The sequence below is a fragment of the Periophthalmus magnuspinnatus genome, chromosome 11 (assembly GCF_009829125.3).
Source record: "Periophthalmus magnuspinnatus isolate fPerMag1 chromosome 11, fPerMag1.2.pri, whole genome shotgun sequence".
In the NCBI taxonomy this organism is placed as follows: Eukaryota; Metazoa; Chordata; class Actinopteri; order Gobiiformes; family Gobiidae; genus Periophthalmus; species Periophthalmus magnuspinnatus.
Genome location: NC_047136.2, coordinates 2,752,229 through 3,040,586, shown reverse-complemented (window position 1 = coordinate 3,040,586; position 288,358 = coordinate 2,752,229). Strand labels below are relative to the sequence as shown.

At 40.7% G+C, this 288,358-nt stretch overlaps 6 protein-coding genes, 1 long non-coding RNA gene and 4 gene segments (V, D, J or C); 3 read left to right on the top strand and 8 right to left on the bottom strand.

The window, feature by feature from the left end:
- Positions 1-11,026: 11,026 nt before the first annotated feature.
- Positions 11,027-60,851, bottom strand: fam49al (family with sequence similarity 49 member A, like). 4 transcript variants are annotated; one of them, XM_055225145.1, is made up of 13 exons: positions 60,460-60,851; positions 39,689-39,778; positions 30,325-30,404; positions 28,680-28,759; positions 23,375-23,496; positions 21,740-21,845; positions 19,198-19,334; positions 19,030-19,107; positions 18,374-18,490; positions 18,119-18,198; positions 16,603-16,729; positions 13,572-13,642; positions 11,132-13,491 (listed from the first exon to the last, which is right to left on the bottom strand). In XM_055225145.1, exons 4-13 carry the CDS (start codon positions 28,750-28,752, stop codon positions 13,428-13,430), a joined length of 975 nt encoding a protein of 324 aa, XP_055081120.1. In that variant the 5' UTR covers positions 28,753-28,759; positions 30,325-30,404; positions 39,689-39,778; positions 60,460-60,851; the 3' UTR covers positions 11,132-13,427. The 4 variants fall into 4 exon arrangements, with proteins under 4 accessions (XP_033831203.1, XP_033831201.1, XP_055081120.1 ...); XM_033975312.2 differs by lacking the exon at positions 28,680-28,759 and having other exon boundaries at positions 11,027-13,491; positions 60,460-60,719; XM_033975310.2 differs by lacking the exon at positions 30,325-30,404 and having other exon boundaries at positions 11,027-13,491; positions 60,460-60,717.
- A 13,841-nt stretch (positions 60,852-74,692) lies between these two features.
- txnl4a (thioredoxin-like 4A) lies at positions 74,693-98,509 on the bottom strand. 2 transcript variants are annotated; one of them, XM_033975116.2, is made up of 4 exons: positions 76,626-76,755; positions 76,225-76,404; positions 75,142-75,245; positions 74,693-75,056 (listed from the first exon to the last, which is right to left on the bottom strand). In XM_033975116.2, exons 2-4 carry the CDS (start codon positions 76,375-76,377, stop codon positions 74,885-74,887), a joined length of 429 nt encoding a protein of 142 aa, XP_033831007.1. In that variant the 5' UTR covers positions 76,378-76,404; positions 76,626-76,755; the 3' UTR covers positions 74,693-74,884. The 2 variants fall into 2 exon arrangements, with proteins under 2 accessions (XP_033831007.1, XP_055081125.1); XM_055225150.1 differs by lacking the exon at positions 76,626-76,755 and adding an exon at positions 98,498-98,509 and having other exon boundaries at positions 74,719-75,056; positions 76,225-76,386.
- On the bottom strand, positions 78,555-79,828 carry LOC117378229 (Ig kappa-b4 chain C region-like). The segment is given in 2 exon segments: positions 78,555-79,028; positions 79,709-79,828. Coding segments are annotated over 2 exon segments (432 nt in total).
- On the top strand, positions 80,201-80,803 carry LOC117378231 (Ig kappa chain V region K-25-like). The segment is given in 2 exon segments: positions 80,201-80,360; positions 80,459-80,803. Coding segments are annotated over 2 exon segments (414 nt in total).
- LOC117378228 (Ig kappa chain V region 3381-like) lies at positions 82,630-83,225 on the top strand. The segment is given in 2 exon segments: positions 82,630-82,825; positions 82,905-83,225. Coding segments are annotated over 2 exon segments (456 nt in total).
- Positions 86,351-89,206, bottom strand: LOC117379026 (Ig kappa-b4 chain C region-like). The segment is given in 3 exon segments: positions 86,351-86,824; positions 87,508-87,624; positions 89,188-89,206. Coding segments are annotated over 3 exon segments (465 nt in total).
- Positions 98,510-104,882: 6,373 nt separating the features above from the next.
- On the bottom strand, positions 104,883-215,870 carry adcy2b (adenylate cyclase 2b (brain)). The gene is made up of 25 exons (XM_055225154.1): positions 215,427-215,870; positions 188,038-188,235; positions 178,061-178,219; positions 173,407-173,556; positions 163,743-163,891; positions 156,933-157,044; positions 150,399-150,526; positions 148,729-148,887; positions 146,267-146,399; positions 139,430-139,606; positions 139,314-139,354; positions 139,163-139,243; positions 138,919-138,988; positions 137,613-137,710; positions 136,874-136,958; positions 133,994-134,134; positions 132,027-132,185; positions 124,137-124,315; positions 118,542-118,626; positions 113,884-114,042; positions 111,332-111,478; positions 111,119-111,230; positions 106,965-107,075; positions 106,759-106,883; positions 104,883-105,436 (listed from the first exon to the last, which is right to left on the bottom strand). Exons 1-25 carry the CDS (start codon positions 215,733-215,735, stop codon positions 105,284-105,286), a joined length of 3,420 nt encoding a protein of 1,139 aa, XP_055081129.1. The 5' UTR covers positions 215,736-215,870; the 3' UTR covers positions 104,883-105,283.
- Positions 215,871-229,261: 13,391 nt separating this feature from the next.
- Positions 229,262-251,615, bottom strand: tent4a (terminal nucleotidyltransferase 4A). Its single transcript, XM_055225138.1, has 13 exons — positions 250,644-251,615; positions 246,964-247,087; positions 244,250-244,296; positions 244,045-244,165; positions 241,702-241,809; positions 234,778-234,906; positions 234,489-234,702; positions 234,282-234,408; positions 234,101-234,204; positions 232,674-232,831; positions 232,442-232,597; positions 232,186-232,359; positions 229,262-232,021 (listed from the first exon to the last, which is right to left on the bottom strand). The coding sequence occupies exons 1-13, from the start codon at positions 251,414-251,416 to the stop codon at positions 231,863-231,865; spliced, it is 2,394 nt and encodes a 797-aa protein (XP_055081113.1). The 5' UTR covers positions 251,417-251,615; the 3' UTR covers positions 229,262-231,862.
- Positions 251,616-252,903: 1,288 nt separating this feature from the next.
- On the bottom strand, positions 252,904-260,019 carry srd5a1 (steroid-5-alpha-reductase, alpha polypeptide 1 (3-oxo-5 alpha-steroid delta 4-dehydrogenase alpha 1)). The gene is made up of 6 exons (XM_033975347.2): positions 259,658-260,019; positions 259,353-259,519; positions 258,330-258,431; positions 255,634-255,784; positions 255,464-255,541; positions 252,904-254,398 (listed from the first exon to the last, which is right to left on the bottom strand). Exons 1-5 carry the CDS (start codon positions 259,963-259,965, stop codon positions 255,475-255,477), a joined length of 795 nt encoding a protein of 264 aa, XP_033831238.1. The 5' UTR covers positions 259,966-260,019; the 3' UTR covers positions 252,904-254,398; positions 255,464-255,474.
- Positions 260,020-261,959: 1,940 nt separating this feature from the next.
- nsun2 (NOP2/Sun RNA methyltransferase 2) lies at positions 261,960-278,664 on the top strand. The gene is made up of 19 exons (XM_033975456.2): positions 261,960-262,176; positions 262,335-262,492; positions 262,593-262,697; positions 262,756-262,861; positions 263,019-263,090; positions 263,147-263,231; positions 263,312-263,504; positions 265,624-265,698; positions 265,782-265,912; positions 266,929-267,002; positions 267,093-267,223; positions 268,775-268,871; positions 268,954-269,135; positions 269,910-270,002; positions 271,021-271,156; positions 273,655-273,735; positions 275,630-275,768; positions 277,452-277,491; positions 277,596-278,664. The coding sequence occupies exons 1-19, from the start codon at positions 262,111-262,113 to the stop codon at positions 277,855-277,857; spliced, it is 2,226 nt and encodes a 741-aa protein (XP_033831347.1). The 5' UTR covers positions 261,960-262,110; the 3' UTR covers positions 277,858-278,664.
- A 1,951-nt stretch (positions 278,665-280,615) lies between these two features.
- Positions 280,616-281,885, bottom strand: LOC129456643 (uncharacterized). The gene is made up of 3 exons (XR_008648877.1): positions 281,629-281,885; positions 281,307-281,419; positions 280,616-281,161 (listed from the first exon to the last, which is right to left on the bottom strand). It is a non-coding gene; the product is annotated as an uncharacterized LOC129456643 (long non-coding RNA).
- Positions 281,886-288,358: the final 6,473 nt, after the last annotated feature.

Below are 288,358 nucleotides of genomic sequence, written 5' to 3'. Positions count from 1 at the left end.
AACTTTTTGGGTTGTGAAAATCGCCAAATGACATCACAATGTGGAACAGAGCGAAAAGAACTCAGCCTAAATCTGCAGAGTTTGTGCGTTAAACATGTGAGAATGAAACAAAAACACAACTCCAGGTCTGTTTGTGACGAGGAAACATTATAAAACACATCAGAAAACGGCGTAATACGTGCGCTTTAAGCTAACCCGGGTTTTTTACTCCTTAAGCCAGTCCATAAAACCCTCCCTTTCTTCCCTTCTCGAGTTTCTTTCGAGCTCATAAATTCAATTGCCTCAGTGTTATGTAAACATGTGGGAACCATAACGCTCAGGTCAGGTGTGACTCTTCAGGACAACACCCCATTGTTTTGTTCTGGGTCGATGGCGTCCTCGGATTGTCCTGAAGAGCAACGCCGGCGTCGCCTTCCCTTTGTACGCACCTCTGCTTATATTTCAGTCATTTCAGGATAAGCTCCTTAGATCCCCCCTTTAGCGAGAACTCTATATTGTCGTGTTTGCATCCTGGCACGCTCCCATATGTTTTATTTATGAATTCATGTCTGTGTGAAGAGGGTTCATCGAGTTCACGAAGAAGCAGCAGGATTTTTGTTCTGTCGTTTTGGATAACTCTGTGTTGCAAAACAGTAGCGATGGGACAACATTTCCTTAACGTGAACTGTTGGAACCGGATCTTTGCAGGGATCTAAGTGGATTATTCATAATTTGAAAAGGTAAAGACACACCCACGTTTAGTTTGAAGCGACAAATCCAAGCCTCGGTCATGTCTTTGTGATTAGTTTGTAGATAAGGAGGAGCACGTCTTTCGCTAAATCGTCTTTCTCTATTGTTACTATGAGCAGGGCCGGTTCTAGCTTTCAGGGGGCCCTAAGCTGAATTTGTCTGTGGGGCCCCCTCAGCTATTCGTGATTCACATTTGACATTCTGACTCTGCTCTCCTCACTTTGACTAGTTGTTTTTGTATTTATTTGACCAACATCAGACTGAAAACATCCAGAACGTCACAACTACCACAGTCACAAGAACAGAACACAAACATATAAGTCACTAGACGTTTTTTTTTTTCATTTCTGTTGGATTTTAATGTGTTCCAGTTGGCGACAGTGGACTTAAATTTACCTTATGTCGGGTCCTTGCTCCGGTGTAAACACAGAGCTGCCCTCACCTCTGCCCGACTCAAAAACAAACGTAGCAGCAGCTAATATTTTGCTGCTATAGATATAAAACAAATGTAATTGTTTTAGAGGGATATTTAGGCTGCTGTAAACACACAAGCCCTGTGTCCAATAAAACTTTATTATTATTATTTCCGATCTCAATGTATTTGCTCTTGGGGGCCCTCTGCTGACCTCGGGCCCAAAGCAGCTGCTCAATCTGCTTATTGTCTGAACCGGCCCTGGTTATGAGTCAGTGGAATAGTTAAAGCCAAATGAGATTATAACATGCACAAATTTTCAAAAGTTTGCACATGTGAGAAAGAAATGGCCAATATCAAAGCGAGTTTACACCCATCAGTGAATGTGTGTGAAAGAAATTTATATTTGTATATTTAAAATTGAGTGATTCTGTGAGTGTGAACTGAATGTTTTTAGAAATGTCGTGTTTTAGAGGCGAGACGTGTTGTATTTAATGTATGTACCATATTTTTAACGGTCATCCACTTACACCAAACTGTTATTCTTACTTAACATCACTTTGTCCAGGGAACTACAGCTGGAAACTAGTATTTTTGTTTTAACCTGGCACCAAACATCTTTCCTTTTTTGTTTTTTTTTAGATCAGTGTATTGTCCCTGTCCAAATAAAACCATACCACACCATAAAATGAGTTCTCACACAAGTTGTCATACAAAGAAATCGTAAAACAGCCAGTCTTTTGCACAGCTTTTTGAAGAAAACTGAAAAGATTTGGAGCTGAAAGTCCCATCACTACAAAACAGCATTAACAAAAGACTCTGATGATCTGGGATGTGATGGGAGTGTAAGGAAAGCCGCCTTTGTGTTTGCTCCTCTCCAGCTCACTGTGCCTCACTGTATATATATTTCCTGAGTTATGTAATATGGGGGCGCTAACTTGCTTTTTTTCTTTTTTTTTTCACCCTTTTTTTTTGGTCCCTCCCCAATCCAGAGCATGACATTCCTTCCTGTTTTTTTCCAGCAACCCAGTGAACTTTTTCCCAGGGCAACACTTCACTATGTATACACAACACAGTCCATTGTGTTGGTTGTTTTTGGTTCTTGCCCTTGAAGTTATTTATCTAAGCGTCGTTTTGACTTTTCTTCTGCCTCTCAAGCGTCTAAAAAGTTCAGGTTTAGACATGAAAAGGGAAACTGCCGCCCCATGTGAAGCTACGTTCGGTTTTAAGCTTGCGACTGTCTAGTGTGTACGCAATACAAGACAAAGGCTGCGTGTGTGTGTGTTTGTGTGTGCGTCTGTGTCACTAAGTCTGTTCTATTCTCAGCTCTTTTTCCCGCCAGTGCAGTGTTTGGTGGGCGTGGCCATGGCCTCGCTCTGTGGCAGCAATAAAGCGACGCAGCCTTCCCGCCTGATATGCAAATGAGCAGAGAAGGGGGCGGGACCGGGCGCCTCCCCCTCCGAGGGATTTAACGCTTTCGACGCCGCAGATCCGACCAGGGTGAGTGTGATGTGGCTCGCAGGCTGGGGGACGGGAGTTTCGGCTCTTTTATTGGATCTGAATCATTTCAAAGAGCCGTTTAAATGACTTTTTGTGTTTATTTATGTGACAGAAGCCGATGTGAGAAGTCGTTTTTAACAGTAAACTAATCACAGAGAGGAACAACCACGGCTCAGATGTGTTTAAACTGGTTCAAACTGAGAGTGGGAGTGAGTTTACGCGTTCAAATTTAAACTAACTTGTTATTATGATGCCAAATGTGTTTTTTGAGGACACAAATCTCTCACTCGTTTCGCCTGCTCTGCTTTTGTTCTGATTCTTATGTTGGTTCAGGGTTGATCAGTGTAGAAATGCAAACAAATTAGACCAAAAATAGACTGTATATTTAAATGGACATAGCTAACCTGCTAGCCATCGCGTTCCAAATATGGAGTGATCATGTGTGCGCTTCATCGACTCTGGCTCCAATTCACTTTTTATTGAAAAACTGTCTCCTCTCTCTGTAACTGCTGCTGTCAGACTCATCATTTTGGTCTTAAATGTTCGTATTAACCCTCTACATGATCCTGGGGTTTTTATTTTGCTATTTTATCTGGTCCCTCGTTGTGGTGGTTACGTTCTAAAAATAACCTGCAATAGGCAAAATCCACGACGTATCAGCTTTATTTTTTACATTATTCTCTATGTTTTTGTCTGTAAAACCCCTCACCACACACTTTATACACTTTTCTCACACAGGCGTTAACATTTTCTCACATTTCTCTCTCGTTTAAACTCTCTCAAAGTTCAAACCTTCGTTGGTGTCTTTGTCGGTGCAGAACGTTTCATCGACATTGTGGGTTTTGTCGGGGAGAAAACAAATTGCAAACGTACAGCACTTCAGAGTCACACTGAGATCCAACGTTTATGTGAATTTGTCTGAACACATTCTGTACTGGACAGGAGACACGGCACGGAGGAGACTGATGGACAATGGTCTACAGTCCAACAGCCAATCAGGACGCACGACACAATGGTCTACAGTCCAACAGCCAATCAGGACGCACGACACAATACACGCTCAGACGCTGGAAAAAACATGTAAAATTGCACACAAAAAATGTACGAAACAGCGAGACCACAAAAGATGAACCGTGATATAGTGAGGGACAACTGTATTAATCAGACAAATCAGGCGCCTTCTTTCCCCGAGGTCACTCCCTCTAGCGTTAGCAACAGGTTTGATTGACAGCGTTGCTAAGCGTCCGCTCCTTGCTAAACCCGCGGTGCTAAGCGGGAAGCAGCGTTACCTTCAACAGCCTCGCTCCGGATTGGCTCTTTGTTTGCTATGATACTCACGATCATAATTCCTAATACGTAACTCGGCTCTAAATTCGCCGCTATAACTGCTAGCCTCGATTAGCTTCATTTGACTGGAACTGAACGCTGTGGTTGACGTCACGCTCACAGTCTGTGGGAACCTCGACTCTAGATCTTTTAGGGCCATCGAATCTAAAGCTATAATCTTATATTTTAGTGGGGAAAACGCTGACGGGTCCCAAAAGTTGCACAATGGCACTTCGAAGCTGCCGTTGCTATTTTTGTCTCTATTCATTTTGCAAGTATGTGGCAGAGTGGTTAGTCTTCGCCGAGGATGTTGTGACTCAAATTCTTAGGTCTGTCGTCTTTTAATGTTCTTTTCTTTCGCGTCCCTGCCTCCTCCCGCACTTCAGAGACATTCATGAATATACACAAGACTAAATGGTACCCTTAGCATAAACCGCTAACCAGATGTGCCCGTGATAGCTCGGGTAAAACGGCTTTAATTTGGTACTTAAAAGTGTGTGAAAAGCAGTGTGGGGACCGCTGACTCCAGTTCGTTATGCAATCTTGTGTAACATTATGCCCAATCAGCCCAAAGCAGCTGTTGTACACACAAAACACACCCTCTTGGAACAGTTGCAGACAAAGCACACTGCACTTTTGTGTCTTTAACGGCGCACGCTTTTCGGTAATAAAGGGTCAGAGTATTAACGTTATAATTTACCTGTCGTCATAGCGATTGTCACTTTAAAAGGGCTCATATTACACTATTCTCTGATCTATGTTAAAATGTTGTGTTTTGTTGTTTTTTTTTGTTTCATTCACACATGTTTTAACGCACAAATTCTGCATATTTAAGCTGCGTTTTTCTGTCAAACAAAACACACTCTGTTCCACCTTGTGATGTCATCATGTGGTAATACAGGAAGTGCTCGACTGACACTGTGTTTGTAAACTCCGTACGGCTTCACTAGAATCATTTGGATGATTACAGACCTGGAATTGCTTATCTACTGCTGAACTAAAGGTAGAAGGTGGATGTTAACTTGAAAACTACCACTTCATGACATCACACGGTGGAACGGAATGTTTTGAGGTTTGGAGATGTTACAGACTAATAATAAAGAGTTACTCAAACATGTGTGAATGAAACAAAACACAACTCCAGGTCTGTTTTTGAGGAGGAAACGGCATAACATGGCTTAAACCTCACAAGAGTCAATTTTGTGTAATATAGAACCTCTTTAACTTTAGACACGATAGACCAGACTAGACACATCACCTTTTATGTCTGTACTGAAGCAGCTTTTTCATAATCAGCTTCCTGAAACAACATAAAAAAACAACGTAAAAACACACAATGTAAAAATCAACTTAAAAACAGAAAATGTAAAAACACACAACATAAAAACAATGTAAAACACACTACATAAAAAACACACAACATAAAAACAATGTAAAACACACTACATAAAAAACACACAACATAAAAACAATGTAAAAACACACAACATAAAAACAATGTAAAACACACTACATAAAAAACACACAACATAAAAACAATGTAACACACACTACATAAAAAACACACAACATAAAAACAATGTAAAACACACAACATAAAAAACACACCACATAAAAACAATGTAAAACACACAACATAAAAAACACACAACATAAAAACAATGTAAAAACACACAACATAAAAACAATGTAAAACACACTACATAAAAAACACACAACATAAAAACAATGTAAAACACACAACATAAAAAACACACCACATAAAAACAATGTAAAACACACTACATAAAAAACAATGTAAAAACACACTACATAAAAAACAACATAAACACACTGCATAAAAAAACAACGTAAAAAAGACTATGCAAAAACACACAATAAAAAAAAACTACATGAAAACACACAATGTAAACAACTATGCAAAAATGTAAAAACAACGTAAAAAAACAACAAAAAGTATGCAACATTTGAGGACTTTTTTTGCCCATTTAAAAGATATTATATTTTGTTTAAATTGTTAATCGCTACGGCAACATTATAACGCAACGCATTCGCAGACAAACCCACTGGTTATTGTTTGTTTACAAGTTTGTAATTGGTAAAATCTCGTGCTACAAGTTGTTTTTCACCCCTGTCGGGTTTTATGGGATCAGTTTCTCACATTATAATCGTTGTGTGTTTGTGGTCGTCATTAGGCCTGTCACGATCAGGGGCGGCGCCGGGGCGGGGAGGTGGGGCTTGAAGGGGCCGTAGCCTCCCCTAGAATGGCCAACGCACCTCCACTGCTCACACAGATTTTTCCTCACTTTCACAGCACATCCAACTCAATTCGACTCAAAATGATCAATTGGCAACTACAAAATGTTCAAAATGAGACTAGAATAAATTAAATAATCCCCTAGAGGGCACTAACGACGTTTAATCTTAGAGGAGGTGGGCGGTGTAGGTACGCTCCATTGTTAAAACGCTCAAAATTAATATGTTAAATGAGCCCCCGTATTGAAGACCTTAGCCCCCCTTTAGCTTCCCCAACCGAAAATATCTGGCGCCGCCCCTGGTCATGATAATCACTGTATCAACTTATCATTCAATATATGAAAGTTTTTTTGGGGTTATTATTTATTGTTGGCACTTTTTCTCAAACTACCGGAGCATTTTGGGTTATTTTTTGGCTAAATGATAACTTTTTCAGCTGGAAAAGTTTGACTAAATACCATGTATGGCTCATTTCAGATGCAAAATAACGACTTAATTGTTTCATTCTGCTGTTTATTTATTCCATCTTATGATTTTTAACAATATTTTAGATTTAGAACAGTTTTTGTGGATTAGATCTGCTCTTGTGTTGTTGTGTCAGTGGCGTAAATTAGCTTCAATATTATCCTTTATTGCCTATATTTACTTATATATTGAATTTCAAAATGTGTTATCGTGACCGGGCTGGTCATCATGGAAAATGTGAAGATGATCTCAACAGACTTCCTTGGTAAAATATTGAATACATAAAATATATTCAAACTTGGTGCTGACTTTTCACCATTTTGAAGCTGATAGGTGATAACCACAGTTCGCTTTGTCACCACTGATAACAAAGTGGCTCATTTGCATCATGGGGCACGTGCACACAGCAGCTCTTTGTGTTTCTTAACTCTGTTTCAGTGGGGAGCGCCTGGCCGTGGTTTCAGAGAGAGATTATTATGTGAAGCGGGAAGAGAAGAGAATGGAGGGAAGCCCCTGGTCCATATCACACAGTTTGAGAGATAAGGTTCAGTCTGTGGAGCGGCGGTTAACGGCTCAGAGTAACAACACTGGTGTGAAGTACTTTTATACTGATACTTACTCTTAAAGTACATTTTTAAACAGGTACTTAAATACTTTTCCTTTCTACTCTTTAAGTACATTTTTAAACAGGTACTTAAATACTTTTACTTTTTACTCAAAGTACATTTTTAAACGGGTACTTAAATACTTTTACTTAAGTTGATTTTTTTCATGTGATACTTTTAGTTTTTCCTTGAGTAACTTTTTACCTCTGTATCTGTACTTTTACTTAAGTAACAAAATTGAGTACTTCCTCCATCACAGACTAAATACTGTATACTCACTGTGTTTTTAGAGTTTATTTTTTATTCCATCTCATTCAAATGAAACACATTTTTCTCATTATTTCTCTGGTTGTTTTGTCATTTTTCCTGCAGATCTGTTAATGTACAGTTTGAGTTTGTAAATCCCACGTTTTCTTTTGTGTCGTTAACTTGATTCTGTCTCTGTGTTTTGTTCTGTTCTAAATTATTTTGTGTGTTTACGTCTCATTTTGAGCGGTTTAAAGTGTAACTCATAAATTACCTCTGCTTCTGTTCTTTCTTTTGAGGAAGTAACTGGTTCCTTATTTGAAAACTGTGAGGCAGAGGAGGAAGAAGTACTCAGCTTTGTAAAGATACAGAGGTAAAAAGTTACTCAAGTAAAAGTATCGCAAGAAAAATTCTACTTCAGTTAAAGTATTTAAGTACCTGTTTAAAAATGTAAATTAAAGTACAAAAAGTATAAAAAGTAAAAGTATTGATCATTTATTTAAGTGCAAATGTCATGATATTGATTAAAAATGACATATTTTGGTCACAGGAGCAAAACGAATCAATTTCTTACTTTTTCTTATGAATTTTTGTGTTTTTATTTTTGTTTTGCTCAAAGCCGAAGCTTGAACTTGAAAACCTGAGTCAGAAACGTGGTAAAAATAACTCCTGAAATCATATGAAAAGTACTTTTTACTTTTCAGTCCTGTTCAGAAATGTAGTGGAGTCGAAAGTACAGATGCTGCTCTCTGAAGTAAAAGTAAAAAGTATCCGCTGTAAAATGTACTGAAATAAAGCACAGATCCCTAAAAATTCTACTTAAGTACAGTACTTTACTACGTGTACTTGGTTACCTTCCACTACTGCAGTTAGGACCCAAAGACGAACACGGTGATGATTTTTATGTTAGAAAACTGATTTTATTCTTGTTATTTCCAGTGACCCATAAAACCCAGTGCTGCAGAGGTAAAGAATCTTAAGAAAACACAGTAGCACCTTTGTCCTGCTGTGTCTGTTTCTCACAATAATAAAACCTTGAATAAGACTTTAAAACGTACACAGGCCTCACAGACTGAAATCATCAGAGTTTACCGAGTACGACACCACGTAACGACTCTCTCGACTCTGCGACATTTGTCACATTGTGAGGATTTTACTGAAACGTTCTAAGAAGACTCCTGCACACTGTCTCACTCTTGTTTCACTTTTATTAATACAACTTTTCCCTTGTGCAGGAGTCTTCTTAGAACCTCTCAGCACCTGTCGCAAAGTCAGATGTGTCGGAGTCTACACATTGTGCGGAATAAAATCTGTACAGACTCTCACATTATGGGGACCTGACTCATTTATCGGGACAAAAAACAGGTCCTCATAATGTAAATTCTTTATTATTGGATCAACAACATGATTTAAAATTGTAACATTCCCAAATTATGTGGAAACTCATCATGTATGTGTGTGTTTGTGTGTGTGGAAGGGTATTTGTCACATTGTGTGGACTAAAACCTGTACACACTCTCACATTATGGGGACCTGCCTCATTTATCAGGCCAAAAAAACAGGTCCTCATAATGTAAATTCTTTATTATTGGATCAACAACATGATAAAATTCAGATATGAGTTCAAAAAGATCAAGGTTAGGGATTAGGTTAAGTTTAGTGAAGTAGTGACTGTGGTTAAAGTTTGGATCAGTCTCCAGGAAATTAATGTAAATCAATATAATGTTCCCAATTGCATGGAAACTGAACGTGTGTGTGTGTGTGTGTGAAAGATCATGTAAGATCTCTGGCCTCAAACAGTCCAGAACACGCTCACGATTCCATATTTATACCCCAAGTGTCTCCTGTGTACCCCTGCCCTACATTATCGCTCACACACACACACACACACACTTACACACTCTCTCTGTCGGTACCTGCAGCCGTGTGGATTTGAACTAGGACTTTCATAATTAAGAAACACACAGCTCTAGGCACAGGTAGTCTCAGTTTAGTTACACAGTGTTCATGTTGTGTGTGTTTTCAATTAGTGATGCTGTAACAGGAGCGTCTGTGACCAGTGGACTATCTGTGAGGATGTACCGCCCTCTTCTGGTGAAAGATACACATTGCATCCTCATGATTTATCAACACTGAGCCTAATACACCTGAATACAGCCGTGGAAGTCAAGTCTCCTCAAAAACAGACCTGGAGTTGTGTTTTGTTTCATTCACACACGTTTGAGTGACACTTTATTATTAGTCTGTAACATCTCCAAAGCTCAAAACGCTCTGTTCCACCTTGTGATGTCATCAAGTGGTAGTTTTCAAGTTTAACAGCTCCTTTTACCTTTTAGTTCAATAGATGTGGGTAAATCCAGAGCTGAAATGATCCAAATGATTTTAGAAATGAAGGTGTGTGGAGGTTAAAAACACAGTGGAGCACTTCCTGTATCACCACATGATGACATCACAAGGTGGCGCAGAGTGTTGTCAGTTTGAGAGAAGAAAAGCTCAGCCTAAATCTGCAGGGTTTGTGTGTTAAACATGTGTGAATGAAAATGAAAAGAAAAACTAAGAAATTGATTTGTGTTTTTACTGTGACCAAAATATGTCTCATTTTAAATCAGTATCTCTACATTTACACTTTAACAAATGAACTACACTTTTACTTTTTACTCTTATAGTACATTTTTAAACGAGGTCTTAAATACTTTTACTTAAGTAGATTTTTTCAGTTTCGCCTCTTGTGGTCGGACACAGACACAACACAAAATCTGCATGTACTTTTACTCTTTAAGTACTTTAACACTTTTACTTAAGTAACAAACCCAAGTACTTCTTCTACCTCTGCGTTTTAACTTTTACTTAAGTAGATTTCATGTAATACTTTTACTTTTATACTTTTTTGTGCTGTTATCTGTAGTTTTACTTAAGTAACAGACCTGAGTACTTCTTCTGCCTTTTAACTCTATCCTTCTTACACATTTCTCAGTTGCGCCTCTTGTGGTCGGACACAGACACGACACAGAATCTGCATGTACTTTTTACTCTTTAAGTACTTTAACACTTTACTTAAGTAGATTTCATGTAATACTTTTATACTTCTACTTAAGTAACAGACCTGAGTACTTCTATCTCTGCCTTTTAACGTTTACTTAAGTAGATTTCATGCAATACTTTTACTTTTATACTTTTTTGTGCTGTTATCTGTACTTTTACTTAAGTAACAAACCTGAGTACTTCTTCTACCTTTTAACTTTAATCTTCTTACACATTTCTCAGTTGCGCCTCTTGTGGTCAGACACAGACACAACACAAAATCTGCATGTACTTTTACTCTTTAAGTACTTTAACATTTTTACTTAAGTAGATTTCATGTAATACTTTTATACTTCTACTTAAGTAACAGACCGGAGTACTTCTATCTCTGCCTTTTAACTCTATCCTTCTTACACATTTCTCAGTTGCGCCTCTTGTGGTCGGACACAGACACGACACAAAATCTGAATGAAATAAATGATGTTTATTGTTGCACAAAATGTACAAAAGAACAAGCAAATGGCACCTCCTCCTCTTCCTCCTCGTCCTCTTCCTCCTCCTCCTCCTCCTCCCCGGGCCCCTCCCTCTTTCCCTCCCTCCCTTTGGTTCGTTCATCATGGCGCAGAATTTCTGAAACTACGGCGAGTCGGATGGTCCAAGCCGAACGCATGGTAAGTTCTGAGAGACGACACGGATCCAATTTCAGCATCACTGAACAATTAAAAATGATAAAAACACCTTATTTACATCGTCAGGACTTTTTAGAACATGCCATCTATAGGTTTATACAGACTTGAGATGAGAATCAAAATAAAATCAAATAACTTAGACTAGGGGCTATAGACATCCAGTGATCTTTTGACCTTTTCATAATCCACTTCCCGTTTGACCGTTGCACATGTTTCGATGTTAGCTCTCCGCTCCTGTCGTGTGTCGACCCCTCTGCATCAGCTGTGTCGTTTAACAGCCTTGACCTTTCACCTTTTGGCACTGTGTGATCAAGTAAGTGTGCTATGGGTTCTCAAAACACATCCATTTGTGCGCTAAAGTGAGACTAGAACGGCTAAAGGTGCCATATTACGCAACAAAAAAACGGACTCTCGGGAGCTTTACGCCGCGTCGTAATGTCATTACCGCGTCAAAAAACGTAGCGGGAGTTGCGTTTTGTTTCGTTCGTACGTGTTTGAGTTACGCTTGAGCACATCTCCGACGCTCTGTTCCACCTTGTGATGTCATGAAGTGGTGGTTTTCAAGTTAACAGCTCGTTTTTTAGCTTTGGTTCAGTAGTAGATTGGCAATTCCTGGTCTGAAATGGAAGGTGTATGAAGTTTAGCGGCACTTCCTGTATTACCTCATGACATCACAAGGTGGAACAGAGCGTTTTCTGTTTGAGAGGAAAAGAACTCAGCGTAAATCTGCGGGGTTTGTGTGTTAAACATGTGTAAATGAGACAAAAACGCAACTCCAGGTCTGTTTTTGATGAGGAAAAACAGCGTAACATGGACCTTTAATATAATCTCTTGGTTCACTCTTTATACATTGGTCGCTGTATTATGAAATCTAAAAAAACAGACACTGGAAAGTCTAATCGATTCAGCACCATGGGACAAGTTTACGTTCAAGTAAAGCCAGACTACGATCCTGGAGAGATGGTGAGTGCGGTGTGCCATGGGTGGACAGGGGGTGTGGTCTAATGGAGCGATGTGAGCAAGACGCGCTGTTTTTAAATCGGACCTATTCTGCAAAACGGACTTTTCAGAGCTTTTCACCGTGTTATAGTTGTTTCCTTCTCGTTGACTCTCTGGAAGTTGTTTTAGGATTGATTTGTGTTCGAATATTCTTTAATCGATTATTTTCAAGCCGCCATTTTGCCGATCAATCCCCGTTTTCACCTCCACCTATGTACGCCACGGGTCTGTTAAAATAAGCCCAATGCTTTTTTTGCTTTTATTTTCTTAACCGCTGATACTCGTAGGATTCAGCAGCGTCGCGTAGTTGTTTTGGTTAGCTAGCGTGTTCTGCAGCTATCCATAGGGGGCGCTAACAGCTACGCGCCGCTTTCTAGTGATGACGTTTACGGCGACGTCAGTTCCCATTGAACACAGCAGTTTTCTAACGCGCAACTCAGCGGATTTGTTTATTTTATTAAGTCGTTTTAGATGAATATTGCGATTTAAAATGTCCAAATTCTAACCTAACGATTCCCGGGTGTCGTAGATCATAACTAAACCCGTCGCAAGCACAATAGGTCCGCTTTAAAACCAGCTCCCGCCCTGCGATTTCCAACTGCACCGATGTGGTAAAGAAACGGGAGCAGGTAGAAGCAAATCTCCGGAGTTTATCCATCACATTGCTTCCGTTATTCACCTGTCGAAACGACGCGACAAACTACGTTACGTAAAGTCGCCCGGATCAGCCGCTTTAAGTTCGCGTGTGCGGGAGGGAGCGCGGCGTGTTCATGTACAATCCAAATTTTCGAGAAACGGATGGCGGATGTTGTCAAAGTGTGTGCAAAAATATTTCGACTACCGCTGGAATAACGACCCAACCTTAAATTTTGCGATATAGCTTCCTCTTAAGTCCTATCTATTTTGAGTCTTGTTTTTCAATAAATATCTATACTTTATTTTCTGACACTTTTCTGGTTTCTTACTTTACAAAATGAGAGACAGGATGATGGACAGCCAACAATATATATAATTTGTTTCTTCTTCTTCTTCTACCATCAGTTTTCTAGCCTGGGCATAATTTCACTTCTTTGTAAACAGATTTTTCACTTGAACAGCGTCCTCTTCTGTCCAAGTGCATCGTTCCTCTCTTCTTCTTCTTCTTCTTCATCATCTTCTTCTCCTCCTCCGTCTCCTTCCTCATTGCAGAAGGGCCCTGATTTGTTTCGAGGTGCTGTCGTCGTTTAGATGTCGCGTCGTATACCTACGGACAGAAGCGCGTTCAGATGTTTGCGTCGTTCTTCTTCATGTTTTTGTTGTTTTTTTTTGTTGTTTTTTTCTTACCTCAGAGCGTTGAGAAGTCCCTCTACACTGTTGGATGGTTGCTCTTTCAGCACTTTGATACAGCCCTTCATCTGCAAAATAACAACATCAACACGTCTCTTATTAACGTTCAGATCTTGATTTACAGACACAATAGTGAAATAAAAACCCCAGGATCATGTAGAGGGTTAATACGAACATTTAAGACCAAAATGACGAGTCTGAAGCAGCAGAGACAGAGAGGACACAGTTTTTCAATAGAAAGTGAATTGGAGCCAGAGTCGATGGAGCAGGAAGTGCGTCCATGATCACTTCCTGTTCGGAGCGTGGCAGCTAGCAGGTTAGCAATGTCCATTTATATAAATAGTCTATACTAATTATTTTACCCATTCTTCACCCAATACAGAGGTGGAATCTAACGAATTAAAAGTAGTAACGTGATGTACTTAAGTATAAATTTGAGCTATCTGTGCTTTACTTAAGTACATTTTAGAGTGGATACTTTTTACTTTTACTTCAGTACATTTGAGAGCAGTATCTGTACTTTCTACTCCACTGCATTTCTGAACAGGACTGAAAAGTAAAAAGTACTTTATTACGTTATTTTTACCATGTTCGTGGAAACATCCCGAATAAAGTTTTTGAGTTCGAACTTTGTCTTTGAGCAAAACAAAAATAAATACACGAAATTCATAAGAAAAGTTAAGAAATTAATCCATATTGCTATTAAAATATGTATGGGTTAAGTAACAGTGTGACAAAATTGAGTGCATCTTCCAATACTTTTTACTTTTACTTCAGTACATTTGAGAGCAGTATCTGTACTTTCTACTCCACTACATTTTTGAACAGGACTGAAAAGTAAAAGTTTTTTTTTTTTTTTTTATTATAGTCAAAAATATACAAATAAAAACTGCTGGGAAAAACAAATGATTTAATTGTTTCTGTTGAACAAAATCCAGCTCAAATCTTTATCAAAATCACCACATTTGGAGCTTTACAAGACTCAAAATCTGCGTGAAATACTTTTACTTTTTATTCTTTAAGTAAATTTTTAAGCAGAAACATTAATACTTTTACATAAGTAGATTTTTTCATGTGATACTTTTACTTTTCCTTGAGTATTTTTTTTTGCCCTAGTACCTACTTATTCCACTATTACCTGTATATTTCGCTCACAGCAAATGAAGTAAATACATTCAATATATATATTACACTATAGAATAAGACATGGGAGACATTTTAAACTTTCATGAAGCTGCAAAAACGATGTCTGAAATGTGCAGTGTCGTCGAAGGTTAAGTTCCCTGATAAATAACAGTTTGAACTAGAGTCGAGTGCAGCTAAAGGAAAGAAACGGCTTGAGATCGGAGTTAAAAGAGCCATTTTTGTTAAGAAAGACAATCCATATTTGAACAGGAATGTGGAACTTAGACGTCATTTATCTCATATTTGTAACTCCATCCTCAGTCGTCCAGGTCTGATCCATAGTAAAAGCCAAAAGTTAAATCTGTCAAGTGGTCAAAAAGTTGTAGGAGTGATTATTCGCTGCTCGTCCAAGCCGCTTCTTCAGTTCTGGTCAGATTACTGCTGGACACTGCCTTGTATCTGTCTGAAGGAGGCGCTAACTACACCGACAAAAACATACAGTGGGACCAAATACTAATGAAATGTAAATGTAAACTTCTGACGCTGAAGAAAGTTATGAAAAAAAAATAAAAAAATCCTTCTCTCATTATTCTGGCTTTTAGTAAATAGAAATAATTTTGTTAATCCTAATTGACCTAAAACAGGAAAAGTTTAGTCTGATTTCATGTCAGACAGAGAGAAAAAAAAGCACACGTGTCTTTTTATATAATGTGTGTATTACAGTTTGTTGGTGACGTCTATTGAACTACACAAGTGTGAGCTGTGCCTGAGTCATATTTAGTGTAATCATTCAGGCCCCTAATGGCTGCTCTCACATCTGTTAGCATACTGGCTAGCACTATTGTTTTCCTTGTTTTGATTTGAGGATGGATAGTAAAAGCCAAAAGTGAAATCTGTCAACTGGACAAAAAGTTATACGAGTGAGGATTACTGCTGGACACGGGCTTATTTCTGTCTGAAGGGAGGAGCTAACTACACTGAAACTGGAAACAGCTTTTGTTTACACTTTCTGTGTGTAGGCTAGGTCCATTGAGCTACATTAAGTGTGCACTGTGCCTGCGACATACGAAACATATTCATTCACCCCTCGAGTGTTTTTCACACCTGAGTCAGACCAGGACGACTCAGGGATTACACAGACGTCCTATTTATAACTTCATCCTCAGACCTAAATCAAAACAAGGTAAACAATAGTGCTAGCCAGTATGCTAATATGTGTGAGAGCAGCCATTAGGGGCCTGAATGATTACACTAAATATGACTCAGGCACAGTTCACACTTCAGTAGATTTAGCTAAAAAAAACTGTAAACAACAAATACAGTTGAAACCAGTTCACATACACTCCATATAAAAACACATGTGCTTTTTTTTTTTCTCTGTCTGACATGAAATCAGACTAAACTTTACCTGTTTTAGGTCAATTAGGATTAACAAAATTATGTCTATTTGCTAAAAGCCAGAATAATGAGAGAAGGATTTTTTAAAAGATTATTTTTCATAAATTTCTTCAGCGTCAGAAGTGTACATTTACATTTCATTAGTATTTGGGCCCACTGTATGTTTTTGTCGGTGTAGTTAGCGCCTCCTTCAGACAGATATAAGGCAGTGTCCAGCAGTAATCTGACCAGAACTGAAGAAGCAGCCATCTTAAAACAATAATAATACAAGCCATCTAATACAATAACAATATAAAACAAGAATAATACAAGAATAATAGAAGCCATCTTAAAACAAGAATAATAGAAAAATAAGAAGTGCCATTTTAACACAACTTTTGAAGTGGATGAATAATTTATAAAACCACAGCTTCACACACATTTACACAATAACACACTGAATATAATAATGACGTGATAGGACAAAAATGTAAAGAACGTTCTCGAGTCTCGTTGTGAAACTTACATCGATTTTGGAGGTCTTGGCAAAAGCCCCGACAGGATGAACGTGGTCGTACAGAATGATGACGCCAACCATCACCCGCATACAGAACAGCATGGTGTCTGTGTTGGTGAATCGACAGCGGTATTCCCTACACAACACAACACAACACAACACATTACAACATATTACATCCAATATAATCCACTTTATTTAGGCTACGTAGCATTTTTCATAAACAGACAGTTGCCAAAGTGCTGCACGATACAAATGGGACTTTCGGCTCTTTTATGGGATCCAAATCTTTCATTTCAAGGAGCTATTCAAAACATTGTCCCTTTTTCTATTCATTAATATGACAGAAGCCAATATGAGAAGGCAACGTACGTTTATTTGTATAGCACAGTTTGTACGGAAAGTAATTCAAAAGACATTAAAATCACAATACAAGAACTCGTTTTATCTACAAACTAATCACACAGAGAAACAACCAAGGCTCAGATGTGTTTAAAATAGTTCAAACTGACAGCCGGGAGTGTGTTTACCCTTTGGAATGATGTATAACCCTAATAAAAAACCTGATTTACAATATTAATAATTCAAAAGTAACTATTATTATGATGCCAAATTTGGGTTTTTTTGCACATAAATCTCTCTCCTGTGTCATCTGTTCTGCTTCTGTTCTGATTCTTGTGTTGGTTTGGTGTTATTCAGTATAAAAATGCATCAAAATTAGAAAGAAAAAGATTCGGGAACCGTTCAGAAGAGCTGCGAATGTCCCACCATCACTACAAACACACAAGAACAACAGCAACAGTAATAATATAATAATAAAATAAATGCTTAGACTTAATCATAATAGTAAAAAAAAGAAAAGAAAAAACTAGACATAGGACCACACAACTCATATTATAGGACCAGTGTTAGCTTGTCTCCAAATTATGTTTTAATTAATTCAATGAAGAAGTAGAGCTGTGACAGTGAAATGAATTGTGGGTAATTAAACGTTTTCATCTGGTCATCTTTGATTAATTTCGAAAATGACGCATTTTAATTAACACGGCGGGTACAGAATAAGTTAGCATTAAACAACAAGGAGCCGTGCGTCGCAAGAACGTCGCGGCTCGTCGTGCGTTTAATGCGCTGTTGCCACGGTTACAAACTCAAACGTTTCACCGGTGAATGTTTAAAGCCTGTTCGCTGTCTGTAAATGTCTCAAATATTAAGTAATTTCAGTGTTGTTTTTTTTTAATGAAGCTAGTCCCTACGTTCTACTCAGAGCTCTGTTTACCCGTTGCTATGGTGTTGTCATGGCAACGGCAGCAGAGCAGTGATACAGAATGTGAATTAAGTGTTGCCGGAACTACTTGTGTGTTATTTAAATGTTGTATTTTTGATATTAGAGACAATACAAATAATAAAAGACATTGAGGGACTTGTGTGTGTGTGTGTGTATAGGTAGATGAGAAAAAAAAATAAATAAAAGAACGGACAACAGTTAGCCATTGTACTTCTCCGAGTATAAATATTGTGTACTCACGGAGTTTCGAGCATGACTCTGCACACACACGCCATGGTGCTCAGGCAGTCTGTGGTGTCCTCTATAGGCAGGGTCTTGTTCTGAAACGCACAGGATTAAACTCATGACACGACACTTCCACAAGGGGGAGACAAAGCACGTCAGAACGAGTGTGTGAGCTCATGTTTTAGCCTTTAGCAAACGGGCACTGATTTTCCCACGCGTTTAAGCAAAGGGAATGAGTTCAAATGTACGTTAAAAACAAAACAAACAAACCTCTGACACAAACTTGGTTGTCGCGTTACTCAAAGTCTTGAGCATGGGCGTGGCTTCAGCGTAAAACAAGGACATCCGATTGGCCATCTCATTATTTACTTCATTCTCTGCTTCGAGCTAAAATCAAAACACAAAACGTACATGGTAAAAGACACACCTGGACTGAGGTTTTACGCAAGACAATAAAATACACGCTCATAATTCACCTCATTTTAATATCGGCTCTATATACAACCATAGACTGTATATATAAATAGACAAAGCTAACGTGCTATATAGGAAGTGCTCGTGGGTGCAGCTTCCGGCTTTAACAGCTTTTGGTCTTAAAATGTTCGTTTTAACCCGCTCTACATCATCTTGGGGTTTTTATTTCACTATTTTGTCTGTAAATCAAGATATGAACATTAAAAAAAGACAAATCAAGAGCCTTTTTTCTCAGAAGTCGCATTCGTTAGCGTTAGCAACAGGTTTGATTGACAGCGTTGCTAAGTGCCCGCTCCCTGCTAAACCAGTGGCACGAGCGGGAAGGGGCGTGACTTTCAACAACCTCGCTCCTGATTGGCTCTTTGGTTGCTATGATACTCGCAGTCGGAAGTTTCAAATATGCAACTCGGGTCCAAATTCACCGATATAACACCTAAAGCTCAAAGCCTCACCTGCTGGTTGTTCAGCCTGTTTCTGCTTATAGTCCTCCTGTAGTAGCTGAAGTCATTCTGAATGGCTGGATTTGTCATCTGTAAAAACATTTTGGAGTAATTAGGCCCGTTAATTACTCCTTAAAATGCAAACTCTCTAAACGTCCATGATGTCAACATTGCGCTTACTTTTAATTCGTCAAAACTGAGTGTGAAATGGAGGATCTCTGCAAACTGTTTAGCTAGAGCCTGCTCTCTCTCCAGGTGCTGCATGGGAGCGTAGGGCGGGCTGGTCAGGGCCTCCAGCAGACTGCGCAAGGCGTTCTCTGGCAACGCAAAATCAAAACGTGAGCCAAACTGCAACTGTAAAAGCTGAAGTTAAATTTGTCAATTGGACAGATCGTTGTAGGAGTGAAGACGTTTGGCTGCTCGTCCAAGCTTCTCCTTCAGTTTTGGTCAGATTCCTGCTGGACACTGCCTTATATCGGTCTGAAGGGAGGGGCTAACGACACTGATGGTCCTACTGTCTCACTCCATGATGAAGGAGTTCTTTATGGGGGAAAGATGATGTCTTAGGCCCCCATTCCTGTCTTTCCTAATAAAAATAGCTTCTTTAACTTCCCTCTCAAAACGTTTCTTTTCTCTGGCTCAGATCTGAACCTCACTCTCTTCAAAGGAGTGGTTAATGTCTTTCAGGTGGAGATGTACAGCAGACTGGGGTCCTGAGCTGCTCTCACGATTGCCCGTGTTGGTACATTCTCTCATAGCGTGTCTGTTCAGTTTCTCCAGTGTAACGCTCAGTGCGCTCTTCACTACACTGAATGGAGAATGAACATTACTTTGTTTATGGCAAACTGCAACGCTAATGCTAATGCTAATGCTGTTCAGACTCATTTATTCCTCCATATCTAGGCCTGTTATGATAATTACTATATCCACTTATCAATATATTTATAGTTTGTGCTGTTTATTTAGAGTAATGCGGAGATTTCAGTTGTTTTTGTTGTAATACGAGCTGTAGAGATGTGAAAATATAACTTTTATGGCTAAATATTGCTTCATTCTGCTGTTCATTTGCTGCTTTTCGGGCTTTTAAATGACACTATATTTAAAAATGGTTTACTGGGATTCTCCTGCTTTGTGACAGTGGTATAAACTCATTTCTATGCTATCGTTTATCACTATATTATATTTTTTATTGTGACAGGTCTATCTACAGGTTCCGTACTGTCCTGTCATGGGCTACTGTACAAAAAACATCAGTAATCTCATTTGTAATTTATGTTTTTCCTAGACAGAAAAGCCCAAACATTCCGTCCCGTTTGACCCGGGCCCGTGTCTTTGGCTGTGTGTGTTGTAGCGGAGCCATAAAGGCGAAGTCCCCCGAGGCGCCGTTCCTTCCTCTGCATTAAAATTGTATTAGGGCTTCTATAAATACTTTGCTCAGCTGTTTCATCTAAAGGCCTTGGGTAGAAGCCCCACAGTTTCTCCTGCTGCGTGCTAAGCCACAGCTAACACAACACTGGGATGGTTTAACAGGTGAGGTCAGATACAGTCGAATGGCATTTATGAGCTTTACGAGACAAAATACAGCAAAAATGTGCCAAAATAATCCTTAAAAGGTTGATTTTTTTTTTGTTTTAAAGGTCTTATGTTACGCAAAACTGACTCTTGTGAGCGTTTAGTCGTGTTATAATCTTGTTCATTCTCACATGTTTGAGTACCGGTAATTCTTTTTATTCGTCTGTAACATCTCCAAAGCTCAGTACGCTCTGGTCCACCTTGTGATGTCATGAAGTGGTAGTTTTCATGTTAACGCCTACTTTTTAACCTTTTGTTTCGCAGAGATGAACAATTCCACGGTGGAAATGATCCAAATGATTCTAGAAATGAAGGTGAGTGAAGTTTAAAAACACAGTGGAGCACTTCCTGTATTGCCACATGATGACATCACAAGGTGGAGCGGAGTGTTTTCAGTTTGAGAGAAGAACTACAGAGCTTAAATCTGCAGGTTTTTGGTGTTAAACATGTGCGCCAGGTCTGTTTGTGATGAGGAAACGACATTAAAACAGCAGAAAACAGCGTAATGTGGGCTCTTTAAACACCTCTGAATGTTTTTATCTTTAATTAAGACTGAATTATAATGTCATTTACTCACAAAAAACAAATAAACTACAACTGAAATCTCTCTTTTGTGTTTTATCCGCGCATCTCAAGGTTACATTTAGCTTTCATTTTGCGATCGCACTGCTGTAAAATTCTATTATTCTTTCATTATTTGACTTTTCCGTTTAGTATTTGTCAGTTTCAAGAACACGTCGCAACAGATACGTTATTATAAAGCACCAGAGCGAGCCTCCATCACATCTCGTCTCCGTCTCGCGCTGCTCTGGACGTTCATGTACCACTGTTTCCCTAGCAACGGTTGTCAGGATACCGTTTAGGATGCTGCGGAGATGACTGAGGAGGGACGGCGTGGTGTGGGTAATAGCGGAGATGTACAAGGCTGTGGGGGACGCTGCACGTAACGATACAGTGTAAGGACCATCCACCCGAGGACTCGAATGAAAACGCCCACACCTGCACATGTCTGACACTTACACTTTACTCCGTTTAATCACACCATCAAATACAAAAACTACTCACTAAACTAGATATGTTATAATCCTCCACATTAAAAGCTACCGTCGCTGTTTTGTGTGCTAAAGATCGTCCTGTGGTCTGTACTCACCCAGTCTCAGGGAGAACTCATAAAAGCGTTTAAGTTTGGCCACCAGGGGGCAGACTGCGTTCCAGGCCTTCTCTTGAAGAGCTAAGTCACCTGGATTCTGTATCGCCTGAAAGCCAAAAGATGCTCAAGTTAATTTTGGATGTGTCTGTAAAACTAAGACAGTTTGAAATAAATCATTAAACACAGGCCCGTCCATGATAATTTTGGGGCCCAGAGCAAGAAGCTTCACATGGGGCCCCTCTAATATAAATGAATAGGATGAAGGTAAAGTTTTGGGCCCTTAAAACACAAAAGAGCCCTTTATCGCCCCCTGTTGACTCCTTTATATTAATCAGTGCCAATTGGCTGCTCACATGATAAGATTGTTAAATTTGTAAAAAAAAAATATATTAATAATAATAATAATAATTCAAAATAAATCAAATTAATAAAAAATATTGTTAAAGAAAAAAACAACAACAAACAAACATTATAATAAGATCTTAATCAATCCGCTCAAGTAATGTATGTAAAAAATAATATATATGGTATATGGTGTATATATATATACCAAACAAAAAAATATTACAATATTGTTGTTGCCGTACGGACACATCTCTGTCTCTTTCCGTCCAGACTAAACTGGACAGAAACTAAACCACATGTTCAAACCCCAGCACTACAATGATATTGGTTAATGAGCAAATCCAAATTTTAAACAGGATTATCAGAAAATTACTATAATCTACTTTATTTTTGATATTGGGTCATGTATAAAGAAACCACACGTCCCTGTTGACCCAGGACAGTCCCAGTTTGGAGCCCCGTGTCCCCCGTCCCGGCAGATTTAACCAACACCAGTGACTTGTCCCAGTTTTGTACTAGAAATGTCCCAGGTGTCCCTATTTTTGACCAGTTTGATCCTTTCAACAGTAAAGGGGGCAATACAATGTGATTTTTTTTTTTTAGATAAAATAAAAAAAAAACAACACAAAGACTGAGTTTATACAGACCCACATGTGACTCAAGAATGGACAATTTTACATGTTCTTTTTGCAATTTTCTTTATACCAACCCTAATCTCCACCTCGTTTGTCCCAATTTTGCGCTAAAACTGTCCTAGGTGTCCTTATGTTTGACCTATTTGATCTTTCCAACAGTAAAAAAGGCAATAGAATGTGATTTGTTTTGCTAAAATACAAAAAGATGAGGTTGTAAATGAGCATAAGGCAAATAATGAACCTATAGAAGTTCTTCAGAGTTTATAATGAACCACATGTGACTCAAGAATGGACAATTTTACATGTTCTTTATGCAATTTTCTTTATACCAACCCTAATCTCAACCCCGTTTGTCCCAATTTTGTGCTAAAACTGTCCTAGGTGTCCTTATGTTTGACCTATTTGATCCTTCCAACAGTAAAAAAGGCAATAGAATGTGATTTGTTTATCTAAAATACAAAAAAACAAGTATACCAACCCTAATCTCAACCCCGTTTGTCTCAGTTTTGATTTTAAAAGTCTGGACACCCTCGTCGTGCATCTTACCAGAGCGTCCCCCCGTTCAAATACATGTCTCTAAACACATTGACATGGCCCGTCCCCAGTCCCCCCCCGTGTCCCGGTGCCAGCTGTGGGATCTGTTTGTGTGGCTCACTTCTCGTATCTCCTGACCGGCTCCGTTATACGACTGCAGCTCGGCCAGAATCCCGTGAGCCTCCTCCAGAACGGCGCTGACCTGGTTGTACACGGCTGTCTCCGCCTCCGTGGGCTGTGCATCTGAGCCGGAAAAGACGAACCCAAAAGAGGAAGTGAAGAGGAAGAAGAGAAAATGGGAAGCGAAAGAGTGAGGTACGGGAAGAGAGGGGGGGTGTTTGAGGAAGTTAATAAAAGAAGATATATTTGTCAACTGGACAGAATAAAGAAAAGATATTTGCAAATGAGCCACATAACCCAGAGCTGTAAGGTCACGTTTCTGTGTCAACAACCGCAGTCACATGACCAGGAAGCAGCGGAGGGAGGTAAAGAAGTACAAGTAGTAAAGTACTGTACAGGTATCTAAAAAATCTACTTAAGTACGTTTTACAGTGGATACTTTTTACTTGAGTACATTTGAGAGCAGTATCTGTACTTCTACTCCACTACATTTTTGAACAGGACTGAAAACTAAAAGTACTTTTCATCTGATTTGAGGGAGTATTTTTACCATGTTCAAAATTTAAAAAAACAACAACATAAAATTGATTTGTATTGTTACTGTAATCAAAATATGTCACATTTTTAATTAATATCACTACATTAATACTTTTACTTTTTACTCTTCAAGTACATTTTTAAACAGGTACTTTAATACTTTTACTCAAGTAAATTTTTTCAGGTGATACTTTTACTTTTACTTGAGTAACTATTTACCTTTATATCTGTACTTTTACTTAAGTATATTTTTTCATGTGTTACTTTTACTCGAGTTACTTTTTACTTCTGTATCTGTACTTTTACTTAAGTACATTTTTCAGGTGATATTTTTACTTTTACTTGAGTAACTTTTTACCTTTATATCTGTACTTTTACTTTAGCATATTCTTTCACGTGTTACTTTTACTCAAGTAACTGTTTACCTCTGTGACTGTACTTTTATTTAAGTATATTTTTTCACGTGTTACTTTTACTCGAGTAACTTTTTACCTCTGTATCTCTACTTTTACTTAAGTCGATTTTTCAGGTGATACTTTTACTTTTACTCGAGTAACTTTTTACCTCTGTATTTGTCCTTTTACTTAAGTAGATTTTTTTCATTTGTCACTTTTACTTGCAACTTTGTACTCCTGTAGCTGTACTTTTACTCAAGTACCAGAATGGAGTACTTCTTCCACCTGTCCCTGGAGGACGAGCCAAAGACGTGTGACTCTGGAGACACGTCCACCTCAGACAGAGACGTTTGACAGAGGATCTTTGTTCAGGACTGGGACACACACAAACAGCACTTTTCAAAACTATGATAATCTTTATGGAACTTGTGAGATATTTGTGTAAATGAGTCACGTTGTAGAGTTAGAGCAGGTTTCAGACAACGGCAGGGGGCGGGGCAGGGGGCGGGGCTGGGACAGGGGGCGGGGCCTAAACACCTCTATGGGAAAGTCTTTGTGTTTGTGGTTTGGCTCCACAGACCCGTCATCTGCATCTTATGACTTAAACTTCTTCTTTCCAACTGAAAAACTGAAAAAAATAATTTCACTTTTGTATATACGCAATGAGTCAAGTTTTGCCTGGACACACCCTCTCATTCAGTGTTTTTTATTTTATTTTTTTTAAATTTTGACCACTTCCACATTTTATTCACACACAGAAGACATTAAATATATGAAGTAAGATATGTGGAATTATGTAGTTAAAAAAATAGCTAAATAACTCTACAAAATATTTTGGAGGATTTGAATGTAAAATATATATACAAAAAAGTCCAAATAATTCCATATATCTTACTTTATATATTTGTCTTCTGTGTGTATATAAAATGTAGAAAGTAGTAAAAATAAATAAAAAAATGGCGTGTCCAAACTATGCTATATGCTAACAGGGACGACGCTGAACTCTGAGGATTTGAATGCAAAATATATATATATAAAATCCACATAATTCCATATATCTTGCTTCACATATTTGAGAAAGTGTCTTGTTTTTTTCTTTATTTTTGCTACTTTCTACATTTTACATTCACACAGAACACATTAAATATATGAAGTAAGATATATGGAATTATGTAGTAAAGAAAAAACGCTAAATAACTCAAAAAAGGAGGAAACTTTGAGGATTTGAATGCAAAATATATATATAAAAAAATCCAAATAATTCCATATATCTTGCTTCACACATTTGAAGTCTTCTGTGTGTGTATAAAATGTAGAAAGTAGTTTAAATAAATAAAAAAGGCCGTGTCCAAACTATGCTATATGCTAACAGGGACGACACTGAACTCTGCCCCAGTCGTAGAAACATATTATCCATAAACAAAACTCAACAGCTCCATTTTAAACTACAGTGATTCTATAAAGTTACTGTATTAATTAGCTAATCAATTATATCTCAAGTGAACTACGCTCTTTGTGCTGGTCCCAGGCCTGTGCAAATGTAAAGTCCTCTTACTCCAAACTACATGATAAAACTGCAGGATCAGAACAGAAGTTACTGCTCACGGGGAAGTCACACTTTAGTTATGACTGGGTAGTACTTTAAAATAGCGTCCGGGCCTTACTAGACACTTACGATGGTACTTTGTAGATACTTGACTGTTAATTCCAGTGGTAGTTACTGTAGTACTTACGATGGTACTTTTGCTTGCCAGTGCATCAAATGTCTAATGATACAATATTCTCTAATTCTGTCAATGTTATTCTTTAATAGACTTTTTTTTCCAACTGCAGTAACACCACCACTACTGTGTACCACATCACTACACCCCTCAGTATGTACCACTGTAACTACTTCTATAATTAAGACTGTAAGTACCAGTACTAGTACCAATAACTATAAGTATCACTATGAGTAACGCTTTAAATACCACAAAGTAACGCTATTAGTAATACTGTATAAGGCCCAGCCAAAGTACTGGTAAGTATCGTTACAATTACCAGCAAAAGTATCACCACAAGTCGATACTTTTTACTTTTACTTGAGTACATTTGAGAGCAGTATCTGTACTTCTACTCCACTACAGTTTTGAACAGGACTGAAAAGTAAAAAGTACTTTTCATCTGATTTGAGGGAGTATTTTTTACCATGTAACAACACACGTGAAATACTTTTACTTTTTACTCTTAAAGTACATTTTTAGATGGGTACTTAAATACTTTGACTTATTTTTCAGGTGACATTTTTACTTTTACCTGAGCAGCTTTTTACCTGTGTATTTGTACTTTTACTTTAGCAGACTTTTTCATGTGTGACTTTTACTCGTGTAACTTTTTACCTCCGTATCTGTACTTTTACTTAAGTAGTACCAGTCAAGTATCTGCTAAATACCACTGTAAGTACGTAGTAAGTCCCAGACCCTATTTTAAAGCGCTACCTACGACGGAAGTGAATTTTTGTTAATTTTTTTTTCCCGATTTCGCCTCCACATCTTCTTTTCGACTTCTCCTTGTGCCTCGTGAAGTTGGCACAAACTTCGCTCTGGGTCGTAGAGGTGACTGCGGCGGGGGAGAGCTCACAGATGGTACAGGGGGGGAGTACACGGGGGGGAGTACAGGGGCGAGTGTGTGGAGGGGGGGGGGGGCTGAGGACGGGCCCCTGACTCATCTGGGCTCTTTTGAAGTCACGGATATGAAACAAGGACAATCTTAAGCAGCTCGAACGTACAAACTGTGAGTGCTCCCTCGGGTTTTCAACGAGCGAGGTCGTCAGATAGAGTCCAGGAAGTCGAGATACTTTAATTAGACTGTAATAATCAGTGAGTTTTTAGACTTTATGCTGAATATTAACACTACGGGATGTTATTTTGTGTTTTTGAGGTTTAGAAAGTCCAGGGGTCGTGTAAAAAAAAAAAAAAAAAAACACCAAACCCACACGGGAGCTTACCGTCTCCTGCGGTTCTGTGGTTGCGGTTATGGACTCGCTAAATAATTCATATCAGGAACGCTCGGAAAAATGTGCTCGCTTTGAAATGTTTAAGTTAAATTGAAATATAAAAACATATATTTGCACGTTTAGTTTTAGTTCACATTTTGCGGCTCTGGAAACACATTATTCCAGCAGATTTAATGCAACTTTTCTATTGGGTTTGTTAGTGTTTTGCTTGGAATTTTCCACAGTATGGCATTAAACTTCCTACATTTTAGTGCAGGGGCCCCTCTCCACAGATATGGCCTGTTACTTGTCTCAGTGGAGTTTATTTTAATGTCATACTATGGAAGATTCTATGGAGATGAGCTGGAGGCAAACTGTTCTCCAGAGAAGTTGCATAGTGCAGCTTTAAAGTGTCAAATCCAGGGGCGGTGCCAGGAGGGGGAGGAGCTTGAGGGGGCACGAGTCGACCCGAGATTGGTCGGTGCACTCCCATGGCTCCCGCAAAGGTTTTTTTCTCACTTTCATAGCACCAGAGAGTGTTCAAAGTGCGACTACGATCAAAAATAATCCATATAAAATCACTACATTTACAAACAAACAGGTCAGATAAAGGGGGGGCTGAAGAAGACCTTGGCCCCCCCTTTGGCTCCTCCAACACAAAATAACTGGCGCCGCCCCTGGTCAAATCATTTTTCACATTTACAAAGGAAACAGAGAAAGACAGAGGTTTTATCAGGGAACAGACACAGTAGGGCACACTGTTATGGGACGAGCCATGAGCCAGAGCCATGAGCCTGAGCCATGAGCCATGAGCCATGAGCCATGAGCCATGAGCCATGAGCCATGAGCCATGAGCTGGACCCATGAGCCGGATCCATGAGCCATGAGCTGGACCCATAAGTCTGAGATATGAGTCTGAGCCACGAGCCGGACCCATGAGTCTGAGCCAAAACCATTAGTCCGAACCATGAGCCAGAGAAATGAGTCTGAGCTAGAGCCATGAGCCGGATCCATGAGTCTGAGCCATGAGCTGGACCCATGAGCCATGAGCCAGATCCATGAGCCGGATCCATGAGCCAGATCCATGAGCCGGAGCCATGAGCCATGAGCCAGACCCATGAGCCAGACCCATGAGCCTGATGTGCTCCCGCCTCAAAGGACTGACATGTTTCTTGGTCTTTATTTCAGACCCAGGTCCAGATCCAGTTTTCATATTATCTTCATATTATTATTATGTTTGTTTAGCCCAAAAACCAAACGCCTTTTATCTGCCAGTCCCTTTGAGCCGGAATCACAGAGACGAACGAAAACAACACAGACGATGATCAGCAACAGAACCAAGTGGAAAAAAGAAAAGACACAGAAAGAGAACTCAAAAAATAAGAAGCAGATGGTCTCACGTTCAAAGTCAAGGAAAACTATTGGGCCATGCTCAAGTTCGGTGCAAGTCAGTACTTTCAGGAGATTTCCCATGAGCCCCCTGGAAAACAAAGAGGGACATGTACGTGATGTGTGTGTGATGGATGAGGGTGGAGCGGGGCGGAGCTCTGTGCGCCGTGTGTGGAGCGAGGAGCGCCGGCGAACAGAGGGAGGAGCGTCAGGAGGTGTGGAGGAGGAGGAGCAACGGAGCCCGAGCCACTGTAGTCCTACTGTAGTCACACTATAACACTGTAGTCCTACTGTAGTCACACTGTAGACCTACTGTAACACTGTAGTCCTACTGCAGTCACACTGTAGTCCTACTGTAACACTGTAGTCCTACTGTAGTCACACTGTAGACCTACTGTAACACTGTAGTCCTACTGTAGGCACACTGTAGTCCTACTGTAGTCACACTGTAGACCTACTGTAACACTGTAGTCCTACTGTACTCCTACTGTAGTCACACTGTAGTCCTACTGTAGTCCCACTGTAGTCACACTGTAACACTGTAGTCCTACTGTAGTCACACTAACACTGTAGTCCTACTGTAGTCACACTGTAGACCTACTGTAGTCCTACTTCAGAGTAATAACATGTACTTTAGACTTTATGGACAAAATGGTGGATTAACCACTTTTGTACTTTTATTTAAGTCGATTTTTCAGGTGATACTTTTACTCGAGTAACTTTTTACCTCTGTATCTGTACTTTTACTTAAGTAGATTAAGTACGTAACTTAAGTAGTGTAATAAGATGTACATTAGAGTTTATGGACAAAATGGTGGATTAATTAAAATTAGTGGCTGTAGAGAGACGCAGTTTAACATTTTAAATGAGGCTGGATCTAGATGTTTTTAGGAGCAGCAGCTACAGACGGAAAAATACACAATATTTAACTCGTTCAGCGGAAGAAAAAATCATGAAATTTTGAACTTCCCCACTGTGGGACTAATAAAGGCTTATCTTATTTTATCTTATCTTATTCCGTGGTGGAAGGTAATGAAGTAAAAGTAGTAAAGTACAGTACTGAAGTAAAGAAACCTATTTTAAAGTGGGTATTTTTTACTTTCACTTCACCACATTTAAGAGCAGTATCTGTACTTTCTACTCCACTACATTTTTGAACTGGACTGAAAAGTAAAAGTAAAAGTTTTTTTTTTATTCTAGTCTGAAAAAGTATAAATTTTGAGATTTTATAAGACTGAAAACCTGCGAGAAATACTTTGACTTTTTACTCTTTAAGTACATTTTTAAACAGGTACTTAAGTCAATTTTACATGTGATACTTTAACTTTTACTTGAGTATTTTTTTCTCCCTGCTATGTGTACTTTTACTTAAGCAACAAAACCGATTACTTCTTCCACCGCTGCTCAAATTCAAAACGTTAATCTTGCCTCTAAATCGATATTCGTACGATGGTTGTAATCCTGACGTTAGAGCCTATCCCAGGACTACAGTGGTTCACATGACGACAAACCCCGCCCCCGCACACCTCCGCCCCTCCTCCGCCGTCCCGTTGCAGCTCCCCTGGGCCTCACACCGCGTAACACTGCCCCCACATGGACACTCACAGGACAGGCACATTCGTACGGCTTCGTGCATGCAAACCCGCGCACACTTACTTTCAAAGTCCAGGAAAAAATGTGGACAGTTCTCTAAATCCTTGCCAAGGACCTTAATGAGGTTCCCCATGGCTGGCGACCTGGACAGGAGGAGAACAACAAGATGCAGACAGTAGGTAGCACCTGGTGGCTCGTAAGGTGTGGTTTTACACATATGCACTTGTGTTTTTACCGATAGTGGAACGTAAGTAAAAAAAAAACGTAAAAGTGCTATACTTAAAGGTGCAGAATTGACTCTTGTGAGCGTTAAGTTTTGTTATAATGTTGTTTCCTAGACCTGGAGTTGTGTTTTGTTTCATTCACACATGCTTGAGATGTTTTATTATCAGTCTGTAACATCTCCAAAGCTCAAAACACTCTGTTCCACCTTGTGATGTCATGAAGTGGTAGTTTTCAAGTTAACATCTACCTTCTTATCTTTTATTCAGTAGTAGATCGGCAATTCCAGGAGCTGAAATGATCCAAATGATTCTAGAAATGAAGGTGTGCGGAGTTTAAAAACACAGCGGCGCACTTCTTGTATTACATGATGACATCACAAGGTGGAACACAGTGTTTTCAGTTTGAGAAATCTGCACGGTTTGTGTGTTAAACGTGTGAATGAAACAAAACACAACTCCAGGTTTGTTTGTGATGATGAAACAACATTTAGAACATAAAAAAACAGTGTAATATGAGCCCTTTAAGTAGTATTTTTAGGCATCTGTACTTTTACTTAAGTACATTTTACCGTGGATACTTTTTACTTTTACTTCACTACATTTGAGAGCAGTATCTGTACTTTCTACTCCACTACATTTACAGTAAACACGCTTTTAAACAGGTACTTTTCATGTGAAACTTTTATTTTTACTGCTGTATTTTTTATTTTAATTTTTTTGCTCCAGGATTTGTACTTTTACTTAAATAACAAAATGGAGTACTGTATTTTCCGGAGTATAAGTCGCACTTTTTTTTTTTTCATACTGGCCGGGGGTGCGACTTAACCTCCTGAGACCTGGCGTCCTCATCTGTGGACACACCTTTTGGGTTGTTTAGGCCACAGTGCAAAATTTTAGAAGAACAGCAACAAGAACATTTTGAACAATTTTGAATATTTCTAGGAGTTTTTTATTTATTTTTATTTGATTTGATTTTTTTTATTATTATTATTTATTTGATTTGATTTTTTTTGTTTTTTAATTTATTTTTTTAATTTTATTTTAATTAATTAATTTTATTTATTTATTTTTATTTTATTTTATATTTTTGTGTTTTTATTTGTTTTATTATTTTTCATTTTATTTTTTATTGTATTTTAATTAATTTATCTTACTGTATTTATTTATTTTTATTTGATTTTATATTTTTGTATTTTTATTTGTATTATTATTATTATTATTATTATTTATTTATTTTTATTTTTTTTTGTGTTTAGTGTCATTTTGCTTTTTACAATATATGTGTTCAACCACTTAATAGTTTTTGCAAATGTCCTGCAAGAGCTCGGGTCTCAGGAGGTTAAACTCAGATGCGATTTATATGTGAAATATGTTTTTTTTCTTCATTATTATTCATTTTTTGGTTGGTGCGACTTATACTCCAGTGCGACTTATACTCTGGAAAATACAGTACTTCTTCCACCACTGGTAAATACTCCGAGTTCTTCACAGTTCTGTTAATACTGCGTCTCATATCTCTGCACTACACTCTGTCTGCGAGGAGTAAATAGTGAAATAGTGAATCCACTGGTGCGACTGGTACCTGCTGAGAGTCAAATGGAGCGAGGCCGTTAATGCATTTACAGCGGCGCAGTAAACCAATTACAACTTGCTCTGTATGGACTCCAATCCCATAATGCATTTCATAATATCACAGTCTATAGATGCGAGAGTAGTTTTAAATCAAACCTGTTCTGCAAAATGGACTTTTTTCGGAGCTTTAAACCGCGTTACCGTCGTTTCCGTCTCATTCACCGTCTTGAAGTTGTACTCGGAGTGATTCGTGTTTGCGTAATCTTTAACCGCTTATTTTCAAGACGCCATTTTGCCGATCCACGCCCGTTTACCCTCCACCGCTGACGTACGCACTTCCTTCTTCAGTTTTATCTTTTTTTAGGAGCAGCAGTTACAGACGGAAAAATACACAAATACACAATACACAATAAATTTGGAACTTCCCCACTGTGGGACTAATAAAGGCTTATCTTATTTTATCTTAAAATATTCCGTGGTGGAAGGTAATGAAGTAAAAGTAGTAAAGTACAGTACTGAAGTAAAGAAACCTATTTTAAAGTGGGTATTTTTTACTTTCACTTCACCGCATTTAAGAGCAGTATCTGTACTTTCTACTCCACTACATTTTTGAACTGGACTGAAAAGTAAAAGTAAAAGTATTTTTTTTATTCTAGTCTGAAAAAGTATAAATTTTGAGGTTTTACAAGACTGAAAACCTGCGAGAAATACTTTGACTTTTTACTCTTTAAGTACATTTTTAAACAGGTACTTAAGTGATAATGATAGTGATAATCCGTGATACTCGTAGGATTCGGCAGCGTCGCGCCGTCATTTCAGTACAACTTTTTTAAAAATCCCTCGCTAGTGTGACGTGCGGCTGTCCATAGGGGGGCGCCGACAGCTACACGCCGCTTTGTTACGATGGAATTCCTCAGATTTGTTTCTTTTATTAAGTCGTTTTAGATGAATTTTGCGATTTAAAATGTGTAAATTATAACATAACGATCCACAGGTGTCAGAGATTATAAATATGGAGCTTCTACGCCGCACAAATGGAATACTGGTTGTCTATTTATGCCACAGATTTAGAAAAAAGTTTGAAAAGGTTTCACTTCAGCTCAAAAATTGTGTGAAACATGAATCATTTTGAAACAGCGGCGTTATGAAGGTAAAATCTGGAAACAGCCTTCCTCAAAATGTGACATGTTTAAGACAAACTTCTGCAAAGTGATGGGAAGAACTTAGGAAATGTACAGAATACTGAACGCCTCCATTAAAATCCAATCAGAGTACTGTATTCTGAGTACTTTCGAATACTTATACATTGAGTTGCATTTAGATTAGAGTAAAAACGCAACATAGGACTAAAAACAGCTTCGTGTTTGTTTCACTGTTTGTTCTGCTTTTTTTCTCACTAATTGGAGAAGAAAAAAAATCACACCTGCCTCACCACAAGAGCTGGGTTTTGTTGTGTTTTATATATTTCTAACTAATTAATACTGTGCAGTTTGAAGCCTACATTTTGCAATCAAGTACTGCAGTGTATTTGTTTGATTATAGAAAAGTAACTACTCTGAATACCACCAAAAATCAAAGACTAACTGCGCCAGAATATGATGCTCAAAATCAGCTTAAGTAGAATTTTTAGGTATCTGTGCTTTACTTAAGTACATTTTACAGTGGATACTTTTTACTTTTACTTCAGTACATTTGAGAGCAGGATCTGTACTTTCTACTTCACTACATTTTTGAACAGGACTGAAAAGTAAAAAGTACTTGTCATATGATTTGAGGGAGTATTTTTATGTTCGTGGAAACATCCTGAATAAAGTTTTCGAGTTCAAGTTTCAGCTTTGAGCAAAACAAAAATAAATACACAAAATTCAGAATAAAAACTAAGAAACTGATTTGTATTGTTACTGTTGACGACAATATGAGTCATTTTTTGAATCAGTATCTCTACATTTACACTTAAAAACATGAACTACACTTTTACTTTTTACTCTTAAAGTACATATTTAAACAGGTGCTTAAATACTTTTACTTAAATAGATTTTCAGATGTTTCGTGGAAGCAAAAATCATCCAAAATATTCAGTGGTGGAAGGTAATGAAGTAAAAGTAGTAAAGTACTGTACTGCAGTAAAGATACCTACAGTATTTGTACTTCAGTCAGTTGTAAAGTGGGTAATTTTTACTTTTACTTCACTACATTTGAGAGCAGTATCTGTACTTTCTACTCCACTACATTTTTTAACTGGACTGAAAAGTAAAAGTTGAAGCTTTATAAGACTCAAAATCTGCAAGAAATACTTTTACTTTTTACTCTTTCAGTGCATTTTTTAAACAGGTACTTTAATACTTTTAAGAAGATTTTTTCATGTGACACTTTTACTTTTACTTGAGTAACTTTTTACCTCTGTATCTGTACTTTTACTTAAGTAACAAAACTGAGTAGCTCATCCACCACTGCTCAAAATTAGCGAATGAAACCAGAACATATTTTATCTCCAAAGTTTTATCTGCATTTTATTATGATTATTAATGTTTTTTTAACCTTTACTGTGTAGACTTCCTTTAGCTTCTATGTGCAAAAGTAAAACATGCCATTTCATATTTCGCTGCTCGCCAGAGTCTAATTCTAAAAGTAGTTGTGATGTTCTGTAGTTTCACTTCCTGTACTGCTTTGAGTGACAGGTTAGCAGTTAACACGCTGCAGCTCTGACCACTCCATTTTCTCAGCGCGAGCGATCCGGAGCCGACTTTAGCGTGTTCACGAGATGCCCTTAGTCTGTGAAGGAAGCCGGGCCCTATTACTGTTACTCAGCAAGAATAGGTGTTGCAATGCAGCACACGCAAAAGGAGGAAGAACCGGTTTGGTTTACAAATGCTGAGACGGGGCCATCTATAAAGTACGAGTGCACATCGATAGGTCAATAGTCTATAGGGCACATAGGGTAAAGTAGTTTTTTAAAATAGCCAATGGTGTTATTACAATCCATACGTCCTAATCAGCTAATTACACAGGAAAGGGGAAATGGTCACGTTTTTAAATAGTGCTTTTCCACCTTCGAGGCGTTTTACTCAATCGTGAGCACACACATTCATACACCGGTGTACGCAGACACTGGGGACGAGGTGGGTTAAATGTCTTGCCCAAGAACACAACGGCAGTATTCGTCTGTGGGAGCTGGAATTGCGCCACCAACCTCGAACCGATCCAACCGCTCTACTAATGATGTTTATGTCGAGAGCGGGATTCGAACCGCCAACCTTCGGATCAGTGGGCAAACGTTCGACCAGCTGAGCAACTGTCTCACAACACAATTAGCCTTGCTGCTAATTAATGAGTCAAAATGCTGAATCACTCACCGTTGCCAGAAGAGGGCAGTAGTCAGAGGTCTAAACAGAAAGTACTGCCCAAGTTCTCAAACTATAGCATCACGTTATGGGGTAAATTGGATAAAAATTGACATAAAATGCAATCGTGATCTAATTTCTGCAACGATATGTCATTTTGTTCAAATTGCTGACCGTGAGACTTTTGCTTAGTTCCTTTCTTAAACAGAAAACACTCTGTTCCACCTTGTGATGTCACGTGGTAATACAGGAAGTGCTTCACTGTGTTTTTAAACTCCATACACCTTCACTAGAATCACTTGGATAATTTCATTTGTGGAATTGCCAAAAACAAAAGGTAAAAAAAACGTAGCTGTTAACTTAAAAACTACCACTTCATGACATCACAAGGTGGAACAGAGCGTTTTGAGCTTTGGAGATGTAGACAGACTAATGATAAAGTGTTACTCAAACATGTGTGAATGAAACAAAACACAATTCTAGGTACGTTTTTGAGCATTATAACATGACTTAAAGCTCACCAGAGACAATTTTGCCTCTTTAAACAACAAAAATGTGTTTGCAAACGCGATGTCAAACTGAAATCTAGACACGGTTCTCTCGAGCCACCAGCACATCCCACAAGAGCGTCGCGCACACTGACACACATACGCCTGCAGCAGCGCGTGGATGCGGTGCCAGCCGGTTGGTTGCCTGGATACTGTTGGCCTGGCGATGCTCGGAAGATGTGGAGCTAGCATCATCTCACGCACACGCACACAAGGTCGGTTGCACAAATGCTAATCAAAAAACAAGCCGCCAGCGTACATAGACAGAGCAATCTCCTATCTCCTGTCATTTAGCCTGGAGATTAGCAGTTAGCAAAAGCTGTTCTCGTCAAACGTGTTAGCAGCTTTACAGATCAACTCCGCCCATGCTCCTTTTTCTTTTACCTGATTCGCACAACACGTGGTTTGAGTCCTCTATCCTGTCTTCTGTTTTTGTTTTTATTATGATCCTAGGCCCGGGCAAACAGACTGAGGTCCCAAGACTCCCTGATCCCGAAGAGACACGTGGAGCTAGTCTTACACCGCGCTAGTTGACTGGCTAAAATGACTGCACAAAGTTAACGTCTGCTCTCTCTGTGACTGCGTGCGTCTGACCACTTCACACTTCTCGTTTTCTGACCTCTATTTTAGGAATTGAGGTTTCACTGTGTATAGTGAAACGCTGCTCAACAAATGAACATTCAGACGAGCCGTGTGAGTTTATAGGCCTTTTATAACGCGTGTGCTAACATCACAGTGGTCGTTGCGCATCAAATGTTTATGTAGCCTAGAGCTTAGGACAGTAAAAAGCTCTACTTTCATTCCCTGTTTTTGTTTGTGATGTCAGAATAAGTTCCTCTCTGTCCCACTTCTCCTTTCTACCAGTTCAGCCTTCTTAGGTCTGTGTGTTTTTGCCAAACTAGAATTAAAACTTGGCTTTTTTAAGTGCTATTTATTCCCGCAATTTCACTGTAGTCCCTTAGCATGTCTGCTAATAGGTTACCGTGTATTTTACTTATTTATTTTCAAAGCGGCTACACAATAGACTGTATAAAGAAGTGGACTAAGTGAGTGACGTCGCCCACAGCGTTCGGCTCCAGTCAAATTAAGCTAATCGAGGCTAGAGCAGTTATAGCGGCTAATTTGGAGCCAAGTTGTGTATTTGGAATTCCGACCGTGAGTATTAAAGCAACCAAAGAGCCAATCAGGAGCGAGGTTGTTGAAGGTAAAGCCTCTTCCTGCCTGTAGCGCTGGTTTGGCAGTGAGCGGGCGCTTAGCAACGCTGTCAATAAAACCTGTTGCTAACGCTAGCGGGAGTGACTTCGGGGGAAAGAAGAAGGCGCCTGATTTGTTATTAATGTTCACATCTTGACTTACGGACACAATAGTGAAATAAAAAAATGAGAATCATGTACAGTGTTCCCTCATTTATCACGGGGTTATGTTCTAAAAATAACCCACGAAGTATCAGCTTTATTTTTTACAGTTATTCTCTCTGTTTTTGTCTGTAAAACCCCTCACCACACACTTTATACACTTTTCTCACACAGGCGTTAACATTTTCTCACATTTCTCTCTCGTTTAAACTCTCTCAAAGTTCAAACCTTCGTCGGCGTCTTTGTCGGTGCAGAACGTTTCATCGACATTGTGGGTTTTGTCGGGGAGAAAACAAATCGCAAACGTACAGCACTTCAGAGTCACACTGCGATCCAACGTTTATGTAAATTTGTCTGAACACATTCTGTACTGGACAGGAGACACGGCACGGAGGAGACTGATGGACAATGGTCTACAGTCCAACAGCCAATCAGGACGCACGACACAATGCACGTTCAGACACTGTAAAAAAGCATGAAAAACTGCTCTAAAAAAGTCCACGAAACAGTGAGACCGCGAAAGGTGAACTGTGATATAGTGAGGGACCGATGTAGAGCGGGTTAATATGAACATTTTAAGCCCAAACTGACGAGCCTGACAGCAGCAGTTACAGAGAGAAGAGCCACAGTTTTTCAATGTAAAGTGAATTGGAGCCAGAGTCGGTGGAGCCGGAAGCGCACCCGTGATCACTTCCTCTTTGTAACGCAGCGGCTAGCAGGTTAGCTACGTCCATTTATACATATAGAAGCTACAAGATTCATACAACTGCTAACATCCTGAAACTACATGAACACAGCCTATAGCGAAACCATTTTTAATACATTTTTTAAGAGTTTTTAGATTAAAATAACAGATCAGTTAGACCAAAGTACTGCAAGCGTGAACTAGGCAGTACAACGTTACAAATGACTTTTCCATTTTGTAGTTTGCAGGAAAGTGGAGCAGAGCGCTGGCCTTATGCAACAGGGACACAGCTCTCATCTGTAGTCTAAATGGACGAGTTGAACCGAGGCCTTCCAGACGTGGTACGGTTCCCACGTGGATACTCAAAAGCAAAAGCTGGTCGACAGCGTAAGCCGGTAGCGAGGGCCACCGCTCCCCTCTCAGCCTCAGTGAAAGATGCCTCCTGTTAGCGCCTTGGCTCTTAAGGCTGGACTTGGCCGCTGAAAAGGCACTAACGCTGTGCCAACCCTGACCAGTAATACTCAAACTACATGGAGTCATAATGGGCTTCTACAATGTGTATTTTCATCGCACTTCCTAGCAAACGCAGAATTGAGAGGCTAATCTTAGAAATAACATCCTGACTAAACCATACGCCAGTGAGGTTCATCTGGTTTTCTGTTCGGTTATTCTTCTGTAACGCTTTATAATAACTGCACAGTTTACAGCCTTAGTAAAGCATGAACAAACACTTAATTCATAATCAACAATTGTTTATTAAGAACGTTTCAGACTTGTTAACTACTTCCTTAAGAGGTTACAGTTTGGGCATTATTATGTAGTTACTAAGCCTCAATCATTAAGAAAATATTTGTTCAAATTTACGTAAATGTTGGATCGACACTACAGCGGAGCGGTGAAATACACGTGAGTCACTATTAATTAATTAAACAAGAGAGAAATGTGAGAAAATGTTAACGCCTGTGTGAGAAAAGTGTATAAAGTGTGTGGTGAGGGGGTTTACAGCCTTAAAACATATATAATAATTGTAAAAAATAAAGCTGATACTTTGGGGATTTCGCCTATTACGGGTTATTTTTAGAACGTAACCCCCGCGATAAACGAGGGACCACTGTATGTCCTTTTTCATGCTTTATTGAGAGTAATTATGGCGTAGTTATTGCTTCTTTTTCCAGACCAAGGTGTTTGATTTCATACCTGACAGTTTGGACTGCTCTCTAGCGCCTGAGAGGTTACGTGATGTTGCCGTTCAGCTGATTTAAACAGATTTTGGCGCTGTCTTTCTACCGGTTGTGTCAGGACAACAGCGCCATCTGCAGTCTGATCTTTTACCCGTTATAGAGTGGGGGGCGGAGCAAACATCATCGGGACAGAGGACTTCAAACATTGTCGCTGGATTAACGCGGCAATCGAAATACAGAAACGTGTCCGCGGGACTTTAAACCGGGACAAGGGGGCTGTTTTACTCTCACACACCTGGGATACTGTCCTGAAGAAGTCGGGCTGCAGATGGCGCTGTCGTCCTGCCTCAACCGTTAGAAAGACAGCGCCAAAACCTGCACAGCAACATCACGTGACCACTCTGAGGCGCTAGTGAGCAGTCCAAACTGTCAGGTATGAATACAAACTACACCTTGGTTGGGAAAAATATTAAAAACGATTAAAACGAACCCATCTCTCTTGTTTTATCCCATATTCTTACCTTCACGAGTATTAATCCCAATGGAACTCTTCACTGCATTAACCAGGGTTTTGAGCTCCACACAGGAGTTACAGCATCAGCACCAACACTCTGCAAACACACAGAACAATAGACTATTTAAAGTGCTGTAAAAGAATAAAAGACGATATGAAAGGCAAGCGAAAACGGCTCTAATAGAGAACAAAAAAACCACACAAAAGCCTTCACCTCCTGTTTAAGGCTGTGGCTGCAGACGGCTTTACATTTACACGCACCAGAAATGACTTTAGTGTTCATTTTGAGTGAGAGTTTCTGAATATTATTCTCTAGCCGATAGGAAATGATCACTCGTTTATAGCTGCAAATCAAAATTGAAATCAAAATTGTTATATGAATGGTCACAATCAGCTTCTCACAAAGGTTGTAGAATTATTTAATGTAGGTTTAAATTCTTCCCGCTGCAAACAACAAACTAAACCATCTTATTACGTATAAAACCTGCTCTTTTTGTAGCGTAAACTTTCAAAATTAGATTAAAAATCATATGAAATGCATGTTATTTGTATCTCTCTCAGAATATTCTACTTATGTGAAATGTTAACGCCTATTTTAAAAGTGTTCCTTGAATTCAGTCTTGATTTAAAGCCAAACTGGTTTAGGTTCATTTTAATTCCGACTTTGAGTATCATAGCAACCAAAGAGCCAATCCGGAGCGAGCCTGTTAGCGGAGTGAGCCCGTTAGCAATTAGCAACAGGTTTGATCACAGACAAAATAGCAAAATAAAAACACCAGGATCACGTAGAGCAGGTTAATATCAAATGTTTATGTAGCCTAGCGCTTAGGACAGTAAAAAGCTCTACTTTCTTTCCCTGTTTTTATTTGTGACGTCAGAATAAGTTCCTCTCTGTCCCACTTCTCCTTTCTGCCTCTTACCAGCCCAGTTCAGCCTTCTTAGGTCTGAGTGTTTTTTGCCAAACTTGAATTGAATTAAAACATGGTTCTTTTTTTAAGTGCTATTTATTCTCACAATTTCACTGTAGTCCCTTAGCACGTCTGACAGTTGGTTACCGTGTATTTTACTTATTTATTTTTAATGTGGCTACACCATAGACTGTATAAAGAAGTGGACTGAGTGAGTGTGACGTCGCCCACAGCGTTCGGCTCCAGTCAAATTAAGCTAATCGAGGCTAGAGCAGTTATAGCGGCTAATTTGGAGCAGAGTTACATATTTGGAATTCCGACCGCGAGTATCATAGCAACCAAAGAGCCAATCAGGAGTGAGGCTGTTGAACGTAACGTGTAGCAGGGAGCGGGCACTCAATCAAACCTGTTGCTAACGCTATCGGGAGTGACTTCGGTGAAATTATTAATGTTTTTATGTTGATTTACAGATAAAATAGCGAAATGAAAATATGAGAATCATGTAGAGCGGGTTTATACGAACATTTTAAGACCAAAATGACGAGTCCGACAGCAGCAGTTACAGAGAGAGGAGCCAGTTTTTCTTTGTAAAGTGAATTGGAGCTAGAGTCGATGAAGCTGGACGCGCGCCCATGATCACTTCCTATTTGGAACGTGGACGCTAGCAGGTTAGCTATGTCCGTTTATATATACGGTACAATCTATGGTCTCGCCGTAGAAGATGTGGCTACGCTGAAGCTCATACATTGTTCTTTTGACGCTAAATCATTTTTGCATGAATTATCGAGCTGTAGTTCTGTATCGCACATTGGTTTATTTTTCATTTATCGCATTTTCATTTCACTTCCTGGCCACGTTCCACCTTTATGTGTTATACCAGCGTCTTTGTCTCTTCGCTAAACGGTGAAGGCGCTAACACTGGCTCTGCTGCGCTTGCATCATCGGCTCGCGGCGTGTGAACGTGCAGGAGAGAGGAGGCAGCTTTGAAGAATAGTTGCCAGGGAAACTCAGCCTCTCATTCTCATGGCAACAGCACGGTCTGGCTCACGCTCGCGGTGTTATCAATCAGGTGGGATGGATGGACGCTTTGACCACGCACTTTTAATCTCTTTAGTGCGGGACAAAAAGCATCGACTCTCTCACCAAAGCGGGGTTTTTATTTAAACAGTTCACTCGTGCCGTTACATTTAAGGTAGAGGACTCTGGAGGTTTAAGTAAATAATCTATTGATGGACCGGCCTCGTCTGTAGGTCAAAGTGCAGAGGTGAATACTTGAACTAGATCCACTAAAAAGATTAGTTTACTCAGTTGACCAGAGGTGGCACTAGTTGAAACCGTACCTCTTTTAATCTTATTTGCAGCAGATCTGGCCACACATTTCATAATGAATGCGTCCATTAGTTCAATCTAAAAAAAAATATTGTCGTTTTCTGTACCGTTCAGATTCCCGACTTCGGTCTGTGATGGATTTTTCCTAATTAGCTGAGTGCTCCATATGACACCTGTGAGCTCTCTCTGTGCTTGGCTCCCCTCAAATCTCGCTCCAGATGCTCGGCTTGCACTGCGCTCCCAACAATCCCTTGGACTCCTTAAAACATCGCCATTTCGTCCAGGGGCGGGACTTAACCTTCTATTGCACCCATAAAAAAGTGGACTAAATGTGACGTCACCCGTAGCGTTCAGCTCCAGTCAAATGAAGCTCATCGGCGCCAGCAGTCATAGACTTAACGTTCTATTGCAGCCATAGACTTATTTATTTATTTCTCTCTCAAAAATTTTCTGCAAACTCAAATGGCAAAAGTAAATCATAACTACCTGCCGAGTCATCAAATAGTGTGTCTTTTCAGGCTGATGGACCCCGTTTCATCACCTCACACAGCTTCTTAGGGCAGGCATGCTCAAACTGTGGCCTGGGGACCAAATGCGGCCCTCAGACCAATTTTTTTTGGCCCTCAAGCTTCCAGGTGAATCGGCCCATATTACCTTAAACAGTACTTTTTACTGTACATTTCTGAAAATCTACTTTAACAAGCCCATATCCAATATTTAATGTGTCCCATTGAGGTTGTAAGCGTGAATAAAGGTCTAGTGGTTCAGTCTAACTTGTAATAATAACACAGATTTGAAGTATTCACTGTATTGGTGACCAGTCTATGGCCCTCAATCGACCCTCAGCTTTGTCTGCGTGGCCCTTAATGAGAAAAGTTTGAACACCCCTGTCTTAGGGCGTCCATGTTTTCAGTGTCTTCTGGTAGTGACATACATATGTGAACAGAAATACGTGTACAGCAGATTTAGTATGTAAGGTGCTTGGGTGTGTAAGTGCATGTGTATATTGTAGACAGTATATAAATGTAATATTGCTTACTTTCTTACAAAGGTGTAAAATATTCTGCACGGGTTTTCCATGCAGCATTGGCCGTATATCACCTCCACTCTGGGTATTATAAAACACTGATGCAATCACGTTGTTCGACTGTGCTTTAAATTTCTTATCTATAGAATGTTGGTTCTCTTCGAGTAATTTAAAACATTGGTTCAAGCTCACCTTCTTCAGACTCTGTTAGACCCGGGTACAATCTCACCCTGTACTCCCTTTAATGCGACTGTGTTGCTGTAACCGACAATAAAGATCTACAGAACGATCCCTTGTGCTTCATGCAACAGAACCGAAACCAACAATAAGCTACATGTGTGTGGCTTATGCGGCATTGGTCATTGTGAAAAATAAAACAGAATTGAAAAAATAAATAAATAAATTGACTAAATAAAGAAGTGGACTAAGAGAGTGTGACGTCACCCACAGTGTTCAGCTCCAAATGAAGCTCATCGAGGCTAGAGCAGGTACAGCGGCGAATTGGGAGCCGAGTTCTATATTTGTAATTTCAACTACGAGTATCATAGCAACCAAAGAGCCAATCCAGAGCGAGGCTGTTAAAGGTAACACCCTCTGTCAACCAAACCCGTAGAAAACACCCCTTCCCACCCACACCGCTGGTTTAGCAGGGGGTGGGCGCTTAGCAACTCTGCCAGTCAAACCTGTTGCTAACGCTAACAGGAGCAACCTCAGGGAAAGAAGGCGCCTGATTTGTCTCTTATTAATGTTCATATCTTGATTTACAGACACAATAACAAAACAAAAACCCCAGGATCATGTAGAGCAGGTTAATACGAACATTTTAAGACCAAAATGACGAGTCTGACAGCAGCAGGGACAGAGAGAGGGGTGACGGTTTGGAACGTGGTAGCTAGCACATTAGCTATGTCCATTTATACATACAGTCTATGCTTACAACCATGGCAGCTCGCAAAATCGCGTTTTCTGTTCACCCAAGCAGCCAGGTCTAAATAAAACCTGACCTTTTTGACAAGACAGCATTTAATTTAGATGTTTTTTTTCTTTTACTTTCCGTTGATGCATCATAGCCCAGTTATACCAAACAATGTACATTTTTGTCAATATATTTTTTCACAATCAGGCTAAGTTTAGGGTTAAGATCAGGGTTAGGGTTAGGAACAGGTAGGTTTAGGGTTTTGAGATAAGTTTGCTAACAGCGTCATGGCAAAACTGAACTGTATTTTTTTAGACTAAAGGAAATGCTAAACAAATAAAAGTATTTAACATATGACAGAAACACTGTAAACACTGCTGAATCTTAATATTTGCTGTAATTCCATCTGCAGGTTATGAAATAAACTCAGTCTCCACGGAAACAGCACGCAGAAGTTAGCTAGCTTTGATTGACGTCAAAGCTAAGCCCCGCCCCTGGACGAAATGCCCAGACCTTAGTGAGTCCCAGCAGTTCCTAAAGCGTGTTAAACGTCGCATGATCGCTGCACGGTTGGACGCTCCTCTAAATACAGTCCCGTTGTTTAGACTGTAACTGATCCCACCATCGTTTTCCTGCTTACGGGAATTTCTTGCATACTGTCGACTTGAAGCAGGTTAAAGTTACAGCGCTAATGTTTACAGACTCACAAGGAGGCATGGTAAAGTCTAAGAAGGCCGTGCTAATAGTAAATCCATCGTCCTGTTTGGTCTTTGTAATGGTGAACTGTTTGAGAACCTACTATTTACATTCGTTTAGGTGTTAATCTAGAGCAGGGGTCTCAAACTCAAATTATCCGGGGGCCGCAGGAGGCAGAGTCTGGGTGAAGCTGGGCCGCATCAGGTATTCCACAAAAAAAGCTTTGTTAAAATCTCAAACGGCATTGTAGTTTTCAACATACGTGAGGAAATACGCCGATTCTTGTGGATTTTATGGATATACATCGTTATTTGTTGAATCTTTTGTGACGGGAGAACACACACAGTTTGGGGTTTACTGATTATAATAATGCCACACTAACATTAAACTAGATATTTTCCTGCGGGCCACAAAATATCGTCTCACGGGCCACAATTGGCTCCCGGGCCGCGAGTTTGAGACTCCTGATCTAGAGCATCAACTTTTTCTATTTTATTCTAAAGTTAAACGACAGAACCAGAATCCCCTCAGCTTTAGTCAGAGCTGAGTGAAGTACTTGAAGTTATTATTACTACTACTTAAGTAAAAGTACAGACACGGAGGTAAAAGGTTACTCAAGTATAAGTAAAAGTATCACATGAAAAAATCTACTTCAGTAAAAGTATTTAAGCACCTCTTTAAATACGCACTTTAAGAGTAAAAAGTAGTATTTCACACAATTGTTCATGTGTAAATGTGTAAATATTGGTTTAAAGATGGTTTTTTTGGTCACAGTAACAACACAAATCAATTTCTTAGTTTTTCTCATGAATTTTGTGTATTTATTTTTGTTTTGCTCAAAGCCGAAGCTTAAACTCTTCAACTTTAGTCAGGATTTTTCCACGAACATGGTAAAAATAACCCCTCAAATCATATGAAAAGTACTTAGCCTCAAAATTTATACTTTTGCAAACTAGAATAAAAAAAATACTTTTACTTTTCAGTCCTGTAGTGGAGTAGAAAGTACAGATACTGCTCTCAAATGTACTGAAGTAAAAGTAAAAAGTGTCCACTGTCAGATGTACTTAAGTAAAGCACAGATACCTAAAAATTCTACTTAAGTACAGTACTTTCTTGTACTTCGTTACCTTCCTTACCTTGTGTGTTATTAATCAACGTCACAAATACAACAGTTTCTTCCAGTGTGTGTGAGGAATGTTTTGGTTCAAATATTATTCTTAGTAAAACTCTGAGTATCCTTTAGTGTCTCTGCAGAGCTTTGGTAATCCAGCAAACAGGAGAAGCGTCATCGTTCATCACTGTCATCCTAATCAAATAGAGCACTCTGCAGTCTCCAGAGAGCACACAGACGGCTGGTCAGAGGCCGGGATCAGCTCGGATCAGGACGGGACGATACACGAACAGGGACGAGAGCTTTGGGACCTGATGCAAACGATACAGACTCACGCTGGACAGTTGTTTGTGTTTTTCTAAACGTTCAAAACAAAAGCGCTTCTAAAATGTGTTATACGGGGCGTCTTTGTGATCACTTCCTAAACGACAGACGCAGACGTCGACATTGTTTCTGGTACAAATGTTACAGCCATTTCAACCAAAAAGTACAACAGCGACAAAATATAAGGAACTAAACCTGAATTAAAGCGATTACATGTGCTGTTCCCTTTATGTGGTCAGTCTGGATCTCTAAACTGGAAGAACGATGATAGTTATGTTAATTAATAATAATAATCGGTTGTGGAACGTGACATAGTACAAGTAAAACAGCTTTTTACTTTTACTTCACTACATTTGAGAGCAGTGTCTGTACTTTCTGCTCCACTACATGTTTAAACACGACTGAAAAGTGAAAGTATTTTTTATTATTGTCTGAGACCTGCTTTTTTTTAACATGTTCAAACCAAAACATGCAAATAAAAACAGTTCATTTTTATAATACAGTTAAAGTGTATGAACTCTGTGGGTTTTTGTCGGAGAGAAAAGTTCAATGTCGATGAAACGTTCTGCACCGACAAAGACGCCGACGAAGGTTTGAACTTTGAGAGAGTTTAAACGAGAGAGAAATGTGAGAAAATGTTAACGCCTGTGTGAGAAAAGTGTATAAAGTGTGTGGTGAGGGGTTTTACAGCAAAAAACATATAGAATAATTGTAAAAAATAAAGCTGATACTTCGCGGATTTCGCCTATTGCGGGTTATTTTTAGAACGTAACCCCCGCGATAAACGAGGGACCAATGTACGCGAATAAAAACAGCCAGAAAAATGATAGATTCAGTCGTTTCTGTTGAACAAAATCACCACATTTGAAGCTTTGTAAGACCTTTTTGAAATACTTTTACTTTTTTCTCTTGAAGTACAGTTTTAAACAGGTTCTTTAATACTTTTACTTCAGTAGATTTTTTCATGTGATACATTTACTTGAGTATTTTTTGCGTCTGCATCTGTACTTTTACTTAAGTAACAAAACAAAAATCGACTACTTCTTCCACCGCTGTATTAACATATATATATTTTCTTTTCCAGGCTGTCCACCGTTTTATGCCAGATGCCCTTCCTGTCTGTTCATCTGGGTTTGGGACGGACAAAAACAAACCAGCTGGATGCATACCACGCTATAACGACTGTAGGAAGTAAGTGAGCTGTTCATAACGACATGCTAACGCCACTAATCCTGCAGAAGTCCCCCTCGGTGTAAGTCCTTGCGTTTGTCCTCCCTCCGTTTCAAAGCTGCACATTTTGCCCTCTATTTTATCTAAAACTGAAAAAACACAGGAGAACGCTAATGTTTCTTTGAATGCCCCCGTTCTAGCAGTAAATGGGATGTGGCAGAGTCGCGGGCAGCTAACGGCGAGCTAACGGCGAGCTCGAGATTGACCACTGATGGAATGCTACAGGCAATTCCCCTTACACCATCACGGGGACTTTTGTTTTTATGACTCTCTCCCGGCTGGTGGATGTGATGGAGCCAGGACGATGAAGAAAAGAGAGCGCGGGTGCGAGCAGAGCGGCGACGGGAAAAAGAACTGAGATCGGAAATGGATGGGGAAAGTATATTACACAAAACTGACTCGTGTGAGTGTTAATTCATGTTCTAATACTGTTAGTGCATCAAAAACAGACCTGGAGTTGTGTTTTGTTTCATTCGCACATGTCTGAGTAACACATTATTATTAGTCTGTTACATCTCCAAAGCTCAAAATGCTCCGTTCCACCCTGTGATGTCATGAAGTGGTAGTTTTCACGTTAACAGCTCCTTTTACCTTTAGTTCCGTAGTAGATTTGGCAATTCTAGGTCTGAAATGATCCAAATGATTCTAGTGAAGGTGTGTGGAGTTTAAAAACACAGTGGAGCACTTCCTGTATTACCACAGGACGACATCACAAGGTGGAACAGAGTGTTTGCAGTTTGAGAGAAGCACATTTTTAACAAGGTACTTTAATATTTTACTTGAGCAGATTTTTTTCATGCAATACTTTTATTTAAGTATGTTTTTTCCTCTGCATCTGTACTTTTACTTAAGTAACAAAACTGACTACTTCTTCTACCACTGTAATAATAAATATTCTTTTCTTTTCTTAAGTCTTTACCCTTATATCAGATGCCCTTCCTGAGTGTTCTGTTTAAGAGAAGAACTCAGCCTTAATGTGCAGGGTTTGTGTGTTAAACATGTGTGAATGAAACAAAAAAAAAAACAAAAACAAAACACAACTCCAGGTCTGTTTGTGACGAGGAAACGACATTAGAATAGATCAGAAAACAGATGTCACATGGGCCCTTTAAGATTCAAGCAGCGTTGAGTTTCTAAGCAGCAGAGTTGGCAACTAAAAGAATAAAACCATATGTTGTTTTCCATTGTGTGATCTGCTTTAGTAAGATCTTTGTCAAATATAGGCAAAATCTAGGGCATTACCAGTGGGATCTGGAGCTTATCTGCTGAGATAGCATCATGTGTGCTGTTTTACATGCCCGGCAAATCCACACTGAAAATCTCTCTGTGTAAAAGAATAAAATAAAATAAAATATAGACTGACTGAAGTGAGTGTTACGTCACCCACAGCATTCAGCTCCGGTCAAATGAAGCTAATCGAGGCTAGCAGTTATAGCGGCGAATTTGGAGCAGAGTTGCATATTAGGAATTCTGACTGTGAGTATCATAGCAACCAAAGAGCCAATCGGGAGTGAGGCTGTTGAAGGTAACGCCCCTTCCCACCAGCATTTATTTATTTATTTAAAGCACAGATATACCTAAAGCACATCTCACAATCTGTTCTTATACAAGCTCGAAAAGGAGCGGGAAGAAGAAAACTTGTCAAGTCCCACTCCTATCCTCCATCAGGACACAAATCTAAAGTTTTTTATGCTTCCTATTTATTTGGAGAAAAAGAAAAGGGGAAAAAAGAGAGAAAAAAAAAGAATACATACTGGTACAATACTGGTTTAGGGAGAGGCGCTTAGCAATGCTGTCAATCAAACCTGTTGCTAACGCTAGCGGGAGTGACCTCAGCGAAAGAAGGCGCCTGATTTGTCTGTTATTAATGTTCATATGTTGATTTACAGACACAATAGTGAAATAAAAACCCCAGGATCATGTAGAGGGTTAATACGAACATTTAAAACCAAAATGACGAGTCTAACATCAGCAGATACAGAGAGAGGAGACACAGTTTTTCAATAGAAAGTGAATTGTAGCCAGAGTCGATGGAGCTGGAAGCGCGTCCATGATCACTTCCTGTTTAGAGCGCGGTGGCTAGCACGTTAGCTATGTCCATCTATATATACAGTCTATGGTTGCGTCTCAAGCCCGGTCAACTGTGATCGTCCAATCAGATGTTTTTTTTTTTTTCAGTGACACATGTGAAACAAAGGAGCTCATTGGTCGCCTGTGATTTACAAATAGAACCACATTTCTCTCACCTCAGACTAACAGTTTGCTCCGATTCTGCAGAAATCCACCATATTTTTCAACCCACTGTGATATTTTTTCCTTTATTTTTTCCAATAAGGACGGAGTACGCATCTTCCTGATTGGCTAAACCACCTGTCAATCACGTCCATCTGAAAACGAGGAGATTCACCATTAACCAGACTCACATTTTCATAAAGTATAAAAGTATTAAAGAAGTGTGTGTTCTGGATCCCACCAACTGAACGTTCTAAACAGTGAACGCTTCTATCGTGTAACGTTGTCGAATTATCTTTTTTTTTTTCTAGATTAATTCGTTTTAGTTGCATTGTGGACTTCGGTGATGAATACCAACGAGATTTCTACTAATTGTTATTATTAAGTCACCCCGGGCAGAGACGAGGAAGTGATTCTTTGACCTTCAAGAATAAACTTATACATAAACTCGTATAAAATCATGGCTTTACCTCATAACGTTAACCTCACCTAACCTTCAAACAAAGACGCCGCGTGCTTTGTTTTTTACGCTAAAGCTAAAGCACCGGCGTTACGCACAGCAGCGAGTAACGTTAAGACCGCATAAATCAGTTGAAATGAATCAGTGGTTTACGGTGTGACATTGGAATGAGTTTAAAGAATGCGGCGAAAGTGTTGGACATAAAAGCGGTTATAAAGTCCCCGATGGCGTCTGGCTGTGCTTCCTCCTTCGCTCCAAGGACGTCCACTGTCATCGTGTGTCTCCCTGATGTGACCCTGCGCCCGATACCTCCTGTGCATGTTCCCCTGTCCTTGTTTGCCCATAGACCGTCCAGCGTCCAGCTCACGTTCAGTCAGCAGTAAACGGAGCCGCAGCTTTTGATGAGAAGACAAAATGTAGCTGGATGTGAGTTTATGGCACGCCTTAAGTTGTTAGCATTACGAGGAGAAGTCTGCAAACCATAGGCCGTACAGTTGTCCCTCGCTATATCGTGGTTCACCTTTCACGGATTCTTTTAGTGTTGTGCGTCCTGATTGGCTGTTGGACTGTAGACCATTGTGTCGTGCGTCCTGATTGGCTGTTGGACTGTAGACCATTGTGTCGTGCGTCCTGATTGGCTGTTGGACTGTAGACCATTGTCCATCAGTCTCCTCCGTGCCGTGTCTCCTGTCCAGTACAGAATGTGTTCAGACAAATTTACATAAACGTTGGATCTCAGTGTGACTCTGAAGTGCTGTACGTTTGCGATTTGTTTTCTCCCCGACAAAACCCACAATGTCGATGAAACGTTCTGCACCGACAAAGACGCCTACGAAGGTTTGAACTTTGAGAGAGTTTAAACGAGAGAGAAATGTGAGAAAATGTTAATACCTGTGCGAGAAAAGTGTATAAAGTGTGTGGTGAGGGGTTTTACAGACAAAAACATAGAGAATAATGTAAAAAATAAAGCTGATACTTCACCGATTTTGGCTATTGCTGGTTATTTCTAGAGTGTAACCCTCGCGATAAACGAGGGATCACTGTATATAAATGGACATAGCTAACCTGCTAGCCACCGCGTTCTAAACAGGAAGTAAGCATGGACGTGCTTTCGGCTCCATCCACTCTGGCCTAGAATCATTTTCTATTGTCCCCTCTCTCTGTACCTGCTGCTTCAGACTCGTCATTTTGGTCTTAAATGTTCGTATTAACCCTCTACATGATCCTGGGGTTTTTATTTCGCTGTTTTGTTCTTAAATTAAGATATGAACTTTAATAACAGACACATCATAGGCTTTATTTCCTGGAACCCAGCTACTTCTCATAATAAGAGCATGTACTATGTTGAACTGCAGGTAAACCGATAAGTGCATTCATACATTCATACACACACACACACACACACACACACATGCACGCACACACGAGCACGCACACACACACGTCTTAAGTTTGTTTAAAAACTCCCAGTTGTATTATTTATAGCAGTTTCATTGTGACATAAGTGGCTGTGGCTGTTTCTCTAAATTTCCAAACAGGAAGTCTTATTCTTCCTCTACTTCTTTATCAGTTCTGCCTGCAACGATTCAGTGTGCAATCATGTCTGCGACTGGGACCAGAAAAACACTGATTTATAACACGTCAAAGAGCCCATATGACGCTGTTTTCTGATCTATGTTCTTATGTTATTTCCTCGTCACAAACAGACCTGGAGTTGTGTTTTGTTTCATTCACGCATGTTTAACACACAAACCCTGCATGTTTAAATTAAGTTCTTCTCTCAAAACACTCTATTCCACCTTGTGATGTCATCATGTGGTGATACAGGAAGTGCTCCACTGTGTTTTTAAACTCCACACACCTTCACTAGAATCATTTGGATGATTTCAGCTCTGGAATCGCCAACCTACTACTGAACAAAAACGTAAAATGAAGCTGTTCACGCACTTCATGACATCACAAGGTGGAACAGAGCATTTTGAGCTTTGGAAATGTAGACAGACTAATAATAAAGTGTTACTCAAACATGTGTGAATGAAACAAAACACAACTCCAGGTCTGTTTTTGAGGACATAACAACGATATAACGTGACTTAAAGCTCACAAGAGTCCATTTTGCGGAATATAGAACCTTTAATTCACTGTTTATTTCCACATGATTTATGCTAGCGCTACATATATATATAAAAAAAAAAACATACTCTGAACATAACACAGGAACTAGAGCTTTGTGCACCGTATTGCAACTACTGACCCACATAAATGAGTAAATAGATGTGTTGACCTTTGACCGAAGTTTGACCCACAGCCTTTTGAGCGCTGGTTTGTGTGTGTTTGTGTGTGTTTGTGGGGCTGTGTCGACCTGAGGAGAGCGCGCGTCCTCGTACAAGCCGTGCTCCATCACTGTGTTACTCTGTGCTCCAGCGGGAGGGGAGCAGCACCAGTGCACAAATACAGGAAATGCTTGAAATATAAGCTGCGGGCATCGGTTGACACGGTCCAAACCACAGCAGGGAGCTTATATCTATTTCAATACATTTACTTGACATTTTGGACACTGTATTTTTTGCACAATGCTGCTCGCTCGTACATTTTAGCTTTAAATTTCAGATAATATCATAATTTTCCTGTTGGTTTCAGTCTGATAAGCTCACAATTAAAGTACAAAAGCCAAACAGTTACTCAGAGTAGCATTTCCTCCCCGCGCTTAAATACTACAGTACGTCACAAACATTTTATTGACTGCAAACCCAAAACAAAGAGCCGGTTTAGCTGATAAAATACATGTTGGGGTGAGAATGTGTTGGTTGTGCAGTGCTGGTTCACCTCTTCGTTACTGTACTCTCTCCAAAAACGCGTAAATGAGAAGATTAGCGACGCAACAAAGGTTTTTCAGAGTTAAAAATGACACAGTTTGAACATCAGGTGCTCTTAGTCCTCGTTAGATCTGATACAGAAATTGTGTCACATTATTTACGTAGAAATATATGGTCAAATAAATGGATTCAAGCTGATTAAAGTGACGTTTGTGTTGCATTATGAAGAGGTGGGATGTAAAGAAGTAAAAGTAGTACAGTGGTCCGTGGTTTATCGCGGAGGTCACGTTCTAAGAATAATCCGCAAAAGAGGAAATCAGCGTTATTTTTTACATTATTCTCTCTGTTTTTGTCTGTAAAACCCCTCACCACACACTTTATACACTTTTCTCACACAGACGTTAACATTTTCTCACATTTCTCTCTCGTTTAAACTCTCTCAAAGTTCAAACCTTCGTAGGCGTCTTTGTCGGTGCAGAACGTTTCATCGTCATTGTGGGTTTTGTCGGGGAGAAAACAAATTGCAAACGTACAGCACTTCAGAGTCACACTGAGATCCAACGTTTATGTAAATTTGTCTGAACACATTCTGTACTGGACAGGAGACACGGCACGGAGGAGACTGATGGACAATGGTCTACAGTCCAACAGCCAATCAGGACGCAGGACACAATGGTCTACAGTCCAACAGCCAATCAGGACGCACGACACAATGGTCTACAGTCCAACAGCCAATCAGGACGCACGACACAATGGTCTACAGTCCAACGGCCAATCAGGACGCACGACACAATGGTCTACAATCCAACAGCCAATCAGGACGCAGAACGCAATGCACGCTCAGACACTGGGAAAACGCATGAAAAATTGCACTAACTTGGACTTTACTTAAGTACATTTTACAGTGGATACTTTTTAGTTTTACTTCACTACATTCGAGAGCCATGTGGTACTAAAGGCTTTTAATTATTTTGTACATTTTGAGTGCCTCAGTTTTTTTTCAACTTTGTATTTGAGACTCGTTCCTTGACTGAAACATCTAACGGACAATCTTTATACGTCCAAGTAGCTCTTGCCCCTAAATTGCATTTGAGAGCAGTATCTGTACTTTCTACTTTACTACATTTTGGATCAGAACTTTTTATTATTGTGTGAGATTTGCTGAAAAGGTTGAGGGTTTATTTTTAACACGTTCATACTTTGAAACATAAATATACAAATAAAAACAGTAAAACTCAGCTCAAATCTTTAACAAAATCACCACATTTGAAGCTTTTAAGACCTCAAAATGTGCACAAAATACTTTTACTTTTTACTCTTTAAGTTCATTGCCTCGGGTACTCTAACACTTTTACTTCAGTAGATTGTTTCTCGTGATACTTTTACTTGTACTTGAGGATTTTGTAGCAGTACATTCACCTAAATAACAAAACTAGTACTTCTTCGAGTACTTCTTCCAACTCTGATATTATGACTGAGTAAAAAACATGAAGTGCAACTCTATCATGGAGATAATATCACTAAAAAGAGAATCGGGCTCGTCACTGATTACACATTAAACGAGCCTCTGTTCTACTTTCCCTCTCGTGGCACTTCCATTGGGACGGATTAGACTTTCTCTGAATGAGGAGTATTGATCATGAGGACGGGCAAAAAGGGGGAGCCATCGGGCCTGTCCGCTGACATCAGGGGACGCCATTGATCAAAGTGACAGACGGCGGCTCGTGATATTGTAGGAAGTCCTCAAGTGAACATCAGCGCTAATAGGATTATAGAGTGAACTTCACCCCTCGAACCCAACTGTCTGGATGAGTTAGAGCCTCAGAAATACCCCAACCTGGAGCTTTTGGGGATGAATATTCACATGCACAAAGATTAAAGGTGATGATCGAACCCTAATCTAACACCCACAGCGTTCAGCTCCAGTCAAATGAAGCTCGTCGAGGCTAGAGCAGTTATAGCGGCGAATTTGGAGCCGAGTTTCCGATTTGGAATTCCGACTGCGAGTATCATAGCAACCAAAGAGCCAATCCAGAGCGAGACTGTTGAAGGTAACGCCCTTTAGCAACTTTGTCAATCAAACCTGTTGCTAACGCTAGTGGGAGTAACCTCAGAGAAAGGAGGCGACTGATTTGTCACTTACTAATGTTCATATCTTGATTTACGGATACAACGGCGAAATGAAAACCCCAGGATCATGTAGAGCGGGTTAATATGAACATTTAAGACCAAAATGACGAGTCTGACAGCAGCAGGTACAGAGAGAGGAGACAGTTTTTTAATGTAAAGTGAATTGTAGCCAGATTTAACCGAACCGGAAGCGCGCCCTGGCTCACTTCCCATTTGGAACGCGGCAGCTAGCAGGTTAGCTACACTGCCTGGCCAAAAAAAAAGTCGCCACCTGGATTTAACTAAGCAAATAGATACGAGCCTCCTATTCGATAATAACTGCATGGGCGATTAGCTTTCTTGGGGTCAGCTGACACTTGAATATACTGAATGACCAGGTTATTCCATCAATGTATTTTTTCTTCCCTGATGTCACGGGCAGATTCTAAAACGACAATGCCAGGATTCATCGGGCTCAGATTGTGACAGAGTGGATCAGGAGCGTGAGACGTCATTTTCACACATGGATCGTCCACCACAGAGTCCAGACCTTAACCCCATTGAGAATCTTTGGGATGAGCTGGAGAAGCTGCAGCGTCAGACTCGACCTGCATCAATGAAACATCTTGGTGAAAAATTAATGCAACGCTGGATGGAAATAAATCTTGTGACGTTGCAGAAGCGAAATCGAAACAGTGCAACAGAGAATGCAGGACGTAATCAATGCTAAAGGCGAAACAACCGAATATTAGAGTGTGTGACCTTTTTTTTTTTGGTGGCAACTTTTTCTTTGTCCAGTATTTGTCCATTTACATTTACAGTCCATGGAACAAACTTGTAAACCTCAGGCAAAGCAATGGAACAAGTTCATTTGATCGATGGGAGGCCGTTAACATTGATTCCAGTTTGTGTGGCAGCTGTCAAAGGTTGATATATTGAGCAGTTATCTGGGTTTTCCCTTGAGGTAAACGTACCAAAGGCTGAAGAACTCACTCAGTTGAATTTAAATCACAAAGGGCACATTGTAATCGACAAATGATGGCTTTACGTGGGTTCTGTAATAATAATGATGATGTTTTGGCTGTTCATCATCATCATCCTCCCAGTGACTCGACATCACTGTTGGTGGAGTTCGCGCCCCTCATACCCTTTATACTCTCCGCTTGTGTGTCTTTAATGGGATCATCTCTGCTTTCGGGGGTAATCCCAAATGCCTGACCCTGACGATGGATTATAAACTGAAAGATTACAAGTTTGAGAGGGATCACATGTCAAATCCCAAATTATTCCATTTACGGTTTCTACGGCGGGGAGCGAAATCCAAAGAACGAGCAGGAGGACTTTTGTTCGACAGATACAAGAAGAGCTCAGAATTCTGTGTTCTTTTCAAAGGGCTGCTGATTAAGAGGAGTGAGTTACGAGTTTCGTCCTCCTGACCTTGTTCCAACGATATAATGGAAATCTCTTTGGAACGAAGACGACGTTTTTACTGGAGGTGGGTTGCAAATGTTTATCGTGCCTTTCGTAAACTTTATTTAGTTGTACGCTTTTAGTTTTGGTACAAGAACATGCCAGACAGAACCACAAACCTTGATAAACAGTCACATTTTTATATAGCGCCTTATATTTCCACCGGCAAGACACTCAAAAGCGCTTTAAATCAAGGAACCACTCACTGTTTGTGTCCAGAGCGGGATTTGAACCGCCAACCTTCAGATCGGCGGACAAACACTCGACCAAGTGAGCTACAGTGGTCCCGAAAGTTTACATAGAAGCTGTATCCTATCTCGGCGATTTCAGAGGGCATGATTGACAGGCGGATTAACCAATCAGAGCGACGCCAGGTCTGTTTGTGTTAGAAACAAAAATGACAACCTGTACGTAAAAAAAGAAACAAAAACAAAACTTAAAGGACGGAAGAATTAACAGTGGAAGTGCCAAACGTATTTATCTCCGGTAAAATTAGTTATGTATTTTGTTCTGGGTGTTACGAGTGTCTTTGAGGGGAGGCGACTTCTACGTTTGAGAAACAAGTGAAAAGGACAACTCAGTCTATGTGTCCGCACCAGTGTTATTTCAACCACGGCAGTTTCAACTTCAACTACGCCGTTTTATCTGCTTTAGTTTGGCCAATTTGCTTCTTTTGTTTTGCTGTTTACCATCTAACGCAGAAGAATGACGGATGTGATGTTCAAACCTGAGCTAAAGCGTTCTTTTATAGCGTTTTAATTTTCAGCGGTCTGTAAATGTGTCTTAAAGGTCCCAGATTAAATTATTTTCTGATCTGTTCTAATGTTGTTTCCTCATCACAAACAGACCTGGAGTTGTGTGTTTTTTGTAGTTTTTTTTGTTTCATTCACACATGTTTAAGACACAAACCCTGCAGATTTAGGCTGAGTTCTTCTTCTCTCAAACTGAAAACACTCTGTTCCACTTTGTGATGTCATCATGTGGTGATACAGGAAGTGCTCCACTGTGTTTTTAAACTCCACTCACCTTCATTTCTACAATCATTTGGATCATTTCAGCTCCTGGAATTGCCAGTCTATTACTGAACAAAAGCTAAAAAGGAGCTGTCAACTTGGAAACTACCACTTCATGACATCACAAGGTGGAACAGAGCGATTTGAGCTTTGGAGATGTTACAGACTAATAATAAAGTGTTACTCAAACATGTGTGAATGAAACAAAACACAACTCCAGGTCTGTTTGTTGCTGATGATGATTTCAAGCTCACAAGAGTCAATTTTGTGTAATACGGGACCTTTAAAATAAGTTTGAAATTCGTGTTATTTCTCGTTTTCGGAGATGAGCTGAGCCAGTTCTACAGCACATCATGGGTTAATATTAAAGCGGGTGTCTTGCGTTCACAGGGTTTGTAGAACGACAACAACAAAAAGTGAGAATTTACATCATATTTATAGCACAATAACCTGTTTTCTCTACTACCTCCTACTCACTTTGGCCACACGCAGCCAAATCCTTCCACGTGTTCTACCCAATCACCAGATCACTGCACACGGCACTGGAGCTGGGACAGGGGCATCATGGGAAATGAAGCCTGAGCAAGGTAATAGCTTGACAAATAGCTTGCCCTTTGTGTGTGGGAGAAAAAGAGCTCATGAAAATCAATAGAACTCGTATTTTAGACAGGGCAGCCTTACGTTTTAATGTCTTTAGCTAATTTTAGAACATTTCAGGAAAAATTCGGAATAAATGGTTGGAATTAATATGGTTGGCGTATTCTTATTTGGAGTTTTACTGGTGTTTGGTGCATTAAATGGCCTGTTGTTTATTATGATAAGACCTACGATATTAACTACAGCTACCAAATCCACTAATATAAGGTTACACGCTGGATTTTGGACCTTTAAGATGATTTAAAGGTCCCATATTCCACTTTGTGATGTCATGAAGTGCTAGTTTCCAAGTTAACAGTGACCTTTTTAGCTTTTGTTCAGCAGAGATTGACAATTCCAGAGCTGAAATGATCCAAATGATGATGATAGTGAAGGTGTGTGGAGTTTAAAAACACAGTGGAGCACTTCCTGTATCACCACATGATGACATCACAAGGTGGAACAGAGCGTTTTCAGTTTGAGAGATAAACTCAGCATGAATACGCAGGGTTTGTGTGTTAAACATGTGTGAATGAAACTAAAAAAACACAACTCCAGGCGTGTTTGTGACGAGGAAACAACATTAGAACATAGATCAGAAAAAAAGCGTAGTAAGATCGAGTTAGTTTGAGATCGAAAGGGCGGTTTAAACGATACGCAAACTGCAGAATCTAATGTGAGATGTGAGAATCAGGGAGAGAATTTTAACTGCACATATGTGACCATAATCAGCTTCTGAGTAACTGCCAGTTGTCATCCATAATCTGCATTTACGCTATCATTCCATACGGACCTATAGCCTACAGTATATTCCTGGACGCTACCTAACCCAACCATCTTCCGCCTCGTCACACCAGATCACACGGATGACGTATATTTAAATACCGTATCTCATAAGGACAGCGTTGTCGGCATGGTGACACACAGCTAGAGCCAATCCACATGGAAAAACGAGAAATCCAGCGTCAAACTGTGGTCATTTTACGTGACAGGTAAAAGTAAGGGAAAAAATAGGTAAGATACTAGCATACAGTACGTTAGCATCTCATGATAAAGGCAAGAAGCGTGCGCCGAGACTATAGCAAACAACGAACGTGAACAGGGATTGTGGTCAGGAGACAAAGAGTGACAAGCAGGCCGGGAGAGCAGCGGAGGGAAATGGAGACGGGCATGTTTCTATGGGAAGATTTGGGGATGAGGGAATCTTGCATCATCGCAGCAGGCCAATCAAACGGCTCGGGTAAAATGTTCAAAGGGAGTGTCCTAGCAACAGTACGAGTAAATACCGTAGCAGCCTCCGCTCGGTGTGAGAGTGGAACGAGCAGCCAATGCACAACCGCTGGAGCGTGCGTCTGTGTGTGTGTTTTAGACGAGCCGGGATCAAAAACCGAAGGCAACATCATCATTACAGTGTGACTCGTGCGTGCAAAGATGTGACTCAACCTAACCTAGGGTCTCATTCATTTCTTTTGCAATGATATATTCTTAAATAAAACGGACCCACAATTGCGTAAACGGAATAAAGCCAGACATTTTTCTATTTTGCATAAGAGTAATTGTAACCTACATATTTTTAACAATGTCTTAGATGCTGTTGTGTGCTTTCCAGCTGCATTACTCTACTCCTTTAGATTATTCCAAGCAGATTATCAGAAGGAGGGATGGAAGGATGGAAGGATGGAGAGAGGGATGTACCGTCTCAACCTCCTTCATCCACTTCCTTGTTTCCACCTTGCAGCTCCTCTCCTCCGTGCACACAAAGACCTGCAGAGTCACATGGTCATCCCATAGCCTCACCCTTCCTCACCCTTCCTCACCCTCACGTCGCTCCATGCTCCTGCTGCTGCTGCTGCTGCACATCTCTGACATTTGTAGAACTGGGAATGCTCGAAAATTCCCATTCACGCATTCCTTTCCTCTGCCATTCAGGTTTTTCATCCCAAATTCCCTCCCCTTTCCATGTGTTTTTTTTTTTTTTTTTTTTTTGCTATTCCGCATGCACCCTCCTCTTTCTTATCAAATCTGTGGGCTATTGTTTTTAGCACACACAGCGGCTCACTAAACCATCTAAACTTCAAACTCGGCACACGTTTATGGAGATATTTTCATTATAATTTGCCCTAATGCCATGTGATGCATTGATATGTCTATGTCTTATTCTCATTCAGAACAGGAAACATATACAACGTGATATAAATGGAAGTCCGCTGTAAGAGAATACTGTGAAGCTTTGACCACTGCTGCTGCCAAAAAGGACGAGCAGACCCCAGCTGACCAATCCCAAGAGGGCAAACACACACATTCCCTGCACACTTACCCGCGATTCCTGACCCATGCTGCTCCCATTTCCGTTACAGTACCACCCCATTTGCATCCTATCCATCCTCCCCATTGGATCTACAACATTTGGGATCCAGCAAGTCCGGTGTGGCTCTGTGGATTTAAGCTTAAAAAAAAACAACAACCAACCAAGAAACCAACAAGAGAGAGCACGCGCTTACCAGCTATCATGCAGGAGGGAAGATGTAGATGCCTGACTGTTTCCTTCTCTGGAGCTGGAGGACAGATGGATGCTGGGAACAAAAGGCGCTGGACAAAAGGGCAGAGAGGTGGCGAGTGGCGAGCGCACTGGCAGGGTCGTGGCTCGCCCGATGAACAATGAAATGGCAGAAAGAGGAAGTAGGGGTTCCTTGTTGTTTGGGTGCTTTCGGTGGCTGTAGATCCGTTCTGCTTGTAAGATAGAAGGCGCTGTTCACCTCCACAGTGAGCGCGCGCACACACACACAGCACACCACAGCGAAGCACAGCCCTCCCCCGGCCACGCTGCCCCCTCCTCTCTCTCTCTCTCTCTTTCTCTCTTCTATCTCCCTCCCTCCCTCTCTCTCTCTCCACTAGTGAGAAGTAGAACACTGTGTGCGCCCCACTCCTCCCACCTCTGAATCACAAAGACCCCCAGCGCACCCCTCTTGTCCTCAAAACACCGCCCTACCCCCAGAACTAACATCTATGCATCGTCCCGCTGACAGTAAAGAAGAGGAGGAGGAGGAGGAGGAGTGAGGGAGAGGAGGTGGAGAGGTGGTGGGGGGGGTGTGATGTCAGTGGTCTACAGTTTTGACATTGCTATAGCAGAGGCCTGACTCCTCTGTGTCCACGCATGTGTGAGAAAGATGCGCGTTGAGGTATTTTTTGCACTACGCGTGGGTGAGAGTGTGCATCATCTGCGGTTTTGCTTGTGTTTAATACAATGAAAAACAGTGGTAGGCTACAGTACATCACATTGTTTTGCATTCAGAGCATCTTAAAGTCAAAAATAATCTAACTTCTCAACAGATTATCTCTACAATATGAGTTAAGTTTGGATTTGGCTCAGTTGGTTATTTAAAAGCCCCATATTACGCTGTTTTCTGTGTTATAATGTTGTTTCCTTATTGTTGTGTTTTGTTTCATTCACACAAGTTCTTCTCTCAAACTGAAAACACTCTTTTCCACCTTGTGATGTCATCGTGTGGTGCTACAGGAAGTTCTCCACTGTGTTTTTAAACTCCACACACCTTCACTAGAATCATTTGGATAGTTTCAGCCCTGGAATTGCTAAACTCTACTGATCTAAAGTTAAAAGGAGCTGTTCACTTGAAAACTACTGCTTCATGACATCACAAGGTGGAACAGAGCATTTTGAGCCTTGGAGATGTACAGACTAATGATAAAGGGTTACTAATGAAACAAAATACAACTCTAGGTATGTTTTTGAGGAGTTAACAGCATTATAACATGACTTAAACCTCTCAAATTTTGCGTAATATAGGACCTTTAACGTTGAACTGGAGGTTGTGAGTCAATTTGCCTTTAAACCGTCAAAATGCAGATGCTATTTTTTCCAGAATGAAGTGTTGGGAAGTTTCTGAACCCGTCCCAATCTCTAAAAAAATAATAATCTGATTCAGTATTTGTGGAGTTTCAGTATGGATATTTATTTCAAACACTGCTCTAGTTCTAAAACAGTAGTAAGTACCAAGTAAGGACCTAAGATGATGTTTAACTTTCCGAGTTCCACCAGAGCTAAACTCAGACTATATTAGACGTAAATGGACTAAATGGGTTAGAAAGAAAAAAAATAAAATAAAAAATCTAAATAGTGATTAACATGAAGGACAAAAACATTAATAGCTATTCAAATCTATCAACTGGACAAAAAGTTGTAGGAGAGAAGACGTTTCTCTGCTCATCCAAGCCGCTTCTTCAGTTCTGTCTAAGGTCTCCATTTTTGTTCAAAGATGGTTTGAGAGGGGAGTTTTGTTAGGAAACACAATCCATGTCTTTTCTTTGGCTAAGACCTGTTCCTCACTATCTTCAAAGGAGAGATCAGTGGCTTTGAGTTGGAGATGTACAGCCGATTGGGGTCCCGAGCAGCTCTTGCGACATATACGTGTTATTTAGCAACCAATCTGCAGAGAGCCCCACATCTCACAGTTGACGTGAACGTGAACGCAACCTATTAGACTGGAAAAGTAGCCTGGTGTATTTGAAGCAGAGTGGCAAAGAAGGCATCGCTACAAATTCAAGGCATGCCAAAAAAAAAAAATCACAATAATCCTCCAACTAGCTACTCATGGAAGGACATCACGGTCTGTTCTCTGCACGTTCACTTCTTCAGACAGTTTTCCCCAGTGGCAATATGTCAAATATAGACAAGAATTGTATTTTTTTTTTAATCTTTACAACTGAAATATCCATTTTTCCAGAAGCAAAATCACTAATGTTTGTGCCACCAAAAAACTAACGAGGAGTATAATGTGGACCAATGAGTACAGACAGAACAACTTTAGACAAAAGGATTACAAAATGTTTAAAATGTTAAAAGTCCAGTTCCAATGAGGAGTAGTTACTCTAAAGTGCTGCTGTGCAAGTTTTGAGGCAGGGGAGCGTAGGGTAGGAGGGTAGAGGGAGTAGGGGTTAAGGAGGTAGGGACTTAGGGGCGGTGTGTGGGTTGGGGCTGTTTTTGTGGCAGTACCAGGTAGGCCGAGCGTGTGCCGACAGCAGCGGGGGCCTTTGTGCTGTGACCAGACGTTGTGCAGATCACGGTCACACCTGGTTCCTCCTCACGGGCCAAATCCAAGCTCTTCCCTCCAGCACAGCTTACCGGGAAACAAGACCATAGAGAGGGGGTTAGTCATTTAACGGGTACATTTTGGCAGGTAAATTTCAGCAGGTACATTCCTTCAGGTAAGTTCCGACAGGCAGCTTTTGGTAGGCAAGTTTCAGCAGCTATGTTCTGGCTGGCACGTTTCAGTAGGCAAGCACCGGCAGGGACGTTCAGGCAAGCACTTCAGGTAGGTACGTTTCGGCAGGTATGTTTCAGCAGGCAAGTTTGGAGAGACAAGTTTCAGCAGTTATATTTCGACAGGCATGTTTCTGTACTTGCGTTTTGGCAGCTACGTTCTGGCGGGCACAATTCGGTATATAAGCACCAGCAGGTAAGGCAGGTAAGTATCATTAGCAGGTACGTTTCGGCAGGTACATTTTAGCAGGTATGCTTCAGTAGCCAGTCTCTGCCAGGTACATTTCAGTAGCTACATTTCGGGAGGTAATTTTCAGCAGGTATGTTTCAGTAGGCAAGCTCCAGCAGGTACGTTCAGGCAGGGAAGTTTCAGCAGGTGCGTTCGGGCAGCCATGTTTTGGGAGGTACATTTCGGCAGGTAAGTTCAATCATTTTGAATCATTTTTCTGATGAATAGAATCCAACCATGATAAAGTAGATATTTACCTTACGGGGAGGGAACAAGACCAGAGAGCGACAGAGCCTTCTTCTTCTTCTGTGGAGTTTAACGACAGCTCGCATCCAAGAAGTTGCATTACCGCCATCTAGTGCCACTAACAAAAAACATGTGGAAGGTGTAGAAGTGTGATGCTTAAACAAACAGAGGAGTGATTGATTCCACCCAAACCACGCCCACAGAAGCCAAAGAGCAGCAAGAGTCAAGATAATACGGCGACCAGGCTTCAGACGGAAACACCTGTGACAATAACATAGCGATTCTTTATCTCAGGGTCACTACAGAGAAGCATCTGAGCACACAGCGGCCATCTTCATCCCAATCCACCACCAACTCCAACTTGGCACAGTTCAAATAAACAAAATGAAGACTCCAGCTGGGAAACTGATCCCGGTGATGCTCTGTAAAGCGCCATCCTGCAGGCGAGAAATGAATTAATAACTCGTAACCAAGGATACCATGAGAGGAGGGTGACCGGTGAGGCGTCTGGTTAGCGTTTACTTTCATAAAATACATTATATCCTTACAGCTGTGTCATTTTGTACTAACTAACATATATATTTTTTGTTTGCACGTATGAAATGAGTTTTGGAAAATGCATTGAAGTCTAAATGTTTAAATATTAACAAATACACAATGGAGGCTTGGAGGATAATGTGGGGCGTCTTGGATTATTTATATAGTCAGAGTTTTCAGGTCACTTATGTCACTTGGCGTCACACAAAAAGGAAAATTGTTGAGCTGTTGAAACGTCAAACTAAGAAAATATGCTTATATTGTATGCCCGGGGATACTACTTTTTCAGATAATGTAAAGTAAAGTTGCTAACTGCGTATTATTGGTGCAAATCAAGGTACTATAGAGATAGGCCTGGGTGAAAGAGTTGTGAGAGGGAGGGCACCTGGCTTTAAGTTGGAAGCAACAGTAGCTCAGTTGGTAGAATGTTTGTCCACTTACCCAGAGGTTTGCAGTTGTAATTGTGTTTTTCTCGACACAAAACATCATTGGTAGAGCGGTCAGATCCATCGATTCCAGCTCCTACAGATGAATACTGTCGTTGTGTCCTTACCAGGGCCGGTCCTAGCTTTAAGGGGGCCCTAAGCTGAATTCGTCTCTGGGGCCCCCCGACAGCAGATGCCTCCTGGTTCAGCTATTGGTGATTCACATTTGTCAACATTATGACTCTGCTCTCATCACCTTGACCAGTTGTATTTATGTTTATCTGACCAACATCTGACTGAAAATATCCAGAATGTCACAACTACCACAGTCACAAGAACAGAACACAAACATATAAGGAGGGGCAAGAGTTTTAAAATTCTAGACAGTTTTTCTTCGTTTCTTCGTGGTGGATTTTAATGTGTTCCAGTTGGCGACAGTGGGCTTATATTTACATTATGTCGGGTCCTTGCACCGGTGTAAACACAGAGCTGCCCTCACCTCTGCCCGACTCAAAAACAAACGTAACAGCAGTAGATATTTTACTACTATAGATATAAAACAAATGTAATTGTTTTAGATGGATATTTAATCTGCTGAAAACACACAAGCCCCGTGTCCAATAAAACTTGATGTATTATGTTATTTTCTATATAAATGTACAGGCTCTTGGGGGCCCTCTGATGGCCTCGTGGCCCTAAGCAGCTGCTCAGTCTGATCATAGCTTGGGCTGCCCCTGGTCCTTGGGCAAGACACTTAACTGTGTACACCGGTGTATGAATGTGTGACTGGGTGAGTGTTTCCTTGTTGTAAAGCGTTTTGAGTGACTTGAAGGTGGAAAAACGCTGTAAAAAATGCGACCTTTTTCCTTTTTTTTTTTTTTTTTTTTTAACACAGATGACATATTGTTCACAAAAATATTTCCAAAACCAGGAAGCAGTTTTACAAATCATTTTATTAAGATTTTACACATTTATCACAGAACTGGACGCAACGGTAAACTAACAATTACCAAGCAAACACCAAAGTGCATCGTGTCTGCCCCCACACTCTTCCTGTGTCTATTTTTGTCATCTCATTTGGTCCCATTGACAGAATTGTGGTTGCCTGGCAGCTCCCATCCTCTCTCCATCCTTCCATCCTTCCATGCATCCCATCCTCTTCGCTGCATCTCAGAGCACAGCCAGCACCGGTTTCCCTGCCCTTTCTTTTCGACACCCCCACGGAGCCTGCGCTGATAGTACAGTCTGCCTGTGCTCTCTCCTTATAAGGGCAAAATGCATTGACAGGAGTGAGGCAAAGGGGGCCGTACCAGTGCAGACAGGCAGGTAGGGAGCACTGACTCGAACGAGAGAAGACAGAGGAAATGATGTGGGCCCATACAACAGAGGATGACTGTGAGCTGCATGGGGGAGGGAGAGCGCATGTGGCACTTTTTCCAGTCGGGTTTTACAAATTTTAATTGTTATTTGATATTTCGGAAAGATCTGAAAAGGATAATCGCTATAATCCATTGTTTACTTTTCACAGGGCTTGACGTTTACTTAACGCAAGCCAAAATGTGACCTGAAGAACGTGATTTATTTGGTCTCACTTGATAATAATAATAAACAATACTACTTTAAGGTGTTTTAATAGATTTTTGGTTTAGTTTGTTTTCATACCTGACAGTTCGTGGTCACGTGATGTAGCTGTGGCGTGTTCGGTCAGCTGATTTAAACACGTTTTGACGCCGTCTTCCTGCTGATAAAGGCAAGACGACGGCGCCACCTGCAGTCCGACTTCTTCAGAACAGTATCCCAGGTGTGTGAGAGTAAAAAAATCCCCCCTTGTCCCGGTTTATAGTCCCGTACAGTCCGACTATACACCTGTTTACATCAGCTGACCGCACACGCCACAGCAACATCACGTGACCACTTGGAGGCGCTAGTGTGTAGTCCAAACTGTCAGGTATGAAAACAAACTACACCTTGGTCTGGAAAAAGAATCACATTGGGTTTTGTCATATACATAAATAGTAAAAGAGGCAGTCTTTTGAACGGCTCTCTACAAAAGATTCGGATCCTATAAAGGAGCCTACTAATTACTAAAGTTTGCGTTGCATTCTTCTATTTATTTATTTATTTATTTATTTATTGCAGCTCATTTTTTTATTCACATTCTACGTTTTGAGTGTTTTTTCTGGTTTAAATCTGCTCTTGGGTTTTTGTGTCAGTGGCGTAAATTAGTTTCAATCTATATTTACTTCAGGAATATATGGCACGTAGCTGTAGTCTCTCCCAGGCTCCCAGGGCCGTCGCCAGCCGCCCTGTGGACAGCGGCTAGGTGCTAATTGGAGCCTTGCGAGTTTGTGAATGAAAGCGGCCGGCATGAATGAATCTGAGAAGCCGTGTGTGTCCCATGTGTGTTTGTTTGCCGCCTCCCTGCCCCCCTGACTGCGATCTGTCTCATTTTAGTTAAGCCAGACCTTTTTGTGCCTGCGTGTGCTTTATAGGTTATAATCTACGACACCTCATGTATCGTTATGTTATAATTTGCACATTTTAAATCACGATATTCATCTAAAACGACTTGACTAAAAGAAATAAGTCTGCATTAGAAAACTGGGTGCACAATGGGAGCTGATGTCGCGGTAAACGTCATCACAACAAAGAGCCGTGTAGCTGTCGGCGCCCCCTGTGGATAGCTGTACATTGTATTTGTATCAAAATGACTATGCGACGCTGCAAAATCCTACGGGTACAGTGGTCACCGGTTTATCGTTCTGAAAAATAACCCGCACTAGGCAAAATCCGCAAAGTATTCAGCTTTATTTTTTACATGTTTTTGTCTGTAAAACCCCTCACCACACATTTTATACACTTTTCTCACACAGGCGTTAACATTTTCTTACATTTCTCTCTTGTTTAATCAAATAATAGTGATTCACGTGTATTTCACAGTTTTTCTGACTGTGACTCTTCGTCCTGGCATCGCTCTGCTGTAGTGTCGATCGAACATTTACCTAAATTTGTCTGAAACACATTCTGTACTGGACAGGAGACACGGCACGGAGGAGACTGATGGACAATGGTCTACAGTCCAACAGCCAATCAGGACGCACGACACAATGCACGATCATACACTGTGAAATAGTGCGTAAAATTGCACAAAAGAAATCTGCAAAACAGCGAGACCGCGAAAAGGTGAACCGCGATATAGTGAGGGACGACTGTATCACAGATTAAGGAAATAAAACTGGAGAAGGAAGTGCGTACATCACAGTGGGCGTGTACTAGTGGCACTGAAAACGGGAGTTGATCGGGAAAATGGCGTCTTGAAAATAAGACGCTCAAGCATGAATCACTTCAAATACAACGTCGAGGGTAAACGAGAAAGAAACAACTACGCTGCCTGGCCAAAAAAAAAAAAAAAAGATGCCACCTGGACTTAACTAAGCAAATAGGTCCTTCTTCTCCTGCAGTTGGTCCAGTGGCATGGGGCATATTCCAAGATGACAATGCCAGGATCCATCGGGCTCAAATTGTGACAGAGTGGATCAGGAGCATGAGACATAATTTTCACACATGGATCGTCCACCACAGAGTCCAGACCTTAACCCCATTGAGAATCTTTGGGATGAGCTGGAGAAGCTTTGTGCAGCGTCAGACTCGACCTGCATCAATGAAACATCTTGGTGAAAAATTAACGCAACACTGGATGGAAATAAATCTTGTGACGTTGCAGAAGCGAAATCGAAACAATGCCACAGTGAATGCAGGACGTAATCAAAGCTAAAGGCGAAACAACCAAATATTAGAGTGTGTGACCTTTTTTTTTTTTTGGTGGCGACTTTTTTTTTGGCCAGGCAGTGCATAACAGGGTTAAAAGCTCTGAAAAGTCCATTTTGCAGAATAGGTCTACTTTAAACATCGGGTCCTCGGGTGGTGGAGCAGTGATACGCTTTTGGGAATGATACATGCAAATCCAGTTAATCATGAGCGCTGCGTGTAGCAGGTGCAAAAGGGGAGGACTTCAACCAAGATAACGCTGTGATGCTGTAAGTGTGTCAACCCTCGTAGCAGATGGGGGATAGTTTATTTTTGAAGTCTTTTCGTGTTTGTTGCCATATTATCTGTATTAAACATCCACTCATGGTAACTCTCTCAAAGCCTGTAGGCAGTAGCTTGTTTGCACTGAGTAATGTCCCCCAGGGGGCAGATCCCACGGATTAGTCTACATGAGACGGTAGAAGGAATAAGAGGGAGAAATAACCGCTTGGCTGTGTTGGATTGGGTATTTTCTTATGTCAACTATGTGATTCTGTTGCTGATGCTAGTTACGTAAAAAGGTGGTAAAAGAAGCCAAAAGGGACAGATGGAGTTTATGGGGTCAAAAAAGTTGAAGGGTAAGATTTCGTCTCATGGTAAACAGCTTTACATAGACCACATGTGTCAAACTCAAGGCGCGGGGGCCAAATGCAGCCCGCTACATCATTTTATGTAGCTCACGACGAGGTAAATTAAAACATATGACTGTTTTAAAATGTCAGTTTATCAGGAGATACACAGTCATTTTTTTTTTTTACATCTAAACGCATATGCAATGTTTGTCGTCAAGTAAGAAGTTAAAAAAGCAGTTACGTTTATTTTACGTTACATTCAGTTACATTTATATGGTTTTACACTTACATCTGGCACATTTTGCTGGTGTGGCCCTCGGTGAAATTGAGTTTGACACCCCTGACACAGACCGTATGTATAAATGGACATGGCGAACTCACTTGCTGCCGTGTTCCGGATAAGAAGTCCTTGTGTGGGCGCTTCCGACTCCATCAACTCTGACTCCAATTCGCTTTCTATTGAAAAACTGCCACCCCTCTCTCTGTAACTGCTGCTGTCAGACTCGTCATTGTGGTTTTAAAATGTTCGTATTAACCCGCTCTGCATGATCCTGGTGTTTTTATTTCGCTACTGTGTCTGTCAATCAAAATATGAACATTAATAACAGACAAATCAAAGGCTTTCTTTCTCCGAGGTCGCTCCCGCTAGCTTTAGCAACAGGTTTGATTAACAGTGTTGCTAAGCGCCCATTCCCTACTAAACCCGCGATGCAGGCGGGAAGGGGCGTTACCTTCAACAGCCTCGCTCCGGATTGGCTCTTTGGTTGCTATGATACTCGCGGTCGGAATTACAAATGTGAATCTCGGCTCCAAAGCTTCATTTGACCGTGGGTGACGTCACACGCACTTACTCCACTTCTTTATACGTACACAAAAGGAAAGTATTAATAGGCTTTATTCAATGAGACCCTGGCAGAACGTGTCGTGAGAGAATGGGAAGCCGAGAGGGTGGAGGAGGAGGAGGAGGAGGAGAAGGAGGAGGAGGAGGTGGGGCACGGCACAAGCTGAAGTGGCCATGTTTCTGCGATGGAGGTTTAAAGTGGGCAGACTGGGTGCTGGTTGGATGAAAAGGAGGTGCGGGGAGGAGTAATAGGAGGAGGTGATGAAGGCTGAGGAGCAGGTAAACTCTGGAGAAGCAGTGAGCAGACGGGAGCACAGTTAGATCTTCCAGGCTGATTTTACACTAGCTCCATCTGAACTGTGTTTGATTAACTACAGGGTTTGTTTTTTTTTACATATAATAACCAGCAGTAAAAAAAAAAAGTAAAGTAAAGTGAAGTCTTATCAGTATAATTCTGTCAACGTTTTGCTTATAGACAAGTTGTCCCATACTGTAATGTAGCTAGTCCATAACAGAACAAAAGGAGTTAAAAAAAAGTTTAAAATGTTGTATTGATTAAAGTATTTGTGTATCAGCGAACTGCTTGTAATCGAGTTTTTTGGAAGTTCACCTTACCCATGTTGTCTGCCATCTTAGGTGTTCCAGCCAAATGAGTCCCTGGGGAGCCGGAGCACTTTAAGAAGGTTCCGGGGCAGACAACTTTGTGCTGACAAGGAGGGGTGGGTGTGTGTGTGTGTGTGAGTGAGGGTGTTGTGTGTGTGTGTGTGTGTGTATGTGTGTGAGTAAGGGTGTTGTGTGTGTGTGAGTGAGGGTGTTGTGTGTGTGTGTGAGTGAGGGTGTTGTGTGTGTGTGTGTGTGGGGTGGGTGTGTGCGTGTGTGTGTGAGTGAGGGTGTTGTGTGTGTGTGTGAGTGAGGGTGTTGTGTGTGTGAGTGAGGGTGTTTTGTGTGTGTGCATGCGCGTGTGTGAGGGTGTTGTGTGTGTGTGTGTGTGAGTGAGGGTGTTGTGTGTGAGTGAGGGTGTTGTGTGTATGTGTGTGTGTGTGTTGTGTGTACAGGACGTCACTGCCATGCTGATTTTAAAGAATGATTTATTTTCCTGTTTCTGTAAATATTTTTGGTGTCGGAAAGTAAATGCACTTGTGTCTGCGCTGGACGGATCGTCTCAGCTCTGCTCTGTTCCTCGTTAAACCGCTAACGTTGCTATCAGGGCGATTACACCTACGCAACAGTGCAGTGTGTTTTCAGATATATTTGAGAATTACTGCAGCCATACACTCCACCCAGAGCTCTGAGGTCAGCTGAGCCTTTTCTGAGGCAGCTCCCAGACTATGGAACAGCGCCCTCTGTCTGTCAGATCCTCTCAGTCTTTAACGCAGTTTAAGACTAGCCTGAAAACCCACCGCTTCTCCCTGGCATTTAACACCCGTTACACAGGATCTCTTGGTGTTTTATTGTTCTTTTCCTATGTATCGTATCATCTGTATATTCGTTTTTTGTTGACTTTTTTGTGAAGCTCTTTGATCAGCTCAAGTTGGTTTAAAATGTTTCATAGAAATAAAGTTGAATTGAAAACTGGTAATGAGTTTTTTCTTTTGTATAGTCCAGCCTTATCTGCTCAAAATACTTGTGAAATATTTATATCACGCTGATTTTTACAATGACTCTGCACAAGTTGTTAAATCCAATCCATGGAAGACTGGTGCCAAGACCTGGACGGGGGGATGGGGGGACGGGGGGACAGGGGGACAGGGGGATGGGGAGCCTCATACTGGTGCTCCTTCTTGTACTTACCAGTCCCAATTTGTTCATTCTCCACTTACATATTGATAAAGACACTTTTTTTTTTCTCGACAGCAGCTTTTTACTCGACAGACCTCTTCATTTCACATAAGCCTGATGACCTGATTAACCCTAATAAGGATCAACTAATCATGATAATGTGAATCATAATGGACCAGCGGAGGCGCCCGACCTCATGCTGCGTTTGGGGCCAACAGCACAATGCCCGTCTCCATAGGCCCCGCAGGCACTCGCTCACTCTATGTTTATGGAAATGAGACGGGCAAAGGGACCGAGGAGTTCACCTTTTTACACTGTAGACCCACAAAGAGCCTGTCATTCATTTAAGTGTTTGAGGTCATTCTGATTTTAATATTTCAGTTTGGTACGACTCTCCTGAAAAAGAGACATGATCTCAATGGGGTATTCTTGGTTAGAGTGAAAAAACAAAACAAAACATGCCAATATTTTTACGTTTGAAATCAAATAAAATAGTATCATAAGACTTAATATTTTTGTGGTAACGAAGAATCTTCCTCTATGGCCCCACTGGCTTTGTCTTATTAAAACAAGGCCTAAATGATAGAGCCACATGAACCACCCGGGACTAAACCAGGGCTAAACCAGGACAAAACCAGGACAAAACCGGGACTAAACCGGGACTAAACCAGGGCCAAACCAGGACTAAACCAGGACTAAACCAAGACTAAACCAGGACTAAACCAGGGCTAAACCAGGGCTAAACCAGGACAAAACCGGGACTAAACCGGGACTAAACCAGGGCCAAACCAGGACTAAACCAGGACTAAACCAAGACTAAACCAGGACTAAACCAGGGCTAAACCAGGGCTAAACCAGGACTAAACCAGGGCTAAACCAGGACTAAACCAGGACTAAACCAAGACTAAACCAGGACTAAACCAGGGCTAAACCAGGGCTAAACCAAGACTAAACCAAGACTAAACCAGGACTAAACCAGTGCTAAACCAGGACTAAACCAGGACAAAACCAGGACTAAACCGGGACTAAACCAGGACAAAACCAGGGCTAAACCGGGACTAAACCAGGACAAAACCGGGACTAAACCAAGACTAAACCAGGACTAAACCAGGGCTAAACCAGGACAAAACCAGGACTAAACCGGGACTAAACCAGGACAAAACCAGGACTAAACCAGGACTAAACCAGGGCTAAACCAGGGCTAAACCAAGACTAAACCAAGACTAAACCAGGACTAAACCAGTGCTAAACCAGGACTAAACCAGGACAAAACCAGGACTAAACCGGGACTAAACCAGGACAAAACCAGGGCTAAACCGGGACTAAACCAGGACAAAACCGGGACTAAACCAAGACTAAACCAGGACTAAACCAGGGCTAAACCAGGACAAAACCAGGACTAAACCGGGACTAAACCAGGACAAAACCAGGACTAAACCAGGACAAAACCAGGGCTAAACCGGGACTAACTGGGACTAAACCAGGACTAAACCGGGACTAAACCGGGACTAAACCTGGACTAAACCAGGACTAAACCAGGGCTAAACCAGGACAAAACCAGGGCTAAACCAGGACAAAACCAGGACTAAACCAGGACTAAACCAGGACAAAACCAGGGCTAAACCAGGACTAAACCAGGACAAAACCAGGACTAAACCAGGACTAAACCAGGGCTAAACCAGGACTAAACCAAGACTAAACCAGGACTAAACCAGGACTAAACCAGGACTAAACCAGGACTAAACCAGGACTAAACCAGGACTAAACCAGGACTAAACCTGGAACATTCTTCCTGAAGATGTGACTCAGGCCTCGACTTTGACAATGTTTAAATCCAGACTTCAAATGGTTCTGTTTATCTGTGCATGTGACTGAAAGGGTTTTATTCTGCCTCTTCTCTTTTAATGTTTTGATCTTTTTTATTCTGCAATGCAAGTTTATTTGTATAGCACAACTGTTACACAAAGTCATTCAAAGTGCTTTACAGAATAAGAAATGCAACAAATCAAAACATAAATAATCATCATGAAATGAACAATAAAAGAGAAGAGACAGAATAAAAACCTTTCAGTCACATGCACAGATAAACAGAACAGTTTGAACCTGAATTTAAACATTGTCAAAGTCGAGGCCTGTCTCACATCTTCAGGAAGAATGTTCCAGGACTTTGAATTACTTTGTGTATGAATTGTGCTGTACAAATACACTTGTCTTGCCTTGTAATGCATTTGCTCAATTTAACATAACAAATTTGATTTAAAAAAATATGCTGAGATGAAAGAAATCAAGCTTGTAGAAGAAAGTCAGCTTCACCGTGCTTCCTGCATGAAGTGTCAGCGCTCAGCATGTTTACAGAAGGACTTCCTCAAAACAAGAGGGATGTTCGTGTTTATACTTAAATATTAAGCTCACATAGCGGTTGGTCCATAGGTTATGAAGTGGCTTTGGGATTGAACATAATTAATCATTGAAAATGAAACAACATCATAAACCATGTTAAATTTTGCTGTAGTTAGTTTCAACTCAAAATCATTTTAGGTCCATGTAGAACTACAAGTATAACAGACGAATCATTGGCGCCATCTGGTGGACTATAGTACAAACTGCAGGACAAAGAACGTGCGCGTCAAAATACATTCTGAACTCCAAGGAAAGGTTTCTGTGTCTGTGTGGCTATGTACAAGTATTCACAAATTTAAGAAAATGCATAAAACCCTCATATTTTCAGTTTAGAAGTGAGCTGATATAAGGCACTTTACACTGCATGTATTTCATTATCATCAACCAGTGCTATAACTGCTGTGTTTTGGATATATACATTTTAAGCTTTGTGAATATTAATATCATGAGATTTGTGTCACTTCATAATGCATAACACGGGGGTGGGAATAAATAAGTATTGCTTCATCCCACTCCCTAAACAGACTTTAGTCTAAAGAAACTTAAAGTGTATAGTGTTTTTTTTTTCCTTCTTGGACAGGTATGAAAAATTATACTAGACCAAAGCTCAAATTAAACATATCATCAAACATTTATTGTGAAATGGGAGCTGCATATGAACAGAGGGCAGGGAACACACACTTTAAAGACCTAATTTTAAACATAACATAGTTGTAAATTGTCCATTTTACTGGCATCATCTTCTGGTGTCTTTCAAATAAAAAAGCATACATATCCAAACATTACACAGACCAGTAACAAAAAAATAAAAATCAATATCTGTATTTTGTAGAATAGTCTTTAGGAGAAACCACGAGACCTCTTCCTTTTCTCGCTCCTCTGTAAACGGTTTCTACAATATCTATCATCTCTTGCTTGTCCTCCATTGTCCAGTTGATTTTATTGTTGTTTCCAGTTCCCAGATCTATCATGATGTGCTTGTTCCTGCAACAAATACAATGATTATAAATTAAATAACTGTTACATAAAGCAGCGTATATATAAAACAATAGATTTGAAAATGCATTACCTGAAAAAGAACATCACAGTGCAGGGATCATACAACTCGTACATCTTGTTAAAATCTGGTACTTCTGTGATGTCGACCAGGTAGATGACTGCAAAGTTCTTCACCTGTAAAAAACAAAAAAGGAAGCGCAATTTCATATTAGCAAGTAACCTTTTAGAGTATTCTGTTTTCCAGTAAAACGTTATTGATCAGACTGCTGCTACGTAACATCACAAATATCCTACATCAAACAAGTGACTGAATTTGAATGAAACTTGTGATTGACATGAGCAGATCTATATTACCATAGAACTCCTTAAAAGCTCGGCATTTCATCCGGGTGCGGGACTTAATGTTCCTTTGCAACCATGACAACACACATTTAAACAGTGTTTTCCTATTCACCCGAGCTGCCAGGTCTAAAAAAAAGACCTTACTGACAAAACAAAGCGAATTTAGACCTCAAATTGTACCAAAAACACAAGTTTTTATTTTACTTTGGCACCATTTCCTTCACACAACAGCCACTTTGTTTTAGTGGTTACTCTTGCAAATGTACAGTTTTGTCAAAATATATTTTCACACTCAGGTTAAGTTTAAAGTTAGGATCGGGATTAGCTTTAGGAACATGTAAATTTAGGATTTTGGGTTAGGTTTGCAAGGTCACGGCAAAACTGAGCTGTAATATATAGACCATAGAAACTTATAAACAAAAGGTATTCGTAAACTGTATTAAACGGATCATAAAAATACTCTAAATTTCTGAAACTGAAGGAAATGCAAAGAATTTAAAGAGTGTCGTGTCATGTTACCAGAGGGTGTCGCCAGTGAGCACACCAGCTGCTAATGCTACGGCTACAATGGCTAGACATACCCTATGATGCTAATAATCACTAACCACCTGTTTTTTTGTTTTGATTTTATTTATTTAAGAAATGTTGTAATCATAGACTGTATGAAAAATATACAAACAGTCTCTGGTTGTTGGCAGTGTGAATTATTCAAGTAACAGCGCATGACAAACAAGAGTTCAGACAAGAGAGATGAAAATCCTGATAATAAATACATGAAACCACGTGTAAATATGTCTCCTTATAACGTTACCTTTTCGGCGATGCTGTAAAGTACTTCATCCATCTTCATGCACGTGGGGTCCCAGTCGTGACCAAAACGAATAACGAGAACTCGGTCTTCCTCAGATAAAATGGCTTGATCAACCTGCCAGCCATTGTGAAGATGTGGCAGCATGTACGACATCTTGGCTTTGTTGTGCTGCTTTCGAGCCTAAAAAACAGAAAGTAGATGTAGCATGTAAAGCAGAGGCAAATCTATAGTGCAGATAAACTAAATCGTAACCTTTTAACTGGGTGAATTATATGTTTACAAGCAAGAATTGACGTTAGCTTGTGGTATGCTAACGTTAGCCGAAGGGTAATAACACTGTCACAGAGCGTTAACTCACCCCACAGGACGAGTGCAGAGGGTTATAGTGTGTGACATCTTACCTTTCGGGGGTATAAATGTAGTATAAAGAGGATGGGTTTGTTTTTGAGGCGTTGTTAAGTCCGCTGTGGGGAAACTCGTTCGTTGTTGTCCACCTTCTAGTCGCGTATGTGACGTCATAAAAGAAGCGACAAAGGCTGGAGTTCTTCTGTGGAGTTTAAGAGCGGCTTAAACTATCCAAAAGTGAAGTGTTTTGGATAATTAAATAATAATAAAAATGAAAATAATAATAAAAATGAAAATAATAATAAAAATGAAAATAATAATAATGGAAACAAAAAATAATAACAACAACAATAATGATGATAGTAATACCACAAGAAGAAGAAGAAGAAGAAGAAGAAGAAGAAGAAGAAGAAGAAGAAGAAGAAGAAGAAGAAGAAGAAGAAGAAGAAGAAGAAGAAGAAGAAGAAGAAGAAGAAGAAGAAGAAGAAGAAGAAGAAGAAGAAGAAGAAGAAGAAGAAACAACTGTATATATAAATGGACATGGCTAACCTGCTAGCCATCGTGTTCCATAGGCGTGCTTCGATTCTTTTGCTGATGCTGGTTATGTAAAAAAGGTGGAAGCCAAAAAGACAGATGGAGTTTATGGGGTCAAAAAAGTTGAAGGGTAAGATCTGGTCTCATGGTAAACGGTTTTACATAGACTGTTTGTATAAATGGAAATAGCAAACTCACTAGCTGCCGCGTTCCGGATAAGAAGTGCTTGAGAGTGTGCTTCTTCTGACTTCATCGACTCTGGCTCCAATTCACTTTACATTGAAAAATTGTCACCCCTCTCTCTGTAACTGCTGCTGTCAAACTCATCATTTTGGTCTTAAAATGTTCTTGTTACAGGTTTGATTGACAGCGATGCGAAGCGCCCGCTCCCTGCTGAACCAGCGGCGTGGGCAGACAGGCTCGTTTCCTTCAACAGCCTCGCTCTGGATTGGCTCTTTGGTTGCTATGATACTCGTGGTGGGAACTCAGCTCCAAATTCGCTATAACTGCTGGGCCTTGATGAGCTTCATTTGACCGGAGCTGAACACTATGAGTGACATGACATTCACTTAGTCCACTTCTTTGTACTGTCTAAGTTTTTTTAAATAAAACAAAACAGAGCGGTAGAGAGCAGTGATATAAAAAAACAACAACACAAGGTTATAAAGTACAATCGTCATAACAAAGAGTCGAAACAATATTAGCTGCAACAGAGATGAGCTTGTGTTGAAATATACTCAAGTTAGAACGAGTATGACTGACACAAATTCGGCAAATGACTCAAATTGGGGAATGACAGTTCTGCCTCTGCAAACTTTGATCAACTGTATTCTCCGTGAATGGACTGTTACACTGAACGTACGCAAAATACAAAAGCGCTCTAAAGAAATACAACTAAATTAACGAAACTTCTGCCTCTGTCAAATCAGTGTGACTGTCGTAGATTAAATACTCTGTGTGCACAATGATATCCTGGAGTAATGTTATGTCTGACCTATAAAATTATACATCTTGTGGTCATTAGTTACCATGACTCAAAACCTGAAAGTTTTCGTGATAGAAAATGACATATATTACCTTCATAATATCGGGAATTACATTAAACCACACAAACTAATATTAATCAATGTGGTTTAATCTGCATCTACTATAAGAGTTTAGTTACTTTACTGAAAACGAAAGGAGCAAAACAAACTACAGTTACACAGACTAGAATATCTTTATCTCTATTGTATGATCAGTGTATCATTTATTCTTGTCTTAACAGTTTCCCTTTGCTTTTCATGTAAAGTGTTTTATGTGTTTCTAATCACTCTACACTCTGCACCTACTGATGCATTTCTTCTGAATATCAAAGTGACCAATAATTGTATATAAAAGATGAGGCGTAGTCATATGTGAGTGCAGTGAGTCTTTATTGAAGTGTGTCTCAGCAGCTCCACACACAAACATGCTTTTGATGCACAGCTCTTTATTTTCAGCAGAAGCTCCAGTTGGGACAGAGGGCTGTGTGCTGTGCTGCAGTAAGTGAAGTGTAGCTGTAGAGGCGTGAGCTGACAGCAGAGGGCGCTCTGCAGGCTGATCCCAGTGACTGTGTCAGTCCTGGGAACACTGCAGTGTGCTCAGTGTGTGGGACACTGGACTCTGGGAGCCCTGTGTGGCCTCACAGCTCACAGCCACGCCCCCCTCCCTCCACTGCTGTGCGGGGAGCGTCAGGCTGCTGCTCCAGCTGTAGTGGCCGTCCTTTTGCAGCACCGCGGGGCTCCGGCTCTGCTCCCCGCCCACACCGCCACCGGACACCTTCCAGGACACGCTCCAGTCTGACGGGAAGCCCTTGTTGGCCAGGCACACGAGGGTGGCCTTCCCCTGGGCCAGCTCCTCTCTGGAGGGGGGCAGCACCCAGAGGCTGGGCTCCACTCGGCCCACTGTGGACACACAGCACAAACACACACTTACACAGTGATACACACTGAAGGGATTCAGTACTGTTCACAAATACAGAAAGACTATTTTTATGGCCCTGTGCACTTTCAGATTCAGAAAAATAAAAGCAAATGGAAAAGAAAAAAATACTTTACATCAAAATATTAAACTTTATTCCACACGTTACTTTTTGGCCGAGCTGAGTGAAAACAGAACTCTGACAGAAAGGCTCCACTGAAGCTGAACGACAGAAAAGTTTCAGAGCTAAAGATAAACTGAGAAAAGTCCCCAGACTTTGAACAAGAATTCACATGTTTCTCTTAAAATATTTAGATTATTACAGCGAAATAAAACATATATCAAAATATTTATGATAAATGTGAAACTTTGTTGAAGAGTTAAAAAATATTTACTTCTTTAAATTTTTACTTTAGGAAACAAAAGCTTCAGAAAATAATTTTCTGTCAAACTTTGATACAAACAGATTAAGATAACTTTTTGTATTTAAGTTTCTACATTTCTGGGGGATAATAAGAATGCATGGTTCAACAAGAAGAAGACATTTGAACAATACATCCAAAAATGTAAGAAATAAAATAAACTTAGAGTTCAGAAACATAAACAGATGAATAACAGAAATAATAAAAGTATAATTTCAAGTAAACATAAAGAGAGGACTTACAGTTGAGCTCCAGTCTGGTTCCTCCACCGAACGTCCACCACAGTGATACAAACTCATGGAGCGCTCGTACAAAAACCTGCAGCCGCTCAGAGACAAAAACCATTCAGCTGTACAGAGACTGGTAAACAACTGAGAAATGGCATTTATAGATTTAAACTGGACAAACTGTTTAGAAGGAGATGACAATGTGTTTATCAGGAACAATTTAAATCATTTTATTAATCAAAAGTAAATTTACAACATAATAATGGAAATAATTTATTAATATCGGTTAAATTAATATGCTTCAACATAATATTAATAAAGTAGAGAGCCAATCACTGACAACAATTTTGGATATAACTTCCATGGGGTCTCAAAACAAACATTTAAAATCTGACCCTAAACCAGAGACAGTATTGCTCTGAATGTGATGACAGACCCTGCAGCTGTTCAGTCCCTCCATGTCTGTGTGGGAGTCTCATTTCCATAGACACACACTTTGCATGATTAGCTGCATGGTCCAGTGGGACACTTTATAGTCCTGAGAGGTGCACTCTGGAGCACTGGCAGCTGTCCTTCATGACAACACAAGCCACATACGGCCTCCTCATCACCAACATGACTTTGGTGTGCGTCCTCATGTGGACTGTCCTCTGCTGCTGCTTCACAGGTAAAGTCCAGAGAGTCCCACTGCTGTCCTCTGTCCACATCCGTCCCTCTGAGACCAACCAGACTAAACCATCAGGTGCTTTGTGTTTGTGTGTTCAGAGTCCAGAGGAGAGGTGACAGTGAGTCAGGCTGGAGCAGTGAGGGCCGCCCTGGGGGACACCGCCACCATACGCTGTACTGTCAGCCAGAATGTGTACAACAATAATTATTTAAGCTGGTACCAACAGAGAGATGGAGAGCCTCCTAAAGCTCTTATATATCTTGCATCTACTCGAACCTCAGGTGTCTCCAGTCGTTTTTCAGGCAGTGGATCTGGGTCTGACTTCACTCTGACCATCAGTGGAGTTCAGCCTGAAGATTACACTGTGTATTACTGTCAGAGTTATCACGCCATAAACAGTCAGGATGTGTTCACACAGTGAAAAAGACTCGTACAAAAACCTCCTCAGACTGAACTGAAACTGTTCACACTTCACTGAACTCTGCACAGTCAGATACAATATAATGACAAAAAGACAAAAATCTGATTAAAAGAAGTGATTTTAATGGAAAAAAATAATAAAATAATTGAACACCTTTTTAACATAAGAAAATATGTATAAACTATTGAATAATACAGTAACCAAACACGTTTTAAAACAAAGTTATAAGTTGTAGTATAATAAATCATACTGTGATATAATATAAGACCACGTAAAAGCAAAAATGAACTCAGTTGAGTTTATTGTTCAGAAGAAGTCACGTAAGATCATATATTGAGTGGAAAAAAGATTGTTATTCATTATTTAAAACAATAAATAAATAAATTTTAACTACTAATACATTGTCACATTAGGTTTATGCTCATAAATGTGTCCTGGTCTGTTTAATTATCAATGTATTTATGTAGTTTACCACCTGCAGTTAGAGACTCCCCCAGCTTCACTACTTTTAAAGGCCATTTAAAGACATGGCTCAGGTCAACACAGGCGTGTGATCATGTACAATAGTTTATAATGTGCAATGGGCAAGATGCAATATATGATTTATTAATTAATGATTTATTAATATTTTACGTACAGACAATATGCAATATACTAAAGAATTTTACCTTTCAGGGCACATGCAATATATTGTAGAATAGCACTATATAAGCCGGGTTATTTAGCAATTTCACCTTTACTTTATCACTTTATCTAAGTCTGTGAACTTGAGACTGACCATCCCTGACCACCATTTGTTTTATTATATTGTCTCTCTGGTGTATTGTTTTTACTGTGTGTATTTGTTTTATGATTACATCAACCTGTCTAGGGACAGCAGATGGAAATTAGCCTTGGGCTACAATCTGACAACATATTTACATATCTTGTATATGTTCGTTAATGTGTTTTGTCCCTATTTAAAAAAAATAAAAATAAATAAAAAACATTAACTTACAGGTGTTTGTTAATGTTAATGGTCTAATTTAATGTGGATTTCATTCTTAATATTATTTTTGCTCCAATAACTAAACTATTAATACAACATTTTTTGTACTTTTTAACAATATCAAGGTACTTAAGAAATATGAAAGGAGCAAAAACACACCCCTGAGGCCCTCACCAAGGAACATTTTCTCATTTTAAGCTTCAAATTGGAATGGTCTGATTTTGATGATACCATATTTAATAAAGTCAACTGTACAGGTATTGGTAGTGGGCTGGGCCACAGGCAGGTAGACAGGTTGGAGACAGGTAGGCAGCTTGCAAAAATAATGGCAGAGGCACCTGGACACAGAACAATAACGCTGAAAAAAGTGAACTTGTCTCATCTTTCCAAACACATCTACTAACTGGAGTAGGATCAATGACAAACTGGTGAGGAGTGGATGAAAAACCAGACTTCTTATACTGCAGGTAATGAGGTAAATTGGATCCAGGTGTGTCAGCTGTCAGATCAGGTGAGCCGACGCCCAGGTGGGAGGAGAGACAGACAACACAGAAGAGAGGGAGAGACAACAGGGAAAACAGCAGAAGAGAGGATCCTGACACAAACACACAAAAAGTGACATTGTCGGTCAAATAAACCATATTTTTATTTATTTCATCCAGAGTCAGTTCAAAATATGATCCTCACTGCAGATCCACTTACGACTTTATCAACAAACTCCTCAGCTTTGCTCTGATCCGACAGTGAAGCATTTTAGGGTCTGGTCAAAAGGTCAGAGGTCACAGTGTGAGTTTGTATGTGTGCTGCCTGTCCGCTCCAGCTCTGCTCTCTGTAGTGGACAGTAGTGGTCAGTAGGGGGCAGTAGTGTGAGCTGTGTGCCCGTCTCCTCTGACTGTGTGACTTTGCATATGTGTGCTGCCTCTCTGCTCCAGCCGTTAAGAGCCCAGTGCTGCTCAGTGTCTGTGCGGGCCCTTCAGAGCCACTCCCACACCAACAACACAATGAGCCTGATGTCCCTGCAGCTGTTCCTGCTGGCCCTGGGGCTCCTGGTTGGGGGTGAGGGCATCTGGGCCACAGCACTGCTCCTCTGGACGCCTGCAGGGTCTGTCTCAATAACTCTTCTTCTGTTTTTCAGGTTCTTCAGGAGAAATCAGCCTGACTCAGACTCCTAAAGCTGCAGCTGTGGACAAAGGGGCCTCTGTTACTCTCAGGTGTCAGACTAGTACAGGTATTTCTAATGATCTGCACTGGTATCTTCAGAAAGGCACAGAACCTCCAAAGCTCCTCATACGTTATGCTTCAACTCTTCATGATGGAGTCTCCAGTCGTTTCAGTGGAAGTGGTCGTGGGACAGACTTCTCTCTGAGCATCAGTGGATTTGAGGCTGAAGATGCAGGAGTTTATTACTGTCAGCAGAGTTACAGCAGACCGTTCACACAGTGAAAAAGACTCGTACAAAAACCTCAGACTGAACTGAAACTGACTCACTTCACTGAACTCACTCCTCACAGTGAGACACAATAGAATGAAAGTAAAGCCAACAACCATTTTTCATGAGATACATTTTTTTTTTTATTACACTTGTTTTAATGTTTGAACAGAAACAAAAACAAAAACACTGACCACAGACTTATTTATTAGAAGTAAAATGGCTCCACAGGTTTTAAATCCAACTTTCATTTAAATGAATTAAATGAATGTTAGTGTTATCACAAACTTAAACACTTTGTTGTGTCTAGTTGCCCAAAATATGAATACAGAAAAACAAAATGAACCCATGCATTTATTTGAGCTCAAACTAAGTGAAGTATGAATATCCATGTGAGAATAAACATTTTAAATACACGACCAGTCAAAAGTATGGACACACTTTTAGTTTATTTATTTCCATGATTTACTTTGTAGATTCTCACTGAAGCTTCAGAACTATGAATGAACACACATGGAATGTAGGAAACAAAAAATAAACTCAGAATAACTCAAAACTCACCATTTGCTTTAGTCGCTGCTTTGCACTCTTTGCATTTCTTTACCCTGACATGGTTCATCTGTGAAGAGAAAACCATTTCAGGAGAAGCTCAATGAGAGAAGGACAAGGGTTTGAGCTCCACAAAACAAAGAGTGGACATTTTGAGGATTTGTATTAAACGTTTTTCTGTACTACATAATTCCATATATCTTTCATCTTATATTTGATGTTTTCTGTATGTAAATAAAATACGGAAAGTAAAAAAAAACAGTGAATAAGAAGCTGTGTCCAAACTTTTGTCTGGTGGTGTATTTACATTAACAACATTGTCAGTTAAATGTAACATATGTTTTAAAGTCTATGGTTTATTTATAATATATAATTAAAAAATGTGGTGTTGTAGCTGTGTCTGAGACCTGGCTCGATGCTGATGAGGGTTGTGATGTGGAAATGGAAGACTATGAGCTGTTTACATTAAACAGGCCTAATAAGAGAGGTGGGCGAGGTGCAATGTACGTGGATGCAGAATTAAAATCCAACGTAATTAAGAGTAAAACAGTTGCTGTAGATGGAGTCATGGAGTGCGTGACTGTCAAAATAAATGTAGAGAAATCAAAAAAATGTAAGTGTTAGTCGCCTGTATAGATCACACGGATCAAGTCTCGACAGCTTCAACCAAAAAATGGATGCCCTGTTTACTAATTCAAGAAAGGTTCATATTGTGTGTGGTGATTTTAATGTTAATCTCTTGAATCCCCAAACAAATGCAAAAACAACAGACTTTATTTCAGGTATATATAGTAATAATCTATTTCCACTTATTATTAAACCAACGAGAATTACAAATGACACAGCTGCACTGATAGAAACATCTTTACAAATCTACTGGGAGTCAAATCACAGCTGGACTTATTAATGACATCAGTGATCCTTTACCCATATTTAGTGTCTTTCATCAGCTGCTCCAAAACGTCAAAACTGCATCACAAAAAACTAAACATGATAAAATGACCAGACTCAGAACAACTGAAGCAACTGCTGCTTTAAAAGACTTAAATGCACAGACATGGGACAAGGTTTATGCTTCTGCAGATCTCGACGTGGCTCTCGATGCATTTTTGTTGAATTTAACTACCGTCTATGACACTGTCCCTCAGATGTGGAATTAAACACAAAAAACACTAAAGGACTAAATAAGGACTAAATAATCCTTGGATTACGTGTGGAATTGTAATTGCATGTAAAAATAAAAATAAACTGTATAGACATAATTAGATACAATAAGAAGAATTATTACCAAACACTGGAACAACAAAGAAATAATATTCAAGGAACTTAGAAAATATTGAACAGTAGAATTAATGGAGGAAAGAAAAGACACACATTCCCAGATTATTTTATGAAGGATAATAATGTTATTGTAAAAGGCTCAAGTGAAATGGAAAATGCATTTAACGACTTATTTATAAATGTTAGACCAACATTAGGAAACAAAATAACAGAATCAACAGAGTCACATGGATCAGCTGTAAAATATATACAGCAAAATCCAAATTCATTATTTATAAGTGGTACAGATGGAAATGAAATGATTAAATTAAATTAAAGGTCAACTGATTGCTTTGATATGGATTTGGTAAAAAAAACATCATTAACTGCCACATCGTTTACATTTATCTGCAATCAACTGTTTTTAACAGGCATTTTCCAAACAAAGTGGAAATAGCCAAAGTAATTCCCATGTTCAAAAGTGACAGACACCAGTTTACCAACTATAGACCTATATCTCTTCTGCCACAATTTTCTTTTTTGTGTCAAGATTGGATAATTTTATTGATAAGTACAATTTACTTTGGCTTTCCTGTGTCTTATTATTAAAATGGGTTACGCATTATAAGTATTTTTTATTTCAGCCTAAAGACTTTCAGTCATGATAAAAAATGTTTGATAATGTTTGATTTGAATGTAATGACCGAACAAATAAATAAATAAATATTTTTAACACACTTAATGATTCAATAATGGAAATAACACTAGGCCTGTACAATGAATTAAAAAGGTGCAAAAACACTTCCTTGGGGTCAACTACAGGGACCATGTAAAATTTGACCCTAAAACAAATCCAGTGTTGTTCTGCTGTGCTCACTCCAAACAAACTGAAAGATACACTTTTGAAAACTGTTTAATTAAATTTGGAATTTTGTTTTTTTAAATTGTGTCCAAATATAAAAAATAAGACTAAATATATATTGATAACACAATGAACCAACTGAATGAACTAAAAGCCCAAGAATAATAAATATTTGACGTCCAACTGTTTTATTCCAACATTTACTCAAAATATTCATAATTAACCCAAAGTTACACAGACTAGAATATCTTTATCTCTATTGTATGATCAGTGCATCATTTATTCTTGTCTTAACAGTTTCCCTTTGCTTTTCATGTAAAGTGTTTTCTGTGTTTCTAATCACTCTACACTCTGCACCTACTGATGCATTTCTTCTGAATATCAAAGTGACCAATAATTGTATATAAAAGATGAGGCGTAGTCATATGTGAGTGCAGTGAGTCTTTATTGAAGTGTGTCTCAGCAGCTCCACACACAAACATGCTTTTGATGCACAGCTCTTTATTTTCAGCAGAAGCTCCAGTTGGGACAGAGGGCTGTGTGCTGTGCTGCAGTAAGTGAAGTGTAGCTGTAGAGGCGTGAGCTGACAGCAGAGGGCGCTCTGCAGGCTGATCCCAGTGACTGTGTCAGTCCTGGGAACACTGCAGTGTGCTCAGTGTGTGGGACACTGGACTCTGGGAGCCCTGTGTGGCCTCACAGCTCACAGCCACGCCCCCCTCCCTCCACTGCTGTGCGGGGAGCGTCAGGCTGCTGCTCCAGCTGTAGTGGCCGTCCTTTTGCAGCACCGCGGGGCTCCGGCTCTGCTCCCCGCCCACACCGCCACCGGACACCTTCCAGGACACGCTCCAGTCTGACGGGAAGCCCTTGTTGGCCAGGCACACGAGGGTGGCCTTCCCCTGGGCCAGCTCCTCTCTGGAGGGGGGCAGCACCCAGAGGCTGGGCTCCACTCGGCCCACTGTGGACACACAGCACAAACACACACTTACACAGTGATACACACTGAAGGGATTCAGTACTGTTCACAAATACAGAAAGACTATTTTTATGGCCCTGTGCACTTTCAGATTCAGAAAAAAGAGAAAAAAATGGAAAAGAAAAAATAATTTATATCAAAATATTAAACTTTATTCCACATGTTAGTTTTTGGCCGAGCTGAGTGAAAACAGAACTCTGACAGAAAGGCTCCACTGAAGCTGAACCACAGAAAAGTTTCAGAGCTAAAGATAAACTGAGAAAAGTCCCCAGACTTTGAACAAGAATTCACATGTTTCTCTTAAAATATTTAGATTATTACAGCTAAAAAAAATATGTATCAAAAAGATTATGATAAATGTGAAACTTTTTTGAAGGGTTCAAAATATTTACTTCTTTAAATTTTTACTTTAGGAAACAAAAGCTTCAGAAAATAGTTTTCTGTCAAACTTTGATACAAACAGATTAAGATAACTTTTTGTATTTAAGTTTCTACATTTCTGGGGGATAATAAGAATGCATGGTTCAACAAGAAGCTAGTGGACATTTTAACAATACATCCAAAAATGTAAGAAATAAAATAAACTTAGAGTTCAGAAACATAAACAGATGAATAACAGAAATAATAAAAGTATAATTTCAAGTAAACATAAAGAGAGGACTTACAGTTAAGGTCCAGTCTGGTTCCTCCACCGAACGTGAGCCACAGTGATACAAACTCATGGAGCGCTCGTACAAAAACCTGCAGCCGCTCAGAGACAAAACCATTCAGCTGTACAGAGACTGGGAAACAACTGAGAAATGGCGTTTATAGTGTGAGAGGGGACGTGTGTGAGAGGGGCCACAGAGCACAGAAAACAGGCTCATATCATCAAACAGAAACACTACACAAACACAAGAATCTAAAGTGTTCATGTGTCAAGGAGCAGAAACACTTAAATCTGACCCAGAAAAACTCGATTTTCGAGTATATATATATATATATATATATATATATATATATATATATATATATATATATATATATATATATATATATATATATATATATATATATATATATATATATATATATATATATATATATATATATATATATATATATATATATATATAAATAAAATCCCACAGCAGAGTCATCAAGGAGCACAAACTGAACACTCAACATAGACAAGTGTAAAAGACTCATGGAAATATAATGAGCCATGTTTATCATCCAAAATATCAACATAAATATATAAAAAATATCTACATGAACATATATAAATATCATCATAAACAGAAATAAATATCAACATAAACATAAATATCATCATAAATATATATAAATATCAACATGAACAAATATAAATATCAAACATACATAAATATAATCATAAACATACATAAATATAGACATAAACACTTATAAATATCCAAAATGGTGAGTCACGTGACTGCTGCCTCACACCCATAAAATGAATCAGACCTGGAGACAAACTGGCCTCATGTTCTGTCTTTTGTGCGTGAAGGGCGCCACCTGCTGCTCTTCTGTGGAACTGACACTGGTCTCACTGCTTTTGATATGAACTGCATTTCTCTGTTTAGGCTTTAATTACATTATTTTACAGCTTATAGTATTAAATAGTGATACTGTCGTTACATCACTGCAGTGGTGAAATGTACTGAAGTAAAAGTAGTAAAGTACTATACTTAAGTAAAATGTTTAGGTATCTGTACTTTACATAAGTACAATTTACAGTGTGTATTTTTTACTTCGACTTCAGTACATTTGAGAGCAGTATACAGGTACAGCAGGTACTTTCTACTCCACTACATTTTGAACTGGACTGAAAAGTAAAAGTTTTTTTTTTTTACTCTTATGTAAGACCTGCTGAAAAGACTGAGGGTTTATTTTTAACACGTTCAGAATTTGAGTAAAACTAAAATATAAACAAAATAAACAGTGAAAAAAGAAATGATTCAGTTGTTTCTGTTGAACAAAATTTAGTAATTTAGTTTTATAATACATTTACTCTTTAAGTACATTTTTAAACAGATACTTTAATACTTTTACTTAAGTAGATTTTTTCATATGATACTTTTACTTTTTTTTTTTTTTTTTTTAAATGCTCCAGTATCTGAACTTGTACTTAAGTGACAAAATGGAGTACTTCTTTCCACACTGTTTTACTGGCTTGGCTCACATGTATTTGCTTTGGCCTACAATAAAGACATGATTAAAATTACCAAAAAATGGCTAAATAGTTTTAAATAAAAGATTCATTATTACATAGCAACAGAAAAGAATTAAACCAGTGCATAGAATTTTTATTATAAGAAAGGTTTGGTGCAGCTCTGTGTTACAGCCACTAGAGGGAGCCATTACACAACTGATCTGATTTCAAACTCATTCTTTCTTGTTTTATTCTGTTTTTGTGATCCCTCAGTTGTCCAAGTCTGATCCATAGTAAAATGTCAAAGTTAAATCTGTCAACTGGACAAAGAAGTTGTAGGAGTGAAGTTGTTTTGCTGCTCATCCACACAGAGAAACACAGAGAGGAGCACAAGACTTTCCCCAAAATCTGTGGTTCATCTGGAAATCAGCACGTCACAGTGGGTCATGAGGCCACTTCAGGTTCAGGTTTAGTCCTGGTTTAGTCCTGGTTTAGTCCTGGTTTAGTCCTAGTTTAGTCCTGGTTTAGTCCTGGTTTAGTCCTAGTTTAGTCCTGGTTCAGTCCTAGTTTACACCTGGTTTAGACCTGGTTTAGTCCTGGTTTAGTCCTAGTTTAGTCCTGGTTTAGACCTGGTTTAGTCCTGGTTTAAACCTGGTTTAGACCTGGTTTAGTCCTGGTTTAGTCCTAGTTTAGTCCTGGTTTAGACCTGGTTTAGTCCTGGTTTAGACCTGGTTTAGACCTGGTTTAGTCCTAGTTTAGTCCTGGTTTAGACCTGGTTTAGTCCTGGTTTAGAACTGGTTTAGACCTGGTTTAGTCCTAGTTTAGTCCTGGTTTAGTCCTAGTTTAGTCCTGGTTTAGTCCTGGTTTAGTCCTGGTTTCGTCCTGGTTTAGACCTGGTTTAGTCCTGGTTTAGTCCTGGTTTAGTCCTAGTTTAGTCCTGGTTTAGACCTGGTTTAGTCCTGGTTTAGACCTGGTTTAGACCTGGTTTAGTCCTAGTTTAGTCCTGGTTTAGACCTGGTTTAGTCCTGGTTTAGTCCTGGTTTAGTCCTGGTTTAGGCCTGGTTTAGACCTGGTTTAGTCCTGGTTTATTTCTGGTTTAGACCTGGTTTAGTCCTGGTTTAGTCCTAGTTTAGTCCTGGTTTAGACCTGGTTTAGTCCTGGTTTAAACCTGGTTTAGACCTGGTTTAGTCCTGGTTTAGTCCTAGTTTAGTCCTGGTTTAGACCTGGTTTAGTCCTGGTTTAGACCTGGTTTAGACCTGGTTTAGTCCTAGTTTAGTCCTGGTTTAGACCTGGTTCAGTCCTGGTTTAGAACTGGTTTAGACCTGGTTTAGTCCTAGTTTAGTCCTGGTTTAGTCCTAGTTTAGTCCTGGTTTAGTCCTGGTTTAGTCCTGGTTTAGTCCTGGTTTCGTCCTGGTTTAGACCTGGTTTAGTCCTGGTTTAGTCCTAGTTTAGTCCTGGTTTAGACCTGGTTTAGTCCTGGTTTAAACCTGGTTTAGACCTGGTTTAGTCCTGGTTTAGTCCTAGTTTAGTCCTGGTTTAGACCTGGTTTAGTCCTGGTTTAGACCTGGTTTAGACCTGGTTTAGTCCTAGTTTAGTCCTGGTTTAGACCTGGTTTAGTCCTGGTTTAGAACTGGTTTAGACCTGGTTTAGTCCTAGTTTAGTCCTGGTTTAGTCCTAGTTTAGTCCTGGTTTAGTCCTGGTTTAGTCCTGGTTTCGTCCTGGTTTAGACCTGGTTTAGTCCTGGTTTAGTCCTGGTTTAGTCCTAGTTTAGTCCTGGTTTAGACCTGGTTTAGTCCTGGTTTAGACCTGGTTTAGACCTGGTTTAGTCCTAGTTTAGTCCTGGTTTAGACCTGGTTTAGTCCTGGTTTAGTCCTGGTTTAGTCCTGGTTTAGGCCTGGTTTAGACCTGGTTTAGTCCTGGTTTATTTCTGGTTTAGACCTGGTTTAGTCCTGGTTTAGTCCTAGTTTAGTCCTGGTTTAGACCTGGTTTAGTCCTGGTTTAAACCTGGTTTAGACCTGGTTTAGTCCTGGTTTAGTCCTAGTTTAGTCCTGGTTTAGACCTGGTTTAGTCCTGGTTTAGACCTGGTTTAGACCTGGTTTAGTCCTAGTTTAGTCCTGGTTTAGACCTGGTTCAGTCCTGGTTTAGAACTGGTTTAGACCTGGTTTAGTCCTAGTTTAGTCCTGGTTTAGTCCTAGTTTAGTCCTGGTTTAGTCCTGGTTTAGTCCTGGTTTAGTCCTGGTTTCGTCCTGGTTTAGACCTGGTTTAGTCCTGGTTTAAACCTGGTTTAGACCTGGTTTAGTCCTGGTTTAGTCCTAGTTTAGTCCTGGTTTAGACCTGGTTTAGTCCTGGTTTAGACCTGGTTTAGACCTGGTTTAGTCCTAGTTTAGTCCTGGTTTAGACCTGGTTTAGTCCTGGTTTAGTCCTGGTTTAGTCCTGGTTTAGGCCTGGTTTAGACCTGGTTTAGTCCTGGTTTAGTCCTGGTTCAGTCCTGATGTAGTCCTGGTTCAGTCCTGGTTTAGTCCTAGTTTAGTCCTGGTTTAGACCTGGTTTAGTCCTGGTTTAGTCCTGGTTTAGTCCTGGTTTAGGCCTGGTTTAGACCTGGTTTAGTCCTGGTTTAGACCTGGTTTAGACCTGGTTTAGTCCTGGTTTAGTCCTGGTTTAGTCCTGGTTTAGGCCTGGTTTAGACCTGGTTTAGTCCTGGTTTAGTCCTGGTTCAGTCCTGATGTAGTCCTGGTTCAGTCCTGGTTCAGTCCTGGTTTAGTCCTGGTTTAGTCCTGGTTTAGTCCTGGTTTAGACCTGGTTTAGTCCTGGTTTAGTCCTGGTTTAGTCCTGGTTTAGTCCTGGTTTAGACCTGGTTCAGTCCTGGTTTAGTCCTAGTTTAGACCTGGTTTAGTCCTGGTTTAGACCTGGTTTAGTCCTGGTTTAGTCCTGGTTTAGTCCTGGTTTAGTCCTAGTTTAGTCCTGGTTTAGTCCTGGTTTAGTCCTGGTTTAGTCCTGGTTTAGCCCTAGTTTAGTCCTAGTTTAGTCCTGGTTTAGTTCTGGTTTAGTGCTGGTTTAGTCCTGGTTTAGTCCTGGTTTAGACCTGGTTCAGTCCTGGTTTAGCCCTGGTTTAGACCTGGTTTAGTCCTGGTTTTAGTCCTAGTTTAGACCTGGTTTAGTCCTGGTTTAGACCTGGTTTAGTCCTAGTTTAGTCCTGGTTTAGTCCTGGTTCAGTCCTGGTTTAGACCTGGTTTAGTCCTGGTTTAGACCTGGTTTAGACCTGGTTTAGACCTGGTTTAGACCTGGTTTAGTCCTGGTTTAGTTCTGGTCAGATTTCCGTCTTATATCAGCGAAACATTTTCACTCCTACAACTTTTTGTCCCGTTGACAGATTTAACTTTGTCTTTTTAACAGTTTATTCGACCTTTTAATTACAATCAGCCACTAAACGAATAGGTCAACTTAAATACTGTTTCTTTTCAGTTTAAATCCAAAATACAGGCTCGGATTGAAACGAGAACAAGGCGCTATTGTGCATTTTTTAATAACTCTGCGTCTAATACGAAGAACCCTTTGTCTTCGGGCGCTTTCGTTCCCACAGTGACCCCTCCAAACAGCAATATGTCCCTCTGAAATGTCAGCCGTAATTACTCCAGTGCTCTGAGACCAGCCCCGGAAGAAATGAAAGAAAACAGGTGGTGATCATGAACGCCCCGCCCCCCTCCTCCAGTCTGACCCTTTGTCCCAGTGTGTCCACCCCGTCCACCTCGTGCTTTTGCTGTTTATAACCTCCTGAACTGTTCAAAATTGGGACGTTTTCTCTGTCTCTGTTCTGTGTGTTGCACGTCAAGATCATTGCACAAACTCACACCTCAAGAACAAGAAAGACGTTAAAATCACAATACAACAAATCAAAACATAAATAATCATCATGAAATTAGTATTAAAACAGAAAAGTGCAGAATAAACCCCTTTCAGTCACATTCACATAAACAGAACAGTTTGAGTCTGGAATTAAACGTCGTCAAAGTCGAGGCCTGAGTCACATCTTCAGGAAGAATGTTCAGGTTTGAACTGAACAAAACTCAAACACTGATTCAACATGTTTAGTCCTGGTTTAGTCCTGGTTTAGTCCTGGTTTAGACCTGGTTCAGTCCTGGTTTAGTCCTGGTTTAGACCTGGTTTAGACCTGGTTTAGACCTGGTTTAGACCTGGTTCAGTCCTGGTTCAGTCCTGGTTCAGTCCTGGTTTAGACCTGGTTTAGTCCTGGTTTAGACCCAGTTTAGTCCCGGTTTAGTCCTGGTTTAGTCCTGGTTTAGTCCTGGTTTAGACCTGGTTTAGTCCTAGTTTAGCCACGGTTCAGGCCTGGTTTAGACCTGGTTTAGTCCTGGTTTAGTCCTGGTTTAGTCCTGATTTAGACCTGGTTTAGACCCAGTTTAGTCCCGGTTTAGTCCTGGTTTAGTCCTGGTTTAGTCCTGGTTTAGTCCTGATTTAGGCCTGGTTTAGCCACGGTTCAGTCCTGGTTTAGACCTGGTTTAGTCCTGGTTTAGACCTGGTTCAGTCCTGGTTTAGTCCTGGTTTAGACCTGGTTTAGACCTGGTTTAGACCTGGTTTAGACCTGGTTCAGTCCTGGTTCAGTCCTGGTTTAGACCTGGTTTAGTCCTGGTTTAGACCCAGTTTAGTCCCGGTTTAGTCCTGGTTTAGTCCTGGTTTAGTCCTGGTTTAGACCTGGTTTAGTCCTAGTTTAGCCACGGTTCAGGCCTGGTTTAGACCTGGTTTAGTCCTGGTTTAGTCCTGGTTTAGACCTGGTTCAGTCCTGGTTTAGTCCTGGTTTAGACCTGGTTTAGACCTGGTTTAGACCTGGTTTAGACCTGGTTCAGTCCTGGTTCAGTCCTGGTTTAGACCTGGTTTAGTCCTGGTTTAGACCCAGTTTAGTCCCGGTTTAGTCCTGGTTTAGTCCTGGTTTAGTCCTGGTTTAGACCTGGTTTAGTCCTAGTTTAGCCACGGTTCAGGCCTGGTTTAGACCTGGTTTAGCCACGGTTCAGTCCTGGTTTAGACCTGGTTTAGTCCTGGTTTAGACCCAGTTTAGTCCCGGTTTAGTCCTGGTTTAGTCCTGGTTCAGTCCTGGTTTAGACCTGGTTTAGTCCTGGTTTAGTCCTGGTTTAGTCCTGATTTAGACCTGGTTTAGCCACGGTTCAGTCCTGGTTTAGACCTGGTTTAGTCCTGGTTTAGACCCAGTTTAGTCCCGGTTTAGTCCTGGTTTAGTCCTGGTTTAGACCTGGTTCAGTCCTGGTTTAGTCCTGGTTTAGACCTGGTTTAGACCTGGTTTAGACCTGGTTTAGACCTGGTTCAGTCCTGGTTCAGTCCTGGTTTAGACCTGGTTTAGTCCTGGTTTAGTCCTGGTTTAGACCTGGTTTAGTCCTGATTTAGGCCTGGTTTAGTCCTGGTTTAGACCTGGTTTAGTCCTAGTTTAGCCACGGTTCAGGCCTGGTTTAGACCTGGTTTAGTCCTGGTTTAGTCCTGGTTTAGTCCTGATTTAGACCTGGTTTAGACCCAGTTTAGTCCCGGTTTAGTCCTGGTTTAGTCCTGGTTTAGTCCTGGTTTAGTCCTGGTTTAGTCCTGATTTAGGCCTGGTTTAGCCACGGTTCAGTCCTGGTTTAGACCTGGTTTAGTCCTGGTTTAGACCCAGTTTAGTCCCGGTTTAGTCCTGGTTTAGTCCTGGTTCAGTCCTGGTTTAGACCTGGTTTAGTCCTGGTTTAGTCCTGGTTTAGTCCTGATTTAGACCTGGTTTAGCCACGGTTCAGTCCTGGTTTAGACCTGGTTTAGTCCTGGTTTAGACCTGGTTTAGTCCTGGTTTAGTCCTGATTTAGGCCTGGTTTAGCCACGGTTCAGGCCTGGTTTAGACCTGGTTTAGTCCTGGTTTAGTCCTGGTTTAGTCCTGATTTAGACCTGGTTTAGACCCAGTTTAGTCCCGGTTTAGTCCTGGTTTAGTCCTGGTTTAGTCCTGATTTAGGCCTGGTTTAGCCACGGTTCAGTCCTGGTTTAGACCTGGTTTAGTCCTGGTTTAGACCTGGTTCAGTCCTGGTTTAGTCCTGGTTTAGACCTGGTTTAGACCTGGTTTAGACCTGGTTTAGACCTGGTTCAGTCCTGGTTCAGTCCTGGTTTAGACCTGGTTTAGTCCTGGTTTAGACCCAGTTTAGTCCCGGTTTAGTCCTGGTTTAGTCCTGGTTTAGTCCTGGTTTAGACCTGGTTTAGTCCTAGTTTAGCCACGGTTCAGGCCTGGTTTAGACCTGGTTTAGTCCTGGTTTAGTCCTGGTTTAGACCTGGTTCAGTCCTGGTTTAGTCCTGGTTTAGACCTGGTTTAGACCTGGTTTAGACCTGGTTTAGACCTGGTTCAGTCCTGGTTCAGTCCTGGTTTAGACCTGGTTTAGTCCTGGTTTAGACCCAGTTTAGTCCCGGTTTAGTCCTGGTTTAGTCCTGGTTTAGTCCTGGTTTAGACCTGGTTTAGTCCTAGTTTAGCCACGGTTCAGGCCTGGTTTAGACCTGGTTTAGTCCTGGTTTAGTCCTGGTTTAGTCCTGATTTATACCTGGTTTAGACCCAGTTTAGTCCCGGTTTAGTCCTGGTTTAGTCCTGGTTTAGTCCTGGTTTAGTCCTGATTTAGACCTGGTTTAGACCTGGTTTAGTCCTGGTTTAGACCCAGTTTAGTCCCGGTTTAGTCCTGGTTTAGTCCTGGTTCAGTCCTGGTTTAGACCTGGTTTAGTCCTGGTTTAGTCCTGGTTTAGTCCTGGTTTAGTCCTGATTTAGGCCTGGTTTAGCCACGGTTCAGTCCTGGTTTAGACCTGGTTTAGACCCAGTTTAGTCCCGGTTTAGTCCTGGTTTAGTCCTGGTTTAGACCTGGTTCAGTCCTGGTTTAGTCCTGGTTTAGACCTGGTTTAGACCTGGTTTAGACCTGGTTTAGACCTGGTTCAGTCCTGGTTCAGTCCTGGTTTAGACCTGGTTTAGTCCTGGTTTAGTCCTGGTTTAGACCTGGTTTAGTCCTGATTTAGACCCAGTTTAGTCCCGGTTTAGTCCTGGTTTAGTCCTGGTTTAGTCCTGGTTTAGACCTGGTTTAGTCCTAGTTTAGCCACGGTTCAGGCCTGGTTTAGACCTGGTTTAGTCCTGGTTTAGTCCTGGTTTAGTCCTGATTTAGACCTGGTTTAGACCCAGTTTAGTCCCGGTTTAGTCCTGGTTTAGTCCTGGTTTAGTCCTGGTTTAGTCCTGGTTTAGTCCTGATTTAGGCCTGGTTTAGCCACGGTTCAGTCCTGGTTTAGACCTGGTTCAGTCCTGGTTTAGACCCAGTTTAGTCCCGGTTTAGTCCTGGTTTAGTCCTGGTTCAGTCCTGGTTTAGACCTGGTTTAGTCCTGGTTTAGTCCTGGTTTAGTCCTGATTTAGACCTGGTTTAGCCACGGTTCAGTCCTGGTTTAGACCTGGTTTAGTCCTGGTTTAGACCCAGTTTAGTCCCGGTTTAGTCCTGGTTTAGTCCTGGTTTAGTCCTGGTTTAGTCCTGATTTAGGCCTGGTTTAGCCACGGTTCAGTCCTGGTTTAGACCTGGTTTAGTCCTGGTTTAGACCCAGTTTAGTCCCGGTTTAGTCCTGGTTTAGTCCTGGTTCAGTCCTGGTTTAGACCTGGTTTAGTCCTGGTTTAGTCCTGGTTTAGTCCTGATTTAGACCTGGTTTAGCCACGGTTCAGTCCTGGTTTAGACCTGGTTTAGTCCTGGTTTAGACCCAGTTTAGTCCCGGTTTAGTCCTGGTTCAGTCCTGGTTCAGTCCTGGTTTAGTCCTGGTTTAGACCCAGTTTAGACCCGGTTTAGTCCTGGTTTTAATTCTGCACTTTTCTCCTTTAATGTTCCTTTCATGATGATTATTTATGTTCTGATTTGTTGTGTTGTGATTTTAACGTCTTTCTTATTCTGTAAAACACTTTGAATGACTTTGATGACCTGTTCTGTACAAATAACTCTTAAAAGCCACTTTCTGGAATGTTTGCCTGTATCGATCATCAGTTTAGACTCTCGTTGCCTCCCATCCCCCGTCTCTGAATCTGCAGGATTAAACCAGTTGAATTCCTCTGTGTGACCATCATGGACAGTGGTGAGTGTCAAAGTGATGAGCTGACCACGCCCCCGTCTGGACATGAGCTACAGGCCCACGCCGAGGTGGAAAAAGAGTAAAGTACTTTATTTCATTACATTTGTAAGTTAGGTTACCGTTTAATAAAAATAATAATTCCTTGTTTAGACTTTAGTCATTGTGCATTCACTGCAGGTAAGACAGACACAGCTAATATAATAATAATAATAATAATAATAATAATAATAATAATAACAACAGTTCCAACAGAATCACAAAGTGCATTAAAAGAAAACAACATATCACGCCCACACAACATACTGGGCAAAGAACCACTGAATAAATACAACCACGTGCATTTATTTAGGACAATTTTATTTTATTTTAATTTGTTTTAAATAATGTGTGTGTAGTTAAGAATATATAGCACTAACTATTTTATTTGATCAAAACTAGAAAAAAAACAACAACAAAAAAACAACACAAAACAAAAAAAAACAACACAAAACAAAAAAAAAACAGACGCGCGCGCACTTTCCGTTTCCTACCAATGGCTAACGCAGTAACGCTAGTCTCCAGTAGATGCACTTTTGAAGCTTTTAGTTGATTTTATTGTTATAAAAATTGAACGTGGAGCAGTAGATGAAGAAGAGGCGGCTCATCACTTTGTCTGAGTTTAGTTACATCCCTCCAAGACGAACAGCACAGACACAAACGTCCTACGTCTACCGAGAATCTCAGCTATGACCGGCCACCGACTCGGCTCCTGTGCTAGCTAGGTTAGACTAATGCTAATATTTAACGGTAGATATGAATATTTACCTGATATGAACAAATGGCACGTGGGGTTTTGTTTAACTGTGAGGGGAATTATTATTATTATTATTATTATTATTATTATTATTATTATTATTATTATTATTATTATTATTATTATTATTAGGCCTGAGTCCTTACAGGGCGTAGGGCCTATTGCTTCCGCAACGATGGGTGCGTGGGCGAAGCGCGCAACTTCGTGGCCCGTCGCCCCCTGCACAGACTCCTGTGTCCTGCTGTAGACCTGGGACATGCAGATTTGTTCCTGCTAGCATGTCAGCGTCAACATTGAGTCAATGGGCGAAGCCATGAGTGCGAAAGAAGTCTTTCTTTCTCGCTTTCTTTCTTTCCCTCTCTCTTTCTTTCTTTCTTTCCCTCTCTCTTTCTTTCTATAAAAAAGAGAGAAAGAAAGACTTTCTTTCTTTCCTTTTCTTTCTTTCTTTTATTTATCAATGGGACGTCAGCTTTGCCGTAGAGAGCTACAAAATTCAGTACACATTCTTCATGTGATGCTAAACAGAAAATATTATTATGGCCACGCCCCCTGACAAACCAGAAGTCCCGCCATCTTGGATTGAAAATTCCAAAATGCAAAGTCAGTGTTTTCGCTGACGTCGCATTTTAATCAACTCCTCTGAAGGCGCTTCACCTGCAGGGCTGAAAATCTCTGTACATCATCTAGACAAGTGGGGCGTCAAAAGTTTTCCAATTTATGATGATGCCCGTCACGGTTTGCGTGCGGCGAAGCCGCAAAATTCCTTCGTTTTTTTGGGACTTTTCACATGTCAAAATTTACTCCCATTTGCGCATGCGAAGTCCGATTTTGCTCAAATTCGAATCAGTTGTAAAACTTTTTGGCCTAAAGCTCCTCATTATGAAAGAAATTAAATTGGTGCTATAGCGCCCCCTAGAGAATATCTAATATATTTGTATGGAGGTTCGGAAATTTAGTTTTCTGAAATGTTTCCAAATTTGACACAAATTCCATTGGATCATCCCAATCAATAAAGTCAATCAGACCTATGTCGTTTTATGCACCGTGTTGCCATGGTGATACGCTAAACTGCCAATGTTATCCTAATGCGAAACCTCCAAATTTTTCCCATTCATGACAATATATTAGTTTCATGGAATAATGTCAAATTTGGCACAATGACTCTTCATGTCAACCTGATCAAAAAAGTCAATTGGACCCATGTCATAGTTTTCACTGTGTTACCATGGCGATGCGCAAAACAGCCCATGTTATCCTAATGGGAAAATTTCCCAATTTTCGTACATTTCAAAGTCTTATAATGACTTATTACCTTCATTGTATTTTGCACGGTGTTGCCATGGCAATGCCTGGAAAAACCCATGTTTTTGCATTATATGCATTGGCGCTTCCAATGTCTTTTGACTTTGTTTGATGACAAGTGCAGCCCAAAGCCCCAATAAAACAGAGGCAAGTGGCGCGTCAGCGCCACCCTTAGGGAGTGCCGGGTCGGTGCGAAGCACGGCCTGCGAGGGCCGTTCGATGCCGCTTGTGGCTTTAATTATTTATTTTATTTTTTTATAATTTTTAGTTCTCCTTGGTTTGATTTCCTATGATGCGATTGGAGGCTTTTTAAGATCCAAAATTATACAGGACATTTTTTTAAGTCTTAACTAATCATAATTTGAAGTATTAAACATAACTATATTTAATTAATTAATGAATTCTACATACATGGTTTTCAAATGTCTTGGTTTAAAGGTGTATATTATACAAAATGGACTCCTGTAGCTTTAGGTCATGTTCTAATGCTGTTCTCTCCTCAAAATCAGACTTAGAGTTGTGTTTTGTTTCATTCACACATGTTTGAGTGACACTTTATTATTAGTCTTTAACATCTACAAAACTCAAAACGCCCTGTTCCACCTTGTGATGTCATGAAGTGGTAGTTTTCAAGTTAACAGCTCCTTTTACCTTTAGTTCAGTAGTAGATTGGCAATTCCAGAGCTGAAATGATCCAAATGATTCTAGTGAAGGTGTGTGGCGTTTAAAAACACAGCGGAGCACTTCCTGTATCACCACATGATGACATCACAAGGTGGAACAGAGTGTTTTCAGTTTGAGAGAAGAACTCAGCCCAAATCTGCAGGGTTTGTGTGTTAAACATGTGTGAATGTGTGAAAAAAACACAACTCCAGGTCTGTCTGTGACGAGGAAACAACATTAGAACATAAACCAGAAAACAGCCTAAAAAATGGGCCCTTTAAAAATTCGTGTTTATGTGAAACTCGATGAACTCACTTGACCTTCTTCTTGGCATAATTTCCCCTACAGGATGCGCCGCCGCCAGAGATCACCACGTTTGACTGGGTGCACAACCAGGCCGAGGCATATGACATGAAACTGCATCGTGATGACGGGAAGCACTGGAAGGGAAGAGGCCTAGACATATACAATGAGGTACTTTTATGGAGCTTCCACTTAAACCCACCTCATTAAACTGCACATAGTTATCACACAATCAGCGTTTGGCCGTCAGCTGCTGCTCGAAATGGAGGAATGAGGCTGGATCAGGGACATTTACAGTGTCGGTATCAGTGGTGGAATGTAAACAAGTAAAAGTACTGTATTTAAGTGAAAATTTGAAGTATCTGTACCTTACTTAAGTACATTTTAAAGTGGTTTTACTTCTACTTCAGTACATTTGAGAGCAGTATTTGTACTTTCTACTCCACTACATTTTTGGATTGGATTTTGGATTTGGAACAAGACTGAAAAGTAAAAGTACTTTTTAATATAGCTTGAGACGTGCCGGAAAGTCTAGGGGTTTATTTTAACACGTTCATAATTTGAGCAAAACTAAAATATACAAATAGAAACAACTGAAATAAAAAGATTCAGTTGTTTCTGTTGAAAATTCAGCGCAAATCTTTATCAAAATTTCTACATTTGGAGCATTATAAGACTCAAAATCTTTGTGAAATACTTTACTTTTTACTCTTTAAGTACATTTTTAAACAGGTAGATGTAGATGTTTTCATGCGATACTTTTACTTGTACTTGAGTAACTTTTCCCCGCTGTATCTGTACTTTTCCTTGAGTTCTTCCTCCTCCGCTGGCTTTCATCCACGGCGGGTGTGAATCTGCTCCAGTCGTGTTTGTTTACTTGTACTTCCCTGTGGAGTCATTATTTATGTGGTGAAATGTCGTGAGTGTGTGGACCACTGCAGAGGAGGCGGAGCCGAGCGCGCTCAGATCACACTCTGATTACAGCCTCTTGAGTCGGGCGGCTACTTCAGAAATGTACATCTAGTTTTACAAATGTATGTTTAAATTATTTTTGTATTTAAAAGCCCCATATTTCGCTGTTTTCTGAAGTTCTAATGTTGTTTCCTCGTCAAAAACAGACCTGGAGTTGTGTTTTTTTGTTTCATTCACACATGTTTAACACACAAACCCTGCATATTTAGGCTGAGTTCTTCTTCTATCAAACAAAAAAACACTCTGTTCCACCTTGTGATGTCATCAAGTGGTAATACAGGAAGTGCTCCAGTGTGTTTTTAAACTCCACACACCTTCACTAGAATCATTTGAATGATTCCAGCCCTGTAAATCGCCAATTTCTACTGAAGTAAAGGTAAAAGGAGCTGTTAACTTGAAAACTACCACTTCATGACATCACAAGGTGGAACAGAGTGTTTTCAGCTTTGGTGTTGTATGTCTGTTTAATCCCTCAGTCGTCCAGGTCTGATCCAGAGCAAAAGTTGAGGGTTAAATTGTCAACTGGACAAATTGTTGTAGGAGTGAAGACGTTCGCTGCTTCTTCAGTTCATGTTCAGTTCAACGATTTGTCCAGTCGACAGATTTAAATTTTGTCTTTTGCTTTGGAGATGTAGACAGACTAAGAATAACGACTCATCCAAACAAATGTGAATGAAACAAAACAACTCCAGGTCTGTCTTTGTGGAGGTAACAGCTTTATGACATGATTTAAAGCTACAAGAGAGAGATTCTGTGTAATATGGGACCTTTAAAAAACTCACTAGGTCATAAAAAGCAAATAAAAAAAGCAAATGGAACCTGAACAATTTCAATTTGTTACACTAGAGGAGACACAGCAGGGGGCGCTGGTGCAATCAGGTACCTCTCAATCACTGTAATTTGAACTTAGATTATTATATTCTGCCCTAGTTCTAAATCAGGACATTACAACAAACACGGCACTTACTGTATCGTACAATATGTATTTAAAGGTCCCGTATTATTATATTATCAAACTTTTGTGAGCTTTAAGTCATGTTCTAATGTTGTTACCGCCTCAAAAACAGACCTGGAGTTGTGTTTTGTTTCATTCACACATGTTTGAGTCACACTTTATTATTTGTCTACATCTCCAAAGTTCAAAATGCTCTGTTCCACCTTGTGATGTCATGAAGTGGTAGTTTTCAAGTTAACAGCTCCTTTTACCTTTACTTCAGTAGAAATTGGCGATTTACAGGGCTGGAATTATTCAAATGATTCTAGTGAAGGTGTGTGGAGTTTAAAAACACAGTGGAGCACTTCATGAATCACCACATGATGACATCACAAGGTGGAACAGAGTGTTTTCAGTTTGAGAGAAGAACTCAGCCTAAATCTGCAGGGTTTGTGTGTCAAACATGCGTGAATGAAACAAAACACAACTCCAGGTCTGTTTGTGACGAGGAAACATTATAACAGTTCAGAAAATAACATAATATGGGCCCAAGTCGTCCGTTGTAGCGCCCCCTAGCGTTCACGTTCAGGCGGTTTCACGAGGCTCACGTTACAAGTCTAATTTCAGCGGGTTTCTCCAGTATAACACGCATTTTTTTTTGCGTCTCCAGGAGAAGTGTGGAGTGGTGCCCCTGCGCTCCTCGTCAGAGTACGGTCGTCATGTGGGGTCGGTGCAGAGCGGCACACCGCAGCACGCCCGTGTCAACCGCATGAACGCAGATTTTTACTCCAAGAACGGAATCACCTTTTAAATAAAGTGTTCAAATGTGCGAGCGGTTTCTCTTTCTGTTAGAACATTTACTCATTCACACCAGATACAGACGTGTTATTTCTTCTGTCAGGTAAGATTCATTACGTCCGTGCAGTATTTGGAGTTCAGATTCTAATGTAAAAACTTAAAGCGGTACATTTTAATAGCGTCCGCGTGTAGAAAAGTGATTTATTTTTACATCAAACTCTCACATTACCTTGACGTGACTTCCTCTATTCTTACATGAGGGGTTCTGGTTACTCTTCTCATCTTTTTGTACCTTTACTGGAGTCCAAACAGCAGTATTACTAATCAGGGGCGGCGCCAGGGGGGGGCTCGAGGGGGCCCTGGTCTTCCCAAAAATGCTCAACGCTTCCCCGATAGCTCCCCTGAAGATTTTAGCCCCATTTTCGTAGCACAATCTCCAGTTTCGACTAAAAATGTTGAAATGGCGAACACAAAATTATACTGCAATAATAAAAAACAACTCCACATTCGTTGTTATAAATTATACAGGGGCTGATAATATTTAAACTGGTTGAAAACAGCGACTCAAACTTGGTAGAAGGAGGAGTTCCGCTCACATCCACATAAAACTCTAAATTAATATGTTGAGTGGGGACCCTCATTAAAGAGCTGAGCCCCCCCGAGCTCCTCCAAACTAAAATATCTGGCACCGCCCCTGTTAATAATGTAGTGTAAACGTAAAGGCTTAAAATAAAAACACATTTGCCAAATACAAAAACATGTAGTGTCATTACTGACCATCTCAAATTTGTTCTGTCAGATCAAAGTATTCAGTGGTGGAAGGTAACGAAGTACAAGAGGTAAAGTCCTGTACTTAAGTGGAATTTTTAGGTGTCTGTTCTTTACTTAAGTACATTTTACAGTGGATACTTTTTACGTTTACTTCAGTACATTTGAGAGCAGTATCTGTACTTTCTACTCCACTACATTTTTGAACAGGACTGAAAAGTAAAAAGTACTTTTCATCTGATTTGAGGGGTTATTTTTACCATGTTCGTGGAAACTTCCTGAATAAAGTTTCAAGTTCAAGCTTCGGCTTTGAGCAAAACAAAAATAAATACATAAAATTTAGAAGAAAAAACCTGCAATTGATTCATATTGTTACTGTGACCAAAATATGTGTCATTTCAAATCAATATCTCTACATTTACACTTTAACAAATGAACAACACTCACTCTTATAGTACATTTTTGAGCCGGTATTTAAAGGGCCAATATGACACTATTCTCTGATCTGTTCTAATGTTGTTTCCTCGTCACAAACAGACCTGGAGTTTTGTTTTTGTTTTTTTGTTTCATTCACACATGTTTAACACACAAACAAACCCTGCAGATTTAGGCTGAGTTCTTCTTCTCAAACTGAAAACACTCTGTTCCACCTTGTGATGTCATCATGTGGTGATACAGGAAGTGCTCCACTGTGTTTTTAAACTCCACACACCTTCACTAAAATCATTTGGATCATTTGGATCATTTTTTCAGCTCCTGGAATTGCCCAATCTTCTACTGAACTAAAGGTAAAAGGAGCTGTTAACTTGAAAACTACCACTTGATGACATCACAAGGTGGAACGTCGCATTTTGAGCTTTGGAGATGTAACAGACTGATAATAAAGTGTGACTCAAACATGTGTGAACGAAACAAAACACAACTCCAGGTCTGTTTTTGATGCGTTTATAACATTAGAACCTGATTTAAAGCTCGGAATAGTCAGTTTTGTTTAATATAGGACCTTTAACATGTGATACTTTTACTCGAGTAACAAAACTGAGTACTTCCTCAACCACTGTCAGTATTTAAAACATGAACTCCACTTTATATACAAATGTTTAATGGGTAACAAAAGAATGGCAGTGAACATTATATACACAAAACAGCTTCGCTCCTTACGCCTTATATATATATAAAAAAAAAGAAACATTTAATTAAGTCTCTGACACAAACGCAACTCAAAAGATATAATAAATACGAGTTTGCATGTTTTGGCATCTACCTTACGCGCTGGCGGTTAGCTAGCATGGGCTGCTCACTGTTTCCTCTCCACAGGCAGCGCGGTCGACTACAGGCTCTGAAGCGAAACACCGCCACGGCTAATTAACTCCGCGTCGCTACTACTACTGTACACACGGGCGACTGCAACCCACAAGAACTAATTTAGCAAGCTTCTGTGTATTTAGTCAGGCGCTCCGACGGCCAAACTCTCGCTCCGCTCCTGATTAACCAGCCTAAGAGCAGACGCGCCAACGACACAAGTCCTCGTCTGCTCGTTTACCGTCTCGTAATGAGTCTCTTACTTACAACAGTCACAGCTATAAACAGCCGCAGCTCGGGTCGCGTTCTTTAAGAGTCTTTAGGCTCCGTTAAAGCGGCGCTCGCTCACGGCATCACGGTCCCCTGTGACAGAGATCGCGTCATCTCCGTGTGGACAAAGTACGTCGTCAGCTCGCCTTTGCCTTTGACGTTGACGAGGCCCCGGCACGAGCACATGTATCCCAGGTTTTTGAGTATTCGCTGCGTTTCTTCTGTCACCTACAGGGGGCAGAGCAAAGATTTGTGTTGTTATTTTTATTATTTGGACTGCAGTGAGTCCGCAGAGTGACATAAGTGACATTTTTAAACTTATTATCATCTGTAGCCACCGTAGACTGTATATATAAATGGACATAGCTAACATGCTAGCCGCCTCGTTCCAACTTTTGCTGTCAGACTCATCATTTTGGTCTTAAATGTTCGTATTAACCCTCTACATGATCCTGGGGTTTGTTTTTTTTGTTATTTTAAGTTTAATTTTTTAAGTTTATTTATTTATTTTTGAGTTATTTTGATTTTGTTTTTTGTTATTTGTTTTTTTATTTTGAGGGTTTATTTTAGTTTTTTTTATTTTTTTTGTTTCAGTATTTTACTGAAAGCACTTTATTGTTACTGTTTATTTTAATGAAGAAAATACTTGAAGTTCAGTTTCTGAAATTGTGTGACAATTTTGTGACAAATTTATTTGCACTTCAAATGAAATGTTTTATATTTTTAAATTTTTGATACATTCTATAATTTACTTGAAAACAAATGCAATATAATTGCAATCTGTTAAAGTGAAATAAATGTTAAAGGTTCACATCTGTTGTGTTTTTATTGTTTTAACATAATAAGTAACGTGGAGTAAAGTAACGCAGAGTAGTTACTTTGCCTAGTAACTAGTTACTTCTCCCAAAAAGTAACTGAGTTACTAACTCAGTTACTTTTTGGGAGAAGTAACTTGTAACTATAACTAATTACATTTTTGAAGTAACTTGCCCAACACTGGCTATGATACTCATGGTCGGAATTCCAAATATACTAAAACTCTTTAATGACGACTTATTGTTTAATTTAATGCTATGACATTAAAAGGGTGATGTAATGACACTTATTTTCCTTAAAAAATGTCACGTTTTTAGTGTTTCTAGTCATTGTTCCTGCGTTTTAACTCAAAAAACACCAGTGTAAAGCGAATTATGCACAATTTTGCGGTTAAATTGGGGTCTAATTGTCAATGTTTTGTGTATGTTTTTGTCTCTGTTGTGATTGGTCGATTACTTTTAAGGGGGCGGTTCTTTATCTTACATAAGAGCAGTGGGACGGTCAGAGGGACGGAAACGTTGTGCGAATAAAAGCGAACCAAGAGTGAGGCAGTGTGTGGGAGTTTTCTTAACCTTTCGGAATTCCAAATACGGAAGTTGGCTCCAAATTAACCGCTAAAACTCAGTCCACGTCTTTACACAGTCTATCGTAGCCACTTACATTGGTTAATACGTCGATTATAATCCGTTTGTGTACATAAAACGCTAATAACAGCAGAGAGGTAAACATCGTGCCTGTATTTTCCCCAGAACTCCCGTCGTTTCCATGCGACTGGCCACATTCACGCTGTTTCCCCAGATGTCGTACTGAGGCTTCTGCGCTCCGATGACGCCGGCGATCACAGGTCCGTGGTTTATTCCTACGGCAAAAATCCGCAAAAAACTGACTCTCACTTATTACCGGTTTGTAGAAAGACTGTCACATGACGCGCGGCGCTCACCTATTCTGAGCCTGAAGTCGTTGAAGGAGTGTTTGTTGATGACGTCGAGCTTCCCGTTCAGAGCGAAGGCGAACTCCACCAATGTGCCGATGTGCATGTACTGTCTGTCGTCCTGGAAACAAACAAATACACGTTAATGTTGAAGTTATGGGTGTTACTCCAACTATATGAACCTGGTTTGTTGATATAAAGATCCACTTGTACACGATGCTCTATGCCACATGTGTCAAACTCAAGGCCTGTGGGCCAAATGCGGCCCGCCACGTCATTTTATGTGGCCCGCGACAAGGTCAATTAAAAGGTATGACTGCCTTAAAATATCAGTTTATAAGGAGATACACAGTTACTCATTTTTTCATATCCATGCAATATTTTTAAGTTGAATAAGTATACAAAAAGGACTAATTAACAATTTTACGTTCCATTTGGTTCCATTTATACCATCTTAATTTATATCTGGCCCTTTTATTGATGTGGCCCTCGGTGAAAATGAGTTTGACGCCCCTGCTCTGTGCGATTTGTCTGAATGAGCGAGTGTTTCCTTGATGTAAACTGCTTTCCAAACCTCAAAGGTGTTAAAGCGCCGTATAAAAACGTGACCATTTACCATTTAACACTAATGTACCATCACTGAGTTCACCTTTCGACAGATCTGACCCGGCACTTGCTCCGTTGGCACTTATCCCGCTCGTCTCCATGGAGATAGAGCGTGTGGAACATTCCTCGCGAAGCAATAACATTAATACAAAAAAAGATAGCTGACCCTCAAGCAGGAAAGTTGCAAAGTGCAGCTTTAAAGGTCCCATATTACGCAGAATTGACTCGTGTGAGGTTTAAGTCGTGTTATAATGTTGTTTCCTCCTCATAAACAGACCTGGAGTTGTGTTTTGTTTCATTCACACATGTTTAACACACAAACCTTCTTGTCTCAAACTGAAAACCCTCTGTTCCACCTTGTGATGTCATCATGTGGTGATACAGGAAGTGCTCCACTGTGTTTTTAAACTCCACACACCTTCATTTCTAGAATCATTTGGGTCATTTCAACGAATCTGGAATTGTCAATTTTCTACTGAACTAAAGGTAAAAGGAGCTGTTCACTTGAAAACTACCACTTGATGACATCACAAGGTGGAACAGAGTGTTTTGAGTGTGAGAGAAGAACTCAGCCTAAAGATGCGGGTTTGTTTGTGCGTTTAAACGTGTGTGAATGAAACAAAAAAACACAACTCCAGGTCTGTTTGTGACACAAAAACTGTAGAAAATGAGAAAATCGTATCATATGTCGACTTTAAGATGGAATAATCGCAAAAAACACAACATTAATATGGATTTAGACATGTTTAAAATGAAACGACAAACCCTGCTCTGTTCCTTTTTTTCCATCTTGGCTTAAACAGACCTTTTAAAAACCATTACCTTTTCATTTCCCAAACATATACTGAGCGATAAACCAACACACTGTTCCCTCGTCGCTAATAATGAAGCGTGTGTGTGTGTGTGTGTGTGTGTGTTCTCGTCTACACCCCCAAATGTTCCAGCCTCGCCAGGAACTTGGTCCAAACTGCCTCCATCTCCTGCGTGACGCCGCTGGGCCAACGCACCTGTCCACTCCGCCAGCTCGGCCCCTGCCACCACGTTCCATTTGAGGGATAAAAATGTCAATTATGTAAAAAGCGGCGCCGGTGTGAGGTCCGCGCGACGGCCGACACTCAGGCGCGAAATAAATAAGTCAACGTGCGAAAGAGAACGGCTCCAAACCGCAGCGCCGTGATGTGCTTTTACCTGAAAACGCCAACACGCCGACACACGCTTCTATCAGCTATAATCACCACTGAAAACACTCCACCTCGTGATGTCATGAGGTGATGCCATTTTGGGTCAATATTGTGTTTTTTAACTTATGAAGCCGAATAAAATATATTTCTTAAGGACACAGGGGAAAAAAAGTTAAGAGTTCAATGTTTTTTTTTACTTTCTTATTCTTCTTTGAGATTCTTTTTGTTTAAAAATGTGGAAAAAACCCTGAACAAAGCCTGAACTTGGAGCAAAACGGGTAGAATATTTCACTAAATATAAACAAAAAAATAGGTAAAAATTCCAAATTAACTAATGACTAACCAGAAATAACAAAAAAATAAGGAAAAATAGGACTAACTTTTATAAACAAGGGAAAAAAGTAAAAAGTAGGTACTGGAATTGCTAATCTCTACTGAACTAGACTTGTAAACCACCACTTCATGACATCACAAGGTGGAACAGAGCATTTTGAGCTTTGGAGATGTTACAGACTAATAATAAAACATCTCAAACATGTGTGAATGAAACAAAACACAACTCCAGGTCTGTTTTTGAGGAGGAAACAGCGTTAAAACACGACTTAAAGCTCATAAGAGTCAATTTTGCGTCATATAGAACCTTTACCAGAGATTCAGACACTACGACACTTTGATAATCTGCTAATATATGCAAACATCTGTCTACTCTATCTGAAATTATTCACGGTGTTGCTAATCCTCCCCTAAGAACGTTCGTCTCACTGAGCTCAGAAGAAACAGCTCGAGTCACTAGGGCGCCCTCTAGAGGAGAGCGCAGTGTTACTAAATCGTGTTTTCGTATTTTATTTATTTATTTATTTTTTGGTTATTTTGAGTCTATTTTTTCCATTTTTTATTTTTATTTTTAGTTATTTTGATTTGTTTTTTATTTTGAGTTTATTTTTAACTTTTTTTGTAATTTTTTTTTGTTTGTTTTTTTTTTTAGTTATTTTGATTTTTTTTTTTTTAGTTATTTTGAGTTGGGGTTTTTTTGTGTTTTTTTTTGTGTCCCCTCTCTCTGTACCTGCTGCTGTCAGACTCATCATTTTGTTTTTAAATGTTCGTATTAACCCTCTACATGATCCTGGGGTTTTTATTTCACTATTGTGTCTGTAAATCAACATATGAACATTAATAACAGACAAATCAGGTCCTTCTTTCCCCGAGGTCACTCCCTCTAGCGTTAGCAACAGGTTTTAACTCTATGGCGTTACTAAATCGTGTTTCTCTATTGTTACCGTGAGTCGCTGTAAAAGTTTGGACATGTGACAAAGAAATGGCTAATACTGAAGCGAGTTTGGACCCATTAGTGAACGTGTATGAATGAAAGAGGATTTGTATATCTGAAATTGAGCGATTGTGTGCGTGTGTGAACTGAATGTTTTTAGAAATATTGTATTTAAGAGATGAGATGTGTCGTATTAGATGTATGTATCATATTTTTACACGTCTTTCATCCATCTACACCAAATTTACTCTGACTTAACATCAGCCTGTCCAGGGACAACAGCTGGAAACTAATATTTTTGCTATAACCTGGCACCAAACATCTGTCCTGCTTTTTTTTTTTTTAAGGTCAGTGTGTTGTCATGTGACCGGGTCTGGGTCTGGGTGAAAAAAAAGTCTAAATAAAACTTCAAAAGCTCTGATAAAACTTCCTTTGTGTCATAAATACTGCTCAGATTGGACTGGACCACGCCTTTATGGACGAATAATAACAATCATACGAGTTTACGTCAAGCTGGATCTCACGTAAACGGACTAAATTCATCCGTTTTTTGTCTGAGATGTGTAAATTCTCGCTCTTTTAACAGCTCAAGCTAACGTAAACGGCTAACGCTAGCAACTTCACACAACAACGGGTTATTTATGTTAAAGAGCGCGATAAACCAGCGCTTCTATCTGCTTCTTTCAGTCGTGTTGTGTCCGGTTAAAGCTCTGTTGCCGCTCGTTGCTGTTTTCCCAGCTCCTGCAATGCATTGTGGGATATAATGACCAGTCTAGTGACCAGCGCTGGACACTACTTTTCAAGATCCATTATGAGTGCACTACTTTTTCACCAGCTGCGCATTCAGACTTAATACATCCACGATTCAGACACATCTACAAATGGCGTGACCTCTAAACAGCGCCCCCTGTAGGGAGCGACGTGGACGTTCAGACACGGCCCTCTCGTCTCACTTTGCAACTGCGAATTTGAAACGACAGGAGGGGGCTGACTGAGAGCAAATTGAGTCCGACAGCCGCACTGGACCAAAACCTCGTCTCCGGCTCAATCTAACCCTGCAAATTACACGGGGGGACCTCACGTAATGAAAGCTTGTAACTACTCAGAGCGTGCCTGCGTGCACTCCGGTCCCGGCGCCACGTTGAGCCCGGTAGCCGCCATGTAAGTGCTGCCGATGGTCTTAATCTTCTCCACGCCGCTGAACTTGGGCTTGGAGAGCAGCTGGAGGGAGACACACGAGGTTATTACGAATCTCACACGTGATATCGATGTGTATTTTTGACTGGCAGTCGCAGGGATGGCGGCGGCGGCGGCGGCGGTACCTCGTCGAAGTCGGCGATGATCTCGTTGAGGAGGCGGAGACACTCCAGTCCCTCTTTGTTGACGTCGGACTCGGTGTAGAACTCCTTGAAGTCGGGGATGGAGGCGAACATGACGCAGACGGACTCGTACGACTGGTGGTACAGGTCCTGCAAGAAGAACACGAAGAGATTTAAACGACTGGAGAAGTTCTGTTGATTCATGATTTTATAAATGATTTTGAATTTATTTATGAGATTGTGACTCTAGTTTGAAAGTTTGATTATGTGTCTGTATTATTTTAATGTGTATTGATGCCGAACATGAAAATCGCTGCTAAACAAATCCACCTACGGGTTCAGATGTGACAGTGGCTCAGTTGGTAGAGCGTTTGTTCACTGATATGAAACTTTGATTCCCGCTTTCAGCTCAAAACATCGTTGATTTTGAGCCGAGAGGTTGTTTTGTTCTTGAGCAATAGACTGTTTATATAAATGGACATAGCTAACCTGCTAGCCGCCGCGTTCTAAACAGGAAGTGATCCTTGTGCCCGCTTCTGGCCTCATTTGACTCTCGCTCCAATTCACTTTGCATTGAAAAACTCATAATTTTGGTCTTAAATGTTTGTATTAACCCTCTACATGATCCTGGGGTTTTTATTTTGAGTTTATTTTTTCTATTTTTTATTTATTTTTATTTTTTTCCTTTTTTTTTATTTATTTTGAGTTCTTTTTTTATTTTGAGTTTATTTTTAACTTTTTTTTGTTATTTTGGGGGGTTTGTTTTTTTAGTTATTTTATTTATTAATTTATTTTTTGGTTATTTTGAGTTTATTTTTCCATTTTTTATTTTTATTTATTTTGATTTGTTTTTTATTTTGAGTTTATTTTTAACTTTTTTTTGTAATTTTGAGAGTGTTTTTTTTTTTTTTTTTTTTTTTTTTTTAAGTTATTTTGAGTTTGTTTTTTTGTTTTTTTAAACTGTCTCCTCTCTCTGTACCTGCTGCTTTCAGACTCGTCATTTTGGTCTTAAATGTTCATATTAACCCTCTACATGATCCTGGGGTTTTTATTTCACTATTGTGTCTGTAAATCAAGATATGAACATTAATAACAGACAAATCGGGCGCTCTCTTTCCCCGAGGTCACTCCCACTAGCGTTAGCAACAGGTTCTAACTCTATAGCGTTGGTCGCTCTCTCGTCGCTGATAGACTCGCGGTTGTGGACTTTCCATCACCGTAACTCTGCAACCGATTGTGCTTCATGTAAATTCAAACAGCGTCTCAAAGCAGAGGCACAACGCTCTTTAAATATGTGACTGTCATTATGATCTTACGTCGCCCTCGAAGACGACCAATCAGAGCGCAGGAGCCGCCGAGATTCTGCCATTCAGTTATTTGATTGAGGTAGTTGTGTGGAAAAAGGCAAAAGTACACACTGATACTTCCTTTAACCCCCCTGAGTTGTCCCTTGATGTAAAGATTTGAGTGAAGGTGGAAAAGCACTGTATAAAAATGTGACCGTTTACAGTTTTTACCACCTCAAAAGACCAAACTGTGAGTTGGAAAGTGCAAACAGGACCTGGCAGAACAGGAGCAGCTTCCATTACAAAGCTCCTGTAATATGTAAATGAAGGTAGCTGTTCTTAACCGCAACCTAGTTTTATTTCTGCACACGTGGCCCAGTTATAACAAAGATGACGAGTATGAATTTATAAAACAGCAGCGAGGTTTAAAATCTGACTATTTCATTATCAACCCCAACATGCAGTTTACGTTTCAACTCATCATCTGGAAAGTTAAGGCTCGTTTCCTCTTGAACAAAACAAGTTAAGTGGCTGATTTGGGGCTGTACATAATGATACAGCCCAAAATAAATATAGAGTTGAGACAAATGTTCTTCATAAAGACAAAACTTAACAACTTAAAGGTCCCATATGATGCAAAACTGACTCTAGTAGCTTTAATCCATGTTCTAATGATGTTACCTCCTCAAAAAAGTTGTGTTTTGTTTCATTCACGCAAAGCTCAAAACGCTCTGTTCCACCTTGTGATGTCATCAAGTGGTAGTTTTCGACTCAACAGCTCCTTTTACCTTTAGTTCAGTAGTAGATTAGCAATTCCAGAGCTGAAATGATCCAAATGATTCTAGAAATGAAAGCGTGTGGAGTTTAAAAACACAGCGGAGCACTTCCTGTATCGCCACACGATGACATCACAAGGTGGAACAGAGTGTTTTCAGTTTGAGGGAAGAAAAAAAAAGAGAAAAAATAAATAAATAAAAAATAAATTAAAATAAATTAAAATAAATAAATAAAAATAATAATAATAATAATAAATAAATAATAATAATAATAATTTAAAAAAAAAAAGTTTGAGAGAAGAACTCAGCCTAAATCTACAGGTTTTGTGTGTTAAACGTGTGTGAATGAAACAAAAAAAACACAACTCCAGGTCTATTTCTTCTACAAAAGTCCACACGAGACACTAGTTTTCACAATGTATATTCTTTTTTTCTTTACTTTTCTAAAATGGCCGCCGTTCATGGCGCACACACACGAGGCGAACACGCTCACCTCGTTTTTCCAGTGTCGTCCCAGAAAGTGCTCGGCCACATGAGCGGGAAGGACGTTCTCCAGCAGAACTCTGTTGAGATTCTCCATGGTCTCGATCTCCTCACACTCTCGCTTGAACTTGTCTCTCCACAGGAAGTCCAGGCGACAGTAATATTCGTTCTGGTGGAGGACAAAGAGCAAAGAGGAAGTGATCGCTCCAGTTCACTTTACATTGGAAAACCGCGGCCCCTGCTGCTGTCAAACTCGTCATTTTGGTGTTAAAATGTTCGTATTAACCCGCAAAGACCCTGTGCTGCTAAAACTATGTCTTTTCCTCACAGATCCTACAGTACAGATGTGTTTTATTTGCCAAAGCAGATGCACGGCCACATTTATGAATACAAAAGTGTCTCCGAGCGTACCCCAAGATAAACTATTCAACTTAATAATTAAAGGCCACATTCGGAGCAAACGACCCAACTCAAACTCTGCTGTTCACAGAAATGGAGTGTCCCAGTGAGACGCTCCAGGAAAAACTGAATACATTTAACTACTTTGCATTAAACAGCCATCTTTTTATTTGTCTATTCACGCCCACGGTTTGGAAACACATGTGAAACCGCCAGAAGACGCACTCACAGTATCAAGGCCAAAACATCCCAGCAGCACACGCGCTCCACAGAGGTCCCTGAACGCGCCATCGTTATGCTCCTGTGCTGCGGGCGACCTGGCGGTGGGAGGAGCTTCGGTCTGAGTCTATATTTCTCGTGTCATGATGATGTATGCGTGGAGAGCTCATTAGTCCCCTGAGATCATGTGATGCCAATTTAAGCGAGCGGAGCGGCTGGAGCGGACTTCTTCTTCTTCTTCTGCTCTGAGTTGTAGCGTTCTGGCCTAAAGCTGACACTCAGATGAAGACGGGGCTGTTTCCTATGGAATGTGAGCTATTTATATGTTTGTAAATATATGAGGGGTGTTGTCTTCACTTTTACAGGCAGGAACTCCTGGGGAGACTGGAAAGTAGGCCAGAAGATAAGGAAGCTCATTCCAGATGCTGTTTAGAAACAACCTAACAAGGCGCCAAATGAGCTCTGCTCCAGTGCGCTGCTGTTCTTCTGGGATGAAATACAGATTTTTTCCAGCCTGCTCCTCCCTTTGACTAAAGAGCTGTGAATTAGCTTCATTAGAGTCTGTGAGGTTTTTTAAAAGGGTTTAAGCTCAGTTTAAATGTACGTAAACGGACATATGGACAACACGCCCAAAACTACAGCACAATAAGAGACACGTGTTTCCTCTGACGTGTTTCAAAACATACAACAGTTTAAACACGCCTGCTCATTCAGGGTTTTTATTTTTTACTGCTTTCTACGTGTTATATACAAACAGAAGACATCAAATATATAAAATAACATATATGGAATTATGTAGCAAAGAAAAAAAACTCGGCAAATAACTCGACGACTAAATATTTTTTATCTTCTATATTCAAATCCTCAAAGCTTTGCCAGAAAATACTTAGTTTAGTTGTTTAACCTTTTCTCTTTACTACACAATTCCTTGTATCTTACTTCATATATTTGTTGTGTCCAAGTCACAGTCGGTGTAAAGACGTGGACTGAGTGAGTGCGACGTCTCCACAGCGTTCGGCTCCAAATGAAGCTCATCGAGGCCGGAGCGGGTGCAGCGGCGAATCTGGAGCCGAGTGTCATGTTTGGAATTCCGACCACGAGTATCATAGCAACCAAAGAGCCAATCAGGAGCGAGGCTGTTGAAATTAACGCCTCTTCCCACCTGCACTGCTGGTTTAACTGGGACTGGACGCTTAGCAACGCTGTCAATCAAACCTGTTGCTAACGCTAACAGGAGCGACCTCGGGGAAAGAAGCACCTGATTTGTCTGTTATTAATGTTCATATCTTGATTTACAGACACAATAGTGAAATAAAAACCCCAGGATCATGTAGAGGGTTAATATGAACATTTAAGACCAAAATGACGAGTCTGACAGCAGCAGAGACAGAGAGAGGGGCAGCGGTTTGTCAAAAAACAAAAAATAAACTCAAAATAACAAAAAAAAAAAAATCCAAATAAACTCAAAATAACTAAAAAAAAAAAGAGAGAAAAAACTCAAAATAATTTTAAAAATAAACTCAAAATAACAACAAAAACAACAGAAAAAAGAAAAATAATCCAAATAAACTCAAAATAACTTAAAAAAGAGAAAAATCTCAAAATAACTAAAAGAAAAATTAACTCAAAATAACAAAAAAAAATTAAAATAACAAAAAAAAATCCAAATAAACTCAAAATAACTTAAAAAAAAGAGAAAAAACTCAAAATAACAAAAAAAATAAAAAGCTTAAAATAAAAAAAAATAATAAAAAAATCTAAATAAACTCAAAATAACGTTAGCGGGAGCGACGCCTGTTTCGTCTGTTATTAATGTTCATATGTTGATTTACAGACACAATAGTGAAATAAAAACCCCAGGATCATGTAGAGGGTTAATACGAACATTTAAGAACAAAATGATGAGTTTTTCAATGTAAAGTGAATTGGAGCCAGAGTCAATGGAGCTGGAAGTGTGTCTATGTTAACTTCCTATTGAAACGCGGTGGCTAGCAGGTTAGCTACGTCCATTTATATAAACAGACTATTGTGTATAAGCTGAAAAACATCCGGACTATCACATTCACTGTAAAGACCTTGAAACCAGCCTGTTTTATTGACCTTGGCGAAAGAAGGCGCCTGATTTGTCTGTTATTAATGTTCATATCTTGATTTACAGACACAATAGTGAAATAAAAACCCCAGGATCATGTAGAGGGTTAATACGAACATTTAAGACCAAAATGACGAGTCTGACAGCAGCAGAGACAGAGAGGACACAGTTTTTCACGTACACGCTGAAAAACACTGGTGACCATCACATTCGCCGTAAAAAACCTTGAAACCAACTTTTTTAACTTTAGTTTTAAGCAGAAAACTCGTGTTCGTTCCCTTCTGTCGACAGTGACCCACATTGAGAAGAACACACGGAGCTGCCGGACCCCGTCTCCCTGGAGGGGGCGCCGCCGTGACGCACGCAGAGGGAAGCCGTCCAGTCTGAGCATCTGTTTCGGGGTCACAGCTGATGGATGGCACCCCAAAAAAGATCAAAACTCTCACATCTACGCCGGCTGAGTTTAACTGAAAAGAACATGGCAGAACCCGAGCGGCGCTGGCTGTTCTCACTCGACACAAAACTCCATCTGAACATGTTCCACTGGCAGATTCAGACAAAGCCCCGTCGCGCCAATGTTCACACAACACGGAGTCCAAATCTGCTAACGGGAAAAACGGCGAGTTGATACGAGACGAGGCCTGTCACCAGAACGACCACGGCGACTTATCACCCGCTACACGATCAGTCCGACAGTTATTTGGCGTTTTTACGATGAGATTTGAGGCGTAGAAAGTTAAAACGCGAACTTCCACGGCTCATCGTCGACGCAAACACATTTTTAAAGAGACAGTGTTACGTTATTTTCTGATCTGTGTCGTTCTAATGTCGTTTTCTCGTCACAAACAGACCTGGAGTTGTGTTTTTTTTTTTGTTTCGTTCACACATGTTTAACACACAAACCTGCAGATTTGGGCTGAGAAAACACTCTGTTCCACCTCGTGATGTCATCATGTGGCGATACAGGAAGTGCTCCACTGCGTTTTTAAACTCCACACACCTTCATTTGTAGAATCATTTGGATCATTTCAGACCTGGAATTACCGATCTACTACTGAACTAAAGGTAAAAGGAGCTGTTAACTTGAAAACTACCACTTGATGACATCACAAGGTGGAACGTCGCATTTTGAGCTTTGTAGATGTAACAGACTAATAATAAAGTGTAACTCAAACATGTGAGAATGAAACAAAACACAACAGCGTTAGAACACGGTTATAGAACTAGTAGATTTTTTCATGTGATACTTTTACTTTTACTTGAGTAACTTTTTGCCTTTTACTGTTTTGTCTCTTAATCTGTTTTGTAGTTTGTTTTTTTTAATCAGCGGTGGAATGTAATGAAGTAAAAGTAGTAAAATACTGCACTTTTAGCTGTGTTCTAATGTGGTTTCCTCATCGTAAACACACAAACCCTTCAGATTTAGGCTGAGTTCTTCCCTCAAACTGAAAAAAACTCTGTTCCACCTTGTGATGTCATCATGTGGTGATACAGGAAGTGCTCCACTGTGTTTTTAAACTCCACACACCTTCATTTCTAGAATCATTTGGATCATTTCAGCTCCTGGAATTGCCGATCTACTACTGAACTATAGGTAAAAGGAGCTGTTAACTTGAAAACTACCACTTGATGACATCACAAGGTGGAACTGAGCATTTTGAGCTTTGGAGATGTAACAGACTAATAATAAAGATGCGTGAATGAAACAAAACACAACTCCAGGTCTGTTTTTGAGGACAAAGCAGCATTAGAACATGGTTTAAAGCTCACAAGAGTCAATTTTGTGTAATATAGGACCTTTAAGTGCATTCTGTTATTTATTTACTGTACATTTAGGACCTTTCTTGGGACATAAATCTGCTTTATGATTTTGTTTTCAGTATTATTACTCTTCAAAATGTGTTATTTGTCACCGTGACAGGCCGAGATGAGAGGCAGACATAAAGAAAAGTACGAACCTGTCTCGCTAATACCAGAAGAGTGATGAAGAAGATGAAGAGCGACACGGAGCCCATTGTCTTCAGGTCCTTGAGTACTCCAGGGCTGCACGCACAAACACAAACACAAACACAAACTCTGTCAATCGAGTCCTGTACACACAAACACAGAGGAGGAAAAACAGCACGCAGAAGCAGAGGCAGAGGCAAGGTTACACCAAGAAAAACCAAAATAGCTCCTCGTGGTTCTGGAGTCAGCAAAGTGCCACGTGTTACATAAACTCGACGAAAATAATGCGAGCGGTCAGAGCAAAGGCGACGCTCGCAGGTGATGAGCGCAGCACGATTCAGAAAACATGTACGGTCTGTGTTTTTAGCAGGTGGGCAGCTGAAGGGCGGCAGTGGCTCAGGCGGTAGAGCGTTCGTCCATGTATCTGGAGGTTGGCGGTTTGAATCCTGCTCTCGACATGAACGTCACTGGTCAAACCTTGTGTTTTCCTCTCTGTAGAGTTACGTTCAACTTCCTCTGGGCTCAATTTGACCCCAATTTAATTTTCTTATAACTCAGCGACAAAATAACACACTTTTTATTTATTTTTTTAATATAATTTGGAGCTTATTTTCAGACTAATGTACTGACACCAAATGTATTTATTGTATTATTTATTTTTTTGTTTTAAATTTTGGTTAGTCGGCCGTATTTTAGTAAATATTGTGCATTTTTGGACGTCAAAATCTCCTGCAACTCTTAATTTCCATCACTGTCCTGTGTTTGTCAAGTACAGAGGTGGAAATTAAGTTGATCTGAGTTATAAGAGAAACAAACTGGGGTCAAATTGAACTTTAACGTAACTTGTTTTTCAGACAGTTCTTATTAAACAATCAACATTTTTTCAACCGGCCCAATTTTCAACCTGTTTGATAAAGAAATGTCCAAAATAACTCACTCCTGCTGTGAGTGAGTTATTTTTTTGGGGTCATAAATTACCCCAGGACGACACAAAGGAGCGATTCCAACTCACACTGTTGTTGTTGTGGCCTTGGGCAAGACACTCACCCCCAGTGTTGGCGTGTGTGAACGTGCGAGTGAATCATAAACGGTGTAAAGACGTGGACTAAGTGAAACTCCAGTCAAATGAAGCTCGTCGAGGCTGGAGCGGTTATAGCGGCGAATTTGGAGCAGAGTTCTATATTTGAAATTCTGACCACGAGTATCATAGCAACCAAAGAGCCAATCAGGAGCGAGGCTGTTGAAGGTAAAGCCTCTTTCTGTCCGCACCGCTGGTTTAGTAGGCAGTGGGCGCTTAGCAACGCTGTCAATCAAACCGGGGAAAGAAGGCGCCTGATTTGTCTGTTATTAATGTTCATGTCTTGATTTACAGACACAATAGTGAAATAAAAACCCCAGGATCATGCAGAGCGGGTTAATACGAACATTTAAGACCAAAATGAGTCTGACAACAGCAGTTAGAGAGAGAGAGAGAGAGGACAGAAAAATAAAAATAAACAAAATATAAAAAATAAATAAAAACAAAAATTAACTCAAAATAACTTTTAAAAAAATCTAAATAACAATAAAGGTAAAAAAAAAAAAACCCAAACAAAACAAAACTCAAAATAAAAAAAGGAAAAATAACAACCTCAAAATAACTAAAAAAAACAACAAAAAAACACCCTCAAAATAACAAAAAAAAGTTAAAAATAAACTCAAAATTTAAAAAAAGAACTAAAAATAACTAAAAAGAGAAAATGGAAAAAATAAACTCAAAATAATAAAAAAATAGAAAAAATAAACTCAAAATAACAAAAAAAACTTAAAATAACAAAACAAATCTAAATAAACACAAAATAACTTAAAAAAAAACAAACAACAACCTCAAAATAACTAAAAAATAAACACAATATATATATATATATATTATTTTTTTTTAAATCTAAGCTCAAAATAAAAAAAAAAAAAAAAAAAAAGAACCCCAGGTTCATGTAGAGGGTTAATACGAACATTTAAGAACAAAATGAGTCTGAAGCAGCAGAGACAGAGAGAGAGGCCACAGTTTTTCAATAGAAAGTGAATTGGAGCCAGAGTCGATGAAGCAGGAAGCGCACACATGATCACTTCCTGTTTAGAACGCGACGGCTAGCAGTTTAGCTACGTCCATTTATATCAGGGGAGTCAAACTCAAATCGCAGAGGGCCAAAATTAAAAACTGGGACTAAGTCGAGGACCAAACTAAATATGTATTGAAACATTTTAACAACATCCGCACGTTTTTCAGACGGGGTGGTTTAAATTTGCGTGAGGCGACAGGTAACAGATGCTAATGAGCGTCAACAGAAGTGGTGGGGGCCGGCGCCAACATATTTGCAAAGCATTCTGGGATTTATAATGCAATGATATCGAGTCTGACATATTTTTATAATCAATGAGCAAATGTCAGGATTCACACACTTGAAATCATTTTCCAGGAGTTTTCCAGGACGTTTTTAGTTAAATAATCACAGCGTCTACAAAGAGATTACCCCCTTTTTATATTGTTTTTTTTTATAATGAAAGATGAGGCATAACCCTAACACTGCCCCTGTACAAATCTATTATTTTCCAGGTTTTCCAGTATTTCCAGGACCTGAATGCCCAGAAGTGAATAGACTGTGACATTAAAAGTAAAAATACAGAAATGTTAAGTAAGAAACTGGTGGCAGCTTTGTGACAGTGTCTTAAATCATAGACTTTATACAACTTCTTTTTTTTCCCCTCCCCATTTGCATAACTTCAAACCGTAGCAGACGGAGAACCTCGAAAACCAAAAATCAAAAATCACTTCATCCTTGGTAAAGTTTTCACTGCAAACTTATAATATCTGATTATTCTGATTATGTAAAGTTAAAGTTTCCATATTACACTATTTCTGTTTCATTCACACACGTTTAACACACAAACCCTGCAGCTTTAGACACAGAAAACGCTCTGTTCCACCTTGTGATGTCATCATGTGGCGATACAGGAAGTGCTCCAGAGTGTTTTTAAACTCCACACACCTTCATTTCTAGAATCATTTGGATCATTTCAGCTCTGGAATTGTCGATCTACTACTGAACAAAAGGTAAAAGTAGATGTAAACTTGAAAACTACCACTTGATGACATCACAAGGTGGAACAGAGCATTTTGAGCTTTGGAGATGTAACAAACTAATAATAAAGTGTGACTCAAACATGTGTGAGTGAAACAAAACACAACTCTAGGTCTGTTTTTATTATGTTTTTGAACTATAGACCAAACAAAAAAATAAATAAAGATACAAATAAAAATAAAATGAAAAATAAATAAATAACATAAAAATATAATAATAATAATAATAATAATAATAATAATAATAATAATAATAATAATAATAATAAAGTAAAAATCAATCAATCAAATGAACAAATAAATACATGAATAAATAAATAAATAAATAAAGAATAACAGAACTGAATACCTGCACGTACATATACAAATCTATACACAGAGGTGAACTAATTGATCTATTATTAAAATAATCAATAAAATGCTGCCAGATGGTCCAGGTCTGTTTTTCAGGAGGTAACAGTTTTATAACATGATTTAAAGCTCAAAAGAGTCCATTTTGTGTCATTTAGGACCTTTAATATATGTTTTATACAAACACATGACTAAACTCAAACACTAAAGACAGAAGTTCTCCTGTTTTTCTTTCCTCTTCTCAAAACTTCACGTTTAATCCGACTCTCTTTAAATGTTCTTATATTTCAATGGTTCTTTCCCTCCTGCGCTCCGGCTGTCAGTCAAACCCGGGCTGGCGTCTCTTCCTCTGCCACTCACCGTCCTCTTCCTCCTGAGGTCACAGCTGATCAACACTCACACAGGAAGCGTCCTCAGCGTCTCCCAGGAGACCTCAGAGACTCTCATTACTCATCTGAAAGCAGCTGTGACAGGAAGAGCTACGCATTTCACTAAAACACAGGTAACATCTTTATATTTAAGATTTTACATAGAAAAAATCCCGGTTTTATAGGTTTTTAAGTTTAAAATTTGACTTCCTGGTTGGAAACATGACATCACACAGGGGGATTCCACGATTGTTACCTAGCAACCGCGTTTACTGTATTTATTTTTCTACGTTTATTGAACTTTTTTTGCACACGCCCGATGAAGGTAATGTAAATGTTTAAACCTCTCGCTGTTGTTGCTCTTCCTGTTTATATTTTTGTATATTTAAAAAAAAAAAAAAAAAAAAAAAGCAAGTGCCATTCAAATAAATAAATACATAATAAAATAAATGGGGAAAAAAAGAAAAAAAAGAAGTGCTATTCAAATAAATAAATAATAAAATAATTGGGAAAAAAAGCAACAAAAAAAAGCAAGTGCTATTCAAATAAATAAATAAATAAATAATAAAATAAATGGAAAAAACTAAACAAATAAAGGAAGTGCTATTCAAATAAATAAATAATAAAATATATGAAAAAAGCAAGTGCTATTCAAACAAATAAATAATAAAATAATTGGGGAAAAAATTGAATTCCGATCTCAACATACCGTATTTTCCGGACTATAAATCGCACTTTTTTTCATAGTTTGTCCGGGGGTGCGACTTATATGTGAAATTATTCAAATATATAATTTCACATCTGCGTTATTGTCACACTGGCCACACGAGGGCGCTCTAGACTTGTACCAGTGTCTACTACATGACGCATCATCTACGTCTGGAGTGGGTGGAGTTGTTCAGAATCGACACCAAGGATGAAGAATTCAGTAGATTTAATGATTTGCAGTGAGATCCAGAGTAAACTTTTCTTCTTTATTTATCTGATTAACTGTTAATATCTTACGTTAACAAACAGACACGTGTTCAGTTCTGTCTGTGCTTCATGTCGCTGAATAAATATAAATGTGTTACGTTAGCGTTAGCGTGATGTACTGATATTCAGCCTGTTGCTCCACATTTTATTGTTTTTATTATAACTTGCCTTTAAAGATAAAATGTCTGTTCTTGGTTTTGGATTTTGCTAAATAAATTTCCCAAAACAATGTGACTTATACATGTTTTTTTCTTCATAATTATGCATTTTTTGCTGGTGCGACTTATACTCCAGAGCGACGTATAGTCCAGAAAATACAGTAAACATCATTGATTGAGCGTTCAGATCCACTGACCCACAGGTTGTTGGTGTGATTCCAGCTCCCACAGATGAACGCTGTTGTCGTGTCCTTGAGCAAGACACTTAACCCCTGAGTGAGTGAATCTGTGAGCGGTTTCTTGATGTAAAAGTGTTATTTTTAGAGCCGAAAATGTGGAAAAGTTCTGTATAAAAATGTGACTGTTTCCCAGATTTTAAAATTTTTCTTCACAATTTGCTTCTTGATCAGTTTTAAACGACAATTTATCTTCACATCTGGTTTTATTCCACACAATCAAGTCAAAATTTGAGAATCATCAGACTCGTACGCTCCTTCTGCAAAGCGCGTTGACAGATGTGGAGCGAATCAGGCGGCACGGAGTCAATACTCGTTTGTTTTTGCGTTAGCGCGAGGCCGTGGGTTAGCGTGAGTTAGCGTAGGTTAGCGCGGGAAGCTAGTAGACGCGCGCACTTGCCTGTCGAGCGTGTCGGTCAGGGCGTTGCTGACTCTGTCCAGCAGGGGGGCGTGCGTCTGGAGGATGATGATGTTGTAGATCACCAGGGCGACCAGCATCACCAGCATCTTCAGCTCGTAGTTTATCCTCAGGAACACGGAGCACGACACCAGGCCCAGGATGCAGCAGTAAATGAAGTACTGCAGGTGGGAAAAGTCAAACGACAAGTAAATAAACACAAAATACAACACTGTGTTTGGTTTTGTTATGATTAAGCCACAAATATTTACACACTGAATAGTTTAATGACTGAAAAAGTGAAAAATATGAACATTAAAAACAGACAAACAGACAGAATTTCTCACGTGTTTGTTGAACTTTTAAAGCTCGTCTAAAAAACGTCCGCTCTAAAACTGAACTGGGACGAAAAGATTTTGGTTATTTCTCTTCCCAACAATGGAACAGACTTGAAGGACATTTTAAAAAACTCTCTCCACTGCAGAACTTTAATAATGTGAAGATAAACATTTATAATAAACCTGCTCCTGTTTTTAATGTTTTAAATGGACCTGTGCAGTGATGGGTTTGGTTTTGTTTGTATTGTTCTGTATTTTAACTCTCATTAGGCTCCTTCTGTAGAAATAAATAAATAAATAAATAAATACAAAAAATAAATAGATAAGATAGATAAAAAATGAATAGATAAACAAATAAATGAAAATACATCAACAAATACATAAATAGATAAATACATAGATAAATAAATAACAAATCAATAAAAAAATAAATACATAAATAAATAAATGATACATAAATAAAAAATAAATAAATAAATAGACAGATAAATAATTAAAAATAGATTTAAAAAATAGATAAATAAATAAATAGATATATATATAAATAGATAAAAATATATAGATAAATATATAGATAAATAAATAATACAAAAATGAATAGATAAATAAATAAATGATACATAAATAAATAAATAAATAAATAGATAGATAAATAATTAAAAATAAATAGATAAAAATAAATAGATAAATAAATAGATAGCTAAATAAATAGATAAATAAATAGATGGATGGATGAATAGATAGATAGATATAGAATGGAATATTTCTGGTGTATCATGTGGGTCTGGATAATATTTTTTTTTCCTAATCCAGATCGAACACTATTTCCAGTTTGCTTTTATTTTGTCTAGTTTTAGAAAAAAACCCTCTTTTTTCTGCATTTTTTCTGAACTTAAACTATGAAAACTTTAAATCTGTTCCATTAAACACAAAACGTTGTCACATTTCTCCTCCAAAGCCCCGACTCTGTCCAAACCTTTAAAGACCTGAGCTCATCACGGACGATTTGAAACGACTGGATCCACATTTGAAACAGAACAGGATTCATTTCACTGTTCTGTCGTGAGGCTGAACGAGCAGAGCAGGATTCACAGGAACATTTGAGTTTTTGTCATATATTTTTGACGTTGTTTCATATTTGAACTCTGCGGGAAACTAAACATAAAGTGGATTTACTACGACTTTGATTCTGAATGTGCCGTCAAAAAATATCTGTCTAGTATTTAATGAAACGCAGCGGAGGAAGGGAACGAAGTACAAGAAGTAAAGTAGAATTTTCAGATATCTGTACTTTACTTAAGTGCGTTTTACAGTGGATACTTTTACTTTTACTTGAGTACATTTGAGAGCAGTATCTGTACTTTCTACTCCACTTCGTTTTTGAACAGGACTGAAAAGTAAAAAGTACTTTTCATCTGATTTGAGGAGTTATTTTTACCGTGTTCGTGGAAACATCCTGAATAAAGTTGAAGAGTTCACGTTTTGGCTTTGAGCAAAACAAAAATAAAAACACAAAATTCATGAGAAAAATGGAGAAACTGATTTGTATTTTTATGTGTATTTCATTTTAAATCAATATTTCTACATTTACACTTTAACAAATGAACAACACCGTGTGAAATACTTTTACCTTTTACTCTTAAAGTACATTTTTAAACAGGTACTTAAATACTTTTACTTAAGTAGATTTTTTCATGTGATACTTTTGCTTTTACTTGAGTAACTTTTTACCTCAGTATCTGTACTTCTACTTAACAAAACTGAGTACTTTATCCACGGTTGATGAAAAGTAACGATTAGGGAGGCACCGATACGATACTAGTATTTAATATCGACTCACAAATATCGTTTCAGTGGATATTCAGTTTGGACGTATACACTGACGTAATAAAACTATTTACAGGTCCTGAGGCCCCTCACCACACACTTTATACACTTTTCTCACACAGGCGTTAACATTTTCTCACATTTCTCTCTCGTTTAAACTCTCTCAAAGTTCAAACCTTCGTAGGCGTCTTTGTCGGTGCAGAACGTTTCATCGACATTGTGGGTTTTGTCGGGGAGAAAACAAATTGCAAACGTACAGCACTTCAGAGTCACACTGAGATCCAACGTTTATGTGAATTTGTCTGAACACATTCTGTACTGGACAGGAGACACGGCACGGAGGGGACTGATGGACAATGGTCTACAGTCCAACAGCCAATCAGGACGCACGACACAATGGTCTACAGTCCAACAGCCAATCAGGACGCACGACACAATGGTCTACAGTCCAACAGCCAATCAGGACGCACGACACAATGGTCTACAGTCCAACAGCCAATCAGGACGCACGACACAATGCACGATCAGACGGAGTAAAACAAGAGCGAGACCACGAAAGATGAACCACGATATAGCGAGGGACAACTGTAAATGTTTTTACCTCCTCAAAAACAGACCTGGAGTTGTGTTTTGTTTCTTTATTATTAGTCTGTTACATCTCCACAGCTCAAAACGCTCTGTTCCACCTTGTGATGTCATACAGTGGTAGTTTAAGTTAACAGCTCCTTTTACCTTTAGTTCAGTCGTAGATTGACTATTCCAGATTTGCTGAAATGATCCAAATGATTCTAGAAATGAAGGTGTGTGGAGTTTAAAAACACAGTGGAGCACTTCCTGTATCACCACATGATGACATCACAAGGTGGAACAGAGTGTTTTTTTCAGTTTGAGAAAAGAACTCAGCCTAAATCTGAAGGTTTGTTTGTGTGAATGAAACAAAAAAACACAACTCCAGGTCTGTTTGTGACGAGGAAACGACACTAGAACAGATCAGATTCCTTCCTTCATTCTTTCCTTCCTTCCTTTTTTCCTTCCTTCTTTCGCTCCTTCCTTCTTTCCCTCCTTTCTTGCTTCCCTCTTTCCCTCCTTCCTTTATTTATTTCTTCCTTCATTCTTTCCTTCCTTCCTTCTTTCCCTCCTTTCTTGCTTCCTTCTTTCCCTCTTTCCTTTATTCATTCCTTCCTTCATTCTTTCCTTCCTTCCTTCTTTCCCTCCTTTCTTGCTTCCTTCTTTCCCTCTTTCCTTTATTCATTCCTTCCTTCATTCTTTCCTTCCTTCCTTCTTTCCCTCCTTTCTTGCTTCCTTCTTTCCCTCTTTCCTTTATTCATTCCTTCCTTCATTCTTTCCTTCCTTCCTTCCTTCTTTCGCTCCTTCCTTCTTTCCCTCCTTTCTTGCTTCCTTCTTTCCCTCCTTCCTTCATTCTTTTCTTCCTTCCTTCCTCGATTCCTTCCTTCATTCTTTCCTTCCTTCCTTCTTTAGCTCCTTCCTTCTTTCCCTCCTTTCTTGCTTCCTTCTTTCCCTCCTTCCTTCCTCGATTCTTTCCTTCATTCTTTTCTTCCTTCCAGATCAGAATCGATGCTAAAAAAGCCACAACCTTCTATTTTCTTTCCCTTTTTTCCGTGAGCCTAACCCTTTTCCTCGTTGATCCGTAGCGTTTAGCCGGAGCGCCGCGGATCCTTCCCACCTCTGCTGAGTCAAAGCCAAACGAGAGGTTACTCTGCAAAAATAGAGCCGCTTTAATTCGAGCGCAGTTACACAACCAAAACACTGTCTTTATGTAACGCAAAGTGAAAGTAAAAATATTCTGTCCAACGAGCCTGAAAATCCCCCACGTTTTGAACTTTATTTTAACGCCCGGCCCCGATAACGACGCGCGGAAACATCGTGAGGCGCTTACTCTTTCCCGACGAGACGCAGAAATATCGATTTAACAGTTATGAAGTGTCCACGCGGCACAAAACGGACGCGGCGCTCAAGTGATTTACAGGCGCCGCCGCGGTGAGCATCATTTTCAACGGAAAGTCTATACGTATCTGCAAAACGAAACGCAACACGGACGTTCGGTGTCGAGTTATGAAAGGGAACACGGAGAGACGGGACAATGGCGAGGTCAGCGGCGGCGGCGGCGAGCTGGAAGACGACGAGGTAAAGACGATTCCGGAGGAGGCTTTGTTCACGGGGGAAATAGAAGTGATGACAAACGCGGAAAAATCAGAGGAGCAGCCGACGGGCAAAGAGCGAGAGCGAAATCAGCACGAATCTGATGGAAAAGGAGGAGAAAGAAAGTACTCGAGTAAAAGTATCACATGGAAAATCTACTTAAGTAAAAGTATTAAAGTATCTGTTTAAAAAGGTACTTGAAGAGTAAAAAGTAAAAGTATTTCACACAGATTTTGAGTCGTATGAAGCTTCAAATGTGGTGATTTTGATGCAGATTTGAGTTGAATCGATCGTTTTTTTCCTGCTGTTTTTATTTACATATTTTTGTTTGTTTTTTGTTTGTTTTGTTTCTTTTTCAACGTGTTAAAATAAAACCTCAGACTTTTCAGCAGGTCTCAGACAATAACAAAAAATACTTTCACTTTTCAGTCCAGAAAGTACAGATACTGCTCTCAAATGTACTAAAGTAAAAAGTATCCACTGTAAAATGTACTTAAGTAAAGCACAAATACCTAAACTTTTTACCTAACTGAAGTACTTTTACTTTTACTTTGTTAAGTTCCACCATTTCTTAAATATGAAATAAACATTTTATTTATTGTATTTTTATTGTTTCATTTATTCTCAGTTTTTATTTTTACATTTGTTGTGTTTTTAAAAGTCATTTATTAAAGATCAGATCAGATTCTCCTCATGTCACTGATGAAGGTCACGGATCAATATGGCTCTTTCAGCTCCGATACCGATACTTTGGCTCTCCTCCTTCATTCATTCATTCCTTCATTCATTCTTTCCTTCCTTCATTTATTCATTCGTTCGTTCCTTCATTCTTTCCTTCCTCCTTCCTTCTGTCCTTCATTTTTTTCCTTCATTCATTCATTTGTTCCTTCCTTCTTTCCTTCTTTCTTTCCTTCCTTCATTCTTTCCTTCCTTCATTCTTTGCTTCATTCCTTCCTTCCTTCCTTCCTTCATTCTTTCCTTCCTTCATTCGTTCCTTCGTTCCTTCCTTCATTCTTTCCTTCCTTCCTTCCTCCTTCCTTCCTTCAATCTTTGCTTCATTCTTTCCTTCCTTCATTCATTTGTTCCCTCCTTCCTTCCTCCTTCCTTCCTTCATTCTTTCCTTCCTTCATTTGTTCCCTCCTTACTTCCTTCCTTCCTTCCTTCCTTCATTCTTTGCTTCATTCTTTCCTTCCTTCCTTCCTTCCTTCCTTCCTTTCTTCCTTCCTTCCTTCCTTCCTTCCTTCCTCCTTCCTTCATTCTTTCCTTCCTTCCTTCATCCATTTGTTCCTTCCTTCTTTCTTTCTTTCCTTCCTTCATTCTTTCCTTCCTTCCTTCATTCATTTGTTCCTTCCTTCCTTCCTTCATTCTTTCCTTCCTTCCTTGATTCATTCTTTTCTTCCTTCCTCCTTCATTTGTTCGTTCCTTTATTTTTTCCTTCCCTCCTCCCTTCCTCTCTCCCTTCTTTCCTTCTTCTCTTCTTCCTTCCTTGTGTTAAACTTCTTTAAGTCATTTATTACAAACACAAATCCCGTCGTGTTGTGTAACTGTTTTTCCTCCTGAACAGGTTTGTGCGTCTGAAAGTTCAAACATTACGACTCGTTGGACACAAATACACCGGGACATTCTCCGGTTTCATCGAATCAAAGCCTCGACCGCGATATCGACCGACCCGATATCGAAGAACCGATATCCGACCCAGCGAATCCCTCGTTTTGGTTCAATAATCCAACGAGAGCGACGTTCTGCTGTAGTGCACCACAGGCACAAGAGCGAACCACAAACCCCCCGCTCGATCGCACACGAGCGGGAGCGTATGTTACATTTAGTGGCTTTAAGGTTACCGGGGACGACCAGAGCCGCTCCAGCAGGTGTGCGGCTCGTGAGACGGCTCTTCACCGGAGTGTGGCGGTTTTATGTGAAAATGTGTTTAGATACAGAAAAATGAAAACCTGCAGTAAAATGTGTTCAGATACACGGTCCAATCAGAGTACTGTGTTCTGAGTACTTTGAATACTTTAATTAATCATGGGCATTAAAATAAATAAAAATAAAATAAAATAAAATAAAATAAAATAAAATAAAAATAAATAAATAAATAAATAAATTTAAAAATAAAAATAAATAAATAAATAAATAAAAATAAATAAATACATAAATACATAAAAATAAATAAATACATAAATAAAAATAAATAAATAAAAGAAATAAAACTAAATAAAATAAAAATGATAACCAGATGTACTATTTAGCTCAAATGCTGAATGCGTTAAAAATAAACTATGATAAAAAATACTTTTACTTTTCAGTTCAGTTCAAAAATGTAGTTGAGTAGAAAGTACAGATACTCAAGTAAAAGTACAGATACTGAGGTGAAACGTTAAGTATCACATGAAAAAATCTACTTACGTAAAAGTATTTAAGCACCTGTTTAAAAGTAAAAGTATTTCACACAGTGCTGTTCATTTGTTAAAGTGTAAATGTAGAGATACTGATTTAAAATGATTCATATTTTAGTCACAGTAACAATATGAATCAGTTTCTTAATTTTTCTCATTATTTTTGTGTTTTTATTTTTGTTTTGCTCAAAGTTGAAGCTTGAACTCGAAAACTTTAGTCATAAACGTAAAAATAACTCCTCAAATCATATGAAAAGTACTTTTTACTTTTCAGTCCTGTTCAAAAATGTAGTGGAGTAGAAAGTACAGATACTGAAGTAAAAGTAAAAAGCATCCACTGTAAAATGTACTTCAGTAAAAAGTGGAAAACCCCAAAATTTACACAGTACGTCACTACTTTTACTTTGTTACATTCCACTGCAACGAACAAAGTCTTAATAAAAAGCTTAAGATCCTGAAAACCGCCTAAGCAGAGTTTGAAAAATGTTAATTAGCCTGATTTGTCTGTTATTAATGTTCAGATCTTGATTTACAGACACAATAGTGAAATAAAAACCCCAGGATCATGTAGAGGGTTAATACGAACATTTAAGACCAAAATGACGAGTCTGACAGAGAGAGGGGACAGTTTATCAAAAAACAAAAAAGAAACTCAAAATTAAAAAAAAGAAATTAATAAAAAAATCCAAATAAACTCAAAATAACAAAAAAAAAGAAAAACTCAAAATAATATTTAAAAAAAACTCAAAATAACAACAAAAAACTACAAAAAAGAAAAACAATCCAAATAAACTCAAAATAACTTAAGAAAGAGAAAAATCTCAAAATAACTAAAAGAAAAATAAACTCAAAATAACAACAAAAAAATAAATAAATAAATAAAAACCCCAGGATCATGTAGAGGGTTAATACGAACATTTAAGACCAAAATGAGTCTGAAGCAGCAGAGACAGAGAGAGGGGACAGTTTTACTATAGAAAGTGAATTGGAGTCAGAGTCGATGGAGCAGGAATCGCGCCCATTATATAAACACAATCTATGGGGTACATCCACAGAGAGGGGCCCCCAGAGACAAACTGAGCTTAGGGCCCCCTGGTAGCTAACACCGGCCCTGCGCAGCCAATCAAACCGGGATTTCACGTCACCGCTCTCTCTCGTTTGGCATCACTCACCGGGAGATAAAACGTCGGCGGTCCGGAGGTGTGGTCCTGGTGCAGAAGCGGGCTCCCGTCGCTGCTGTTGGTGAAATTCACAGGTGCCGCGGTCATTAGCGCTTCAGACGGAGGGATCTGTGAAACATCTGGCGCTCCTCCGGGATCCTCTACAAAGAACTGACACAAACACAATGGCTGATGAGGGAAAAAGGCCTCGGATCATGTGCCATCCACCGAATATCACAATCATCGCATGTGTGTGGTGCTCTAAAGCGTGCCCCGAGGAGATGGCTTTAGCAGACGAGCCGACGACGTGAAGGAGAAGCGCACGATCAGGAGAAGGCGCTGGATAAAGACAGGAAGCTCACAGTGGATTCCCGTTTTAGTCTTTTGTGCCGAGAGACGCCAGCTAAAGATACGGACAATGCTTTTTCAAATATATTTTTTTTTACGTTCGCAGTTCGAGGTCACTCCGGGACAGATCCGAGTCAAATACTAAAACATGAGCGCGGTAAAACGCCGTGGGTTTCAGAGGGATGAGCGTTGCCTTAGCGATACACAATACAGAAATAAATATTATATCTTTTTTTTTTTCGCTGTTTTCTGAGCTGTTTTAATGTCGTTTCCTCGTCACAAACAGACCTGGAGTTGTGTTTTTTTTGTTTCATTCACACAAACAAACCTGCATATTTACACTGAGTTCTTCTCTCAAACTGAAAACACTCTGTTCCACCTTGTGATGTCATCATGTGGTGATACAGGAAGTGCTCCGCTGTGTTTTTAAACTCACCTTCATTTCTAGAATCATTTGGATCATTTCAGCTCTGGAATAACGGCCAATCTACTACTGAACTAAAGGTAAAAGGAGCTGTTAACGTGAAAACTACCACTTGATGACATCACAAGGTGGAACAGAGCATTTGTGACTTAAAGCTACAAGAGTCAATATAGGACCTTTAAATTGTGCTTGTGTCTTTATAGTTCTCATCTCTGACACTCGTGGATCATCATTATGTTATAATTTGCACATTTTAAATCACAATTTTAATCTAAAACGACTTAATAAAACAAATGAGTCTGTCGAATGGGAGCTTATGACGCCGTAAATGTCTGTTATTATTATTATCAAGATCAGGAGCCTGTTGGACTGGAGCGATCTTCTGATTAACCACACAAATTATGGCGGTCTTAAGCCTTTTCAGTATTTTATAATTCATTAGTTCTGCAGATCCACATCTCTGACAAACAAAGACCCACTAACACTGGACGTTATGTGACACATGGAAGAAAAACCAAAACATGTCACTCACTCGATAAGAGACTTATCGAGTGACATGAGTGAGTATCGAGTCATGACGAGAGACTTAAGAGGCGTGGTCATGATGATTAGTGAGAGTAGCTGTAGTAGGGTTAGGGTTGTTGTTGTAGTTGATGATGTTGCTGTTGGTGGTGTTGTTCTTGTGGGCAGTGTTGGTTTTGTTGTTGATGTTGTTGGTGGTATTGTTGGCGGTATTGTTGGCGTTGTTGTTTGTGGTGGTGATGTGGTTGTTGGTGGTGTGGTTGCTGTTGTTGATGATGATGTTGGTGGCGATGTGGTTGTGATTAGTGTGATTTTTGTTGGTGTTGTTTTGATTGTTGTTGGTAGTGTGGTTGTTCTTGTTGGTGTGGTTGTTGTTGCTGGTGGTGCTGTTGGTGGTGGTGTAGTTGCTGTTGTTGTTAGTGTTGTTGTGGTTGCTGTTGTTGTTACTATTATTGTTGCTGCTGGTATGGTTGTTGTTGGTGGTGTGGATGTTGTTGGTTTTGTTGTTATTGATGTTGTTGGTGCTGGTTTAGTTGTTGTTGTGATTATTTCTCACCGTGTTAAAGACATAACCCTGATAAAGGCCGTGGTCATGATTATTAGTAGTCGTGACAGTAGCTGTAGCGTTTGTGCTGACGTTGATGTTGTTGTTGACGTTGTTAATGTTGTTGTGATTATTTCTCACCATGTTGAAGACGGACATAACCAGGATGAGGGCGGTCGTCATGATGGTGAGGACCAGTCTCAGCCAGGGGTTATTAGTGACAATGATCCGTGAAGAAGCTGGAACCCAGGACAGAGAGCAGACGGAGCCTTTCCCTCCCTGCTGCAGGAGAACAAAACAGGAAGTCAATATGGACACGCACTCATTAGGCTCTCACAAAACACGAAAAACACACACTACCAGACAAAAGCACACACACACACACACACACTCTCACTCTGTGTTTTATTGTCTTTATTTTTACAGCATTTTACATTTTAGATTTTACTTATTATTATTATTATTATTATTATTATTATTATTATTATTATTATTATTATTTTATTTTATTTTTATTTTATATTATGTTATTTATTTTATTTTTCATTTTATTTTTATTTGTATATTTATTTATTTTTTTTGTTTGGTCTATATTTCAAAAACATAATAAAAACAGACACATTTTGTTATTTATTTATTTTATTTATTTATTTTATTATTAGTATGTCTTATTATTATTATTATTATTATTATTATTATTATTATATTTGTATTTTATATTATGTTATTTATTTTATTTTTCATTTTTATTTGTATATTTATTTATCTTTTTTTGTTTGGTCTATATTTCAAAAACATAATAAAAACAGACACATTTTGTTATTTATTTATTTATTTTATTATTAGTATGTCTAAATTGCTGAATCTCATAGTCTATTAATTAAACTAAAACTGTACAAAACAACAACGACAAACATTCATCGACGAAACCCACGCGCTCAAAATCCCCCGAGACAAATCGGCTTAAAAGTCTTCTCAGTAGCAGTTTTTTTTTTTTTTTTTTGTCTTGTTAACTGTGCCGGCGGTTTCTTTAAAAACTTCTAAGAAATCTGGATCACAAAAGCCAAATAACTCTCCCTCCACAGATGAAAAGGACACACACTCTAAGAGCTTCATTTAACAAAATCAAACTCACAAAAGCAGCACAACGCGTCTTTATCTTAGTCGATTCTGAGCTCGAACATCAGCTCCCACACCGCGCCGCTCGGACCCTTATTAGCAACATGCTCCGTGCTAATTGGAGGTTAGCACAAAGCCGGCCAATCAGCGCGTGTGTGTGTGTGTGTGTGTGCCTCTGTGTGTGTGTGAGAGAAACATTGTCGATAGTCCTTGATAATTGGGAGTGACCATAGACTGTGTAAAGACGTGGACTGAGTGAGTGCGACGTCACCAAAGCTCCGGTCAAATGAAGCTAATCGACGCTAGCAAGGAAAGAAGACGCCTGATTTGTCTGGTATTAATGTTCATATCTTGAGTTACGGATAAAATAGTGAAATAAAAACCCCAGGATCATGTAGAGGGTTAATACGAACATTTAAGATCAAAATGACAGGGTTTTTAAATGTAAAGTGAATTGGAGCCAGAGTCGATGGAGCCGGAAGTGCACACATGATCACTTCCTGTTTGTAACGCGGTGGCTAGCAGGTTAGCGATCTATGTCTATGGGAGTCACACTTTAAAGATCATAAAAGTCTATAAAGATGATCAGTCGTGTCAAATTGTTTCTGCATAAAACAGAGGGTTTAAAAAAAAAGTAAATTTAAAGACCTTTTTATTTATAAAAGCGTAAGATGATGTTTTTAGTTTTTAGCAATTGGTATTTTAAAGTTCTTTTTATTGTAGCACTCTGGGATTTTGTTTGTTTGAAGAGTGCATTATAAATAAAATGTATTATTATTATTATTATTATTATTATTACCAGAAAGAGCTGATGAGAACTGATGTTTATCACTCAGTTCTGTTACTTAAAAGTACAGATACTCAAGTAAAAGTAAAAGTATCACATGAAAAATCTACTTGAGTAAAAGTATTAAAGTATCTGTTTAAAAATGTACTTAAAGAGTAAAAAGTAAAGCTCTAATGAAGCTTCAAATGTGGTGATTTTGATAAAGATTTGAGCTGAATTTTGTTCAACAGAAACGACTGAATCGATCTGTTTTTTTTTCTATCTGTTTTTATTTGTATATTTTTGTTTTGCTCAAATTATGGACGTGTTAAAAATAAACCCTCAGCCTTTTCAGCAGGTCTCAGACAGTAAGAAAACTGCTTTTATTCTTCAGCCCTGTTAAAAAGATGCACTGAAGTAGAAAGTACAGATACTGCTCTCAAACGTAGTGAAGTAAAAGTAAAAATATCCACTTTAAAATGTACTTAGAAGTCCTATATTACAGAAAAATTACTCTTGTGGGCTTTAATCCATGTTCTAATGCTGTTTCCATCTCAAAAACAGACCTGGAGTTGTGTTTTAATCTGTTTATTATTCGTCTGTTACATCTCCAAAGCTCAAAACGCTCAGTTCCACCTTGTGATGTCATCAAGTGGTAGTTTCCAAGTGAACAGCTCCTTTTACTTCTAGTTCGGTAGTAAATCGGCAACTCCAGAGCCGAAATAATCCAAATGATTCTAGAAACGAAGGTGCGTGGAGTTTAAAAACACAGCGGAGCACTTCCTGTATCGCCACATGATGACATCACAAGGTGGAACAGAGTGGTTTTTTTTTCAGTTTGAGAAGAACTTAGCGTAAATGTGCCGGGTTTGTGTTTTAAACATGTCAGAATGAAACAAAAACACAACTCCAGGTCTGTTTGTGTCATTATTTTACAACTTTTACTTCATTCCATTCCACTACAAAACGGATCGAGAGACAAAACGCCAACGCTTCGCCCACGTTTCACTAAATTAAATTTACAACTCCAACTTCAGCTCTTCCATTTTTAAATATTTAATCCTACAGAGTGTGTAATATCCGCGTGGGCGTCGGATCGAGCGCAATCATCGAGAAATCAATGCAAAAAAACCTACCAGAATGTGCCCGGCGAAACAGAGAAGAAGAATCAGCGCCAGCAGCAGGAACGCCAACCCGAAGGAGATCCCCAGCACCGCCGTCCTGCAACAAACCCGCAACAAAACATTACCAACGCCGTGAACATAACGAGGACTAAAATCTATTTACGCCGACAGTCGCTTTATCAACGCGCTCAAGTGGTGCACGGGCGCTCGTAATGGAGTTATTTTCACGTTCTAAAACATACGGGGGGGGCTAATACGACAGATTTAAAGCGGCGATAAAACACGTGGAGTCGGCTTTAAACGCGCCGCAAACATCGCAGCGATAAAACGGGAGCGGGAGAGGTGAATGAGAAAATCGATGCATGTCTCTGTGACGTTAGATTACACATGCGCGGAGTCTAAAAAAAAGCCGTAAATTAGACCGAGTCGAGGTATTTTATTTCAGCGTTGGACCGTTTCGACCGACGCGCTTTGCTTTACTTAATCTATAATCGTTGCCAGGTGTTTTTTTTTTTTTTTTTGGGGTGGGGGGGCGTCTTTCAAATCTATTTACGGTCTAGCGTTTTAGCGTTCCACCTCTTCGATCTCGGTGACGCGGGATCAGACAGCTGGCGTCAAATGTTTGGGGTTTTTTTTCCGTCGTCAATGCAGCTGGAGAGTCTGAGTCTGAGTCTGAGGGTGCGTCGGGGGATCAGACGGGGGAAGGGGGGCAAAGGTTAAAAGGGGGTCAAAGGTTAAAAGGGGGTCAAACCTGGGCAGGACGAGGATCTGCACCACGAAGATGCAGCAGAAGATGAGGCAGGCGCAGGTGACGTAGTATTTGAAGGCTGGTAACGTTGTGGATCTGTACTGTGGAGAAGGAGAGAGGGGTTCAGTTTGCAGAGCTCAAACTAAGGATTTATCGATACAGGTCCGATACCGATACCGATACTTTGACTTTAAGTATCTGCGTACATAGCAAAAAGAGAAACTGGCTGCTCGTCTTCTTCAGTTCTGGTCAGATTACTGCTGGACACTGCCTTATATCTGTCAGAAGTCCTACTTAGCACAGTCATTCAAGCCCCTAGTGAGTGATTTCACACCTGTTATCCTAAATAGCGCCTCCTTCAGACAGATATAAGGCAGTGTCCAGCAGTAATCTGACCAGAACTGAAGAAAAAGAAGAAGAAGAAAAAGCGATTTGGACGAGCAGCGAAACGTTTTCACTCCTACAACGTTTTGTCCAGTTGATGGATTTAAATTTCGTATCTCGTCTCGTCTTGTGTCGCTAATGATGCGTCTCTAGTGGTGGAAGTACTCAATTTTGTAAGTAAAAGTACAGAAAAATACTCAAGAAAAAGTATCACATGAAAAAATGTACTTAAAGAGTAAAAAGTTAAAGTATTTCATGCAGATTTTGAGTCTTTTAAAGCTTCAAATGTGGTGATTTTGATAAAGATTTGAGCTGAATTTTGTTCAATAGAAACAATTGAATTATTTTTTTCTGTTTTTATTTTTATATTTTAGTTTTGCTCAAAATATGAACATGTTAAAAATAAACCTTCAGATTTTTTGGCAGGTTTTAAACTATAATAAAAAATACTTTTACTTCTCACTCGAGTTAAAAAATGTAGTGAAGTAGAAAGTACAGATACTGCTCTCGAATGTACTGAAGTAAAAGTAAAAAGTACAAATACCTAAAAAATGTATACTTAAGTACAGTACTTTACTACTTTACTTTGTTATCTTCCACTGCTGACGGCTATTATGATGATTTATGATTTTTAATTCAAGTTTTGTTGTATAAAAATGATTTTCAGTGTCAACATCACAAACATAAACAACACAAACTTTTAGTATAGTAAAAAAAAAAATTCAAATTTCTTGGTCTTAAGTCGAAAATCTGGACCATGTGATTTAAACGACAAAAACACAAGCTCATCACGGACTTTTAAAACACTTAAAACACAGAAATCAGGAGTAAAACCAGATCGATTTCCTCTAAACTCGACTCAATGACGCGATAAACTGCATTTTTCTACCCCAGAGACTGAACGACAGCGTTTGATTGGTCCTACCTCCTTCTCCAGCGTTTTATTGTGAAAAAACAACGAGATGCGCTGGATGCCCTCGGACTTAAGCCACTGCCTGCGGAAATAAGACACAAACAAAACAAGCCGTGTGCGTATCTGAAATCAATTCTTCTTCTCCTGAGTTAATCGCACTCGCTCAAGTTATGGAGGCTAAACGAGCAAATCCGCCGTCTCTGTTGCTAAGCGTCGAGACGGCGAAAGAAAAAAAAGAACTGAAACCAGCACTTACTTTTGTGAGTTGATGCCGTCGATGGTCCGGATCATTCGCTCGTTAAGCTCCTCCTCAAACCTCCTCCTCTGAGACTTAGACCTGGCATTAAAAAACAAAATTAAATTAAAAACCCGTCTTGTCGTCTTCTTTTGAGACTCTTCGTATTAACCTTTCCCTCCTCTGGAAGTGGTACTGTCCCATCGGAACGTCCTATAAAAGAATAAAAGACGGGTTGGGTTTAATGGTTTCTCCGGCCGTGTAAAACGTGCGGCCGTCCGTTCTCACCCTGGTGTTGATCTTGCCGTTGTCGGTGGACATGCTGTCTCGGTGGTGGAGGTTGGCGAACGGTTTGGCGGCGCCCCAGGACTCGAGGTAACGGGTCATTCTGACGGACGCTCGCATTTTACCTCCATCCAGAGAAGGACGAGAGCGGACGCCGAGGAGAGGGCTGTGTCGGTCTGTCTGTGAGGAAGGACAAGCAAAGTGTTCATCAGAAACAACGGCGGGAGAGGTTACGTCCACGGCTGTGTCCGAATGTCCTCGCTACGTCCTACAGGGGGCGCTATTTAGAGGTCAGGCGTTTTTAGTGGTGTCCGAATGTCCAGCAGGTGAAAAGTAGTGAAAGTTGTGCACTCAAAATTTCACGATGCACTTTGGAAAGTAGTGGACATCGGTGGTCGCTAAATCACTGCTAGCGTTAGCCGTTTTAGCTCGAGATGACAATAACAGAGCGAGAATTTACACATCTCACACAAAAATGTTAAAATCTTGTCCGTTTACGTGAGATCCAACTTGTCAAAAACTTGTACGGTTATTATTTGTCCTTAAAGACGTGTTCCTGTCCGATCTGAGCAGCGTTTATGACAAAAATCGACTTTTATCTGAGTTTAGCCTTTAGGTTTTTTTCACCCAAACGCCAAAGTCACGTGAGCTGAAAGTCGTGAGCCGTGTGTCTGATTCTCTCTGTGAACGAGTCTCTAGAGAGTCCGCTAAAGAGTGTGGGGTTTAGGGGCTGGGGGAGACATTCAGAAACAGCCCAAGTATAAATGCTTATTAACTGTCAATTGGCTAGGCTAGTTAGCTCACTCAAAGCTAACAGTCACTTTTATTAACATTGGAAAACAGAAAATAAACAACCTAAAATCCAAATAAATTCAAATAAACACTGCCCGACTGTTTTTAAATGTAGAATATTTCACTTTGTGGTGTTGTTTTAATGTTTATTATGCCTCAAAGTTAGCATTAGCGTTAGCATTGAGACACAAACATGTCTCTTTCTAAACGCAAAAGTGTCTCAGGTGAAGTATTTATTTTATTTGTGTAGAGTTTAACACGTTCCTGTCCACTGTCTGACCCTAACCCCCTAACCTCTGACCTCTGACCCCTAACACACCTGCAGCTTTCTGTCCACTGTTTGACTCTAACATGCTAACCGCTAACCGCTAACCTCTGACGCACCCGCAGCTCCCTGTCCTCTGCCTGACCTTTAAATATTTACTCATTTTAATGTGACTCGGTAAAAACCTCATAGAGATCAAACTGGACAGGAAGTAGTGACGCTAACAGTGAGGTAGCGGGCGCTAACGTGCACAGAGCTAATTAAATAATGGAATGTTGAAATACTGTGTTTATATTCCACATGTGATTAAAGTCGGGGCTGAGCGATGTGACATTAAAATGGAATACTCCTGAGTGAGTGACAGTTTAATTAAACAATCACAGTGACGCGTTAACTCAGAATAAACAGATTAAAACCACTTAATGTCGAGAAAATTGTGATTTTGTGGCAGATTTGGCAACTGCTAATTAAACCGAACAGAATTATTAATGAAAATATAAGTACACAGTCTCAAGAAACGCTAATTCTTAAACATAATTAACTCCTCAGCTGGTATTTTGCAGCAGATGCCATGAACATTTCTGTGGATGCTATGCTAACTGCTAACTGTAGGCACTGCTCTGTCTGGGGCTTTGTTAGACTTTAATCTGAGCTTTGTTTTAAAACAATCTGACCAGAAAGAACCGACTTAGCTGAACTACAACACGTGAGCTGAGCTGTTAAACAAGTCTCTCTCAAATAACATTACAGTCACAAGCTAGTTAGCATTAGCATTAGCATTAGCCAACAGTTTCCATGCACGCTCACAGGCTGCTGAAAATGTTCGCTTAAATGTGGGGTTTTTTGTGAGTTTTCCATCCATCTTCTAAACCTTTTTCGACAGTGTTTGCTAACGTGTGCATTGCGTCTCCATGGTAACTGCTGTACATCCCGCCAATGCACATACATGCAGAACAGCCCCAGCGCGGCGTCAGATTGCAGACTATCAATAGTGACGGTTTTGGAGCCGTATAAACCCGGTGGACGTGAGCCGCAGGTGGTCACAGAGCGGTCCGGTCCGTGGCTCTTGACATCGGCGACCTGAGAGCGTTTGGACCCGCGGAAAAATACTTCTGAGTCGAGGACGAGGCACCTGCGCTCTTACTTTGAAATGTGTTCTGCGAGCCGCTCCAGCAAAGAGCCGTCACCGCTCAAAGCACAAAGAAAACCTCGAGTAAATGGACAGAAAACACACTCAGACTGAGAGCAGGAGAATTCTGCTGTGGGCGAATCCGTTTAAACTGACGCTAGCGACTCGGCGTTTACGTTTTTTCATGCATATCACGCCATTTTCTGACTTTCTAACATTATTTCCTCATCACAAACGGACCCAGAGTTGTGTTTCTATTTCATTCACACATTTTAAACGCACAAATCCTGTGTATTTAGGCCGTGTTCCACTCTATTCCACTTTGTGATGTCATCAAGTGGTGATACAGGAAGTGCTCCGCTGTGTTTTTAAACTCCACACGCCTTAATTTCTAGAATAATTTGGCTCATGATGATTTCAGTTTCTGGAATCGCCGATCTACAACCGAACTAAAGGTAAAACGGAGCTGCTAACCTCGGGAAAATAGCACTTGATGACATCACAAGGTGGAACGGAGCATTTTGAGGTTTGGAGATGATACAGACTGATAATAAAATGTGGTAGCTCTTTAAAATATGGACTTATTAGGTACTTACGGTGGTACTTAGCAGATACTTGACTGGTAATTACTGCGGTAGTTACTGTAGTACTTACGGTGGTACTTTTGCTTTTTAATCTTGTGTAATAAATTGTCAGGATTTGTGGGGGGGGGTTTTATGCGTTCTGTGCCTTCCCCCCCCTCCCTTCTGTGTTTGAGCCTGGAGCTGGGCGGAGACTCTGGCACCAGCTCCGCCCACCTGCTTCTCAAACCTCCACCTTTACTTTACTTTTATTATTAGGCCCGAGCCCCTACAGGGCGTAGGGCCTATTGCTTCTTCACGAAGTTGCACGAAGTTGCACGAAGTTGCACGAAGTTGCACGAAGTTGCACGAAGTTGCACGAATGGCAGCACCACCCCCTGCACAGACTCCTGTGTCCTAGCAACCCATGCCATAGGCATGGGACATGCATATTTGTTCTTGCTAGCATGTCAGCGTCAGCGGCGAAGCCCATTGACTCAATGTTGACGCTGATGCAGCGCGAAGCGCTCATGTTCCCAAACACACTCCTGGCATCGAGCCCTATCCAAGCCCCCATGCCGCAGGCATGGGCCATACTTGTTACTGCTAAAATGAATGGAAGTCAATGGGAGGTCAATGGCGGACCCCGACGTCATGGCGAATGACGGGCGCGTCATTGACCCCCACAGTGACGTGGGGAAAGTCGAGAGCTTTCAAAAAACGTATAATACGTCATTGTAATGTTATCGGATATATTGTTTTTGCTAAAAATATTATTATCGTTATTATTATTATCATCAGTATTATTATTATTATTATTACTATTATTATTTCTATATGTTTATTTTGTATTTACTTTTTACTCTTATTATTATTATTAATTTTATGAACTAATTTGTCTTTAGTTTTTTTGTTCTGTTTTTCTTTGTCCTTTGCTGTTTTTCTTCACATCTGTGCTTATATTTTATGTGTATTTAAGTTCACATTTCGCTCATTTGTTGCTCCGTTGTTCATTTTTCTTTACGTAGGCGTTAATTTAAGCGCGTGGAGATGTTCACTTTGTCGTCTCTCGTGTGGTATTCGCTGGACCAAACTGAGCCGCGCGTTCATACAGTTTTATATTTTTGTGATCGGTGTGTCTCGTGGTTCTTTAACGCCTCAAAAAAAACAACAACAACACAACGATCACACGAGCACAACAGGAACTACCACGGGTCTGTTTTTGAGGAGGAAACAGCGTCAGAACGTCGTTTAAAGCTCACAAGGGTCCATTTTTTTTGCGTCGTATGGGAGATTTAAGAGGTTAGACGGAGTAAATCGTTCCCGCTGCGGAGTGGAGGACAGCGGTGGACGTTTCCTGTAGGAGGACAGTGACAATCAATAGCAGTGAAGATGACACCTCTTGATCCGTCCTATTTAAAGCTCAGATCCTCTGGTGTTTCTTAAGGGCAAAGCTGGAACAGAACGAGCAGCAGGATCAGGAAAACAGACTCGGACTAGAACATCCATGGATTTAGAATTATGGAGTTATAATCTGTTTTTTATCTTTATTTATCCAGGGAGAGTCCGAAAACAAATGAATTTAAAACATTAAAAACAGGAGCAGGTTGATTATAAATGTTTATCTTCACATTATTAAAGTTCTGCAGTGGAGAGAGTTTTAAAAATGTCCTTCAAATCTGAGAAATAATCGAAGGTTTTTGTCCCAGTTCAGTTCTAGAGCGGACGGTTTTTAGACGGAGATCTAGGGTTGAAAGTTCTACTCCTCCTCCTCTCATCCCCTCTTTCCTTCTGCCATCTATCGCTCTCCTCCTCCCTCTCTCCTCCTCCCTCTCTCCTCCTCCCTCTCTCCTCCTCCCTCTCTCCTCCTCCCTCTCGTTCACTTTTTAGACGTGGACAATCATGAGATCTTGTGTTAAAAGTTCTTCTCCACCTCTTCTCTTCTCTTCCTCCTCTCCCTCTCCCCTCCTTTCGTCCTCTCTCTTCTCCCCCTCTATCGCTCTCCTCCTCCCTCTCTCCCCTTTCTCCCACATGTCTCTCCTCATGTCCTCTCCCTCTCTCCTCCTCACCTATCTTTCTCCTCCTCTCTCCTCTTTCTCTCTCTCCCACATCTCTCTCCTCCTCTCTTCCACTCCTCTTTCTCTCTCCTCCTCTCCTCTCCCTTTCCCCCTCCCTCCTCCTCTCTTCCCTCTCTCTTCTCCTCCTCTCTCCTTCTCTCCTCTCTCTCTCCCCTCCCCTCTTTCTCTCCTCCTCTTTCTCCCACATCTAGCTCCTTCTCTCCTCTCCCTCTTCCCCTCCCTCTCTCCTCTGCTTCTCCCTCTTTCCTCCTCGCTTCCCTCTCTCCTCTTTCTCCCACATCTCTCTCCTCCTTTCCTCTCTTCCTCTCCTCTTTCTCTCTCCTCCTCTCCCTCTCTCCTCTCTCTTCTCCCCCCCTCTCCTCTGCTACTCCCTCTCTCCTCCTCCTCTCTTCTCTTTCTCCCACATCTCTCTCCTCCTCTCCCTCTCTCCTCTGCTCCTCCCTCTCTCTCCTCCTCTGGCCCCTCTATCCTCTTTCTCTCCTCCTCTTTTTCCCACACCTCTCTCCCGTCCTCCCTCTCTTCTCCTCTCTTCCCTCTCCCTCCTGTCCCCTTCATCTCTTTCCTCCTCCTCTCTCCTCCTCTCCCTCTCTCTCCTCCTCTGGTCCTTTTATCCTCTTTCTCTCTCCTCCTCTTTTCCCCACATCTCTCTCCTCTCTTCCCTCTCCCTCCTCTCCCTCTTCCCTTCATCTCTTTCCTCCTCCTTCTCTCCTCTCTCCTCCTCTCTCTTGCTCACTTTTCAGCCATAGACACTCATGCGATCTCGTCTTAAAACACATTCACACAGTGCTGTTCTGTCCGACCTTCTTTTTTTTTGTTTTTAAATCTCTTTTCTGTCACTCGCTCTGACTCGTGTCCAGCTGATCTCACTCAAACCAACGAGGACGGACGCCAGACAAACTAAACTAAATCTAACAAACACTTGGAGCGTTTTCCTAAAGTCTCCGTCAAAAAAACGTGGAGAGACGTCAGTGTCAAACTCCGGCTCAGCTCCATCGCCCGGAAAAAGACTGGACCTCAAACTAAGACGAGATTAAGAAGAAGAGAACGGCTAAGCTGCATTTTACTGTTTGCCCAACGTCAGCGGCACGACCACGCCAAAGGAGAACGCCAAAGGAGAACGCCAAGACACGACGCCAAGAGAACGTTCTGTGAGGAAACAGCAGACGGCCTTTTAGCGTCTCAACCTTTACACGGCTCTGAGGAATCCACCCCGCTCACACTTTTACCGTGATGTCACAATGGGGGTGTTCTACGTGTACGTCTATGGAGGAATGTTCAGCAGTTCCCACGGTGACTCGATGCGCACGTTAGCACACGTACACATAAAAAGGATTTAACTGGTACAAATAAACAAAACAAAACAAGGCAAATATATGTTAGAGAATTGATACTTTACAGTGGTATCACGCTGGGGGTGTTCAACACGTGTGTCTATGGAGGAATGTTCAGCGGTTAGCATGGTGACACGACGCACACGTTAGCAGTAAAAAAAAAAGTCTTAACGTCTTAAAACTCAAGAAAAACACAAAAAAGTTTTAACTGGTACAAAACAAAACAAATATATGTTAGAGAACTGACACTTTGCAGTGACATCACAATGGGGGTGTTTTACGTGTATCTCTATGTCAGAATGTTCAGCAGTTAGCACGGTGACACGATGCACGCGTTAGCCGAAAAACAACATTGGAATATTGTCTTAAAACCCGAGAAAAATGTATAAAATGGATTTAAAGAGCAGATTTTCAGGAGCCTGTGGTCAGTCCATGGTCCAGTTTAAGAGTTTGATTTAAACAAAAACATGAGGCTAATGCTAATGCTAATGCTAATGCTAGCGTGTGACTGTGACGTTATTTGAGAGGGACTTGTTTAATCACCTGTTCTCATTCAGATAAGTCAGTTCTTTACGGTCAGAATGTTAAATCAGATCAATTCAGAGCTTTTAATCTTTTTTTTCCAAACGTTGCACCACATTGAGTCTAAACTTTAATCAAACTATGACCCTGTTTCTCGTCGAACCTTGGGGTTGATGACCAGGTAGGTGACCACTCCGTGTTCTTTGAGGTACGAGTCCCGGCTCTGTCCGTTCCCGGGCTCCACTTTGTACGATCCGTTGAGATGTTCCAAGGTCACGGAGGAAATGTGCACCCTCCTGTAAACGACACAGACGCAGATTATGAACCTCGACAAAAGAATAAAGACACGACGTGGAGTCTGTCGGACAAAAAAACACTTTTAAAGCTCCTGTGGAATTTCACATCTTCGTTATCGTCATCTACAGTCGCTTCATCAAACTCTGGAGTGGGTGGAGTTGTTCAGAAGCGACACCGAGGACGAAGAATTTAATGGATTTATTGATTTGGAGTGAGATCCAGAGTAAACTTGTTGCTTTATTTATCTGATTAACTGTTAATATCTATTATTATTATTATTATTATTATTATTATTATTATTATTATTATTATTATTATTATCATGATTATTATTATTATTATTATTATTATTATTATTATTATTATTATTATTATTACTATCATTATTATCATTATTATTATTACTATTACATTGTATTATTTCTATATGTTTATTTTGTATTTATTTTTTTATATATTTTTAATGTTTTAAATGCAGTTATTTGGGCGTTTTTGTTGTTTTTTTTTGTATAAATCTAATTATAACAGCTCATTAAAGAGTCTGGTCTGACGAGATCAGGTCGTGTCAAGTTTGGTTTGGTCCTTAGCTTCTTCTTTTTTTTCCCTCCCCCAACTACATTCTCTATCTCTTACTTTCTCACTTTCAAATTACTCGTACTAGCACTTTCCTCTGCCGTCTCCACCTTATCCCCTTATCCCCCCCCCCCCCCCCCACACACACACACACACACACACTTATCACATACAATTGTAAATAGTTGTGTTATGTCTTGGTTTGTCTATCAACACTTGTCACTACTGTATGTACGACCACTATGTTTGTCTGTCTTGCATTAGTTAGATAAATTAAAAAATAAAATAAAATAAAAATTCAAAATAATAAAATAAAATAGAATAAAATAAATACATAAATAAATAATAAATAAGTAGTTTATAAATAAATAATTTAATAAATAAAGAGTTTGGTTTCACTGAGCTCTATAAATAAAAAAATATAAACTTTTAGCATGTTAGGATCCATTTTTCAGCAGCGACTGTGGCTCAGTTCGTGCAGTTCCTCTCACAGATGAACACTGTTGTTGTGTCTTTGGGCAAGACACTTAACCGTCCTCAGCCCCTGTGTCTGTGTGCACTGGTGTGTGAACGTGTGAGTGGGTCCTCGATGTAAACCGCTCTGAGTGACTTGAATGTGGAAAAGCGCTAATGCTAATGCTAATGCTAGGTTTCGATGACATCACAGCATCAAACTCAGGCCCAGGGGCAAAATCTGGCCCGCAGTGTGATTATATTTGGCCCATGAGATCATATCAAATGTACTTTAGAGCTGACCTGCTGGTGTATAGCACGTGCTCCACTAATACTACGAATCCCAGAATGCTTTGCTAGTACGCTGGTGCAGTCGAGACCAATGACAGAGTAAATCAGAGTGAAGCAAATTGAGCTTGAATATAATGTTTCCTCTACACACGTTTTCTACTCCATGGACTGTTAATAGTTTGAAAGTCGAATTTTCAGTGAATGAAATTATAGTTTTTTTTTTGTTTTATTTGTTGTTGGCTTGTTAATAAAAATATTCACCAGAACTTTAAAAAGGAACTTGAAAGGCTACAGACAGTAATAGTACATTTTATTGATTTAAATATGAAATAGATACAACTGACGTGTCTTTTATTTCTAATACGTTTGTGAAGCTTGAGTTGTCGTGTTTCAGCAAAACTAAACTTTATAATGAAAAGGTTAAACGTTACACATCAGGTGCAGTCAATTTTTTAATAAATATTGAATTTGACTCGCGAATTTATCTCTTTTCTTTTAATAATAATAATAATAATAATAATAATAATAATAATACATTTTATTTATATAGCGCTTTTCAAGACACTCAAAGACGCTTCACGATACAAACAAGAATAAAATATCACAAAATTTACAACATAAAATCAAACATTAAAAGCAATTTTAATTAAAAGCAATTTTAGTTTTTTTTTTTTTTTTTGGCCCAGTGAGAATTTGAGTTTGACGTCCCTGATAAAGGACAATAATTCTTAATACAGGAGCAGCTAAACTTAAAATAGTTAAAATACAGATTTGTGTCATTATACAGTGAGTTTTTGGGTCTAGTCACTAATGGAATTGATAAAAGTGGAATTTATAGTAAAATCTGACTCCTCCCCCATTGACAGTATGACATCATCACTTTATAGAATCTGAAAATTGGTGATTTTCAGATTCATTTTATAGAATCTGAAAAACACCACTTGTCAGTAATCGCGTTTATCTTTTCAGAAATCTCTCCGCTCTGGTCTGGTCTCGGGTGGAGCGTCTTACCCGGGCACGCCTCCCGCTTCCATGTGATTGGCTAAAGTGACGTCATGTGACCAGACGTCATACTGCCACTTCCTGAGGCCGATGACGCCGCAGAGGACGTTTCCCGAGTGGACGCCCACGCGCATGTTGATGTCCACACATGTGGCGTCTCGGACTTTTCTGGATTAGAAACAAAACAGTGAGAATCTCGTTAGAGGCGGCGAATGTGACGATGTTTAAGATAAATCCACGTGTTTAGAATGTGACTATTTTTGGGTTAAAAAAGTGTCAGATTTATTTCTAAAGGTAAACTACAAAAATATTAAACAAAACACAGGTTCAGACGTTTTGAAAGTGGTGGAAAAGAACGAAGTACAAGTACTAAAGTCCTGAACTTAAGTAGAATTTTCAGGTATCTGTACTTTACTTAAGTACGTTTTACAGTGTGTACTTTTTACTTTTACTTGAGTACATTTGAGAGCAGTATCTGTACTTTCTACTCCACTACATTTTTGAACAGGACTGAAAAGTAAAAAGTACTTTTCATCTGATTTGAGGGAGTATTTTTACCACGTTTGTGGAAACTTCCTGAATAAAGTTTTAAAGTTCAACCTTCGGATTTGAGCAAAACAAAAATAAATCCACAAAATTCCTGCGAAAAATGAAGAAACTGATTTGCATTTTTACTGTTGGACAATGTGTGTGTGTTTGTGTGAGACGTGTGAGACGTGTGTTTGTGTGTTTGTGTGGGGCGTGTGTGTTTGTGTTTCTTTGTTTGTGTTGGACATGTGTTTGTGTTGCGTGTGTGTTTGTGTTGGACATGTGTTTGTGTGTTTGTGTGAGGCGTGTGTTTGTGTGTTTGTGTTGGACATGTGTTTGTGTGTTTGTGTGAGGCGTGTGTTTGTGTGTTTGTGTTGGACATGTGTTTGTGTGTTTGTGTTGGACATGTGTTTGTGTGTTTGTGTTGGACATGTGTTTGTGTGTTTGTGTGTTTGTGTTGGACATGTGTTTGTGTGTTTGTGTGAGGCGTGTGTTTGTGTGTTTGTGTTGGACATGTGTTTGTGTGTTTGTGTGTTTGTGTTGGACATGTGTTTGTGTGTTTGTGTGTTTGTGTTGGACATGTGTTTGTGTGTTTGTGTGTTTGTGTTGGACGTGTGTTTGTGTTGGACATGTGTTTGTGTGTTTGTGTTGCGTGTGTGTGTTTGTGTTGGACATGTGTTTGTGTGTTTGTGTTGCGTGTGTGTGTTTGTGTTGGACATGTGTTTGTGTGTTTGTGTTGCGTGTGTGTGTTTGTGTTGGACATGTGTTTGTGTGTTTGTGTTGCGTGTGTGTGTTTGTATTGGACATGTGTTTGTGTGGGGCATGTGTTTGTGTGTTTGTGTTGGACATGTGTTTGTGTGTTTGTGTTGGACGTGTGTTTGTGTGTTTGTGTTGGACGTGTGTTTGTGTGTTTGTGTCGGATGTGTGTTTGTGTGTTTGTGTCGGATGTGTGTTTGTGTGTTTGTGTGAGGTGTGTGTTTGTGTCGGATGTGTGTTTGTCTTGCGTGTGTGTGTTTGTTTTAGGCATGTGTTTGTATTGGACGTGTGTTTGTGTGTTTGTGTTGGATGTGTGTTTGTGTGTTTGTATTGGACGTGTGTTTGTGTGTTTGTGTGAGGCGTGTGTTTGTGTGTTTGTGTTGCGTTGTGTTTACTTGATGGCCTCACACATATCCAGGCCCATCTTGACGCAGTTCCTGGCGTGATGCGGCAGCGACTCGGGCAAACCAGACACACAGTAATAACAATCACCCAAGATCTTGATGCGCATGCACTCGTTTTCCTGAAAAAAGTACAACAACACAGAAAAAAACAGACTCAAACACAAAAATATGACAAAAAACGTAAAGATCTCTGTCCTAATGTCGTTTCCTCATCAGAAAAAGACCTGGAGTTGTGTTTTTTTGTTTCATTCACACATGTTTAACCCTCAAACTGAAAAAAAACGCTCTGTTCCACCTTGTGATGTCATTGAGTGGCGATACAGGAAGTGCTCCGCTGTGTTTTTAAACTCCACACACCTTCACTTCTAGAATCATTTGGATCATTTCAGTCCAGTACTTGCTAATCTCCACTAAACAAAAGGTAAAAACTCAGCTGTTCAACTTGAAAACTACCACTTGATGACATCACAAGGAGGAACAGAGTGGTTTTTTTCAGTTCTGAGCTTCGGAAACGTAAACAGACTAATAATAAACACGTGTGAATGAAACAAAACACAACTCCAGGTCTGTTTTTAAAGAGGAAACTGCATTAGAACACGACTCAAAGCTCACACGAGTCCATTTTGCGTAACGTCGAAGCTTTAATCACATTTTTTCGCTGTTATTCATCAATCACAATGTTCAATTTTTACTTTTTCATAATAAAACACTTAAAAACGGTGCCATTTTAAAATCCAAATAGACTCATTTATTCTCCAAAGTGTGAACGCTCAATCACCTCTTCACAAAACACCAGGCAGTTCATCGACAAATTTAAAAGATTTGACCTCGATTTGATTAAAATATAATGACACACACACGCACGCACACACACACAGCTCAACACGCACACGCCCCTCCAGCCTGACCGAATGTAACGACATAAACTCTCAGTGAGTCGTGGGGTTTATTTTATTTATTTAAGACGCAGCTGCTTTAAGTCACTGCACAAACACAACAAGAAATCACAAACTAAACAATGAAATCCAATGTACGCACAATAAATGAAACAACACACTCCATCCTCACACACGTCCACGACATGCAGCCATGAGGAGTTTATGTTTACACTCACACACATTTACTCACATACGCACGCACACACACACACAAACAGATACGCACACACACTCACACACAGATGCATACACACACTCACACACATACATACACACGCACTCACATACACACACACAAACACACACCCACGCACACACACATGCATACACACACATTCACACACACAGACATGCACATGAGCACACACACACACACACACCCCCATCCACAGACATACACACATACACTCACACATACACCCCCCCCCCCCCACACACACACATACACCCCCCCACACCCTCACACACTCTCACACACACACCCCCACACACCCACACACACACACTGCTCTTTTATTCTTGTGTCTGACTCTTTCACACAAACTTAACAGGCTCCAAATATGGAACAAAATCCTGATATTTCCTTTTAAATATAAATTAATCTTTCCATTCAAAACTATTCCAGAACATTACAAAACCGATCAGAAACGAGCGGCTCAGGGTCGTCCAACCAGCGCCGCACAACTGTTAACCTCACACACTCACACACTACAACAATAACAATAATAACATTACTTTTGTCTTTTTGGGTCAGCGTGAGGTAATTTAGGAAAAGTCTGTAATAAACCACGAAACCACAAACTCCTGAAGTGTCCAACGCGCTTTAAATCCCATTCCCAAGGAGACAATAACACTCTGACAGCCATTTGTAACCACAGACCGTCTGGTTGGGAGGCAAAAGCTTCACCCACAAAGCCACTGCTGCAGACAGACACATAAATAATACATCAGCTTCAACCGCTATGTTTTCAGCTCCATTTAAGAGCCGTGTACATGACTGTGTCTCAGGTCTGTCACGTTTACACAGCTCCACGTCTGATTTACTGAAAAAACGTCATAAACATATAAAACACATGTGTCAAACTCAAGGCCCGGGGGCAAAATGCGGCCCGTCACGCCATTTTATGTGGCCCACGAGAAGATAAAATAAGTCTATATGTGTGCACTGACAATAAACTAATAAGATTTTCCCTGCAAGTGAGAGAAATGAAGTGAGAAATATTTGCAAATAATCATCACAAAATGTTCACGAAGAGGAAAATTGTCGGCGTGGAAGGAAGTTGGAAGGAAGAAAAGTGAAGGTGAACACAAGTTTGTGCTTTGAGGAGAAAGAGCTGTATGTTTTTTGTGTTATGAGGCGGAGTCGGTACAATCTACGTCGACATTCGGTTACATTTAGTGACGTTTACACTGCCGTACAGTCACATCTGGCCCTTCATGGCGGCCATTTTGCTGTTGTGGCGCTCGGTGAAAATGGGTTTGACGCCCCTGATATAAAAGATAATCCTGAAACGATATCGGGCTCGTTCCAATCAGAAAAAAACCCACTAATTTCTGCCTCTTTTTAACTAAAATCAACCCCGACAGATCAGACAGTGGGAGATGTCACAACTGGAGACGGGACGATAAATAATAATATCGTTTATCGTGATAAAAAGGGCCGACAATAATCGTTTGTGGGACATTTTATATAATCGTGAGAATCGCCAACAAAGATACTCGCCCTTATATCACCTGAATGTGCAGGAAAAACAAAAAAACGACTTATCCACAGGGGAGTCGAGACGGGGGGGACACAGGGGGTTGTTGTCCGGGGCCCCAGGGTCTTAGGGGGCCCAGAGTTGGACCCTCTTTCAAATAAGTTATTATTACAGGGGGGCATCTGAGGGTTATTGCTCCAGGCCTCCAAATTGTAGTTGATGGCCCTGCTCATCCTTAATGATAAAAGAATAAAGAATAAAATAATACAAAATAAAATAAACAAATAATAATAATAATAATAATAATAATAATAATAATAATAATAATAATCATAATATTTGTTTTATTTTATTTTATTTTTTTATTATTTTATTCCTTTTATTTTTTTATTTTTTAACTTTTTTAATATAATAACTGTATATATGTTAATATAATAGCTGATTGGTCTGGACATTAGACATTAGATTATATTGGAAATGGTCCAAACGACTTCTTATATATGAATTATTATTATTATTATTATTATTATTATTATTATTATTATTATTATTATTATTTATTTTTTATTTATTTATTTACTTTTTTAAACTTTTTTTTTATTGTTTTAATATAATAAAACCCATAAAACTCCGTGACTAAACAGCCGTATAAAATGTTCACGTAGTTTATCAGTGTTATTAATGCGAGGTATAAGTTACTACTAAACCCTCTACATCTTAAACGTTACTCAAACACAAAAATGTCATGGTGTTTTTTTACATAATATTACCTCCATCCCTTTCACCTCATCCTCACCCTCACACACATCCAGCTCCATCAGGCAAAAAATCATCCGCCCACGTCCACCGCGCATTAGCCGAGGTTCATCATGTGGGATGTGAAGCCGCTCTGCTTTTGGGCGGGTTTATGTAAGCGCGGCAGAGAGGGGCTGTGTGGACGCCGCTGCCTGCCGGACAAAAAAAAAACCCACAAAAAAACGCTGAGAACCTGACTCGGCTTTGAGAGGGCCCGGAGGAGCATTAGACGGGCCGCGGTCAGCCCACACGGATCTGCAAAGCACGCTGGGAACACCGCCGAGTCCGATCGTCGCCCCGAGATACAGGAAGCAGTCATTTCAAGGCCACGTTTCTGCTAATATGTTTTTCTAACCTCCGCACAGATGCAGTTTTGTGTTTTGATACTTTGCGGCGGAGGTCACGGTCATTCCCCGTGGGTGTGATGCTAGCTGGAGGCACTGCTCCGTCTGAAGGTCTGTTATTCAAGTTAATCTGAGTTTCGTTTTAACACAATCTGACCAGAAAAAACGGACTTATCTGGAAGTACAACAGGTGAGCGGATTTGTGCTGTTAAACAAATCTGTCTCACGTAACATTATAGTACAAGCTAGCAAGCATTAGCATTAGCGTTAGCATTAGCCCACAGTTTTTTGCTCACACTTGTGTTGAAAAAACGCTCACAAGCTTCTGAAAATGTGCTGTTTAAATCCATTTTTGCATATTTTCTTGACTTTTCAGAACATTTAAAAGCTTCGCCGGCTGCTTGCTAACGTATGCGTCGCGTCACCATGGTAACAGCTGAACATTCCGCCGTAGAAACACACGCTGACCTCCCCCCGGCATTAGCATGATGTCACCGCTAAGTATCAGTTCAATTCGTTTGACCCGAGTTCAATATTTGAGTCATTTAAACTGTGATATTAATTAATGTGGGATGTTTTTAATGTTCTTCAGAGTCTAAGGACGTGATTAAACATCCCGACACGTCTCCGCTCGCGTCTCGCCCAAAGCTAAAGTACTCGAGAGCGTTTCATTTTGCTCTCGAATCAGTCAGCCCGAATTAGAGCTAAAATATAAAAAAAGAAAAAACAGTCTCACAATGAAGTGCCACAAAGATCCTGTGAGTCTGGAACAACATCGTTTTCTAATTCATTTATACAATGAAAATATAAGATAAAAAATAATATATATTGAGTTTGTGTCGCTCTAAAGTTATAATCTGTGACTTTGTGGATCATTTTGTTATAATTTACACGTTTTAAATCACAATATTCATCTAAAACGACTTAATAAAAGAAACAAATCTGAGGAATTCCGCGTTACAAAACTGTGGTGTCCAATAGGAGCTGACGTCGCCGTAAACATCATCACAACAAAGAGGCGTGTAGCTGTCGGCGCCCCCTATGGACAGATGCACGTCACACTAGAGCAGCAGGTTTTTAAACATTTGGACCAAAATGACGACGCGACGCTGCAGAATCCTACGAGTATCAACGATTAAGAAAATAAAACTGGAGAAGGAAGAGCGGACGTCACAGTGGGCGTGTCACAGTGGGCGTGTCACAGGGGGCGTGTCACAGTGGGTGTGGCACAGGGGGCGTGGCACAGGGGGCGTGGCACAGGGGCGTGGCACAGTGGGCGTGGCACAGTGGGCGTGGCACAGGGGGCGTGGCACAGGGGGCGTGGCACAGGGGGCGTGGCACAGGGGGCGTGGCACAGTGGGCGTGTGCGTCACAGTCACGAGAAAGGAGACGAGGAGAGGAGACAAGAGAAGAGTCGAGGAGTCGAAAGGACAGCAGAGGAGAATGAGGAGATGAGAACAAGGAGACGAGAACGAGGAGGCGAGAGAGGAGACGAGAACAAGGAGACGAGAGACAAGATGAGAGAGGAGACGAGAACGAGGGGACAAGAGAGAGACGAGAGAGGACATAAAGAGGAGACGAGAGTGAGCAACAGTGGGCGTGTCGCAGTGGGCGTGTCCCGGTGGGCGTGTCACAGTGGGCGTGTCCCGTGGAGGTTAAACGGAGGCAGATCGATAAAATGCCGTCTTGAAAATAAGCGATTAAAAGATTATTCAAACATGAATCACTCCAAAAACAATTAAAAAATGAGAAGGAAACAACTCGAACATGGATAAAAACTCTGCTGTTGTGTCCTTGGGCAAGACACTTAACCCACCTCGCCCCAGTGTGTGTGTGTGTGTGCACTGGTGTGTGAATGTGTGAGTGTCTTGAAGGTTAAGAAGAGCTAAGCCTAAGTACAAAGGAATTTTACACAACTCAAAGCACAACACCACAGAGGAGGTGACTCTATCCTGCAATACTTGAAAACACTTAAGACCCAGAACTTTCTTCAGAGAAATTACACATTCCTTCGACCATTATGTTTCACAAAAGCAGCGTTCTATTGTGTGGCATTAAACATCTCTCTCTATAGAAGCAACAAGAAAACACACCTAGGCCATGGTCAGTTCGGATCTGTGAAGAGGAGGCCCCACTCACAATAAGAATACATGTTTTTCAAGGTATTTCTGAGCAACAAAACACCACGAATTGAATAAATGCAGGACTGTGGAACATTAACCTTAAACAAAATGGATTCTTGTGAGTGTTAAGTCGTGTTCTAATCTTATAAACGCATCAAAAACAGACCTGGAGTTGTGTTTTGTTTCATTCACACATGTTTGAGTCACACTTTGTTATTAGTCTGTAACATCGCCAAAGCTCAAAATGCGACGTTCCACCTTGTGATGTCATCAAGTGGTAGTTTTCAACTGGTTTAACAGCTCATTTTACCTTTAGTTCAGTAGAAGATCGACAATTCCAGATTCGCTGAAATGATCCAAATGATTCTAGAAATGAAGGTGTGTGGAGTTTAAAAACACAGTGGAGCACTTCCTGTATCACCACTTGATGACATCACAAGGTGGAACAGAGTGTTTTTTATTTTGAGAGAAGAGCTCAGCCTAAATCTGCAGGTTTGTTTGTGTGTTAAACATGTGTGAATTAAACAAAATAAACACAACTCCAGGTCTGTTTGTGACGAGGAAACGACACAGACACAAGTACAACGTAAAATTTGAATAAAAATGTGTAACTCGTTGTCGTTACCTTTGCAATCTGGTCAAACTTCCCGAAGAGTTCGTTGAGCATGTGTACGAGTTCGCCTGGAGAGCAGTCACTGGCCAATCGCGTGAACCCCACGATGTCTGCGTACAAAATACTGCAGAGGATTTCAGTGTTACCCAAGAATAAACAAAACATCACAAATATATAGAGACAATCTCATAAAATCTCAATTTGAAGCTAATTTCCATATTTTGAATTTTGGAATAAATATCATAGCAACCAAAGAGCCAATCCAGAGCGAGGCTGTTGAAGGTAACGCCCCTTCCTGCTCGCTCTGGTTTAGCAGGGAGCGTGTGCTTAGCAACGCTGTCAATCAAACCTGTTGCTAATGCTAGCGGGAGCGACCTTGGGTTATTAATGTTCATTTCTTGATTTAACGACACAATGGTGAAATAAAAACCTCAGGATCATGTAGAGGGTTAATAAACACAAAATAATAAACACAAAATAACAAACAAAAAAATTTAAATAACAAAAAAAGGAAAAAAGAAAAAAATCTAAATAAACTCAACAGAACTTAAAAAAGAGAAAAAACTCAAAATAACAAAAAAAAAACAAAACAAAAAAAAGGACAAAATCTAAGTAAACTCAAAAAAACAGGAAAAAAAATGAACCCCAGGATCATGTAGAGGGTTAATACGAACATTTAAGACCAAAATGAGTCTGACAGCAGCAGAGACAGAGAGAGGATTATTCTCTATGTTTTTGTCTGTAAAACCCCTCACCACACACTTTATACACTTTTCTCACACAGGCGTTAACATTTTCTCACATTTCTCTCTCGTTTAAACTCTCTCAAAGTTCAAACCTTCGTAGGCGTCTTTGTCGGTGCAGAACGTTTCATCGACATTGTGGGTTTTGTCGGGGAGAAAACAAATTGCAAACGTACAGCACTTCAGAGTCACACTGAGATCCAACGTTTATGTAAATTTGTCTGAACACATTCTGTACTGGACAGGAGACACGGCACGGAGGAGACTGATGGACAATGGTCTACAGTCCAACAGCCAATCAGGACACACGACACAATGGTCTACAGTCCAACAGCCAATCAGGACGCACGACACAATGGTCTACAGTCCAACAGCCAATCAGGACGCACGACACAATGGTCTACAGTCCAACAGCCAATCAGGACGCACGACACAATGGTCTACAGTCCAACAGCCAATCAGGACGCACGACACAATGGTCTACAGTCCAACAGCCAATCAGGACGCACGACACAATGGTCTACAGTCCAACAGCCAATCAGGACGCACGACACAATGCATGTTCATACACTGTAAAAAAGCATGAAAAACTGTACTAAAAAAAAATCCGCGAAACAGCGAGACGGCGACAGCTAGCGGGTTAGCTCTGTCCATTTATACAAACAGTCGATGCTGGACACTTTTCCTTTCAGTACACCATCTGTCCTCGGGTTTGTTCTGAAAAGATCACCCCATCAACTGTTTGAATTTGTTATTACTAGAAAGATAATTGGCAGAACAACATGTCGACACACACACTACGTCGCACACACACACACACATACACACACCTGAGCCCCACTCAAGACGCACACAACACAGCGTCTCTTGTAAGGCTTTTCTGTGCTGGAAAATAAGTTTTAGAGGGCATTCCTTGGAGAATCTCATATTAAGCCAGGATTTGTGTCGTCTGCTGTGTTTTCAAAGTTCTCTGCTCTTGTGTTATCGAGGGTGAAGCCGGGGTGAAGCCGGGGGGGGAACGGAGGGCGGACAATATGGAGCTCTGCATTTGGCAAAGTGACCCCAAACTACAATAGTGCTGGATTAACTGGAGTGGGCTTTGGCCTTGGATGTAATAATGAAGAGGACGACTGGAGAGAAACAAAGATGAGCTCCTCAAATGAATGAACGGCAAAAGTAAAATAAATGAGCAAATATTTAGTTTTAGGAAGGAGTCAGACGCACACAAAATGGCCGCCACTGTCACGGCTTCAATAACAGACGATTCGGGGACACGTTTTTGGGGTAACGGAGCCACAGACTGTGTAAAGAAGTGGACGGAGTGAGTGTGACGTCACCCACAGCGTTCGGTAATGTTCATATCTTGATTTACGGATAAAATAGTGAAACAAAAACCCCAGGAACGAACATTTCTCTCTGCCTCCTCACGTCAAAACTCTGTGTGAGTCGAATGGTCCTCTGTTGTCTTTTATTGATTTGTTCCTTTTGATTTTATTTGCTTGTTTTATTAGATTTTGTTGTTTTACTGGTAATTGTTTTATTGCTTTTATTTTTATTTATATATATTTATGTATATATTTTTATTGGTAATTGTTTTATTGCTTTTATTTTTATTTATATATATTTATTTATATATTTTTATTGGTAATTGTTTTATTGCTTTTATTTTTATTTATATATATTTATTTATATATTTTTATTGGTAATTGTTTTATTGCTTTTATTTTTATTTATATATATTTATTTATATATTTTTTTGGTAATTGTTTTATTGCTTTTATTTTTATTTATATATATTTATTTATATATTTTTATTGGTAATTGTTTTATTGCTTTTATATACATATTTATTATTTTAATTTTGCTATTTTATTCTAGTCTAAATGTTGATTTACTTAGTTGTTTTTATTTATATGTGCAGCACTTTGGAAACTGCATTTGTTTGTGAAATGTGATATATAAATAAAGTGGATTGGATTTTAAGATCAAAATGACGAGTCCGACAACAGCAGTTACAGAGAGGAGACGCAGTTTTTCAATAGAAAGTGAATTGGAGCCAGAGTCGATGGAGTTGGAAGGCGAAAAGTGGCGTGGCGGCTAGCACGTTAGCTATGTCCATTTATATATACAAGTAAAGATCTGAACTTTACATAACTCTACAGCGTCGGATGCTGTCGTCGCCGTTAGACTCGCGGTTGTGGACTTTCCGTTACCGTAACTCCGCGTCCGATTGTGCTTCGTGTAAATTCAAACGGCGTCTCACAGCAGAGGCGTGAGGCTCTTTAAATATGTTAAATATGTCATTATGATCATGTGCTTACGTCGCCCTCCAAGACGACCAATCAGAGCGCAGGAGCCGCCGGGATTCTGCCAGTCAGTTATTCAATGCGTCAAAGAAAAAATAAGGATGGATGTGTAAAATAGAGGACGTTGTGTGAAAAAAGGTAAAAGTACACGCTGATTCTTCCTTTAACGTGATTTTTATGGCTAAAAAAAATAAAAATAAAAAGTCGAGGCGAGCTGTACTGGTCTATAATGTGCTCAGTCTTTTTATTTTTACTTTTACTTCAGTACATTTGAGAGCAGTATCTGTACTTTCTGTACTTAACGGGACTGAAAAGTAAAAGTATTTTTCATTATTCTGTCAGACCTGCTGAAAAGGCTGAAGGTTTATTTTTAACACGTTCATAATTTGAGCAAATAAAAACGCATGAAAATAAAAACAGATATAAAAAAAATGATTGAGTCGTTTCTGTTGAACAAAATTCAGCTCAAATCTTTATCAAAATCGCCACATTTGAAGCTTTATCAGACTCAAAACGTGTAGAAATACTTTTACTTTTTACTCTTTAAGTACATTTTTAAACAGGTACTTTAATACTTTCACTTAAGTAGATTTTTTCATGAAATTTTACTTTTATTTGAGTGTTTTTCCCCCTCCAGTATCTGTACTTTTACGCAAATGAATGAAATAAATCTAAACTACACACACATGAACTCACATGCATAAAAACTGTTAGTTTCCATGGTTACTGATTATAAATGTGTTAGCATGTTTCCCTCTGACACGGCTCCACAAAATCATGTGAGTTAATTGGGGCGACTGTGACTGTTCGCTGTTTGTCTAAATCTGCAGCAATTAAGAAAGAAAGAAAGAGTTTTATTACAACAGGATGTAAAAACACTTAAAAGTTCGGCAAATGTTTGTAAGAGGATAAGAAAAAAAAAAACAACAACAAAAAGAATAGAAAGTTCATATAATCTAGATGTAATTGAAACAAAAACAACTACAAAATGTGAATAAAAATTGCTAACACTAGTGGGATTAATGTTCATATCTTGATTTACAGACACAATAGTGAAATAAAAACCCCAGGATCATGTAGAGGGTTAATACGAACATTTAAGACCAAAATGAGTCTGAAGCAGCAGAGACAGAGAGAGGACACAGTTTATCAAAAAAAAAAAAATAAAATAAAAAAATAAAAAATAAAATCCAAGTAAACTCAAAATAAAATAACAAAAAAACAACACACAAAATAACAAAAAAAAATTAAAAAAAAAACAAAAAAAAGGAAAAAAAGAAAAAAGAGGACAGTTTTTCAAAAAACAAAAAATAAATTCAAAATAACAAAAAATAAATAAATTTAAAAAAAAATTCCAAATAAACTCAAAATAAAATAACTAAAAAAAAAATAAACACAAAATAACAAAAAAAAAAACAAAAACAACTTAACATAACGAAAAAAGAAAAAAAAATACAAATAAACTCAACATAAATTAAAAAAGAGAAAAAACTCAAAAAAAAAAAAAAAAAAAAACCTAAAATAAAATAAAAATAAATAAATAAAATACCAAAAAAAAAAAGAGAAAAAAACTAAGTAAACTCAAAATAACAGAAAAAAATGAACCCCAGGATCATGGAGCGGGTTAATACGAACATTTAAGACCAAAATGATGAGTCTGACAGCAGCAGGGACAGAGAGAGGACACAGTTTTTCAATAGAAAGTGAATTAGAACCAGAGTCAATGGAGCTGGAAGTGCGCCCATGCTCATTTCCTGTTTGGAACGCGGCGACTAGCGGGTTAGCTACGTCCATTTACATACACAGTCTATGGCACGAATATGGCAAGAAGCTAAACATGAGGGTTTTTTGCAACTAGGAAAGACAATATGCATCAAATAAGAACATGAAACTATGGGACGCTGTCAGAGCTTCAGTAAAAAGGCATTAGTAACAGTAAAAAAAATAAAATATGGCAGAGTCCCACAGCATCCGTTTATTCAAGAGCAGCACAGGCAGACACAGAGGTTAGCCTTGTGTTAAAATGTGGTCGTATTAAACAGCGGACAGTTTTATTTTATTTATTGGTATGAAATATTATTACTTAAAAAGTCCCGAGTCATTTTGGAAAAGTAACTGCTGCTGCTTTATCTGTTACTTCAGTTCGCACATGCTCAGTACAACCCCGGTGTCATAAATCTACAGGTCATAGTGTCCGGAATACTATCAGAATATCCTAGTGAGAGTTTCCCTGTTTCTCATAACCGGAATACCGTCTTATCCAGGACAGTGAACTCAGGATTCTGCGTTAATATGGACACGCACTCTATTTATGACTCTCATCTGAAAGACTCAACCTCAAACAGCCGTCGCTTTTACACGTCTGTCCAAGGCCTTCTTTGGAATAATAATTTTATAGCCTCACCGTGTGACTTTTTAGCCATAAAATAAACTCAAATGCGAAGTTTTTTATGTTTTTATTTACAGTGAGAGGTCTTATGTCTGTACAAACCATAGACTGTTTAAATAAGTGGACACAGCTAACCTGCTAGCCGCCACGTTCCAAACAGGAAGTGAGCATAGGTGCACTTCCTGGCTCCATCGACTCTGGCTCCGATTCACTTTCTACTAAAAAACTGTCCTCTCTCTGTACCTGCTGCTGTCAGACTCATTTTGGTCTTAAATGTTCATATTAACCTTCTACATGATCCTGGGGTCCATCTTTTTCTGTTATTTTGAGTTTACTTAGATTTTTTTCTTTTTTTTTTTTGTTATTTTAATTATTTTTTTTGTTATTTGAGTTATGTTTGGGTTTTTTTTGTTATTTTGAGTTTTTTTCCCCTCATTTTTAAGTTCTGCTGTGTTTATTTGGATTTTTTTCTTTTTCCTTTTTTTGTTATTTTAATTTTTTTGTTATTTTAAAAAAAATTTTTAAATTTTATTTTGAGTTTATTTGGATTTTTTTTTTTTTTTTTCGAGTTTATTTTTTGTTTTTTGATAAACTATGTCCCCTCTCTGTCTCTGCTGCTGTCAGACTCGTCATTTTGGTCTTAAATGTTCATATTGACCCTCTACATGATCCTGGGGTTCTTTTTTTTTTCTGTTATTTTGAGTTTACTTAGATATTTTCTTTTTTTTTTGTTATTTGAGTTGTTTTTTTGTTTTGTTTTTTTGTTATTTTGAGTTTTTTCTCTTTTTTAAGTTCTGTTGAATTTATTTGGATTTTTTTTCTTTTTTTGTTATTTTGTGTTACTTTTTTTGTAATTTTATTTTGAGTTTATTTGGATTTTTTTCCCCCCCAAGTTTATTTATTTATTTTTTTTTAACTGTGTCCTCTCTCTGTACCTGCTGCTGTCAGACTCATCATTTTGTTCTTAAATGTTCGTATTAACCCTCTACATGATCCTGGGGTTTTTATTTCACTATTGTGTCTGTAACAGAAGATATAAACGCTAAAAAAAAGGCAAAAGACAAATCACGTGACTATACTATGATACTCGAGGTCAGAATTGGGCTCCAAACTCACCCCTATAACAGCTCTGACCTCGACGAGCTTCATTTGGAGCCAAACGCTGTGGGTGACGTCACACTCGCTCAGTCCACGATCCGTGCCACAGTTGCCATAGTTACCCCTTTAAATACCCAGGATGGTCTGATTGCGCGCGTACACGGGGGGATATGAGTGTCTTAGTTTGTCCGAGCGCATGTAAACGCCATATTCGGAAAACCGTCGTAACGTGGACACTCGCGCTGAGGTGAACGCGCTCACGCAGACGGGAGCAGCGGCGCCTCACCTGACGTTGGTGTGTCTCTGCACGTACAGGTTGTGAAAGTTGTTGGTGCTCTCCGTTCGGCCGAAGTTGGGCCCTTGGAGCCGCTGGATGATCTCGGCTTTCATGACCCGGGCGATGTGCGACGGCAGCAGGGACAGGAGGAGGCGTTCCTGGAGACACGGAGACACAGGTATGGGGTTACAGAGGACGTTATGAACCAACTCTATTATATTTCATTTTTTATTTTATTAAAGTAACACCGCGTGACATTCTGCAAATAGATGTTAAACCATACTTCAGAACATATGCCACGGAGTTTTACGTCGTACTATGGAACATTATAACCAAAGGAAACAAGCACAAGTCAGGTAGGAGCCAATTTGGAGCAGGAAATGCCCCTTAGCAACGCTGTCAATCAAACCTGTTGCTAGCGTTAGTGGGAGCGACGTCGGGGAGAGAAGGCGCCTGATTCGTCTGTTATTAACATTTATATCTTCATTTACAGACAAAATTGTGAAATAAAAAACAGGATCATAGAGAGGACATGTGTCAAACTCAAGGCCCATGTGCCAAATGTGGCCCGCCCTGTAATTTCATGTGGCCCACAACAAGGTAAATTAAAAGATATGACAAGATAGCAAGTTATACAGCCATATTTATTACATCTATGGAAATACATGTGCAGTATTTGTAAAATGAATAAGAAATTAATACAGAAAGTTTATGAACAAGTTTAAAAAGTCGTACAGCCCTTTCAGAGCGACCATTTTCCTGATCTGGCCCTCGCTGAAAATGTGTTTGACACGACTGATGTAGAGCGAGTTAACACGGACATTTTAAGACCAAAACGACGAGTCTGACAGCAGCAGCTACAGTTTTTCAATAGAAAGTGAAATGGAGTCGATGGAGAGCGTGTGTGGATCGCGACGGCTAGCGCGTTAGCTATGTCCATTTACATATACAGTCTACGGTTTGTACGAACGTAAGAACCTCTCACTGTAAATAAAAACATTAAAAACTTGTATTTGAGTCAATTTAATGGCTAAAAAGTTACACGGTGGGGCTTTAACATTATTATTCCTTACTCTCGTGTTATTTCTGAACGTATGCAGACTTTTCTCACTACAGACATCTGCACTTTGTTGTTTCTTAAGAGCTGTGTCCGCACATTCTCCACTTAGATCAGCAAAACTCTGTATGTAAAGGGCAAAGTATCAGTACAGATCAGGTCCGTGCGATATGTGGATTATACAACATAAAAACGCTGGAAAAACATATTTTGAACCTCAGAATTTATCATGAGTATTATTTCTTTGCAAAAGTGGAGAGATTTGGGGTATTTTTGATGTAATAATCAGATTTGAGCTGTAGAAAAATGAATAAGTCCCTTTCATGGCTCGTTATTCTAGTTATTGGTCCAGTTCTTAATGGCCCCGCCCCTATCTGGCTGAACTGTTGTTGGTCCGAAATCCAAACCGGGCCTTGAGCTCGTCTAATCAACTCCTTTTGGAAGCTCCGAAAACTAAATCCAAACACTGGGGTGATCTTCTCTGAGGCTCGGCCCAAACTCTGGAACAAACTGCCTCCTGATTCACGCACCATCACTGACTTTGGTCTTTTTAAATCCAGGCTTAAAACATATTTATTCAGACTGACTTTCAACACCTAGTAATGTTGTGACACATTATCACTATTTATATTTTGTTGTTTTAATGTGTTTTATTTTATTCTCCTATTTTACTGTTTTAGTTTGGTTTTAACTTATTTTAGTTTGATTTCACTGAAAAAGCACTTTGGTCACCTTCAGTGTTGTAAAGTGCTCTATAAATAAACGTTGATTGATTCCGCTGTTTATTTGTTTCAGCCAAATGGACATAGCTAACCTGCTAGCTGCCGCGTTACAAACCGGAAGTGATCATGCGCGTGCTTCCGACTGCATCAACTCATCGTTTTGGTCTTAAATGTTTGTATTAACCCTCTACATGATCCTGGGGTTCTTTTTTCTGTTATTTTGAGTTTACTTAGATTTTTTTCTTTTTTTTTTTTTGTTATTTTAATTTTTTTTTTTTAATTATTTTTTATTTTTTTTGTTATTTTGAGTTTTTTCTCTTTTTTAAGTTCTGTTGAGTTTATTAGGATTTTTTTCTTTTTTCCTTTTTTGTTATTTAAATTTTGTGTGTTTTTTTGTTATTTTATTTTGAGTTTATTTGGATTTTTTTTTTTTTCGAGTTTATTTTTTGTTTTTTGAAAAACCGTGTCCTCTCCTGCGTTTTTTATTTCACTATTGTGTCTGTAAATCAAGATATGAACATTTATAACAGACAAATCAGGCGCCTTCTTTCCCTGAGGACGCTCCCGCTAGCGTTAGCAACAGGTTTGATTGACAGCGTTGCTAAGCGCTCGTTCCCTGTTAAACCAGAGGTGCGGGCGGGAAGCGTCAAAGAGGATTAAGAGACTGAAACATGAAGTCTGAAGGGTTTTAATGAGTTCCACACGGGAAAAGAGAACAATGAAGCAACGGATTCTCAGGAAACGATAGAAACGAGCCCTGAGATGTGCCTGTTGACAACTTTTATAGTGTCTCTCAATGTGTGTGTGTGTGTGTGTGTGGGGTGTGTGTGTGTGTGTGTGTGGGGTGTGTGTGTGGGGTGTGTGTGGGGGTGTGTGTGTGTGTGTAAGGCGGGTCTTCTTCTGGTCTGATGGCGTTACACATTAAGAAACTTTGGACAACACATTTCTGACCAGAACATATACTGCCTGGCCAAAAAAAAAAGTCGCCACCAAAAAAAAAACGTCACACCTCTCTCTGCTTTCTCTCTCTCCCCCTCTCTCTGTCTCTTTCTCTCTGCTTTTCTTTCTCTCCCCCCTCTCTCTCCCTTTCTCTCACTGTGTATCTCTCTCTCCGCCTCTGTTTCTCCCTCTCTCTGCTTCTCTCTCCCTCCCTCTTTCTCGCTCTCTCTCTCTGTTTCTCTGTGCATCTCTCTCTCTGCCTCTGTTTCTCCCTCTTTCTCTCTCTCTCTCCCTCCCTCTCTGCTTCTATTACTCTCTCTTCCTTTCGCTCTCTCTCTCTCCCTCTTTCTCTCTCTCACTGTGCATACCTCTCTCTCTGCCTGTTTCTCCCTCTCTCTTCTTTCTCTTTCTCTCTCCCCTTTATCTGTCTCTCTGTCTCTCTCTGCTTCTCTTCCTCCCTCTTTCTCACTCTCTCTCTGTCTCTCTGTGCATCGCTCTCTGCCTCTGTTTCTCCCTCTTTCTCTCTCTCCCTCTCTGCTTCTATTTCTCTCTCCCTCCCTCCCTTTTTCTCTCACTGTGTATCTCTCTCTCTGCCTGTTTCTCCCTCTCTCTGCTTTCTCCCCCCCCCTCTCTCTCTGCTTTCTCTCTCTCCCCCTCTCTCTCTCTCTCTCTCTGCTTCTCTCCCCCCCTCTCTCTCCCTCTTTCTCTCACTGTGTATCTCTCTCTCCGCCTCGGTTTCTCCCTCTCTCTGATTTCTCTCTCTCTCCCTCCCCCTCTCCCTCTCTCTCTCTGTCTCATGCTCCTGTCTCTCTCTTTCACAGTTTAATCCTGATAAATCCTCACATTGTCGTCTTGGAATCTGCCCAAAAATCCCCTGATGTAATAACCTGGTCATTCAGTATATTCCGGTGTCAGCTGACCTCATTCTGCTGAACCTCGACCGGACCAACTGCAGGAGGAGACGACGTATTTTCTGAGTTAAATCCAGGTGGAGACTTTTTTTTGTGTGTGTCCATAGCGTCTTGGTGACCCCCCCACACATTCCATATCCACTGGTGTTATTTACGTTAGCATTAGCAAATCAAAATACCAGTTTGACGTAGCGCTGCGCGGACAGAAAACACCTCGCTCCAGATTGGCTCTTTGGTTGCTATGATACTCGCGATCGGAATTCCAAATATGAAACTCCGCTCCAAATTAGCCGCTATAACTGCTAGCCTCGATTAGCTTCATTCTATTCAACGCTGTGGTTGACGTCACACTCGCTCAGTCCACTTCTTTACACAGTCCGTAGTTGCAGCTCACGTCTTTCGATGAAATAAAAACCCCAGGATCATGTAGTAGAGCACATGTGTCAAACGCAAGGCCCATGTGCCAAATGTGGCCCGCCATGTCATTTCATGTGGCCCACAAGATAAATTAAAACGTCTGAATGTCTTAAAATGTCAGTTTATCAGGAGATGGCAAGTTATACAGCCATATTTTTGACATCTATGGAAATACATGTGCAATATTTGTAAACTGAATACGTTATAAATACAGAAAGTTTATGAACAAGTTAAAAAAGTAGTTACAGTTATTTTACATCGCATCTGGCGTTTTGAGAGTGACCATTTTCCTGACGTGGCCCTCGCTGAAAATGTGTTTGTAGAGCGAGTTACCACCGACATTTTAAGACCAAAACGCCGAGTCTGACGGCAGCAGCTGCAGTTTTTCAATAGAAATCGAACCGGAGTCACACGGCTGACGTCACACTCACTTATCGTCCACGTCTTCGCACAGTCTGTAGTTGCAGCTCATGTCTTTTAACGAAACGGTCTATTTAAAAATGCTTTACTGGGATTATCTTTCATTATTTAAGTAGTTTCAATATTATCGTTTATGGTAATACTTCTCCGTAGCGATATATGGAGCTTCAGAATTTGGAGGAGCTAATATTTGACCTCCTAAAGGGATTTTCAGATTACTTTAACGATGGCTCATTTGGTCTAATTTTTCAGCCGAGAGCACAAAAGAAAAGACAGGTAGAGAAGAGGGATAGCCGAGGTGAGCATATTTCACAAATGAGAAGGCTTTGGTAATGATTTTAATTATAACTTTGGAGGAAATGTATTAGTTCAGGTTGGCAGCGGGCTATGGAGGTTTTATGTGAGCAGTTCTTAAAGATAATTTTACCAGACCGCTCTACAGATTACTTACTGCTACTTATTTTTTTTAATACCGTTCCGTGCACTTTGTAGTTCTGCTCCACATTTCAGAACAAAGCGGGAAAATGTCTGAAAAGAGCTAAAAGCGTGTTTCAATATCACCGTCCATTTTGTGTGTGTGGAGTGATTGAGATTTGTGTGTTCGTTCCTGCAGTGCGTGTGTGTGTGTATGTGTCTGTGTATGCTTGTGTGCGTGTGGGTTTGTCTATGTTTGTGTGTATGTGTACATATGTGTGCCTGTCATGTGTGCGTGTGTGTGTATCTGTTGTTTGTGCCTGTCGTGTGTGTCTGTGAGTGTGTGTGCCTGTTGTGTGTGTGTGCATCTGCTGTGTGTATGTGTGTGCCTGTTGTGAGTTGGTGTGCTTGTGTGCTCGTGCATGTGTGTGTATGTCCCTGCTGTATGTGTGCGGGTGTATGTGTGTGTGTATGGGTGTGTGCGTGCCTGTTGTGTGTATGTATGTGTGTGTCTGTTGTATGTGTGCATGTGCCTGTTGTGTGTGTGTGTGTGCCTGTTGTATGTTTATGCCTGTGTATGTGCATATGCCTGTTGTATGTGTGCGTGTGCCTGTTGAATATGTGTGCGTGTGCCTGTTGTATATGTGTGCGTGTGCCTGTTGTGTGTATGTGTGCGTGTGCCTGTTGTATATGTGTGCGTGTGCCTGTTGTGTGTATGTGTGTGTGTGGCTGTTGTATATGTGTGTGTACGTGCCTGTTGTATGTGTGTGTATGTGTGTGTGAATGTTGTATATATGTGTGTGTGCCTATTGTATATGTGTGTGCGTCCCTGTTGTATATGTGTGTGCGTGTGTGTGTATGTGTGTGTGTCCCTGTTGTATATGTGTGTGTGTGCGCCTGTTGTATATGCGTGTGTGTGTGCGCCTGTTGTATATGTGTGTGTGCGCCTGTTGTATATGTGTGTGTGTGTGTGTGTGCGCCTGTTGGGTGTGTGTTTGCGTGTGTGTGACCTGTTGTATATGTGGGGGTGTGTGTGCATGTGTGTGCGCGCCTGTTGGGTGTGTGTGCGCCTGTTGTATATATGCATGTGTGTGTGTGCCTGTTGGGTGTGTGTATGTGCGTGTGTGTCCCTGTTGTATATGTGTGTGTGTGCCTGTTGGGTGTGTGTGTGCGCGCCTGTTGTGTATGTGTGTGTGTGTGTGTGCCTATTGTATATGTGTGTGCGTGTGCCTGTTGTATGTGTGTGTATGTGTGTGCGTCCCTGTTGTATATGTGTGTGTGTGCGCCTGTTGGGTGTGTGTGCATGTGTGTGTGTGCCTGTTGGGTGTGTGTGTGTGCGTGTGTGTGCGCCTGTTGTATGTGTGTGTGTGCATGTGTGTGTGCGTGTGTGTGTGCGCCTGTTGGGTGTGTGTGCATGTGTGTGGGGGTGTGTGTGTGGGGGTGCGCCTGTTGGGTGTGTGTGCATGTGTGTGGGGGTGTGTGTGTGGGGGTGCGCCTGTTGTATATGTGTGTGTGTGCGCCTGTTGGGTGTGTGTGCGTGTGTGTGCGTGTGCGCCTGTTGGGTGTGTGTGTATGTGTGTGTGTGTCCCTGTTGTATATGTGTGTGTGTGCCTGTTGTATATGTGTGTGTGTGCGCCTGTTGGGTGTGTGTGTGTGCCTCTTGTATATGTGCGTGTGTATGTGTGTGTGTGCCTGTTGTATGTGTGTGTGTGTGCGCCTGTTGGGTGTGTGTGCGTGTGTGTGCGTGTGCGCCTGTTGGGTGTGTGTGCATGTGTGTGTGTGCCTGTTGGGTGTGTGTGTGTGCGTGTGTGTGCGCCTGTTGTATGTGTGTGTGTGCATGTGTGTGTGTGTGTGCGTGTGTGTGTGCGCCTGTTGGGTGTGTGTGCATGTGTGTGGGGGTGTGTGTGTGGGGGTGCGCCTGTTGGGTGTGTGTGTGTGTGCGCCTGTTGGGTGTGTGGCTTGAGGGGGCGTGAGTCATAAATGCGACTCACAGTGGAGAGGGTCATTACATTGTTCACACGCCTCGGGCTCATTTCCTAAAACACAGCAGCAAATTAAGTAGGGAGAGAATGAAGGAGAGAGTGGAGGAACGAGAGGAGAAAATGGAGGAGAGAGAGTGGAGGAGAGGGATGGGGAGATGGTGGAGGAGCGGATTGGGGTGCGGGGCTAAAAATAGAACCCTCCACAGCCCCAAACCTCATTCAGAAGTCCTCCAGTGTGAGCACGACACACACGGGCTGATACAGCGCAGGCTTCATTTAACTATCGTGTGTTGATTACAGAACGGGTAAAATGACATTACAGTGAGTGGGATATGAGCTCCCAAACAACTCCCACAAACAAAACAAGGCTAAAAGATGATGAGAGGCACCAGGTAAATAGAGAGCCACGCTAATTATATTGTTTTGATTTGTCAGTTATAAATAGTAATTAAAAACGTGGCATTTGTAGCGTCGCGTCTGGATTAGTGTGATTCTTTTTATGCGGGGCTGGCTCCCTGCAGCACTTTCAGAATGTCCAATGTGTTTCATATCAGGTCAATTCAAAATGTTATTGTGATTGAATTTGTGACTCAATGGATGGGTTTTCTGTCTGCGCTGTGAGTCCTGTCTGCGCTTTATGTGTGTCTGCGCTCTATGGGTCCAATCTGCACTCTATTAGCCCAATCTGCGCTCAATAGGTCTAGTCTGTCCTCTATAGGTCCAGTCTGCACTCTATGGGTCCTCTATCTGCGCTCTATGGGTCCAGTCTGCGCTCTACGGGTCCAGTCTGCGCTCTACGGTTCCAGTCTGCGCTCTACGGGTCCAGTCTGCGCTCTATGGGTCCAGTCTGCGCTCAATAGGTCTAGTCTATCCTCTTTAGGTCCAGTCTGCGCTCTATGGGTTTTCTGTCTGCGCTCTATGGGTCCCGTCTGCGCTCTACGGGTCCCGTCTGCGCTCTACGGGTCCAGTCTGCGCTCTAAGGGACCAGTCTGCGCTCTACGGGACCAGTCTGCGCTCTATGGGTCCAATCTGCACTCTATTAGCCCAATCTGCACTCAATAGGTCTAGTCTGTCCTCTTTAGGTCCAGTCTGCGCTCTATGGGTCCTCTTTATTTGCAGGAGTTACTGCAGCCCTATTCTCCACCCAGAGCCACAGAGCCTTTTCTGTGGCTATGTTCTATGGAACAGCGCCCTCTGCCTGTCAGATCCTCTCAGTTTAAGACTTGACTGAAAATCCATCTCTTCTCCCTGACATTTAATGAAGTTGTAATAAATGTGCTAGAGAAATAATCTTGAGATCAACTGAATTAAGGTGTGGACATTTTATACAGTCACAGTTTATGTTCTATTCTTACTAAGAATTAAAGCTGTACTATGCAACTTTTCTGACAGAGAGTCCGGTACCTTCTAGTCTCCATGAAGATGTTTTTACTCAGTCTTGAACGTTCCACAGTATGGCATTGAACATATCTATTTTGCATATTCCGGGCGAAGCGATTACATCTCCACAAGTACAAAAAGACAGCAGACACGCCGCAAAAATGTTCCGTAGTGTGGCTTTTAACCCTTAACATGTTTTGGCATTGTTCGTAGAGTGTATTAAAGCAGGGTTTGAAAAAAAAACGTGTGCCAAAAAGGTCAAGGGAAAGATATTTTGGGATGGAAAGAAAGCTAACCTACTTGGTGAAATGGGGCACAGTGAAACGATCAGGGAAAGAAACTGGGTCCCACAATCAGACCATTTGAGGATCACTGGAGAAACTATAAACCCAGATAAATAAGTTAACATCTTGGCCCGTATAAATCCTGAACTTCCGCCAGATTAACCGACCGTCTGCTAATGCCGAGTTTGAGCGTCAGATCCCCAGTCGCACGAACGGTTAATGTCAAGGCAGAGCTCCAAATGTCACTGCATAATGTCTCCACACCATACACTGTATACGTATATAAATGGACATCGCTAACCTGCTAGCCAAACAGGACGTGAGCATGGGCGCGCTTCCAGCTCCGTCGACTCCGGCTCCAATTCACTTTCTATTGAAAAACTGTCACTCCCGTCACTGTGCAACTGCTGCTGTCAGACCCGTCATTTTGGTCTTAAATGTTCGTATTAACCCTCTACATGATCCTGGGGTTTTTATTTCACTACTTGTCTGTAAATCAAGACGTGAACTTTAATAACAGACGAATCAGGCGCTTTCTTTCATTATCTCGATTTATTTTAAGACCAACGTGACGAGTCTGACAGCAGCAGTTACAGAGAGAGGACAAAGCTTTTCAGTGTAAAGTGAATTTGTGCCGGAGTCGATCACTTCCTATTTAGAATGCGGCGGCTAGCACGTTAGCTATGCGCATTTATATATAAAGTCTACATCCATTGCCAGGCGTCCATCAGAGACAAATTCAGCTCGTTTTTGGTCTTAAATGTTCGTATTAACCCTCTATATGATCCTGTTTTTGGTTTTTTTTTGCTATTGTGTCTCTAAATCAAAATATGAACATTAATAACAGACAAATCAGGCGCCTTCTTTCCCCGAGGACGCTCCCGCTACCGTTAGCAAGTGCCTACTCCCCGCTAAACCTTTGGTGCGGGCGGGAAGAGGCGTTACCTTCAACAGCCTCGCTTCGGATTGGCTCTTTGGTTGCTATGATACTCAGTTCCGGTCTTACAAATACAGAACTCGGTCCCCAAATTGTCCGCTATAACTGCTAGCGTCCCTTCGTCCTCGTCTTTACACCGTCTACGCTCCACTCAAGACTCAATACATAGTCAGACAATATAAATAAAGACGATATAAATAATCCACATACCTGCTGGTGCTTCTCGAACTCCAGTTTAATGGGGGACTTGATGCAGTTGCAGGTGTCCTGGTAGGTCTGCCTCAGCGCCAAGTCCATCAGATGTTTATGATACGCTCCTGCCAAGTTTCCGCATGTAAAAATGATGACGTTCGCCAAAATCTGTCGAAAAACACAAACGCGACAAATGAAGGTTTAAAAGGTTACGAACACTGTGTTATTCAGAGCCACGACCCCGGAGCTGCGTATCGCTAAAGCCAGAGGAGCACACAATTAAACAGAGCTCTCTACCTCAGCCCTCTGAAGTGTGGCTCTGCATATTAAAGACACGGCCTTGGGGTTGAGACCAAGGGCACGGAATGTCTTCACTTTGTTATTAGAGCGCTTTTCCATTGCATTCTGGGTAGGCCTGTCAAGCTAATCACTATATCGACTTATCATTCAGTGTACGAAAGCGGGAACAAAACGTTTCGGGGCTCGAAATGTACCGTGTGAACAATTTCTGTGCAAAATTGGGAGATTTTGGGTGTTTTAGTTGTGAGATGAAGATCTGAGCTGTAGAGGGTTGAAAAAAACAGCTTCTACGGCTAAAAAAAGGCTTCATTCTGGTATTTACTTGTTTAATTATTTGCCGTTTAACGCGACTGTTTATTTAAAATGGTTTACGAGGATTATATTGCGTTATTGTTATTGTAATAGTAGCTTCAATATAATCGTTTATCACCGTAAAGTAGAAAGGTAATTGATGAGATGATTTAGATTTGTTCTTTTGTACTCAGTGGTTATAAAAGTTTGTAATCACATTGTATTTTTGGTCAATTATTGGTCCATTTTGACTGAATCTGTGGCACCACGACTGCAGAACCTTCAACCAACCAGCATTTTCCAGGAACACGGTGCCACCTACTCTGGAATCTGCGTGTTTGTGAGGTCCTCGGTCAAACATTTCCAGGTTGTTGGATTGGAAAGGGATGGACCAGTTCTGTTTGCACCACGTTCAACCGATGTCACACCTCGAGGTTTCTCTCTATGGGGCTTAAAGACGTTAAAGAGACGGGACATTTCTGAACTAAAGCGACAGATACAGACGCGATTGAACCGTCGATGAGGCTCTGCTACAGCGAAACACGGCAAGAAATCCAATCCCGTTGACCGTCCGGTGATGACTGGAAACTAGATGTCCCTCCTGTGTCCTGATCCTGTTCTGTGGACCCGGACCCTCCCTTCCCTCGTCTGGTTGGATGACCCGGTGCCGGACCTGGGGTGGCTCGTGTCCTGCAGTGGGTGGGGCTCTCTCTGTCCCTTTGTTGAGTCACTCCGGCCCTACAGACTTGAACTTTATCTGCATTAGTCCTGGAAACATCTGCAGCCTGTCTGTCCTGGTTCAGTCCTGGTTCAGTCCTGGTTCAGTCCTGGTTCAGTCCTGGTTCAGTCCTGGTTTAGTCCTGGTTTAGTCCTGGTTCAGTCCTGGTTCAGTCCTGGTTCAGTCCATGGCAGATGTGTCAAACTCAAGGCCCAGGGGTCAAATACGGCCCGTCACGTCATTTTATGTGGCCCATGAGAAGATAAATTAAAAGGCATGACTGTCATTTTAAAATAAGTCTGTGCTGCTTTAATGTTTGCACTGACAATAAACTAATGCGATTTTCCCAACAAGTGGAACTGAGAAATATTTGGAAATGATCATCACAAAATGTTCGTGAAGAGGAAAATTGTCGGCGTGGAAAGAAGTTGGGAGGAAGAAAGGTGAAGGTGAATACAAGTTTGTGCTTTGAGGAGAAAAACCTGTGTGTTTTTTGTGTTATGAGGCGCGGTCGGTACAATCTACGTCGACATTTTGACACCAAACACGGAGCTAAGTGTGAACAAGTGAGTCTGGAAGAAAAACAACAAATTATCCAATAATTAAAAGGCTGTAAAAGGCCGAATTTGAAGCAGAGCTGAAGGTCTGTGAGCAGGTGTGTCCCGACCAGATACACACTTTTAAAAACAGAAACCGTTATTTAACAAGGTAAAAAGTAATAACATTTATTTTACATGACATTCGGTTGCATTTAGTGACATTTACTCTGCCGCACAGTCACTTCTGGCCCTTGATGGCGGCCATTTTGCTGATGTGGCCCTCGGTGAAAATGAGTTTGACGCCCCTGGTCCATGGGATTTGATCTCTTCTTCACTGTGGTTCTCCTCAAGGTTTCTCTTTTTTCCCACTGGCTTTTTTTTTTAGTTTTTCTTTGTCGAGAAGGAGGATTTAATTTGAAAACAATTTGTTTCATTGTTGATTTTCTACCTTTCTGTTGCTTAAATTAATTCTCATGTTCAGCTCATAAGAGGCGACTGCTGTTCTCATTTTGGGCTTTACAAAAATAAACTGAATTAAATTGAACTGAATGTTCTTCATGTGACTAATGAAGCCCATCTAGAGGTGGATTAAATGAGGTAGAAACTTCAGAACCCCCTGAAAACAATAGAAAAAGTCTGATTAAGAGCTGATCAACTGCCTTTGTAAGACATTTTTTAACAGACTTGATGGACACCGTGTATATATAAGTCGATATTGTCTTTAAATGTGTTATCCTGACAGGCCTAACTCTGAGAAATCTGAGAAATAAAGGCAAGAATATGGTTTTTATCTGAATTATTATGCACGTCATGGTGGGATGATGTTGCACCAATACACTTTACCTGTCTTTCATTGCCCCAAACTGGAAACAATATGCTGCAGACTTAGTGTAATACCAAAATGCCAGTGTTTGAGATGTTTTTTCTCTGCTGTGAATACAAATCTCCTAATACGCGCCGTGCCCCAACCTCTGCTGGAACAACGAATACAAATTATGTGGATAATTTTACGACTGAAAATCCCCCAAACGACAAACTCTGACTGTACGAGCATAAGGAGCTCTATCGCCCTCTGGAGACTTCAGTGAAAATGCAGTGTCACCATGATACACGATGAGCTCTGCACTTTTACGACCGGGACCTTATTAAAACGTTGTACCTCATCTTTTTAAATGGACCGTGAAACATCTTTGCCGGTTTTACTCCGCAAAACTAACCCTTGCACTGCAGTTAGCGCTAAATGAACCCATCATTTAGTCAATCTGGCTTCTGAATAAAACGCTAGCTACAGGCTAATCTCCACCCATAAACTGTAAAAAGAAGTGGGCTAAGTGAGCGTGACGTCAACCGCAGCGTTCAGCTCCAAATTAAGCTAATCGAGGCTAGCAGTTATAGCGGCGTGAGCCAAACAAACAGCCAATCTGAAGCGAGGCTGTTGAAGGTAACGCCCCTTTCCGCGCACACCGTTGGCTTAACAGAGAGTGTAAGCTTAGCAACGCTGTCAATCAAACCTGTTGCTAACGCTAGCGGGAGTGGCCTCGGGGAAAGAAGGCGCTTGATTTGTCTGTTATTAATGTTCATATCTCGATTTACAGACACAATAGTGAAATAAAACGTACAAGTTTAGAACCGCAGCTGACGAGGACACACACACGTGCAGATTTTAAAAAGATCTTTAATCGGGTCGTTTTGTGCGTACGGCGGTGGAGCTTATGGTTGTGATATTGGAGTTTAACCCTTTAAGGACTGAGCACATTATAGACCAGTACAGCTCGTCTAGACTTTTATTCTTTTTGTAGCCATAAAAATCACGTTAAAGGAAGTATCAGCGTGTACTTTTACCTTTTTTTCACACAACGTCCTCTATTTTACACATCCATCCTTATTTTTTCTTTGACGCATTGAATAACTGACTGGCAGAATCCCGGTGGCTCCTGCGCTCTGATTGGTCGTCTTGGAGGGCGACGTAAGCACATGATCATAATGACGCAATAGAGTTAATCGCGCATAACTTGCTTGAAACCGAAAGGAAATATGTAAGAATAATACAGTACTTGTACAACTATTACTATTACTCTGTTCTGTAAGAGTGTGACGTCACCCACGGCGTTCATGAAGCTCGTCGCGGCTAGCAGTTATAGCGGCTAATTTGGAGCCGAGTTTCGTATTTGTAATTCCGACCGCGAGTATCATAGCAACCGAAGAGCCAATCCAGAGCGAGGCTGTTGAAGGTAACGCCCCCTCCGGCTCGCACCGCTGGTTTAGCAGGGAGTGGACGCTGTTTGCTAACGCTAGCGGAAGTGTAACGAGGCGCCTGATTTGTGTGTTTTTAATGTTCATATTTTGATTTACAGACACAATAGTGAAATAAAAACCCCAGGATCATTCAATGTAAAGTGAATTGGAGCCAGGAAGTGCGGGTATGATCACTTCCTGTTTGTAACGCGGCGGCTAGCAGGTTAGCTACGTCCATTTATATAAACAGTCTATGGTTTGTACAGACGTAAGAGCTGTCAATGTAAATAAAAACATAAAAAAACTTGTATTTGGGTTTATTTTATGGCTAAAAAGTTACATGGTGGGGCTTTAAAATGATTATTACAAAGAAGGCGTTGGACAGACATGGAAAAGCGAGGGATGTTTGAGGTTGAGTCGTTCAGATGAGAGTCATAAATAAAGAAATCCCGGTTATCACATTTTTTTTTTTTAAGTATCCTGAGTTCACTATCCCGGATAAGACAGTATTCCGGTTATGAGAAACGGGATATTCTGATAGTATTCCGGACATTTATACATACGGTCCACGTCTCTGCGTTCGTCTCACCTGCCACACTAAATGTTCCAGCTCGGTGACGGTGGCGAGGCAGAAGCTCAGAGTCACGGTGTGCGAGAGGCAGGTGACGGCGCTGGCGATGATGGCCCCGCTCATGGAGAAAGGGAGCATGGTGTAAACGACAAAAACGATGAACAGAAAGAACGACACCTGGAAAGAGACGAGAAAAAAACACATAATGAGGAACAGGGGACGCACAGATGCAACACGGGGATCGAATATTGGTGCCGATCCAGGGAGATTTGCTGAGAGAGTTTCATAGTATCGGTTCAGTTGGGATTTTAATTGGAAGGAATAACTCGATTTACTGTATAATGTTTGAACTTTAAAAAAACAAACATATTACGCTGTTTTCTGATTTGTTTTAATGTTGTTTCCTCGTCACAAACAGACCTGGAGTTGTGTTTTGTTTCATTCTCACACGTTTAACGCACAAACAAACCTGCAGATTTAGGCTGAGTTCTTCTCTCAAACACAAAACACTCTGTTCCACCTTGTGATGTCATCATGTGGTGATACAGGAAGTGCTCCACTGTGTTTTTAAACTCCACACAGCTTCATTTGTAGAAATATTTTGGATTGGATTGATTTCAGTCCTGGAGTTGCCCATTTCTACCGAACTAAAGGTAAAAGCAGCTGTTAAGTTGAAAACTACCACTTGATGACATCACAAGGTGGAACGTCGCATTTTGTGCTTATAGATGTAACAGACTAATAATAAAGTGTGACTCAAACATGTGAGAATGAAACAAAACACAACAGCGTTAGAACACGGTTATAGGACCTTTAAATACTTTTACTTAAGTAGATTTTTTCATGTGATACTTTTACTTTTACTTGAGTTACTTTTTGACTTTTACTGTTTTGTCTCTTAATCTGTTTTGTAGTTTGTTTGTTTTTTAATCAGCGGTGGAATGTAATGAAGTAAAAGTAGTAAAATACTGCACTTTTAGCTAATTTCTAATGTATTTTCCTCATCACAAACACACAGACTTTGCAGATTTAGGCCGAGTTCTTCCCTCAAACTGAAAACGCTCTGTTCCACCTTGTGATGTCATCATGTGGTGATACAGGAAGTGCTCCACTGTGTTTTTAAACTCCACACACCTTCATTTCTAGAATCATTTGGATTGGATTGGATTGATTTCAGCCCTGGAGTCGCCAATTTCTACCGAACTAAAGATACAAGCAGCTGTTATGTTGAAAACTACCACTTGATGACATCACAAGGTGGAACAGGGCGTGTTGAGCTTAGACCCACAGGTTGACGGCGCGATTCCAGCTCCCTCAGATGAATCCTGTCGTCACGTTCTTGGGCGTGTGTGAATGAGTAAGTGGTTTCTTGATGTAAAGCGCTTTGAATATCTTAAAAAATTGGGAAAAATCTATATTAATAAGCGACAATTTCCCATTTACCATATTTAATTATTCATATTCAAAACATTTTAAACTATATTTTAAGCAATATTTTGGCCAAGATAATGCGGACACAAAATTTCCACATCGTCCCTGCCAACGCGACACAGAAAAGTGGTTATTTTATTATAATTTTAAGCGTTAATTCATCCCGTTTGGCTCCGTGCGCGCACCTGCAAATCTTTCCAAGTGTGACCAGAAATAATTAACGACGCACCTGTCAATTTGTACGAGACGGACAGTTGGAAAAGACACGGCCACGTTCAAAAGACGAGATTATAAAAACAGGAACACACACACAAAAAAAAAAACCTTCCATAGACGCTGTAAACTCAGACGTGAACCGGTTCCTCTTGTGGCTGACCTCACCTCACTCAACACTTTCATAATCAACAGACGGAGCGGCGTTTGAAAACAGAATACGAAAATCAAATCGCGAGTCAATAGGAGCCAGACATTTCGGAGTCGTCCCTCACTTTTCTCATAACCTCAGCGATTCGTATTGAGTTTCTGGTCCATTAGTTGTTCCGGGTGAATACCTTTTATATCGCCCTATTTGTTTTATAGTTGAAAGGAAAGTTAGTGCGAATATGTGCGCTCTTTCCAAAAAAAACAACAGGATTTGATAAGGAAAACGTCTTTGCTGCTACTCCCAGGAAATTCTCTTGGAAAAAAAAAGCAGCTCCGTGACCTCCAGCTGTCAGCGTGTGTCTCTTGTCTCGTTCATTGATACTTTATTCCTCCGCCTCCTGTTTGGTCCCGTTCCACTTCCCCTGCTGTCGGCTGAGCCCTTCCTGTTATGGAGTGACCGGCGTTAGAACTGTGACACGAGGTGAACTTTGACCCCTCGCGGCCCGTCCCGTGTTCCCGTGTCTCTCAGGTTGAGCGAGCAGCTTTGCAAACAGGAATTGGCTAAACGGGATATTTCACAGCTGGGATTTTCTGCTTTGTTGTTTTCTAGAATGATCCTGTGAGGTTGAAACGGCAGCGGACGAGGAGACAAAAAAAAAAAAAAAGATGTTTAATCGAGACGTTTCGTGCGTACGGGGAGGTTATGATCGTGATGGTGGAGTTTAATCAGCCATAATTAGCTTGAAATGTTAAGAAAATATGTAAGAATAATACTTTTGGAGCGGAGTTTCATATTTGGAATTCTGACTGTGAGCGTCATAGCAACCAAAGAGCCAATCAGGAGCGAGGATGTTGAAGGTAACGCTCCTTCCTGCCCCCGTTTAGCAGGAAGAGGGCGCTGTTGCTAAAAAGGTGCCGGATTTGTCTGTTATTAATGTTGAAAATCTTGATTTACGGAGATAATAGTGAAATTATGAGAGAGAGGACACAGCTTTTCAATGGAAAGTGAATCGGAGCCGAAAGTGCACACACGGGTACTTTCTATTTGGAACGTGGCAGCTAGCACGTTTATTATATAGTAAGTAATAATTTTGGCTGAAGTTGGAAGGCGCTAATGTTAATTCTGTCTCTGCTGGTCTCGTAGAAATGTCAGGTGCTTTTATGGCTAAAAATGATTTGATTTGTTGAAGTTACCTCTAGTCTCTGTGCTGTTTTGTGTCAAATTTCAGACCCAAAACAACATCTTCATAGAAAAAAAGAAGGTTTCGGACCCTCCACTTAAAAAAAAAGTGCATAATGCCCCATTTAAAGATACTTAAATCAGTCCTGTTGAGCTTGTGTCTCTATGGTTCTCATCTCTGTGGATCATTCTGTTCTAATTTACACATTTTAAATCACAATATTCATCTAAAACGACTTAATAAAAGAAACAAATCTGAGGAATTCTGCGTTAGAAAACTGCGGTGTCCAATCGGAGCTGACGTCGCCGCCGTAAACGTCATCACAACAAAGCGTTGCGTGCTGTCGGCGCCCCCTATGGACAGATGCGCGTCACACGGATTACTCAAAGCGGGCGTATTGTGTTTGTGTCTGGGCTTTGGTTATAATCTACGACATTCTACGGTCGTTATGTTGTAATTTACACGTTTTAAATCGCAATATTCACCTAAAACGACGGAATAAAAGAAACAAGTCGGCACCTCGGCCTGTCGTGATAACAGTATTTGAAGTATTTGATGTGTCGTTACAAGAAATAAACAGAAAAATGATAATATCGGAACTACTTTACGCCACTGACTCAATAATAATGCGACAATCTCATTAAAAGGCCTGAGCTGCAACAAATAAATGGCAAAAAGAAGCAAAAATGATCCACAAATGTCACTTTTTCAACCCTCTGCAGCTCGAATGTTTATTATTACAACAAAAACAGCCCAAATCTCACACTTTTATAAAGAAGCTGCGCACAAAGATAAATGTTGAGCTCCAAAATGTGTCGTTCTAGCTTCATATGTTGAACGATAAGACAATAGAGTGATTAGGCTGATGGGCGCCCCCCTGTGGACAGATGCACGTCACACAAGAGACACGAGCGGATTTTTAAAAATGTGTGCCAAAATGACGACGCGACGCTGCCGAATCCCACGAGTATCAACGATTAAGAAAATAAAACTGGAGAAGGAAGTGCGGACGTCACAGGTGGAGGTGAAACGGGGGCAGATCGACAAAATGATAAAATGATTAAAGATTAAACTCAAACATGAATCACTCCAAATACGACAAGAACATGGTCAAAAACTCTGAAAATTTTTGCAGAACACGTCTGATTTAACAACTTAACCAGGAAAAACCCTTTGACTCAGGATCTGGCTCGAGTCGGCGGTAACATCATTTCCAGGCACCTGTTCTACTCGGAACAAGCACAATGGACAAAACATGTTAGCTTTCTGTTGCTACGGAAACCAACTCTTATGAAAAACGAAATGTTCCCACGCTGTCCTTGAGTCTACACACCAGTCAAAAGTTTGGACACACCCTCTCATTCAATGTTTGTTATTTTACCATTTTCTACATGTTATACACAAAGAAAACATCAGATATATAAAGTAAAATATATGGGATTATGCAGTGAAGTAAAACGTTAAATGGCTCTACTAAATATTTTTCGACAAAGCTATTTTCAGGATTTGAATATAAACAAAAAAAAACACACACTTACTTCATATATTTGATTTGATTGAGTTTTACGTGTGTATTTAAAATGTAGAAAGTGGCATAAAAAAACTCAAACGCCAAACGAGAGCGTGTTCAAACTTTCGAGCGGCCGTGTAGCTCCAGACTTTTGTTAATTAATGCGCTGACAGAGGAGATTTAAATCGTTGTTCTGGCTTTTGTTTCAGATAAACTCGGTAATTAAAGATTTTAAACACGAATCATAAACAAGACAAACAAAAACGAGACGGCAAATTCACCCCTAGGATTCGGATCTGTCCTCCATCTGTTAAATTATCAGGATTTATTATCAGGATTATCAGGAAGTACCGTAAATTTGGGACTATAGAGCGCACCTGAATATAAGCCGCACCAGCTAAATTTGAAAAGAAAATCAATTTTGTACATATATAAGCCACACCTGAATATAAGCCGCAGGTTTTTGTGTTGTAACATGTGATATTTACACAGAAAGACGGTACACAGAAGGTTTTTTTTAGTTTTAATTTAGGAAACGCTTTTTTTTTCTTTAAACTGTGTCTGAAAAGCATCAGTTCATAATCTTTCCCCATGTCTCACTTTTGCATTTACTGTTAGAGCGCCCCCCTGTGTCCGTTAGGCAGTAAAAATCTTTAAATTAGCCGCACTGTTGTATAAGCCGCGGGGTTCAAAGTGTGGGGGAAAAAAGTAGCGGCTTATAGTCCGAAATTTACGGTAATGTGAACACAATCTATTTCACGATGATCACCTGGTTTTGACGCCGCTCTGAGTCACGTCCGGCTTTTTGATTGTGTAATTTCCAGAGTGAACCTTTTCAGTTTATCAGCCATAAACTTTATAAAGAAGTGTTTGGGGTTTTTTTAATAGAAAGTGAACTGGAGCCAGAGTCGATGCACACCGGCACTTCCTGTTTTGGAATATGTCAGCTAGCACGTTAGCTCTGTCCATTTATATATACAGTCTATGGTCAAGAATGTGATAAAGTAATAATTTTGGCTTAAGTGTGAAGGCGCTAATGTTGATTTACCGGGTGGAGCGTCTGTCTCTGCTCGTCTCTGGTGTTTTTATTGCTAAAAACGACTTGATTTGTTGGTTACCTCTAGTTTCCGTGCTAACTTGTGTAAACTTTCAGGCAAAAACAACATCTCTATGGAAAAAAGAAGGTTGTGGACCGTAAAGAAGTGTTTTTATTTTGCCGTTCTGTCCGTAAATCAAGATATAAACATTAACAACAGACAAATCAGGCGCCTTCTTTCCCCAACATCACTCCCGCTAGCGTTAGCAACAGGTTTGATTGACAGCGTTGCTAAGCGCCTGCTCCCTGCTAAACCAGCGTTGTGGGCGGGAAGAGGCGCTACCTTCAACAGCCCCGCTCCGGATTGGCTCTTCGGTCGCTACGATACTTGCGAGAACTTGTGAGAAGTCATCTCCAAATTAGCCGCTATAACTGCTAGCCTTAACGCGCTTAATTTGACTGAAACTGAACCTTTAAACTACTTTATTTGGAGAAAATAATCAAAATAGCCTGACATAACTGGCCCAAAAACATCGACAGACTTTATCGATGATCACTTTCTCCGGATTCTAAACGATCGTTATCGCATCGACCACGAAAAAGCCACGTGACGGTCGATGTGCGGCTCCGTTTGCTGCACCTGTACGACTATGGCTGAGTAAACAAAGTGGCCCCTGAGCTGCTGTTTCAGAGGCCTAATCTTTTTGCGAGCTGCTGCGTTTTCATTTTGGCCGATGTGCCTGGAGCAGCAGCCCAGAGACGTGTGGCGTTACAACCGGCGGACGGCGTAATGTGCTTTAAACTGCGGCGTAAGCATCGGCCCGCGCGCTAATTGTTCATCTGATCCAATTAAGCATCACCGCGTTACAGAGATTTGGACCCGAGTCTGCGGCGGCGTTTGGGCTTCAGTGTGTTTGTGTCGAGCCCCAGTTTGAAGAAGTGCAGATAAATCTCTTTGTAATTATGAAACTGAACCTCCTCTGGTTATGCACAGTCAACGATACTGCGGCCAATTCTACCGCAATGAAGCTTTTGGTTTTTAAATCAGTCAAATACGGTTATTTAAAGTGGACCTATTCTGCAAAATGGACTTTTCAGAGTTTAACCGTGTTCTAGTTGTTTCGTTGTCATTTTTTTTGCCTCTTGAAGTTGTATTTGGAGTGATTTATGTTTGAGTTTAATCTTTAAGCGCTTATTTTCAAGACGCCATTTTCTCGATCAACCCGTTTTCACCTCCACTTCGACACGCCCACTGTTGCTCAATTTCGTCTCCTCTCTCGTTTCCTCATTCTCATCTCCTCGTTCTCGTCTCCTCATTCTCATCTCCTCGTTTTGTCTCCTCTCTCGTCTCCTCATTCTCATCTCCTCGTTTTTGTCTCCTCTCTCGTCTCCTCATTCCCATCTCCTCGTTTTTGTCTCCTCTCTCGTCTCCTCATTCTCATCTCCTCGTTTTTGTCTCCTCTCTCGTCTCCTCATTCTCATCTCCTCGTTTTTGTCTCCTCTCTCGTCTCCTCATTCCCATCTCCTCATTTTTGTCTCCTCTCGTCTCCTCATTCTCATCTCCTCGTTTTTGTCTCATCTCTCGTCTCCTCATTCTCATCTCCTCGTTTTTGTCTCCTCTCTCATCTCCTCATTCTCATCTCCTCGTTTTTGTCTCCTCGTTCTCGTCTCCTCGTTCTCGTCTCCTCGTTCTCGTCTCCTCGTTCTCGTCTCCTCGTTCTCGTCTCCTTTCTCGTCTCCTCATTCTCGTCTCCTTTCTCGTCTCCTCTTTTGCCTCCTCTCTGCTCTCGTCTCCTCTCATCTCTCGTCGCCTCGTTCTCGTCTTTCGTCTCCTTGTTCTCATCTCCTCTCCCTTGTCTCGTCTCTCGTGACTGTGATGTACACGCCCCCTGTGACACGCCCACTGCGACACGCCCACTGCGACACGCCCACTGTTGCTCAATTTCGTCTCCTCTCTCGTCTCCTCTTTTGTCTCCTCTCTGCTCTCTTCGTTCTCGTCTCCTCTTTCATCTCCTCTCATCTCTCGTCGCCTCGTTCTCGTCTCTCGTGACTGTGATGTACACTCCCCCTGTGACATGCCCACTGTGACGTTTGGCAGCGTCGCCATTTTGATACAAAATTTAACAGCGCTGCTAAATGTCCGCTCTTCGCTAAACCAGCCGTGCGGACAGAAAGAGCCTTTACCTTCAACACCCTCGCTCCTGATTGGCTCTTTGGTTGCTATGATACTCATGGTCAGAATTCCAAATATGAAACTCTGCTCCAAATTAGCCGCTATAACCGCTAGCCTCAATTAGCTTCATTTGACCGGAGCTGAACGCTGCGGGTGACGTCGCACTCGCTCAGTCCACGTCTTTACACAAACTATTTTACGATTTAAACAGAACGAACGTACATCCCAAAGTCAAACATCACAACGAGAAATAAGTGTATATAGCAGTTAGCATTCCGCGCCGCTATCACATTCATAACTCGTTGTTTATCCAGTGCGTGTGGGGGTTAAAAGTGAGTGACCGCAGAGAAAGAGAGCAGGACTGGAGTCTTTCTTGGCTTCATTATTTGCCTCTTCCTCTCCCTTTTCCCGGCCTATAGCGTTATCAGCTCAGCGTGCTCCACCAGACGTGCTGTTCTCGCCGTAATCACAATCAGGCCCGACCCACTGAGAGCGCGCCGCTATTTCAACTGTTTTGCTTCTGAGCTGAGTTTTTTTTTTTTTTTCTCCTCCCCAACTTGTTTTCTGTCTCCCGTTCCTCCCCAAAAAAAAAAAAAATCCTGCCAAAACGAGACGGATAGACGAGGCACAATGATTAATAATGTAGAGCGATTATGTAGCTCGTGCGTAGCGGTTAAAAATAGCCCCATTCAAGCCAGAAGGAGGGCGGAGGAGAACGTCGTGGAGGATGGAGCTGAGGAGTTGTTTAGGGAGGCAGGTGGAGGCGCCGGGGATAGAGGAATAGATTTTGATAAATAGGGGGAGACAGGTTGCTACGAGTGAGAAAATAGCTTTCTCCAGACAAAGAGAGAAAAGGAGTCTAGTTCTGAAAACGAACGCGTCTTTTCGGGGCTGCGGGCGCGACTCCGGCTCCCGTTGGGTCTAATAAGTCGCAGATTAATTCGACACTGGGAGGCGTGTTCCCTGTAACATGAAACTAACACGAGCGAGAAGGGAGAGTAGTGGAGACGGATTCGTTCAAGTGGCATTTAAAGGTCCCATAGTACACAAAATGGATTCTTGCGAGGTTTAAACGTCGTGTATTAAGCAAAAATGGGCTCGCGCGGGGTTTAAATTGCATTCTAATGCCGTTACCGCGTCAAAAAACAGGCCAGGGGTTACGTTTTTTTTTACGTTTGAACAGTTTTATTGAAGATTAACTTAGAAATATATCAGTGATCAGAAAGAAACAAACAAAAACTGTATAATCCAACCCCAAATCCAATTTAGATTTAATTAAAGTCTGTTGCTATTGTTGTTTTTTTTATTATAATATGGCTATTTTTTTCTGTTTCTAAATTATTTGTCTGTGAAGTACATTTGTTGGACACTGGCAGATCATTCCTTCGATAAAATAAATACGTCATCTTTGTGTCCCTCTGAACTTCGTCCCCAAACCCTCTTGTTGTCGACAAATATATTTTTAATTAAACAAAAAAACTTTTCCTTCCGATGAAACGTTTGACTTTTCTATTTTAGCGACATTTCAACGTTTCTATGAGGTTGAATCTAACCTCGTCTGATTGTCTTTTTATTAGCAACTTTCCAAAAGCTGCAAACTACATCTCCAAAGCTCAAAACACTCTGTTCCACCTTGTGATGTCATCAAGTGGTAGATTTTTTTTTAAGTGAACAGCTATTTTTTTTTACCTTTAGTTCAGTACTAAATTGGCAATTCCAGGAGCTGAAATGATCCAAATGATTCTAGAAATTAAGGTGTGCGGAGTTTAAAAACGCCACGGAGCACTTCCTGTATCGCCACATGATGACATCACAAGGTGGAGCAGAGCGTTTTGTTCAGTTTGAGGGAAGATTTGAGTGTAAATCTGCAGGTTTGAGTGTTAAACATGTGTGAATGAAACAAAAAAACACTGTGTGATGAGGAAACGACACTAAAACAGATCAGAAAACAGAGTAAAACGGGCTCTTTTCATACGGTACATGTCATTTTGTTATAGCGGAATCCTGGTCAACAAAATTCCTATTGTTTTTTTTCTCTAGATTTTCCTGGATTCTTCCTGGAAAACGTCATTGTCCTGTTTTCTTTGAATGCACAGCTGCAGAAGAAGGATGTTACGCAAGATCTCTCAGTTACAGCATTAGCTTCATTTTAATTTCAGTTAGCATTAGCATTAGCATTAGCTTCAAGACACACAAACCTACTTTTCTCAAAACAGACGCTTCCTCCGGTGAAGTATTTACACAAGTTACACAACAACTCTCAGTTACAGTTGTAAAATTGAGCAAAAAAAAAGCATTCACCTGATCCCACGGGCTAAGAATCCCTCCGGAGAACATGAAGAGGTACCCCATAGTGACCAGACACGCCCAAATGAGGAGGGAGAAGAGCCGCAGCATTCGCTTGAACACCGACTCGATACACACCAGGATGAAGATGGAGAGGAAGAGGAAGAGCGCGGCGGGGACGGTGATCAGGAACGTCAGGTGATCCTCCGTGTTCTACAAAAACACAAAAGAATCATAAGTATTACAAACACGTTTTTCCGTAAATGCGGCTAAACCGTGCTCTCTTTGTAGTCGCACTTCTGGAAAAGTTTTGGCGCTAAAATATTATAAAGTAGGTTCGTTTGTGTCAAATGTTCAATGTTTATGTGCAACGACAAGTCAACACTGTTAAAACGGCTTTGTGGTCCCGATAGAATTTATTTACGGTCTGGATTGGCAGCTCCGTACAAAATAATACAACCCGAATGACTATGGTGGCGCCCACGGCAACTTCTAGAATAAGGTGAATAAATAAAATCATCATAACTTCATTTAAAGAGCTCTCCATTTTGAAAAATTGCCAAAAAAGTGTTTTCGTTAGCATGTTCTAGAGATGTTAGCCATGACAATAGGCCTTTTACATAGAGCCGCTCGACTAGTTCCTGTGCGGAGCTGCTCTTCCTGCTCCGTTTTCTCTGTGAGGATTTAGCAAAGTCTGGATAAAATAAATCAATATTTAAATATGAGACAGTAAGTTACAGATGGAGGATCACAGACGCCACGTTAAGACCTTCACGACGACGCACTTAACCAGAGGAAACCTGTGTGTTTATAAAAGAATGTGTTTGTGTCTCAAAGCTAATGCTAATGCTAATGCTGAGCTAATTATCAAAATAGAACAAAAAAACTTTATGAAAATACATCTAATGACAAGTCCAATGTTTTTCAAAATCATTCAGATGGTAGCGCTATTTTAACATCACTAGTTCATTTTCATTTAGCATTAGCTTCATTATAATTTCAATTAGCATTAGCTTCATTTCAGTTAGCATTAGCATCATTTTAATTTTAGTTAACATTAGTTTCATTTTAACTTCAGTTAGTATTAGCTTCATTTTAATTCAAGTTAGCATTAGCTTCACTTTAATTTCAGTTAGTATAAGCTTCATTTTAATTTCAGTTAGCATTAGCTTCATTTTAATTTCAGTTAGCATTAGCTTAATTTCATTTCAGTTAGCATTAGCATCATTTTAATTTCAGTTAACATTAGCTTCATTTTAATTTCAGTTAGCTTTAGTTTCATTTTAACTTCAGTTAGTATTAGCTTCATTTTAATTCAAGTTAGCATTAGCTTCACTTTAATTTCAGTTAGTATAAGCTTCATTTTAATTTCAGTTAGCATTAGCTTCATTTTAATTTCAGTTAGCATTAGCTTAATTTCATTTCAGTTAGCATTAGCATCATTTTAATTTCAGTTAACATTAGCTTCATTTTAATTTCAGTTAGCTTTAGTTTCATTTTAACTTCAGTTAGTATTAGCTTCATTTTAATTCAAGTTAGCATTAGCTTAATTTTAATTCAGGTTAGCTTTAGCTTCATTTTAATTTCAGTTGGAATTAGCTTCATTTTAATTTCAGTTAGTATTAGCTTCATGTTAATTCTAGTTAGCATTGGCTTCATTTTAACTTCAGTTAGCAATAGTGTCATTTTAATTGCAGGTAGCATTAGCTTAATTTCAACTTCAGTTAGCATTAGCTTCATTTTAATTCCAGTTAGCAATAGCATTAGCCACACACACATACCTACTTTTCTAAACACAGACTCTTCCTCTGGTGAAGTATTTACATCGTAGTAAATGTGTTTTTTTCCTTTTTTCATAGTAAATGTCTTGACCTCGTGTTTGATCGATGTGTAACTTTATGTTCTCTGCCTGGAGTTTAAATATAGATTTATTTTAGCACAACTCGGCTAATTTCCAACACACAATAAATGAATCAGGAAGTGCAGCTCTGCAGTTTTTGAGACAACCAGGATTATCCAGACGCTCCGTGGATAGAGTGGATGGAGTTATATTTTAATATCAGTAAAATACATTTGACTTTTGAAAATATCCCTGTACTAAGAGTAAAGTACAAGCCTCTGATGAGTTTTTCAAATGGCACTTAACGGTTTTGACAAATGAACTCTTCAATTTATGCATCCATTTCCGAGTGTAAAAACATGTTGTACTTAATGTCTTTTTTAATATATGAACAAGACGAGTCACGGCACAAAAACAAGTAATTAAACCTGATGCACCGCACTCATTTCAATCCCATGTTTAATAAATGATCTGTTGCTTAAAAACGTTTTATAATATCTGTACTTATTTGCATATATTCTCGTTTCAGATGAAGGTTTAGTGTGTGTTCGCCCCTTCCAGTCCAGTTTGAACTGCTCACTAGCGCCCCACAGTGGTCATGTGATGTCGCTGTGACGCGTCTGGTCAGGTATGAAAACAAACTAAACCTTGGTCTGAAAATAAAAATCTATTAACAGAAGACCAAATAAACCTCAGTGGACTAATGTCTGCACTAACTTGTTTGGGGCGATGTAATTAGCAGTAGCAATTAGCATGGTTGTTCTGATATCGCACATTTTTCAGGTATCGTATCGGCAAGTACTCAGACCAAATCACTGATCTGATACCGCTCTGTATTTTCTAGAATGAGGACCCGTAAATGGGAGCACTACCGCTGTTAATGTCTGTGGGTAATGCTAACGCTAATGCCCAGAGCAGTTTAAATGCAGATTGTGGAGGCTCTGCAGACGCTTAAAACATGCTAATAATGGCAGAAAAGACATTTGTCTCTTTGATACTTTCATGTAGCCTTTGGCGTGGACGCGGAACCACGGAGAGTGTAGTGCGGCAACTGCGCTAATACGAGAACAGCGCTAACACAAGAACCGCACTAACACCACAACAGCGCTAACATGAGAACAGCACAAACATGAGAACAGCGCTAACATGAGAACTGCGCTAACACAAGAACAGCACAAACACCACAGCAGCGCTAACACCACAACAGCGCTAACACCACAACAGCGCTAACACCACAACAGCACTAACACCCCAACAGAGCTAACACCACAACAGCTTTTCTTTAGAGATAGACTTTTACTAGAGTTATTTTAGTCTTAGTCTTAGTCGACTTCTTTTAGTTTACGGTTTGGGGCTGGTATCAGTATCAGTGAGTACGCTAAGGTCAAGTATCGGTATCGGATCCCCAAAGAATCGGAACAACACAAACAAAGAGGAAAGATCTGTGTCCGCTTAACTGAGGGGAACAACAGTGGCAGTGCACGTCCAGTTCAACATCGCTCACGCAAGATCGGTATGTGTGTCATTCTGAAGTGAGTTCTTCACATTATCAATCTGGGACGGGTCTCGCTGAAAGAGATCGGAAAACACGCAACGCCACGACAATTATTTGAATCTGATTGAAGCGTCACAGCAGCAGAACAAGACAAAACATGGAACTTGTTGACGTGAAAAGCACAGACGTCTTCCCTGTCACAAAAGCACAAAGCTCTGAAGTTCTACACGTTTTCCACAAATGAAATAAACGATAAAATAGTGTGAAGTTCGTCTGTCGCCGTCGCCATGTTTGTTTTTCGCCATGTTGGGCTACAAGAGACGCAAGAAGTGAGTTTATTCATTGTAAAATTATTCATCGATTTAACTTTACCCCATCAAAACCACACAAAATGGGTCCGTTACAGAACAATAACGGCTGGAAATGTAAAACCGACAGTGGTGCGTATCTTCGTGCCTTCTGGGAACGTCCTGTGGTGTCTCCGTTCTGGACTGACGTTATTAAAAACCTGGAAAAATGGATTGGCCGCCCTGTCCCAGCAGCACCGCAGATGTGTCTTCTTGGAGACAAGTCTCTTCCGCGCCCTGGAGTCACAGTGGACATGTACGGTTTTGGCGGTGGCTGTTTTTTTTTTTTTTTGTGGCTGCCGGACTAATTCGGACTAAATTTTCCGGTCTGGAAAAGCCGCCACGGGACACAGGTCGAGGACGGAGGACACCCAGGACAAAACGGACAGGACATGGACTCGCTTTTTGTCATTTGTGGGGAGTGGAGGTTCCGCTGGATAGAAGAAATAGACCGTTCGAGTGATGTGATCAGTTGTCGTGTGTTTTGTTTGTGTTTTGTGTGTCTTTTGTTCTTATTATAAAAATTAATAAAAACTTTAATGAGAAAAATATATATAAATATCGTCCCGTGCTTAATATTTACATCACAATATGTCACAAACGATGTTAAACAGACCAGCCCCAGTGCGCAAAAACTAAACAACAACATCAATATTTAAAGGGAAATTAAGGATAAAAGTGACAAATGTATGTGTGTGTGTGTGTGTGTGGAGAAACCCGTCTAAGGCCCATAGTCCAGTGTTTCGTAACAGGAACAGGAAGTGCGTTTTAACACAGTGAACACGACGCCACGGGGTCAGACACAGGAGCAGACGAGCGGCTGAACACACTGAGCCCGGAGAATGTGCTAAAGCATCACTTCTGCACACACACCGCCGCAGTCAGCAAGACACAAACTGCACACACACACAAGCACACCCCCCCCCCCCCCCCCACACACACACACACACACACACACACTCCTCCACCTCATTTACATCAGAAAGTGCATTTTCACTTTTGCCATTAGGAGCAATACAATAAACACAGTCTGATTCACAATGTTGCTCTCACTTTATGGAGATATAACAATAATCCGGTAATGGGAACACAGCTCCTGCTCCGGTCAGACAGGGGCCGGACAGCCCTTAGGGAAGAGCCCCATACTCCCGGAGCACATCGGCCGGATTCTCCTCTCTAGTCTCTGGAATAGACTGAACAGGGAATTCTGAGGAGTGTGATTCCCTCGTGATTGGAACACACCCTCTGGTTCACATTGCCGGCAGTGAGTCAGACCTGTCCCCGGTGCATGTTGGACTCAGGGCTGCCCTTTGTCACCGGTTCTGTTCATTGTATTTATGGACAGAATTTCTAGGCGCAGGGGCCGGAGGGGGCCTGGTTCAGGGGCCGGAGGGGGTCTGGTTCAGGGGCCGGAGGGGGCCTGGTTCAGGGGCCGGAGGGGGCCTGGTTCAGGGGCCGGAGGGGGTCTGGTTTTGGAACCACAGGATTTCATTGCTGTTTGCAGATGATGTTGTCCTGATGCTTCTTCGAGCCAGGACCTGCAGCTCTGGGGCGGTTTGCAGCCGAGTGTGAAGTGTCTGGGATGAGAATCAGCTCCTCCAAATCCGAGGCCATGGTTCTCGACCGGAAAAAGTGGCACCCCCTCCAGGTGGAGAGTCTCTGCCTCAAGTGGAGGAGTTCAAGTATCTCGGGGTCTTGTTCACGACTGAGGGAAGGATGGAGCGGGAGATTGACAGTTGGATCGGTGCAGCGTCTGCGGTGATGCCGTCGCTGTGTTGGTCTGTCGTGGTGAAGAAGGAGCTGAGCCCAAAGGCAAAGCTCTTGATTGACAGGTCAGTCTACGCTCTGCCCTCAACCTATGGTCATGAGCTCTGGGTAATGACCGAAAAGACAAGATCACGGATACAAGCGGCTGAAATGGGCTTCCTCCACAGTGTGGGGGCTCCCTTATAGACAGGATGAGGAGCTCGGAGTAGAGCCACTGCTCCTCCACATGGAGAGGACCTCCTGGGCGCCTCCCTGGAGAGGTGTTCCACCGGGAGGAGACCACAGGGAAGACCCAGGACACACTGGAGGGACTATGTCTCTGGGCCCACCGGAGGAGCTGGAGGAAGTGTCTGGGGTGAGGAAAGTTTGGGAGTCTCTGCTTAGACTGTTGCCCGGGCCCCGGATAAGAGGAAGAAAGTGGATGAATGATAACAATAATCCATATACTGTCCCGCATATCCTTCAGTACGTCACTAGAGGGGTTACTTTACGTCTATGGGGTATTTTACTTCTATAATACTTCCTATTAGAATGTGGCGACTAGCAGGTTAGCTATGTCCATTTATATGAACAGTCCACGGTCACAATGTCAATGTTAATGTCGCGCTAACACATGTATTCAGCAGTTAGCATCATCGCCGAAGTATCAGACTGTAGCATAATATCGATTTGTCACATTTCAAGATCTTCCCCACTGCTAAAGCAACTGTTTTTCCCTCTGAAAACACCACATCTCTGAAATCCAGACAGCACCACTTTGACGGAGAGAAAGGAGACCCTAAGGTGACTCATTTTCACAATTACAAAGATGAATGAAAGATTAATATGTCAGAAGCTGCTCAAAATAAATTATGTAACAGTCACAGTCAAATGAATCAGACTTGCCATAAATCGGACGGTGTTCCCTTCCAGCTCCTCTGTCTCCGTCTCTTTCATTATAGAAATCTGACCCCTCGGTGAACTCAGAAATGTGTCCGTGTGGGTTTTCATGGTCTACTAACTCAATCTGATTATCACCGCTAATACTACACTGTAAATAACCCCATGATATGTGCTCAATGTGAACGCGACGCACATGTTTCTGAGAGGGAATGATCGGCCCGGAAGCACTTGGGACGTAGCCTGGCAGCCCCTCTCTGTGCTCTTTATACAGATTGATAGTCTGGTCTAGTCTGGTTCGCACGCGCTCTGTTGCGTCTCAAGTTCGGTCAAACGTGATCGTCCAGTCGGTTTATTCCGGTGACACGTCGGTTTATTTATCTCGTTGATCCTGCAGAAATCCACCGTGTTTTTCAGCCCCATGTGATATTTTTTTCCGGAACCATGCCTGTCCCTGATTGGCTAATCCACCTGTCAATCACGCCCGTTTGAAAACTGGTTCGTTAAGCATTAAAGAAGTGTCTAATCTGGATTCCAAGCAAGTTACGAGGCTGATTTCGGTTCAAAATGGCGGAGAGGATGTACGTAGTGTTGGGAAGTAACTGAATACGTGTACTTTTTCATTTAGAGTGATTCAGAGTACAATTACTTTTCAAAAAATCTAAAGAAAACATGGAAACTGCGCAGAATCAGTGAGAAAAATATAAAAAACTGCTCTGGTTTTGAGGTAGATGCAACATTTCCTTTGCCAATGAGATGAACAAACTTTTACCATAGACTCTAAGTGTAAATGGACATAGCTAACCTGCTAGCCACCGCGTTCTAAACAGGAAGTGATCATGGGCGCAGCTCCAGCTCCATCAGACTTGTCATTTTGGTCTTAAATGTTCGTATTAACCCGTTCTAAAAATAACCCGCAATAAGCGAAATCCACGAAGTATCAGCTTTATTTTTTACATTATTCTCTCTGTTTTTGTCTGTAAAACCCCTCACCACACACTTTATACACTTTTCTCACACAGGCGTTAACATTTTCTCACATTTCTCTCTCGTTTAAACTCTCTCAAAGTTCAAACCTTCGTAGGCGTCTTTGTCGGTGCAGAACGTTTCATCGACATTGTGGGTTTTGTCGGGGAGAAAACAAATCGCAAACGTACAGCACTTCAGAGTCACACTGAGATCCAACGTTTATGTAAATTTGTCTGAACACATTCTGTACTGGACAGGAGACACGGCACGGAGGAGACTGATGGACAATGGTCTACAGTCCAACAGCCAATCAGGACGCACGACACAATGGTCTAGAGTCCAACAGCCAATCAGGACGCACAACACAATGCACGCTCATACACTGTAAAGCTAAACTGCGATATAGCGAAGGACAACTGTACTACAATCCTGTGTTTTTACTTCACTATTGTGTCTGTAAATCGAGATATGAACATTAAAAACAGACAAATCAGACGACTTCTTTCCCTGAGGTCACTCCCGGTAGCGTTAGCAACAGGTTTGATTGACAGCGTTGCTAAGCGAAGGGGCACTACCTTTAACAACCTCACTCAGGATTGGCTCTTTGGTTGCTACGATACCCAAAGCCAGGATTACAAATGTTGAAACTCCAGCTCCAAATTAGCCGCTATAACTGCTAGCACTATAATTTAAATGCAACTCAGCGTAAAAGTATCCAAAGTATTCCGAATGCAGTACTCTGATTGTCCCACGCATCAGAACACGTCGCAAAACGCATGTTACTGCAGGTATTGAAGTTTTCCTCCCCTCGCCGCCGCACACACCCACACGTTCTAATTCAATCTTATTCCAAAGTCACTAAAAATAACGCTGACAGACCAAACAATCCTAATAGCGATTTCCTAATTTGATGTCAGCCGTTTTTTTTTTTTTTTTTTCCCGCAAAATGAATACCAACGTGTCGCTCTGGAGAACATAATTTGCAGATGCGTCAGGACTCAACGGATGTGAATTAACGTAACGACAAAGGCGACGGGGGAACGTTTTGTCTCAATTACGGCAGCGGCGAAGTAAAAGGTAGAGCGGGGAGGGGAGCGGAGCGGAGGGAGCGTGAGTCAGGGTTTGGACAAGGATTCCCAGAGGCCCGAGCTGCTGACGCCATGTCCACTGTACAGTCAGCTGGAGTGGCGCTTGAATCCCAATGAGAAGAAAACACGGCTGCAAATTCTTAAAAAGACCAAAGGGAACTGCGGCCAGGAAGGAGCTTTTTATAGAACAGACGATGTGCGACGAGGAAAAAAAACAAAAAAAAAACAATGAACAGCTGTAGACGGATTACTCAAAGCGGGCGTATTGTGTTTGTGTCTGGGCTTTGGTTATAATCTACGACATTCTACGGTCGTTATGTTGTAATTTACACGTTTTAAATCGCAATATTCACCTAAAACGACGGAATAAAAGAAACAAGTCGGCACCTCGGCCTGTCGTGATAACAATATTTGAAGTATTTGATGTGTCGTTACAAGAAATAAACTGAAAAATGATAATATTGGAACTACTTTACGCCACTGACTCAATAATAATGCGACAATCTCATTAAAAGGCCTGAGCTGCAACAAGAAAATGGCAAAAAAGAAGCGAAAATTATCCACAAATGTCACTTTTTCAACCCTCTGCAGCTCGGATGTTTATTATTACAACAAAAACAGCCCAAATCTCGCACTTTTATAAAGAAGCAGCGCACAAAGATAAATGTTGAGCTCCAAAATGTGTCGTTCCAGCTTCATATGTTGAACGATAAGACAATAGAGTGATTAGGCTGATGGGCGCCCCCCTGTGGACAGATGCACGTCACACAAGAGACACGAGCGGATTTTAAAAAAATTTGTGCCAAAATGACGACGTGACGCTGCTGAATCCCACGAGTATCAACGATTAAGAAAATAAAACTGGAGAAGGAAGTGCGGACGTCACAGTGGGCGTGTCACAGTGGGCGTGTCACAGTGGGCGTGTCACAGTGGGCGTGTCACAGTGGGCGTGTCACAGTGGGAGGTTAAACGGGGCAGATCGACAAAATGGCGTCTTGAAAATAAACGATTAAAGATTAAACTCAAACATGAATCACTCCAAATACAAACTTTAAGAGGATAAATGAGAAGGAAACAACTAGAACACGGATAAAAGCTTTGAAAAATACATTTCCTCGCTCCCTCCCTATCCTCTTCCTCCCCCCTCTTTCCTCTCCCTCCCTTTCTCTCCTCTCCCTCACTCACTCTGTCCCTCCCTCTCTCGTCTCCCTCCCTTTCTCTCTCTCTCACTCTTCTCCCTTACTCTCTCTCTTCTCCTTCTCTCTCGTCTCCCTCCCTTTCTCTCTCTCTCTCTGCTCTCCCTCACACGCTCTGTCCCTCCCTTTCGCTCCTCGCTCCCTTTCTCACTCTCACTCTCTCCTATCCCTCCCGTTCTCTTTTCTCCCTCTCTCATCTCCCTCCCTTTCTCCTCTCCCTCAATCTGTCCTCTCTCGTCTCACCCCCTCTCTCATCTCCTCCCCCTCCCTCTCTCCTCGCTCGTCTCACCCTCTCTCCTCCCTCTCTCGTCTCCTCTCCCTCCCTCTCTCCTCGCTCGTCTCACCCTCTCTCGTCTCCTCTCCCTCACTCTGTCCTCCCTCTCTCGTCTCCTCCCCCTCACTTTCTCTCCTCACTCGTCTCACCCCTCTCTTCTCCCTCTCTCGTCTCCTCCCCCTCACTCTGTCCTCCCTCTCTCGTCTCCTCTCCCTCCCTCTCTCCTCGCTCATCTCACCCTCTCTCCTCCCTCTCTCGTCTCCTCCCCCTCACTTTCTCTCCTTCTCTAGGTTTGATTTAAAAACACAAAATAAATCCTAACATTGTTGAAAACCCTGAGCAGAAGTGAAACCTGAGCAGGTAAAGTCTCGTCTCTCGTCTCTCATCTTTCGTCTCGTCGTCTCGTCGTCTGGACAGTGACCGCTCTATGGTCAGACCCACATCAAAGTCTGACCTCACGGTTTTGACCAGAATCACAAACACAAAGACTCGATATAAATACACACGACTCCAGGTATTTACAGAACAGGTTTTGTCTCATTTATAAGGATTATGCAAACAGAAACTGAGCTTTGTACAAATCCACTCTCACATTTTCCTCTTTGTGTTTGAGCTTGAACTGATCCAACACAGACCTGTCTGCCCGGTTTCAGATGACATCACAGCTTCCTATTGGCCAATAATATTTAATACGTTTTGGAGATTTCATGGCAACGTACAAGGTAATTAATAAAAAATCTGGCTGGAACACGACATCCTCACACTCTACAATCTGCATAAATGAATCAGTCTATTTTATTATTGTGTCTTGCAAACAAAAAATGAAGTTTAATGAGCTTATAAGACACTGTTAAACAAAACACAATCAAACACAATGAGACTCATTTAAACAAACTCATCTGCAGATTCTTCCAGGTTTTACACAGAAATTATGCCAATTTACCAACACCAGAGCGTATCACAGCACTGGGTGAAAGTTTCATCAAATAAATGATTAATAAATTCATCATAAAGTGGAAAAAACAACAAAAAAACAAGCTTCACTTTCCACTTCTCCAACTCACATAAACCACAGAGTTTTTCTTCTTCAGGGGCTTGAGAAAACCTCACAGTTTTTAAGTCCAGAGCAACGAACTTTGACTCCTGCTCAAATTCACTCTGACATAAAATTGAGTCTTAAACGTAGAGTAGGGCAAAAAAAGTATTTAGTCAGTCATCAATTGTGCCAGTTCTCCCACTTAAAAAGATGAGAAACGCCTGTAATTTTCATCACAGGATCCAGAAAATCACATTGTAGGATTTTTTATTAATTAATTTTTGAGGCATTGAAAAAGAAACGCGAGTCTTTCAAGCAGGACAGTGATCCCAAACGACGGAGCGGCTTCGTAAGAAACATTTCAAGGTCCTGGATTCGCCGTCTTCAGATCTCAACCCCGTCGAAAACGTTTGGAGGGAGTTAAAAGTCCAGAAACATCACAGCTCTAGAAGAAAACTGCAGGAGGAACGGGCCAAACTGCAGGAACAATGTGTGAAAACCTCGTGGAGACTCACAGAAAACGTTTAACTGTGTCATTACCAACAAAAGGCACATAAAAAAGTATCGAGATTAACTTTTGTTATTGACCAAATACGTATTTTCCACCATAAATTGCAAATAAATTCTTTAAAAATCAGGCAATGTGATTTTATGGATACTTTTTTGTCCCACACTTTTAATTAAACGCAAGTACGACAACAGAACCACATGAAACTGTTAAAATCGGAATAAAAAGCTGCAACGTAACGTATCGTATTGTGTTTTCTGGAGTACAGGTCACACCAGAGTTTAAAATAATAAAGAATAATAATAAAGAAAAAAACATATTTCACATTTAAGTCGCATCTGAGTACAAGTCCCCCGGTCAAACTATGAAAAAAGTGAAATTTATAGTCAAGAAAATACGAAAATACAACCTTTTTTTGCACCACGGACCAGAATAATGTAGGTTTTATTTTCACGCGTGGCAGATAAATATGGCAAAAATAAGTTAAGTGCATAAAAAATACAACTCACCACACGCGGCGTCAGATTGAGCCCTAAGCTTGTTTCTTCTTTCCTACTTGTTCACGTTTGTTTCTTTAAAAAAACCTCTAAATCTTATCTTTTAATCCCAGGTGCTTAGTCTCCATGTGCCAGAGCAGTTTTTGAAGGTTTCATCGCCTCATTTGTGAGACTCACCTGTAGCGACAAACTCATATTTTAAGTCAGACTCCTGGTGTTGTCTGTTAAATTGATCTTTCTTTTTCTTGGAGGTCGTAGTCTCCTCTTCTGGCTCCTCAGTTTGTCCTTTTCCCCTTGGTTAAAAATCCCTCCAAAGACTTTAGTTTTGGCTCATTTTCTCTCGCTCGTGGCTCTACTTTTGTCCGTTGCGTCCGATGTGTTAAACGAGACACGTCATCGCGGAGACAAGAGCAGATAATAAACTTAACACTACATCAAATAGATTTCCGTGGCGATTTCCTCTCAGGATTTTACATTCTATATCTACGGACGAGTTTATTAGCGCATCATGAGGGACGGGCCGAAGTTACGTCGGAGAAGATGAGGTCGCTGATAAATTATTTACCGTGTTTGTGCGGCCCGGTAGCAAATGCGTAACGGCCGTGTGGTTGGGGACTATGAGCGACGCAACGTAAACGCACAGACAGCGGTTGACGCGTTCTCTTTTTGATGTAGGCCTGTCCCGTTTCGGCACGGACTTTGCGATTCGCGGAGGAGCAGCCTTCATACGGCCGTTAAATTGGGACACGGCAATAGAAAAACGAATAATAAAGTCTTAGTCAAGCGTGTGAATGAAACAAAACACAACTCCAGGTCTGTTTTTGAGGCGGTAACGGCGTTCGGACACGACTTAAAGCTCAGAACAGTCCATTTTGTGTCATTTAGCATCTTTAAAAACATAACAGCTGTTCTTTTAGTCAGTATTAGCACATTTGACATTTTTCATTTGTTCTTACGGACGACGACTGCTCTCCACGCTTCACTTTGCAGGAAATCGGATCCAGATAAAACTCTTTTGAACCCATTTAAAGTCATTTTCCCGGTCGTGGCTTTGAGGGAGGGAGCGCTGCCACGCCGCTATAATGTACCGCATTGTCATCTAGAACAATTATTTCCATTTTTACCCCAGTCTGGTCTATCCAGCAATTATACGAGGAGGAAAGAGGCTGGAGCGGGAGGAGGAGGCACGACGGCCACAAAAACACAAAAAGCCTGGTGTTTCATTAGCGAACGCACACACAAATACACTGATACTCCGCAGCTGAGGTCATCAACATTCTCTGAGGGTGTGATGCTAACTGGAGGCACTGCTCCGTCTTACACTTAACCCACATTTCCCCCCAGTGTTCCTTGATGTAAAGCAATTTGAGAGTCTTGAAAGTGGAAAAGCGCGATGTAAAAACGCGACTGAACAAGTCTCTCACGCGTAGCATTACAGCCACAAGCTAGCTAGTGATGCTAACTGAGGCACTGCTCCGTCTTACACTTCTTAACCCATATTTCCCCCAGTGTTCCTTGACGTAAAGCGCTTTGAGAGTCTTGAAAGTGGAAAAGAGCGATGTAAAAACGCGACCGAACAAGTCTCTCATTACACCCACAAGCTAGCTAGTGATGCTAACTGAAGGCACTGCTCCGTCTTAATCTGAGCTCTGTTTTAACACAATCTGACCAAAAAGAGTTGGTTTAGCTGGAACTGTGAGAGGTGCTAGCTGGTTCGAATCCCGCTCTCGATCCACTGACGCACAAGTTGACGGCGCGATTCCAGCTCCCACATTTAAATGCCGTTGTTGTTGTTGTGTCCTTGAGCAAGACACTTATATTTCACCATATTTCCCCCCAGTGTTCCTTGACGTAAATCGTTTTTGAGAGTCTTGAAAGTGGAAAAGCGCGATGTGAAAACGCGACCGAACAAGTCTCTCACGCGTAGCATTACAGCCACAAGCTAGCTAGCATTAGCCAACAGTTTTACCGTTAGCCACTCGCACGTTTCTGCTGAAAATCAAACTCCTAAACAGCACCACGAACGCTCAAATTGATCAAAAGCTCCTGAAAGCATCCCGCTTGAATCTGTTTTGCGTTTTTTTTCAGACGATCTTACAGCTTTTTCGCGTGCTTTGCAAATTGCGCATTGCGTCGCCATGGTAACTCCTGAACATTCCACCATAGACACGCATATAAAACACCCCCAGAGAGTTACGTCGCTGCAGAGTGTGAACACAGACATACCCGAGTGCGTTCTGCTCGTTCCACATTCATCTGTGTTGTATTGATTACTGCACTCAATACTAATCTTACATTTCTTTGGCTTCTTTCATTAATAATCGACGTACTCTCGCCTAAGTGCCCCATTTGCACTAAAAGCAAACAGTGGAATCTGGTCAATGGTTGAGGATTTTAGGATAATAATGCACTTGATTAGACTCGCTAAGAGTTTGTTCCATATATTAGCTCTTGGATCAGTCTCATGAGTCTTTAAAGCGAAAATATGACGCTATTTTCTGACGTTTTAATGTTTTTTTTTCCTCATCGCAAACAGACCTGGAGTTGTGTTTTGTTTCATTCTCACATGTTTAACAAACAAATTCTGCAGATTTAGGCTGAGTTTTTACCCCAAACTGAAAAAAAACCACTCTGTTCCACCTTGTGATGTCATCATGTGGTCATACAGGAAGTGCTCCACTGCGTTTTTAAACTCTATACAGCTTCACTAGAATCATTTGGATCATTTCAGCTCCTGGAATTGACAATTTACTACTGAACTAAAGGTAGAAAGGAGCTGTTAAGTCAAAACTACCACTTTATGACATCACAAGGTGGAACAGAGTGTTTTGAAGTGTGTTTTTGAGGAGGTAACACTATTAGAACATGGTTTAAAGAGTCAATTTTGCGTTTAGTCCATGAGCTAAACGCGTCTAAAAGCCAAAACTATGAGATAAAGCATCAATTTCTCAAATATTTGCACGGATGTAAAAAAAAAAAAAAAGACGGCAGTGACCACGACAACGAGATAAATCGCTTCAGTGCAAATCGAGTGTGTACAGAAGTGTGTGTGGCTGTACAAGTTAGCGACAGCGCAGCCAGACTCCACCATGAGTAAACACGACTCAGGCCAAGTGAGTGATCAGCTCCAGAGGCTAATCGGAGTTAATGGATGTGTGTAATTAAAACTATAATGACGAACCTTAAAAGTCGTCGTGAAACCTTAACGGACCCAGTCACACATCAAAGCTAACGAGGTCTGTGGAGTAAAACTAAAAACATGACATTTACACGACCAGTCAAAGGTAAGGACGCACTTTTACAGTTATGTTTCTGCTCTATTTCCATTATTAAAATCAATCAAAATATAATAAAAAATAAATAAATACAAATTAAAAAATCTAAAAATCAAATCAACCAATTAAAATAAAAAAAATCTAAATATCAAATAAAAGTCCAATCAATTAAAATGAAAATATCAAAAAATCTAATTAAAAAATCTAATAAAAAATCTAATAAATCAATTAAAAGAAAAAAATAGAATATCAAATCAATCAATTCAAAAAAAAAAATCAAATTAAATTAAAAAATGCAATTTAAAAAATCTGATCAAAATCAAATAATTCAATTAAAATTCAATTAAAATAAAAAATCTAATCAACATCAACTCAATCAATTAAAATAAAAATCTAATTAAAAATCAAATCAGTCAATTAAAAAAATAAAAACATCTAATCAATACGTCAAATAAATTAAAATAATTTTAAAAAAGAAAATCAAAATTCAATCAAGATTCTCACTGAAGCATCAAAACTATGAATGAACACGTGTGGAATGTCGTAAATAAACTCAAAATAAACACAAAATAAACTGAAAATAAACTCAAAATAAACTCAAAATAACTCCAAACCTGTTTAAAATGCTAGATTTCTTTTAAAAATATCTCCCTTTCACTTTGTGACTTTTGTTCGCTCTAGACTCTGACACTCCACAAATGTGACATGAAAACTGCAGATAAACTGATACATCGATCGGTCGATATTTGGCCTCGACCTTAAATCTCCAGCACAGATAATTACCAGATATTAGACTGCACTAAATGTGACACACTGCTCTTTAAGGTTAGTGCTAAAATAATGTCTGTGGGTGAGTTTGAAGTAAATTAAAATCGCCGTTATCTTATCGGTCGACTGTTGCTCTGGATTAGAAACAATCGGCATCGGCCACAAAAAAAAAAAACACATATCGGTCAAACTTTTATGAAAACCATTTGAGGAGAAGAGCGAGGGTTTGCAGCGCCGTCGACAAAGTGAAGACAGATATGAGATTGTTTGTTTGTTTTTTGAGTTTATTAGTTTTTTCTTTTTCTATTATTATTTTTTTTGTTATTTTGAGTTAGTTTTTTTTAGTTTCTTTTCTTTATTATTATTTTTTTAGTTATTTTGAGGGTTTTTTTTTTTTTTGAGTTTTTTGAGTTTTTTGATATTTTGAGTTTTTTGGGGTTTTTTTTGTTATTTTTTATTATATTTTTATTTGTTATTTTAAGTTTTGGGGGGTTTGTTATTTTATTTTTGTTTGTTGATCAACTGTGTCCTCTCTCTGTACCTGCTGCTGTCAGACTCATCATTTTGGTCTTAAATGTTCATATTAACCCTCTACATGATCCTGGTATTGATTTTTGTTTGTTGTTTGTTTTCTTTTGTTGTTTTTTTAGTTAATTAGATTAAAAGTGAAGGGAGGAAACTTTGAGGACTTGAATAAAAAATTTAAAACAATATTTAGTTGAGTTATTTTACTTTTTTTTTTGGTCTTTACTACATAATTCCATTCATCAGACCAGATCGTCAGACGTTTGGACACACCCTCTTGTTTCGTTATTTTCACTACTATATGAAGTAAGATATCTGGAATTATTTTAGTTTATGTTTTATATTCAAATCCTCAAAGTAAACCGGCCGAGCTTTGTGGAAAAGTAGAGTTTTGTCTGTGTAATCCCTCAGTCGTCCAGCTCTGATCCGCACTAAATGAAAAACTCAAATCAAATCTGTAACTGGACCAAACACTTTAGGAGTGAAGACGTTTGGCTGCTCGTCCAAGTCACTTCTTCAGTTCTGGTCAACAGGGCCGGCTCCAGCTTTTGTCCCTGGGGCCCCCCTCCTGTCTCAGCTATTTGTGATTCATATTTAACAACATTCTGACTCTGCTCTCATCACCTTGACTGATTTTACTTGTATTTATTTGACCGACATCAGACTGAAAACATCCAGAACGTCACAACTACAACAGAACACAAACATATAAGAGGAGGGGGTCAAGATTTTTGAAATTCTAACCAGTTTTTCTTCGTTTCTGGTGGATTTTAACGTGTTCCAGTTGGCGACAGTGGGCTTATATTTACATTATGTCGGGTCCTTGCTCCGGCGTAAACACAGAGCTGCCCTCACCTCTGCCCGACTCAAAAACAAACGTAACAGCAGTAGATATTTTAAACTATAGATATAAAACAAATGTAATTATTTTCGATGGATATTTCAGCTGTTGTAAACACACAAGCCCCGTGTCCAATAAAACTTGATATATTATATTATTTTCAAGATAAATGTATGAAATCTCGGGGGCCCCCTACTGGCCTCGGGGCCCCAAACAGCTGCTCAGTCTGATTAAAGGCTGAACCGGCCCTGCGCATCAGATTTAATGTCTTTTTTATCTTCTTAACTTGCCATTACTGCTGCACACTGCCTTATTTAACTATTTTCTTTACTACATAATTCCATATATCTTACTTTATATATTTGTAAATGTGTAATTATCATATCTGTTACCTACGTACATTTATTCCACTTGTTGCTAATCACATTGTCGTTGTTGTGACGGGGCTGGAGAGATTCACAGACGTTATTTATCTCCGTTCACACGAAATGAGAAAAACACATCCATTCACTCACAGGACACATTACTCAAGTATGTGTGTCTTTGGACGCCGGAACAGAGACACTATCCCGAGAAAATATGTCACGAAACTGAAGTAACATGGAAGAAAAAGCTATGAATATATTATAAATCTGGCTCCAATTCACTTTCTATTGAAAAACTGTCTCCTCTCTCTGTCTCTGCTGCTTCAGACTCATTTTGGTCTTAAATGTTCGTATTAACCCTCTACATGATCCTGGGGTTCATTTTTTTGAATTATGAGTTTGTTTGTTTGTTTTTTTGAGTTAATTACATTTTTTTTTTTTTTTTTTTTTTGAGGTTTTTTTTTCTTTTTCTATTATATATATATTTTTTGTTATTTTGAGTTTGGTTTTTTTTAGTTTCTTTTCTTTATTTTTTTTAAGTTATTTTGAGTTTTTTTGTTTGTTTGTTTTTTGTTGAGTTTTTTTTTATATTTTGAGTTTTTTTATTTTATTTTGAGTTTTTTTTTTATTTTATTTTATTTTTTAGTTAATTAGATTTTTATTTTATTTTTTTAGGGTTTTTTTTAGTTTTTTGGGTTGTTTTTTTATATTTAGATTTTTTTTTGGGGGGGGGGTTATTTTTATTATACTTTTATTTGTTATTTTGAGTTTTGGGGGGTTTCTTTTTTATTTTTTGTTTTTTGATAAACTGTGTCCTCTCTCTGTCTCTGCTGCTTCAGACTCATTTTGGTCTTAAATGTTCGTATTAACCCTCTACATGATCCTGGGTTGATTTTTGTGAATTATGAGTTTGTTTGTTTGTTGTTGTTTTTATTTAGTTAATTAGATTTTTTTTCTTTTTTTTTTTTTTTTTAAGTTTTTTAATGCATTTTATTTAAATTTTTTTAGGGTTTTTTTTTTTGTTTTTTTTTGATATTTTGATTTTTTGAGGATTTTTTTTTTTATTTTTTTAGTTTTATTATACTTTTATTTGTTATTTTGAGTTTTGGGGGGTTTCTTACTTTATTATTATTATTATTTTTTTAAACTGTGTCCCCTCTCTCTGTCTCTGCTGCTTCAGACTCATTCTGGTCTTAAATGTTCGTATTAACCCTCTACATGATCCTGGGCTTTTTATTTCACTATTTTATCCATAAATCAAGATATGAACATTAATAACAAACTCATCAGTATTAACACATTTTTAGTTGAAATCATATCCATAAACACAAACTTATGGTCTGAAACGTGCCCCGTCTCCTCAAATCTTCGTGACGTCGCCGTTTATTTGGGTTCTTTCGTTCACCTTGGGTCAGACCCCAGTGATCCATCATCAGCGCCCGGCAGCCTCGCCCCTATCCCGCATCAATCAAGACGTTATAAAAGGAAACTAAAGACTCCAACCGGCGCAGAAACACAACACGACCACCTGATACGGAAACGCTCGGGTGTGCGTTCAAAACAGGTGCGTTATTCACGACAGTTAATCAATCGTTTGCGTTCACGTCCCGTATGAAATATCAGAACTTCTGCGTTTATATTCGTTCAATATTCCGTCGCTTATTGAGCCGTCGATCGATTATGTCATTAACCACACGCGTGATATTCCGCCGCCTTCACGTTCCTCTCGCTCATAAGAGTCAAATCAATACAACAGCGTTTATAGAAATAATGGAGGATCTGCCACAATAACACAATCTGACACACAGAATAACACGACATGCTTTTGTCCAGTGTGTGAACGTGCATTGTGTCGTGCGTCCTGATTGGCTGTTGGACTGTAGACCATTGTCCATCAGTCTCCTCCGTGCCGTGTCTCCTGTCCAGTACAGAATGTGTTCAGACAAATTTACATAAACGTTGGATCTCAGTGTGACTCTGAAGTGCTGTACGTTTGCGATTTGTTTTCTCCCCGACAAAACCCACAATGTCGATGAAACGTTCTGCACCGACAAAGACGCCTACGAAGGGTTGAACTTTGAGAGAGTTTAAACGAGAGAGAAATGTGAGAAAATGTTAACGCCTGTGTGAGAAAAGTGTATAAAGTGTGTGGTGAGGGGTTTGACAGACAAAAACAGAGAGAATAATGTAAAAAATAAAGCTGATACTTCACAGATTTTGCCTGTTGCGGGTTATTTTTAGAATGTGACCCCCGCGATAAACGACTGTGGAGGAATAAAAACCCCAGGATCATGTAGAGGGTTAATACGAACATTTAAGACCAAAATGACAAGTCTGACAGCAGCAGAGACAGAGAGAGGAGACAGTTTATCAAAAAATAAAAAATAAACTAAAAAAACACAAAAAAAACTTTTTTAAAAATCTAAATAAACTCAAAATAACAAAAAAACTAAAATAAAAAAACAAACAAACATAAAATAACAAATAAATAAATAAATCTAAGCTCAAAATAACAAAAAAATAATAATACAAAAATAACTCAAAATAACAAAAAAAAAAAAAGAACCCCTGGATCATGTAGAGGGTTAACACAAACATTGAAGACCAAAATGAGTCTGACAGCAGCAGGTACAGAGAGAGGACACAGTTTTTCAATAGAAAGTGAATTGGAGCCAGAGTTGATGGAGCAGGAAGTGCACCTATGCTCACTTCCTGTTTGAACACAACGGCTAGCAGGTTAGCTATGTCCATTTATATAAACAGTCTATGATCTTTACAGACAAATATTGCAAAAAAAAAAAAAAAACGATAATATTGAAACTACTTTACGCCAGTTAATCCCAGAAAACCAGTTTTTTAATATTTTCTATCGTTAAAAGACACGAGCGGCGACAAATAAACGTCTGAGCGAACCAAAAATTAGCCATAAAAATGATGTTTTCTACCTTCTGCACCTCGAATCTCAGCGTGTTACATAAAAATGGCAAAGAAAAAGTGATAAATTATAAAATACGTAGTCCCAAATACGGCTTTAATGACCTCACAATAGTAAAAAAAAAAAAAAAAAAGAGTTGTTGCAGAGAAGTTGGACACGCACGTACGCAGCGTTTAGACAGACGCACGTACGGGGGCGGGGCCTCGTGCGTCTGTGGGTCCTGCTCTGATCTGGACACACAGATAAAAGTGGGCAGTCATTTTGGGAGCATTAGTGGACCTTTGGTTGGGGCTCTGTCGGCGCTCTGATAAAGACTCGACACTTAAAACAACATCCTGTCCTCCCCCCGGCCCCCGACCGCCGGGCCCCTCCCCCCCCGACCGCCGGACCCCTCCCCCCCCCCCCCGACCGCCGGACCCAGCTCCACACCTCAGCCTCTTTATTTCTGCCATTCTTCTGCATCAGAGCCAATAAATACAGAGATAGAGAGAAACAGAGAGAGAAACTGAGAGAGAGAGAAGGAGAGAGACAGAGAGAGAGAGATACAAAGAGAGAGAGAGACACAGACAGGGAGAGAGAGAGAGAGAGAGAGAGAGAGAGAGAAACACACAAAGAGAGAGAGAGACAGACAGGGAGAGAGACACAGACAGGGAGAGAGAGAGAGAGAGAGACACACAAAGAGAGAGAGACACAGACAGGAAGAGAGAGAGAGAGAGAGAGAGAAACACACAAAGAGAGAGAGAGACAGACAGGGAGAGAGACATAGACAGGGAGAGAGAGAGAGACAAAGAGAGAGAGACACAGACAGGAAGAGAGAGAGAGAGAGAGAAACACACAGAGAGAGAGACACAGACAGGAAGGGAGAGAGAGAAACACACAAAGAGAGAGAGAGACAGACAGGGAGAGAGACATAGACAGGGAGAGAGAGAGAGAGAGAGAGACAAAGAGAGAGAGACACAGACAGGAAGAGAGAGAGAGAGAGAAACACACAGAGAGAGAGACACAGACAGGAAGGGAGAGAGAGAAACACACAAAGAGAGAGAGACACAGACATAGAGAGAGACAGAGAGAGAGACAGAGAGAAACACACAAAGAGAGAGACCCAGACAGAGAGAGGGAGAGAAAAACACTCAAAGAGAGAGAGACACAGACATAGAGAGAGACACAGAGAGAGAGAGAGAGAGAGAGAGAGACACACACGCACACACACAGAGACACACAGAGAGAGGCTGTCCCTGTGGACATGTCGTCCACAGCTGGACATGGACTGAAGCTCCAGAAATGAAAGTTTCTATTGACTTGAGTGATGTGAGATTATCAGGTGTCGTCATAATGTGACCTGTGAACACACTGAGCCAACGCCGAACAAGAGGCAGAGCGCCCACAGAACGCCCGCAGAGGACCCGCAGAGCGCCCGCAGAGCGCCCGCAGAGCGCCCGCAGAGCGCCCGCAGAGGACCCGCAGAGCACCCGCAGAACGAGCCGAGCGGCCAACAGCGATGAAATGTATTGATCTGTGTTAAATAGAAGTGCATCGATCGGGGCTGATCTCCGGGGGCAACGAGCGAAGGAGGACCCCAGGTCACATGACTCGGACCCACCGGACGATACCACAACACTCTCTCTGTTTAGGTGTTTGAGATTCAACAAAAAGAGTCACTAATGGAATAAACTGTTGGCTAATGCTAATGCTAATGCTAATGCTAACTAGCTTGTGACTGTGATGTCATGTGAGACGGGCGAGTTTAACTGATCAGATCAGACTGTGGCTCAGGTAAAACAAAACAGAGATGAGACTAAAGTCTGAGTCAGCAGCGTTTCAGACAGAGCAGTGCTGCCAGTTAGCATCACAGCGTCAGAGAATGTGGATGACATCAGCTGCAAGAGAGAGACACAGAGAGAGAAAGAGAGAGGGAGAGAGACAGACAGAGCGACAGAGAGAGAGAGAAAGAGAGAAAGACAAAGAGAGAGCGAGAGAGAGAAAGAAAGAGAGAGATACAGACAGAGAGAGACAGAGAAAGAGACAGAGAGAGACACACACAAATAGAGAGGAGACAGAGAGAGAGAGAGAGAAAGACAGACACACACAAATAGGGAGAGACAGAGAGAGAGTGAGAGAAAGAGAGACACACAGAGAGAAAGAGACAGAGAAAGAAAGACAAAGAGAGAAAAAGAGACAGAGCAAGAAGGACAGACACAGAGAGAGAGAGTGAGGGAGAGAGACACACACAGAGAAAGAGAGGGAAAGAGATACACACAGAGAGAGAGAAAGACAGGGAGAGAGAGATACAGGAAAGAGAGAGACATCTGAAATAAAAGTGTTGAGCCTGTGATCAGTCTGAGCTCATGATCCAGTTTAAGAGTTTGATTTTACACAAAAAAGTGAGAGTGACTCACTGAAAAACTGCTGGATAACGCTAATGCTAATGCTAACGCTAATGCTAATGCTAACGCTAATGCTAACGCTAGCTTATGACTGTAAGGTTATTTGAGAGGGACTTGTTTAGCAGCACATATCAGCTCACCTGTTCTAGTTCACCTAAGTCAGTTGTTTGTGTTCAGATTAAAGTCTAAGTCGAGTAGCGGCGCGTCAGACAGAGCAGTGCTTCCTGTTAGCATCACACCTCCAGAGAATGACATCAGCTGCACAGAATCAACAGACACGAGCAGAGAGAGAGAGAAAGTGAACGGATGCCACCCTGAACCCAGCGAGGGTCACACGCTCGGACACACCGCACGCCGCCGCCCCGCGCTCGCCCCGCGCTCGCCCCGCGCTCGCCCCACGCTTGCCCCGGTGCAACAAAAACACAACCATGAGTGGGATTTCTTTTTGTCCGACACAAAAGCCTCACTCTGGAACAATAGCTCGTGTTTACGGTTTGAGTGTTTGTGGCCAAAACAAACACTTCTCACTCGACAAAAGCACCGACGCCCACACGGCTCCAAACTCGACTCCATCCTCTGCCTCTTCACACACTCCACCGACCGAAGCAGCGGTTTAGAGTGGTGCTTCACAACCGCTCGCCATCACAACACGACACACACACACACTGACCACACACACACACTGACCACACACACACACACACACCGCACACACACACACACCACACACACACACCTCACTCCTGCATCTGTTGTTTTTGGTTGGTGTAAATACAGGAGTCAGTGTTAGAAAAGTGATTACAGCTCCACCGCCGCCGCCGCTCTGTCCTCGTCCACGGCGCTCGTTAAGAGACGAACGCGCCAGACGCCATCGGTAAATAAGCACAAAATATGTCACGACTTTAACGTCGTTTAAACTTTTCAGATTTGCATAAGAATAAAATGAGGAGAATTTTGAATTTTGTTTTGATTAAGTGAAACGCTCACGTTTTCAGGACTAAACCAGAACTGAACCAGAACTAAACCAGGACTTAACCAGAACTAAACCAGGACTAAACCAGGACTAAACCAGAACTGAACCAGAACTGAACCAAGACTAAACCAGGACTAAACCAGGACTAAACCAGGACTGAACCAGGACTAAACCAGGACTAAACCAGGACTAAACCAGGTCTAAACCAGGTCTAAACCAGGTCTAAACCAGGACTTAACCAGGACTAAACCAGGTCTAAGCCAAGACTAAACCAGGTCTAAACCAGGACTAAACCAGGTCTAAACCAGGTCTAAACCGGGACTAAACCAGGACTAAACCAGAACTAAACCCGGACTAAACCAGAACTAAACCCGGACTAAACCAGAACTAAACCCGGACTAAACCAGGTCTAAACCTGGACTAAACCAGAACTAAACCAGGACTAAACCAGAAATAAACCTGGACTGAACCGGGACTAAACCGGGACTGAACCGGGACTAAACCGGGACTAAATCGGGACTAAACCGGGACTAAATCAGGACTAAACCAGGACTAAACCAGGACTAAACCGGGTCTAAACCAGGACTAAACCAGGACTAAACCAGGTCTAAACCAGGACGAAACCAGGACTTAACCAGGACTAAACCAGGTCTAAGCCAGGACTAAACCAGGACTAAACCAGGTCTAAACCAGGACTAAACCAGGACTAAACCAGGTCTAAACCAGGACTAAACCAGGTCTAAACCAGGACTTAACCAGGACTTAACCAGGACTTAACCAGGACTAAACCAGGACTAAACCAGGTCTAAGCCAGGACTAAACCAGGACTAAACCAGGTCTAAACCAGGACTTAACCAGGACTAAACCAGGTCTAAGCCAGGACTAAACCAGGTCTAAACCAGGACTAAACCAGGACTAAACCAGGTCTAAGCCAAGACTAAACCAGGTCTAATTCAGGTCTAAACCAGGTCTAAACCAGGACTAAACCAGGACTAAACCAGGTCTAAGCCAGGACTAAACCAGGACTAAACCAGGTCTAAACCAGGACTTAACCAGGACTTAACCAGGACTAAACCAGGACTAAACCAGGTCTAAGCCAGGACTAAACCAGGTCTAAGCCAGGACTAAACCAGGACTAAACCAGGACTAAACCAGGTCTAAACCAGGACTTAACCAGGACTAAACCAGGACTAAACCAGGACTAAACCAGGTCTAAGCCAGGACTAAACCAGGTCTAAACCAGGACTAAACCAGGACTAAACCAGGTCTAAACCAGGACTTAACCAGGACTAAACCAGGACTAAACCAGGTCTAAGCCAAGACTAAACCGGGTCTAAACCGGGACTAAACCGGGACTAAACCAGGACTAAACCAGGACTAAACCAGGACTAAACCGGGTCTAAACCAGGACTAAACCAGGACTAAACCAGGACTAAACCAGGACTAAACCGGGTCTAAACCAGGACTAAACCAGGTCTAAACCAGGACGAAACCAGGACTTAACCAGGACTAAACCAGGTCTAAGCCAGGACTAAACCAGGACTAAACCAGGTCTAAACCAGGACTAAACCAGGACTAAACCAGGTCTAAACCAGGACTTAACCAGGACTAAACCAGGTCTAAGCCAGGACTAAACCAGGTCTAAACCAGGACTTAACCAGGACTTAACCAGGACTAAACCAGGACTAAACCAGGTCTAAGCCAGGACTAAACCAGGTCTAAGCCAGGACTAAACCAGGACTAAACCAGGTCTAAACCAGGTCTAAGCCAGGACTAAACCAGGACTAAACCAGGACGAAACCAGGACTTAACAGGACTAAACCAGGACTAAACAAGGTCTAAGCCAGGACTAAACCAGGACTAAACCAGGTCTAAACCAGGACTAAACCAGGACTAAACCAGGACTAAACCAGGTCTAAACCAGGACTTAACCAGGACTAAACCAGGACTAAACCAGGTCTAAGCCAGGACTAAACCAGGTCTAAACCAGGACTAAACCAGGACTAAACCAGGTCTAAACCAGGACTTAACCAGGACTTAACCAGGACTAAACCAGGACTAAACCAGGTCTAAACCGGGTCTAAACCGGGACTAAACCGGGACTAAACCAGGACTAAACCAGGACTAAACCAGGACTAAACCAGGACTAAACCAGGTCTAAGCCAGGACTAAACCAGGTCTAAGCCAGGACTAAACCAGGACTAAACCAGGTCTAAACCAGGTCTAAGCCAGGACTAAACCAGGACTAAACCAGGACGAAACCAGGACTTAACAGGACTAAACCAGGACTAAACAAGGTCTAAGCCAGGACTAAACCAGGACTAAACCAGGTCTAAACCAGGACTAAACCAGGACTAAACCAGGACTAAACCAGGTCTAAACCAGGACTTAACCAGGACTAAACCAGGACTAAACCAGGTCTAAGCCAGGACTAAACCAGGTCTAAACCAGGACTAAACCAGGACTAAACCAGGTCTAAACCAGGACTTAACCAGGACTTAACCAGGACTAAACCAGGACTAAACCAGGTCTAAACCGGGTCTAAACCGGGACTAAACCGGGACTAAACCAGGACTAAACCAGGACTAAACCAGGACTAAACCAGGACTAAACCAGGTCTAAGCCAGGGCTAAACACAGGACAGTTCTGTTTATCTGTGCATGAGACTAAAAGGGGGTTTATTCTGCACTTTTGTTACTTTTATGCTGATCATTTATGTTTTGATTTGTCGTATTATGATTTTAACATCTATAAAACACTTTGAATCACTTTTTACACAAATTACACTGAACAAATAAACTTTCCTTTACCTTTTTGCACCTTAATCAACAAACAAACAAACAAACACAAGCACAAACAGAAGAAGAGACGAAGAGAAATGGAATGATCATGATTCTACCTGCGCTACCTCGGACAAACAGAACCAGGACCATTCCACTCTAAACCAGGACTAAACCAAGACTAAACCAGGACTAAACCAGGACTAAGCCAGGACTAAACCTGGAATAAACCAGGTCTAAACCAGGACTAAACCAGGACTAAACATGGTCTAAACACAGGACAGTTCTGTTTAGCTGCATATGACTAAAAGGGGGTTTATTCTGCACTTTTGTTACTTTTATGCTGATTATTTATGTTTTGATTTGTCGTATTGTGATTTTAACATCTTTTTCATTCTATAAAACACTTTGTCCAGTGTAATTTGTGTAAAAAGTGACTGAAATAAACTTTCCTTTACCTTTTTTGCACCTTAATTAACAAACAAACAAACAAACACAAGCACAAACAGAAGAAGAGACGAAGAGAAGTGGAATGATCATGATTCTACCTGCGCTACTTCGGACACACAAGTCACACAAACAGAACCAGGACCATTCCACTCCTCTTCCTCTTTCTCTTTCTTCATCAACACCTTCCTCAGAGTGTCACCTCGCGCACGTACCAGTCCGGACGCGAAAAACACCGCCAGCAGCGCGAGGCAGGTTCCCATGACGATGAGCAGCAGGAACACGATGAGCGGATGCTGCTGGCTCATCCTGTAGTAGGACTCGTACAGCCAGTCCTGGGGCTTGTGGGGCTCCGGGCACACGTCCCCCGGCTGGAACCCCGCCTGGAACCCGTCTGCGGCGCTGTCGGGCCCCTCCACCACCGCCACTACCGCCACCGCCGCGCCCTCGCCTCCTCCTCCGCCTCCTCCATCGCTCCTCTCCAGCAGGTACCGACCGCGCGTCCACAGAGCCTCCTGCCACATGTGGAGCTGCCAGCGTGCTCAAGACACAGGAACACAGGCGCTGAGAAAGAAGAACGCTCCTCTCCTCCTCCTCCTCTTCCTCCTCTTCCTCCCTTTCCCCCGTTTCTTCTCGTTAAATAAAAGTTTCTCAGCCTTTTACGCATGAATGAAACGGAGCCAACTTTTCACGGATGGATTTGTCTCCTCGCATCCCGCCCCCCGCGCCTCCAATTCGGACACAACTTAATCCTCTTTCCCTCTTTTTATTCCCTTCTTCCTCTTTCCTTCCCGCGTACGCAAAAGATCCGCTCGTTCCTGAGAGACAGAAGCCGCAGAAAAGAGTCGGTCCGAGCCGCGGGAGGAGCAGCGGAGGACGCGTGCCGGAGCGCACAGGAGCGGATGAAGACTGAAAGAGAAACAAGAGAGAAGAGAGAGGGAGAGAGGGAGAGAGGGAGGCGCAGGGAGCAGGGGGTGTGGAGCGGGGTGTCAGCCAGAGCTTGTGCTGTGAGCCGCCGCGGGGGAAATGTCAAAGAGAATCGTTCAGAATCGTTCAGATCGTCAGACGCGCCACAGCGGTCCCGGGATTCTCCAGTGTTTCTCTTTTTTTTTTCTTTTTCTTTTTTTTTCAGTGTTTCTTGCTCAGTTTCAAGTGTAAAACTGTGTGTGTGTCTATTTTTAGAATGTGAACAAGTCAAAATGTGGAGTTTTTGCAGCTGACGTCACCAGTTCTCTGAGGGGTGGTGCTAACTGTAGGCACTGCTGCGTCTGAGGGTTTTTGTTCGACTTTAATCTGAGTTTTGTTTTAGCAAAATCTGAGCGTAAAGACACGATTTAAGTGAAACTACAAGGAGCGAGCGGATTTGTGCTGTTAAATAAAGTCTCTGACGCGTAATATTACAGTCACGAGCTAGCATTAGCATTAGCATTAGCATTAGCATTAGCATTAGCATTAGCCCACAGTTTTTCAGTCCCTCTTATGTTTTTGTGTAAAATCAAACTCTTAAACTGGACCACAGGAAAATGAAAATGTGCTGTTTAAATCCATTTTGTTTCTTTTTATCTTGAGTTTTCAGACAATCTTGAAACTTTTTTGACTCTTTTTGCGCGTTGTGTCTCCACGGTAACTGCTGAACATTCCACCATACACACACATGCAGAGCAGCCCCAGTGTGACGTCGACTCTTGTCAGCTCTGAGTCTGATCGTACGTGATATGAAACATGAGTGAAGTAATGAAGTTAAAGGTGCACTGTGTAACATTTTCATGCTCTGGGGTCCACTACCTGCTTGTCACCATGGAAATGTTATCGCTTTACCTAGAATGTCCCACAGGATGGCATTAAACTTATCCAACTGTCATTTATTCAGTTAAATGTGTTTTTATTGACTCGAAAAACATGCATCGTTACTGTGAGCGGCGTCACCTCTCCACAGATCTGAGCTGTAACTTGGCCTTGTGGTGTCACCTGCGTGTCTCCATGGAAACAGATATTTAATGCCCTACTGTGGGACTTTCCAGGCAAAGCAACAACACGTTTCCTCGTCACAAACAGACCTGGAGTTGTGTTTTTGTTTGTTTCACTCACACATGTTTAACACACAAACCTGCAGATTTAGGCTGAGAAAACGCTCTGTTCCACCTTGTGATGTCATCGTGTGGTGATACAGGAAGTGCTCCGCTGTGTTTTTAAACTCCACACACATTAGGTGCACAGTACATTGGATGCATTGACCATTTCTCTTATCCAGACTGCACCATTTTCGTTCCGTTTCTGCTGTTTTTCTGCTTTGGTTCATTCTCCTTTTACCCCAAATGACTGAGTTGCTGTTTTGCCTAAACTTAACCAACACGGTGTAATTAAACAGCCACATTTGCAAAGTACAAGTGAAATAAAATGATGTTCCTCCGTCTCAGTGAGTTGTGAAAAACAGTGTGAAACTTTGTGCAACCTTCAATAAAAGGAACTCATTTGGACATTTACATAATCGGAGCAGAGAGCTGGCAACAGAGGAAGTCCTGGATGTGTGCGTTTAAGCTGAGAGACGCGCCGTGTGTGTGTGCGTCTAAGTGATACTACGCCGTGACATAACGCTGGAGGGTCCTACATGCACCTCTATGGCAGAATGTACAGGAGTTACCGTGGCGACGCAATGCACACGTTAGCAAACAGTGACAAAAAAGCTTAAAGATCATCTGAGAAAATACAAAATGGAGTCAAAGAGCACGTTTTCAGGAGCCGTTCCAGGTCTGAAATGATGTAAATGATTCTACTGAAGTTTAAAAACGCAGCGGAGCACTTCCTGTATCACCACATGATGACATCACAAGGTGGAACACAGTGTTTTCTCACCCTAAATTAAACATTAAACGTGTGTGAATGAAACAAAAACACAACTCCAGGTCTGTTTGTGATGAGGAAACATGTTGTTGCTTTGCCTGGAAAGTCCCACAGTAGGGCTTTAAACATCTGTTTCCATGGAGACAGGCAGGTGGCACCACAAGGCCAAGTTACAGCTCGGATCTGTGGGGAGGTGACGCCGCTCACAGTAACGATGCATGTTTTTCGAGTCAATAAAAACACATTTAACTGCATAAATGACAGTTGGATAAGTTTAATGCCATCCTGTGGGACATTCTGGGTAAAGCGATAACATTTCCATGGTGACAAGCAGGTAGTGGACCCCAGAGCATGAAAATGTTACACAGTGCACCTTTAACTTCATTGCTTCACTCATGTTTCATATCACGTACGATCAGACTCAGAGCTGACAAGAGTCGACGTCACACTGGGGCTGCTCTGCATGTGTGTGTATGGTGGAATGTTCAGCAGTTTCCATGGAGATGCTCTGCGCACAAAAAGAGTCAAAAAAGTTTTAAGATGATCTGAAAACTCAAGAAAAAACACAAAATGGATTTAAACTGCACATTTTCAGGAGCCTGTGATCAGGTTCAGTTTAAGAGTTTGAGAGCAACGGAAAAACTGTGGGCTAATGCTAATGCTAATGCTAATGCTAATGCTAATGCTAATACTAGCTAGCTTGTGACTGTGATGTTGTGAGAGGGAGTTCCAGCTAAGTCGGGTCTTTATGGTCAGATTGTGTTAAAACAAAACTCGGGTTAAAGTCGAACATGAGTAACAGAAGTTCAGACAGAGCAGTGCCTTCAGTTAGCATCACACCACCAGAGAATGTGGATGACATCAGCAGAAAAGTATCAAAAGACACCAGCAGAGAGAGAGAGAACACGAGAGAAAGAGAGAGATAAATACAGAGAGAGATAAAAAGAGAAAGAGCAAAAGTCAGAAAGAGAGAAAATGATAAAGAGAGAAAAAGTGAGAAAGAAACAGAGAGAGAGAAAGATGGATAAAAAGAGAAAGAGAGAAAGAGAAAATGAGAAAGAGAGAGCAAAAGAGAGAAAAAGTGAGAGAAGGAAACAGAGAGAGAGAAAGAGAGATCAAAAGAGAAAGAGCAAAAGACAGAAAGAGAGAGCAAAAGAGAGAAAATGTGAGAGAAAGAAACAGAGAGAGAGAAAGATAGATAAAAAGAGAAAGAGAGAGAGAAAAAACGAGAAGAGAGAGAAAGAGAGAGTTGAAATTAGCCTGTGCTCAGTCTGAGTTCATGATCCTGTTTAGGAATTTGATTTTCAACAAAAAGGTGAGACTCACTGCAAAACTGTTGGCTAATGCTAATGCTAATGCTAATGCCAATGCTAATACTAGCTAGCATTAACTAGCCATGTTATTTGAGAGGGACTTGTTTAGCAGCACATATCAGCTCACCTGTTCTAGTTCAGCTAAATCAGTTCTTTCTGGTCAGATTAAAGTCTAAGTCGAGTAGCGGCGCGTCAGACAGAGCAGTGCTTCCTGTTAGCATCACACCTCCAGAGAATGACATCAGCTGCACAGAATCAACAGACACGAGCAGAGAGAGAGAGAGAAAGCGTTGAACTGAGGAAAAACAGCCCAGCGTGCAGATGCCACCCTGAACCCAGAGAGGAGATGAAAACATGACACACGGAAGAGAAGGATGAGGAAGAGGAAGAAGAAGAAGAAGAGGAGGAGGAAGAGGCTCAGGAGACATGAAGCCAGTGGGCGGAAAAAGAAGTGTCTGGGTTCAAACGCAAAGAAGACGAGAAGATAATGAGTGAGAGTGTGAGAGTGACAGGCCGTCGAGAAGAAGCAGCATATGTGAGAAGCAAATAGGCCACAGAGGAAAAATAACAGCTCGATTCTGAGACCTGTCATGATCATTACAATATCGAACGGGCGGGGGATATATCGAAAAATCTACCATATCAGAGCTGTTGTGAATATCGAGTTTATCCTCTGTAATTAAAGGTTCACATTACACTGTTTAACTCATCACAAACAGCCCCGGAGTTGTTGTTTTTTTGTTGTTTCGTTCACACGTTTAACACACAAACCTGCACATTTAGGCTGAGTTCTTCTCTCAAACGCTCTGTTCCACCTTGTGATGTCATCAAGTGATAATACAGGAAGTGCTCCACTGCGTTTAAACTCCATACAGCTTCACTGCAATCGTTCGGATGATTTCAGACCTGGAATTGCCGATCGCTCCTGAACTAAAAGGTAAAAGTTAGCAGTTAGCTTGAAAAAACGACCACTTGATGACATCACGAGGTGGAACAGAGCGTTTTGAGCTTTCGAGATGTAGACAGGCTAATAAAAAATGAAACAAAACACAACTCCAGGTCTGTTTTTGAGTAAGTGACGGCTCCCGAACGAGGGTATAACCTGCTGTTTCTCTATTTTTGAGGTTAATTTTTCGGTTTGTTCACGTTTTGCGTAAGAACTCGCCACGACTTCCTGTATATTTGTACTGTTCTTCAATTTTTTTTCCCACAAACTGACACTTGAATGATGTAAGACTCTTTGCAAGTGGTGCTAAAGCCAAACAAAGTAAGAAAATAACACGAAAAACACTTTAAACTTACACAATAATGTTTGAACTGATAATGGTTCAATAATTAACATTTATTAAAGACACTAGATCTCACTACTGAAGAGATGCTGCTGTTTATTTATTTTAAGTTAAATTTTTACAAGATATTTCACTTAGATCAGGGGTGTTTAAGCTTTTTTCACCAAGGGCCACACACTGAAACATATCTGAAGCGGACCAGTGTCAAAACAGCGAGTCAAACGGTACATTTAACCCGCTTTTGACAGAGCCGTTGTACCTTTAATACGACTCGGAACATTATTTTTTACATCTATGTCACAAGGAAATGTGATTTTATTCAGGTTATAGATGTAGAATCTCTTCAATTTGTAGTAAAAAAAATACTTCCTGATCAATTGGGCCAGTTTAGCAGTTTAAAAGGAGGCATGAGGGCCAACAAAAATTGGTCTGAGGGCCGCATTTGGCCCCAGAACCGTAGTTTGGACAGTCCTGATTTAGATGAAGGTTAAATGGATCTGTTGTCCCCCGTCCACCAGCGTGTTAGGGGGCCTTGATCCTATTCATTTACATTACAGGGGGGCCCACGTGAGGTTTCTTGCCCCGGGCCCTGGAATTTCTGCCGACGGGCCTGGCTGGGATCTATTTTTTTTCTGTTTTTAGTAGTTTCAGTACGTTTGCAATTTGTTTTCTCCCTGACAAAACCCACAATGTCGATGAAACGTTCTGCACCGACAAAGACGCCGACGAAGGTTTGAACTTTGAGAGAGTTTAACCCTGGAGAAACAAGAACACTTTTCATTTTTGGAAAATTATGAACAATGCATTAAATTACTGCTATAACTTCACTAAAATATCCACTTTTTATTTTATTTTTTACTTTGATTACCTAATTTAGGATCAGGGCTAAATCTATCACTAATTTATTCAAAAATAATATAAAACGTACTTCTTGGTTTACAGAGAAGACAATTTTGTTTGGGTAGTTTGGTTTTCCAGCTCAACAAAACCACATGTGGTCATCCATCTTGTCACTGTGGCTCATTTTAGTTCAATATTCATCCACTAGGTGTCGCTATGCAGGGGTCAGAAGTGGCACGCTGGGCTTTTGAAGTAAAATTTGACACATTTTTTGTTTGTTGATTTTGGGTAGTTAAACAAGAGAGAAATGTGAGAAAATGTTAACGCATGTGTGAGAAAAGTGTATAAAGTGTGTGGTGAGGGGTTTTACAGCAAAAAACAGAGAATTATCGCAAAATAAAGCTGATACTTTGCGGATTTCGACTATTGCGGGTTATTTTTAGAACGTGACCCCCGCGATAAACCAGGGACCAATGTACTTCTCTCAAGCTGAAACTGTTGAACTTTAAAACCCTGTAAAATCAAGAAACATATAGTACTTTGGGTTAGTTTTGCGACTGTTTCGTTTTGATCTTTTGTGTCTTTTGCACTTTTGTTATTTTAGTTTGCTCATAATTAATTTACCTTTTTCCAACGATAGTCGTGTTACTTCCTTTCTACTCTAGTAACCCCATCACCAGTATTTTACTTTAGCAATGCGTCACACTTGAAAATGTATTACCTCGACGGTCCTAATGGCTCCTCTGTTGCTCCGAGCCTCCGTCTTCTCCCCGTCCGGGCTTGAGCCGTTCCTCCATGCGTGTCCTCGCTCGTCCACGGTCCGTGCGATGCTTTGTGGAGTGTAAAAACGGAAGCTCAACGTGCCGAATCCACATAGTTTCCACATCGGTATGCAAACCAGACACGGAGAGCACTGGGAAAACGCAAAAGTCAAGGTATTTAGTCAAGTTAAAGTCATTTTCGTGCTGATAAAAGTATTTAAGCAGCTAAAAGTGAGATTTGAAGACGAGGAAAAGAACAAATTTAAAATATGTGTGAATGAACCCCCCGAAAACTCCAAAATATAAACACTTTTGGTTAATGTTTAGTAAATGGACACTGGGAATTCTGAGCGTGAGTGTCATAGCAACCAAAGAGCCAATCAGGAGCGAGGCTGTTGAAGGTAACGCCCCGTCGCTTAGCAACGCTGTCAATCAAACCTGTTGCTAACGCTACCAGGAGCAACATCGAGTAAAGAAGGCGCCGGATTTGTCTGTTATTAATGTTCATATCTCGATTTACAGACACAAAAGTGAAATAAAAAAACACAGGATCATGTAGAGGGTTAATACGAACATTTAAGACCAGAATGAGTCTGACAGGAGCAGATACAGAGAAAATAACAAAAAAAATAAATGAATAAAAAAAATCCAAATAAAGTCAAAATAAAATAACAAAAAAAAAACCACAAAATAAAAGAAACAACTTAAAATAACAAAAAAAGAAAAAAAAATCCAAATAACCTCAACAGAACTTAAAAAAGAGAAAAAAAACTCAAAATAAATAAAAAAAAAAAAAACTCAAAAAAAAAAAAATTTAAAATAACTAAAAAAAAAATAAAAAATAAAAGTAAACTCAGGATAACAGAAAAAAAATAAACCCCAGGATCATGTAGAGGGTTAATACGAACATTTAAGACCAAAATGACTCTGACAGGAGCAGATACAGAGAAAATAACAAAAAAATTAAAAATAAAACAAAAATCCAAATAAACTCAAAATAAAATAACAAAAAAATAAACACAAAATAACAAAAAGAAACTTAAAACAAAAAAAGAAAAAAGTCCAAATAAACTCAACAGAACTTAAGAGAAAAAAAAGTCAAAATAACAAACAAAAAAAACAACTCAAATAAAATAAAAAAAACAATTTAAAAGAAAAAAAAAAAAAGAAAAAAAGAAAAAAAATCTAAGTAAACTCAGAATAACAGAAAAAAAATTAACCCCAGCATCATGTAGAGGGTTAATACGAACATTTAAGATCAAAATGACGAGTCTGACAGCGAAAGTTTTTCAATAGAAAGTGAATTGGAGCCAGAGTCGATGGAGCTGAAGCCTATTTAACGGCCGTCTTCAGCTGCGTGGAGCAAAAACAGGAAGAACAATCAGGATGCGAGGAAGGTTAACGCGGTGAGGAGGAGCTCATCTCCGAGTGATGGTGATAACGAGGAGGTTAATTAAACCTACACGTGATGTTATCAGTATGCAGCCACATGAGCCGGACACAGCTAACGGCCGCTCATTCAACCACGAATGACACGAAAATGATTGGTTATGAGGATTAGATATTACAAATAGTTACGTCATTTCAAAATTTAAAAAAAAAAGTGAAATTAAACTTCTAATTTTTGGTACCAAACTCTATAAATGTTTTAATCGTGTTATCTTGTTTCTCGTCTTTTTTTTTAGCAGCTTTTAGCACAAACTATGTCAATTTTGACCGTTCCAAATCTAACTGCGTGCTGCCTGCGAGTTTTAGTAGTTGGTGACATCACACAGAACTGCCCCGATCACAGCCAGGTGTCTCTGATCACAAACACCTGGCTGCGGGGGCGGAGTTTAAAGTGCGGATACCTGTTAGACCAATCACACCGCTCCTTATACCTCCAGACCCTTAAGTCCTCCAGGCCCCGCCCAGTTTAGTAGCGCAATTTAAAACGTGGTTGGGGGCGGAGTTAGGTGTTTAGTCTCCTGTTAACTTACATTTTTACCCATGTTTGCAGTATATAACCTCCCTGCAGCTTAAAAAAGTAAAAATGAATAAATAAACTAACTAAATACACAAACACATACATAGATAAATAAATAAAATCATCATTATGTGTTTCTCCCCCCCAAAAAATGGAGAAAAATACGGTACTTTGACACAAATTCAGCACAAATACAAAAAAACAAATTAAAATAAACACCATAGTAACATATTTTAAAAACAATAATAATAAAAAACATCATAAATAAGCGTTTTGACCCTGTTTTCATTGTAAAAAGTGTAAGTAACGTCTTACCTGAGCCCCTGCACCGCCATGACGAGACTTTCAAATGTCAAAACTGGGACGATCGGTATGAATAAAAGTATGAAAAGAACAAGTAACATCGTCTATTCTCGACTCCATAGATTAATAATGAACATACTGTCCCAAATGTAAGAATAAAAAGTGGATAAATGGGAAAATAGTCAATGTGTAAGTCCAGTTTGTTATTTCTTAATCACATCGTTGTCATCGACTTCAGTTTATAAAATAAGTTCATGTACGAGAGCATTTTCAAGCACTTTTTTTTGTATTTTAGCAAAACAAATGACGATATGTGCCGTGTTTACTGCTGGCACGAATCAAATGGGTCAAAAATAGGAGCATCTGAGACATTTCTTGTATACAACTTGGACAAATCACTGGTTTGGGATAAATCTGCTGAGACAGGGCTGAAAACTGGGACTGTCCCAGGCAGGGGCGGCACCAGGGGGGGTCTGGAGGGGCACAAGCTCCTCCCCTAGAATGACCAACGCTCCCCCCCATAGCTCCCCCAAAGATTTTTACCCCATTTTTTGACTAAAAATGTTCAAACGACAACGAGAGAGTGCTCAAAATGAAACTACAATAACATAAAGACTTCGATATTAGCGTTTATAAATCACTACAAGGGACGAACGTGATTTTAATTAGTTAAAAACAGAGAAGCAAACCTGGTAGAGGCATTGTTAAAACGCTCTAAATTTACTTTTTAAACGAGCATCATAGACTGTATATATAAACGGACATAGCTAACCTGCTAGCCACCGCGTTTATAAACAGGAAGTGATCATGTTTGCACTTCGGCTCCAACGAATCTGGCTCTAATTCACTTTCTATTGAAAAACTCTCGCTGTCAGACTCGTCATTTTGGTCTTAAATGTTCGTATTAACCCTCTACATGATCCTGCGTTTTTTTATTTCGCTATTGTGTCTGTAAATTAAGATATAAACATTAATAACAGACAAATCAGGCGCCTTCTTTTCCCGAGGTCACTCCCGCTTGCGTTAGCAACAGGTTTGATTGTCAGCGTTGCAACAGCCTCGCTCCTGATTGGCTCTTTGGTTGCTACGATACTCGCGGTCAGAGTTCCTAATATGAAACTCGACTCCAAATTAGCTGCTATAACTGCTAGCCTCGATTAGCTTAATTTGGAGCCCGCATTTACGACCTTAAACCGAAAATATCTAGCTCCGCCCCTGGTCCCGGGTCACTAAGGACGTCCTATAAGCGACACTTGACCACGCCAAACCCGACCTAACCTGAGTTTACAGCCCAAACATTTATTTTAGTCTCAAAAAAAAAAAGAACAGGAAACACGGATTACAGGGGGAACCGCTAGCGCCAAAAGCCACCGCGCTCACACGTCTTTTTATAGCGCGAGTGTGTGTGGTATGTGGTAGACCCGATTTGCGCGTTGATTAATGACGCGACCTGGTTACGAGCCCGTCGGACGACCGTTTGAGCTCGACGGAACCACGGGGCGTAGGCGTTGATGGAGTAACGCTGCGGTAACCAGACCCCCGAGTGAAAAATTGTTTACCTCCTAATTGCTCGTGGAATCTAGAACGCCCCATAAGGAAGTGTTTTGGCCCGGGTGATTCTATTTAAAAACACATGAGTACCTGCCGTCCACCTGTGCAACCCACGGCAGGAGCTCAGGCAGTGACAGAATGAGAGCAAACACGGCCTTATAATCCGCTAATTCTGCATCAACACCCTCCTACGTCCAGAGGAGCCAACCACGTCAGGTACAGGACGAAGCGCACGGAGGGAGAACACACCGAGCTCATGTGAAAAGAGAACGTAAAGGAAATAAGACATGGTGTTAGTCCAAAAACTTCAACAAAATCGGAAATGTTAAGGAAACTAGATGTACCACGAACCAGGCTGAGGAAAAAAAACAAAACAAAACATTTAAAACGTCCTATATCTATCTCCAAAATAGACCAGGAGATGGTGGACCACCTTTAAGGACTTCAGTGGTCCAAAAATATGTAAATTACTGTGGAAGAGCGGAAGAAGTTGGGACTTGTGGCCAGAAAAGTCTCAAAATTAGATCACAACAGAACTATCGGTATTATCTAGAGGTGTCAGTTGGTATTATAGATATCTGCTCAATGTTTGTTTGAATATATCCAAGCCTGGGTTTACAGGAGGGTCTACAGAGGGTCTACAGGGTCTACTGAGGGTCTACTGAGGGTCTACAGGGTGTACTGAGGGTCTACTGAGGGTCTACAGGGTGTACTGAGGGTCTGAGGGTCTACAGGAGGGTCTACTGAGGGTTTACAGGAGGGTCTACAGGGTCTGAGGGTCTACTGAGGGTCTACTGAGGGTCTACTGAGGGTCTGAGGGTCTACTGAGGGTCTACAGGGTCTACTGAGGGTCTACGGAGGGTCTACTGAGGGTCTACTGAGGGTTTGAGGGTCTACTGAGGGTCTACAGAGGGTTTGAGGGTCTACTGAGGGTCTACAGGGTCTACAGGAGGGTCTACAGAGGGTTTGAGGGTCTACTGAGGGTCTACAGAGGGTCTACAGGAGGGTCTACAGGGTCTGAGGGTCTACAGGAGGGTCTACAGAGGGTCTACAGGAGGGTCTACAGGAGGGTCTAGAGGAGGATCTACAGGAGGAGTCTACAGGAGAGTCTCCAGGCTCTACTGGGTCTATGGGGTCTACAGAGTCTACTGGGTCTTACAGGTTCTACAGCAAAGCAAAACGGTCCATTGCAACCTCAGTTTAAAACTATTTGCAGCCTCATTTCAGGTTCCTAAAATAACGCCACCTAACGGAAGCGTGTCACCTTTTCACCCCTTTGAAACTCAAACGCCTCAGTCAGTTTTTGGTCTGAGCCTGGAGACGCCAAGCAAAAACTTCCAAGATCCCATGAGTTGGAAACTGTAAATAATTCCTGGTTTTTGCTCATTACTGAAGCTGAACACACTTCCAACCATTTGCAAAAAGTTTTTTTTAAAATGATTTTCTATTCAGGAGAGAAAAAAGTTTCCTCGGCAACTAAAATAATCTCTGTGTGCCGCGCAGTGACGTGACCTACATAAGCCGCGATGAAGGTGCAAAGTGAAGTGCAGATAAAGTGGAGATAGTGCCAGACTCTACAACTCTACAACTCACAGTACGACCTTATTAAGACCACGGACGGGAACTGAATACATGCCTCGAAAATACTTATTCTGAATACTCGTTTTGGTTTCTGATTACAGTTTCTTTTCCAAAAAACAAAGGAATCCATGGCAGTACTTGATCTCTGTGCTCCAAACTGCAAAGAATCAGTGAGAAAAATACTAAATACTGCTTTTTTGGTGAGGCAGATGTGAGTTTAACTTCTCCTAAAAGTACAAATACGCGAGCAAAAAATATACTCAAGTAAAAGTAAAATTAAAAGTATCACATGAAAAAATCTACTTGAGTAAAAGTTAATGAGGAAACAACGTTATAACAGAAATGACAAAATAGTGTAATAAAAGCCCTTTAAAGTGATGTGAGTTTGACTAGAATTTTAATCACATTATTATAAAAAAAAAAACTAAAAAATCTTCTCCAGTAAATCGTTGTGTTGCTCTAAAAAATAAGTTTGGCCAGTGGAGCAGTTTTAAAGTCACTAATCTCCAACCAGGAACAGACAGAGAAGACGTAAAACAAGATGGACGCCAAGTTAAGCATTCAGTATTGATACTTTGCAGCTGATGTCATTAACGAAGCTAACTAGAGGCACTGCTCCGTCTGAAGACATGTTGCTCAAATTAGACTTAATCTGAGTTTTGTTTTAACACAATATAACCGTAAAGAACTGACTTAGCTGGAAATACAAGAGGTGAACTGATCTGAGCTGTTAATCAAGTCCCTCCCACATAACATCAGTCACAAGATAGCGTTAGCATTAGCATTAGCCAACAGTTTTTCAGTTAGCCACCCTCACTTTTGTTGAACCTCAAACTCTTCAGACCACCATAAAACTGTTTGATAGTGTTTGCTCATGTGTGCTTTGTGTCACAATCTAAACTGCTGAACATTTCATCATAGACATACATGTAGAACACCCCCAGTGTGATCAGTCCTGTCTCACCTGTCGTGTCCAGCCAAGTCTGGCAGGAGCTGATGTTGAACTTCTGGGAGACTTGGTCGTCCACCTGTGCAGCTCTGGTTCATTCAGGCCTGGACCGGGACGACGGGGCGGGGTGAGACAGGGTCAGCAGACTGAGGCAGGGTTAGCAGACTGAGGCAGGGTCAGCAGACCGGGACAGGGTCAGCAGACTGAGGCAGGGTCAGCAGACCGGGACGGGGTCAGCAGACCGGGACAGGGTCAGCAGACTGGGGCAGGGTGAGCAGACTGAGGCAGGGTCAGCAGACTGGGTCTGTGGAAATAAAAGAGCTCGGCCTCTGTGACATGTGTCAGTGCAGCAGAGGATTTACTCTAAAGCCTCGTAAATATTAAAAATGAGCTCAAATTCAAAAGAACATTAAACTCATAATGTAAGTTCTTGTTCATTGAACCTAATAAAACTGTCAAACATTATTTCGTGCAGTGCACGGACACAGACCAGCTCCAGATAAGTGTGTTACTGCCCCCTAGTGTTTGAACAGTTTAATCACAGGCAGAAAGAATGGAGTTGTGATATTTTTCCTCATTCACATTTCAATGAAAGTCTGTAAAAGTGAAAGTTTTACATATAAATATTTATCACACGTCACTCTTTTGGTTTTTAAAATGTTTATTAAAAAATAAAATAGAAAAAAATATATTTACATAAAAACGTCCAAAAACAAATTGCTGGCCAGTGGTTCCCTCACTTTGAGGGCCACAGCTCAGATGACTTAGCCAGGTCACATCACAGTGGGGCCGCCTCCGCTCTTTAGCAGCCGCCAGTTTAAAATCCACCATTGTGTCCAATGGGGGCGTAGTACATTGCATCTACATGTTCATGTGTACACTAAAGTCTCAGTGGTCTGAGCTAGTCTCTGTTGCCCTGGTTTCTTCTCACTCACACCAGACCCGAGAAGTGAAGGCAATTTGGCAAAAGCACAACCAGAACCTTTGTTTTAGCACTTCCATCAGTGTCAGTCGAGAGGAAACTCAACAGGAAGAAGAGTGAACCATGTAGGACTCCTGAAATGCACAGATCTTAGTTTAATCCATCCTTAATCCCACTTCTGAGGACACCACACGTGAGTCTTTGCTGTGAGGATGCAGACAACTCCAAGTCAACAACTTTACATCACCAACAGTATTGCCACAAGTCAATCGAGTACATCTAGTTTCCAAATTAATGGTGGAAATGCACGACAAATGTAATGCTCTTTTCAAAAAGGACCAAACCAGAACAGAAAAATAAAAGCATTATGTAATTTATGTGGATTTGAAGATCATTCTGTGCTTCTCCTTAAAAACGTATTTGGTGCAGGGGGAACAGTTCTTGACTAAGAGAGTTGCCAAAGTTTAACCAGAAACAAAACACCAATAGTGTACTAGTGCAAAACACATTGTAAATATAAGGTAAAGTTGGTCTATAATTTGGCCTGTTTTGAGTTCACCGACAGACTGCAAGACGCAATCCGGGTGCACTTGAGATCAAACGTCACGTGTTGGCTTAAAACTGGCAAAAGTCACAAATCTCACAATTATATCAGTATGTTACGCACATCACAGACTCATATCCAACCACAAAGGGAACAGCCCTGCTTCCTTACATCCGACAGGGATTTTTAAAGGAAAAACAAGGAACATCGTATGGCCTTCGTACAAGTACAGGATGAGGAGGGGAGGCCAGAGGTCACTCAAAACGTTGGCTTTTTAAGAGTCTGACGCTTCGTAACATTACTCCATATTCCAACAGGCAGAGTTTTTCAGTGGGAAAACAAAGCAAACCACAAACAGACTGGACAAGATTAGACACAATATTAAATCCACTTGCATAGTAATAACACCGGTGTGCGTAAAGTTCTCGGGAGTAGTGTCTAGTTGGGACAGTCATTTCTGTGAGAGCGGGAGCGAGTAGAGAGACACGCATCACTGAAAACAACACACACACACACCCCGAGTAAACACAAAGAAAGGCATTGCAAACAATTAGCGGAAGTACCTGGCAATCAAATGTACAAGATTCCGGAATGGAATCATAATAGAATTCCCTATCTGGATGTTCAAAAAGACCCGCCCCCGTCCTCCAGCGCACAGTTTGACCTTTTTCCGCTCCTGCTTAAAAAAAACGATGGATTGTAAGTCTATGCCTATGATGAACAAGTGCCCAAAATAAATACTTTTCAATCTAAAATAAACGCACAAAGGTTTCCCACACAGACTTCAAACTCCTTTGAAAGAAGTTAAGCTGTGAATCCTTCGCTCGACAGACAAATATAACAATAGAAACAAATATAAGGAGCCCGGGCTGAGCCTAAACAACAATAACACTCTGAGCGGAACACAAACTGAGGCTCACTTTGCAACGGAAACACTGAGCGGTCAGAGTGACACCCGGAGTGTGACCCAGAGCGTGACACCCAGAGCGTGACCCGGAGTGTGACCCAGAGTGTGACCCGGAGTGTGACCCAGAGCGTGACACCCAGAGCGTGACCCAGAGCGTGACACCCGGAGCGTGACCCAGAGTGTGACACCCGGAGTGTGACCCAGAGTGTGACCCAGAGCGTGACCCGGAGCGTGACCCAGAGCACTGTGTCGGCCCCTTTGCTCCTCCAGCATAGCGTGGATTTATTTGATTGTTTTAAAACCTAAAAACTAGTTGAACATTAATAGAAATACAGCTGTAGTTCTATTAAAGAGGCAGGAGCAGAAAGAGGCAGGAGGACGGGTCAGGACTTTCTGAATGCAGGTCCATCTCAGACTCATGAGACACAGCAACATTCACACATTCAATTACAATAAAATAGAAGTGATAAAGTCACTCGAGATGCTGCCTAAAGACAGGCCCGTAAACAAATAAAAACCTACAAAAATAAAATAATATAAAAATGCCTTACGTTTAAGCACAAAATTAAATAAGCTTTACTTAAGTTTCAAAAAGAGAACAACATTATTGCACCAAATGAAACCTTTGTTCTCAAGTGTTAATTTTTCAAGTGAAACACCACGAGCAGCTCGGCTGCAGTCGGATCAACGTCAAAAAGACTCATCAATAAAAAACAAGTTCTGGAAAGTAACAAAATGACCTGAATGAAAAATACTGCAAGAAAAAGTGAAGGTCTGACACAAAAGGATGAGTCCACCCCCGTCAGGGGCCGCGTCTGAGGATCCGTCTTAAGCGCTGATGCTTGCACCAAAGAGGCAACAGAAGAAACAGAGGAGAGCGCCCCCTATCTGCTGAGGCTGACCGGGAGGCTGTCCCTCTTTCTGCGTCTCCACGTGTTGCGGTGGTACTGTGTATGCGTGTGCACGTGGCCGCGGTTCGCCAGGACAGGGTTGTTGACCTGTGGTGGGTTATGGAAGCCCTTCATGTTGAACTTGGCTCCGTTCTACAAAAAAGCACAGGACAAACAAACAAACGCTGTACGTGAATGAAACGTTTTCATACGCGGCGTTTACAACAGTGACGAGGATGATGTGACCAGCAGGACATTATGAAAGAGCTGAAAAGATTGTGGGATTACAATGGTCATGTGTGTGGGTGGCATCATACCTTGTGGGCGTGGCTGGAGGGGGAGCTGGGCAGAGGCTGGGGGCTAGAAGGGGCAGGGGCATGAGCATGGGCTGGGGAGGGCATGTGGAAGAAGTGAGGGAGCCTGGCATCTATACACACCTGTCTGCCAGGCAAGGAGTGCATTGCTAGACCACCGGCCAGAGAGACATGAGCCTGAGGAAGGACAACGGAGGCATTAAACACGTTCAATATCGTTCAAAAAGTTAAAGTTCTAAGGTTAAAAATGACTAAATACCTGTGAAACTGGAGGTATAAGGAGAGGGTGTGCTCCGAGGCTGTGTTTACCAGACGCCAAGCTGAAACCTGGTGGTAAAGCCAGTCCCAAGTGAGGAAAGGAGGGGTAAGGGGGAAGGGGAGGGATGGGACACGACGGTGGAGTGGAGTCCGAGTCCTGTCGAGAGAGATTGACGACGATTTTAACCAAACGACGTCCTTACACGTGTTAAATAAAGAGTGTGGCTCCTTACGTTGTCTGAGCCCGACAGAGACGACACAGAGGAGGCAGACGAGTGCTGCCGGGGGCTGGAGATGGACATGGGGGAGTCTGCGCTGGGCGGAGACACCGAGTCCCTCTGCTGGTCCTCTGAGGTAACACAGCTGGACTCGTGCTCTGAAACTGAGGCGGCTGCGGACGCCACGTTTAAGTCACTTTTAGTTACACAGCACATTTAAAATACAACTTAAGCTGCTCAAAGTCACACAGAAGTCAATAAAACAACTATACAGATAATATAATACAAAATAAAACAATAAAACACCAAGATGTTCTGTCAAGATTGAAATAAATATGCCACATTTCTGACAGATGTGCAGAGCGTCCATGAAGTGACTTTATAGTTTTAAAATGTAATTACAAAGGCAGGTGGACAGATTAATTAGATTTGTTCTGTTGTGTTCAGTGTTTATTAAAGTGTTTAATCAACAGGATGAAATACAAAAATGCAGCGTGATTAAAGAGGAATCTCCCACGTGTTAGTGCCACATGAACGTCTCACACTGAGGACTGAACTGGGACTGAACCGGGACTGAACCGGGACTGAACCGGGACTGAACCGGGACTGAACCGGGACTGAACCGGGACTGAACCGGGACTAAACCGGGACTAAACCGGGACTAAACCGGGACTAAACCGGGACTAAACCGGGACTAAGCCAGGTCTAAGCCAGGTCTAAGCCAGGTCTAAGCCAGGTCTAAACCGGGACTAAACCGGGACTAAACCGGGACTAAGCCAGGTCTAAGCCAGGACTAAACCAGGACTAAACCAGGACTAAACCAGGACTAAACCAGGACTAAACCAGGACTAAACCAGGTCTAAACATGTTGAATCAGTGTTTGAGTTTTGTGCCGCTAAAACCTGGAACATTCTTCCTGAAGATGTGACTCAGGCCTCGACTTTGACAATATTTAAATCCAGACTCAGACTGTTCTGTTTATGTGAATGTGACTGAAAGGGGTTTATTCTGCACTTTTCTCCTTTAATGTTCCTTTTATGATGATTATTTACGTTTTGATTTGTTGTATTATGATTTTAACGTCTTTCTTATTCTGTAAAACTCTTTGAATCACTTTGTGCTGTACAAATAAACTCGCCTTGCATCATTTTGAATAAACCCCTAAAAAATGGCTCCTCCTCAAGAGAAGCACAATGTGGATCACGGTTTACGGAGACAAAACGAGATACGCAGACTCAACGAAACTACAGAACAAAGTCAAAGGACGGAAGGGAAGAGATTGATTGTTGTATCTGATCAACTGCCTTTGTAATAAACGTTTTAAATTGTACAGAGACTTTACGGACGCCCAGTAAAACACCAACATATTAAACATGCCACATAACTGACAGAGAAAGTCACAAACATTCAAATAACTCTGGATTTTCAACACATATTTGTACCTCTACTTTCTGTTCTTGAAAGATCGCGACCTCCCCACTTCTTAATGATCCATTCTCTGTAGTCGATCACTTCCTGAGTCAGTCTAATTATTCGGCCTAAGGTGCTGCAAAAAACAAGCTTAAAACGTTAGAACATCACGAGAAAAAACGTAACTCTCTAAGCAGCGCGGCGAGGGCTAACCTTTCGGAGTCTTTGTTGGGATACGATCGTGCCAGCGGAGACACGGCGTGACTCAGGACAGTGTAAGCGTAGTCAAACACTTGTTTCACGTGCATGGCGCCGTACGAACCCCGGCCGACGTCGTTACCTAAACAAAACGAACAGGTAAACCGACGCACTGCCCCCTAGAGACAAATTTAAAAAACAGCGTGTGTGTGTGTGTGTTACCTGGGAGCAAAGGGTCTTCGATGCACAACATAGACGGCCTGGATCCGTTTGTCATAGACTTCATGATCTCCTCTTTGGCGACGTACGCTCCGCCGTTTTTTATGCGGATCCCCGTTTTCAAGTAGTTAAAATGGCGGCCGTACAGCTCAAAGAATTCAATCAGTAACACGCCCAGGTTCTCGTTCGGATTCCTCGCGTCTATACGAGGGTGAAGCTGCAGGAGAGAGGACAGCGCAGGTTAAACTGTGTTCTCTAAATGCGTTTCGATAGAATATAAAGCTCTGTGCACCTGTAGGAAGCTGATGACCATGAGAATAAGGCTGTACGAGCTGATTCCTCCAGTGAAAACCTCATTTAAGTCTCTCTGTAGAAGAAACTGTTTGAGCACGAAGATGAGGTAAGGCAAAACAGGATACTTCTGTTTGGAGGAGAATGCAGAACAAAAAGGAGTTATGTCTGTGTTTTGTTTTTGTTTTTATCAATTTGATTACGAAACGAAAGTCTACATGAAAAAGTAGCAAAAGAAAAATGGACAACATGTTGTAGGAGTGAAGACGTTTGGCTGCTCGTTCAAGTCGTTTCTTCAGTTCTGGTCAGATTACTGCTGGACACTGCCTCATATCTGTCTGAAGGGAGGAGTTACTTTGCATAATAGGTGTGAAATCACTCATTAGGGGCTTGAATGACTGTGCTAAGTAGGACTCAGGCACAGTGCACACTTAGGGTAACACAACAGACTGAGTCTGCAAATCGAAACTGTAGACCAGGGGTGTCAGACACATTTTCACTGTCCTCACAGGGCCAGATGCAAAATAGATGTAACTACTTTTTTAACTTGTTAATTAACTGTTTCTGTATTTATTACTCATTTAAGTTTCAAATATTGCATATTATATTTGCATGGCTGTGTAACGACATATCTCTTGATAAAATGACATGTTAAGACCGTCAGACCTTTGAATTTACCCTGTTGAGGGCCACATAAAATGATGTGGGGGGCCACATTTGGCCCCCGGGCCTTGAGTTTGACACATGTGCTGTAGACAATAGGTGTTTTTAGTTTCAGTTTAGTTAGTTCCTCGCTTCAGATAAAGTACATTTTTAAAAATATATCTAAGAGTAAAAAGTAAAAGTAACAAATAAACAACACTTGTGTGAAATAAAGTGTAAATGTGACACTGATTAAAAATGACACATATTTTGATCAACAGTAACAACATGAATCAATTATTCAAATTTTCTTATGACCCGAAGTTTAAAGTCGAAAACTTTAGTCAGGATGTTTCCACGAACATGATAAAAATACTCCCTCAAATCAGATGAAAAGTACTTTTTACTTTTCAGTCCTGTTCAAAAATGTAATTGAGTAGAAAGTACAGATACTGCTCTCAAATGTACTCAAGTAAAAGTAAAAAGTACACACTGTAAAATGGACTTAATAAAGAACAGATACCTGAAAATTCTACTTAAGTACAGCACTTTACTACATGTACTTCATTACCTTCCAGATTTTGCATGTCCTTATCAGTTGTCTGTATATATCACAGTTCACCTTTCGTGGTCTCACTGTTTTGTGGATTTTTTTTAGTACAATTTCACTTTTTCACAGCGTATGATCGTGCATTGTGTCCTGCGTCCTGATTGGCTGTTGGACTGTAGACCATTGTCCATCAGTCTCCTCCGACAAAGACGCCTACGAAGGTTTGAACTTTGAGAGAGTTTAAACGAGAGAGAAATGTGAGAAAATGTTAACGCCTGTGTGAGAAAAATGTATAAAGTGTGTGGTGAGGGGTTTTACAGACAAAAACAGAGAGAATAATGTAAAAAATAAAGCTGATACTTCACAGATTTCGCCTGTTGCGGGTTATTTTTAGAACGTGACCCCCGCGATAAACGAGGGACCAGTGTAATCCATTTTATGAGCTGAAATAATGGTAAAATGGTCACATTTTTACCAAGAGAGTGGGATAAGTGTCTTGCCCAAGGACACAACAGCAGCGTTCATTTTGTGTGAGCTGGATTCGAACCGCTAACCTTCAGATCAGTGGACAAACGCTCTACCGACTGAGCCACTCTGCCTCAAAGCTGTTTCTTTCCCTCCTTTTCAGTTCAAGCGTGAGCCGTTTGCAGACGTTTGTGCCAAATGAACATCGGAGCTGGACTTGACCTTTCAAATATGTTCTAACGGAGTGAAAACATGGCGGCGCGCGGGGGGGTGGGGGTGGGGGGTGACCTCTCGTTGACCTGACCGCGCCAGTGTCTGCTCCACCCGCGCATTAACAACATCATTTAACACCGTGTCGACGCGGAGGAGCCTCGTTGACGACGGGATTTCAAGTCACGACACATCAAACGTCGACACGGGGGATTCTTCTGTTTAAGCTACGCCCCACGAGCCAAAGGTACAGCGCACTCTAAAGTCAAATTGACCAGAAGTCTTTTTAGGTCACTCTTTCGGAAAAACAGTTGAGCCGTAATGATAATATAAGTGAAGGTTTTTCAGCTGCGTCACGAGGGGGAATTTCCAGCGTTTAAATTTAGACTGTTTAAGTTATAATTATACTGGCAGCACAGGCTTTGTACGTAGAGTTTTCTAGTGATTTTAATAATACGCAGCGTTTACCACCTCCACATGGAACAGTTAAGTTTACATTTGCTATATATATACTTTTTTTTACTTCTGTTACCAAATACTAATGAAATATATGTAAACAGATCTGAGCCAGAGAAAAGAAATGGTTTGAGAAGAGAGTTAAAGAAGATATTTTTGTTAAATATAATCCTTCCTTGAACACAAATGGGGCCTTAGACATCATCTATCCCCCATCTATACCTCTATCATCAAACCCAAAGCAAACAAAGGGAACAAAGAGAACAAAACAGCAAGCCAAGGATGCAAATACGTACAACAAACACCTAATAAGAGTTTTATGGATTTGCTAAGTATGACTCAGGCACAGTGCACACTTAATGTAGCTCAATAGACCTAGCGTACATATAGAAACTGTAAACGTAAGCTGTTTTTTCCAGTGTCTGTGTCGTTAGCTCCTCCCTTCAGACAGATATAAGGCAGTGTCCAGCAGAAATTTGACCAGAACTGCAGAAGTGGCTTGGACGAGCAGCCAAACGTCTTCACTCTTACAGCTTTTTGTCCAGTTGACAGATTTCATTTTTAGCTTTTACTATGTAAGCTTCTGAATTTGAAGAAAATAATGAAAAATTGTCTAAAAAAAAATCCTTCTCTTATTATTCAGGCATTTAGCAAATAGAAATAATTTTGTTAATCCTATTTGACCTAAAATAGGAAAGGTTTAGTCCAGGGGTCACCAACCTTTTTGAAACTGAGAGCTACTTCACGGTTACTGAATCATACGAAGGGCTACCAGTTTGATACGCTCTTCTGAAATAACAAATTTGCTCAGTTTGCCTTTAGTTATACATTATTTATAATGATTAGTAATACTCACCTATGTAAAGACACTGATCATGTTAATGATTTCTAACAATGATTATCAAAAATGACAACAAGGTGGGAAACAGATATCAATATTCAACACTTTATCTCTATTAATCACAGTATTTGTTACATTTTCAGATGATCACTTACATCACTACATTTTAGCAAAAAATATCCCATTTGCACAAGCCACTGACATGCCCTGTTAACAAATCATGAACTATGTTGCAACATGTTTCAAAAAGTTAACAATTATGTAATGTTAAACAAAATCAACTTACATATTTTTAAATATGTAATACATTTTTTATTTCACATTTTGAACTAATGGCCAAGTCTGTGTTATGTTTAACAAAATTATAACTTTTAAATGTCATGAACACACTTTTAAATTGAACACAATTCTTCAATATTTTAATTCAACTTTGCCATGGCACTACCATGTTGTCACTGACTACATCTGGTATCCGTCCTTGGTTAGTGGGAAGACTGGCATTGCATGCTGTTCACCAGTGTGTTGTAATCTGGTGTGTAACTTGACACTGCAACTGTGAGTGAGTCTCTCAGATGTGCATCAGTGAGGCGTGTTCTGTGTTTGTTTTTGATGAAGTTCATGTCAGAAAATGCTGATTCACAGAGATAGGTTGAGCCAAACAGGCTGGCAACCTTCATGGCTGCTGTGCATACTCCACTGTACTTCTCTGTGTCAACAAGGCGCCAAAAGTTTGGTGCAGCCTGGTAGGCTTTGAGATGGAGATCATTTTGCAATGTTATAATTTCAATCTCCACCTGTCCAGCATCCAAGTTGAACGTTGCACTTAACTGCTCAGCAAAGCATGTGGTGTCCCCATTCATGAAAGGGTTGGAAATGAAGAACACACATGGTTCAAGCTGATGAAGGTCACAAAACCTATTCTCAAACTCTTGCCCAAGTCTGTTTATTACTTCAATGTACTTTTCTGCCACTTTTTCAAATGTCTCAGATGCAGAAGCATTGTCTTTCAGCACTGACTGCACAGAGGGAAAGTGCAGAACTTTTTTTCTCTGTAAATCTGCAGAGAATGCATTCATTTTGGCTTTAAATGCATTTAAAGCACTTATCATATCGACAACAGTCTTACCTTTGCCTTGCAGCTGGCAGTTCAGGAGGTTTAGTTTCCCAGTAATGTCCACCAAAAATGCAAGGTCAAGTGTCCACTCTGTGTCCTCTAGCAGTGAGACATCTTCGCCTTTGGACTGCATGAACTCTTTGATTTCACGCAAAAGAGACAAAAAACGATGCAAAACTCGTCCTCTGCTGAGCCATCTGATTTCTGTGTGTAGCAGTAGGTCCCCATATTCTGCTGACATCTCCTCTAATAGTACCTTGAAAATCCTGTGCTGCTTTGCTTTGGAGCGGATGTTGTTTATGATTTTCACAACGGGAGTCATCACGTGCCCAAAGCCGATCACTTTCGCACACAACGCCTGCTGGTGAATGATGCAATGGTAATGCAGAAATTTGGGGAAGTCTGGGTCACGTTTACAGTGAGCGATGAAACCTGTCTGTCGGCCGACCATAGCAGGAGCCCCGTCTGTTGTCACCGCTACCAGCTTTTCCAATGGCACCTTTTTCTGCACGAAAAACTCCTTCACCGTGTTATAAATGTCAACTCCTCTCGTAGTTGTCTTTAAGGGCAGTAGTGTCAGGAGTTCTTCTTTTGTGGAGAAATCATTAAACACCATCCGGATAAAAACCAATAACTGCGCTGTACTGCTGCTGTCCACGGACTCATCGCACTGGAGGCTAAACCACTTGCACTTCGCCAGATCCTGCTCCAACTGATCGACCAAGTTACTGGACATAGCTGATACTCGTCTTGCCATCGTAGATGCCCCCAGTTGGACGTCGGAAAGAGTGGAGATTAGGTCGCTTCCATTTTTCTCGTCTTTAAATACAGTGTTAGCAATTAATAACATCGCTTCTTTGACAACTTCTCCATCTGTAAATGCCTTTTTTTTCTTGATCAGAAAATGTGTAGCTCTAAACGAGGCTTCGGTTGCTTTTTGTGAGTTTTTGGCCGGCCTCGTAAAAAAAGACTGTTGCTTACCCAGAGCGGTCTTTAGCTCACGGGCTTTTTCTGCCCGTAGGGCGCTTGCAGGTGGATATTTATCATGGTAGCTTTTGTGACACGTATTGAAATGTCTCTCCACATTGTGCCGTTTTGCTGTCGCCACGGTCGTCCCGCAAATCAGACACACGCAGGTTTCTTTTACAGTCGTAAAAAAGAACTCCTCTTCCCATTCACTGTGAAAGAGATACGTTTTCTTTCTTTTTTCTGCCATGTTTTTGGGGTACGAAAGTGCATACAGCGCCCGCTAGCTTACTCTCCACATCCCACAAGCTCTACTTTACTGCCCATAGGTAAATATTGTGCGCGTTAACCTTAAACTTTAAGGTTAACGCGCACAATATTTACCTATGGGCAGTATCACACTTGTATGTATATAGATTTAAAAAATACTATCTTAAAAATACTTTAAGGCTTAAAGTATTTTTAAGATAGTATTTTTTAAATCTATATACATACAAGTGTGATTAAAAAAATAATAGCAACAGAACAAAATTAATTTTTAGACGCAGCTCTCTATGAGATGTGCTATTTTTGGAACAGGCCCGCGGGCGACTCATGTGGTCCTTGCGGGCGACCGGGTGCCCGCGGGCACCGTGTTGGTGACACCTGGTTTAGTCTGATTTTATGTCAGACAGTGAGAAAAAAAAATAAAATGCATGTGTCTTTTTATATAGTGTACATAAACATCTGAAGTTAATGAAAAATTGTCTAAAAAATCCTTCTCTCATTATTCTGGCATTTAGCAAATATAAATAATTTTGTTAAAACTAATAGACAAAAAAAAAAAGGAAACGTTTAGTCTGATTTCATGTCAGACAGTGAGAAAAAAAGGTGCATGTGTTTTTAAATAAAGTGTATGTAAAATTCTAACTTAAAAAAAAAAAAAAAATCAAAAAAAAAATCCTTCTGTCATTATTCTGGCATTTATCAAATAGAAATAATTTTGTTAATACTAATACACATAGAAAAGTAAACGTTTAGTCTGATTTCATGTCAGACAGTGAGAAAAAAAAGTGCATGTGTTTTTAAATAAAGTGTACGTAAAATTCTAACTTTAAAAAAAAAAAATTCTAAAAAAAAAAATCCTTCTGTCATTATTCTGGCATTTATCAAATAGAAATAATTTTGTTAAACCTACTTGACCTAAAACAGGAAAAGTTTAGTCCAATTTTATGTTGGACAGTGAGAAAAAAATAAAAATCCATGTGTCTTTTTATATAGTGTACATAAACTTCTGACGTTAATGAAAAAATACTAAATGTCAGAATAATGAGAGAAGGATTTTTTTAGACAAACAGAAATAATTTTGTTAATACCAATAGACATAAAACAGGAAATGTTTAGTCTAATTTCATGTCAGACAGTGAGAAAAAAAGTGCATGTGTTTTTAAATATAGTGTATGCGCTGACTTAAAAAAAAAAAAAAAAAAAAAAAAATCTAAAATAAAATCCTTCCCTTATTATTCTGACATTTAGCAAATAAAAATAATTTTGATAATCCTACTTGACCTAAATCAGAAAAGGTTTAGTCTGATTTCACGCCAGACAGTGAGAAAAAAAAAATCATATGCGTCTTCTCTTATGTACATAAAGTTGTGTTTTGGTGAACGTCACAGCTGAAACCAGAACAGCTCGGTCTTACCTTAACATAATCTTTAATAAAGCTGGCTGCTTTGACTCCAGTCTCCACGTTAAAACTGATGTCGACTTTCACCTCCGTTTCCTGGTCTGTCAACTTGATGATTGGCACCTGTGTGAAATAAGCATTACATAAGAATCTGTGCTAAAGGCGTTTGGTACGAAAACAGAATCTAATCAAACTGACTGCAAGGACTGATGCAGCTAACGCAAAACACACGGAGTTACCGGTACTACAGCACTAGAATTGTAATAAAACTGTACTTTTTGTGATACGGAAACACAAAATCAAACTGGTCTAGCTCACTGTAAGGAAGGATTATATAAAGTAAAAGATTTATGTTCTCGTCGTTATTATGCAACACTTTACAGGTCTTATATTACACAAAACTCACTCTTGTAGCTTTAAGCCATGTTCTAATGTCGTTTCCTCATCAAAAACAGACCTGGAGTTGTGTTTTGTTTCACTCACGCATGTTTGAGCGACACTTTATTATTAGTCTCTCTACAAAATGCTCCGTTCCACCTTGTGATGTCATAAAGTGGTGGTTTTACAAGTTAGCGTCTACCTTTTCGCTTTAGTTCTGTAGTAGATTTGGCAATTCCACGACTGAAATGATCCAAATGAATCTAGAAATGAAGTTGTGTGGAGTTTAAAAACACAGCGGAGCACTTCCTGTATCGCCACACGATGACATCACAAGGTGGAACGGAGTGTTTTTTTTTCCAGTTTGAGAGAAAAACTCAGCGTAAATCTGCAGGGTTTGTGCGTTAAACGTGTGAGAATGAAACAAAACAACTCCAGATATGAACACAGGTCAGAAAATGGGCTTTTTAAATCGGATTTCTGGTTCGCTGAAAGAAAACCGACTAAAAATGTCCGACTGTAAACGACATAATGTGACCGGAGGGGACAAACAAACTGGGACTTCTCAATATTATAAACCCCGTCTTCTCTAAATGAGCTCGAATACATCGTAGTGCTGTCAGCTTTTAATTATTCCTAGCTACACATGTAAAAAAAATAACCGAGACATTTATTATAACTCATTAATTACTATGGTAACGCAGATGGGAGCCTCAAATTATAGAAAGAAGTCACCACTGCATTGGACAGACATCTGCTCGTGCACATGTTAGAGCAAAGCACCATGGCAACAGAAACACACAGGAAAATGGATCAAAACAACGGGAGTCGCTGCAGTTTGAGTCATGATATTTCTCATCTTATTACTGTCCATCAGTCTCCTCCGTGCCGTGTCTCCTGTCCAGTACAGAATGTGTTCAGACAAATTTACATAAACGTTGGATCTCAGTGTGACTCTGAAGTGCTGTACGTTTGCGATTTGTTTTCTCCCCGACAAAACCCACAATGTCGATGAAACGTTCTGCACCGACAAAGACGCCTACGAAGGTTTGAACTTTGAGAGAGTTTAAACGAGAGAGAAATGTGAGAAAATGTTAACGCCTGTGTGAGAAAAGTGTATAAAGTGTGTGGTGAGGGGTTTTACAGACAAAAACATAGAGAATAATGTAAAAAATAAAGCTGATACTTCACGGATTTTGTCTATTGTGGGTTATTTTTAAAACGTGACCCCCACGATAAATGAGGGACCAGTGTAGTGAAATAAAAACCCCAGGATCATGTAGAGCGGGTTAATAGGAACATTTTAACCTACTGAGACCTGGCGTCCTCATATGTGGACAACACATTTTGGGTCGTCTAGGCCACAATAAAAAATGTATAAGAAGAAAAACAGCAACAATACACATATATCCAATTTAAACATTTTTTAACAGTTTAGAATGTTTAGAATATTTTTTTTTCTGTCTGCAGATCTCCACATTAAACACTTTGTTCCAAGAGACACAATTGTTGTTTCTCATTTTGTTTTTACTCAGGACAAATGTTGCTGTGTTCAGGGTCTTAATAAATAGTTTTTGCAAATCATTATTCAAATGTTTTATCAAAATTTTAAAGCGTCCACATATGAGGGCAGTCGTTTTACATAACTTTACTCAGAAACTACATAATGTAAAAGGATAATTCTTTGTTTTTAGACTCATCATGTCCCAATCCGCCCAAATAACAAAGAGAAATTAATAAAGCCATGAAAGAGCTCGGGTCTCAGGAGGTTAAGACCAAAATGACGAGTCTGACAGCAGCAGTTACAGAGAGAGGACACAGTTTTTCGAGTCAACGGAGCCAGAAGCGCGCACACGATCACTTCCTGTTTGAACCGCGGCGGCTAGCAGGTTAGCTAACGTCCATTTACACTTACAGTCTATGGAGAACACGAGTAGCTAAACGCTGGGGTACACGAACACACGATTTAACCTGACTCACTGTAGCTTTGTCAAGAACTTTAATGGAGAACGGTTCTGCGACGTTGTGTTTGCGAAGAGCTTGTTCTAACTCTTGTAGTGGAGGCCGCTCCCACTTCCCGAACACCACAAGGTCGATGTCACTACAAGAAAAAAAAACACAGATAGTGATTAGCGTCTCTGCGGGGGAGAACAGAACCCGTTTTTTTCAAATTAGCGGCACTTACCTGGTTGGTAGGTAAAGTCCTGTACTAAAGCTGCCAAATATTTGAACCTGGAGAAAAACAAAAACGAACCTTAAGTTTGGTACAAAAGCGCAGACTATTTCAAATCATAACAGCAGACATGATTTACATTTTCTTCTCAGATGGTCTCAAAATAGAGAGAAAAAAACGCCTGAGTATTTCTGTGTTTCACTTCAAACGCTGCCAAAGGAGAGATCTGCCAATGCCAACTGTTCTCTCAAAAGGAAACGAAGTAAAGTTCCCTCTTTTTCGGCCTGTGACAAGGCTATAGCGCAGAGTAAGTCTAGGATTAATAGGAAGGAGATGAAAAGAGACTACAAATCAGGCGTTCTATCCGTCTACGGGGCAAACCGGCCCAAGTGGGGGAGCGAGTCTCATATGTATGTGTTTAGAATGATTAAATAAAGACCGATTGGCTGCTTCACCGCTCTGCCAGCACTTCTGTTCCATTTTAAATACATCGTGAAGTCTTTTTCTGCAGTGACGTAGAGTTAAGTCTGTCTCGATAATCACTATATCCATTTATCCTTCTATATATGACAAATAGAACAGTATTTTTTAGGGTCGTGTGCACTTTTTATCTGCTCTAATGGTAAATTTTCATGTTTTTTTTGTCTAAAAGATAAGATTCAAGCTGTAAAAGTTTAAATAAACAGCAGAATGAAACACTTTAGTTGTCAGTTTGCATCTGTAATGAGCCATAGAAGTGATTCCGTCAATGTAGCTCTTGATTTTTAACAATATTGTAGATTTATAAAAGTTTTTGTGGTTTAAATCTGCTTTTGGGTTGTTGTGTCGGTCACATAAATCAGTTTTAATGTTATCGTTTCTTTCTTTTTTGTCAGGGATCGTGTTCAAATTCATTAATCTTACAAAAAGAAAAGATGATTTGCACCAGATTGAGATAGTGCTACGTTCCCGGTGCAGTCCCAGGGCAGGTGAACACACATTAAAATACACTTTTCATTACATTTACATTATAAAACTTGACAGTTCATCGTCAACAGTAGGAGTTAAATACAAAAAAAAGTCCATATGTCCAATATGTGAAGTTTCCTACAGTCCAAACCAATATAAAAAATCATTCTGTGCAGGTTTTTACAGAAAAAAACAGAACAGTACAAATTAACCAGACACATTTGATTACCTAAAATGTACTTTTTCAAATTTCTAGTAAAAATATTCAGATCTACAGACAATTTTAGACTGTCTGGAGCTGATTCCACTGTTTATCTTGGGTTGTATATCGACTTCATTCAGTACATGACAAATGGAATTATATTTTTGGGGGGGGCGATATTTATAATGGTACTTTGTGGGAAAACTTTGGTTATTTTTCTGTTCTGCGATGAGATTTAAGCTGTAGAAAGTGGAATTACTGACATAAAACGAACTAGTCAAGTGTCGTAACTCATTTTTTTTAACAGTTTTGCAAATTTATAATAGTTTTTGGGGTGTAATTCTGGTTCTGTGTCATTATTATCGTCTATATTTACTTCAACGACATATCGCACTTCAAAGTTTGTCACTGTGACGGGCCTGCGTATAGCACACATACACATATCCGGGACTTGGACTGAAACATTAACACCGAGAGCCGCTTCAAAAAAAGCCACAGCCAAAGCAGGCGCCATTTTGGGGGAGACTGAAGTCGTTTGGCGTGTGCGATCAAATGCGGCCTATGTTTAATCAATCTGTTGTTCCTGTTGATGATAGCTATAAATATATCTAACTACAGGGTGTCCATAAAGTTAAGTCTCTTTTTTAAAATATTATTACAAAGGCAAGTGATAAGATTTATTAATTTGGTTTGTTCTGTTGTACTCAGTGGTTGTAAAACTTTTTAATCACGTTGCATTTTTGTATTTCAGGCATTCTGCTCATTAAAGAGGCACCGTTTTTTTAATTGAATCTCTAAGAAATGGCTCCTCCTCAAGAGAAAACGCAATGAGGATCGCGGTTTACTGAGACGAAACGGGATCCGCAGACGCAACGAAACTATAGAACAAAGTCTGGAAGAGAAGGAAGGGACGGTGTTTGATAGAAAGAGACGTGGGCCAAGAACATCCGAGGAACATCTTGTAAAGTATCTACACTTAGCTGTGCGCACTACTAACTTTTATCTTGATGTACTGACGCTAAAGCTAATAACGCGTGAATACCGGTAAAACACAGACACTTAAAATACGATAGGGGTCAAGGACAGGACTGTGAAACAACCCTGTCGTTGCGCGGGAGCTCGTGAAGATAACGTGACGCTGTGCAGAAGAGGATCCTCCTTCACACGCTATAAAAACTGTAAACACGCACATCTTTCATCCCGTCCTTTTCGTAGAGTCTGTTGCTTCGTTGTCCGTTTTATCTGCGCGAAACTCGTGAAAACCCTTCCGATTTTATATCTCAGACTCTTGGTTCTCTTTGACGCTTACACCAGAAACGAACAATCTTTCTATGGAGGTTTGTTAAAGATGACGTGTATCGAACAAAAGACACGAGACTTTACTGAGCTAAAGCTAAAGAAACAGACGAGATTGAACCAAAGATGAGGCTCCGCTGCGTCGAACACGGCAAGAAACCCAGTCCCATCTTTACGTGCTTCGTATAGAGACATATTAAATGAGGTAAAAACACGGAGTACAACAGAACAAGTCTGATTAAAATCTGATCAAACTGTGTCGTAAGAGTTTGTATCTCACGTCTGAGGTGGGCCACAGCTCCTTGATGATCCGTTCTATCCGGTTCACCACCTCCTTCCTCATAGCTGCTTCTTCAGGCCGAGGAGACATGAAGTTGTAGAAGTCCATTATTTCCTCGTGCAGCCTGTGCCAAAGATAAAAAGGTTAAAAGATTAAAATTAATTCCACATTTAAAGCAGCCATATTACACTGTTTTCCGATCTGTTCTAATGTTTCCTCGTCACAAACAGACCTGGAGTTGTGTTTCGTTTCAGTTTTCGTGGAGGTAACAGCGTTAGAACATGACTTAAAGCTCACAAGAGTCCATTTTGCGCAACACAGGACCTTTAATTTATGCTGTTCTTGAGCCGTATCAATCACTCCCCCCCGTTTTTTCCTGGAAACGTCAGTGTGAAATAGAGAACAGTGGGCCCCTGCTTCTATTACCATTAGGCTGGAGGCGGTGCAGTCAGAAGGTTTCACTGACACTGCCGGTGGCCACTGTTCACACTCCCGAGCTAAAACATCAATCGCAACTTGCATTTTTTCAGTCACAATAATCCGTACAACAGCCGTGATGATGACACAATACGGCGGTTACTAGTAATAGTCCACTTCTTTATACAGTCTACGCTCTAATTCAGCTCCAGTCAAATGAAGCCGATCGAGGCTGGAGCGGTTATAGCGGCTAATTTGGAGTCGAGTTGCATATTTGGAATTCCGACCGCGCGTATCAGAGCAACCAAAGAGCCAATCCGGAGCGAGGCTTTTGAAGTTAACGCCTCTTCCTGCAACGCACCGCCGGTTTAGCAGAGACGATATACTACTATGTTTTATCGCGATGAAAAGGGTGGACAATAATCGCTCGTGGTGCTTTTTATATATAGTTGTCCCTCGCTATATCGCATAGTGTGACTCTGAAGTGCTGTACGTTTGCGATTTGTTTTCCCCCCCGACAAAACCCACAATGTCGATGAAACGTTCTGCGCCGACAAAGACGCCTACGAAGGTTTGAACTTTGAGAGAGTTTAAACGAGAGAGAAATGTGAGAAAATGTTAACGCCTGTGTGAGAAAAGTGTATAAAGTGTGTGGTGAGGGGTTTTACAGACAAAAACAGAGAGAATAATGTAAAAAATAAAGCTGATACTTCACGGATTTCGATTATTGAGGGTTATTTTTAGAACGTGACCCCCGCGATAAACGAGGGACCGGTGTAATCGTGATAATCGCCAACAAAGATAATCGCCGTTGTTTCATCAGAATGTGCAGAAAAAAGCTACTTCTACCAGACGTTCTCCTCTAGATCACTGTTGTTTTTACTTATAACAAAGTACAATACTTTAAAAATGTTCTGGATGACAATAATTAATTACAATTTTAACCTTATGAATAGGTTCCATATTTAAACAACTGGTAAACTGTCACCAACAATAATTATCATAATATAATCGTTAATCGCAATTATTTTGGTCATGATAATAATCGTGACGCTACATTTCAGTATCAAGCACAGGATGATATTTTGGTTTTTGTCCGATCTACTAAGTAAAAACCCACATAAAGCTTTATTTGAACACTTCAGTACAAAGAGATAACTGCACTAAACGTGACTACACAGCTCTTAAAGGTTTGTGTTCAATAAAAGGGGCTGTGAGTGAGTTTGTAGTAAATTTAAATTACATAAGTTGGGGAAAATAATCAAAACTGAACCTACATATCAGCCCAAAAACATCTACAGGACTGATTGGCTGACGGTTGCTCTCGGTTCTAAATAAATCTGCATCGGTTGTGGAAAAAAACCCCACATTTTTCTTGATCTGTAGCGATTACATATTCAGACGTTACGCCGTGTATCGCAGCTTGTACAATCAGTCATAGGTACTGTCAACATTACTTTTGCAAGACTTTCTTTCGACCCGGAGACACACAGCAGCAGGCCAAAACTTGCACATTATCTTATGCAATCCACGAAAAGGCACAATACAACAAGCCCCATGTGTAGAATCTTAAACCAACTTCTGTTTAACCAATGTTTAAATCCAGACTCCAAACTGCTCTGTTCATCTGTGCATATGACTGAAAGGGGTTTATTCTGCACTTTTCTCTTTTAATGTTAACGTTATGATGATTATTTATGTTTTGACTTGCTGTATTGTGATTTTAATGTATTTCTTATGCTGTAAAACACTTTGAATTACTTTGTGTACCAGTTGTGCTGTACAAATAAACTTGCATATTCCTGTCACAATAATCACTGCATCAACTTATCGTTCAGAACATGACACATGGAAGAGTCATTTCTTGGTAAATATTTATCATGGGGACATTTTCTTAGTACTACTGGGAACATTTTGGTTATTTTTCTGTACCATGATAAGGTCTGAGCTGTAGTAGATTTAATAAATACGTTAGTGTCACTAATGACTCATTACACACACTAACTACCAAAGTCCTGCATTCACTTATGAGTTTTTACAGCTTATATTTTTAGCAATACAACACATTTAGAATATTTTTTGGGAGATATTTCTGCTTTATGTTTGGTTTTTATATTATCGTTTAATGTATATACTTAGTTCACCGATATATCGCACTTTAAGATGTGTTATGGTGACAGGCCTAACTTTACTTTCAAATATAACACAGGATCTGAGTGTGAAGTTCTTCCAAAGATTGAGACATAGAAACAGGTTTATATAAAAAAAAAAAAAAAAGTAAAAAAATTAAAATAAATAAATAAAAATAATAATAATAATAATACAATTTAAAATAATAATAAAATGTAAATAATAATAATAGTAATAACACAATTTAAAAGAACAATAAAATTTAAATAAGAATAATACAGTTTAAAAAAATAAAAATAAATAAACAAAAGTAGCTCAGGAAATGTTTTGTTAATAATAATATGTAATATGTTAATAATTACATAAATGAATGATGATAATAGTAATAAATAAAAAAATATAAAAAAAAAAAAAAGTTCAGGAAATGTTTTGTTTTAATAATTACATAAATGAATAATACAAATAAATCTTATTTAAAAAATGAAAATAAAAAATAAAAATAGTTAAGGAAATGTTTTGTTTTAATATGAGGTAAATTAATAATAATAATATAATAAACAATAAAATAATGATAACATTTAAATAAAACAAACATCAAAGTAGTCATAATAAATTCAAAATATAAAATAAATAAATAAAAATTGTTCAGTAAGTGTTTGGGTCATTACTCTACTGAAATATTGATTGTTTTGTCTCAATTAACACCATTACAAACATTTGTCCATTTTGCTGTTTCTTCTTCTCTGCTCAGGTCATCGTCATCTACATCCGCCGAGGCCCCTTCACAATAAAACTCCAGCCTAACAAGTTGCTCTTATTTGCGTTAAATGACAAACGAACATCAAATATAACTACTTATGAAAATAAATAATACAAAACCACTTTAATTTACAGTAAAAAAATATGTCTTATATTGCTTTGCGTAGCCATTTAATTTCACTTGACGTTTAATTACACAATAACCACTTCCGGTCCCCTGCTGCGCGTCTTATGTAAAACCTATTCGACTTCTTACAAAAAACTTAAAACTTCCCAGTGAATTCTAACAGTAATACACAATTATAAGCCCTTGTACGAGTCTCCTGCACAATAATAACACCTGTAATAACACGTATATGACAATAAAAGCTTACCCAAGGACCCCGGGACTGTACTTCTTCGTCTTCCAGGGCGTCCAGGCGCTCACGAAATTGCCATTGGAGCAGTTTGAAAGCAGGTAGTTCATGCCATAAGTGCTGGCTTTATTGTCACATTTCCTCCTGCCTGGGTGGTGACTGTGGGGGGGGTGCACAGGTACAGGTAGAGACAGGATCTGGTGACGGTGATGGTTTGCGCAGATCTGCTGAAGGTTGAACACGGTCTGATGGTGCTGATAGAGGTTGACATTGTCCATGCTGTCGCTCAGGTGCAGCAGAAGACCGGCAGTCCCCATATTCCCACTGATATTCCCACTGATATTCCCTGTGATAGTCCTGTCATGTGTGCTGCTGCTGCTGGAGCTGGAGGAGGAGGGAGGCGGACTGTCCGGGCTGGATTCTTGGGATGATACAGAAGAAACAGATCCAGTTTTCTGGTTTTTACTCCTGTTGTGGCTCGTGCTGTTCGCTGCGGTGTAAGAATCCGGTGTATTCCCGTTGCACATCCCCAGAGAGGACATGGCAATGGCAGTGGCACTGGAGGAGATGCTGTGATGGCTGCTGCTGCTGCTGCTGCTCAATCCTCCTGTAACGTTCCCATTGCTGCTGCAGATGCTCTTTAAAACATCCAGCGCTACGTAATGGTTGTGGTTTTGATTGTAGAGCTTCTGCTGAGTGCGTAGTCCCTGAGAAGTCTCCCAGACGTGCATCCATAAAGCGTTCGCAGGTCCTTTCTGTTCGGGCTGAATCCAGGCTACCCTCGGATCCATTCAACTTCTCTCTCTGGCAAACCCCCCGACAACTATCTAACTCCCTCTACGCGAGCCCGCTGTGTCCAAAACCCCCCAGCGCACAGGAGGATAAAGAAAAGCCACGTATCTATGCATTAAACCAGCTCTGGACCGGTGAAAGTGGTCCCCTGTAGCGCTAACTGTAAAAATGCTAGCCGAGTCCTCCGGGAATTCAATATGGCGTCTTCTCTTCAAATCCCCGCGCATGCGCAGTGTGTTTTTTCTTCTTTTTTTTTTCTTTAAATGATGACTGCGCCCCCTCAAACGCCCACTCTTCACCTCTGCATGAATGATAAACTACCCCCGTAAATATTACACACGTTTCATCAAGCGCAGGGCGGGGAAAATTACCTCTGCCGCAAATGGAGCAGAACTGTGCAGAATGTGCGCGTGGATGTGCGCCGGGAGGACGTGTTGCATAATGATGAGGGGAGTGGGAGTGGGAGTGGGAGGGAGGAGGGGGCTGAGGGGTTCCCTGTCGGGCTGGATAATAAGAACAGAGGGGTTTCAGATAGGGGAACTCATGATATATGTGTTTTTTTAATGTTTACACTCTGATACAGGGTCATTGTGTCTTGTGACTTTACCTGGTCTGTTTCACTGTTTTAATAAATAAAATGAATACATTATATTTTTATGTACTCAACCACAGCTGAATACATAAAAATAAGAAGTGGAAGCAGGAACTGTAAGTAACTACAGATATTGAACCAACCAATGAAAAGAAAGCACATCTAAACATCTAAACACACACACATACAGACACACACACAATCTCATAAAACGAATTATTCTTTCTGTAATTAATAATAATGTCCATCAGCGGTCTCTACTTGCAGCTCCACATAGACAGCAGCAAAAAAATTCAAGCTGCAAGCGGTGATGATGGCCCCGGCCCGTGCACATGTCCCACCCATGTGCCTCTGAATCGAGGCCGCCCATTGGTTGGTCAGAGGGGTAACGTCATGTCTATGAGGTTTTTGCAGAGTCACACTAATCCTGACAGATCAGGCAGTGGACAGGGAGCTGCAGGTGGGTTAGGGGTCAGAGGTCAGGGGGTTAAGGTCAGGCAGTGGAAAGGGAGCTGCAAGTGGATGCCACATGTTAAACACTTTTCAAATGTGCGGAAAACTTCACAGAGGACACTTGCGTTTACAAAGGTACGTCTGTGTGACGATGCTAATGCTAATGCTAATTTCTATTAAAATGTTAAATGTAACATGCAACATCACCAGAAAATATTTAGGTGTAGATCATTTCAGTCAGAGGTGATATTTAAATATTTATTACACACTGACATTAACATTAGCATTGACACAAAGACGCCTTTGTAAACTCAGAAGTGTCCTTTGTAAAGTGTTTAACATGTCAGTGATTAACTGTTCATATAAATATATTATATAGTCTATGATCAGAAGTTTATTATACTTTTAAAATAGTTAAATGAAAACATTTATGACAATTGTAAACATTTAAAAAGTCAATGAGCAGCCGTCACGAGTTTAATTACAGCCCTAATTCAGACAAATGTATTAAACATTAGAGGCACATTAATGTGAAGAGCTCGGTAAAAAGCACGAAAAGAATAAACAATCTTCATTGTTACAAACCCAGTTTTCATCTACAGCACGTAAAATAAAACCCTTTATAGTTAAAAATTAAAAATAAACACATAAATATTCAGTGTTCAGGGTAAATTAACCGTTGGTACATTAATTATTAACAGGCCAATAATAAGAGGCTTTAGTCCAAGCACCGCCTTTAGCCTCAGCCCGTAAATGTCTGAAGAGGATAAGGTGGTATAATATTTGATTTACCTGAAAGAGATAGTAACAGATCTTGCATAACGCCTCACCCTGACCCTGACGACACACGTGCCGTGTGTGACACTGGAGGAAACCCCCAGAGCAGGCTCCATGTCAGACTGGATCAGACTCTGAGTGTAACACATCCAGACACACACAGCGACACACACACTGAAACCAAGACAACACATCTGTGCCACTCAATAAAATACTGTTCATTTATATTTGTCATGATCTGAGCTACAGGCACAAGTCTAAAATCCTGGAGGAAGGAACCATTTAGACAGACGCCTCACATGAGCACAGCTGTACAAGAGAAAAGGGCAAAGGATTTAGAGTGAAGTTTGTTCATATAAAAACGCACAGTGCTGTAAATACAACAACAAAAACAAAATATTGCAACTGGTTTGTTAGAATCTCTCCATTTTTATTGTTTGTCATATTAAAACGCTGATTTAGAAACAAACCAGTGCAGATAGATGTGGCCAGTAAAGTAAAAGTAGTAAAGTACTGTACTTAAGTCAATTTTAAAGTGTGTACCAGTACCTTTTGCTTTTACATCACTACATTTGAGAGCAGTATTTGTACTTTCTACTCCACTACAGGACTAAAAAGTTAAAGTATTTTTTATTATAGTTTGAAACCTGCAAAAACAGATGGAAAAAGCTTAAATTATTTGTTGAAAAGTCTTTATCAAAATCACTACATTTAAAGTCCTATAAAGCCTCAAAATCTGCGCAAAATACTTTTACTTTTTACTCTTTAAGTACATTTTTAAACAGGTACTTTAATATTTTTACTTAAGCAGATTTTTCCATGTGATACTTTTACTTTTACAAAACAATTAAGTAACAAAACAGAGTAGTTCTTCCTCTGAATCTCACCCACAAATACAAGATTTTATTTAATTACCCTGATTCTTAGCTGTTTGTATTTAAACTTCCGTTGTTCTCTTGTGATATAAACCCTTTACCACACCAGTCGACAGTAGCCACAGCAGTGCATCCTGGGAATTTCCTCCACATCTCATTTCAGGGTTGAGTGAGGTATTGAAGGTTGTGTTTGATGGTCTCTGTGGAGCCTGGTTACTGCTACAGTCTTTGAACCACTGAGACGAGGCTCTTGTTTGCAGTCATATCACGAAGATGAGAAAAAACTGTTGAGGCAAAGCGAGGCACGTTTATTTGTACAGCACGATCGGTAGGTAATAAGGTAATTCAAAGTGTTTTACAGAATGAGAAAGATGTTAAAATCACAATATAATGAATCAAAACATAAATAATTATCATAAAATTAACAGTAAAACAGAGGCAGAATAAACCCCTTTCAGTCACATTCACAGATAAACTGAACTGTTTGAGTCTGAATTTAAACACTGTCAAAGTCAAAGCCTGAGTCACATCTTCAGGAAGAATGTTCCAGGTTTTAGCTGCAGAAAACTGAAAGTGATTCTCCATGTTTAGTCCTGGTTTAGTCCTGGTTTAGTCCTGGTTTAGTCCTGGTTTAGCTCTGGTTTAGTCCTGGTTCAGTCCTGGTTTACTCCTGGTTTACTCCTGGTTTACTCCTGGTTTACTCCTGGTTTAGTCCTGGTTCAGTCCTGGTTCAGTCCTGGTTCAGTCCTGGTTTAGTCCTGGTTTAGTCCCGTTTAGTCCCTGGTTTTTTCCCTGGTTTAGTCCTGGTTTAGTCCCGGTTCAGTCCTGGTTCAGTCCTGGTTCAGTCCTGGTTCAGTCCTGGTTTAGTCCCGGTTTAGTCCTGGTTTAGTCCTCCTCATGTGAGATGGTTCTTGTGGCTCATGTGGGAGATGTTCTTTGGTGCTGGTCCATGGAGAGACTTGTTCACACTGAGCTGCTTTAAAGTCTCTGAGCCACAGACCTGAGCCACAGGACACATGTGTGAAGTACTTCCTGGTTCTAGACCTGAGCACAGGACACATGTGTGAAGTACTTCCTGGTTCTAGTCCTGACCCGAGCAGCAGTGTTCTGGATGTTCTGTTCTGTCTTACAGTGAGCAGGACGTTACAGTCGTCTAATCTACTGGAGACAAACGCAGGATAACTCTCTCCAAGCCATCGAATCTCGTCACCATCACATATTTGGGAGAAGTTATATAAAAAAACATGTGCTGAGATCATGATAAACCACACTCTTAATATGCTACTATTTCAGGGAGCCAATGTACCAAAAAGTACATTTGTATAACGATTAATGTTCCATCAAATTACCTTGTTCTGTCTCAAAGCAAAAATGGTATCAGTACTTTCCGTTTTTTGGGATAGTCATCAAACTTCTCATGGTACCATCTGAAAAAACAGAGGGGTTTTTTTTAGCCAATGCAAACGTCACAGACAGATGAAGCTGCTACTAGAGCTGGGCATGTGTGTTTTATACATACTTGTGGTGGGAAAAAGCCCTGCTGCTAAGAACTACTGTGGTGAAGATGGAGAATGCTAAACTTTGGGCAGACTGAGCAGCCAGAGCGAAGCCAGCCCATTCTACTATTTCTCCAAAGAAGTTTGCTCCGGACACATACTCAAACATGCCCCCTGTTGGCAGAAACGGAGAGAACACTTTAGTACATGTGATAGAAATTTAAGTATAATGTTGTGTCTTTAAAAAGCATTTGATCTGTGTCTGCCAGACCCAGACCAGACATTAACACGTGTGAAGCTCCGTCTCCATCGCACAGGAAACTCGCTGTTGTTCCACCTGTCTAAGTGTAAAAGTTCATTATCTCATGGGTGTGAAACAAAAGTCACTCTGCTTTGAAATGTATGTAGCTTTGTCATTCTGGTATAAATACTCAGAGCCCAGATGCTCAGGGGTTGGTTGTTGAGACTTGGACTTAGACTGAGAGGGAAACTCCTGTCCTGTCTGTATCTGCTGTAACAAACAATAAACCTTTTTTTTCTGTATTTGAAAACTCACCGAGCTTCAAAAATGGATTACTTTTGATCTAGAATGGTAATTTTTCCACAACATACACAAAGAAACAACATTTACAAACACACATCATGAGGCATAACCATAGACTGTATTAAATGTGAATAAAAACCTGTTGCTAACGCTAGCGGGAGTGAACTCGGGGAAAGACGTCGCCTGATTTGTCCGTTTTTGATGTTCATATCTTGATTTACAGACACAAGTCAAATAAAAACCCCAGGATCATGTAGAGCGGGTTAATACGAACATTTAAGACCAAAATGACGAGTCTGACAGCAGCAGGTACAGAAAGAGGACACAGTTTTTCATTGTAAAGTGACTTGGATTAGGAGGAAGGTAAATTCCCATTCACTGAGGAGAAAAAAAAAACACTCCCAGCAGGTAAAGAGCTCCCCCCAGGTAAATTTATTCTACCAAAATGACTACGCGATGCTGCCGAATAAGAAAACTAGAGAACGAAGGCCGTGTCCTAATGTCCACCCTAGTCCCTAACCCAGACATGGGCAAACTACGGCCCAGGTGCCACACACGGCCCGTTGGTTTTATTAATCCGGCCGAACGTGACCATATGATTTTAAAATAGGTAAGAGTAAACCTTGTTCTTTTACCTTTCCCCTGTAATATTAACGTTTCCCCAAAAGATGGTGCAGTTCAGCTACATCACGCTAACTACGCTAGCAAGCAGTCAACGCAAGAATGGACGGCTACAGCTACAGCTACAGAGGTTGGCAGCCAATTTACATTTTACGATTTATTTAATGCATTTGTAAAACTATTTGTACAATGAGCCTTGTTTATTCAGGCTTTGCAACATGTTCCAGGCCCAATCCTCCATCAGTGTCTCAGTATGAACCTTAAATGTTCCTCTAACTGGCCAGTGTGGTCATAATTCAGACACAGGTAAATTTCTATTTACCGAGGAGGGAAAAAAAACACTCCCGGCAGGTAAAGAGCTCCCCCCCAGGTAAGTTTAATCCATCAAAATGACAACGCGATGCCACCGAATCCTGCAAATATCACCGATTAAGAAAACTGGAGCGCTAAAGCTGTGTCCTAATGTCTCCCCCAAGCCCCTGACCTCTCGTTCACTCCACAGCTCCGCACTTTTAGCGAACTTTAGCTCACTACTTTTGGGTCACGTGATTTTTTGGTGTTTGGGTGAAAAAAAAAGTGATTTCAGTCGTAAATAATTGTTAAGTTGGACTGGAATAATAACCGTACATGTTTTTGTTGACTTGGGTCTCACGTAAACAGCTCGGGCTAAGGTAAACGGCTAACGCTAGCAACTTTAGCCAGCAACGGTTTATATCAGGATCAACAGCGCGATAAACCAGTGCTTCTATCTGCTTCATTCAGTCGTGTTGTGTCCAGTTTAACACCTGCCTCTGTTGTTTTTTCCAAATTTCGCAATGCATTGTGGGCTATATTTACCACCCTAGCGACCACCGATGCCCCCTACTTTTCAAGATGCACTGTGGGAAATTTTGAGTGCACTACTTTTTCACCAGCTGGACATTCAGACGCCATTATGCCTAAATAGTGCCCCCTGTAGGAGACAGCGTGGACATTCGGACACAGCTGAGGTGCGTACGTCACAGTGGGCGTGTAAAACGAGGGTTTATTGGCAAAATGGCGTCTTGAAAGTATGCGATTAAAGATTACTCAAACATTACTCAAGAATCCGAGGGCCAATTTGCAGATGTAAAAAAAAAAAGACATATATGTGTAACTGCCTATTTACTGATAAACTGACATTTTAAGACAGTCATACATTTTAATTTACCTTGTCGCGGCCACATAAAATGACATGGCGGGCCAGATTTCGCCCCTGGGCCTTGAGTTTGACACATATGAACTAGAACATGGTTAAAAATCTGAAAGGTTAATTTTGCAGCACAGGTCTGATTTAACGGACAGGACACCTTAGCCTTAGTGTCCTACAACCCCAATGACGATGGCGGTGCCCACGGTAACTTCTAGAATAGAGTGAATATCTGTAAGTCTTTCGTTCTCATTACAAGCAAAAATTGGGGTCTTAAACTTATCTTAGACTTTTCAAAATAAACTGTTTCAACTCATTCTTCTTAGAGATTCATTTATGGGTTAATAATAGATTCATTTAAGTTATGGGAACGTCACAAACTGCACCTCTGGGAATCTTGTATCCCGTTTCTCCTGGTTTCCTCAGGGTCCTCAGGATGTGGTCTGAGTGCATGTTCACGATCCAACCGAAGAACCACAGCACAGAGCCTGAAAATAATGTATTCAATGTTTATCGGGAAGTTGTAGCTACACAAAACAAATGGAGCTCAACAGTGACGCCGCTCTGGTTACGCAAGTGGATTTTACATAAATTTTACATTCATTTTCCCCATAAACTTAAAAAAATTCACATATTAAGGGTTCAAAGGTATCACAGAGGCTAAAAACTAAAAAGAACTAATTAGTTAAAACGTGTTAGCATGTATTATAATGTATTAGTTAGCACGTAGTAGTTAGCATGTATTGGTTAGCACATATTAGTTAGCATGTATTAGTTAGCACGTATAAGTTAACACATTTTAGTTAGGACATATTAGCATGTATTAGCACGTATTAGTTAGCATGTAGTAATTAGCAAGTATTAGTTAGCATGTATTATAATGTATTAGTTAGCACGTAGTAGCATATATTAGTTACATGTATTAGTTAGCATGTATAAGTTAACACATTTTAGTTAGAACATATTAGTTATCACGTAATAGTTAGCACATATTAGTTAGCATGCATTATAATGTATTAGTTAGCACGTAGTAGCATATATTAGTTAACATGTATTAGTTAGCATGTATAAGTTAAACACATTTTAGTTAGGACATATTAGTTAGCATGCATTAGTTTGCACGTATTAGGTAGCACAAAATTAGTTAAGATTTGTTAGTTAGCTAGTAGTGTTTGTTAGCTTGGCTGCTTAGCCTCTGTGATGTCTTTGAATTTACCAAAACAATTTTTGAAAAAAATTCACAGGGAAAATTGAATGTAAAATGTATTTGCAGTTGAGCTCGTGGAGGCTGAGCTCCATAAATGTGTTTTTTTTAACTGTAGTGTTTAGTTTTGACACACACATCTGTCCTAAGTTCACACAGTGTTACATAAATGTTTTAGCAGGTGCACTCTGGCCCGGGTCATTACCTAGAATGAAGCAGGGGTGAGTGACCCACCCCTCTGGGTACTCTGCATAGTGGCTCAGGTGTCTCACCTGCATGTACCCATTATACACACAGAACACCACAGCCAGAGCAAACGACATGAAAGGGGTCGGTTTACCTCCTCTTATTAAAAATGGATAAAGGAGAGACCTGCAAAAAAACAAAAAAATAACAATGGAGGCTTGTTATGTAATTACACACACATTACACACATTACACACACATTACACACGTATTAAACACACATTACACACATATTACCCATGTAACCAGGTAAATGTGACTCACCTGTGGACGTAGTGGCAGAAGTACATGGTGATGATCAGCTGATTGGGGAGCAGGGACACTTTTGCAGCTGGTGTTGAAAATATAAGTAAAAAAGGCACGAGGATGGCCGGCAACTCCTGCACGAACCAGGCAAATTTAACATTGACTGGAAACCCGTACGTGCTCGAGGCGTAGCGTCCGTACGGCACGTGCAGTTTGAGTAAAGCTATAAACGAGCAGAACGCCATAAACATCATGAAATACGCCATACATGAGAGAATGTACGGCTCTTCTTCAGGAGAGAAGAGAGAGTCCAGCACAGCCTGCATGTCTGCGACGAGAGACAGACTCAAAAAACGAAGAATCGATGCCTCGCGCTTCCTTCTGCTGACGTCACAGATGCAGCGCACGTGTGGTATTGGATGAACCGGCTCTCGATACTCTCTTTTGGGAAATGATCACGCGCAGAGGGAGAGGGGCTGGAGAGGTGTGCACGAGAGGGGGGTGCGGGTTTACTCCAAATAGTCCGCATCATAGCTCCTAGCTCCTAGTCCCTAAATCCTTGACCTTTGGAGCTACGTCACGGGGTCAACCGTGAGATAAGGAGGGGCTTCAGCTGCGTTTGGAAGTAAGGATAAAATAAGCAAAATAAGCATAAAAAAATAAAAATAAAATAAGAATTCGTCCTAACCAGCGGCCAGAACATGGAGCAATCACATGACCCCACAGCTGTTTAATTAAATAAAAACAAAAACAAACCTACACCACTACTATTAAAATAATAATAATAATAATAATAATAATAATAATAATAATAATAATAATAATAATAATAATAATAATAAAATACACCACTACGAAATAAAAAATAAAAAATAAAATAAAAATACACCACTATTAAATAAAAAATAATCTACACCACTACTAAAAACAAACAACAACAACAAAAGAAAACTACGCCACTACTAAATAAAAAAACTACACCTCTACTACTACTTCTGCTCATCTACATCTACATGCTCATCTATTACAATTTTTATTTTTTTTACTACAATAATCGCTCCTCGTTCTCCTCTAATTCCGTGTTTGTTTAGGTTTATGTAGAAATAAACGAAGAAATAGAAACTAGTGAGGTCTTTTAAGCATTTATAAACGAAAGGGAAATATTACTGAGATGATGTGCGTTTATTTTAGTCTGGAAAAGTTGAAACAAGAGAAACCCATTGTTTAGTCGTGCATTTTGTTCTCACTGGTGTCAGATGTTCGTTTGAATGAGTGTCACTGGTGAAGATGTGGACCACCTGCTCAGAAAAGAGTTTTTACAATGAACTTTATAAACTGGCCTCTGCCGTTCAGCACCTTTTCAAGATCTGTTCATAAATTAAACTTTTAAGAGGATCTGCAAACAAAAAGTCTAAAAACAATAACTATTTGCATTAATTACATATTATTTGAATGTACTTATTTTTTGTTATAACCCCCCTGGTATATGTTAGTTTATATCATTTTGTATTTTTGACTTTGTTTTGAAAAATAAAGCTTTTTTTCTTTTTTTTCCCTCTGAAAAGTCTCCCATCCCATCTGCCCCAGGTGCAGTGAACCCGGAGCAGGGGCGTCACTAGACCTGCAGCTCTACTGGGCCACCGACCCCTTTCATTTGTACCTACATTTTTCTCAAGAGTCTGATGTGACCTCTTTCATGCAGGTGGTCTGGCGTCCCCATCAGGTGAGTCGCAGCATTACACCGGGCTGTGGACAGACCCCTGACTAAATTAAAGCCTCAATCATCTGTTAAAACACTGGGCTGCACCATTTATGTTATGTACAGCCCGTCCCGCTGTATCTGGCCGTCCCGCTTACTACGGTCGACTGTATCACAGAACTGTAACGTATACTCTGAACTTATGTACAGTATAGCTCATATTGTGATCTGCACACGGGGGCAGGACACTCCTCATGTCATTAGGTGCTTTCTTTCCATACTGGGGCACAGTTGGTTTATACTGGGGCACGTGGTTCAGTAAAATGAGTCTAGTGACGTCCCTGGAATGAACAGCCCACGTGACCACAAGCCAATCAAAAGCTTTTCATCTTCTAAAAAATGATCTTGTTCAGTTTGGAGTCGTTTAACATGGGTTTATGAGTTTCAGTTTTGTTAAATTATAATTAATTTATCAGAGAAAAACACGCGCGTCGGTTTATATGATCTAATGTGTTTTATTTGTTCTCTAAAGTGTTTTGTTCAGGCGGACTGTTGGCCTCCTGTGGGGTCCTGACTCACGTGCGGCGTCACTACGTCACGGCAGCGTGGGTCTACACATGCGTCACAGCAGCAGCGCACTGTAGAGACGGAGAAAGCTTCACATCCAAACAAACTCAAACTCTTGTAGTTTGTTATTTATCTGCGCGTTTTCTTTGACTCGAGCAGGACGTTGTTCCGCGGGGTTTTGTGCAGATTTGTGCGATATTCAAACATGGGCAAAAGAAGCAGACAAAGACAGAAAAACCAACCTGGAGGAAGAGACGACAGAGACAACGCTGTGAGTCTCAGTCAGTCTGCCTCTAAAACTCCACAGACCCGTGTAGAGCATCTGTGGGTCTAGATGCAGTGATTCAGACACGTGCAGATCTGTGATGAAAAAAACACTGAACACTGAAGCGAATCTCCTGAGATTTTAACATCATGTCTGTGTTTCAGGGCTGGGGCGCAGGTTACGCTGACATTGTGAAAGAAAACAAACTTTTTGAGCATTATTACAAAGAACAGGGGCTTGTTCCTGATGGAGAGTTTGAGCAGTTCATGGAGGCCCTGAGGGAGCCCCTGCCTGCAACTATACGCATCACTGGATACAAGAGGTGTGTTTGTCACTAAAAACTCCACTAAAGCACAATGCAGTATGTGTTTAGTCTAGAGTTATGCAAATAATGAGTTGTTTAAAGTGTCATTTCATCACAGCCACGCCAAAGAGATCCTCCACTGTCTGAAGGACAAGTATTTCAAAGACATTCAGGACCTGGAGATTGATGGACAGATGATCGAAGCACCGCAGCCACTAAGTTGGTAAGACTTCTTATACGAACGTTGTATTTGCAGCATTTGAACTTTGACCCTTCTGCAGGTATCCCGACGAGCAGGCCTGGCACACCAACATGAGCAGGAAGATCATCCGGAAGTCACCGCTGCTGGAGAAGTTCCATCAGTTTTTAGTCAGTGAGACCGAGTCTGTGAGTAAATTCAAGTATAAGTGAGCACATTTGTTTTTGCTTCATAAAGTGTGTTTCAGCCCTGAAGTGTTGGCGTGTTATTTTAACCAAATGATTGATTCACTCCTGTGTTTTATGTGAGTCTTATGTAAAGCTAAAGTAACTCTTGTGTTTTCAGGGTAACATCAGCAGACAAGAAGCTGTCAGTATGATTCCTCCTCTACTCATGAAGATCGAACCACATCATAAGGTGAAGCCGTTTGTTTTATTGATCAGGACGCAGACGTTAATCACTGCTGTGTGTAGATTTTGGACATGTGCGCTGCTCCGGGGTCGAAAACAGCCCAGCTCATAGAGATGCTGCACTCGGACATGGACGTGCCTTTTCCTGGTTAGAAACACTGAACACACAATCGGCTGCTTTACTACACGGCGTATGTATGTTTTTAAAATGCCGCGTTTGGATTTCAGAGGGTTTCGTTATTGCCAATGACGTGGATAACAAACGCTGCTACCTGCTGGTGCATCAGGCCAAGCGTCTGAACAGTCCGTGTATTATGGTCATCAACCACGACGCTTCCTGTATTCCCACTTTACACATCACCGCCGACGGAAAAAGGGACATCCTCTTTTATGATCGCATCTTGTGTGACGTGCCCTGCAGGTTTGTGAAGGGGATGGGCTGGTGATGGAGTGTTTTCTGTAGGATTCACATTCAGATAATCATAATAGAGGGTTGGAAGTCTGATGTGGTTGCTGTGTTTTTGGATAAGAACATTTTGCGTACTCCAGGCCATGTGGAGCTTATGACATGAACATCTTTGTAAATAAACCAATGGCAGTTACAAAAGCCGTCACGTTTAATCTTAACAATACTTTGTCTCTAACCAGGGCAACAGACTACTTTTACAAACAAGACTCTTCCAAACGTAAAATAGAAATGTCGAGCAAGGGATGAAGTCGGTATCACGCCACCTCCTCGTGTCAATAAAGAGTTCTTTTACTGACGGTTGGATGAATCTTGATGAATTGATTGTAGATGCCAACATCACCATCGCCGTCAAAGCCACCGAACCACCGTCGAACTAAATCATTTACATAGATTACAATTAGAAATATAATAAATAAAGGACATAAAATAACACATGAAATTACAAACACATACCTCGCTGGTTGACCCAAATTTAGGAGGTAGAATGAGCTTTACTTTGATTAACTTTGTAACTTTAATTGTAACTTTAATATACCTTGCAGACACTCCACACTTTGCAGGTAAACCAGGCGTGCGTCCCTTTTCAGCGGTCAAGCGGAACCAAACAAAACAACAACAGTTCCTACCTGACTACCAAAATAAAACACTAAAATACCACATAACATATTATTAACATTAACATTATTTAAATAAAATATAAATCAAAATTATGGCAGTAAAAGTCGGTAAAGTAGTCGTCAGGAGCCCAACCTGTAGAAAGTTCATATGGACAAGGCCGTTTTCGCACTCACACGACGCGTCATTCACTCCAAACACCATGAGCCACGTGAGAGCCCATCAGCGGATCAAAGAACTTATCTCCATGACAACGAGCTTCAAGCGTCAGAGCCCCGTGAATGAGCTCGCTTCACCTGTCACTGATATTAACTCGATCCCGATTCCCTTCAAACGATTCAGATGAACACGTCAAACTGCAGCTTCTTTTTTTTTTTTTTTTTCCCCAAAGCTGCATAGCTCAGCACGAGGTCAGCCGCGCTCACCCTGCTCCAGTCAGTTTGAAACACTCTCGGATCAGCCGTTTACTTCGGTTCCGTGCGACTGTTGCTTCACACCGGCGTGAATGGTCTTTTAGGTCGACCTCTCAAGTGTGAACGCAGTCTAAGGACCTTCTAGTTTGTCTTAGTGAGGTGAAAGCATGGATGGCTTGCAATTTTCTCCATTTTAATGAGAATAAAACTGAAGTTGTGTTGCTTACTCCTGGTGATTCAACTGCTGTTATTTCTCCTGAGTTGGGCTCCTTGACCGAGGCAATAAACCCTGATGTCACAAACCTGGGTGTTAAGCTTGACTCTAGTTTGAAACTTGATGCTCAAATTAAGGCAGTTGTAAAGACCAGTTTTTTTCAGCTGAGGCAAAAGTAAAATCATTTTTATCTCGACATAATTTTGAAACTTTAATCCACTCTTTTATCTCGACAGATTATTGCGACGCCTTACACTCAGGTCTCAACAAAACCTTACTTTCCCGTCTTCAGCTCGTCCAGAACGCTGCTGCTCGTCTTTTAACTGGTTCTCGGAAATTTGATCACATAACTCCCGTTCTCAAATCTCTCCATTGACTACGTGTTCAGTTTCGCATTGATTTTAAGATTCTTCTATTTGTTTTTAATCGTCTGCGTGGCCTGGCCCCTCTGTATCTGTCTGAGCTGCTGGTGCCTCACACGCTCACTCCCGCTCTCTCAGGTCTGCAGGTCGGGTTCTCCTCGTGGTCCCTGAGCCAAAAAGGAAACTTAGGGAGATCGGGCTTTTTCAGTGGCTGCTCCAAGACTCTGGAATGCACCGACGCACTTCCTGTTTTTAAATCTCTTCTTAAAACTCATTTTTTTAGCTTGGCTTTTAACTCAGTGTAAAGAGTTGACATTTATCACGTTCTGTTTTTAATGTTATTGTGTCTCATGTTTTTTTTGTGTTTAACCTGTGTATAGCACTTTGGTCGACTGTGTTTTTAAAGTGCGTTATAAATAAAGCTGGATTGGATAACGAGTCTAAAGTGTGTAACCTGTGTCCTACAGTGGCGACGGCACAATGAGGAAGAATATTGACGTTTGGAAGAAGTGGACCACGAGTAACAGCCTGCATCTCCACGGGTGAGTGAAGCAGGTCTCTGTGTAATCACCTCTCTGTACTCGAGCTGTCGCACCACAGAACCTAATGCGAATGCGGTTTCCAGACTCCAGCTGCGCATTGCCGTACGTGGAGTGGAACAGCTGGCGGTAGGAGGCAGGATGGTCTACTCCACCTGTTCTCTCAACCCCATCGAGGACGAGGCCGTTATCGCCGCCCTGCTGGAAAAGAGCGAAGGTGAGGATCACGTTTTTTCGACTGACCGCCCTTGACCTTCAGAGCCAAACTACGCAATGATAAGTGGTTTAATTGATCACAAGCGGTTTGTTTTGTCACGTTTGTGTTGCCGCGTTTTCAAATAGGAAGTTAGTGCTCTACCTGCTCCATTGACGGGATCCAGTTCACTTTACCTTAGAAAACTGTGTCCCCTCTCTCTGTCAGACTCGTCATTTTGGTCTTAAATGTTCGTATTAACCCTCTACATGATCCTGGGGTTTTTATTTCACTATTGTGTCGATAAATCAAAATATTAACATTTAATAAGCGACAAATCAAACACTTTCTTTCCCCGTGTATCTTTCCCTAGTGTTAGCAACAGGTTTGATTGACAGCGTTGCCAAGTGCCCACTCCCGGCTAAACCAGCGATGTGGGCAGGAAGAGGCGTTACCTTCAACGTCCTTGCTCCTGATTGGCTCTTTGGTTGCTATGATACTCGTGGTCAGAATTCCGAATGTGGAACTTTGCTCTAAAGGCAATGGGACGATATTGAAATTTGGTGTCATGATTAGTATCATGGCCAAAATAATTGCGATCAACAATTACATCACGATAATTATTGTGGCTGAGACTTTAAAAATGTTCTGGATATGAATAATTACAATTTTAATATTATGGACAGGTTCCTTATTTAAACAACTGTTAAAGTATTGTACTTCAAAACGAGTGATCAGGGAGAAGTAGTTTTTTTCTGCACATTCTGGAGACACAATGGTGATTATCTTTGTTCGGCCGATTATCACGATTATATAAAAAGTGTCACGAACGATTATTGTCCATCCTTTTTATCATGATAAACGATATTATCTCACCTAGTCCACTTCTTTACACAGTCTGTGCTTGATCCTCAGTACAACAATGATTTTTAAAAGAGTTATACAACAAAACTGCAAAGATGGAGCCAAAAAATGCTTCAGAGGTAACTAACCGAATCAGTAAAATGACATAATTAAATATTTGTCATCCACTTTGGCAGGATCTCTGGAGCTCGTCGACGCATCAGCTGATCTCCCAGGTCTCAAGTGGATGCCTGGTGTCACCTCGTGGAAGGTATTCTGTCTAATATGACCCAGTATCTGCCAATAATACCACACGGCAGAACAGTTTGTACATTTATACTTTTACCTTTTATGTGTGCAGCTCATGACTAAAGACGGACAGTGGTTTTCAGACTGGGCCGCGGTTCCTACGAGTCGCCACACGCAGATCAGACCGACCATGTTCCCCCCGAAAGACGCAGAGAAGTTGGCCAACATGCATTTGGAGAGATGGTGACTTTTTATGTTTATTTATTAAAAGATGGGACAGTGCGCTTTAATCGGCGTGTGTTAGTGCAGTGTGTAAATGTGCCACGCAAGCGAATTTGCATCAACATTCACATTGGCAGTTTGATGACGGACAGAAAACAGGATATAGGCCCAAAACATTCGGTCTAAACATGACACAGACAGTAATGATCAGTCAAATACAAAATGGAGTCGTTTTAGTTAAATTAGATCATGCAAAAAGCTGAAAAACACATTCTCACAACAATCCAATCCAACTTTATTTCTAATGCACTTTAAAAACAACAAAGTGCAGGACGCAACAGACATTTGAAAACACAGATAAATGACAGACAGACAAATAAATAACTACAAACTGTACCCTACAAAAGTCAACATATCAATAAAAAGCTAAAGAGTAAAAGTGCGTTTTAAGAGCTGATTTAAAAGTACAAAGCGCCTCAGCCTGTCTAAGGTGCAGGGGCAACGCGTTCCACAGTTTGGGACCAGCCACAGAGAAGGTCCCCTCGAAGTTTCCTCCTCGTTTTTTGGGGACCACTAACAGTGAAAGATCTGCAGACCTGAGCGAGCAGGAGCAGAGGGTCGGACAGATACCGTGGAGCGAGGCCGTGGGGGCATTTAAAGACAAACAAAAGGATTTTAAAGTCAATTCGATAAGAGATGGGGAGACAATGTAGGGACATCAAAACAGGTGTAATGTGTTCCCGTTTTTTTGTTAATTTTTTTTTTTTTTAGTTATTTTGAGTTTATTTAGATTTTTTTCTTTTTTTTGTTATTTTAAGCTTTTTTTTGTTTTGAGTTTTTTCTCTTTTTTTTAAAGTTATTTAATTTTTTTTGTTATTTTGAGTTTATTTTTCTTTTAGTTATTTTGAGTTTTTTCCTCTTTTTGAAGTTATTTTGAGTTTATTTGGATTTTTTTTTTTTTTTTTTTTGTTATTTTGAGTTTTTTCTTTTTTTCTTTTTAGTTATTATGAGTTTATTTGGATTTTATTTTGAGTTTATTTTTTGTTTTTTGAAAAGCCGTGTCCTCTCTCCGTCTCTGCTGCTGTCAGACTCATTTTGGTCTTAAATGTTCGTATTAACCCTCTACATGATTCTGGGGTTTTTATTTCACTATTGCGTCCGTAAATCAAGATCTGAACATTAATAACAGACAAATCAGGCGTCTTTTTTCCCGTCATTTGGAGCTGAACGCTGCTGTTGACGTCGCACTCACTTAAAACAGTCTGTGACTCATATCCATCTAAAAAAACGTAATACAACATTTATTTTTAAAGCATAAATTCCATGTTTTTCGTGCTTTTACCTGCTTTTTTTTTCTTGGCAGCGCTGAGATCTCACTATGATGTAATTTTATCTTGTGTTTTCTGCTTAAATGACTTTGTCCAGTAGAGCGCGCCATTGTTTAAGCTTCCCCCGGCCTCATTGTTGTCTGTTCATGCTGTAGAGAAAAAGCTCACTCTAGGGGGCAGTGTTAATAAAGTCCAACATCTGAAATAAATGTACTAATGTGTGTGTGTGTGTGTGTGCTGACAGTATGCGGATTCTGCCTCATCATCAGAACACGGGGGGTTTCTTTGTGGCTGTTCTGTTTAAGAAAGCACCAATGCCATGGAACAAAAGATATCCAAAGGTAATTTATGAACAAAAACAAACAAAAAAAACCCACATTATTACCAGATTGGCTTGTGTTTTACCGCCTCTGTGACGTCCAGGTGAGGAAGGACGTCCCCACAGCCCCGTCCGCCCCCCCAGACTCGGACAATTTCCCCGAGAGCTCTGTGGATGACGGGGCGGAGACGACGGGGGACGCCCAGGCTGAAAACGAGGCGCCCAAAGGAGCTGAGGCGGCGGCGGCGGCCCAGGAGACCAGTGCTAAACAAGATGGAGTGTGTGGGTGAGTCACGGTATCTGGAGCCGTAATAAATAAACAAATGGAGCAGGGCAGACGTTAGGGACTCGCAAACGCTCCACTGCACTCGACCAAAGCGCTTACGAGTGAAGTCATTTCCTTATTATTGATTATTTTCAATAGAGGATTAATCAGATTGGCCTCGGCGTGACGTGGTCTGAGCAGAATAGGAACTTAAAAGGCCCAAATTACACGGTTTCCTGATTTTGTCGTCATCACAAACAGACCTGGAGCTGTGTTTTTTTTTCATTTACACATGTTTAACACACAAAACAAACATGTGGCGATACAGGAAGTGTTCCGTTGTGTTGTTAAACTCCACAAACCTTCATTTATAGAATCATTTGGATCATTTCAGCTCTGGAATTGGTACTTATTTTTACTGAACTAAAGGTAAAAGGAGCTGTCCACTTGAAAACTACCACTTGATGACATCACAAGGTGGAACGTCGCATTTTGAGCTTTGGAGATGTTACAGACTAATAATAAAGTGTGACTCAAACATGTGTGAATGAAACAAAACACAACTCCAGGTCTGTTTTTGGGGAGGTAACAGCTTTAGAACACGACATAAAGCTCCATTTTGAGTCCATTTTGTGTAATAAAGTTTGTGTTGTAATGGGGACAGTATTATGTGTAATTCTGATGTGGAGATACACAAAGTAAATACAGGAAATTACTCTTGTATTATATAAGGTTCGGCATCGTTTGCTTTATGTTTTACTGTACTTTTTTTTTTTTTTTTTTTTTTTTTTACAGACCTCCACCAAACAAGAAGATGAAGCTTTTTGGATACAAGGAAGACCCATTTGTGTTTCTGACTGAAGACGACCCCGTGTTTACTACAATACAGTATGTACAGATACTTCAGACATATATTTAGATTACATCAGTGGTGGAACGTAACCGAGTAAAAGTAATAGAGTACATGCACTGAAGTATACATTTTAGGTATCTGTTCTTTACTTAAGTACATTTTACAGTGGATACTTTTTACTTCACTACATTTGAGAGAAGTATCTGTACTTTCTACTCCACAAAAGTATTTTTATTATAGTTTGAGACCTGCTGAAAAGGCTGAGGGTTTATTTTTAACACGTTCACAATTTGAACAAAACAAAAATATACAAATAAAAACACGTAGAAAAAAACTATTGATTCTGTTGAACAAAATTCAGCTCAAATCTTTATTAAAATCACCACATTTGAAGCTTTAAAGACTCAAAATCTGTGAGAAATACTTTCACTTTTTACTCTTTAAGTTCATTTTTAAACGGGTACTTTAATACTTTTACTTAAGTCGATTTTTTTAATGAACCTTTTTCATGTTACTCTTATTTTCTGATCTGTTCTAATGTCGTTTCCTCGTCACAAACAGACCTGGAGTTGTGTTTTTTTGTTTCATTCTCACATGTTTAACGCACAAACCTGCAGATTTAGGCTGAGTTCTTCTCTCAAACTGGAAAAAAAAACACTGTGTTCCACCTTGTGATGTCATCGTGTGGTGATACAGGAAGTGCTCCACTGTGTTTTTAAACTCCACACACCTTCATTTCTATAATCATTTGGATCATTTCAGCGAATCTGGAATTGTCAATCTGCTACCGAACTAAAGGTAAAAGGAGCTGTTATTAACTTGGAAACTACCACTTGATGACATCACAAGGTGGAACGTCGCATTTTGAGCTTTGGAGATGTTACAGACTAATAATAAAGTGAAACTCAAACATGTGTGAATGAAACAAAACACAACTCCAGGTCTGTTTTTGATGCGTTAACGACATTATAACGCGACTTAAACATCACACGAGTCAGTTTCGTTTAACATTTGATCTTTTAACGCTCGTTTGTCTCGTCTTCGTTTCTCCAGATCCTTTTACGACTTGTCTCCAGACTTTCCCAAACTGAACGTTTTAACCAGGACGCACGAAGGCAAGAAGAGGCATCTGTACATGGTGTCCAAGGAGCTGCGCAACGTTCTCCTCAACAACAGTGAGCGTATGAAGGTTTGTCTAAGCCACAGGTGCTCAAACTTTTTTTTTTTAATCGAGGACCACATCTCCAAACATATTCCACAATCCGTTGATCCGTCAGTGCGGCGCTTTAAACACATCTTTGACAGAGCCGCCGTGTGTTAATAAGACTTGAAACACATTAATTTTAGATCTGTATTACAATATAATTTGATGTTTTGTGGTTGTAGTGGTAGAAATAGTTTAATTTGCTGTTAAAAGTACTGCTCCTGATCAATAAGGACCAATAAAAACTGGTCTGAGCGCCGCGTTTGGCCCCCGAGCCGTAGTTTGGACACCAATGTTTTAAGCGTTTGACATGTTTTGAATCACACGACACTGCAGGATTTGTACTTTGTTTTATACATGAGCCATTGACTGTTTGTTTATATAAATGGACGTAGCTAACCTGCTAGCCATCGCGCGCAGGAAGTGATCATAGACGCGCTTTCGGCTCCTTTAACTCTGGCTCCAATTCACTTTCTCTTGAAAAACTGCTGCCGTCAGACTCATTTTGGTCTTAAATGTTCGTATTAACCCGCGCTACATGATCCTGAGGTTGTTATTTCGCTGTTGTGACTGTTTTACACGGTCTAGACGGGTTGTTTTGTGTATGTTTTTGCTCTTCAGCGAGATGAGAGTGAACAGATGGAGCGCGCCTCTCCCAAATCCCCACAGTACTCCACCTTGTAGCTCCTCCACAGGTGGTGCTGTGTCTGTCTCCTGTATAAACATATAAACTATAAACTACGGGCTTTTCATATATTTGTCATTAACATAACTGCGGAGAATGAAGGATCTGCACCAGCTGAGTTAACTTTGTTCATCGTAACCAATTCTTACGACCTTGGACTTATTTAAAGCGCATTTTTGAAGTTTGTCCACAGAACGTTTCATCGACATTGTGGGTTTTGTCGGGGAGAAAACAAATTGCAAACATACAGCACTTCAGGAGACGCGGCATTGTGTCCTGCGTCCTGATTGGCTGTTGGACTGTAGACCATTGTGTCCTGCGTCCTGATTGGCTGTTGGACTGTAGACCATTGTGTTCTTTGTCCTGATTGGCTGTTGGACTGTAGACCATTGTGTTGTGCGTCCTGATTGGCTGTTGGACTGTAGACCATTGTGTCGTGCGTCCTGATTGGCTGTTGGACTGTAGACCATTGTGTCGTGCGTCCTGATTGGCTGTTGGACTGTAGACCATTGTGTCGTGCGTCCTGATTGGCTGTTGGACTGTAGACCATTGTGTCGTGCGTCCTGATTGGCTGTTGGACTGTAGACCATTGTGTCGTGCGTCCTGATTGGCTGTTGGACTGTAGACCATTGTCCATCAGTCTCCTCCGTGCCGTGTCTCCTGTCCAGTACAGAATGTGTTCAGACAAATTTACATAAACGTTGGATCTCAGTGTGACTCTGAAGTGCTGTACGTTTGCGATTTGTTTTCTCCCCGACAAAACCCACAATGTCGATGAAACGTTCTGCACCGACAAAGACGCCTACGAAGGTTTGAACTTTGAGAGAGTTTAAACGAGAGAGAAATGTGAGAAAATGTTAACGCCTGTGTGAGAAAAGTGTATAAAGTGTGTGGTGAGGGGTTTTACAGACAAAAACGGAGAGAATAATGTAAAAAATAAAGCTGATACTTCACGGATTTTGCCTGTTGTGGGTTATTTTTAGAAGCAGGGACCACTGTACAGCACTTTTCCACCTTCATGTCACTTTACGCAATGACAGTATTAATCTGTGGGAGCTGAAATTCACCGGCAGCTCCACCAGTGAGGTTTATATCTAAGAGCGGGAGTCGAACCACCAACCTTCAGATCAGTGGACGAACACTCCGCCACTCCGTTTAGCGTGGATTTAGTTCAGAGCGAGCCGTTTTTTGTTTTGCGTTGAAACTGGCAACGCAAATAAGAGACTCTGTGATCGGTTCATCATCTCGAGAACCACAACATTGAATTATTATAACAAAAAGCCGACCTCGTTTTTAGGGACACGGTTACGTCGACTGAGGGTCACATGGAGATCTTCCACACGGGTTTTTACACGTTTAACCCTCTGATGCATGAATTATGAAAGCCTTGGTCAAGATTTTTTTTTTCTGAAGTGTTTTTATTCTTCTCAGGACGTGAAACAACATTGTGAGCTGCCTGTAAAAATGAATTAACTTGTGTTCTATTGTAAATATACAGACACATGTTTCTTTTTATGCTTTGAAAAACATTTCAACATTTTTTGGGGGAATTTCAACACTGTGTAGGTGCAATGTTTAGGCCTGAATAAGAAAAACAATCAAAAACCAAGGAAATTTACTTGCAGTTACACCGAGTGACCACTGAATGGACCTTAATGGAGTGTGGCAGCAGAGAGCACTCCAGAGGCTCCACCATTTAAACCAATGCATTAAAGAGAAAGTTGTTTTAGTATCTGTCCACTGCAGTGACCGCTGTGCACCAGAGGGTTAAAAACTTGTTTCAATCTTGTTTTCTTAGGTCATAAACACCGGAGTGAAGGTGTGGTCTCGCAACAGTGACGGAGAAGAGTTTGGATGTGCGTTTAGACTCGCCCAGGAGGTAAAAAAAAAACATTCAACTCGTCAATCCAGTGTTTTGAGACGACTCTTGGTTGTGTTAAGATAAAAAAAAAATCAAAAACAAATCAAATTAAACAGTATTTCCCTGTTTATCTGGATTTTGAGGAAGCCAATGGTGGAAGAAGTTACTCCATTTTGAAAGTACAGATACTGGAGCCAAAAAAACAACAACTAAAAAGTATCAAATGAAAAATCTACTTAAGTAAAAGTGTTAAAATGTACTAAAAGAGTAAAAAGTCAATGTATTTCGCAGAGATTTTGAGGTCGTAAAAAGCTTCAAATGTGGTGATTTTGATAAAGATTTGTGCTGAATACTCAAAAGTAAAAGTATCAGATGAAAAAAAAAAAAAAAAAAGTATTAAATTACCTGTAAAAGTATTAAGTTACCTGTTTAAAAATGTACTTAAAGAGTAAAAAGTAAGTATTTTACGTATATATTTTAAGGTTTTAAAGCTTCAAATGTGGTGATTTTGTTTAGTTTTTTTCCATCTGTTTTGTATATTTTTGTTTTGTTCAAATTATGAACGTGTTAAAAATGAACCCTCAGCCTTTTCAGCAGATCTCACACGATAAAAAAATACTTTTACTTTTCAGTCCTGCTCAAAAATGTAGTGGAGTAGAAAGTACAGATACTGCTCTCAAATGTACTCAAGTAAAAGTAAAAAGTACACACTGTAAAATGTACTTAGGTAACGTGTAGATACAGTGGTAAAAGTAGAAGTACATTTTTAAAGGGGTGCTTTAATACTCAAGTAGATTTTTTCATGTGATACTTTAAGAGTAAAAAGTAAATGTATTTCAGAGATTTCGAGGTCGTTTAAAGCTTCAAATGTAGTGATTTTGTTTTAAGTTTTGTTTTTACCTGCTCTCAAATGTAGTAAACGAAAAGTAAAAAGTACCCACTGTAAAATGTACTTACGTAAAGTACAGATAACTAAACTGTTTACTTAAGTACAGTACATTACTACTTGTACTTTGTGTAGTATTCTGTCTGAATCAGTGGTGGAATGTCATAAATAAGTAACGTATAGTGTAGAGCTGATCTGTGTTCTAACCCTGACGGCGTCGTGTTCTAACCCTGACCGCGCCGCGTTCTAACCCTGACCGCGCCGCGTTCTAACCCTGACGGCGTCGCGTTCTAACCCTGACCGCGCCGCGTTCTAACCCTGACGGCGTCGCGTTCTAACCCTGACCGCGCCGCGTTCTAACCCTGACCACGCCGCGCTCTAACCCTGACCCTGTCGCGTTCTAACGAGTTCTAACCCTGACCGCGCCGCGTTCTAACCCTGACCGCGCCGCGTTCTAACCCTGACCGCGCCGCGTTCTAACCCTGACCCTGTCGCGTTCTAACGAGTTCTAACCCTGACCGCGCCGCGTTCTAACCCTGACCGCGCCGCGTTCTAACCCTGACCGCGCCGCGTTCTAACCCTGACCGCGCCGCGTTCTAACCCTGACCGCGCCGCGTTCTAACCCTGACCGCGCCGCGCTCTAACCCTGACCGCGCCGCGCTCTAACCCTGACCGCGTCGCGCTCTAACCCTGACCGCGTCGCGTTCTAACCCTGACCGCGTCGCGTTCTAACCCTGACCGCGCCGCGTTCTAACCCTGACCGCGCCGCGTTCTAACCCTGACCGCGCCGTGTTCTAACCCTGAGTGCGTCGCGTTCTAACCCTGAGTGCGTCGCGTTCTAACCCTGACCGCGTCGCGTTCTAACCCTGACCGCGTCGCGTTCTAACCCTGACCGCGCCGCGTTCTAACCCTGAGTGCGTCGCGTTCTAACCCTGAGTGCGTCGCGTTCTAACCCTGAGTGCGTCGCGTTCTAACCCTGAGTGCGTCGCGTTCTAACCCTGAGTGTGTTGTGTGTTTTATTCTCAGGGGATCTACACAGTCCAGCCGTACATTCGCTCCCGGATGATCACCGTGAGCGTGGAGGATGTTAAAGTTTTGCTAACGCAGGAGAATCCTTATCTCAGCAAACTACAAGACGAGGCTCACGCTCAGGCCAAGAAGATCGGTGCGTCTCCAGTGTCGTGTCTTTGTTCTTGTGTCACATTAATGTCCGATTGAGCTTATATGGAGCGGATTAAATTTAAACTTCGATACTGACCTCATTCGGCTTCCGTTTTTCCATCCAAACTGCGCTTTCTTTGTGGTGGCACTTCCGGGTTCTTTTCAGTGGCGAATTTACTAAAGGTTTCGCCTCAAAAATCTGATATAAAGTCGTGTTTATTTGTGTAAAATGTTCTATGTTCACGTGGCGAACAAATCAACACCTCACGATTCTCTGTAGGATTTAAAACGCCTCTGTAGTTTGTGCTGAACTTATTTACGTGCTGTCAAAATCACAAAATAATACAACCGAAATGACGACGTTGGCGTCCAGAATAAGGTGAATATCACTGAAGTAAATATAAATGATGAACGATAATATTGAAACAGATTTTTGCCACTGACGCAACAACCCAAGAGCAGATTTAAACCACAAAAACTATTAAAAATCTACAATGTTGTTACACTTTAGTCGTTAGAGTCTGTAATGAATCAGACAAGTTTTTAATTTATTATTTATGTTCAGTGTTTCCTTTTACAGCTTAAATCTTAGACGTCTACTTTTAGTTTAGTAATTTAACTAAAAGACAGATGTATTTTACTGCAATCCTGTCAAAACATAATAGTTTCTGTGCACAGTAGCATGCTAGCTCGCTAACTATCGCAAAGCTAACAGTTACTTTTATTAAAATTGGAAATCGTAAAATAAACAATGTATTAAAATTCAAATTGATTAAAATAAACACTGCATAATTGTTTTAAAATGTAGAATACTTCAATTTGTGTTTTTTTTTTATACTTATTACGTCTAAAAAATTAGCATTAGCGTTTCAGGTCATGTGACTCTGAGTCTGGGTGAAAAAAGTCGAGGCTAAACTCTGATAAAAGTTGATTTCTGTCATAAATAATGATCGAATAAGAACCGCACAAGTTTTTTTTCAGCTTAAATCTTAGACGTCTACTTTTACTTTAGTAATTTAACTAAAAGACAGATGTATTTTACTGCAATCCTGTCAAAACATAATAGTTTCTGTGCACAGTAGCATGCTAGCTCGCTAACTGTCGCAAAGCTAACAGTTACTTTTATTAAAATCAGAAAACATAAAATAAACAACCTGTTAAAATTCAAATTCATTAAAATAAACACTGCCGTTATTTAAAAATGTAGAATACTTCAGTTTGTGGTGTTTTTTTTAAATATTTATTACGCCTCAAAATTAGCTTTAGCGTTTCAGGTCACGTGACTCTGAGTCTGGGTGAAAAAAGTCGAGGTTAAACTCTGATAAAAGTTTATTTCTGTCATAAATAATGATCGAATAATAACCGCACAAGTTTTTCTCAAGCTTCATTTGACGTAAACAGTCGAGTGACCGCTGATACACGCCGCTTTTCACGGTGCATTGTGGGAAATTTTGAGTGCTTTTTGTGCTTTTTCATTCCTCGGTCAGTTCCGACAGCGTTAAAAATGGCGTGACCCCTAAATAGCGCCCCCTGTAGGACATTCGGACACAGCCGTAGAGATAAAATTGGACAGGAAGTAGTGACGCTAACAGTTCCATCCCTTTTTAATAATTTTTTTTGGCTATTTTTTCAAAACGCTGACATGTTTTTGCTGTTAACGCTTCATGTGTTTGTGTTTTATTTGCAGGAATGGGCAGCATCGTGCTCAAGTATATTCCGAACCCAAAGTAAGTTGTTTTATATTTTACTTTTACCTTACCTGCTTTCACCACGTATATTTTGTTGAGTTTTTTTGTTAAATATCTGACTCTGAACACTGTATTTTTATCAGTAACCCCACAGAGCCGCAGTGTCCTATCCAGCTGTGCGGCTGGAGAGGAAAAACATCAATCCGAGCCTTTGTACCTCGCAACGAGAGACTCCATTACCTCCGGATGTTGGGGGTCGAGGTGTTCCGGGACAAGCAGGGTCTGGGGAACAAACACGGTGACGGAGAGAAGGAGGAAAAGGGACAGGAGGAGGAGCCAAAAGACGACAACGGAGAAGAAACGACGGAGGACAAGTGTGAAAATGGAGACGAGGAGAAAAGCTGAAGGTGTTTAGTGTGAGAGGACGGCGTGGACGAGCGCAGACTGTATGTAAACGGACGTGGCGAACCTGCTAGACGCTGCGTTTGAAATAAAGGTGACCGTGGGCGCGTTTCCAGCTCCAATTCACTTTCTGTTGAAATACTGTGTCTCCTCTCTCTGTCTCTGCTGCTTCAGACTCGTCGTTTTGGTCTTAAATGTTCGTATTAACCCTCTACATGATCCTGGGGTTTTTATTTCTCTATTTTGTCCATAAATCAAGATATGAACGTTAATAACAGACAAATTAGGCGTCTTTTTCCCCAGAGGTTACTCTCACTCGTGTTTTTCTAAGCGTCCACTCTCTGCTAAATCAGTGGTGCAGGTGGGAGGGGCGTTACCTTCAACAGCCTCGCTCCTGATTGGCTCTTTGGTTGCTATGATACGGTCGGAATAACTGCTCTAGCCTCGATGAGCTTCATTTGACTGGAGACAAGCGCTGCTCGATGCTTCTTTACTCTCTCTGGGGGTCGGTGGGAGACGTCGGGCGTTGCTTGTGTCCAGTTGTTCTCAGATGCAGATGCGTCTGCCCTGAGTCTGCAGGGCTCTTGATTTAAACACTCCTGTGGGAGTTTATTTTGACCAGAGATCAACTGTTTAGTTGAGGATCGTCTTGTTTTATAAATACATTTTAATTTTTAACTTTAGTCCACTGTTTGAGTGGTTTTACTTTCGTTATGAGCAGGTTTTGAAAGGATGGATCTTAAGTCATGTTTTGTATTGTGCTTCATAAATACAGTTTATTAAAATGAAACTCGTCCTGCTTCATGAGTCAAATTTGTGACTTACGTCCTACTCATTTTGTCAACACTACAATGACTAAACTTTGTGTCCAGTGGAAACGCTGTTGTAATGCAGTGTGCGGTTGCCACGGCAGCCAACCTGAGCGCGATGGACAAGCGTTTGTTTATTACCGAGTCCAGCTGCTATGACGACTGACGCCATGGCAACCAGCCCGCTCGCCTCAGCGAGGACAAGAACTTCACAACATCCTCCTCCTGTTATTCTGCTGCCACTCGATCTGTGACCCTGAAGGAGCGCCCCCTGCTGCCCCCGAGGAGGAACTGTCACGTCAGCTCCCTCAGGGCTACATATGGCGCCACCGCGAGGGCCGGCGCCACCGCGAGGGCCGGCGCCAACAAACTTACACCAAGGAAAAGAAATGTGGATTTGGTGCTGAGTCTGAGTATCCACTGATCCTTCTATATGTGAAGATGCAGATATATTTTTTTGAGTTGGGGTCAGTATTTCTTGTAAATTTTTTTTGACATTACTGGGATATTTGTTATTTTTTGGCCGTATGATGAGATTTAAGATAATTCGACACAAAGTAAGCGCTAAAGTGTTTTTTGTGAAATGTTTTTCTTCAGGGTTTTCGATATGATCATTTATCGTGTATATTTACTTTATCGTGTATATTTACTTTATCGTGTATATTTACTTAAAGTATCGCTCTTGCGTGTCCTCGTGACAGATCTGCACACGTGGATTTGATCAACGCCGTTAAAAGGAAAGTGAAAAGTATTTATGAAGCAAAACTCCAGCTTTTGTGATGATGTCGGGCCAGTCAAGGATGAACACGATGAGAAAAGTGCTGCCATTTATCCATGAAAGCTTTGAGAGGAGGAGGAGGGGGGAGAAAGAGGGAGAGGAGGGAGGAGAGGAGGAGGAGGAGAGAGGGGGGAGAAAGAGGGAGAGGAGGGGGGAGAAAGAGGGAGAGGAGGGGGGAGAAAGGCAGAAGAGGTTGGAGGGAGGAGGATGAGCGGAGGAAGAAGAGGGAGGAGAGAAGGAGGAAAGGGGTTGGGGGTGGGGAGGGGAGGGGGGGAGGAGAAAGGGAGAGAGGGTGAGGAGAGTGGAGTCTGGAGGAGGGAGGAGAAGGAGAGGTGGGAGAGGAGGAGAGTGGAGAGAGGAGGGGGGAGAGGAGGCTGGAGGGAGGAGGCTGGAGGGAGGAGGATGAGTGGAGGAAGAAGAGGGAGGAGAGAAGGAGAGGAGCAAGAGTGAGGATGGAGAGAGGATGAGTGGAGAGGGGGAGAGAAGCGGAGAGGATGCTAGAGGGAGGAGGCTGGAGGGAGGAGAGGAGTTGGGAAGGAGAGGGGGAGGAGAGTGGGGTCTCTGGAGGAGGGAGGGGGAGGAGGTGTGAGAGATGGAGAGTTGAGGGTGAGGTCTGGGGCGAGTCGTGTTCTACAGATTTGAGTTTTTGTGACTCACTCGTCTCAAACTTGAGGCTTTTGTTTTGTTTCTGCTCTGACAGGGTTTTTTTTTTTTTTTTTTTGCCATTTACAAAAGAACAAGAGCAGACAAAAGTTTGGACACACATTCGAGTTTTTTCTTTATTTTTACTGCATTCTGCACAAATATTCTGTATGAAGTAAAATATATGAAGTTATGAAGTATTTTTTAAAACGTGGCGACTTAGATTTGAATTTGAGTTTTGTGTTTGTCCAACGACTAAATTGTAACTGCTGAATATTCTACCATAGAGATACATGTAGAACACCCCCAGCATGATGTCACTGCGACGTGTCAACATGCACCAGGTGTATCTCTGTGTCAGATGCCCTCCCACAGCAAATAAAAACATGAAGAATCAAAAAATTCACTTTAAAAACTATTTCAGGCAAATGTACAAATAAACAGATGAGACGCAAGGACTAAACCAGGACTAAACCAGGACTAAACCAGGACTAAACCAGGACTAAACCAGGACTAAACCAGGACTAAACCAGGACTAAACCAGGACTAAACCAGGACTGAACCAGGACTGAACCAGGACTGAACCAGGATTAAACCAGGACTAAACCAGGACTAAACCAGGACTAAACCAGGACTAAACCAGGACTAAACCAGGACTAAACCAGGACTAAACCAGGACTAAACCAGGACTAAAGCAGGACTAAACCAGGACTGAACCAGGACTGAACCAGGATTAAACCAGGACTGAACCAGGACTAAACCAGGACTAAACCAGGACTGAACCAGGACTGAACCAGGACTAAACCAAGGACTAAACCAGGACTGAACCAGGACTGAACCAGGACTGAACCAGGACTAAACCAGGACTGAACCAGGACTAAACCAGGACTAAACCAGGACTGAACCAGGACTAAACCAAGGACTAAACCAGGACTGAACCAGGACTAAACCAGGACTAAACCAGGACTAAACCAGGACTGAACCAGGACTAAACCAAGGACTAAACCAGGACTGAACCAGGACTGAACCAGGACTAAACCAGGACTAAACCAAGGACTGAATCAGGACTAAACCAGGACTAAACCAGGACTGAACCAGGACTGAACCAGGACTAAACCAGGACTGAACCAGGACTGAACCAGGACTGAACCAGGACTGAACCAGGACTGAACCAGGACTAAACCAGGACTAAACCAGGACTGAACCAAGGACTAAACCAGGACTGAACCAAGGACTAAACCAGGACTGAACCAAGGACTAAACCAGGACTGAACCAAGACTAAACCAGGACTAAACCAAGGACTGAACCAGGACTAAACCAGGACTGAACCAAGGACTAAACCAAGGACTAAACCAAGGACTAAACCAAGGACTGAACCAGGACTGAACCAGGACTAAACCAGGACTGAACCAAGGACTAAACCAAGGACTGAACCAGGACTAAACCAGGACTGAACCAAGGACTAAACCAAGGACTGAACCAGGACTAAACCAAGGACTGAACCAGGACTAAACCAGGACTGAACCAAGGACTAAACCAAGGACTGAACCAGGACTAAACCAAGGACTGAACCAGGACTGAACCAGGACTAAACCAGGACTAAACCAGGACTAAACCAAGGACTGAACCAGGACTAAACCAGGACTGAACCAAGGACTAAACCAAGGACTGAACCAGGACTGAACCAGGACTGAACCAGGACTGAACCAGGACTGAACCAGGACTGAACCAAGGACTAAACCAGGACTGAACCAGGACTGAACCAGGACTAAACCAGGACTAAACCAGGACTGAACCAAGGACTAAAACCAGGACTAAAACCAGGATTAAACTGAGGACTAAACCAAGGACTACATTGGGACTGAAAACGGACTAAAAACCAGGGCAAAAACCAGACCTACATGAGGACTACATGACTTAAACCCGGTCATAATCCTCTCAGATGCCCTCCCATCCTCCTGGTGGTAAAATAAACCTCAGACCCGTCACTTTTGTAAAAACAGGACTGGACATTTCTGGACACATCAGACACAAACGTTTTATTGTCCTGATTTCATTCTGGGTTTTTTTTTTGGTTTTTTTCCCCAACTGTCTGTCTGAACTCGCAGCTTTGTAAAGTCTCTGCCCTTTTTCCAGACGGTCACGGGTTCAAGTCCTGCGTCGTCTCCTTAAACGCCTTTGTCTCCTGGAGTTCAGAGCGTGTGCGATTGCAGCGGCAGAGCAGACGTTTCATCAGCTCTTTGACTCCGGGAGGAAAATACCACAGTGTTTGTATCTGGAGTGTGTTGCCGAGGGGCAGCGGAGGCCTGGGAGGTCGAGGGTGCGATTCTGAGCTGGTTAATGTTCAGTCAACCAGGAAAAAACATGAGATATAACCATTTTATTATCATTATTAAAGTAAATCAAAATGTAATAACCTTTGAACACAGAGTCAATTACACAAAACTGACTCCTGAAGCTTTAAGTCGTGTTCTGATTTTGTTCCCTCCGCAAAAAAAAACAGACCTGGAGTTGTGTTTTGTTCATCTCCAAAGCTCAAAACGCTCTGTTCCACCTTGTGATGTCATCAAGTGGTGGATTTTAAGTGAACAACTCCTTTTATCTTTAGTTCAGTCGAGATAAGAGGCAACTCCAGAACTGAAATGATCCAAATGATTCTATAAATGAAGGTGTGTGGAGTTTAAAAACACAGTGGAGCACTTCCTGTATCACCACACGATGACATCACAAGGTGGAATTAAGAACCAGGTGTAAAAACCACATCTGTGCCATGTTTCTTTGTTTTTTCTGCTTTCATTCAGAAAATGATAATTGTGTCACGTTTATTATTTTAATGTAATGTTCTGCAGCTCAGTTCATTCCTCCAGCGTCTCCCTCTTCATCCTCCTCTTCTTCCTCTCCTTTCTCCTCTTCCTCTTCTGTCTTCTCTCTCTTCCTCTTCTTTCTCCTCCTCCTCCTCTCTCTTCTCTCTCTTCCTCCTCTCCTCTTCCTCTCCTATCTCTCTTTCCTCTTCCTCCTCTCCTCTCTCTCCCCTTCCTCCTCCTCTTCTCTCTCTTCCTCCTCCTCTTCTCTCTCCTCTCCTCTCTCTCTCTCCTCCTCTCCTCTCTCTTTCTCCTCTTCCTCCTCTCCTCCTCTCTCTCCTCCTATCCTCTCTCCTCTCTCTCCTCTCCTCCTCTCTCTTCCTCCTCTCTCTCTCCTCTCTCTCCTCTTCTTCTCCTCTCTCTCTCCTCCTCTCCTCTCTTTCTCTTTCTCCTCTCCCTCCTCTCTCCTCTTTGTCCTTTCCTCTCTCTCTCTCTCTCTCTCTCTCTCTCTCCTCTCTCTCCTCTTCCTCCTCTCTTCCTTTCTCTGCTCCTCGCCTCCTTCTCTTCCTCCTCTCTCTCTCCTCTTCCTCCTCTCTCTCTCCTCTTCCTCCTCTCTCTCTCCTCTTCCTCCTCTCTCTCTCCTCTCCTCCTCCTCTCCTCTCCTCCTCTCTCTCTCTCTCTCTCTCTCTCTCCTCTTCTCTCCTCTCTCTCTCTCTCTCTCTCTCCTCCTCTCCTCCTCCTCTCTCTCTCCCCTCTTCCTCCTCTCTCCCCTCCTCCTCTCTCTCTCTCTCTCTCTCTCTCTCTCTCTCTCTCTCTCTCTCTCTCCCTCCTCTCTCCCCTCTTCCTCTCCTCCTCCTCTTCTCATTGATGTCTCTCTCTCGTGCTCAGTTCACTGAACATGTATAAATGTTTGTGATTATGTAATGAGACTGTTACGCAACGCGACGAGAGGAAGATCTGTAGAGAGAGGGAGAGAGGGATGGAGGGGGAGGGCTAGAAAGAGACAGGGATGGATGGAGAGAGAGAAAGAGGGGTGGAGAGAGGGATGATGAGAAGTAGAGAGGGAGCAAGGGAGAGTGAGTTAGAGAAAGATGGAGAGAGACGGATGGGGATGGAGAGAGGGAGAAAGAGAGGGAAAGGGATGGAAAGAGAGAGGGAGTGGGAGGGGGATGATGAGAGAGGGAGAGATGATGAGAAGAAGAGATGGAGAGAGAGAGTGGAGGGGGGGGAGGTTCATGTTTGGATTAAACCAGATCTCAACAAAACACACTTTAGATCCACAAGTAAATCTAGTATGTGTGTGCGTATATGTGTGTATATGTATGTATGTGTGTATATATATGTGTGTGTGTATATGTGTGTGCATTGTATGTATGTGTATGTGTGTGTGTGTATATATGTGTGTGTGTATATATGTTGGGGTGTGTATGTGTGTGTATATTTGTGTGGGTGTGTGTATGTATGTGTGTGCATTGTGTGTATATGTGTGTGTGTATATATGTTGGGGTGTGTATGTGTGTGTATATTTGTGTGGGTGTGTGTATGTATGTGTGTGCATTGTGTGTATATGTGTGTGTGTGTATATATATGTGTGTGTGTGTATATGTGTGCATTGTGTGTATGTGTGTGTGTATATGTGTGTGCATTGTGTGTAGGGGTATGTGTGTGTGCATTGTGTGTATATTTGTGTGTGTGTGCATTGTGTATATGTATGTGTGTGTGTATGTGTGTGATCTTTACACTCAGCTCAAACTCAGACTTGATCATTTTTCTTGTGTTTGGTTTAATCTCGTTTCTTCTTCTTCTGTGACACAGGTCAGATTCAAGGTCAGATATGAATAATATTTATGCATCTAAATGTACAAAGGCGGCTGCAGGTGGGGCCCCTCTGGCTCCTGCATTAGTCCAAACAACAGCCGCTGAGAGCCTCTTCAGCCTCTCCATCCTCTCCACGCTCCGACGAGGACCGGCTCAAGAGGGACTCAAGGGAAACACGTAAACAACGGCTCGTTTTATATCATCACACGGCTAACGAACGAAAACCACATCACAGCTGGGTTCACTGTTGCCCGCTGCAGATACGTGCGCGTGCTAATACATCGAATGTGTCGTTCAGGGGCTAGCATGAAGCATTTGGCGGCAAAATTTGAACCAGGAAGTCAGGGGAACTTTGGAGGAGCGTCGACAAGTAGAGCAAGAGAGAAGACGGGCGGGGACACAAACCTGAGGTACGAGTGCTAACTATAGACTGTTTATATAAATGGACATAGCTAACCTGCTAGCTGCCACGTTCCAAACAGGAAGTGATCATGGGCGCGCTTCTGGCTCCTTCAACTCGTTATTTTTTATAATCCTGGGGTTTTTATTTCACTTTTGTGTCTGTAAATCAAGATATGAACATTAATAACAGACAAATCAGGCGCCTTCTTTCCCTGATGTTGCTCCCGCTAGCGTTAGCAACAGGTTTGATTGACAGCGTTGCTAAGCTAAACCGGCGGTGCAAGTGAGAAGGGGCGTTACCTTCAACGGCCTCGCTCCGGATTGGCGCTTTGGTTGCTGTGATAATCGCGGTCGGAATTCGAAACATGTAAGTCGTCTACAAATTCGCCGCTATAACTGCTAGCCTCGATTAGCTTCATTTGGAGTTGAGTGCTGTGGGTGACGTCACACTGACTTAGTCCACTTCTATGATGCTAACCTAACCTAGAACATTGATCATAAACCAGTAAACCTCCCAAACGTAATCCTAAAGACACAGAGGCCAAGTTACAGCTCTTGTCTGTGGAGAGGCAAGCCCACTCACAGTAGAACGCAGGTTTTTCAAGACACTTTTAGCAGTGAAAACACCGAGCACCTGGTTTTCAGTCATGTTCTAATGATGTTACCTCCTCAAAAACAGACCTGGAGTTGTGTTTTCTTTCATTCACACATGTTCTGTCTGTATCTCCAAAGCTCTAAACGCTCTGTTCCACCTTGTGATGTCATCAAGTGGTAGTTTTCAAGCTAGCAGCTCCTTTTAGCTTCATTTGAACCGCTTTACTCATCAATACTTTGAGTAACTTTAAGCTTTTACGTCTATTTTTGAGTATTTGTGTTTTACCTTTTGTACAGTTGAGATCGCCTTGAAGGTCAGACCCTCCTCTAGAAAGTTACACAATAGAGCTTTAAATAATAATAGCTGAAAATGTGTAGAAAAACCTGTTTAATTCATTCAGTACGCCTTACGTGTCTTGCTCATGTGCAGTTACGTAACACACACGGTTCTACGGGAGACTTGGCGACACAAAATGGCCTCCCCGACTGTAGGGGTCAGTAGAGGTCAGGAGGGATCAGCGCTCGCGGTGATGGCACACAGTCTTATACACAGCTGCTGCCAGTGTGAATGATGTCCCCCACGCCCACAGATTTATACGCCGCACTCACGCCAACACGGGCCGTATTTCACCGTGACAGTTTGAGGTTAGCGGTGTTAGCGACGGCAGGGCCCTGTGTTTTTAACTACAGCTGCTGTGTGTGTGTGTGTGTGTGGGGGGGGGGGGGGGTGTGCGTGTGTGTGTGTGTGTGTGTGTGTGTGTGTGTGTGTGTGTGTGCGTGCGTGCAGCAGTGATAGACTCCTTTAAAGGGCCTGTAGTTCACAAAATGGAACCTTGTGAGTTTTAAGACGTGTTATAATGTTCTTAACACATCATAAACATGCCTGGAGTTTTTTTGCTTTGTCGAAAAATATTTAGTAGAGTTAATCCCATGTATCTTACTTCATTTATTTTATTTCATTTAATGTATTTTTTATTTTAATTTTTTTATTTATTATATTTATTAATTTATTTATTCATTTGTTTTATTTCATTTAATGTATTTTTATTTAATTTTTTTTATTTATTATATTTATTAATTAATTTATTCATTTGTTTTATTTCATTTAATGTATTTTTATTTTTATTTTTTTATTTATTATATTTATTAATTAATGTATTCATTTATTTTATTTCATTTTATGTATTTTTTATTTTATTTTTTTTATTTATTATATTTATTCATTAATTTATTCTATTATTTTTCATTCTATTATTTTTCATTTTATTATTTTTCTGTTTTTATTAATTTTTATATAATTTTTTATTTTTTTTTATTTTTTTTATTTTATTTCGAGCACACGTACACCTAAAGCACATCTCACAAATCTGTTCTTGTACGAGCTCAAAAAGGAGTGAGAAAAAAAACTTGTCAAGTCCCACCTGTGTCTTCCATCACGACACAAATCAAATGTTTTGTTTACGTTTCCTCTTCAGGTGAAGGAAAAAAAAGGGGGGAAAAAAAGAAAAGAACACGTATATACCTCTACACATACACACACATATAAACACACATATATAAATTGATGACTTCTGTGTGTTTATAAAATGTAGAAAATCATAAAAATAAAGAATAAAACACTGAATGAGGGCGTGTAGTGATTTAGAATATATATATATATATATTTTTTTTATAGTAGTTTCATTTTGAACACTCTATAGTTGAACATTTTTAATCAAAAGTGGATTGGCTGGAGCGCTGGTCATCGTAGGGGAGGCTAGGGCCCCCTTAAGCCCCCCCCTTAAGCCTCCCTCTGGCGCCACCTCTGGCTGGGAGTGTACATCCCAGACTTCCCTTCACCCCAGACACTTCCTTTAGCTCCTCCGATGGGACCCCAACGTGTTCCCAGCCCAGCCAAGAAACATACCGTATTTTCTGGAGTATAAGTCGCACCAGCCAAAAAAAAAAAAGCAAAATAATGAAGAAAAACACGTATATTTCACATATAATTCGCGTCTGAGTATAAGTCGCACCCCTGACCAAACTATGAAAAAAAGTGTGATTTATAGTCCGGAAAATACGTGTCGTGAGTAAATAAAGTTGGTTATTTACCTTTCTTGCTTTGCTACATAATTCCATATATTTTTCACATATTTGATGCGTTTTGTGTGTAAATAACATCTATAAAGTCGTAAAAACACTGATCGAGGGGCGTGTCCAAACTTTAAACTGGGGCGTACGTCTTTACAAACTTCACTCCATTTCCTTCGTCCAGTATAGATCGAGTTTTTCAACCTTTGGCTCCGGAAGAACGATGAACTTTATGTAAACAGAGAAACCGCGGCTCGCTCACGTCAGCGGAGACATGCGGGTCAGAGGTCAGCGTTCTCTCGTGAAGGTTACGGAGCGGCGCAGGTCGATAGCGGGTCTTTGCGAGCGCGTGCGGAATCGACCGGTGGCTCCAGCCTTGGCGCGGGGAGAGATTACTCATCGGTCACAACGCTCCGGACGAGAACGCGGGAGCGAGGGGGGGGGAGACGCCGCCGCCGCCTTCTGCTCAGAGCCAACCTTTACAAAGCCGCCTCGTTATCTCCGTACGTTTGTTCGCTGTGTGATGCTAACTGGAGTCGCCGCTCTGTCTTTGAAGCTCTGTTGCTCGAGTTAGACTTTAATCTGAGCT

Coding starts and splice junctions, on each gene's coding strand:
- fam49al (XM_055225145.1), bottom strand. CDS start 28,752: ATGGGAAATCTCCTGAAAGTACTGACTTGCACCGAACTTGAGCATGGC. Junction 23,497..28,679: donor AGTTTTCCTTGACTTTGAAC/GTGAGACCATCT, acceptor TTTCCGGCTCAG/ATGCACAGCCCACGGAGGCG. Junction 13,643..16,602: donor CCAAGACCTCCAAAATCGAT/GTAAGTTTCACA, acceptor GTTATTTTGCAG/ATGAAGGGCTGTATCAAAGT.
- txnl4a (XM_055225150.1), bottom strand. CDS start 76,377: ATGTCGTACATGCTGCCACATCTTCACAATGGCTGGCAGGTTGATCAA. Junction 75,246..76,224: donor TTTACAGCATCGCCGAAAAG/GTAACGTTATAA, acceptor TGTTTTTTACAG/GTGAAGAACTTTGCAGTCAT. Junction 75,057..75,141: donor ACTGTGATGTTCTTTTTCAG/GTAATGCATTTT, acceptor TATTTGTTGCAG/GAACAAGCACATCATGATAG.
- adcy2b (XM_055225154.1), bottom strand. CDS start 215,735: ATGTGGCAGGAGGCTCTGTGGACGCGCGGTCGGTACCTGCTGGAGAGG. Junction 148,888..150,398: donor GATATGTGTGAGGCCATCAA/GTAAACACAACG, acceptor TTTCTAATCCAG/AAAAGTCCGAGACGCCACAT. Junction 107,076..111,118: donor ACCGGAGTGCACGCAGGCAC/GCTCTGAGTAGT, acceptor TTTGTTTCCAGG/ACGACAGACAGTACATGCAC.
- tent4a (XM_055225138.1), bottom strand. CDS start 251,416: ATGGATCCGAGGGTAGCCTGGATTCAGCCCGAACAGAAAGGACCTGCG. Junction 232,832..234,100: donor TTCAAGAACAGAAAGTAGAG/GTACAAATATGT, acceptor TGGCGTCCGCAG/CCGCCTCAGTTTCAGAGCAC. Junction 232,022..232,185: donor CCTCCAGCCACGCCCACAAG/GTATGATGCCAC, acceptor GCTTTTTTGTAG/AACGGAGCCAAGTTCAACAT.
- srd5a1 (XM_033975347.2), bottom strand. CDS start 259,965: ATGCAGGCTGTGCTGGACTCTCTCTTCTCTCCTGAAGAAGAGCCGTAC. Junction 259,520..259,657: donor TTCTGCCACTACGTCCACAG/GTGAGTCACATT, acceptor GTTTTTTTGCAG/GTCTCTCCTTTATCCATTTT. Junction 258,432..259,352: donor TCACCCCTGCTTCATTCTAG/GTAATGACCCGG, acceptor CATTATTTTCAG/GCTCTGTGCTGTGGTTCTTC.
- nsun2 (XM_033975456.2), top strand. CDS start 262,111: ATGGGCAAAAGAAGCAGACAAAGACAGAAAAACCAACCTGGAGGAAGA. Junction 263,091..263,146: donor AGATCGAACCACATCATAAG/GTGAAGCCGTTT, acceptor TGCTGTGTGTAG/ATTTTGGACATGTGCGCTGC. Junction 265,913..266,928: donor CCTGCTGGAAAAGAGCGAAG/GTGAGGATCACG, acceptor CCACTTTGGCAG/GATCTCTGGAGCTCGTCGAC.